At 48.0% G+C, this 286,940-nt stretch overlaps 2 protein-coding genes, 2 non-coding genes and 1 pseudogene across 5 annotated transcripts; 3 read left to right on the forward strand and 2 right to left on the reverse strand.

The window, feature by feature from the left end:
• Positions 1–71,303: 71,303 nt before the first annotated feature.
• CPXM2 (carboxypeptidase X, M14 family member 2) lies at positions 71,304–189,171 on the forward strand. 2 transcript variants are annotated; one of them, XM_010952911.3, is made up of 14 exons: positions 71,305–71,757; positions 82,064–82,162; positions 101,209–101,318; positions 117,855–117,994; positions 147,534–147,618; positions 148,580–148,730; positions 159,946–160,034; positions 167,569–167,692; positions 168,922–169,118; positions 170,154–170,333; positions 175,479–175,776; positions 180,929–181,068; positions 182,939–183,038; positions 187,830–189,171. In XM_010952911.3, the coding sequence occupies exons 1-14, from the start codon at positions 71,325–71,327 to the stop codon at positions 188,081–188,083; spliced, it is 2,400 nt and encodes a 799-aa protein (XP_010951213.2). In that variant the 5' UTR covers positions 71,305–71,324; the 3' UTR covers positions 188,084–189,171. The 2 variants fall into 2 exon arrangements, with proteins under 2 accessions (XP_074229540.1, XP_010951213.2); XM_074373439.1 differs by lacking the exon at positions 82,064–82,162 and having other exon boundaries at positions 71,304–71,757.
• TRNAD-GUC (transfer RNA aspartic acid (anticodon GUC)) lies at positions 85,424–85,496 on the reverse strand. The gene has a single exon. It is a non-coding gene; the product is annotated as a tRNA-Asp (tRNA).
• A 25,008-nt stretch (positions 189,172–214,179) lies between the features above and the next one.
• On the forward strand, positions 214,180–222,913 carry LOC105067611 (polypeptide N-acetylgalactosaminyltransferase 11 pseudogene; annotated as a pseudogene).
• A 4,003-nt stretch (positions 222,914–226,916) lies between these two features.
• Positions 226,917–250,474, reverse strand: GPR26 (G protein-coupled receptor 26). Its single transcript, XM_010952924.3, has 3 exons — positions 249,295–250,474; positions 240,209–240,322; positions 226,917–230,376 (listed from the first exon to the last, which is right to left on the reverse strand). The coding sequence occupies exons 1-3, from the start codon at positions 249,960–249,962 to the stop codon at positions 230,145–230,147; spliced, it is 1,014 nt and encodes a 337-aa protein (XP_010951226.2). The 5' UTR covers positions 249,963–250,474; the 3' UTR covers positions 226,917–230,144.
• A 35,080-nt stretch (positions 250,475–285,554) lies between these two features.
• TRNAP-AGG (transfer RNA proline (anticodon AGG)) lies at positions 285,555–285,627 on the forward strand. Its single transcript has one exon. It is a non-coding gene; the product is annotated as a tRNA-Pro (tRNA).
• The last annotated feature ends 1,313 nt before the right edge of the window (positions 285,628–286,940 follow it).

The following is a 286,940-nucleotide window of genomic DNA, read 5'->3' on the forward strand; positions in this document are numbered from 1 at the left end:
TCATCACTGGACACTCAGGACCCCTGGATGCAGCTAGACCAAGCCCGGGGGAGATGTGCGTCTCAGGCTAGGGGTTCTGGCAGCCTCAGTCATCCCGGGCACAGTGTGGAGCCTGAGTTGGTCCCACAATTCTGGAAAGACCCACCCTGGGTGAGCCTCTCCCCAGCACTACCCTTCACAGTGGTGTTGGGGGAAGAGGGGCTGGCGAGTCCAGACCTGGAAATGACGAGGACCCCTTCTTGATGGCAAAGCCGGGGACAGCTCCGCTTAGCAGAGAAAACGCTGTGCCTGTGAGGAGGTGGGGGGGCAGCACAGACAGGCAAACCTGGAGAGCGGATCACACAGCTCCTTCCCCTGGGGGTCTCTCCAAACCCCTCTCTGCCCTGCGGCCACCCCTCACCCACACAGGCACCAGCTCTCGGGGAACATTCTAATGAGGATCAGGTATGTTAGAAGCCTCCCCTTGGATTGACTCTATTTGGCAACTGAAGCAAAGGCCGGGCTTCTAGCAGAGGAATTTCAGGCCTCATCCAGCAGGGAGAGAGGTATCATGTGTGGGCGGGTGTTTTTCTGTTGCTCCAGAATCCTCATCCTGTGGGCAGATCCTGTTGTGACTCGTAGGACGACATCACTCCCCCAGAGCGTCACCCGGCAGGCCTCCCTGCAGAGCCGCCCAGAGAGAACGGGTCCCGCGGGGAGGTGGCTGCAGCAGCAGTGGGGGCAGCCGGCCACAGGCCCCAGGGGGCTGCATTCACGTCCCACGGCCACTGTAGCAAGCTACCCAAACTGAGCGGCTGAAGCCAACTCCGGTGCATCACGTCGCAGTCTGCAGGTCAGAAATCCAAACTCAGTCTCCCTGGGAGAAACAGGATGTGGGCGGGCCTGGTCCTCTCTGGAGGCTCTTGGGGAGAATCTGTCTCCTTGCCTTCCCCAGCTGCTGGAGGCTGCCACACTCTTGGCTTGTGGTCCTTTCCTCCATCTTCAGACTCTCTGACCTGCTTCCCTCTGACCCTCCCACTCTGGCCTCTTGTAAGGACCCTCATGATCACTCCGGGCCCCCAGGATGCTCCTACAGGATCACCTCCCCATCGCAAGGTCACAGCTGCAAAAGCCCCTCTGCCGTGTATTGTAACGTATTTATAGGTTCCAGGAATTAGGATGCAGACATCATGGGGGGCTGTTATTCAGCCGGCAATAGACGGGTGGGTCCAGTGAGCTGGATGGGCAGTCAAAGGATAGAGAGGGGGCCCACTGGCCTGTCCCTTTCGGCTGTGCCCTGAGAGGCCCAAGCAGGTCTGAGTGCTTACTGAGGGCCAGGCTCCCCCACATGTCCTTTCTGAGGTGCTGAGACTTTCTGTCCAGGCAGGACCCTGAGGCTGGAGTCAGTGGGACAGAGTGGATGACCAGCCACTCTTTCGTACACATGTCCCAGGTGAGCCAAGAGGTACCCCAGCCCCAGATAGGATTCTTTCAACAGCTTTGGGTAGAAGTGATTTTTGAGTGCTTACAAAAAAAAAATTTTTTTTTTTAAGTTACTTTCTCAGTTCCCCCAGGAGACCCATACGAGCCACATGGGCGGTTTTGAGTTTCTGAAGTTCAGCTGTTTTCGAGTTAGTCATGCTTCAAAAGGAGCAGCTTGTGAAAATGACAAAAATGGTTAGAATGTTTTCTGGTCCCTGAGAGAGCCTTGGGGGCCAGTGGCCCCGGCCTCATGCTCTGGGACTGGCTCTGGAAGGCAGCCTCCAAACTCACATTTAGTGCTCGGGCCTGACGGCACCCAGCTGGCCTCGGCTCCTGAAGCCCGGCCCCGTCAGCCTCTGTCCCCAGCCCTCTCGCTCCTCCCCCTGTCCGTTTTCCATCCTTTGCAAACCTGCTTCTGCTCAGGTCTCCGGTGGCAGGGCAGAGACTGGGTGTCCCTGGGTCCCTTAGGCCTGTGGGTTGCTGTCCCTGAGAGCCCGCAGGCCACGAGGACACCGCAGAGGTGGAAATGGTAGCGTCTCAGTGACTGCAGCAGGCCCACCTGGGAGTGGCTGTGTCCTCCTGCCAGGCGACCCCGGGACTCGCCTCAGGTCTGCGCGTACTCATCCTCCGCGCACTTGGGGCAAAGCAAGGAGTAAGATTAGTGCATTCCGTGTGACTGCGCTGCCCTGCCCTGCCCTGCCCTGTGGGCGCCCAGCTCGGAGTCTGGAGCACAGAGCAGAGCACGGGCCCTCCTCTCCCATAGTTGGAGGACCCCTTGCTTGGGGCAGCAGCATGGGGAGCACAGAGGCCCCGGGGGCTCCTGGGGCTTTTGGGTGCACCCCCCAGCTCTGCATGCTCTGAGCTGCCCCCTTAAGATCAGTCTCTGGTCAGATCTAGAAGCGGTGGGTCTGAAGCCTGGGCCTCTCTGAGTCCTGTGGCTTTCCCAAGGTGACACAGGGAGGAGGCAGCGGGGACCCAGCGCTCCACCTCCCTGAGGAGTTTCCTTCCTCTCCCAGAGCAGAGAAAGGCTGGGTCCAGGGACTCATGGGGGAAAAGCTTCCAGTATCTTCTGGAGTTGACTCATCCTTCTTCCCCTTTCTTCCTCTGAAAGGGATAGTCTGACTCGCACCCCACCAAACTCGGACCCCCAAGAGGTCAGTGTGGGGAGGGGAGGGGTGAGCCCTGGGCCTGGGGCCAGATGAGCTGGGTTCAAGGCCTGGGTCCTGCCCACCCCCTGACCTTGGGGACAGCCAGGCCCTTCCCGCATCTGCAGGTCTGTGGGCCTCGTGTGTGGGTGTTGCAGTTAATGAGGAAATAGCACATGAAAGCACAAACAGGGTCAGAGAGACTGCACACCTGCCTGAGGTCACACAGCTCTGGTCTCCGGGAAGAGCAAGGTGTCAACTCAGATTTTCTACTTTTTAACTTCAAAGTCAATGTTTTCATTCATGGTGCCACAGTGTACATCCCCGACCCCTCCACAGGCTCCCTGTCCCCCACAGCCTGTCTGCATTTCCTGTGTCAGCCCCCCATCAATGTCAGTGAGGCAGCAGACTCTGGGTCTTCTGGGCTGAGGCATCTGCAGACCTGCCCATCTAGGGGTCTAGGTGGTGACTGGGGCTTCTAGGGGGAAACAAAGGGAACTAAACATGATTCTGTTCTGCCAAAAGGGTCTCACAGCTGACTCCTGCTGGCAGAGGGGGCCTCCCCGCCCTGGGAGGGGAGGCTAAACCTCCCACTCGCAGGATCAGGCCGACTCCAGGGGGCTGGCATGTGGAGTCACATCAGAAGTGGATGCCTGCCCCTGGGCTCAGCCCCACCTGATGGCCTCAAAGGCACCGAGGAGACACACTCCAACTAGAAAGTGTGCAAAGCATCAACATTTAATTTTTTAGCACGGATTCTCTGAACATCTACTTGGCCCGAGGCCCTGGGCCAGGCATTGGGATGGAGTGGGGGGCCGTTTATCTGCTCATTCAGTGATTTCCTTCACTGGTTCCTTCACCATGAGTTTGTGGAGCACTGACTGCGTGAAGCAGTGAGGGAGGCCAAAGGCTAGATGGTCAGAGGGAAGGCTGGAACGTGGAGCTGGTGTCCACCGTGGGGAGGATGGGCTGGGCTGGGGCAATATTCCTGAAACATCTATAATTATAGAGCTAACTGGACAAATTGGATAAGTGGGGAAATCCTACTTAGCCACATATACACTTTTAAAATACTTTATTTTTACTTAAAATATTTAAAGTGCATTAATTTGTCTGTCTATTGATAAAAGGGCCAGAGCCTTTTCCCGAACATGAGTCTGCAGATGGCAGGTCTGGGTCATCTTGGTTGCTGAACCATGGCACGTTGAATCAGCGCTGGTTTCTGGTTTTGGCTTCTCTAAAGAGGCGTGTGAACTGGGAGGCACTGGTGGACATCGGAAGGCACAGTCTCCCACCTTTTATGTGCTTGTCCTCCCCTAACGATCTCCCCCATCTGTGCTGGGACTTCCCAGAGTTTCCAACCTGGTTTTCAAAAAGCGGCTCATATCTGGCACCCGTATTTCATTTGTTTACGTCACTGGTTCTCAAAGTGTGATCCCGGGATGCTGATGACCCTCGAGACCCTTTCAGGGGCTCGACCGGTCAGAGCCGAAATGCTTCGTTTTCATACCAAGACATCATGTGCCCTTTAGTGTCTCATTTCCTCACAGATGTACAGGCGGCCAGGACCCGCTCTGATGGCTGAGGGACTATGTGCTTGTGCATTTCTGTGCTTTGAAAAATCTCTCAGCTCTAATTTCTAACAGTGAATACTGACAGATGTAAACCACATAAACAAAAGCGTTTTGGGATCTTCAATGATTTTTAAGAGTATAATGGGGGTCTTGATACTAAACAGTTTGAGAGCTGCTGGTTCTGTATGGTTATTAAATCCCACATGTCTAATATCAAGCTCAGCTGGCACGAGAAAGGCTTGGGAACAAAAGTAACTGACTTGTAGGAAACACACGTAACTGACTTGTAGGAAACACAGAACTGACCAGAGGGCATTTTGCAGAATGGCCAAGGGCACCGAGCAGGCCCTGAGCTTCGGCTGGGCTGTTAGGGGACCAGGAGACAGACCTCTGCCAGTGGGGAGGCGGAACAAGAGGGCATCTATGGTGAAACTGGTGGCGACCATCGTAGTAATGGTGCCAGGTATTTCCTGAGCACATGCTGAGTGCCAGGCCCCGTGCTATGTGCAGTTTTGAGTGTCTCCTTGGATGCTCACCACCACCCTAGGAGGGGCTATAGTTTGGTTCTACCATCATACAAGTAGGGGAACTGCGGATCACAGGGGCCAAACAATGAGCCCCGGATCCCCCAGCTACCAAGGAGCAGAGCTGGTCCGTGGTCTCGGGTCTGCTGATCTCCACAGCCCGAGTCTTACCCTGTGCTTCTCACCTCTGAGTCCCTGAAGTCTCCAAGTTTCTAAGGAGGCAGGTGGAGAAGGCAGAGCCCCAGGTAAAGCTAGGTGGGTGCCGGTACCTTCTGGACAGTTTGGGCTGGGAGGCCAACACAGGTACTGGGCACTGAGGCCAGGACCAGGTGGCATCTTCAAGGTCACTTCCTTGTGGAAGCAGCCGGACTGACCAGGACAGTGCCTCACACTTCACTGCACCCTACCTCGCAGGGGCCTTTGGGCAGAGACTCCATCCTGGCTTCTGCCGCCCTCTTGCTGCGTCGCTCCCGTGTACTGCATCCACCTGCACAGAGGAAGCTGAACTGAGTGTCTGCTGACCCTTGGGAGAAGCCTGTGACTTCGGGGGAGGCCGGGCAGGAGGGACCGGCTGCTCCGTGGGCCCTTCCATTCCACATCCTGGGGCTTTCTCAGACTGCCCTGCTTCGGCCAGTTCTGAGGTTAGTAAGGGGCCCTCTGTGGCCCCCTGTGGCCAGCAGTTCCTGCCACCAATGTGGGTTCAAGTCATGTTTAAGGAATGGGGAGCGGCCGCTTTCCTCCTCAGCACTGGCCTCCAGATCTCAGAGGGGCAGCTGGACAACCCAAATTAGGCTTCATGGTCACCATGGAGATCACTTGTTTACTCCCACCTCCACATGAGATAATCTGGAGGATTGCCATTTTCTGCACTTTAAGCATAATGGAATTCAGGAAAATTCCAAAGCCAAGCCAGCCTCCATTTCTAAAGACAGAGACCCAGGCAGCCTGCACAGACCTCAGGATATGGGCAAACTTCTCTGTCTGGCTTCTAATCTCCTGCTTCCCCTAAGAGAGCACAAGTCTCACCCCTGCTCCAGATTTTCTGCCTCTCTGCCTTTGCTCAAGCCATTACAGCATCAGGAGTGCCCACCCTCCCCACTGTTCAACTGAGTCAGCTTCCTGCCCCACCCCAAGGCCACAAGTTCAAGTGTTACCTCCTGGATTCCACCCAGCCTCCCACCTCCTGACCTGCGTGAGGGCTCTTCCCCTTAGTCTCTCTCCTGTCTAGTGTGGCATTGATTGCTTTCTATGTGACTGTAGTCATTTGCGTGTTTTCTTCTCCCGTCCAGACAGGGAATCCTGGGGGCACATGGGCTGTTCTTACCCCACCCTCAGATACCAAGCAGTGGAGTGATGACCCTAAAAGCGAGGCAGTGAGTGCCCAGAGAGACAACTGAACTGGGAGCTAGGCAACTGGACCACCTTAGGCAAGTGGTTTAACTTTTCTGAGCCTCAGTTTCCCCAGTTACTGAGCAGGCTGGGTGCCTGGAGGATTTCAAGGGGCTGTTTCAGGTCTGCCCACCTCATCAATGAGTTTTGAAAGCTCATCACTTTCCCCAAGCGTTTGCAGAGGAAGTGAGTGGAGAAGGGGTTGGGGCAGGAGTGGCAAGCCGTCCCTACCCTTCTTAGGATTCCAGGATGGCTGCCCAGCAAGCTGAAGGCACGGAAACGCAGCCCCACGCTGCCCCCATGTGGCCGGCACAGGCACTGCATCAGGAAGCCTTTCTCAGCCAGTCTTTCTCAGGGATGCGGGGGCAGGTGCCCATCACAAACCTGGACGGCGCACTTGACCTCCCATTGTCTTCCTGCTCACCTCTCACTTGGGCCAGTTTGCTCCCAGGGACCAAGGGTAAACCCAGTAAAAGGATGTCCAAGGGTGGAAGAACTAAATTCTCAGCTCGGCTGATCAGGAGCGTTGTTCTGAAGGTGAGCTATATGCAGAGAAGGGTGATTGTAGGGCCCCCAGAGGGTCTCCAGGCTCTTCCCACCCCAACTCCCATCTCAGCTGAGCAGCCCGCAGGCCAGGCAGGATCATGCCCATAGTGCCCACAGGGAAAAGGAGGCTGGGAGAGGGCCAGCCTGACTCCCTGTCTGGTGCTCCCTGAGCTCCATCCGGTGCCGCCAGAACTCAGCTCCTGACGGGCTGCGTTGAGACCCGTCCACCCCTTTGGTACTGGTAGTGGTCAGACTCTACCGGTGGCCACTCCCTACCTTGGTCCTTCTCACATGGATGCCTCCCCTTCTCAACCCTCACCCCCCATCCCACCCTTCCTAGTACTCTGCCCTGAGTTGATCTGAACTTTGGCCTTGGGCACCCTCTTAGGACTGTGCACGGCTCCAGAGGGCTGAGGGAGCCATCACCCATCTCAGAGGTGGCGGTGCTGGTGATGGAGAAGACCGGGGCTTGTAGCATTGGCCTGCAGACCTACAGAGCTGCATCCTCGCCATCCGCGTCCTGCCTCTTTCGCTCCGCCCAGCATCCCCTCCTCCCTGGTCTCTCCTATCTCTTTCCTGCAAAATGGCCCTCCTGGCTCCAGCCCCACCTCCATAAGTGGTGTTCTGTGGCCCCTTAGCCCTACCCAGGCAGGGTCTGCTACCCCATCCTCAGGCCAATCCCTTCCTAGATGTGGGGGAGGAGCTCAGTGGTCCAGGGGGCTGCTGGGCTCCCACCTGGACCCTTTCCCCAGGGCCCGCTGTGCTGACACCTGAACTGCCTCAGTGTAGACGCGCTGAGGTCTGGGACCTCCACGTGGCAGCAGGAACTCCTCCAGCTTGACCTAGTCTAAGGGGCAGACCCGACCTCCCCTCTCTGCCAGCCTCCCATTCGCCTTCGAGCTCCTTCTGTTCTCTCCTCCCTCTGCGCTTCTCCTTCCTCCCTGCTTGCTCTCCGTCTAGCAGTGAGGAGCTTACTGGACTGGACATGGCTGGGCTGGGGTTGGGGTTCTAACAGGCAAGTCTGGAGATGCTACAGTGCAGCTTTGGGAATGTTCACGGTCTCGATGACAAGCCAAGCTTAGCATAACCCAGACATCCCTGTGCCCACCTTGCTGGGACGTTCAAAGAAACACTGCCTAACGATTAAAGAAAATGACCCCACTTTGCTAGCCCCTGCTGTGAGACAGGTTTAAAGGATCTTGTTGGTAACCCTCCGCGCCCACGCCCTCTCTCTCATTCCTTAGGTCCCTGCTCCTCCATCCCAGCTGCTCCCTGGGGTCTTCCCCTTCTCCAGCTGGGGACTGCCCCTTCCGGGACACATCACCATCTCAACCCACCCCCCTCAGCTGAGAGGTGACCGTTGTCCAGGCTGCTCATGTTTCAGCGGCCAGAACTTGTCACGTGCCCCCTCCAGCCGTGGGCTAGGCAGTCTGTCCCGTGCTGGATGGAGAACCGATGTCCGGGAACACTTGCTCCCTCCGCACCCCGGCTAGGTCCCAGCCCGGCCCTTCTTCCCTCCGTCTCCCATCTCTCAGGCTCATTTGGATTGGCCACCTCTTTACAGCTGCATTGCATTCTGTGGGGTCCCCTTACATTTATGTCTCCATTCACCAAATCTCCCTGCTTCTCTACACCATCAATTCTGCTCTCCGAAGTCTTTAGCTTTTAAATGACTTTTTGGGGGGTCATTTTTCGTCATAGAACTTCAACGTGGTTCATTTTCAAGTCTATCTGTTATTTTTTCCTAGAGCCTTATTCTTTTAAAATGATTTTTATTCCTTCTTTATGTCTTTGATCATTTTAAACATTTGAAATACGATCTATAATTTCATTTGAACTGGTCGGTTATTTAAATGTGATTTGTAAATGATTTAAATTTATATGTGATTCAAATATGTTTTATAGTCTCATAAATTATAGAACATAAATCATAAATTTAAATATGATTTATAAATTCATTTGAACTGATCTGTTATTATAAGTGCTTGAAGGATCTGATCATTTTGTGTTTTTTTAATTGGCTGACTTTCCCTTGTGAATTGTTCCCCAGTGTAGTTTGTGATTTTTAAAAATTCTTCTTTTTTTTTTTTTTTTTTGAGTTTTTTTGGATGGTGTTATCATTTTTTTTCCCCTGGGAGGGGAGGTATTTCCAGGGAAGGATTTATCTTTGCTTTGGTCTGGATCCAAAGGGTCACTTCTCTGTAAACAAATTTTGTGGTAACTTTTTGGTTTGGGAGATCCTTGCTTTGTGGGAAGTATAAATTAAAACTGTCCATTTGATTGGGTGCGGTGGGCTTGGAGCTCTGGTTTTTCATGGGAGTCCTTATCCACCTTCATCTTTTCTGAGCAGAGTCAAGCTTTGTTCCTGAAATTTCTCTTGGATTTTCCTAGTCCCTCTTATAAGGAGAGACTGGTCTTCCAGGAACCTGACTTCATTCAGAGTTTCCAGTTTCCCTCTGCCTCTTCTATGTCAGGGCCATGCTTCCTGTCTTCTGTGAGCATGAAAACCCAGCCCCCAGCCCTTAGGGCACATCCTTGCATTTGACCGCTCCCTGGGCTTCTGTGGTGTTGGCTCAGGAAAGATCCTCTGGCTTATAGTTCCTACTTTATTTCTGGCTCAAGAATTTCCCTCTTTCCTTCTTTCAAGCGTGCCTATGAGTTACAAAGAAATGACATATTTTAGGAGGCAGAGATGGGAATTTTCTCATTAAATTTTTGTTATTAATCTCTAGGTTAATTTTGTGGCCGTCAGAAGACTTATCTCTGAATGATGCAAATTCTCTTAAAAGTTGTTGAGGCTGGCTGGATGACCCAGCATGTGGTTCATTTTATTAAGTGTTTGTGCATTTAAAAAGAACGCCTTTTCTGGCCCCGTTGGATGCAGTGCTCATTAGTTCAAGCTAATTGTGCTGTCACGGTTACATCCTTACTGCTCTTCTGTTTCTGTCCGGGGGAGCGTGCTCACGCATCCTAGCGTTCTCACAGATTTGTCTCTTTCTCCTGTTCGTTTAGTGCTTACCTGGCAAAGTTTTCTCCCCCAACTTACACTTTCATCACTTTTTGCTCATATTTGAGGTGGGTCTCTTGTATCCAACATATCATCAAGGTTAAAAAAATCTGATCTGACACTTTTAGTCTTATTTGAAGTATTCAATCCATTTATATTTAACATAATTATTAATATAATTGGATTCATAGCTTACACTTTTACTATTTGCTTTCTATTTGTTATACGTGTTCTATGTTGTCTGCGTCCTACCCCCTAGTCATTTTGTCACTGAATTCGGGGCATTGTTCCTCCTTTTCTCTGATGCAGGAATAGACTGTGGGGGCCAGTCACCTGCATCCAGTCAGGGACTCCGTGGAGGCTAGTGGAGCACTGATCCTCAGGGCTGGGGGTCAGGATTGGGACATCCTGCCTGCCCTGGGCTCACACCCACTCTTACAGTGTGGTTTTAAGGGTTTCCCTTTGAGAGGCTGGTGTGTTCATCAGGGCCCTCGCCCTGTGATAGGTCCTGAACTTTAATCTTGTGTCCTCAGCACAGTGAGATGATTAAAAACGTCACTTACTGTCTCAGGTTCCATGCGTTCCTTTTTAGTTTGCATCTTGGGCTGCTTCAGAAATCTTCAAATATCTTAAGGGGGTAATTGGCTGAGAGCTGGGCTTAGCTCTCTGTGCTATCTTGTGGGGTTCAGGCTCCCCCACCCCCAGGAATCTCATTCTTATCTTTCCAGATTGATGAGCCTTTCAGCATCTTTTTCAGTTTCCTTGGTCCCCCTGGTAGCTCCAACCTGGGCCCCTTGCCTATTGCTCTCTCTCCAGGATTCCCAAGTGCCCTGAGCAGAAACGCATCTTCCCCTGGTTTTTCCTTCTCTGGAGACTTGGCCCCTTAGGGGGTCCAAGCATCTTGGCCTCAGCATCTCTCCCGGACCTTCAGACAAAAGCTTTTTGGTGTGTCATCAGCTTTCTAAACATCCTCAGGAAGACTGTCGGCCCTCTGCAAGCTCTCCAGGAAACAGAAGTCTCTTTCCATTACATTTCTGCCATTTTATATTCTGGGGCCCCAGCCTAGCCCATCCTAACTCACACAAACTTTAGCAGCACTTCTATATGTTTTAGGAGCACATGATCCACCATCATTAGTCTTCCAGATGGTTGAGACAATTGGCTCAGTGTTGACTACAATTAGAAAATATAAAGGAAGCGACTCTAAAACTGTCAGTGATCACAAGGTACAGAAGTAGTCAGATACTGCGTGAAGAGGAGTGTTTCAAAATGATGCGTCTTATTAGAAAAATTTCTAAGTTAATGCAAAAATAAAGAAAAAAAATGTCAAGATCCTACGTTCTGAGGCAATTGTATTTTTTTTCCAGTCCTATTTCTCTATATTTTGGATTAGTTGAGATCATATTATCTAGAAAATTCTATGTGCTGCTCAAAGCAAAATACACATAACACAAAACTTAATATAGCATATGCTGCGTGCCTGTGGCCCATCCAGTTAATCACACAGGGTCCCACTATCTTCATCTGAAAAACGGATACATTGTGACAGGGTTGTGGTGAAAATCTAACGAGCTATTATATGTAAAGCTCCTAACATTATTCCAGACACATAATTGCTCAAAATATTGTAGCTGGTAGAATTTTAGGAACAGTAGTATCAGTAGCGCCCTTAAGCTACAGAGGGGTTGACCAGCTGGCCACAGTCACACTCAAGGTCCCCACTCTGGTCTGCCTGACACCAGGCTCTTTTCCTTCGGCACCTTCAGCCTCAAATCCCACCTGGTACCCTGCTGGATCCCAAGGCTTCCTAGAAACCGAAAGCTTCCTCCAGCAGCTGGAGTTGGAGTGAATCTGTCATCACTTGCCACAAGAATGCTGCATAACAAAAATCTCCCCCAAACCCTCAGTGTCATGCTACCAGCATCGATTTAGCAGGTGGTGAGTCTGAGGATCACTGATTTGGGCTGGGCTCTGCTGGGCAGTTCTTCTGATCTTGGCTGGGCTCACCCACGTCTGCTAGTCAGGGTGGACCCAGGATGGACCCAGGATGGACACAGCTGGGACCACAGGTGAACTCAGCTCTACTCCACACGACTCACCCTCCTGCGGGTTGTCCCAGGCGTGTTCTCACGGCCAAGGATGAGGAGCACGAGAGTGAGGGAGAGGTACAAGCGTTTCTTCAATCCTTTGCTTGTGTCATGTTTGCTAAAATCCCGTGGGTGAAAGCAAGTCAGGTGGCAGAGCCTGAAGTCTCTGGGGCAGGACGCTAGGCCCTCAGTGGGGACCCTGAAAGTCTCCCGGCAAAGGAGGGGATACAGGAAAGGCAAGGAGTAGGACATCAATGCATCTGGTCTGATTTAGGCAGGAGAAGACACAGGAATAGCCCTGCTAGCCTGGAGGACAGATGGGTCAGCACCCGCCTGTGCATCCCAGCAGGGTGACCTGTGCTAAGTGAACTTTCGGGCTCCTTCTGATTCCACAAAACCCTCTAATTGGGCTGCTGGTAAGGAGGCCCGCGTTGCTGGGGGCAGATCACAAATAGAAGTGTACAGGTGGCCAGTTCCTGGCTTTTAATTTCAAGAGCCTTTTCTGGGAATAAACAAAAGACTCAGAAATCCATGCAACAGTGTCTTCTTTCCTCAACAGTAATTTCCCTTCCAGTTAGGGCAAAGCCAGAGGGCCAGGAGCAGGCCTCCTGGGAGGAGCAGCGGGAGGCCTGCTCAACAGCCAAACTTGAACGGGAACCAAGCATGGCAACTTCACCAAGTGCATCAGCGGAGGGGCCGATACAAAGGCAGCGACCACCCTGTGAAAGATGAGGAGGCCTCGCGCTCTCAAAAGAAGCGCAGTTGAGAGCTGGCTGAGAAGACGGCGGCACCGGCCTCCTTCGTCCTTCACTGTCTGCAGTAACCTTGAACTTCAAGGAGCCGAATGGGCCTGGTGCCAGGAGCAAATTTGGAGCAACCACAGGTCCCAAGTTAGGGATTTATAAGCGACTCTGCGGTTACAAGAATCAAAGACATGTTCCTGTCCCAGTAGAGTTTGCCCGGATCCAGAAACATTCACACAAAGAGAGATTGAAACGCAATCTCTGCAGAGTTACCTTTGGGGTGGACCTGAGGCTGTGTTGGCCCTGGGGTGACCGACGTGTCCCAGTTTCCCAGAAATGTCCTGATTTCAGTAACTGAAAGCCCTGCACTCTGGAAACCCCCTCAGTCCAGCCGTCCCAGCTGGCCTGGTGGCAGGAACCGCAGGACCGTGGAGAGGCATGGACTCCCATCCCGCGGCTGGGTCCTGCTCCCCTGACTGGAGGATGGGACTGAGGGGCGAGGTCTCCCAGCACTGCCACCTGCCAAGTCTGGTCCCTAAAGAGCACGAGGGGTGGGATGAAGGCTCCCACTTCTTGTTGCCGACAACTTCCCATCTGACACCTGCATGGAAATCTGTGTGGTCCTGAGTGTGTGCAAAGGGGCAAGGACTTGATGGAAAGCTTTCCATAAACAGAACGGCAGGGAAAATGGGCGGGGTCAGCAGCCAGGACACCTTCCTGGTTGCAACTGATGGTGGGGACCCTGCGTGTCCCACAGTGCCTGGCGGGTGCGGGCCCCTGTCCTCACCACTGTGGCTCCAGTGCAGGGCAGGCCAGAAGGGCTGGGGAGACAGCGGCACAGAAGATCCCTCCTCTTCTGCGGCCCCTACCCTGCTTCCTCGGCTTAGAACTAGAGGACATTTATTTTAAATATCTTAAAATAGCACACAAATGAGATTTGACCTTCCATTCCAGCAGAGAAGATGAAGCAGCACTGGGTCCTCCGAGCAGGCAGCCCCTCTGCAGAGCTCTGACCCTGGGGCCTGGGGAGTGGGCGGAACGAGTGGGCCTGCGGGAGGTGAGCCTCCTCCAGGGGGCGCTCCTCGCCCGAGCCTGGAGCCCTGGGCGCAGGGATCTGCAGTAACAACGGGGATGCCGCAATTCAGAACAAAAGGGAAAATCCGCTATCACCCCTCACCCCAGACTGTATTTATGTACAGTTGCACTCTTATTGTGTTTATCAGCATTTTTCAGCGTTTTCCTGACAACCTGAGAGATTTGTGGGATTGACTTGGGAGTCAGGATGGTTCCTGCAAACCAAGCTCCAATCTCCTGCTGGTGTCCCTGCTCAAGGATTCTGCTGCTTAAAGAACTGTCAGTCACTCCTCATCACACATCAAATTCACAATCGATACCTAATAGACTGCATTACATTTAAAAAATGCATATGGTCAGTCAGAGCTGGTTTTTTCAGGCTTTCCCAGTCCCCCCTCCCCAGCCCCCAAAACCCTCGGGCCAGGAATAGGAAAAGAGGAGGAGGAGAAAAAAAGAATTAAACCCTGTGAGCTTGTGAGTGTTTGTTTGTGTGTGTGTGTGTGTGTGTGTGTGTGTGTGTGTGTGAGATCTTCTACCCTGAGGCCCTCAGGGCTGGGCCCTGCAGCAGCAGGAAGGATGTTCCTTTTCTTTAGGGTCCCCAACAGCAGCGGTGACCACCTGGGTCACCTCAGGATACACTGGCAGAAGAGCAGCCTTACAGGTGGCTGTAGGGGAACAGGGCACAGAGAGGCCCGCGGGAGGGCTGGTCGGCCACGTTCAGCTACTGAGTGCCCAGGCGGGGTGGGGACGCAGCAAGACCAGTGTCTGTCTTCAAGGAGCTGATGCTGTCCTAGGGGTGGACACCACCGTGTAAGAAGTCGAGGTCATTTCAAGGGTTGCTGGGTTCCGTGGAAGTCATGAGACGGGGTGACTTGGGAGAGCGTGGCTGGAGTTGGGGTACTGCCCGGACAGGAGGCCAGGGCAGGAAATGAGCCTGGATGTTTGTGGGTGATAAAGGAGGAGGAGGTGTGGGTGCCAGACCGAGGGTGAGAGAGGAGGGAGAGGAGAGGCCAGTGCCTGGGCCAACCTTGTCGCCTTCAGTCACACATCCAGCTAAGACTTCTCTCCGGATCCCTTCAGCCTCCTCCGCGGGATGATCAGGGAGGCCCTCGGGTCCTGACTTAACCACCACCCACCACTGAGAACCTGCCTGCCCACCACCTTCCCTGCGCAGGGGCCACACCTCTGTCCTTCCCAGAGCCCAGGTGCCCCGCCGGGAACTGTCCTCAGATCTCTCCCACCCCACACCCCGCTGGCCAGGGATCCTACAAGCACACCCTTCAACTAAGTCCGGACTCTGACCCCCTCTTGTCACCTCCACGCTGCTCCCCAGATGCTGCCCCTGCCGCCCTCCCTCCCAGTGTCTGCGCAGTGGTCTCCCTGCCCTGGGCACCCACCCCGGTCTCTTTACAATCAGCAGCCAAAAGGAGCCTTGCAGATTTGAGCCCAGGGCTGTCACTCTGCTTGAACCCTGCTGAGACTCCCCTCACCCAGAAAATCTCTGAGTCTTTCCCGTGGTCCCTGAGCCTCTGCCCGGCCTGCTCTCATCCTCTGTGACCTCGGTTCCTGCCATCTCTCTCTCACCCAGGCCCACGAGCTCCCTGGGTGGTCCTCAATCCCCAGAGCTGATCCCAGCTCGGGGCATCTACACTGCTGATCCCCCTGCCTGGCATGCTCCCATCACCTGGCAACGAGGCCACCCCCAGGGCTGTGCCCCAGTCCCCAGGTCTCTCTCCCTCTGCTCCACTTCCTTATGTCCCTGCACTCTTCATCTTCCAGATGCTCATCATTCACTCGTGGAGCTGGCTCACTGTTTTCCCATCGCCCACTAGATCACCCCTTGGAGGGGAGGAGTTTTGGCTCTTGTTCCCTGATATTTCCTGTTGCAGTTTCCCAGATCAGTGCCGAGCACGTAGTTTGTGCTCCGTAGATATTGCTGAACATCAGATGAATGTGAGGCTTGGTTGGTCACAAAAGGAACTGGAATTCTTTTCTGGTCACCGGAATAGGCAATGGGAGACTTTAAGTAAAAGTGGTGAGTAAGCCGATTTGTGCTTTGGGAAATATTCCTCTGGCTGCCTGTGGATGATGGGCCAGGAGGAGGCGGGAGACCCAGGAGTGGCAGGCATCCTTATCCCTTGGTCCCTGACACATCCTGAAGCAGTGCTGTCCCTAGGACTTTCTGTGGTGATGGGGATGTTCCATATCTGTGTCGTTCAGTTCAGTAGCTGCCGTCCACTCGTGGCCTCTGAGTGCTCAGAATCTGGTTAGTGTGACTGAGGAGCTGGGTTTGAATCCCACTTCATTTTAATTGAAATTTAATTGAAATTTAAATAGTTACAGGTGAACACTGCAGTTCTGGATCCACGGCAGCAGTGGGACTGCTGGAGGAGGTCACACTCGGGATGTATGTGGGAGGGGGGCCCCTGAGATTGTGCTGATAGATTGCGTTCAGGTGGGAGGGAGGGAGGACTCAAAAGCGATGCTTGTGATCTGGGCCCGAGCATCCATCAGAGACAGGGGCAGCTTAGAGGGAGCGGTGCTGGTGGGAACGCATTTCCGTTTTGGCTGCATGAATCTGGAGCGCAGAGAGAGGTCTCGTCTGCAGAGGGAGTTGCCCGCAGTGGGATGCATCTAAATCCTAGGGAGCGGACAAGACGACGAGAGGAGAAAGCAACTCTTAAGGTAACCCATGGGGTCCTTTCTGACACGTGCCCGAGGCGGTGGGATTCCATTTGCTGTTTTTAGGTGAATGGGGGCTCCGCTCCCAAATTAAGTCTAGGTTTAGAAACCGAATGCCCATTAGGCCACCTGGTTTGTGGCCTGCGAAATTCATTCTCGCTGGATGCCAGCGACAGACATGAGCTCAGGGTCCCGGCCGAGGGAACGCCAGCCAGGTTAGACTGCCCTCCACAGACGCTCAGGTAACAGCAGCTGCTTGGAAGCCAGTCCGACCGGAGGCTGAGATTTCACTGGTGATTAAATTTGAGACATGAAAAGACACAGATCAGCTGGACTTCTGATCCTCTTTAACCGTCCTGTGGGATCAGAGAGGGTTTATAGCTTAGGACACATCTAGCCAGACTTAAACAGTGAAATTACTGGAGGGGAGAACCTCTCTCAAAGAGCAACGTGCTGTTTCTGTAACAGACTGCCCCCCACCCCGTTGCTAACTGCCCAGGGTCCCACTAAGACTGGAGTCAAGTGTTTTGGGCTCTTAGGTCTTGGATGTCAATGGCCTTGGAGCCTGGGGCACCTCTTGCATCACAAGGTCCCTTACTAAGGACCTGCCAGAGGGGCTTACGGGGATCTAACTTCGAAAGCAGAGCAATACTCATGTTTCCATGTGAACCCAAATGGACCCCGACTCGCTGGGGCCTGGCCCTCTACCCTCTGCCCCTCGACACTCCCCTCCCTGCCCCCAGCTGTGACAGAAATGTGCCACTCACAAGTTTTATACAAATCAAGCAGTCGTTTCATCGACAAAGCGGAACATAAACTAAAAGTTCTCAGCCCAAACAAGGGGTTAGAATGGATGCTAAATATATAAACAATGCATACTGTTGATTTTGAGAAATGTCGCTCAGTTTACGAGCATGGGTCTGAAAGGGGCCCCTAGAAGCCACCTGAGGACGCCGGCTCTGTTTTCCGGTCCCCCAGCAGGCCCAGCAGAGGGCAGGCTGCACCTGGGAATGCGCTCTGAATGACGGACCAACTCTCTGCGTCCTAGGCAGAGTCCAAGGATGCCTGCCTAATCCAACTCCCTCCAAGGGCCCGCTCCCCTCCTTTAGCCTCTGCAAAGACCCACTTTGCTCCCCATCAAGATAGAGAAAATCTCTGAAAGTGCTCAGCCTGGTCCCCCTCCCTTCCACCAACTGGTCCTGGCTGACCTGGTGTGGGGGGCTGGCGGTGTCAGGGCTCTGGGCCCCTTTGTGAGAGGGCTGGCTCCCTCCTCCCCTCCCTCCTGCTGCCCTTCTAGGCCCGCTTACTTGGTCCCTACTGTGCCTGTGGCTCTCAGCCCGCTCCGGGCACCGAGCCATGAAGCAGCCTTGAGCCAGCCCTGCCCCCCACTGGGCTTCAACCACCCCCCACTCCCCCAGCTGCTTAGACAGCCGGGCACAGAGGGTAGACCCTGCATCTACACCAGCCTGGACTCAACTCCTGGCTCCACCATTTGGTTGTAAAGTGACCTCAGTGCCCTACACCTTGATTTTTCTCATCTATAAAATGGGGCTACATCAGTTACTATTTGAGAAACGCTTAGGAAAGGAGCTGTTATGTAACCTGTGAGATGGCTGGATAGATACAAAATTTTCTTAAACTGTGGAACACTCTGATTTTCCACTTGACACTCGCAGCCAGGCTGACCCACTCAGCAACCAGAAGCCTGCTTGTGCCTGAGCCTTGCCATCCTGTGGGGAGAGCAGGCGGCGCCTGGCCCCCTCCTGGATCTATGGGCTTGTCCATCCAGGGCATTTGCTGTCTTTCCTTTGAAGGCGATTTTAAACTGCAAAGCTCTTGTCCCAGCGTGCTATGGAGGGAAAGGGGATTGAGTTTTCCTTTTGTTTCCTTGCAATGCTTAGAGGTTGAGTTTCAGTCCCAGATGCTGGAAAAGCAAGGAGCCTCTGAAATTGTATATAGGTCTGGATCATTCCAGAAGCCCCCAGAGGTATGCAAGGCTGCTGAGAGCTACCGGGAGCTGCAAGCCCCACACACCGCTGCCCTCCCAGACAGCCTGGGCACAGGCTGGGGATGTCCCTCCAGGGCTCGGCGGTGTCCAGAGATGGGCAGGGCACGGACAGGACAGAGGATGCATGATGCCTGAGGTGCCACATTCCTCTGTTTGAGCACAGCAAGCGACCCTGCACAAGGTCGCTTTAATTGCCCAGGCCGGGATTTGATCCCAAGGCCCCAGCCCTCCCCGCTCTGTCCTGGGCAGGCCGGTCTTTCCCACGGAGCTCGCTGGATGCTGCTCCTGCTCCCACCTCCCTGCTGAAACAGTGTGGATTGGCCTCTGCTGCGTGTGACTACGTTTCAATAGGCTATTTGTTGTGGACTGATCCTAGGGTGCGTCCACTGTGTGAGTTCCTAAACCAAACCTTTCTGTTTTCATCGTCTTCATTCTGTTGGGTTTTGTCTGATGCACGCCATCAGTTGAAATATTAATTACAAAAAGATGGCTAGACGCATGATTTGATCTGGTTCCTCCACTTAACAAGGAGGAAACAGCCCCGGGGGGGGGGGGGTGGAATGACTTGCCCTGGACCCCCACCCCTGGCAGAGCAGGGGCTCCTCCCCAGGCCTCCTGAGCCCCATCCTTGGTCCCCGGGGCTTTCTTCTATTCTGCGGCTGACTCCACTCACATCTCCGGGACTGACTTCCCTGCAAGAGGCAAAGCACTAGAATGACCCCTGTGCTTAGGAAGTGGCTGGAAAATCTGGAAGCCCCGGCAGGAGCTCAGACCCTCTTGGAAAGGAAGCCTGGGGTGGGAGAAGCTGCTCTTTGAAGTGGGTGGGGGACAAGGGGAGGAGGCAAAGATCCTTCCCTTCCCTGCTTGAGTCATTCGAGGAGGGACACCCTGGTCATGGGTGACATGGGTGGGGGTGAGGGGTGACATGGGGGCTCTGCCATCGCAGAGGCTGCCTTCAGAGTAGGAAGGGGAACAGATGCTGGTGGCCGGTTCACGTGAGTGAGGCAGCCACGTGGGAGCACGCAGGCCGGGGAAGGAAAAGCGGCATGCGAGGATGTGCCGGGTCCTTGGGTGGATCAGAACCCCAGTTTCCCCACCTACAAACAGAATGGAGATCACACTGCAACTGGTTTCACGGTGTTGTGATGGTAAAAAGAGGTTTCTGAGAGCTTGTGTTAGCAGGAAAGCACCGGGAGGAGTCAACAGTTACCTTATCACAACAACCACCATTTGGGTGGTTAGAGTGAGGAAGAGCAGGACCCTGTGCCCCACCCCCACCAACCCTTGCCTCTTGCTTATAGAAAAGCTGACGACCCCCAGGCCTCCCTGAGTCACAGGAGAGCAGGCTCAAGCAGCTGATTAGGACAAGCCTGCAGGCGCTTACGGCTCTGACCACCCATCTCAACGATTAACTGAGATTATTTCCCCATTTCCCTTTAAAACATTCATCTAGAGATGGGGTTTTTTGGGAGGATGCTGAGTCCACCAGATTGCAGGCATTCTGATTAAAAGCAACTTTCCTGTTTTGGTACCAAGGCTGTTGCCCCCAGGATCATACCCCTGCCCCTCCCTCAAATAAAAACCAATTACTCTTATCTAAGTCTCAGGAGGCAGCGGCAGAGAAGAAACAAGAACTGGTTAGAACTGATGGAGCCCAAGATGGTGGAGGATTTGACTTCTAGTGGACTTGAGCCCCATTATATGCTCGTTGTAATGTATTAGCTGCTAATGACACGCCCACCAGCGCCATGACAGTTGACGATAGCCATGGCAACAACTGGAAAAGCCCATACAAGGACTGCAAACCCTGTACAAGGACTGATTGGCTCCATCACACCTGGAAGGAGAACATGATGGCAGAAGCTTCCCATAAAAGTCCAAGTGGCCAGACCCAGGCCAGAGCTGCCTCTACCGGCCACCTTGGCTGACGGCTCCCTGGCCGAGCACCTTTTCCTCACGTGCTCACTTTCCCTCCTTTTCCTCTTTTGAGAAATAAGAGCAGTTTCACTCTGTTCTTCTGCCTCAGCTGTGAATCCTTTCCTGCCAGCAGGCAAGGACCCACACTTTGGTGGGCCTCCTAATTTAGGGGTCTCACTATTGGCTAATAATGTCACTGATGTGAAAGTAATGAAACAAGGAGGCCATTAGATTGGGACGGCTCCGATGCCTTGGTAGCCCACATAAGCAAACAAAAACCTAAGCTGGGGTCAAGGCACTGGAATCCAAGAAGGTGAGACTTAGGAACAATGGAGCACAAACAGCCAACCAGCTGTTCCCCATAAGCCAACCTCTTGGGCTGTAGCCAGTCACATTATTTCCTTGCTTTGTTTCCACATGTTCTCTATGAAAACCTCTCCGCTTGCTCCTATTGGTGGGGGCTCCTAAACGTCTTTGATTTTAATCAATGTATGCTCAAAGAAACTCCTGGAAGCTTTAATGTGCCTCAGTTTATCCTTTACCACTAAGCACCTTTCACTGTGAGATGTTGTCAGTCTCATCCAGCCGTCTGGAGAGCAGGACTCTGGGTGGAGATGGGGGCGGGGGGCAGCCAGGCTCAGAGCCCTTGAGGAGGTTGTCAGCCCTGGATGCATGTTCCCATGAAAACCTGCTCTTGCCACGGAGTACCTGCAGGTAGAGCCCGAGGGCCGCTCCCCAGCCCCAGGGCCTCTCAGGGCAGGAGGGTCTGGGGTGGTGTGCCAGCACAGTGAAGGCTGGGAGGTGGACAGGTCTGCCCCCTCTTCCCGAAAGCTGAGAATCCGGTAATGTTTTGTTATGGAGGTTCTATAGGGCCGGCTGGGGAGTAGAATCCAAGTTTCTGAGGGTGGAATTTTCCAGGTTCAGGGTAAACGAGGAGCCAATTCTGAAATGCAGGGAGAACAGAGCCCGCACCGTGCAGAGGCTTTGTGTCGAGAGACCATGGGAATTTGGGTACCAGGTGAGAGCAGGAGCTTATATGTACCCATGGCCTTTGGAAGAAGGTGGATATTAACCTTGGAGATGCAGAGCATGGACAGCCCAGTATAGACACTTGAACCACACCCCCTGCACTGCAGTTTCTTCCATCTGTTCAAACCAAGCCGTGGATGGTCAGAGTCCCTGAGTAATGGGCACAGGCCTCCCTTAAATAGCCACGGCCCAGGTGGGGTGTGTGTGTGTGTGTGTGTGTGTGTGTGAAGGTTTTAGGTGGTAGTGTCTCGGAGACTGGGTTTGGAGCACGAGGATTGTTCCGAATTTAGAAGGCAAACGCGTGGGAGGATGGAGAGGGCACTGCCGAGGGGGTGGGCTGGCGCATCTCAGTGCCTCTTTTTGAGGAAGAAGAGTTCATAGCCTGAGCCCCACTGCCTCCAACCCCGTGATCGTGGGGAACGTTTTCCTCCTGGGGCTGTGGTTTCTCACCTGGTATCGTTAATCAATGTCACTGCAGAATTTCCCCCAGGGCTGTGGTTTGGGGTGAGTCAGGGCCGCCCTGGCTTCTTGGGGGCTGGCTCCGGGTTGGATGAGGTCAGAGGAGCCCGAGGGTCCCAGGCCAGTGCCTTATTCTTCCAGGACCGCAGAGCGGAGGCGAGCGGGCTGCAGGCACCTGCCCTCTGTCTCCCGGAGACGCTCCAGTCTATCTGTCTGCTTAGTGTTTTCCTGTAAGCTTTCATTTGGAGTAAGGGTTCTGCAGCTCTCCATCATTTGGAAATCCTCCGATGCAGAGCTCAGAGGGCTCAGCTGGCTGTGACATTTGATGATTCTGCAACAAGCCTGCGTTCTAGGACAACCCACCTTCCCCGGTTTGCCTGGGACCCGGGGTTTCCAGATAAGACTTTCAGTGCTGAAACTCGGTGTGTCCCAGGCCAGCAAGGCGAGCTGTCCACCCTATCACATTCTCACAGTGCAGCTTATCTTCCGAGCCATGCTTGCTTTGGGGAAGGAAGGACACACCATTTAGAAAGCCTCCCTGATGCCTGCGTGCCAAGAAAAATGGGACTGGGAACCCAGTCCAGCAGTAACACTGGATGGAAAGGGAGGGAGGCCCACTGCATCTCCTTCTGGAAAATGCAGCATTTACTTTAACTCGCAAATCACAGAGCAGAAGCCAACAGGGGCCAGGGTTGGTGTGACTGATGGGAGCCAAGGGGAAAGGGAAACTTTAAAAAGAAGAATTTCACACTGAATCTCTTAATCTGTTTTTTACAAAGAGACTCATAAAATCTTAATATAGCCCCAGGACTGTCATGTTTATAGAACGGCATCAGCAGTAATGGCAGCGCTTGGAGTGTGACCAGAGAATTTGCAGAAACACACCAGGAGGCATGTAGATTTAAAGTAACCAAGCCGCCTCCAAGCGGGGTCAGGCGGGACAGCCAGGGCATCTCAGTCTGGTCCCCCATTGCACCAAGGAGGCTGAGCTACAGTCTAGTCTGAGGCTCAAGTACACAGCTCTTGTCTAAGAGCTCGGTCATGCCCAGCCCTGCCCAAGTCCACCTGCGGAGGGAGAGGGAGCCTCGGCCTGAGTGAGGTCCTCACCCCCTGAGTGTTAACTCTTCTAGGGGAAGGTGAGTGATGTAGACATTAGCTCCAGACCAGTGGACACTCTTGCGATGGATGCGAGACCAGATGGAGGCAGATGAGAAGGAAGGGGGCCGTATAGGTGGACAGGGAGGTTCCTGTGGCTTCCCAAATAGAAGCCCCGGGCTGGGTTCCAAAGCACTTGGGAAGGTGGAAGGGGAGAGCATTGCAGGCAAGGGACAAGAAAAGCTCTCTGTGTGGACTGTACTTGGGACAGAAGAGCTTGGGAAAGAAGGTGCAGGAGCAGGACCTGCCCAGACCCGGGGCCGGCCTGAGCCCATGGAGGCTGAATATCCAAACAGGATTGGAACAAGCCAAGTCCAAGGGCAGAGCTCCCAAATCCAGTCCTTCTCCGTTTTCTCTGTGTGCTCCCACCACTGCCCCAGAGATCGGGGCATCAGCACAACTCTGTGTTAACATAATGGCTTTTTAATTTTTTTCCCATTTTGTGCTTTAAAGAAGTAATTTCCTAACATTGGACTCTGTGGAAAAAATTAAGAAAAAGTCATGTTCCCCGGTGTCAGGCAAAATGTGAGAAATAAAGAAAATATAATGAGTTTTTCATCAAGTAAAGTGTATTCCGCTTAAAGGAACACCCTCCCCATGGAGAGGATGCTGCCGCTGTCTTTGCAGATCCACGGGCGTCCTTTAATGGAAAAGTGGCGATGAGTAGGGGGCACTTTGGTTGTTGTGGGTGTTGTTCTCTTTTGTTTTTTGTTTTAAGTCGTCGACCCAATGTCAGTCCCTGATTTAACTGAAAATTTAAAGTGCTGGTTCCTGAAATCCTAAAGGCTGAGAACCACTAATGAGAGCCCTGATTATCTCCGGGCTAGAGTATGTCTCAAGATAACTTGGAATTTTGATATACAGGCTTTAGGCATCGAGGAGACAGGAGAGTCTGGGCTGTGGGAGAGCAGGACCTAAGTGGATGTGCAGCAGAAATGGGGCCCCTAAAAGCTGAACCCCACTGCTTCCCTCCTGCCCCCTTGGTTCTGTCCCCTGGAAGATGTGTGTTATTATGGTGATGGCAGGAGGGGACAAACTGGGAGGGTTTAGACAATACTATAAGGTTGGGACCTACAAAATCTTTGTGAGAGTTTGTTGCTTTGAGCTTGGGATGGGGAAGACTTTTCTCTCCTTTGTCCCAGACACACGTAAGAGCCTAGACACCAAGAGCCGGCCCACTCTGAGTCTTCTGTGTTAACCCTCCCTGGCCTTCCTCTGCCAGTGTCTATTCCCAGAGGGTCAAAGAGTCCAAAAACGAAGCTGACGTGTCCATTCGGAGCCTGGGCCCCCTTCCTTCTGGATGAGGCTCCACTTCCTGGAATCTTGGAAGTCCTGTCCCAGTGGCCCCAAAACATTTCCAGGACCTGTGCTGGCCTCCCCCTGAGGCCATTTCCCCCAAGTGGGTCACTTGTTTGGATGAGCGCCTCAAGGCCACAGCATGGCCAAGGGAGGTCATCTGCAGGGTGAGGGGAACTGCTCAGACGGTGGAGTGCAAACTCATGTTTGCGTGCGAGATGGTCCAGGGGAAACCAAGGATGGGAGGAAAAAGGAGGAGGAGAGGCTGGGGCCACATAGCACATCCCAGTGCCCGAACCCCAAGGGAACTTTTGGGGATTAAAAATATGATGGAAATAGATTTACAAAATCCATAGAAGAGTCAGAAGAAATTAGAAAAAAAAGGGGAAAGAAAGGAAAAAAGGAAAAGAGGGGAGAAAAGATAAGAAAATTAGAAGCTTAAGTTAGAGAGTCTGATAACTGCAGAAGAAAGTCAGAAAAAGAAAAGCAAAGAAGATGGAGAGAAGAAATAATCGAATATATTATCCTTAAGTTCACCCGTTAACGTGGTGTCTTCATCCAGGTGGAGAGTAAGCACATCCAGACAGTGGCCACAGCAGAGCTCTGAGCCCTCCGCCACTGCACCCCTCCAGGAATTCCCTCCACACCAAATGCGTGCCTCCTCTGGGGTTCTGCCTCGGCGAATAGCACCGTCATGGACCCAGGAGATGGAGATGGAGGAGGAGGCCACACCTGCTCAGCATTGTGTTGTCTGTGACCACCTTCCCAACTCAGGGAATGCTGCAGGTGGCAGGGTGGGGCTGGGGAAGGGAACAGCCACACTCTTTCTCGGGCATAGGACCTGGGAGAAGTCATGGCCCTAGGAAAAAGCTAGGCTTCACTAGATGCTTTTATGCCCTTTTTTTCCCCTACCCACACTATTTTTTCAGCAGATAGCTGATCCCTTCAAGCTAAGTGACAAACAGAAAGGAACCCACGTAAAAACTATGCGCAGATACAGGGAGAAAACAAAAGAGGGGCTGCTCAGAGAAGGACAGGAAATGATCAAATGAATCCCCCAGGATCCAAAGAAACTACAGAGCTAGTGGGTGGGAAAACAGCTCCACTGAGATCTGTGTCAGTTTCCAGGAAGAGGTTCTGTGACGGCAGAAAGAGATGAAAGGCGGAGCTTAGGAAACAAGTAGGAGAGAAAAATAAAAGATTGCAGAGATGGCAGCCACGTTCAGAGCAACAAAAATCTGAAAACACAAGTCTGACAAAATCATGCAAACACCTACGGAAAGATGGGAAAAGTATTGTGGAGATGACTTACAGGGGAGGGGGGAGAGCTGCGTGTCAGAGAAGAGAACAGAAGAGGCACTCAGAGGAATATGAGAAGTAAACTCTCCAGAAGGACTCGAATCTTCTATGCACCAAAGTCATCGTATCCCAGAAAAAACAAATGCACAGAGTGAACAGTTCTGAGTCATAACCATGTTTAGCTACTGGACACCACGACAAAGGCAGAATTCTATCAACAACAAAGTCAAACGAAACGGAACAAGACAAAAATTCCCCCACAGCATTCACTGCCTGAGGATGGCGGTCAGGTCTACAGAGTCTGGAGGAAGAGGAAATGTGTTCCACCGCTCCCTGGGATAAAAAAAGGCAGTGGACATCTTTAAGCATGCACACATGGTTCCTAAAAGCCTTCTTTGACAGAACGCCGAGGAATCAAACTACACATCTCAGGAACAAGGCACCATCCTAGAAGGATCGGTGGCGAGCACAGGATTCATTCCACTCTGGAATTGAGACTCGGTAACCCTTGGAATGATGTTATAGAACAGAATGTAGGTATCACCGACCTGGCCCGTGGAAATAATGATGCCAGTAACCAGATGTGAAGGGGAGGAGGGGGAAGGTGGTGTGTCTCTCACTTTTCATAGCAGAGGGTCAAACGTGAAACGTCCTATCGTATCAAAATATAGTGACCTCTTGGCAGGGACGGTATAGCTCAAGGGGTAGAATGTGTGCTTAACATGCACCATGTCCTGGATTTAATCCCAGTACCTCCTCTGAAAATAAATAAATAAACCTAATTACCTCCTCCCTCAAAAAAAATTAAAAAAAAAATAATCTCAAGTTCTTATCATTTTTATCTACCTTTCTTCCTTTCACTTTGAAGGGATCTGTTGGTCCTTTTTATATTACGTGATTTTTTTTTTAATGAGCATGTTTTATTTTAACAACAACAAAAAAAGTCACTATTCTTTAAACATTTCAAGTTTTCTATTTTCCATCTGGTTTGCCTCATTAAAAAAAAAAAAGGAGAAGGAATTTCCCTGCCTTTGGAAGGCGCCTGTCTTAACTCAACATCCCCAGGGCAAGGAAGGAGCTGAGGGCTGCAGACCAGAGGCAGTGAAGGGTGGGGTTGCGGGTGGGTCTCCCTGCCTCCTGCTGGGTGGGGCTCAGGGATCTGGTCAGAGATTGGAAAAAGAGTTGATGGCCGGTGAGGGGCCCTGAACTTGGGGCGGGGCTTGCTTTGTAGGGCAGAGCCCTCGGAGCAGGCAAAGGAGAGGATGCTGGAAGGCCTCTGGACGGAGACTGCCAGGGGCCTCTCCCCCTGCCCTCCTTGATTTCTGCATCCGTGGGCCGTCTCCGCATCTGGACTGGGTGTGTGGCTTAGGCCTTGGACGTCACCAGAGCAGCAGTCCTGCCTGCTGGCCCTCCCTTCTCCAGTCTTGGCTGCGTGCCTTGCAGGCTGGGACTTGAGCAGAGAAATTGGGGTATGTGCGGAGCAGTGGGAAAGGGAGATACAGAGGGGACATCATTCCTTCATTCTTGCACCGAGTGGCCTTGTGTGCAGGCTGTGCTGTCTCTGGGGACAGAGCTGGGTCCAACACCCTCAGGCCTCTTGGCCTCTCTGCCGGGTCTGAGGAGACCATTAGGGAAACCTTCACTTAAGACTCAGGGCCCCATGGGAGTTGAGAGGTGGCTGTGTGCCAGGCACTGTCCTAAAGGTGGGCAAAATGGTGGCTCCAGGCTGGGAAGAAGGTCACATCCCTGGGGGAAGGCCTTCTCTGCTGGGCCTGAGGGTGACCAGTGGAGTGTGTCACGATGAGTCTCTTGCTGGCTCTTCTCTGGCAGAAGTGCCCTCTGTCCTTAGGGCCAGTTCCATCTGCCTGCGTCTCCCCGCCTCCAGGCCATGCTGGTTGGTCCGGTGCTGGGACCCCCTACCTGCTTGGCCCAATCAGAGTGAAGTGGCACTGGATTGTGGGTCAGTTGCCAGTTCCTGATGGATTGGCTGGTGAGCTTGGGCAAACCAGTACCTGCTCTGTGCTTCGGTTTCCCAATGTCAACACTGAGTTGTGAGAGGATCAGAAAAGATAACACATGAAAGGTGTTTGGCAGCACACCTGGAGCCTGGAGGATAATAGCACAGAGGCACCCAGGGAATTGGAGGCGTCCTGGGTCCCCAGGGACACACCTAGGCCTGATTCTGGTTCTTCCAGGTGCCCGAGTTTTCTCTTGTTCTTGAAGTTTATAATGCAACCTGTGTTTTTATGATAAATTCCACTTTTTGTTGACGGCAGTGGTGGGGTTCTGTCACTTGCAACGGTGTCCCAGGTAGGGGGATGGGGATGTGCAGAGGTGGTGAGCTGTGGGATGCCTTCTAGGGCCAGATGGGCAAGAACAAAGCTGAGCAATCTTGGGGCTCATGCCATTTGCCTGGAGTGCTGGAAAGGGCAGCGGCTGCCAGCTGAGAGGGCAAACCAGGACCAGATGCTGAGTGTAGGGCTTGGCACGTGGTAGGTGTTCAGTTAGAGTTGGCTTCCACTTCCCTGCCGCCTGGCCCTTGTGAGCCACCTGCTCCCCCAAATCAGTCTCTCCTGTCAGGGAGGGGGCTGTTAAACTGGATGATCTCCAAGACCCTTTCCAGCTCAGGAAGTTGAGTTCTCTGGGGCAAGTGATACACTTAGTAAATACAACTTATAAAATGTAATAATATGTTATATGCTTATTTAGCCATCCCTGCACAGGCATCACTCCATTTAATCCTCATATTCTTATTCCCATTTTATAGATGAGAAAACTGAGGCTAGAGAAGTGAAGTCACTTGCCCAGCAGTTAATGGCAGAGACGCTCACACCTGGGTTTTCTAGCACCGCATCCCTCGCATTTAATCTGTGTATTCATCTACTTATTTGTGACCGTTTTAAATAGTAGTTATTTTTTCCCTTCGATTGGTGAGAAACAAAATACCAAGGGGGAAGAACTTATCCATTCATATAGAAAGCAGTGCAGGCAGGGAGGAAAGGAGCGCTTGGTGAAGGACTATGTCAGAGGATAGCTCTGCCAGAGCCATTTCCCCTAATTGAGAGTGTTTGGAAAATACTCTCCTCTCCGCATAACGAAATGCAGAAACTGGCTTATTTTAAGGGACCATGAGCTAATGCATATGCATGCGATCACTGAGGCACAAGCTTGTGTTCTGCCTGCCTTTTCATTTGTTTTCTCTGGATGTGCCTGCATTTAATATACAGAACAAAATGCCTCCATTGTAATCTGTTTCTCATTTAAAGGAAGGAAAAAGCCTGTTAGGAACCCAGGATAGAACCCAAAGCTTTTAACCCAGCAATTCCACTAAAAAAATAAAATAAAGTAAGGTGCCTGGCTCCCTAGAGACGAGGCTGCTGGCTCCCCCGGGTGCAGCCCTCCTGCACCCCCAGGTTGTTATTACTTGCCCTGCGGAGCTTTGCCGGCCTGTGCTCTCAGGTGGGTGTTTGCTGTGTGGATACAGAAGAAAAGAGCTCTCCCTTTCGAGAGCATCCAGTTATCTGACCTTTTGTATCAAAGGCCCGTCTGGAGAACTCTGATCATTCCAGCAGAACCGCTCTGGGGTGATCTCTACGACAGCGTTTTAATCTCCGTGATTATGCGGTTTTATTAGCTCTCGTAGGTAAACAAGCGCGCTCTCCAGCATATTCACTGCCAGTGCCTGTGGGCCGAGCGCCCTGTGGTCCTGGGAGAGGATTCTGTGCCTCCAGTCGAGACGGGCTCTGCATTTCATTTCAAGGGGATTAAATTGCACACGTGCCCTTGGCTCTTTTGGTCCTGTTGCTGTTGCTTTGTATTACAACGACCTGGCTGGGTCTGCTCCTGGGCCTGCGCCACCTCCCACAGGCCACAAGTGGCCTGTATCCACCTGCCCTATCAGCCCTTGCCACCCCCGACCCCTCCCAGGGCACTTCTATCAGGTGACCTGGCCAAGCAGGGGCTGGTGGCCGTGGTGCAGGAAAGGCTTGGGTGTGGAGGGGAGGGGAAGGGGACAGAGAATGTTTTCAACACTAAGCTGCCATCTTTCCTCCGGTTTCCCAGTGCTGATCTGCCTTCTGGTCTGCCCGCCCCAGGGCCCTCGTCCTGGCCTTGGTTTCTGTCTGGTTCCCGCTGCATTTTCCTCTTGGACCTCCTCCTGGCTGAAGTGGAGCCATTTGGGACTCCATCTCTGTCTTCGCCAGGGACAGCCCAAACCTCACCTCACATCTCCTGACACTGTGGCTGTCTTCAGGGAGCTCACAGAATAGTCACTAGGGTGCCCCGAGGAGCACAGAGGATGGAGTGAGCAGGACAGGGGCAGCCTTTGGGAGGACAGGGTGCTGAGTTAAGCTTTGAAAGGTGAATAGGATATACCCATGTGAGGAAGGGAGGTGGAGGGAGTTCCAGGCAGAAGAAACAGAGGGGAAAGGTCTGGAGGCCTGTGGTTGCACAATTGGTGACTCCCAGTGGTTAGATAGAAGGTTCCTGTAAAAGATGGGGACAGGTGAGGCCAGAGAGATTTGGGGGCCCGAAGACCTTGAAGATCTCTCTCTGCTGCACTCAGGACCACCGGGTACAGATGTGTGGGTTGTGCACTGCACCATTCCAGGAGCGCCCTAACCCTGTGAGTGCACTACCTGAGTAGCTGAACCGGTGACCCGCTCCACTGAGGGAAATGCGCTTCATCCCAGTGGCAATGGGGAGTCTTCAAAGGGCTGCAAGCAGGGGAGCGACATGGTCATAAGCGTGGCTGTGGAGGGTGGGTTGGAGGAGGAACGCGAGGAGGCAGGACCAGCAGGTAGCGGGGAGGCAAGGTAACCCAGGTGAGGCGAGCCGAGGGCCAGGGCAGCTCTCAGGCAGCACTGGGAGGAAGGCATGCTGTAGGCAGGGGCGGATTCTGCAGGCTGGGAGCCCGGCAGCGTCAGGCACCGAATAAAGAAAATGCCCAAATCTTTGCGAACACCTTCAGTGAATAACAACAGTCCTCTGAAATTAGCTCCCATTCGTCATTGCTTCTGCCACGGAAACTTTCCAGGATTTTTCTCCTCCACAGTTTCAAGGATGTTTGGGAAAAAAGCATTTTGCTGGTTGCAGATAAAATGCACACTTGGAGGGCTTTCTTTTCTCAATTTTTTTAATTGAGATATAGTTGATGTACAATATTATATAAGTTGCAGGTATAGAATACAGCAATTCAAAATTTTTAAAGGTTATACTCCATTTATAGTTATTATAAAATATTGGCTATATTCCCTGGTTGTACAATATAACCTTGGAGCTTGGAGGCATTCTTTGTTTTGATATCTCTTCCATGCTAATATTCAATACCTTTTCTTTTTTATAACTCAAAAAAGATTTTGGGGTGGTGGTAAGTAATTAGGTTTATTTATTTATTAACTTATGTTTAATGGAGGTACTGGGGATTGAACACAGGACCTTGTGCATGCTAAGCATGTGCTCTACCACTGAGCTATGCCTTCCCCTCCTCAAATAATTTTTAAAATTCCTACCAACCTCACTCACACCATCTTGGTTCTTGAGATGCAGGACAACTTAGATGCTTGAAATGGAAAAAGACAGCAGAGTTTGATAGAGTCTGACACCATAGGTTTCTGGCCTCTCCTCACCCCACAAAGGGCTCAGCCCCACACCCTCAACACTCACAGGAATAATTTCCTCACCTCCTTTCTCTCTCCCATGGCCGCTCTGGAAACAATCTTCCATACTTGGTCATCTACTGACTTCGGTGCTCTGCATAACTGAGAAAGAAGAAGCTGGAGTTCCTGAGGGCAATTCAGGAGGTAGGGTGGAAGGGGTGGAGTGGAAGAGAGGACCCAGTGAGATGTGGGGAAAATGAAAGCTTCCGCGAAGAAACACAGTTCCAGTGGCGGTGTGACCAAAGACCCAGAATGCGATTCAGATGGAAATGTGCGTGGTTGCCCTGGAACTGTCTGTACACATTGGTGTAATTGAGTTACTGTAACAACAAAATGCAAACAAGTAGTGGTTCCACATACTGCTCACGGATGAGCATGTGGGGCGGCTGCCCTCTGCGTAGTCACCCAGGGACCCCATTTCCATCACTGTCTGCCTTAGTCAGGGTGAAGGGAAAGGGCCCAGAGCAGAGCATCTGAGAAGTTTTCACAGACCAGTCCTGGAAATGGCATGCTCCCTTTAAAAAAATTTTTAACAACTTCATTGAGGTATATTTTATATATCATAAAAGTTGCCCATTTCAGATGTATCATTCAATGATTTTTAGTAACTTTAGGACATGTTGACCCCACCCTGCCAATAAGACCCCTTGTGTCTATTACTGTTCCCATCCTGTTGGTAATCACTAACCTACTTTTCATCTCTATCGATTGGCCTATTCTGAACATTTCATATACACGAAATCATACAATATGTGGTCTCTCATGTCTGGCTTCTTTCACCGAGCGTAATGTTTTTGAGGTTCATCCTGAATAGTTTGGGTCAGTACTTTGCTCCTTTTTTAATGCCGAGAGTATTCTATTGGATGCTTAGGCCAAAACATGGACACTTTTGCTCTCCTTCTATTGGCTAGAGTTCTAGTCACATGATCAAATCCCACTGCAAGGGAATCTGGGAAATGTAGCCTCTGTGCCCAGAGGAAGGGAGCCTATTGTGGTGAACAGGTAGTAGTAATCTCTGCCCAGGCACTCCTTCCCTGACTCCAATTACCCCATAAAAACCTATAAACACACAAATGCCATGCATGAGTGGTACGTGTGCATGTGCGTGTGTGTGCGTGTGTGCAGAAACTGCAGAGACTCCATGAACAACAGAGGCTGTGCAGGGGAGGAGACAGGAGAGGGCACAGACCATAAATTGATGGCCAGGGGTGATCTTACGGACGTTAACGTAGCTCTTCCCCTGCCCTCCCAGAACTGTGTTCTTCTACAGACCTTGGAAGAAGGGTCAGTGCGGATCTTATCCAGGTCCTTGGAGGTGAGAGATGCAGGGGTTACAACTAATAAAACCGTTTCAAATGCACTTGAAACAGCTCTTGAGAGGGACCTAGGGGTGGGGGAGGGGCGGTTCCAAATACATCTCTTTCTTGCTCTCAGATTTTCACATCAGCAGCATATTGTCGACTCTGCTTAGCTGTTGATGCCTGTACAACAGCAAGCTCAAAGGCTGGAGGCATAATTTTTAGAAGAAAATATGAACCCTCCTTGCATGCTTGGAATAGTTGTCAAGGGGGAAAATGTCTTCCAGAAAAAATGTGGTCTTTGTAGGAGAGGGAAAGAAATTGCACTCCTGGGCCTTTCCTGAACTTGATGCTGCTTCCAGAAGTTCAAGGTGAAGAGTTAGTGGAGGTGCAGCCCGGGAGTTATTTCAGGACACTCTTTGCCCCGGCTCCCTTTGGTTCTCAGCAGTGTTTTTCACTTAATATTTTAATCACTTGGCAGAAACGGGGAGGCTGACTCCTTCATGGAGGCAGTGAGATTTCCAAGCCAGAGAATTCCATCACCTTGAACAACAGGCCCAGCTGCCCACGCTGACCTGCAGCTGGCCGGCTCCTCCAGGACAGCTGAGTCCCCACACCTGCTCTGCGGAGCCCACACTCCGGCCTCGGATGCCTGAGAATGGCCGAGCATCTTAAAGCGGTGCTGCAGCATCTTCCCTTTAGAGGCGGAATGCTGGAAGTGCAGCTGAGACTCTGTTTTCCCGAGGGCAGTGGGGGTTATAGAAAATTTGACAAGTAACACTGAGGGGCCATCCTCAGATTTGCTCTGCCCCTCCCAGAAATTCCTGTCTATCTGGGGAGGGTCAAAAGGAAAAGGGAGTAGCAACAGCTTTGACTGTAATTTTGCAGTTATTTCTTAGAAAATGACTCAGGTCATACCTTGCTCAGGTCTCCTTATTCTAAAGACCCAGAGAGCAGAAATGAGTGAGTTTGTATGAGAGCCAGAGGGAAAATGTGGCCAAATCTAGTGTTTGGAGAGCCTCTGTAAAACCTCTGGTTTCCATCCTACAGGAAAGAGCAGGTGGGGAGCCAACATTTAGGTAGAGCCTGCTCTGAACCAGGCGTGTTTCCTATATTCTCATGTAACCCTACAACCCACCAGGGTCACATCACTGTTGGTCTCCTTTATGGACTGAGGACACTGAATTGAGCACCTCCCTTGAGGTCACGCAGCAGGCAAGAGAGAGAGATGGGGTTCGAACCCAGGTCAGCCTCACGCCCAAACCTGGGTCTTTGTGCAACATTGTAGACAAAGAATTCTTGATGTTTTAACCCTGCAGGCTTGACTCATCCTGTCCCGAGCTGTGGAGCCTTGCAGGATGGTTCCAGGTGGAAGCAGCAGCAGGGGACCTGCCCCTGCCGCAGCCCTGAGACAGGAGTGCCTTCTGGAATCATCAGTTGTGCAGATTCTTCCACTCTGTGGGGCAGCAGGGCTCTGACTCCTCCATCTGGGAGGAGGAACAAGAGGATGGAAGCCCTCCAGGAGGGCTGTGCTGGTCTGGGCAGGTGCATTCGTGGCACTGGGCAGCCCCTCCCTGGCCTCAGCCTGGATCTTCACCCCCTGCCCCGGGGCTGTCAGCAGTGTCTCGGCAACCTGGCTCCAGCCCACTGGCACACACAGAGCCCAACCACACAGCCAGCGGGGACATTTTTACGATCCTGTGTGTGATTTTTCAAACCTAACCTCATCACTCTGCACTTCGTGGAGCTGAAATACAGCCCTCTGTGAGGCCCAGGGGGTGTCCGGCCTTCCTGCAACTTCCTGGCCACCTGAAGATTTGTCCCTTGCTGATCACTCATCCTAAACAGCTGGCAAATCCTTCTGAGATGATGCTGGAGATGTCAGAGTTCCGGTAGGTACCACATCCTGATAGGGTCATTATGGTCGTGGCTGCTGCCATTTGTGTCCATACACTTCTCAACTTGCCAGGAACTTGCCCATTCAAATGTTTTACCCTGTTGCTCCCGTTAGAGAGATCATTTGGCAAAAGTTAAAAGCATGAGCTTCAGAAAATAAGAAATAGACACGTCAAGTTTCTTTAACTCATTTAATGAGGAAACCAATAGTATGTTCCAGCCAGTTCAAAGGAAAATTAAAGGAACACACATCAAGAGGCAATCAGGAAGGCTGACCCAAGTTTAGAAATTGATGCAAAGCTGGTTGATACCCACAGGGCAATCGTCAGTGTCATTCCCCTGGGCAAAATTCATTAGCATGTGTATGGACAGGAATCCTTTGCATTCTCTAAGTTTTCTACCACCTAAGGAGTCGTTAAATAGCTCAAGGACAATGAGAGGTGGAGGCCCCTAGGAATCAGATAACCTTGGAGGGTACACTAGACAGGACACCCACAATCTTGCCTGCCATCAAATCCTTCCGCACGTGTGTTGGTGAGCCGTGGTGAACTGTGGTGAGCCTTGGTGAGCCCTGGAGAGCAGTGGTGAGCAGTGGTGAGCCATGTGAGTCATGGTGAGCTCTGGTGAGCCACAGTGAGCTGTAGTGAGCCCTGGCAAGTGGTGGTGAACTGTGGTGAGCCTTGGTGAGCCCTGGAGAGCAGTGGTGAGCAGTGGTGAGCCATGTGAGTCATGGTGAGCTCTGGTGAGCCACAGTGAGCTGTAGTGAGCCCTGGCAAGTGGTGGTGAGCTGTGGTGAGCCCTGGTGAGCCATGTAAGCCCAGGTAAGCCGTGGAGAGCTATGGTGAGCTGTGGTGAGCTGTGGTGATCCGTCACACCCTCTGGCTGCAGGTTTCCCTATTCGGCCTGCTTTCATCGTCATCTCAGATGAGCTCAGACAAGGTCCTGCCTGAGATAAGTGACAAAACGAGGTCTTCTGGCCTCAGACTCTGGCTCTTGAGTGCTTTCCCTAAGCACCCCCAAAGGCAGAGGAAGAGGAAGGGTGTCTGGGGTCCCACCTGCTGTGTGTATAAGGGTCTTCATTTAGTTAGTGGGAATTTTACCTTCTATTTTCTCATTTATCCATGTTAGATTAAACACAAAAACAATGTTTTTCAACCACTCACTGTTATGGGTTCAATTGTGTGCTCCAGAAAGATACACTGAGAGCTTATCCCCCAGTACCTCAGGATGTGGCCTTGTTTGACAAAGGGTTGTTGCAGACATAATTCGTTAAATTTTGATGAGGTCATACTGGAGTAGGGTGGGCCCTGAATCCAAATGATGGATGTTGAGGTATCTTCTGAGAACTTGAAAAGAGGGAAATAAATCTGTTCATTGGGGGCTCTTGTTAAAACCAGCATCCGCTGCATTTAAATCAGATGCAGAAACTTTCTGGGGTGTGATTCCCAGGCTGAGACGTGATTTCCAGGCTGGGAAGCTCCTTTACCGTTTGAATTCCTGGAAATGTCCAGGTGCATCAGGACGAGGGCTTGTCAGTCATGGGATAGGTGTAAGAGGAAGCTCTGGGGCGAGTGTGGGAAGCCCCTCCCAGGGCAGGAGGACCAGGCTACAGGCGCTCAGTCCTTCCTGCTCATTGGCAGGGGCTGCGGCTCCCAGTGTGAGCTGGGTGTGGGGAACCGGGGAGGGTGGGATCCTCATGCGGAGGTGGGGTCGTTTAGCATCTGTCCTGAGTCTCTGGTTCTGATTCCACGAATACCACGCCCCATGGATGTGCCCACCAGCCCTGCCCGTGGAAGAGAAGGGGTGCCAGCTAAGCTGCTGGCTCCCGGGTCACTCACCATTTCTGGTCACGGGGCTCCTGGTCCTGAGCTGGCTTCTCGGGCAGCGCGGGTCGTGCACACTTAGAGCATTTCTGGTCTCTGGGGCAGGAATTCTCACGGCAAACGGATGCTCTGGACTTCCATGTTTACCGTCATCTCCTTCTTGTGCTAGCTGGCGTGAGTCTGCCTGCCTGGACCAGAGGGCAGTCACAGCAGATGGCCCCTCCGTACATGTGGCCTCTTCAGCCACCCCAGACACTGGTCCTCTGCCAGGTTTTGCTCCAGGCGCCGGGCCCAGCCCTTCAGTACCCAGGCTCGCTTTCATCCCAACAACCCTGTAAGTCAGAGACTATGTATTACTCTCTCTCCATCTTAAAGATAAAGGAATTGAGTCTGAGACTGTTCAACAACTCACCCGCTGCCACACACAGGTTCAGTGGCCAAGGCAGGACTGGATCCAGGTCTGTCTGATTCTGAAGCTGGGCTCCTCCCCCGTTGTCACGCCGGGAGCCACCACATGACCCAGAAGGTCCAAACCCGCCCGGACACCAAGAGGAGAGAGACCTTCAGGACCCACCTACCCCCAGCCTGCTGGGCCTGCTCTGCGCTGCTTTGCTGGTTTGGCTTAAATGCCTGGGTCTTATTCCCAACCTCCCCCAAGGCAGGCCCAGGTGGGGAGCATCACCATGGTAACCCTTGTTTCCGAGGGGCTGCAAATTACTTCTGGAAAAAATGATACCTTGGTTCCCAACACTTAGTGCGCCGCGGGCCTGCGGGACGAGGTTAATTGGCCCTGCCGGCAATTGGCTCCCCGGATACACTTCTCGGCTTTACGTCTCTGATGTGGTATCCAGGAGACCAGGGAACACGGCATACTTGCGCCCAGGGAAGAGGGAGAAGGGGAGTCCAGGCTCTGATGGCTCCGCAGGGCTGGTCCTCTGGGTGGGCTTGGGGACACCTGGGCTATGTCCCACCCGCGTCCCCCAGTGAGGGTCACCAGGGCTGTGTTTCGCCTACCTCCCCCCAGTTAGAGTCACCTGGGCTGTGTCGCACCCAGATGAGCTTTGCCTCTCACTGCCACTACTGGCTCCAAGCTGAAACCTGGCATGACCCCAGCCCTTTCCACTGACCCCCAGTAAACAGAGAATAGAGGGGTAGCCTCGAGCATTTGAAAGATGCCTGTGGCAGACGTCACTGGCTGGTCACCAGCGGTCATTCCCGTTTCTCGCTTGCAGAAAGTGTCTGCCCCCGTTGGTAACCCCTGTTCCCTTTTCCCAGGTGGTTGCAAGTCAGAGCGTTTGACAATGGGATATCAGGGGGTGTCTTCTGGAGGCTTCTGGGGAAATCGTTCCCTTTCTAGTAAAAGGAACAGACGTGGGGGAAGAGCCCCTTCTGCCTCCTGTCGGGGGTCGCTCCTGGAGGATCTGCCGCCATCTGAAGACCAGGAGAATCGCACACTGACCGCCCGGCGTCTGTCACCTCCAGACTTCTTGCTTTGTGACATAATGAAATACCTTGTACTCAAAGTGTGATCGCGGTCGGCAGCTTCGGTGTCACTTGGGAGCTTGTTAGAAATGCAGGCTCTCAGGCCTGAAATTGTGGGAAACCCTGATGCGTTGGGGTGCAGAGGAACCCATTAAGAACTGGCTTTTTCTGGAGATTCACCTTCTTGGTAGTGTATTTGCATTTATGCCTCTCTGAGTTAGCAGCAATGAAATCTTTGTTTTTAATTTTTTTTTCTTTTTTTGAAGGTTTTTTTTTTAGGTTTGTGTGTGTGTGGAGGAGAAGGTAATTAGGTTCCCTTATTTATTTTTAAGGGCGGTGCTAGAGGATTGAAGCTAGGACCTCATGCATGCTAAGCAAGCGCTCTACCGCTGAGCCATACCCTCACCCTGGGAACAATGGAATTTTAACTCTGTTTTAAAGGAAGGCACAGCTCCCCCCGCCCTTCTGCACCAGCCTCCTCCCTGTCCAGCTGCAGGAGTGGACGGCGGGGTTCTAGCCGCCGTGGGTGGAGGGGCCGTTTGCACTTGGCTCATTGCTCTCAGGGCTCGATCTTCCCACAGCCTCTCTAAAGTCTGGGCTTTAAATTTAGAAAGATTAAACCTGCATGTTCAAAACAGAGGCGCCCTGAAAACTAAAACAATGTTGCCTGGGGCTTTTTCTTTCGAAAATCTTGTTTCCCTTCTCAGACAAGCAGGCAAGATGCTCAGAAAAGAAAACTTATGAATTTCAGCTTCAAGAAACTGTCAGGAGGCTTTGTGGAAAAGGGAGTGCTTTCTTAAGAAAGGGTGTTTGCTTCTTGGAAGAACACAAAGAGCCCAAATTCCAGTGCCACTGCTCTCGGGAACACCAGGATTTTAAAGTTTTGCTTTTTTTTCCTAACAGGGCTGAATGCTGGCGAGGTATGTTTGCTCATAGGTGTTTGGGAAGGAGGGATCTCGAAGTTGCAGAACATCAGAAGGTTTTCTCTGTGTTACAGCTGGAGGCCCCTCGTCCTTCCCCACCTTGCACCCCACCCTGTGCGGAAGGGACGTCTGAGGTACCGAGGGAAACCATGGCTTTCCTGAGGTCCCATGGCTGGAAGTGGTGGAGTTGAGTCTAGAACCCAAGTCCAGACTCCTTCCTCCACATGTTAGCACTGTCTCCTCCCCCTTCCCCTGCCCTCCTAGTTATCATGAGAGGAACTTTGGGGTCACCTGGACTCTCCCTTCTATTTTCAGGGAGGCCAAGGGGCAGAGAGGGGGCATTGCTGGGTGCTCCGAATTTGGCAAAGTTCCCAACTTTGCCTCCTTCTAGCTATGGGTTCAAAGAGTCACAAAACGGCTTCCCTGATGCTAAGGCAGTTTTAAGAATTTATTGTGATTAATTAACTTGCTTTCAGTAACTTGTTCTTAAACCCAGGAGCTATTTTCCAAAAAGGAGGTCATGGAACAATAATCCTGAAGGAACAGCCAGATCCTCCAAGAGCCCCCATGACACCAGAGGGATCAGACTGGGTAACGCCAAGGCCATGGGCAACGACCAACCTAACTGACCACCAGAAGTTCCCATGACACAAGATAAATGTTTGTGGAAGACTCTGTTATTCGTTATCACTGATGTGCTCAGTCCTGTTTGCCTGTATAATCATCAGGCCCCAGCCCCAAGAGGGATTCACAGTTACTAAGGCGTTAGCCTGCTGGGACTCCCCTTTGCCTGGCAAAGCAATAAAGCTGCTCTTTCCTTGGTGCCCAAACTCTGTCTCCAAGAATGAGCTGAGGGGGCTGGTTAATACCGTGGGGAGAGACAGAAGATCAGGTGGGCAGGAGGCCTTGGACCCGAGCACCAGAGTTGGAGGGTGGGAGGAGAGGGAGGAGGAGAGAGTGGAGGGAAAAAAGCTGCTGGGCATGAGACTTGAGGCCAGAGCAGAGAATGTGGTTAAGAAACCTTGAGTGCCCTGTGATGTAATATCCCCCGAGGCAAGATACTCAGTGAAGACCTTCCTGCCTTCTCAAGGTTTGTCGGAGGTGTATTTCCATTTTGTTCGGTTGCACCTTGGCCCTGAGACGGGGCTCAAAGTGGCCTTGTTTTACTTGGGAGATACGTAAAATACGGGTGGTGCTTGATTCCAAGGTCACATCGAAGGTGACCTTTAATTTACACCTCCGTGGTCATTTACTCTCCCTAATGCACAATACTGCGCCAGGTCCTGTGATTGTCCTGTCTGCCACGGGTTTCAACCGTTGTCTTCTGGGGTCCCATTGTTATAGCTCACAGTGCTTCAGGGAACCTGCGCTCTCCAGGTGAGCCCTGCACCCTGGTGTCGAGTGTGGGCCACCAGCTCGGCCTGCCCCTCTCTCCCGTGTGCTCCCTCTGGGGGCCCTCGGGATATGTGGCTACCTGCCATGTGTGTCTTAGATATCTCCCACACTTCCCATGCGTGGCACTCAGGGTCCTGCCCTTGGAGTCCTGGAGTTTGGTTTGGTGGGCGTCTCACTATTGAATTGGTGGGCGGCGACGCTGGTAAAGTTACCCCACTTCTATTTGTTTCAAGTGAGTGTAGTGGGAGGAGCTGAAAAGATAATCACCCCTGTTGGATGAAGTCCAACTTATCAGTTTTTGCAAATATTGCTTTTTTATGGGTTTGGGGCTTCCCTCCCCCAGGTGGAGGGGTGGGAAAGGAGCCAAAAGCCTCTCACAGTACTGGGGACCCATTGGCTGCACCCTCACTCAGGCTTCCCAGTCCCCTGGAAGGACCCGGGACACTCTGAGAGCCATTATACTCACTGTTGTGGTTTATTACAGGGGAAGGGAACAGTAAAACCAGCCAAGGGAGGAGGTGTGGGGGGTAGGACAGTGCCAGGCCTGAAGCTCCCAGACGTCCTCTCCCAGTGGAGCGTGGACTTTTGCTGGCAGCCATGTGGACTGCAGACATGAAATCTAGCCAACCAGGGAAGCTCACCCGAGCCTTGGGGTCCAGAATTTTTACTGGGTCTGGGGCACATGGGCCTGGCTGATTGCCCACGGCTGACCTCGCTCTGCAGCCCCCTGGCAGTTGAGGTGATAAAGCTCGGTCCAAAGAAAAAGCCATGTTGCTAGACTATCTGCTGTGGCCCAAGACCCCAGGTAAACAAAGTCGCTTATCAGGCAGGACATCCCAAGGGCTTAGAGGTCACTTCTCAGGAGCCAAGAGCAAAGCCAAACCTCTCTTTGGGTTAGGTTAATTTTGTACAACTTAGTGCCTGAGTATGGACATGTTCACGGACATGCACCTCTACATGCAGACGTCCAGGAAGGGAAGTTCCCTAAGTTCTGGGCTGTCCAAGGAGCCATTTCCCAAAAGGGCCCCCTCACCTCCCTTTCTCCTTTGCTAAGGACACCTGGGGTCTCTCCCACCCTCGTCCCCTCCCATGGGTCTCTTGGCCAGTCAGTGGTGGTGGCTAGTCCTTTCCTCAGGTCCCCAGGACCTCCTTGCCTCATGTCTTAGTCTGCTCGGGCTGCCATAACGAGGCACCACTGACTGGGCAACTTACAAGCAACAGAAATCTATTCCTCCCAGAGTTGGAGGCTGGATGTCTGAGACCAGAGAGCCAGCGTGGTCCAGCACCCGTGGGGGCCCTGTTCCAGGCTACAGACCCATTGCATCCTCATGTGGAGGAGGGCCGAGGAGGGAGGCAAGCTCAGGTGGCCATTACTGGGGCAGTAACCCCGTCTGGGGGTCCACCCTCATGACCTCATCGAACCCCAATTACCTTGAAGGCCCCACCTCCTAACACCATCACACGGGGGGATAGGATTTCAGTATATGAATTTTAAGGGGCACAAACATCCAGCCCATCACTGGAGAGCCTCATTGTTCGTACTCACCGCTGGGGTTAGCTGTGGTCAGGTTGTCCTCATGGAAATGGCTGGACACTCAGAAACCTGGGCCGTGAACCAGGACATTACAGCAAACCCAGTGTGGGTGAGTCCGCTACCGGAACTCAGATCCGCTGCTGTGGAGACGGGGATTTGTGAGCTCATTGCCAAGCTCTGGCAACTTCCTGGGCCACTTATTTTCTACAACTGCGAAAGGATTGTGATAATTGAGCATTAAACTAGTCAATTAAAATTAATATCAGGAAATGCCTTTGTGAGTTGTTTGGGGAGCATTCTTTTAGTGACTCGTTGGATCCACACTTTGGATGTCTTTTTTCCTCCCTGCTTTTACAGGAATAGGGAAATTAAAAGCACATGGTGGCTCTCAGACATGTTTTGAATTTCCAAATCCCAACTCCCCAGCTGGAGGTCTGAGTGGCTTGTCATCCTTTGGTCGTGTGCACTTGGAGGTTGGATGGCGGTGGAAGGCCAGGCTGCCCCGAAGGCGTGGTTGCTGGCCTGAGCGACCCCGGGGGTCCGGCAAGGGGACCAGCGGAAGTGCTCTCACGCCGGCAGCTCTTCCAGGCCTATCCCTGGCAAAGGGAGGACTGTGTTCCTCTGGGCTATTTCAGGCCCAAGACAAACAGCTGCAGCCACGGGGCTGCTGGCAGAGCGCGCCCCAGTGTGTTTTCATTCCGCTGACAGCACCTCGGCCTCAAGTTCAGCTTGTGCTGCGCGGAGCTGGCTGATGGCTTCCCAACAGCAACTTGAAAGCAGGTCTGGGAAGCCAATGAAAGGCTCATGGGAAGAGCCGGGCTTTGCTTTACAGGCCCCTTGTGTGCACACGGGCCTGGCCCTCCCAGGAAAGTTAATAAAGCCATCAAGTTATTTCAGTGCCAGCCCACCTTCTTGGCATGCTTTCATCATCTGGGGTGAGAGGGGCCGGGGTGCGAGCTGTGCTGGGAGAGGCACTGGGCGGGGCGGAGCTGGGCTTCCCAGGAAAGGCAGCCACCCACTGGGCAGGTGGCGCGGGTGGATGGGGTAGTATTTGTCGGGTCCGCTTCACCAGGTGCTCCGGGCAAACCCAGGGGAGAGGGGATGGTGTCTGGGGCTGTGGGTTCCTGAGGTCTTGCTCCTTCCTGGTGATTACAGACAGGGTATCTGGGTGTGAGTGAGAACCGGCAGGGCAGGCTGTGTGTGTGTGTGGTGCACGCATGCCCCAGGAAGGGCTGCTCTCCCTCTGGACTACCATCAGGTCGGGAGATCTTAGGCAGCAGGTCCCTTGGAGGTAGCCGTTTGAAATTAAGGCTTGTGGGAGGCCGAGGAATCCTTTCCAGGAAGAGTGGAGGTGGGAGGGGGAGGAGCAAGGACCAGAACTTTGGCCAGAGCACTCGCTTCAAAAAGGATCCACAGGGGTGTGAATCAGCTGGTCAAGAGGCAAAAGCAGCCTCCTCCAGGGTGGCCTCCCAGCTTGCTTCTGACTAGATATGTTGTCTGCTGGGTCCTCAGTTTACCTGGTCTCTGCTCAGATGCAATTGCTGTTCTGCAGTTTCCCTTTTGGCAGCAGTCCCAGGGGCTGTGACTCATAATGCCACCCATGGGGCCAACCATGAAGCCCCCAACTTCCAGAGGCTGAGTCAGCCGCATTCACTCTGGGGAATAATTAGCCAGTGCCCCAGCCTGTTGGCATCTCAGACCCGTCCCTCGCCTGTCCTGGCACTGCCTGTTCCACCCCTTCACTGGCAACAGCTCCTGTTCTCAGATGTCCTGACAAGGACCTCAAAACTCTTCTGTCTTCAAGCCCACTGGCTTCTTGAGGATTCTCTGGCTTGGTCTCCCTTGCTAAGAGGGACCAGCCTCAGGCAGCCTGCAGGAGCGCCCCCTGCTCCACTCGGGATCACAGATGGCTTCCCAGGCACACACTGGGGCAGCCCCACGTCCTAGTTACTGCTGTTATGTTCCCAAATTTCGTGGCATAAAACAGTGACTGATTTATGCTCACAGATCCTGTGGGCCAGGAATCTGGAAAGAAGCCCGTGGGGATGGATGACTCTTCTCTGTTTTCTACGTGAGAAGACTCCAAAGCTGTGTCATCTGGGGCAGGCGAGGTGCTTCACCGTCTGTGCCTCGATTTTCTCACCTATAGAGTGAGGAAGACGTTAGCACGGATTGGATCATGGGAAAGAGTAAGTGAACTGGTGGCGTGTGAAGGGTTTATAATTGTGCCTGGCATGCAGTAAGCGGTAAGTAACTTTGATGCTCTTCTGATGATCTGTTAGAATTATCTAGTTCATTCTCACAACAATCCTTTGAGGCAGGTATTATTATAATGTCCATTTTATGGATGAGAACACTGAAACATAGGGGGCCTTTTGCTGGTCCATTATGGTTGGAGGCTGAACATAGGAGCCTTCCAGGGAAAAAGCCTCAAGAAGGCCTTGAGGGAGATGAGGAAAGGAGAGACATTCCTTTCTGTAAAGGGGGCAACGTTTGCCAAAGCCCAGAGTTGAGCTGGAGAGTGAGGTACATGTGAGCTGCCTGGGGGTGTGGCTGGAACCTGGAAATTAAGAAGAAGTAGTAGTGAAAATGAGGTGAAAAGGTAGGCAGGTCTTGGTGAGGCCTACGTGCTTATCCACAGATGAGCATTTACTGGGTTCTTATTATGTGCCAGGCTCTGTACTAGGACTAAGAAAATAAGAATCACTAAGTCCATCCCTTCTCTGAGAAGCGCTGTCAGTTAAGGTGCATTTGGCTAGGATTCAGGAAGCCTGAACAGCAGTGAGTCAAAGAAGTAAAGGGATTTTTCTCATATAACAATAAATCTGGACCTAAGCAGGATAGGGCTGATGCAGCAGCCCAGAAGCCCTTGGGTTACTCTAGCCCCTTCTGTCTTTCTGCTACGCCAGCCTTAATTTGTGACTTTCATCCTCATGATTGCAAAATGGCTGCTGCACCTCCAGACATCACATTCATGTTCCAAGCATAAAAAAGGGGAAAAGAGTAAAGGACAAAACCAGAAAAGAACCAGGCCAGCTGCATCTATTCCCTTCAAGAAAGCTTTGCAGAATGCCAGACTAAGTTGTTGGCCAGCCTAATTGCAAGAGAACCCAGGAAGGAGAATAGTTTAAACAGGAGCAATTACCATTTGTCCACTGCCTTGGACAAAATTAATGTCCTCTAAGTTCTGAAGGAGGGGAAAATGGGATTGACTGGTGACTTGATTTTGTGATTAGAGCATTAAGAACATGGACAGGCATGTTCCTCTGACCCTCTGACCCTCTTGTGATCTGCCATGAAAAGAGCACGTCCTGGTAGCTTCTCAAAAAGTGGGTGGTGGGCTTCAGATATATGATCTCTGGGGCCCTTTTAACCCTGAAATCCTGCTATACTTTTAAAGCATTATATGCAGACCTATGTCTCTGGAATTTCATTGGAATCAAGGAAAGTATGGCATTTTGGCCTAACATACAGATCTTGGAGACTAACTTTTACTACGTTATTACAATTTGTTGTGGCTCTATCTCTAAGTTCCAGGAGTTCTGTTCACCATTATACCTCTAGTTTCCAGAACAGAGCCTTGATACTTAGCAGGTTGTCAGTAAATATTTGATGAATAAATGATGAATATGAATGAGCAACTCTTACAGTCTAGAGGAGGAGCAAGACAGGAGAAGGGAAGCTGGGAACAGAGTGTGGGAAGTGTGGGGGGTGGGGAAGCACAGTGTTGCAGGGGCTGCAAGTTCTACCTGGAAACACACATAAGAGAGACTCCGGAGATGCCAATTCTGTGAGCTGTGTGCAACTTACAAATATTTTGGCACAAGCAGAAGATTTCTAAGAGGATGTTTACAAATTAGAGTGTGTTTTAAATTTATTCATTTCAATTAAATTCACTCTATTATGTGAAACTGTTGTTGAAGCCACTATCTCTTCCTGTACACTGATTAGCAATCAAAATGCCGGTGTATTTTGCAGATTTAGCAAAGGCTGGCGAAGATGATCTTTGGTTTACTGGGAAGCAAAATTAATAAGTGTGTGAGATTCTTTCTAATAATCTCTGCTTAATGTGTTCTGGAAACTTGCCGAAGATCTAGGCAAGCATTCAAGCCTGATTTTTCTCAGATTTTTTTTTTTTAAGTAGGTGCTGATTTTATGTGTTAGAAATTACTCTGAATTGAGAAAAAATAGCCAGTGGATAGTACACTCAAATCCCTGCTAAAATTTGTGTGTAGAGAAAAAAGTACCAGATTCGGGGCTTAAACAGTTTCCAGGGGCGACGTCTTCCGCCCACCCTTCTGTGGGCGGTGGGTTTCTTCAGGACAGGGACTCTGCCAGCTGTGCTTGAAGCTACCAGCTCAAGAACAGCGCTGGGCTGTATACAGCAGGTGCTCATCGTCACGTGTGAATGGGTATACATTAATGAATTGATGCGGGAACTGGAACCCTTAACCTTTAATAAAATTGGTCAAATTTACAGACAAGTTGAAAACTTGTACCTTTCGCCTAGAGTCAGTTGAACATTTTGCCATATTTGATTTCTGTCCCTCTGGGTGACTGGACCCGTACCTACACCTACAACAGGTGTATTGAGTACACAATACACGTATGCGTATCATTTGGACATAAACTCTGATCGTTAGGACATTTCACACCTAAACCTTAACCCTTCACTACAAATCTCCTGAAAACAAAGATAAGTTCTTATATCACCTGCAATGTTTTTATTACATTTTAAAAAATAGCAATTATTTTTAACTGCATGATATTCAGCCTATGCTCGTATTTCCTCAACTCTCCTAAGAAGGTGTTTTACAGCTATTGTTTTAGGAAACCAGGATCCAGCTCAGGCACACACAGTGCATTTGGTTGTTATGTCTCTAATTCTTTTAAATCTAGGATGGTTCCCCTCTTTCCTTTTTTCCCTGACATTAGCTTTTTGAAGCGTGCAGGCCAGCTGTCTTGCAGAATGCCCCGCATCCTGGATTTGTCTACTTGAGGCCTTGTGGCCTTTGTATTTTCTATTTCCTGTGTTTCTCCAAACTGGGAGTTAGAGGCTTCAGCCGGTTTCTTTGGTAAAATGCTGCTTAGCTGCCGCGGTTGCGTAAGAGGACCTTGCCGGCATCAGGAGTCCAGGGCGTCAGGTTGTACCACTCCTGGTGATATGATCACTTCAATAAGGTGGCGACAGAGAGACGGCTCCTTGTTAAGACCACTTTTCCCTTAGTGATTAGCCGTCTGTGGGGTGGTGCATTGGTGTCATGTGAATACCCTATTCACAATGACTTTTCACCAATGATTCCGGCCTGAATCCATGACTGCATTGGGGTCTCGGAAGGGAGCCCTTCTGTGAACCACTGCATTTCAGAGCTGGGGGTGTTCCACAGAGAAGAGCTCCCCACCCCCGAACCCCACCCACTTGAGAAAGTTCTTTCACGTTTCTGAGCTGCCTTTGCTCTGGGGAGATTAACCTCAGCTCTCAGAAATGCTGCAAGACTCTGAGGCAAAGCACAGTTTATCAGCAGCGAAGTTCTGTATTTGCGTGCACAGACGGGGAAGATGGCTACAGCTGCTTGCCGGCCCGACTGGCGAGTGACGAGCATCGGATACCTACCAGGTAATGTGTGTTGTTTGAATGAATGAGTGAACGGGTACCCAAAACACAGGTGTCAGTTTTCTCTGGCTGCTTTCAGGGTTTTTCTTGATCTTTGGTTTTCAGCATTTTGATTACTTTTCAAAGCCTCTGCAGTGCTTTTCAGATGGACTCCACGTATGCACCACGCAGGGTTCAGTCTGGGACCTGGACAGTGGTCATCCTCTAGTTTATTCTCAAAGCCTTGCCCACACTGCTTTGTGCCAGTCGCACACATACACAGCTCCGAGTTGAGCCTGGGACTTCATACGCAGATTGAAGGGACATCTTTCTCCAGTTTTTTCCGTATGTTTCAGCTCTCAGGGCCCCCTTTCCTGGCGTTCTGGCTGGAGAGCTGGGGATTTTGATTCCTTGTGCTCTCAAACACCCCCCCCCCATGACTGGGTCCACCTTGAGGGCAAGGAGCTAGGAAAACAAGAGGAAGAAAAAGGAACAGGCATCCTTCCTACCTCGCTCCTTGGGCACAGGGCCCTCTTTCCAAGTTCCACAGTCAAGAGAACTATTTCTCTCAGAAGTTTAAGGGCTTGCATGGTCACCAGGCTCACGGATGCTCAGAGATTCCAGCTTCATGACTGGGGCTTGCTCAGGGCAGGGCTGGGAGCAGAAAAAGAGAAAAAAATAAAACAAAGTGGAGAGTTCCCCTACACTCTGTACTGCAGGGGCCACCTTGCTGATTCTCTGCCCAGAAAAAGAGGATTTCTCTTGGAACTTATTCTGGCCACATCCGTTGCACAGTTTCAGGATTTGGCTGCTTTAGGGTCTAATCCAGAAAATACAAGGAAGGGGAGACCCCAGGACATTCACTACCTCACCTGTATGTCTTCAGATTTTGATTTCTTTCCCCACTCTGCTTGTTTACCTTTAGAGTACTCTGAAAGTTATTTCATATATTCTACCAGAGTTTTTAGTTGTAATCAGTGGGAGAGATTGAGTGGGATGTACCTCCCAGCCAGAATCAAAGCCTGTAAAATTATTTTTCGTGATTGCATAATATTTCATCGAGCACATGTGTCATGACTCCTTGATATTTTCTCCTATTGAATTTAAGTCATTTTTATTTTTATTTTCATTATTATAAATAACCTGCAGTAAATATCTGTTTCTGTATTAAGAATTATTGTCTTACAGCAGATATTTAGTATGGAATTACTGAGCCAAACAACATGAACATTTTTAGACCCCTATGCTTCCATCTGTCTGGAATGCTCTGCCCTGTATTCCTGCAAAAATGGGTTCTACTTGTCATTTGACTCTCAGTTTAAATGTCACCTCCTCAGGAAGGCCCCTAAATCCTCCACCACTTGCTATGTACTCTTGATCACATTGCCCTGTTTCAATCTCTCTCTGGCTTATATCTCTATGTGAAGTTGTCATGTTCATCAGCTGTTTGGTATGTGTTCCTATTATAACCTCATCCCTTCTAATCCAGGGATCTGCCATCTCACTCACTGCTGTATCCCCAGCACCCAGCATTGTACCTGGCACATAAGATTTGCTCAAACAAATATTTGTTGAACAAATGATACAGCATAAGGTTTAAGCATATGTGTTCTTGGTCAGACTGCCTGGGTTTGGCTCCTGGCTCAGACCTCAAAGGCTGTTGGGCGAGTCAGTGACAATGTATGGGAAGTTCAGTGTCTGGGGTCTGGTGAGCATTAAGTGATTATTAATGCTTACTGAGCTGTCTTCAAATCGCTACTTCTACAAAATGGGGCCAGTAATTCTCCTCCTCTCCTCAACGCACAAAAAGAGGATGTCAGCGAGAGCATGTTTGGTTGTAGGTAAGAAGGGACCATTAAAACAGGGGGCATTGTGTTTATTAACATGCGTACAAAATAGCAAGATAATTTTAAATGGATTCTGAAGCCCATTACAGCCCTCTGGCAAGAGTGGCAGTCCAAATGAATTTTCTGTCCGCAGGCTCTTCCCAAGTCCCTGATGTCTTTGCAATGTTTCATTTTGAAGGGAAGTGTTGAAAATGTCCTGGCTGGGTGTAAGAAATGACTGTGTAATTTAATTATTTTAATGACATTAAAAATATTAGTCACTGGAAGTTTCCATTCTGTGGCTGAGCACATCAAAGTGGATCCTTAACTAGGAATGGAGTGAAGGATCTTTTCTATAGGCTTCTCCGTGGAGAGGTTCCAGGGAGACTTACGAACGTTCTGAATATTTTGGCATCTCAATTGTATAGCTCTATTTCTACCTCCCACTCTTTCTCTCTCTCTCTGCCTCAAGCTCTCTTTGGATGTCTGCGCCTCTACCCAACCTCACTCAATTTCAGGAAAGCCAGGCTCAGCCTCTCCTCCGCCTGCCTCTCCTTGCTTCACTCCTGCCCTTATCTTTCCATCTGTCCTTCCTCCTCTCCCCCCCCCCCGCTCCATCCCCTCCACCATCAAAGGGCAGGAAGAGGCAACTAGAGCCAGAAAGCTGGAGGGGACCCTGTCAATAACTTAGCCAGATCAAACCTACAAACATTAATTTGATGCCTATTGTATGCCAGGCTCTGAGCTGAGGGAGGAGGGAGACCCAAGATCCCTTCCCTTCAGGAGCTTCTGAATTAATGTGATCAGACACACACACATACACACATACGCACACACATGCACACATGGAAAGTTTAACAGTCAGAGAAACCTTAAGGCAATTTGTGATAAATAGCCAAATTCAATGATAGAAACTCCCATGGGACTGTGGGAAGGAGCCGTGCCTGTCACTTCCAGCTGGGGTGTGTGTGTGTGTGCGAGCGCGCGCGCGTGCACGCGCATGTGTGTGTGTTGGGGGGCTATGTATTGAACTGTGTGACTTGATGGCTTGGCTGTCTCAGCCTGGACCTGGAAGTGGAAGCCCAGGAGAATCCAGAGCCTTAGTCAGCTCACAGCTCCTCAGGCCCCCTGGCCTCACCCCAGGGCTCCACCTCCTCCTTCCCCTTCTTGCCGCCTCCCCTGTCATACAAATGGTGTCATTAGCCCCTACCCTCTGGGAGGCAATTCCAATCTCAACAGCAGCCAATGTAATGCTCCCACTGCTGGAAATGAGTGGTGTCTGAGGTGGTCTCCCTCATCACAGTAATTTAGATTTGCACAAGTATTTCCTACAAAATCAGAAAATGCGTCATCAAACTCCAAGCCTGAGAACAGAGCAAGCCTGATGCCAAGTGCCCTGGGATCCACAAGCCTCCAGAGCTGGCACTGGTTTCCCAGAGGGCATGGATAGAGGTTCTGGTCCAGGCCCTCGAGAGGACCCTGGTTTAAGGGGCAGAAACTTGCTCAAACCCAGGAGGGGCTTTTCTGGAAGATTCTCGAAGACTCCAGTGGAACTGTGGGGGGGGGGTGTGTATGCACGCCGGCTTCCAGAGTAATCAGAACCAAGGCTGGAACACCTGGAGAATACCTACTCAGTCTCCAGTTGTCTTCTCTCTGCTTGGCTTTCAAAAGCATACTCATTGAATATCTCCTCTGGATGGGTGCTGAGGTTATAGTGACGGTAAATGAGACATAGTTTCTGTCCTCAAGGAGGTGCAGGCCAATGAGGAGAGCTGACATCATACCAGGAAGTGCCAGGAAGGATACATGCAGGTGGCCGAGATGGAGAGCAGTGGGTGGGACTTATTTCAGACAGAGAGAGGGGAGGAGGGGTCCCTGGGGGGGAAGATGTGCAGAGTGGGTTGGATGAGGAAGCAGCAAGTGTGTGACGGGCGGGGCAAAGCACATTCAGAATGGTGAGTGCAAAGGCGCCACTTGTTTGAGGAAATGAAAGGAGCTGGTAGTGGGAGGGACGGAGAAGAGCCAGAGATGCTGATGGGGGGCAGGACCAGAGCAGGTCCAATCGCAAATGCCTGAGAAAGGAGATTGCATTTTATTCTTAGTGTGAGGGAAGTCACTGGAAGGATTTAAAGCTGGGGAGTGACATGATCCTATTCTTGTTGTAAACGGATCCCCAGGGACAGAGAGTGGAAATGAGGGCCGGTTAGGAGGCCGTCCCTCAAACTCAGGCTGGGGATATCAGTGGCGTGGATGGGAGTAGCGATTTTAGAGAATAAGAGGAAATGGACTCATGGTTCATCTTGGAAACTGAATTGACAGGACGTGCTGATGGATGCTCTCCGGGTGTGTAAATAAGGCTGAGTGCCAGGTTTCTGGCTTAAGTCACCAGCTGGGCACAGAATGGTGTCACTTACTGAGAGGAAGAGGCAAGTTTTGGAGAGCAAATCAACAACTCACCTTGGACTAAGTTTGGGATTTTGAAGCAGCATCTGAGCAGAGATGCCTGGGAGGCTGTGGGTGTACCGACCTGGAGCTCCTATCTAGGACCCATTAGCATGTGTGGTATTGAAATCCACAGGAAAGGAAGCGATCCCTTAGAGAGAGGAGGGAAGAGCTACAAGAACAGGGGGCTGCCCTGCGCTGAAGAACATAGCCATCTGGGGTCTCTGTAACAGACGAGGAGGCAGAGCAGGCCTGGGCAGGGTGGTGGCAGGAAAGCTGAGGAAGGGTAGCATCCTGGAATCCAATATGGGAGAGTCTCAGGGAGCAAGCTGCAGTCCATGATGTCCAGTGTTGCTGAGAGTGACTAAGAAGAGGACAGTCATGTTTGGCAATGAGGAATCCACGTTGACCTCATAGGGGTCAACGTCTTCGACCTTCAATTCGACGGTAACTACTTTCCCTGCTTCTCAGCCCACAAGGCAGTTTGGAGACCCTCCCAGGCTACACGCTCCATCTACAGGTCCAGCTGTCAGCAGACTCTGACTGCCCCTCCCTCAGGCTGAACTCCAAATCCCCAAGGGAAGGAATGTCCAGTGGTCACCCCCGTCCATCAGGTGTAGCCCAGGGTCAGGGAGTGGCATAGTACCCAGGCTGAGGACAGCTCCCAACTTCCAGAGCAAGGAGTGTGCTACCTCCTGGGCTGGACCAACACTTGGAAGGATGCCCACTGCACCTGATTAAATGATCCCTGGCATCTTCTGGAGGTGTATCTCTGTGGACCTGGAGCTGCTGGTCACCATGGAAACAGAAGCTTTTTGTTCACCACTTCCTCTTTTTCTCCGCCCCCTGCTCCCGTTTTTCTTTCCTTCCTGTCCTTACACCTACTCCCTCTCCTTCCTCTATTTTTACCTCATTTTCTATCTCACTTGCCCTATTTTCCTCATTTTTTTCATTCTATTATGTGTAGCTTTGTTAGCCACTTTAAATTTCTGTTGTGGGAATAAGGTGGTGAATATATATTTATATTCATTTAGACGTATGCATACACCCACCTACACACATAAACATGTTCATAAGGCAATAATCCCAGAGCTTTCTCCAAGCCAAAGTCACTCAAACAGTTATTAGGGAGAGAATCAAGAGTCGGGGGAAATGCATTCTAGCTTCATCTCTCATCAAAATGCTACTTGGCATACAGGGATTTGGGCTGAGATTATCCTGAGACCTGCGTTTAGACGATGCAGCATGTCTTTGCGGGTATCTGTGTATAACTTAAAACAGCCGGGGTTTAATGGCTCCTAGCATCATAAACACAGCTATCCATCATGCTCAGCTAAAAATACCCGCAGCGCATCTTTTATTTTATGTATGTACACGACCAATCCAGATTCTTACAAGAATGCCTCTGCCAAACTTGACTCATTAATCAAATCAGGGCAGAGAGCCCGACAGCGGACAAGTGGGACTGTGCGAACTTAGACTTCTTGCTTTCTCTGGAGCAGAGCCTGGGGATCCAGCTCCATCGCTGAGTGGCCTTCCTGCAGACCGGGCATTTCTGGACCATCAGGGAACTGACAGTGTGGCCCGGCCTTGTCAGTGTTGCAGGTCCGGCTACAGAGGGCGACGAAGACATCAGGGCTGAGGGTTCCTTCATGACCCGAAGAGCCAGATGGCAAATGAAGCCATAGCAACAGAACCGCCGAACTCTTATTGGACTTTAGAGACGAAATAAGTAGGTGGTCCAGTAGACTGAGGATTAAAAATATATATATTAATAGGGGGAAGGGTATGGCTCAGTGGTAGAGTGTGTGCTTAACATGCATGGGGTCTTGGGTTCAATCCCCAGTACTTCAAACAAACAAAAACAAACAAACAAACAAACCTAATTACCCCACCCCCAATAAATAAAATACAATAATTTTAAAAAGTATATTTGTAGGTCATGGGAGTGAAAATGGTAAGAGTGAACTGTTAATGGGGGCCCAGCATGAAATGAGTTAACTGCCGCACAGGCTGGGTTGGATTAGGGGCGGGAGTGTCTGAGGTCCCGCCCAGAGCCCCCGCAGTGCTCCCTAAAGGGCAGGCCCCGATGTGAGCGGTGCAGAGGGTGTCAAGGTGAGAACAAACAAACCCCGGCCCTCCTCTTGCCCTCGGGAGATCTCGGAAGGGCCTGTCTGCAGATGTGGGACTGTCAACTGGGCTTTGGAGCATTGTCCCACAGTCCAGCCTCTGCTGCTCCTCATGTGACCTGGAATCATGAGCCTGCTCCCTCACGTGTGCAGTGAGAAAGCCTTCTCTGCCAGGGGTCCCAGGAGGCAGTGTGTGCAAGGCTTGCCCGCAGTGGGTGGACGAGGACAGTGCCCAGGGCCCGTTATCTGAGGCTCCAGGCGCCCCGTGACAGGGGCCCATGAATGCCCCATATGACCTTCTGGGCTTGCTCCCCATGCATCTCTGCAGTCTTCCCTCTGGCTACATCTCTGTTTCACTCTTCCTGGGCCCCCGAGTCTTCTAAAGGCCTTGAGTGTCCCTCATCCTGGGTTCTTGAGACTCTGCTGAGGCTTCTCTGTCTGGGGGCCTGGTAACTGCCTCAGGTCTCCATCATTGTTCCCTGAGAAGCGCCCTGGATGCTCCAGGACTGAGGGCAGAGCCCTGCCTGGAGAGGTGCTGCCCTGCCCCCGGGCATCCCTGAATCACACCACACGGCCATGGCCTGATCGCCTGTCCACTGGACCGAGAGGCCTTGAGGCCGGGGGTCACATAGCACAGTGCCTGGAGCACAGCAGGTGCTCAACAAATGCTTGTTGAATGAATTAGTAAATGAAACAGTCACCTAACTAGATGCACCTCAAAGGAAAAACAGTCCAGGTCTGTTATAGGTTGGACTGTGTCCCTTTAAAAGCTATGTTGAGGCTCTAGTCCCCCACCTGCAGGCCTGGCTCTGAGGTGAGGCAGGGGCCAGTCTCCAGAACCTACTGGTTGGAGAGTGGTGCCAGGTTTGATTAATGCTAATATGGCATTGAACGGCACTTTTAGGGTGGAGCTTATGGTCTTGGTTGTTGGTTTGAAGAACCCCACATCCAAAGCCATGGATGCACAGAGGAAAAAGCGGTTAAAGAACCCAGCCAGGTGTCCTGAGGCAGGGGCCCCACCATGCAGGTTGGCCAACACGGTAGGGTTGGGTTCCGGGGATGTGGCTCTCGGAGGCCCACCCAGGCATTCCATCCTAGTCTGCAGAGGGAGCCTCTGGTGGTCCTATCTACTGACCTCACCGTGGACCTCCTGGGTGGTAGCATCCCCTGACAGCAGGAAAGCCCCACCTCCTCCCCGCCATGGTCAAAGGGCACGACGGGGAGGGAAGCACGGGATAGTCATTCACTCGTGCCTTGCCTTCTTCGGCTTGTTTTAAATGAAATCAGATGACTTGTTGAAAGCTGTTCCATAGGGAGCTTTTACTGACCCATGTGAGTCATGCTGTAGACACTGGAGACTGGCTATCAACCTCTGCTTATGGGGATATGTCAATGGAGATTTAGTCATGTGCAACTGGAAAGAGAAATATTCTGGAGGCTTTGAATAGCCCAGCGATTAAGCCTCATCAGATACAAGCAGCCTGGGACCAAGGCGTTTAGAACCAAGCGAACGGCTGGGGAAAGGTAACAAAATGGCAGGTAGGCAGGTTTCAATTTCTCACTCGTACCAGTGCAGAACATAAATTACACCGCTACTTTCTGGGCATGGTACCAGTTAATTACGTTATTCAACACAGATTCAGGACTTTAGCAAAAGATGGCCTTAAAAAAGTTAAGCCTAGTGTGGATGGCAGTCTGAATATATAGAGACAGAATTTGGGTGGGATGGATTTTGTCCGACTTCAGCTGTTGTGGAAGATTCTGCTCGGTTGCCTGGTCCCTGTGCAGCTGTTCCTAACATCTCAGGCAGACGCACGTGGTGGTCCCCACACTTCTCAGAGACGGCTTCCCTGCCCAAAGTGATCCCAGAGTGGGTCCTTTCCCTTTCCCCCTGTCGGAGCACCCTGATCCTCTCTTCCCTCCTCTCTTTCTCCCTCCCTCCTTTCTTCCTCCTTTCCTTCTTCTATTTTTTTACCCAACCCTACCTTCATCTCTCATTTCCTCTCTTTTTTCTTAAGGATATATGCAAAGCTCTATGTTTTGTTGATGTATTGGTTTATTGACTTAACCCCTCCCCCCTCTAGAACATAAGCTCATGAAGGCAGTAGCGATGGCTCCCATGCACGTCTGTGTGTCCCTCACAGGGTCCAAGCCCTCTTGGCACCAAGCAGACACTCACGAACTATTTCAGAGTGCACAAATGAACCTATGGGTGGGCATCTGTGATGCTGTTGAGATAGGCTGGGACCTGGGACCCTTTACTGCAGTGCTTGCCCCTGGACAAAGGTCTCCTCAAGCAACAGAATACAAAAAAACTATAAGGGACTAAAAACAACTGCATGCATGGACAGTTGGGGCAAATTATGAACAACAAGATACAAATAGACCGAAACCCAGTCTCCATTTCTGCGGTGCCGGGAGCTAAAGCAGAAGGGTACTGAGCATGATCCCTGCACACGGTACCACCAGGGGGTGGGCAGACCATCTAAGCCACCTCTCTGACCCAGTTCACTGCTCTGTCCCCACCTCCACCCCATTTAAGGGATGAGATTGCCCCACCCCCACCTCCAGGGAGAAAGCAAGGGAAGCTGTTTCACTCCCTCCTGTTGCAGCAGGAGTCCCAGTAAAACCTTGCTGAAATTCCTTGTCTGGCATCTTATCAATTTCTGTTGATTAAAGAGTCCAAGGATGCCGATCAGTGATGCTATAATGGAAAAAGAGGAAGAAACATTTATAAAATCATTCTCTAGATATGTCCATGCTCTCAGGGACCCTTAGCTGTTTCCTAAGGGACAAGTGCACAAAGATGGCCCCGTGTCACCCAGTGATCTTCTGCAGGGTCAGGGTGGACGTGGGATGGGGCACTGTCTTCCCTCTGCTGCGTGAGGTGGGCGAGGACACCGTTGGGACCCTGTTCACACCCACCCTGATAATGCAGCTTGCTCTGTGTGTTGTCTATCCTAAGTAAACGCATTTTCATGATAACATCGTATAAAGCACAGAGATTGGAGGGGGAAAAAAGATCTGACTTGAATAATCGTCTCTATCCTAATTATAGAAAGCTGTGTGGTTTGAAAGGAAAAGAGTTTTCCATTAGGAGGCTTCTAAAAATAGTCATTGTGATTTGAACTGCCTTCTTCAGTGTCAGCCGGAATGTTAATTACATTAGCAAATCATTTTGGCAGCGGGAACAGGTATCTTACCAAGCCACGGGCAGCCTCTTCTAAACACTCCATGCGGAGGGGAGTCCCCCTGGAAATGCAGCTGTTTGGAACACACAAACACACACACACACAAACACACACACACACACACACACACACAAACACCCCTTTCTGGTGCATCTCACAGGTGCCTCTCAGCATGAAGTTCATTGTGCTGGACCTGTATGGGCAGGAATTTGTAAATCCTTTCGGTGAACTCCAGGTGGGTAGCAGACTTCCAGCTGCTGGGAAGTTGGAAACTTCGCCCGTAGAGGACAAGGGCTGGTTATTGCAGGGGAGGCGGCCATATGGGGAGCAGCACAGACACCCTTCCTAGTCCCACCCCAGCCCTGGCACTATGTGGGGATCTCTCCATCGTACTGGCCCTCAGTGGTTTGGGACCCTTCTCCCTCTCCTTCTAGAAAATTCACCAGAACGGCTTGAACCCTGAGGAAAATGTGAGAGGTTTCCTGCATAGATTTTTTTTTTGCTTTATATATATTTTTGTTGGAGTATAGTCAGTTTACAATATTTTGTCAGTTTCTGGTGTACAGTGCAATGTTTCAGTCATACGTGAACATACATATATTCGTTTTCATATTCTTTTTCACCATAAGTTACTGCAAGATATTGAATATAGTTCCCTGCACTATACAGCATGAACTTATTTATCTATTCTATATATATATATCAGTTAGTATCTGCAAATCTCTAAATTTCTTATGTTTGGAAGGACCCCAGGGCTCAGAGAGCCAAGCTGGGAGAATTTCAGTGCCCATAGGGCAAAACATACTATTTATTTACTATTCTTTTTTTTTTTTTTTTTTTTTTTTGGTTTGGCATCCACTGCGGGAAATTTTCAGTGTGATTTTTATGAGGTATTGCAGCTTCTGGATTTAATTTAAACTTTATTCCGATGTCATGCACACATGCCCAGAGACTCAGAGACAGCTGAATGAGGCTGACATGATTTATAGCAGGGACATTTGGGGGGGTGGCGATCTGGCGGACCCCTCGGGATCCTTAGCTGTCTGGAACAAAAGGCACTCCATCTACTGGAGGGTGGAGGCTCCCGTGGGTGGGCAGGAGGGATAAGCTAGCTGCACCTTGGCGCCAGCCTGGCAATTGTGTGGTGTTTCCAGTTTGTGAAGCATCTTGACTCCATCTCTCTTCTAAGCTAGTGGGAATTAGTGTCCCATTTTATCAATGTGGAAACTGAGGCTCAATAAGGTTAAATGAGGAGGTTAACATGTGGTCTGCCTATGGTCCCCTTTCCTTCATGTTTCTGAGGAAACTTCTGGAATGAAATATGGAGACATGGGGACTCCAAGGGGAGCAGGTGGAGGAGTGGGCAGGGGAGGCTTCCTGGAGTTGGTGAGGCTGTTCCTGAGAGTGGATGTGGGTGAGCAGGAATGTGGGGGAGCCATGAGGATGGTGTGGCTTCATCTCTGAGCCTGGGCATCACTGGTGGGTGGAGAGGAGGGGAGAGAGTCGGGAGGTAGCCAGCTCATGCAAACCCTGGGGTTTGGACGTCATCCTCTGGATGGTGGGGCAGCACCCAAGGATATGAGTTTGTCCAGTGACAGAGCTGGGGGGGAAGGCCAAGTTTCAGGGTGAAGGGTCTCAAAGCCAGTTGGAATGGGAGAGTTTGGGGATGGGAAGTTTGGAGGCAGTGAAATGAGGGAAATTGCTGGCAGGAGGGGCTGTGATGGTGGCTCACAGAGACGAGGAAGGGGTTGGTTGGGTGGAAATGAGGAACCGAATGTGATGGACGAGGCAGGTGAGAAGCAGGTTGGGCCCCAGGGATCACAGGGGTGTCTAGAACTCAGTGTATGGGGGTGGGCCATCTCTGGGTCACAGGCATCCTCTGCCCTGAACTGAAAGCTTCAGGGGTCTGGTCTCTGTGCATCAGAAGGTCAGGGACTGAAGAGGGAGGAGGAGCCTCCAGGATCACCTGCCCAGCCCCCATGGGGCAACTGAGGCTTTGAACGGCTGTGGCACAGAGAGTGGTGTCCCTGCAGCCAAAGTGTCCCTGGCGCAGTGCTCTCTCCCCATAGTGCTCTCTCTGGGACCAGGGCTTCGTCACCAAGGTCACACCATCCTTACACTGGGAAACCCTTGGCTGCAAATGGCCCAGCTGTGTCTCATTCCTCATTATTCCCCTTCTTGCCTCTGCTTATTTTGAAGGGCCCACATCACTGCACGCGCCCACTAGAAATAGCCTTGCTCAGGGGAGCACAGGGCACTGCGAAGGCAAGCACCTATTAAGGCAGCTGCAGAGCCCTGCTCTGTCCTGGTCTTAGAGTCACTTCCCGGCATAGCTGCCACCTGCCTGGCCCAGAGCGTGGTCACTGGCTGCACTCCCAGGGGACTCCAGCTTCCCAAGGTGAGGAGGGCTGTGTCCTCATGAGGAGGAAGGAGGGTGGAGGGACAGTGTTTGGGTGCTGCAGTGAGTGGGTGGGCTGGGGGGGGGGGGGACACTCCCAGAAGGAGGGGTTGGACAGGTGGCACCAGAGGGGATAGCATTGGGGGAAGATGGGAGAGCCCAACATGTGAATGCACAAGAGGGGACACAATCTAGGCTGAGAAGGTTCATGAATCTTTTATTAGGGGTGAGTGTGAACACAGGTTGAGGCCAAGGTTGAGGGGAGCCCAGCCTTTCCTGACCACTTGCCCCAGGCCAGTAATGCTGCTCGGCCTGGTCATACCTTAATGAGTAAAGCATATGAAGTGAACTGCGGGGATGATAAGAACACAGTTTAGCCCTTCCCACGGTGAGGCCCTGATCCAAGCACTTTCTCCGCACAGGTCTGTGAGGGGGGCACTGTTACCCCCATTTTCCAGATGAAGACACTGAGGCACAGAGGGACAGGGTGCTCTGCCCCAGGACACAGCTGCTGAGGGACTGAGCCAGACTCTGAACTCCAGCAACCCATCCAGGGTCCATCCGCTCAGCCACTGAACCAGCCAGTCTCTCTCGGACTCAGGCAACAGAGCCATCAGGAAAGAGTGGCCGAGGGTGGTGGGTGCTGTGAAGAAGAAGGACGCAGAGCCAGGAAATGAGGGGAGAAGGGGAAGTCCTACATGAAAGAGAATTTTCCAGAAAGGGCTCTCTGAGGAAATGCCATTTAAACTGAGACCTGAAGGCTGAAAGGGATTTTATTTATGTAACTATTAAGTGCAAAGGTTTCCTTTGAAAAAGAGAACGTTGTGTATTGATTTTAATTGTTAGGCTATTTTTATTTCACTTCATAGTCTCATTAATATTTTTCTTCAAAGAGGGAGCCGAGAGCTGCATTAGCTGAGGTAGGTGGGCGGGGATGGGCAGGAGAGGTGTGGGTCCTGGCCAGGCTAACCCACCTCAGAGGCCGCGAGCTCCTCACCCCCGAAAATCTCCTATTTTAGTCAGGTTATAGCTACGCCTGGAAAACTTTGTTTAACTTGGATCTCTGGGGTGTTTAAAAAACTAATTGATTTGGCTCTGGCTTTTCCTTCTTTCCCTCTTTGAGAACAGATCCATTGTAAAATTTCAAGTGGCTGTGCCAGCTCTTTGCGTTTTGCAAAGTCCGCTCCCCGAGCCTGCAGGCTCCATCACTGGGAGACGAGGAGGAGGGTCCCCTGGTCTCCTGGGAGTAGCCAGGTCTTCTTTTTTACTTCATGCACCCGTCACTGGGAAGGCTTCACCCACATCAGGGCAGGCACCCTGAGGACTGGGTGATGATAAAGGCACAGAACAGGACAGGCCGGTGCCCCGGGTCCCGGACTGGATGGGCCACTTGGAGGAAAATGCAGTCCCGGTGAAATGGACCTTGAAAGTCAATTTCAATGCATGACTGTTTCTTGAGAACCTACTGTGTGCCAGGCATTGGGATAGGCGCTGAAGGGGGCACAGAGAGAAATCAGGCTTTGGATGCTGCTAAGTTCTTTTCATGCAGCCATGCAGCCGGCATTTACTGGGCACCTTCTGTGTGCAGGAGAGAAAACAGCTGCTTTCCAACGCTCTCTCCTCTGGAGGAGCTCCCCGGGTGGTGGGGAACTCACTGCCAGGCCCCCCCTCCAACGCTCTGAGGGTTGTGGGAGCCCTGTGCAGGGTGCTGTGGGAGTCTGTGGAGGTGGAGAGAGGACCTGAGTCAGGGAGGGCTTCCCAGGAGGGGACTTTGATGCCCAGCGGGAGTTTGCCAAGAAAGAAAGGGCCAGAAAGCATCCAGGTAGTGACAACAATGTGTGTAAAAGTAGGGGGCGGGTGTTGGGAGGGCGACGAGCAAAGAAAGAAGGGCACAGTGTGGGATCTTATTCTTGTACGAGGGGTGATGAGCTCTGATAGGGCAAGATATTTCCAACACGTAACAAGAGCAGCCGCTAAGCTTCACTGAGCACCTGCTGTGTGGAAGCGTTAGGCTAAGCAGGGACCTGCATCATTTTTTTTCTTATGGGTGCATCGTATTAGTGAAGTCTCATCTCTGTTAGGTCAGGGAGGGACTCTCCCACTTTACAGGTGCATAAACTGAGGCTAGGATAGTGCAGTCAATCCCTGCTCCAGGCTGACAGCTAGTGAGGGGTAGAGTCAGCATGAGGGAGTCCCTCGGGCTCACGTTGGTCTGACTCTCATGGGTAATATCTGTACACCAGCCGCACATCCTCAGATGGGCCACTCTCAGATCAGTAACTATGTTTGGAGGCTGTTTATACATTAACATATAAAATTTAAACACTTCAATATTGAACAGCCCTCACCCCTATCTCCAGGATGGAGAATGGAAACAATAAACAAATACATTTTCTGTTTTACCCCTTGGAGTTTGGAAATGGGTTTGAAAAAGATTTAAGAATTTTATCCAGGTTGTTACAATGGTTGCCAGCTTTGGTTGGATACACAAAGCATCAGATTTTCAGCCTAGTTTGTAAGTCAGTCTTCTTAGAGATAGAAATGGATTCTTAACCACAGACATTATACCTGGATATGACAGCTTACCTTCCTGTCCACATGAGTGAGAAAATGTGCTGAGGTGGAGGAAAAAAAGTATTTGCTGCTCCTGAGAGGGGGGCCTTCATCCTTTATGCCTGAGTCCCCTGAAGCACACTGCATTTCGGCATGTGATGTACAACTTGGAGGGGTCGTGAGAGAAATCCGGGTGTGAAGGAGTGAGCCAAGACTTAAAAAATATTACGTTTCCTGATTGTACCCCTAAGGTAATTAAATTGAATTTAAAAAACTATCGTGCCCTGCCTTTAGAATATATTCAGTATTGTGATCTAAGTCAGGTCATTGCAGTTTGAGAATAGGAGTCCATTTTTCTTACTATATAGAGGTATTTATATAATATACTCTTTCCAAGGCAAAAAGGCGTATTACAAATGGTTTTAATAAGCTGCATTTACTTATCTATTCCTACATCTATTACTTCCTAAAAGTAATCAGAAAGTTATGGAAAAATAAGCTTAATCGGCAGTACTGAATAATTAATTTGGGCTGACTCTAGAAAGTAGTGCCATAAAACTGATTGGTTTACTCAACTCAGTGGAAAAGAAAAAAATCCGTGAAGCCGGTTGACTTCTGTTTGCAAATGGCAATGTACAAATTGCTTCTGTGATTTGCATACTACATTCAAGTAATAGTCTCTGTTGGAACAAGTGTTTTAGCAGGAAAAAAAAATACTTCTGAGTTAAGTTTTTCTGTTTTGTTGGGTTCATAATCTTTAAATTTTCTCTTATACAAATAATGAGCCCAGGCGTGGATGGACATGAGTTCACTAGGCTTGCACCAGGAAGCATAAGTCTGCTTTCCAGATGGAAGTCACCCACCCCCGGGCCCACCAGCAATGGTGGGGGGTCCTATAACCCCACATTGTCACCAACACTCGACACTATCCAGCTTTCTCATTTCTGCCCAGCTAATAGTTGCCAGTTGATACCTCATCATTTAAATTTATATTTATCTAATTACTAATGACTTTGAGCATCTTTTTATACATCATTAGTCTTTTGAATTTTCTCTTCCGTAAGTATCCTGTTTATATCCTTTGCCTGTTTTTCTGTTGGGGCTTCTTTTTCTTCCTTACATATCATGGGTATTAATTTTTTTCTCAGATTTAAACATTGCTGGCTATCTTCTCCCAATATGTTATCTGCCTGTTCATGTCATCCTGGGTGTCCTTTGTGGAGCATAAATCGTTTATCTCAATACAAGCAACTTCTCATTTTGCCTTATGGTTCGTCCTTTTGAGGTTGTATTTCAGAAGTTTTTCCCCATCTCTTGGTCATGAAGATATTTTCCTATATTTTCTTCTATTATCTCTATGATTTTGCTTTTCACATTTAGCTCTTCAATCCATTTGAAGTTCACCTTTGTGAGTGGTCTTAGGTAAGGACCTAGTTTTAGTTTTCTCCATGTAGAAAGCCAAATTTCCCAATGCCGCATCATGAGGATTCTACCTTGATTGATAATGTCCTCACATTGTGTACAGTTCCCAGTTTAGTATATGGAAGTCTGTACCTAAGCTCTCTCTTTTGTGACATTAGTTTGTGGTCTGTTTTTGTGCCAATACCATGATTCCTATTTCTTTTTCTTTTATTTTTTTTCAAATGTGACTTTGTAAGGTGTCTTAATACCTAGTTGGGCAAGTTAAGGCTATTTTAGCTATTTCAGGACTTTTTTCCTTCCATGTATATTTTATAATAAGTGTATTGAATGTCTCAAAAATCCAAATAGATTTTTATGGCATGTATTTTACTTATGTTTATAATTAATTTGTTTGTATATTAATATGTGGGGGGAAGAACTGAATCTTTATATTAAGTTGTTCATGAAAGATTTTAGAATTCTATTTTGCCATTTATTCAGGATATCATCTATGCTCTTTATTAAAATTTCAAAGTTACCTTCTTACAGGTTTTCTGTATTCTTGGTTAGATAAATTCCAAAGTAATTCCAGCCATAATTAGCTACTGTTGTGAATTTACCTTATCTTGTGTTATATTTTCTGATTTGTTATTACTGGTGTACAAAAAAGTTATTGATTTTTTAAAAAAATTACCTTTCATCTACCAATCTTGCAAAACTATGTTTTATTTTGTCTGATGATTCAGTGGATATTTCTTGGATAAATGATCAGATTATTAATTTAATAATAAAGATTTTTTTCTCTTTCCTTCTTAAATTTACATCTTTTCTGTCCTTTGTTTCCCCCTTTAACATTGGCCACAGCTTCTAGGACCATGTGAAACAATAACTGTGATAGTGAACATCTGGCCTTGACTCCAGTCTTAAAGGGAAGGCATCTAAATTGACTCCATTAATTATAATGTTTGTTGTAGATTTTTGGTATATAGCCTTTATCAAGATATGGAAGTTCCCTTTGATTTCTAGTTTGCTAAGAGTTTCTTTCTTGATAAATGTTGAATTTTAAGAAACGCTTCTTTGATTCAGATAATGCATTGACAATTCATTGATCCAGATAACCATACAATTTTTGACTTTTGATCTGTTGCTGTGATGAACTACATAAATAGATTTTCTTCTGCTGAACCATCCTTGCATTCCTAAAATAAAGCTGGCTGTCTTATATGATGTTTAAAAAATAAGCTGTTGAATTCAGGTAGCTAATATTTGAAGTTGGATTTTTTACGTCTATGTTCCTAATAAAATCAGCCCATTATATTTTTTTCATATATTTTCATTCTTTGGTCTTAGAATTAAGATTACACTAGCCACATATAGTGATCTGAGCTGCTTTTACTCTTTTTCTGTTTCTAGAATACAACTGCTATGAGATGGGAATTTTGACCTTTTAAAAAGTTTGTTCAACCCTTTTGTAAAACTGTTGGAATGTCTTTGTGAAGACTGGCTGACTCCCATTTTAATTTCTTTAGTATTGTGGTCTGTTTGAGTTCTCTCTTGCTGGGTCAACTTTGGCAGTTTGTATTTTTCCTAGGAATTTATTAGATTTTCAAATTTGTTGAGTTTGTAATACTTTCTTGTTATATTTTTGGTCTCTGTTCTATCAAGTGCAGTGTCTTCTGTGATGTGTGGAGGGGCAGGGATTTCTCTTACAGAAACAGCAGTTAAGTACCCTGGTTTCAGGTTTGGTTGCCTGAGAATAGGCTATAGGCATGGGTGATCTTTTCCATTCATCAAATTTTACAAACAAACCAAACAATGACATCAGAACTAAAGGGCTTCTACCACCTCCTTTTTGTTATGCCATTGTTTTTCTTTTTCCATGATTCCTGGGGCCTCCCTGAGTTTGTGGACCAAGTGCATTTGGCATGGTTGTTTCAGAGAGCCCTGAACCCTGATAGTGGGGAGAAAAGGGGGAAGGCTTGAGCCTCAAACCTTCTAAACCCTTTCCTCTGATCTGGGCTAGAGTGCGGCAGCCACATGCTCATGGTGGTGAGTTGGGGGACCGTTAAACATCTTCCTAGACTTTGCTTCTGGCTTCTCACAGTGAGTTCCTCTTCATTCAGTGATTCCTCGAAGATTAATGCTCCCTCTCTTTCAGGTTTCATGCATTAAGTGACCACAGGAGCAGCTCGAGAATTTCTAAATTTGTAGATACAGAATTTCTAAATTTCAGGACATCCTAAGCAGTCCCATTGGAAGGAGGGGCTAGAGATTTGCTGAAGCCTAAATCTACGCCCCAGAACCCTCATGACCAGCAATGGGGGCCCGTGCCTCAGTGCATCTTGGACTGTGTGATGGGCCAGGATTACCTTTGGCTTGAGACTGTAACGGTTATGATGGAGGCAGAAGTTTTGGAGCCAGATAGTTCGAGATTAAACTCCTGAGCCAATCATTTGTTAAATCAATGACCTTCAGCTAACTATGTCTAGCTTCCTTAGCTGTAAGATGGGGGAGAATCACCCTAATACAGAAAAATGTGGGGCGAGCAGATGGCCCTATCCCAGATCTCAGCTGAGTCTCTGGGATGCACCCCACCAAGTGTAGGTCCTTGGCTTTGCTCTGGAAAGAATTCAAGAGTGAGCAACAGCTGAGTAAAAGTAGATTTATTCAGAGAGATGCATATTCCATAGACAGCGTGCAGGCTGTCTTAGAAGGCAGGAGAAAGGCCACGAGGTGTGGGGTTGGGTGTTTAAAGTACAAGTAGATACATACTCCATAGGCAGAGTACAGGCTGCTCACTCAGAAGGAAGAGAGGCCACTGATGTGTGGGATTGTTCGTTTTCATGGATTCAGTTATTTCAAATGTTAACAAGTGGGAGGATTATTCCAACTACTTTGGAAAAGGGGTGGGGATTCCCAAGAATTGGGCCACTGTCCATTTTTTGACCTGTGATGGTAGCCTTGGAACTGTCATGGTGCCTCTGGGAGTGTCATTTACCATGCTAATATAGCGTACGAGGCTGTAATGAAGCTCAAGGTCTACTGGAAGCCAAATCTCCCAACATCTTGGGCCTTAAAGTCTACTGGGAGTTGAATCTCCTGCCACCTTGGTGCTAATTGATGTGTCATTCCTTGAACGGCTGTGCCCTGCCCCCTTCCTTCCTGTCTCAATCCTCCCCTCACAAAGCCTTAGGAGGATTGTGTCAACCAGAGACCCAGCAGAAACAGAGGCACATACAGATGAATTGAAGTAAGCTGAATGATGCCCAGAGGCATGGGTGGGATTAAGGGGACAAATGGGGTATAGAGACACCAGAGACCAGTGGTAGCTGGCTTAGACCAGCAGGAAGTCATTACTGCTCATTGGTCTGCAGAATAGGAGTGGAGGAGGGGGGCTTTAGGTCAGCACAAAGATGCAGCCACCAACAGGACCCCTGGGGCCATCGTAAGGAGGGATGTGGAAGGGTTGAGGGGAAGGGGAAGAAGTACCCAGATTCCTCTCTCTCCTGCTCTCCTATCTCCTGCTGGCATCTCTCATTGACCACACCCAATCAGTGACCAGAGGGCAAGGACACTCATTCCACAAGGTTTAGCTTTCAGGACACAGATGAGAGGAACAGAGATGGGAGGGGATGCACAGAGAGACACGAGCACAAAGTCGGATGTGATCATATCTAGACCTCGTCCTGCGCGTAGTAGGTGACCAAGAAATACTGGATCTCCAGGGATGCTGAGCAGTCTCTGACTAAACTGAGTTTAGTGTCTCCCCAAGTGTCTGTTGGTGTGATTTCCTAACAGTTTTGACAACAGCATCTTACTGTTTACAAATGGAACATCTCAAGCCAAAGCAAGTTTCCCCAGGTCAAACTGAAAATGAAATCACAGAGCAGAGGAAAAAGTGAGGAGAGGAACTGAGTTGCAAGGTTGTGGGGTGGGGAACCCATGAACTAAGAATAAATCTCATCAGAAGATGCCAAATGCACAGAGTATAAGAGTAATAACAAACACGTTGAAAATTAAATATGAAATGGGCAATTATGTAGTAATGAGACTGAGGACATTACAAAGGACACTGCCATTTAAACCACCACATCTCAACAGAGTAATGAACAGGAAAAACCCTCCAGCTTTGTAATTATAATCATAGTTGCCATAACAACTTAGTATCTCACTCCGTGAGCATCTATCTCGATACTCTATTTTTAGCAATGACTGTGCCTGAACATGCATTTTTCTTTATACAGCAGCTAATTTTTCAAATTACCAGTCTTAAAAAAAACAATTCCATTTCGTTCTCTCTGAGTGGAAAAGTCTCGGGGATAATTAGGGAAATGAGCAGGTGTGAACGTTTGTTATGAAAAGTGCTATAAAAGTATTGATGTCTTGACAACATTTGTTCCAACAGAATGTTCTCTGGACCTGTACACGCTATTGTTTCTTGTCAAGCAGCTTAACATAATCTTCTCCATGGGGCTCATAAATATTTGAAAAATTATGAACTGTGTAAGGTGTTTGAGGATTATTTGGCAAGTACAGATTTATACCGTGTAACAGAAATTGGCTTAGCAGAATCCTGAGTGGCAGGAATGAATCAATGAATGAATGAATGAACATTGGCTTAACTTGCTTGACAGAAATGTACATAACAGATTCCCAACTGAAGCAAACAATGAGTTGACTTTTAAAAAAACACCATTTGAAGCCAGAAGGGATTCTGAACTGCCATTCTGGTTTCCAAATTTGCCCCAGCTGCTACGCCCAAGGCTGAGGGTTTGGTTTTATATAGCGTGGCAAACATCCAAGATAAGTTAGCACTTTACCAGGCTCCACTTACAGGACTGGGAGATGATAACAGCCCTTTGTTTGGGTCCTAGACTTGAGTTTAATAAATGCATTATCAGGTTGAGAACAAAAAATTCTTCGCTGCTGCTGTGAATGACCCTTAGCCAAGACTAGTCATGTAACAATGATTTATTGAGAATTTTCTGTCCATCTTTTACTATACTGTGTCTGTGGAGGATGTAAAGTTAGCAGACTGGGTAATAATTATAAATAATAATTTATAAAGAGTTCATAAACATCATGCAAGGGGCAGTGAAGACTATGTCTTATCACTGGTGCTTGCTGGTGTACCGAGGAACTCAGTTTGGGTGAGTATGTGAGCCCAGAGGGGCTGGGCTCACGTGAGGTTGGTAAGCGCTTTGGGTTCTTCCATAGGAGAGCAACATTATAAATGGGTATTGCAGGCAGAAAGCTGGAACTTCCTGTGTGATATGAACAGCAAATCACAGAGGCCAGAATTGGGGGTCCTGCTAAGCAAATGTTCCAGTAATCTGGCATGGGGATCTGAACAACAGACCAGAATACTGCCAGTGGGAAAGGAGGAAGAGGGGAATTACAGAATATGCCACAAGAAGCAACAAGACTTAAGAGACGTGTTGGGTATCTTAGACGGTAAAGTGTAAATGGGGCAGAGTCTTCATCTGGGAAGCTGGAGTTTGAGGGGGTCCTCCCTGGCAGATGGGGTGGAGAAGCAGGACCAGGCTGGTGAACAAGAGAATGAGGTCAGCTCTGCCACCCCATCTTCCTAAACTTCGTGAACTCTGGCTGTGCCCTGCAAATTTCCAGGTGAGCAGCCCCAGAGGGAGAGAATCGGAGGCAGACAAAGGCAGCTCCAGGAACCGTGCAGCAGGCTGCTTCGTGTTGGGAGAATTGGCATCAGTGCCCGTTCTTGTTCTATTTGTTCCGCTTGCTTTAATTGTGTGTCTCCACAGAAAACAAACAAGCCAGCAATAGCAGGGAGAAGAGTGATGAGTGGGATTCGTTTCCTGATTTGAGGGATGTGTTGAGAATCACGTTTGAGGGGGACATTCTCTGAACATTTACCAGACACTACAGAGTAGCTGTGTGCTGTTTTATTCACCTAAGAGGTGCCAGGAAAGTAAAATGTTTTTAGAACTTATGGATTTGGGGCCATCAAGATTGATGCAGGGTTTGGTCTGACTGCCACTAGTTTGCTTCATGTCCTTGGGTGAGTCTGGGCGCCCGTCTCCTCCCCTGTAAAGCAGGTTAGTCTCCAACTTTAACTGTATCAGAATTACGTGAGGAGTTTCTAGACATTTCGGTGTCCAACCTCACCCCTCGGGAGATCCTATAGGTCTGGGGTGCGGCCTGGGCAGCTGCATGTTTAGCAGGATGGATAGTACAGGGTGCACCCCTGCCTGGATGGAGGGCCCTCCTGGCCCCGAGTCCAGGTGATCTCTTGCTTGCACTTTGTACAGCTAGCTGGGACTTCTGACTGTATGATTTGCTGCTTTTTTTTTTTTTTTTTTTTTTTTGCCACTGAAGCCCTGTGCTGACTTCTTTTGTTGTCTGGAGGGCCTGGCTTTAGATCAAAGAGCCCCTGTGTGTGAGCCTGGGGGATATATCCTGGAGAGGGGTGGGCAAGCATCCAGAAGAGGTCGTGGACCAGCCCGGCCCAGCCTGCTTGGAGGGAGGGGAAGGGGGCCTCCTCCTCTCTCACTCTGGAGACCTCTGCTGGCTTTGGGTTCCAGAATGTTCTGGGGTGTTGACAGCCAGGTTCAAGGCCTCCTGGAAATAGAGAAGCACCCCCCCCCTCAACCTGCCCTCCTTCTCTCACTGCTTTGGCTTGAGGCCCTGGAGCCCAGAAGACCTGCCTTAGAAGATGGCCTGGTTAATCGGCCCGTGTGGGGACAATGAGAGAAAACGAGGTAGACGATGAGGGAAATCAGAAGCCGAGGGTGGCCCAAGCCTGCCCATCCTGTGGGCTCAGCAGTGGGACTCTAGGGAAGTGGGGAGGACCTGCCTGGGTGCCCAGATCCAGCTCAGAGACATCCTGGAAGGGTAGGGTCCAAAGGGACTGGGAAAGTGATAACCCAACCCAGGGTGGAGGGTCAGTCTGTCCCAGTGGTCAGCAGAAAGGCCTCTTTTCAAAGCCCTCCTTCCTGAATCCTGGGAACCTGTCAATCAAGTTACGTGGCAAAATGGACTTTGCAGATGTGGTTGAGCTCACCACCTTAAGAGAGGGGTAGTGTCTGGGTGGGCCCATCCAATCAAAGGAGTGCTTACGAGCAGAGACTTTTCTCCAGCTGGGAAGAGAGGCGATGTGGCAGAAGGGAAGAGAGAGACTTTAAGCTGTTGGAGGGACACAGCATGCCCTTGCTGGCTCTGAGAGGTAGGGCCCACATGCAAGGACCAGAGAGAGAGGCTGCTGGGAACGCCTCATGGACAGCAAGAGAAGGAACCCAGGCAGCACCTGGGGGTAAAGACTGGCCTGGCTGACAGCCAGCCAGTAAATGGGACCTCAGTGCTACCACTTCTGGGAACTGAACTTGGCCAACACCGCTGTGAGCCTGGAAGAGTCTTCCCCAGAGGCTCCACTAGGGAATGCAACCTGCTGATGGATGCCTGCGTTTTAGCCTGGTGACACCTGCTCAGACTTCTAACCTGCAGACCTGTAAGATAAATACGTGTTGTTTTAAACCATTAAATTTGTATTAACTTGTTACAACAGCAATAGGAAACCAATGCAGGCCCTATTTCCCCAACATCCCAGCCTGAAGGAGGAACACAAAATTGTCCAAGGGAAGAAGGTACTTTTTCAAAAGGTAGTGAGCTCCCTGCCTGATCCCAGAGGGCCCTGGAGGTAGGAGCCTACTCTTTGCATGAACCGAATGTGCCCCGTGCCTCCTAGGACGGCTGTCCTAGGGTAACTCCACTTTCTCTCCCAGACCAACAGTGCCACGTCTCAGTCTGGAGCAGGGGCCCTCTAGGGTCACTAGGCCCTGCCCCTACGGAAACTTTACTCCTGGGAACCCTGGGGACTTAGGCGCTCAGGAATTCCTCATCCACGGTTCCTGAAACAGGATCTCACTCAGGTAGCGAGAGAGGTTTGTACCTGCAGGGGGAACCCGTGTCTGGTGTGGAGCCAGCGCCGGGGCAGGGGTCAGGAGGGCTGGAGGCGGGGCTTTGGATTATAATTTGCTTTAGGACCTTGGGCGAATTCTTATTCATTGTGGGTCGTTACCCCAACCTGTAAAACTGCTCGAGCTTCTTTCTAGATGGAAACTCCTTTGAGTCTCTTGGGAAGCAGGCGCCCACCACCGGCCAGCTTCAGGGGTGCGGGGAAGGGGGTAAGTTTGGAGATAGCTGATGGGATGGAAGGGGCCCCAATACCCCGCTCCAAGGGCGGCCTCTGCGGGGTCGACGGGGAAAGGGAGGCAAAGAGGAAGGAAGGAAGGGCGGGGCCGGCCCCCCTGCGCCCGCCCCGCGCCTCGGCGCGCCCCTGCCCGCCCCTGTCGGTCCCGCCCGGCCCCTCCCAGCCCAGCCCGGCGGGCGGGTCACACGCGCCGCCGGCCGGCCGCCTCCATGCCCCGCGCGCCCCGCTGCCGTGCCCGGCGCCCCTGCCTCGCGCCGCCGTCCGCGCCCGCCGCCTGCCCGGGGCTCTCGGCCGCCGTGACCCTGCCGAGGGCGCGGGGCGGAGCGGGCATGGCCCGCCGGGATGCCGCCGCGCTGGCGCTGATCCTCGCGCTCCTGACGGTGGTCCTGGCCGGGGCCGGGGCCGGGGCCCAACGCGCAGCCGTCGAGGACCCCGACTACTACGTGCAGGAGGTCTGGAACCGGGAGCCTTATTACGCACGCCCGGAGCCCGAGCCCAAGCCTGAGCCCTTCTCGCCGCCGCTGCCCCCGGGGCCAGGGAAGGAGGAGCGGGAACCGCGCCCGCCCGAGCCCAGGCCGCCCAAGAAGGCGGCCAAGCCCAAAAAAGCTCCCAAGAAGTTGGCTCCGGAGACGCCTCTCCCAGGTGAGTAACTTTCTGCGCTGGGCGGCCCGAGGGGGCGCCCGTGGCCGTGCGCCTCTCCCAGTGGTGGCCCGCTGGGTCCCAGACGACATCTGGCTTCCCCGTGCGTCCGTGTGCCTGGGATGAGAAAGCCCCGTGAACCTCCCATCACTGCCCTCCTCCCCCGCCTCCCTAGGCACTGCACTGCGCATGGCCCTGGCCCCTAAGAGCGCCCCAGAACTTAAACCTGCTCAGCATTCCCCGCTCAGGTAGAGAGGGACCTTGCCGTTGGGAAGCTGCCTGGAGAACTAGTCCCTCTGCCCCAAGTTTGAAATTTACTGGGCACAAAATCTTTCTGCTGGACACTTCTTCCTACTCGGTCTACTTTTTCAATCTTCTCACAGGGCGTTTTCTTGAGAGTGAATTTCCGATTTGGCGATGTGACCGGCTGGTCTGTTTTGGCGCAGTGGCCTGGGGAGAACTCAGCAGTGGGCCTTTACCCAGCCGGTGTCCCCTCTCAGCTCCCTCCCTCCCGCTTTCTGTAGGTCCCTGGAATCCTCTGTCCACTTGGGGCAGGATGGCAGAGCCTCTGCTGGGGAGTCTTGGGCTGCAGCCGGACTCCCGTGCCTGCGGAGGGGCCGAGCGGCAGGATGCCAGGGAAGCCCAGTGGCACCTGGTGTGCCCGCCTTCCGGCCATCTCACTCACCCTCCTCAAATCTGTCCCCACTTTCTGCCTACCCTGTCTTGGGGACATGACTTCCATTCGGTTTCTTACACTCCTTGTGAAGAGGGAACTTTCTCTTAACTGTTTCAAGTGTTCTTTGCTTGAATTGCAAAGGGCTGGGTCCTAGGATTTCAAGATTGAGGAGTGAGCGGGATTATGGCCAAATTCTCCCTCCTTGTAATGGCCCTTCTCTGAAAGGAGATACATGCCAGTGGCACCATGACACGGCTCCCGGCTTGAAAGGCATCACCTTTGATTGGTTAAACTGTTCATGAAAAACAGCAGCGAGGCGGCGGGAGAGGAGTGAAGATGGGGGCACAGAAGGCTCGAGTGCGTGGGTCCAGCTCAGCAACCCCGTTGTGCTTCCCTGAGTGGTGGTGGGGGGCGTGTTGTGGCATATTTCACTTTGCCGGCAACTCTGTAAATCCCCAGGCAGTTCTGTGAGTTGTGTAACCCTGAACAGAACCATTCAGAATTTCCCATATTTTCTGGGGAATCATGGATGTTAAGATTTGTAAAAACCATACTGATTTAATAACTGGAGTAGAAGTGGGAAAAGATCCATTTGCAGAACATCCACTGTGACTCTCTTAGGAGCTTTATGTACAAGTGTCTCATTTAATTCTTTCAGGGGCTCCGAGGGGTGGATATTCTCGTTACTTTACAGGTGAGGAAACATGCTCAGACCATGTAAGCAACCTGTTCGGAGTCCCTCACAGGCTTGGGAGATTTGAAAGCCTGTCTCCTGCGCTTTTAACCCAAGGCCTTTTTCGTTTGGTGGTTTGAATCAAGCTTGCGGGTTTTTGTTTTTCAGTATCTGCTATGTGGTTAGCCTGGCACTGGGCATGGTGGGGCAGAGTGGGTGGGAGATACGCTTGTTAGGTTCTGGTGTTTACTGGGGGTGGGGGCTTGGCAGGGGGAACTTAAGAGAAGACTGAGGACTCCTAGACTGAGGGCTGCACTTAGCACCTGGGTTTGGGGCTCAGCGCTCAGCCTCCTGGACCTCAGCTTCTTCATCCGCGCAGGGTGACCCGCGCCTGCTACCTCACTTTGTCAACTGTCCTGCGAGCTTTTCAGCAAAAGCTCACAGTGGTGTCAGCTCGTGTTTGTGCTCGTCCTTCTGGGGCTGTTCATTAGTCCACAGGTGGTTACCAAGAACCTGTTTAACATCAGGTGCTGGGTGAGGTCCTGGGGGAGGGGAGAGCACGACAGCCCCGGCCCCGCCCTCCCGGAACACCCCAAAGTTGGCGGGCTTGGAGGAGGTAATTGCAGGTGTGTTGAGGGCTGCGTGGCTGAGCACCCAGACTGAAAACAGGTCCCTGGATCTGCTCCGGGAGTGCTGCCTTCAGGCCTGCTGCCATTTCAGTGTGTGCTTCTAATACTTGTGTGGGGCTTTTCTGAATCCCCAACTCCAACAAGCCAGGGGGCATTTTTATTATATTCTTTTAACTCTGGTTCCCCCCACCTTGCTGTTTTTGCATTTGACCAGAGGACCTGAAATCCACCCTGGACCCGAAGTGAGGGAGCTTGGCTTAAGAATGATCTTGATTAGGGGAGTCGGTGATTGTTTTGTGCAGTTAAATTGTACTAAAAGAAATGCATTTTCCCCTCCTAAGTGGTGACTTGATATATGTACTTCGCATGATGTAATAGAAACAGAAGCATTCATCGCTGCTCCGGACCATTCCATAAGGAGGTTGTCGTAATGTCGCAGGAAAGCATTTATAGAGGAAGGACCGTTGGGCGTGTTTATCGTGCGTGAACTTCTGGGCTGGGTGGGTGGTGCCTGCTACACTCCAGGCACTGTCTTGGCACTGAGGTGGGAGTGAGGGGGTAGATTTAGAGAAAAATAAGAATGTAAAAACATATATAACATCTCATTGAAAAGTCTATTATGTGCTTTGTCTTTGCAAATGATAAAATATTTTCTGGATAGGCTGTGTCTTGCATAAAGGATGGGCTCAGGGGAAGATGTAAGACAGATGTTCTGTGCGCTGAGGAGGGAGTCCTACTGAATCCCATAGGAAGTCTGACTTAAGGAGTCAAGGGCAATGGGGATTTGATCTTGGTGTGAGTTTGGCTTTGACCCTTGGCTGTTTTTTCACGCCACCGTAGAAATGCAAAGTGGACGTCATGGGCTGACATTTTCCTGGAAGTGGCGTGGACAGCTGAGTCCTTGGTTAATTGAGAACACTGCATTTTTCTACGAGTGGTTGACAGATTCCCGGAGAAGTAGTGCCCTGAAACACTGAATAGAATGGAATCTTAAAAAAAAAAATTGTTTGAGCTTTTATTTTGAAATAATTATAGGCTCACAGGAAACCGCAAAAATAGTACAATGAGGTCCTGTGTCCCCTTCCCCCAGTTTCCCCCAGTGATGGTGATGTCCTTTAGAACTGTAGAACAGGATTTCTCAGCCTTGGCGGCATTGACGTTTGGGGGCCAGTTGTGTGTGGGGGGTGGGGAGGCTGTCCTGTGCGCTGCAGGGTGTTTGGCAGCATCCCTGGCCTTGACCCACCAGATGCTAATAGCATCCTCCCCCTAGATGAAACAACCGAAAACGTCTCTATGGATGTTGCCACAGATCTCCAATGGGTTGAGAATCACTGCTGTAAACAATATCAAACCAGGAAATTGACGTTGGTCCACTATTTCTAATTAGCTAACATACTCCACGTTTCCTCGGTTTTCACATGCACACGTGTGTGTGTGTGTGTGTGTGTGTGTGTGTGTGTGTGTGTGTGTAGTTCTCTGCACTGTCTCTCATCTGTGAATTTATGGAGCCACCACCACCATCAGGATGCAGAACTGTGGAATCCTTTTCTGAGGTTGAGTGGGACTTAGTATCACACAGTTTCTGAGGTCCTCACTGTGAGCATCAGTTCATCCCAGAATTTCGGAACTTGAAGGGACCCAAGTGTTCATGGCATACAAATTCTTGTTCATTGCAAGATTCCGACAGTCGGCCCCCCCAGTATCAAAAATGATTAAAGAAGATAATTTAGGTGCTGCAAACTTTATTTAGTTCTTCATGAAGTGGACAGTCTCCTTGTGGAGAACTACAAAAGGGGGCAGAAGGCAGGAAACTTTTTCAGGGTAAAGAATAAAGAACAAGGAAGAGAAAAATAGAAATTATCTGGTTGGCAAGGGCTACACAGTCAGCTTTGTTTGGGCTGAGAAGGCCCAGGGTTGACTTGGCATTTGGGAACTGGCTGACTGTGTTTCTGGTCAAGAGAGGAGATTTTTAGGGACAGGAAGCTTATCTCAATTTTGGTTTGCTGATGTGGCACTTGGACAAGAGCAGCTCCATCTTGGGCCTAGAAATTTATTTCAGCACCAGTTTGGGCTCATACGCTTCCACTGATGGGCTCTCACCACCCCCCGCCCCTTGCCGTCCATTCTGATTGTGGAATATTCTTCCTCATGGGGACCTGACAAGCTGCTTCTCGCTAATTCCATTTGTTCAACAGTTTCCAGCCAAATTCAGTCATTTCTAGATCCCTCTATTGGAATGCTTTGAGGTCCAAAGAATGAATCTCCGAGCCCCAGGGTGCATCATCTCAGGGTGAAGAGTGAGATGAGGGACCACATCTTGGGCATGCGAGTGGATGTGGGGTGGACTTTGCACGTCATCTCCAAATTAATAACCTTGGTTTGGGGCCATTTTCAGAGAATAAAATGGAACAGAGAAGTAAACCATGGTTACGTAACTGACTTGCCTTCTGCCTCCTGAGTGGCAGTCAAAAACAAACCAGTTGGTAAACAAGACTCTAAGTAGGTGAAGATGTTAAGGATGTTTTGTTGGAGATGTTCGGTTCTTCTCCCTCCATGGGGTTTGGAGTAGCCTGTAACTTAGGGGTTCCTACTTGTTTGCTGCTTTCCTCACAGACTGGAGAGAATCCGCATCTGTTGGAGTGCGCTCCCGCCTGCATCGTGGCCACGATTTTGGTCCACGGTCCTGAGCCCGTGGAATTTGCCGAGCGGGCAGCGAGCCACGTTTGTACGTCTGTGCCCAGAATCGGCGAGTTTGCACTCTGTGCTGTGTTGTGTCCCGGCCTGGGCCGGGTCGGGAGGGGGGCGGCGATAACCGAAGAGTTGTTATTTAAGCATGTTTGGTTGTAAACAAAGCCCTTTCTGTTGTGCGCTGCAAGCCAGTGGCTGGAAAGAGCTTCACTTTTAAGCTTTTGCTTCAGCACTCTTCACAGCGTCTTGCAGGGTTTGGCCTTCACGTGAAAATAAATGCCTTTCTTGGGCAAAGCTGGAGCGCGAGTATTAGGAGAGTGAGTTTGTAAGTATTTCACTAGGTATTTTGAAAACAATCACTCGGCTATCAGCACACCTAAACAAGTAACAAGAAATCTTTATATTAGGATATTGTAAGCTCTCTTGAAGAGTTAAATCCAGAGTGTTTTTGTCCGGATCAACTCCCTACAAAATTCCAAGGGAAAGGACTTTTTATTGAAAAAAAAAAAAAAAGGTCTTCTCGTGTACATCAGCAAGCAGCTTTCTAAGACACCACCTCTGTTTCCAAAATGCTTTCCAAAGTCAACTCTTCGTGCTGGCAGGTCTCCTGCCGGTGCCCATGGTTCCAGGAGCCAGGGTTTATGTATGTGTGGGTGATGACGGGAGAGGCACTCGCATGTCTGGGGAAGCTGGGTTGGACACTGTGGTTCTTGAAAAGAGCCATTGCGTTTCCTGTGTGCCCTGAGCCTCCCTGGCTGACACATCTCACAGGGGATGATGCCCTCAGTCCCATGACAGTGGCAGCCTGGGCCCTTGAACCTGGATTTTTGAAGTGGGGGTGTGTCTGCTGGATGTCCCTGAGGTGGCCGGGGAGCCTGAGCTCTCAGGCTTGGCATCTCCAGCAGTGGCTCTGCCCTCTGTGAACTTCTGAGGCCCCTGCCACCATCGCTGCGTCTCTGGAATCCTGAAACCCATAAAATTAGGGTGCCTTTGGTTGGCTTCTGAAATGGCTAGTGTCTATTCGGGCTGGCATCTATTTGGCTACTGACCTGGGCATCATAGAATGAATGGTCAGAGTGGCACAAGACCTCTTCAGATGTTAATTTGAGACTCTATGTCAGATTTTTATGGAATACTTGGCACACACACGAGGCATGGGTAGGTGTTTGGTAAGGTTTGTTCAGGATTCAGAGAGATTCAAAATCTGGCTCTGCCACTCATGGGCACATGTGACTTCCCCATGCCTCGAATTCCTCTCTGTGACTCAGGAATAATAATAGACCAAGCTTCTCGAGATGGTGGGAGGTTAGAAGGGTCAGTGCACAGTCTTCTGAAGGATGTGTCAGAGGCAGCTTCAACCCTGGTCCCCAGGTCTCCCAGCCACGTCGGTGTCGCTCGGTGACACAGCCTGGGTTATTGGCATTTCCTTCTCATTCCCTTCACTTCTTCACTTGTGCTTCATAGAATCATCTCCCACATGCACTCTTGCACCCATGGCCTTGTCTCAGGCCAGTTCCAGGCAGAACCCACAGCGATACAGGCAAGTACCCACAGTGCCTGCTGCTGCGATGCCGGTGTCTCTTGAAAGACAAAGGGCTTCTTGTTTGGTTGCAAATCAGGAAGGTGGCTGCTTCTGCACAGAGGCTGGGAGTGGCTGTCCCTCCTGCTCCAGGGACCCTGGTGGAGACTAAGTCTTCTGCACTGGAGACCAGCCCAGAGGAGGACACAGGCTGACCAGCTCCTTTGCCAGGGAAGACACAGCTGACCAGGGGCAGGGGAGGATTTCTGATAGATTGATTGATTGATTGGTTGATCGATCAATTGATTTTAGTCCACCCCTGGTAAAAAGCACTTAGAAAACTGCACTGGTGCCTCCATCTCCAGCCCAGACCATTCAGGTCGCTAATTAACGGAAGCGTGCGCGTCATTCAGCCACTCAGCCCTTTTTTTTTTTTTTTTGAGGCTTCTCTTGATCCCTGAGAAACATGTTTCCACCAGGAGCTTGACTTCTCAGATTTGGGGACTGGATAAGGGCACCAGCTGTCCCTTCCTGGTGTCACAGCCCATTTTCCTGCTGACACCTGCAGGGAGCACACGTTTTGAACCACTTCTGTTTCGGCTTTTCACATTCACCTGCAGAGCCCTCCTTGCTCCCCCAGTGTTCAGAAATCACGAGGCTGCCTTTCTGGGAGAGCCCGCAGTGTCTTGGGGCCAGAGCCTTCCTCCTCATGTGGGTTCCTTCACAAGAGCCTGGTAGAAGCTCAGATCCCGGGGCTGAGTCCTTCCCGAGCCGGAGTGCAGATGCCATTGGGCTGGAATTTCCTGGGGAAAATGCAAATATGCAGCAAAGAATTTTTTCAGTTTCTGGGGTTGCTACTGTAAGCAGCTTGTCTAGAGAGGGGGAAAATAGTTTGCTATCAACCAGGAAGCCTGATATTTGTCACCAGAGACCAGAATAGATTATGTGGTCCGCCCTGGCAATTCAGTTTGCTACTTGTAAGGAATTCAGTATTGTCATGCCGCCCAGATGGAGATGTTGATTTGATTCTGGCTGTTTCTCTGGACGCTGTTTCCACTGTACTCTTTCTTTTATCTGTACAGGCCATATGTTGCCTTTCTTGCTGAAAGAGAAGCAGAGGCTGGGAAGGGCCCAGGCTTGGTGTCAGGCTCCTGCTCTGCTGCCTCCTGGCTCTGTCCATGAGCTTGGCTGGGTCTCTTCTCCTCTGAACCTCAGTGTCCCCAACTGGAGGATAATGTTCCTAGCAAGCTTCCTGCCCCAAATGGGCCTGGGCTAAGATCCAGTGTTTTTATCTATGCAGAAATGCCTCATAAGTTGCGACCCATGCTCTCCTTGTTGGCTGTTCCCCTTCCAGCAGCTGGGATGGTGCTGTGTGACACGGGGGGACGCAGTACTAATATTAATGATGCGAAGACTGAGGCTGTCTTTGTTCGGGGGTCCCTGCAGGTCAGGCGCTGCCCGACGTGCTGTGATAGGCGTTGTCTGTTTCCTCTTCCCAAGTCCCGCTGAGGCAGGTGCTGTGTCTCCTCGTCTTACTGATGAAGGGGCGGAGCACAGAGGGGTGAAAGGATCTCCTGAGGACACACGTGGTCAGTGTCGGGCTGGCACCAGATGCAAATTCTGGACGTGGATCTCCCCTAGAGAAGGTGACAGGGCCTCTCCTGTTGTCTCTGCCGCTCTGCCACTCCCCAGGAGGGTTCTGTTCCCCACATGTCAGCCTCGGGGTGATAGCACATCTGCCCCCAGTCTGGGCCTTCATTGGATTCTCAGGGCTGAGCAAGGATGTTTTCCTTGTGCGCGTGGGTCTAGCCCAGGGGAATGAGGCTAAGGGTGTTCGGGGGACCATGCCCCCCTTTTAAAAAAATTTTTATTTATTTATTTATTTATTTATTTGGTAGGGGAGCTAATTAGGTTTATTTATTTATTTATTAGTTTATTTATTTAATGGCAGTACTGAGGATTGAACCCAGGACCACAAGCATGCTAAACACACACTCTTCCACTGAACTATACGCTCCCCCTGGACCATGCTCTTTGACTCTCTCTCTCTCCCATGATGTTCCTGGAGGCTCGTGGGGTTGCTCTGGCAATGAGAAGGCCTGCAATCAGTGGCCGACTTCTGAGGAGGAGGGTTGGGTGGAACATTCTTTTCCAGAACTTTGGCTTTTTCCTCTCATATTTTGTAAAACTTTTTTCCCCCCATAACAGCTTATCTTTCTACCAAATCAGACTCTGCATTCTCAAAAGTTATGGCACCTGTTTCCTGAGACAATCAAGGTCTTTGTAGACCTTCCATCAGGCCCTTTCAGAAGAGGCTGTCTCTGGAGGTCACCCACAGGACCAGGCCAGATGCCAAGGTGACCTCAGGCTGATGTCAGATGCACTCAGGTTGGCAGCCTTCCTCCTCTGGCCTTTCTGAGAGTTTTGGTTCATTGAGTTCCTTGACCCGAGGAGACCATTGAATTTTGTGTTTTTTCTTAGCTTTCATGAAAAAAGAAAGGTACGCCCAGCAGGCCTCACCCAAGAATATGGTGGAGAGGCGACTGGCCTTGGCTGGGCCCAGTGCACCCTCGAAATTTTTTTGAAGATTTAAGGTTTTCTTGAGAAATATCTCTTTTGGGTGACTCTAGTACTGTCTGAAATGATTTCATTAATTGGCACAATCCACTGGATGCTTTTGGTATTCCAACTTGCTTATTAAAGTTGAAACTAAGTGTCTTTCTCCATAGACCTTCCTTGCTCTTATTTTTGTTTGGTGGTCATTCACTGACTCATCATCATTCATGGTCCTTCTTTCATCATGGCCCATTATGTAGGACTCAACCATTCTCTGGAGATGCAGCAGCGAGCAAAAGCTAACAAGTTCCTGCCCGCACGAACAGAACATGTTACAGGTGTGTGATGGTGAGACACAAGACAAGGGTGTGGAGCTGTAGTGCAGGCTGCTGACACCCCACTGTGGGGACCCACCCTTCCCGCGGGCACACCCGTCCCACAGCTTCCGGGGTCTTGGCTGTGCTGGCTCATGGCTGCTCCTTTCTCTGGAACATTGTGTTGGAGGGTGATGTTTCCCACTCCCCAGTTGATCAGTCTGTAGCCAGAGGCTAACTGGCACAAGAAGGTGGCTCCTTATCTCAAGGTGGGGACAGCACTGTGTGCAATTCCTGCCCCAGAGCTCCCTGCGGGATAAGGCTGAGTGACCCTGGTGAGGAACACAGCCGAACTTAGCTCCTTCCTCTGCCCCATCCTGTTTCCTCCTTCCCTTTCCCCTTAGAGCCCTCCCTCAATAAACCACATGCACTGAACCCTTGCCTCAGGCTCCACATGGAGACAACTTGACCAAAGATGAGTGTTATCCCAGCCCATCAAAGGAGGTGTTGATTTAGTTAGGAAGTTCAGGAAAGCCATCTCAAAGAGGGCACGGCAGAGCTGGGATTTGCAAGATCAGCGGGAGTTAAATAGATGGAGAGTGAACAGAAGGGCGCTCCAGGAGGAGGAACAGCCCAGGCCAGGTTCTGGTGGGCAGGAAACGTGGACTGAAGGCTGAATGGTGGGCAGGAATCATGGACTGAAGGCTGAAAGGAAGCCAGCTTTCATGGAGCAGAGAGAGAGGGAGAGCACAGTGTGAGAGGAAGTTGGAGCGGCCAGTGAGGCACGAGCAGGCAGCGTTCCTGGGCTCCAGTAAGGAGTCCCTCTGGGCGGTGGGCATCATCACCCCTCCAGGTACCAGCCAGGGCCTTGGAGGGAGTTAGGTGGGAGGAGCCCAGCAGGGTAGGAGGTCTAGCTCTGGGGTCAGAGTTCGGGAGTTCCAGCCCCATTTAATCAGTTAGACGTGGTGTCACGCTCAGGCCCCCAGGAGGGTCACACGTGCTCCACAGGACGTTTGGTGTCTGAGAACAGTAACCACCCGCAAGTGTACATTGTTTTTATTAGGAGTGCTGTTTCCCTGGGCATTCACAATAACATGCCAACTTTCCTTCGACCGCAGGGACCTCAGAGTCCAAGGTGCCATCACTGGGTTCAGAGGATGGAGACGTGAAGACGTTGAGTCTTCACCATCCTGGGACGACCTGACATATGTGGAGATGAAGGCATCTGTCTTTTTTTTTCTTTTGTCTTTTTAGGTAAAAATAGCAACAGAAAAGGCATGAGAACCAAGAGCTTTGAGAAGGCTGCCAGTGATGATCACAGCGTCCCGGTGGCCCGTGATGTGGTCAGAGAGGGTGAGTGAGGCCTCGGCTCCGACACTGGTCCAGGGAGGACCCAGGCTGCAGAGTCCCGAGCGTGGGGTCGCGTAGGGGCTGCTGCCTCTTCTGTTTTTCAATATATTTATTTTTAATGGAGGCACTGGGGATTGAACCTAGGACCTCATGCATGCTAGGCACACTCTCTACCGCTAGCTGTATCTTCCTGACTCTTCTGAACCTGCTGTGTACAGGTGAAAGCATCCACGGCCGCGCTCTTCTGCAAAGCAAGTAACTCACAGCCATCGTGTCCCAATTGATTTGACTAAGGTCATTTCTGAAATTTCCTGGGGCTCTCGGTTGCCTTCCCCACCCTTCCCTCTTCCTCCTCGAAGACAGAATCATCCCCTTTCTCGTGGGGTCTCACTGCTGCCCACGGCCTTGTGTCTGCCTTTCTTATAGAGGGAGGGTGCTCCAGGGTCAGAGATCAAGTCTTGTACTTCCAAAGCATGTGACGCTAGGCCTGGCGTTTCACCATCACGTAAAAATATCGGTCCTTTAATTCCTTACCTTAAGATGGTCAAAGCCATTATTTTCACACTCATGGGCACACTCTGGCCCACTAGCTATGGCCATTACTAGTATTATTAACTACTACTCTTATCATCATTGTGTCTATTACTCTAAATTGTGGTATCTAGGATGGTATTTCTGCTGATATTAGTAATAGTGAACATGTATTAAGCACTTAAGCTGTCAGTAATTGCCGGGCACTAGGCTTCACACTTGACCTCTCCGGATGTCCCTCTGAGAATTGTGGATATTATTATTATTATTATTATTATTACTACTACTACTACTACCAGCAGCAGCAGCACATATGAGGAAAATGAGACTCGGTAACATGGGTCATTTGTCTGCCGTCCTGCAGCTCACCGGTTGTAAAACAGGGAATTGACCCCAAGATTTTCCGGTTCTAGACTTTCTGCTCCGCAGCTCAGCTGCTTGAAAGAAATAGAGCGTTTCAGAGATTTGCATTTATAGAGGCAGGCTCCCTTTTCAGCGGCCGCGTGAGCGCATAAAGCGTGTCACAGAGTTGATGGTCACAGAGGGAAGCGCACGTTCCCTGAGGCGCAGTGTAATGATTTGGGGCCGTGTTTCTGGCCGTGAACTTGCCATCAAAGAAATCATCGATGTGACTCACAGTGCCTCCTAAAGTAAAAACAGAAGCTCCACAACAGTGAAGTTCCGAGTCACTTAATAAATGAGAATTCTGCTCCACTGTAAGTGGGCAGGCGGGCGCCACGCCGCTTGCCCCTGGGAGGGCCCCGCACGTCGGGAGGGTGTGTGCGGACACAGGAGAGGCTGGGGCTGTGCTTCTGCCGGTTCGCCCTGACGGTGTGGTCCTCCGGGGTTTCAGCAAATGGGTGGTAATGAGACTCTCCCCTCGGGTGGGCCTTGGGCATGACCGTTGGTCCCCTTCCCCACCAACTGTTTCTTCAGCATCACCAGCCAGAGGGCTGGCGCGGCTTCCAAGTGCGGGCCGCGCCTCTCTGGGTTCTGCTGCTGTCAGGTCTGGGCCAGGGCGTTCTTTCCTACCTTGTTCATTCTTAGGTGCTTTCAAGCATATTTAGAAAAATATTTTTCCAGATTTTTTTTTAGTAGCTTTAGCACCAGGGCTGATTTGAATGATCTTACTTCTTCATCACCAGAACTGGAAGGTATTACAATTTGGGGAGGCATTTTCACAAAGATTTTTCCAGGCCCGTTTCTCTACACATGTGTGTACATGTGTGTACACACCCGCATGCACACGCACACACTCTGAAGTCTAAACTTGCCTCCTTGCCACACGTACATCCCTCTCCCCCTACACTGGCCCACTCAGGGTTGTCCCCCTGACCTTGGCCTCAGAGCCCTGTCTGAACAGGTTGGGCCCACCCGTCTCAAAGACAGCCATTCTGGCTCCAATTCCCTGGGTGCCGTGGAAGTGATTTTGGTCTGGAAAACTTGTCCACGTTGTTCTGCTATTAAAACAAAATTGAGGCATGGAGGACACGCTGGAGGGAAGGGAAACTGTGAAGGTCCTGTCAGGCAGATGTGGCGGGGAGAGAGATGGTGACAGGGACGGGGTGGGGGTCAGGTGCAGGAGGCAGGTGGCATAGCATTTGGGAACACGGGTCTGGGTCAGGAGGGGGCATCAGTGGGGGATGCCAGGCAGAGGAGGGCCTCTGGTGACAGCTGGTTATTCTTAGGTGCCTGCATCCATCATTCTCTCAATACTGGGGGCCTTTCTGGAGATGTGGCAGAATGAAGGTCAAGATGACAGGTGGAACAGATGTTACCTACTTCATTTTCAGGGTGGCGAGTGGTACAGATTTAACTACTTTGAGTTCTGTGAGTGGATGGCGTCAAAGGGCTTGTGTTAGATGTGGATTCGCCCCTAGACAACCTTAGCTTTGAGGGAAAGATTATGTACATGGCTGTCCCTATGACTAAGGAGCGCTGTCAGCTGTAGCAAGTATCCAAAATACATCTTGAATATTGTTCCATAATAGTATATGTGGTGGTTGAATCATTGGTCTAGTTCTTTACCTCTCCCTGTGTCCACACCCTTTGCCATGTAACTTTTAAGTTCCCTTCACGAAAGGTGAAAGCCCCTTGACTTTAGGCAGGTCCATGTGCCTTGCTGAGGAATAAGATGGGGTGACAAGGTGCGAGTTCTGCACTGAGGGCTTGCAAGACTTTGCCTGTTTCCATTTGCTCCTTCTGTTTCCACAAGAAGACTCTATGCACTTAGGTCACTGGTCCAAGGAGCCTAAGAGATGGGTAGAGCAGACACAGGCTCAGGCTGTAGCCTGGAGCCCCCAGCTGAGCCCAACTGATTTGTAGGAGACCAAGAAATCAGTGCTTACTGTGTGCCACTAGGAGTTGTGGTAGTTTGTTACACAGCAGTAGCTGACGAATACAGTGAAGATGAAGACTCTCTTTTTTCAAAACTTGCATCATGTTCTGTTGAATGGATGTTCCACAGTTTATTTAACCACCAGGTGATGGACATTTAGGTTGTTTTCAATATTTTGCTACTATAATGCTGCAGTGAAATTACCATATACACTGTCATTTACCAAGCACTGGTTGCAGAAAATTCCCTACTCGGCATTCAGATCCCAGCATGAATTGACCTATTTCTGTCCTCTGCCTCCCTTTTTTTATTTTAATTTTTAAAAATATTTATTTATTTATTTAAACTTTTTTGGTGAGGGGAGATAATTAGGTTTATTTATTTATTTAGTTTAATGGTGGTACTGGGAATTGAACCCAGGACCTCCTGCATGACAGGCAAGCACTTTACCAGTAAGCTATACCATCCCTTCTTCTGCCTCCCTTTTTTCACAGCCAGACCGGAGCTTGTTTTTCAGACATGCCCTGTGGTGAAAGCTGGCTCTTGTGTTTCCTCCAAAGGGAGCTGGACAGAAGTCTCAGTCAGTGATGGGGAGGCAGCTTTGGGGTCAGGCTCCACTCTCACTGGCTGTGAGGCTCTGGGCAAGTTACTGACGTCCCTATGACTCAGTTTCCGCCTCTCTAAAGAGGGGATAAAATCTCCTTTATAGGGTTTTCATGGAGACAAAATAAAGCGTGTAGAGTGGAACACACACAGTACACAATAAGCTCTCAGCCAGTGTGAGCTATGATTTTCACTTACTATCTGGGGACTGTTTTTGTGCCTCAGTTATAGGAGTTGGCAGATATTTTTAAAAGATCAGATTGTAAATTTTATATACTTTACTGGCCAGAAAGCAAAGTTGAGGATATTATGTTGGTACTGAAATAACCATTAAAAATGTAAAAACTGTTCTTATCTCATGGGCCACACAGACACAGGCGGTGGGCTGGATTTGGCCCTCACTTGGGCTGTAGCTTGCCGACCCCTGTCTTTGAACTTCATGGTTCTGCAGATGCTGCCTCCAGGAAGCCTGCCTTGATCATCTTTCTTTTGCTTTCCTATATCTCTTCCTCATGGTCTTGGTCCCCTTCTCTCTCACATCACAGTGATTCTCTTGCATCCTGGGAGGCTCTGAATGTCTAGGGGCAGGGTCCCTGTCTGATTCAGCTCAAGATGTGCCCAGTGTTGGTAGCAGCACTTAACAAGAAAAACGAACCTGTTTATTGAGCACCTGCACTCTGCCAGAACTAATGTTCTGGGGTAGAGAATAGGTTTCCGTATGTTAAAGTGGGTTCTCCATGGCCCAGGTGAGCAGGACTGGCCCTCCACAGGAAGTGGTCTCTCATCTGTAGGAAAGACACTTGACTTCCCACCATAATGGAACTGGGATGGTTTTCCCGAAGCAGCTCATGCCTTCAGTGCTCTGCCTCATGCCTGGGTTGGGTGAGATTTGAAGTCTCTACCAACCAGATACCTCGTGGATTGACCTTAGTGTGTGTGTGTCTTTGAACCTGGAGGTTTGTCATTCTATCACAGACAGTGTGGTTTTTCATCCAAGCCCTTGCTGTGAGCCTGGCCCCATTGTTGCAAGGCCAGGTGGCTCTCTGGGGCTCTACCTGGTCATCCCCTGACATCTGGCACAGCTATGGAGGGCAGTGGGGTGAAGCCCAGATTCCTGGCTCTGGAGGAGGCGGGGCGACATGGTCTCAGTGGCTGCGCAGGTGCTGTGATAAACAGTCACACCTGTATTTCAGACTCCTTTGGAAGTGAGAGGGGAGGCGAGGGGCCAGAATTGGGACAGAGTGACACTCGTCTTGGACAAACCTCGGTTAGGAAGCCTGAGACGTGGACACTGGGAAAACAAGGGCTGTTTTCTCTTCTTTTTGACTCCATCTCAAACGTGCCTGTAAAGGTCTTCTTCAGTCTAAAATGAAGCATTTGTCCTGTGAGGCTTTTCTAGTCTCCCCTTGCCATTTGGAGAGATTTATTTTGTTCCTCCAATGGTTTTGTGGTGGCAGGGTCTTCACTAGGTCTGATCAGGGGTCCTGGCCTCGCTGCTGCCTACAGTAGACAGTACACTGAGTGGGGACCGGGTGGCCAGCCCAATGTCGTGGGCTTCAGAGCCTCGATCTGAAACCAGAGCCACAGTGGACTTGCCGGCCAGACCAGGGCAGCACTCCCCCAAGAGGAGCAGAGCCCCTGAGGAAGAGTGGGACACGTGCTCCCTGAGAGCATCCTGCTTCCAAGAGGGAGGAAGTCAGGGCAGAGCTGAACCACATGCACCATTTATCGGTGCCCGTGTACCAGTCAGACAGGCTACCCCCAGGGCGGAGTGAGTCGGGTGGCAGAGAGCTATACAAACACCCCTCAGGAACACCTCTCCTCATGGAAGCCAACAGCAGAGAAGTCTTCTCTTCGGCATATGCCTACAAGTTTAAAATCGTTTCATCTTCCTGGAGGGTTTTTTTTTGCAATTGTGCATTGACTTTCTTTATGGACTAATACTACTTTTTGACTTAAAAAATCAAGTTTGTGTGACATTAAAGAAGCTATACAGCAACTTAAAAACTAGGGTAGGCTTGGATGGTCTTTTTTAAAGGTCTGGGACGGTGTAGGAACATAGAATGTCTATTCCTTGAAAGTTTGAATGAACTAGACCGTAAATTCATCTAAGCTGGACACTTTCCATAGAAGAAATTCTTAGATAATTCTTTACTTTCTTTCATGGTTCTTGAACAATCAGATTTTCTGTTTTTGAGTGTGTGTGTGTGTATATATATATATATATATATATATATATATATATTTTGAGTTTATATATATATATTTTTTTAACTTCAGTATATCCTTTTTATGGCAAGTAGAGGCCATGTTTCTTGTACTATACTCAGGATGAATAGTTTATGAGAAAAACATTTTCCTGATTATTCAATCAAATCACCTTATTTCCCTGAGTCTTTTGGAAGGTGTACCTCTATTCATGTTCTTCTTGTGGAATTTTTGTTCCTCACAGACTAAGCTTCAGTGTTTGTTCTTTACTCATCTTTGAATGAGGCAGCATCTGGTCAGATTTTCTCCACTAGGGGCAGTCTAAGCCCTTTGTCAGATCTACAGGTATTGACCAGGCCAATATGCAAACTTAAAGTAGAGCTACCATATGACTCAGCAGTTCCATTCCTGAGTATGTATCTGAAAAAAACAAAAATGCTAATTGGAAAAGATACACGCCCTTCAATGTTTATAGCAGCATTATTTACAATTGCCAAGACATGGAAGCAACCTAACTGTCCATCAACAGATTAATGGATAAAGAAGATGTGGCATATACACACACACACACACACACATATATACACACAATGGAATACTACTCAGCCATAAAAAAGAATGAAACTTTGCTTTTTGCAGCAACATGAGTAGACTTGGAGGGCATTATACTAAGTGAAATAAGTCAGAGAAAGACATATCACTAATATGTGGAATCTAAAAAGTACAACAAACTAGTGGATATAACAAAAAAGAAGCAGACTTCCAGATCTAGGGATCAAACTAGTGGTTACTGGTGAGGAGAGGCAAGGGAGAGGCAACACTGGCAGGGGATTAAGAGGTACAGACTATGATGTTTGTATGAAATATGCTACAAGGCTATATTGTACAACACGAGGAATATAGCCAGTGTTTTATAATAACCATAAATGGAGTATAACCTTTAAAAATTGTGAATCACTATACTGTACACCTGAAACTTATATAATCAACTATACTTCAATTAATAAGAAAACCTAGTACAGTTTCCAGTTTCTAGCAGCCTTTTATCTTTGACATATTTTTGCTCTTCTGAGGTGCTCACTTCTTCCCTCCATGCTGGTTCTTAGACATCCTGATTCGTGGGGGGCTGTGATTATCCTCTTGTGCTCCCATCAGTGTTCCTCTTGACCCCACACTCTCACACCTCCCTCTACTTCCTGTCCAGTTGTTTTTTAAGAGTCTCTGATCCAAACAGGTGTAGGAACTTGGCTAGGGTGAGATGTGAGCACCTGACCACCTCAGAAAGCCCAGACGACATCTGGGCTCTAGAGGTGGGTGTCCAGTTTTCCAGTAGCTGCAGACCTTGAGTTTCAAAATGGAGGCATACAAGAGACGTGTAGGTTTTTTTGGTCCCTCCTCTGATCATCTCCATTTTTCTCCCCAGCTGTCTCCATCAGACTCGTAGGTGGTGAATATTCTTTCACATCTGGCATGAGGTTGAAGCATTGTTGGCAGTCTTTCCTTATCAGCACCTTTGTAGCTTTTTAGGATGAGTTTGGGAGAGGTTGCAAAATCTTACACCAGAGTTCCCCCAAGTTTGCCATGCCTCTGCACAACTGGTGACTTTATGAGTTAAAGTTAAATAAACTCTAAACAAACTTTAAATAAATAAACTTTCTTAGATTGTGAGTAAGTTTTTCCTTTTCACATCTCTTCAAAAAACTTTTTATTTTGAAATAAGAATAGATCCAGAGGAAGTTGCAGACAAATGGGGTCTTGTGCACCCTTCACCCTGCTTCCTTCAGTGCTGCATAACCGTGGTACAATAACAGTGTCAGGCCACTGGCATTAGTACAATCCGCAGACCATCCTCAGATCCCGCCAGTTATACCTGGGCACGTGTGTGTGTGTGTACACATTCCTGTGATTGTACCATGTGTGTGGTTTCATGGAAATACCGCCACAGACACAGAACAGTTCCATCACTCAAAGGCTTCCTTGTGCTGCCCCTTTATAGCCACACCCCCTCTCCTAGCCCCTTAACTCTCAGCAACCACTGACCTGTGCTCCATTTCTCTCATTTTGTTATTTCAAGAACGTTCGATAAATGGAGTCATACAATATCCAGCTTTTGAAATAGACATTTTTCTCCCCTCAACATAATTCTTTCACTCTTCCTGAATTGGCTAAATTGGCTTAGTTTGGTATTAATGTGATGTAATAGTCAGGAAACACCAAGCCTTTAAAAATTATCATGATTGAAGTGTATGTACCACACACACAGAAAAGGCTAGAGCTCATAAGGGGTGTGACTCATTGGGTTGTCACCTACACCGCTCCCATGTAATGTGAATGAACCATTATAACTGTGATTTGGATCAGAGATAGAACGTGACCAGAACCTCCGATGCCTGCCTTCTGCTCTTCCTCAAAGATAACCGCTGGCAGAGGTTCCTTTTGCCTCTTTTGAACTTAATCTTCATGGAATCATACACTGTATTCTCTTTGCGGCTGGTTTCTCTCACGCAGCATTACGTTTATGAGATTCGTCCGTGTCACCGTAGAGTGCTGTGGCTTATTTATTTTCATTGGTTTCTAGGATTCTATTACATGACTCTTCCACAGTTTGTTAATTCATTCTCATATTAGTGGACATTTGAATCATTTTCAGTGTTTGGCAATCACACATCTAGTAATATGCTAGGATAATTCTTGCATGAGTCTTTTGGTGTACGTGTGAATGCTTTTCTACCTAGAAGTAAGGTTGCTGGGTCACAGGGCGTGAAATCTGTAGTAAACAGTCCTAGACAGTTTTCCGGAGTGGTTGGACCCGTTAACACGTGTGTCGGCAGTGCTGCCTCGCTTCCTCACCAGCATCTGATACTGTGTCTTTCTAGCTGCATCCATATTGCTCGATGTGGACTGGTATCTCGTGGTAGTCCTAACTGCAATTTCCTGAAGATTGATGACTAATGCTTACTCACCGTTAAGATATCTTCTTTGGTGAATGCCTCTTCACGTCTTTTGCTCATTGTTTTTCTTATTAATTTATAAGAGGGTTTTTTGCTTATTTGCTTTTCTTAAAAATACTGTGGATATGAGTCCTTTGTTAGATATATGCATAGCAAATGCCTTCTCACACGCTTTGGCTTAACTTTTCATTCTGGAAATGTGTCTCCTGAGTAATAGATCTTACATTTAATATAGACCATCAGTATTTTCCTTTAGTACTTTTGTTTCAAGTTTAAATTATTTTTTCTTATCTACCCCAAGATCATGTATCTTTCTACGTTATCTTCTAGTAAGGTTTCTCTTGACATTAACATGTTTCTATTAAAATTACTTAGACTTAAATAAAAATTAAGTAATGAAGTAACAGTGCATGGAGATGATAAGCAAGTGATTGAGGTTTGAGAAATGCTATTTTTTTAAAAATATTTTTTATTGATTTATAATCATTTTACAATGTTGTATCACATTCCAGTGTAGAGCACAATTTTTCAGTTGTACATGAACATATATATATTCATTGTCATATTTTTTTCTCCGTGAGCTACTATAAGATCTTGTATATATTTCCCTGTGCTATACAGTATAATCTTGTTTATCTATTCTACAATTTTGAAATCCCATCTTTCCATTCCCACCCTCTGCCCCCTTGGCAACCACAAGTTTGTATTCTATGCCTATGAGTCTATTTCTGTTTTGTATTTATGCTTTGTTTGTGTTTTTTTTTTTTTTTTTTAGATTCCACATGTGAGCGATCTCATATGGTATTTTTCTTTCTCTTTCTGGCTTACTTCACTTAGAATGACATTCTCCAGGAGCATCCATGTTGCTGCAAATGGCGTTATGTTGTCGGTTTTTATGGCTGAGTAGTATTCCATTGTATAAATATACCACCTCTTCTTTATCCAGTCATCCGTTGATGGACATTTAGGCTGTCTCCATGTCTTGGCTGTTGTAAATAGTGCTGCTATGAACCAGTAATTCCTTTTTTGGCTTTATAGGCGATATGCAAAGAACAGACTTAATTTTCCATGATGCTGCTGGCATAGTGACATCAGTTATACGGGACTGTAGTACAAATTCATTCATTTACTCAGGAAACATCAATTGGGCTTCGGGAATTCAGTGACAAGAACTCATTGTTGCCGCCCTGGGACATTGACAGTGTGGTTGGTACCTTTTTTAGGTGGGGGGTGAGTAGGATGAGAGGGGTGGGTGTTGGGGGAGGAAGCCTTGGGAGGCTCAGGGGTCAGAGCCTCCAGAGGACAGGCGGCTCTGGGCAGGAGCCACTTCTGCTAGCACGGACTGATACCCGACTCCCTGAGTGTCCTCTGCCTGATCCCCTGGGGCTTGGGAAACAGAATCCCTAAGGTCGTGTAGCCATAGAAGTAAGAGACACCAGCTGGGTTCCAAAGGTCTCAGACGATTCACTTGGGAGCTTTTGACTAGGGTGTGGCCCCTCTGCATCCCCGTGGGTCTGAGTCTCCAGGGAGAGGTCTGAGCATCTTTGTTTTTATACCCAGAAGATTCTGACGTTGAGTCATGGTGAGAACTGGCCTGGAGGAGCCCAGAAGTGAGGGAGGAGCTATCTAGGGATTTAGATAAGGCTGGGATTAGCTCCTTTGCAAGGCTGCAGGGATAGGGGGGTTCCCCTCTGGGGAGCCACTGATGTCTGAGGCAGGCAAAGAGCCACTGCAGACACTTTCCCCAGTGCACCAGGAAGCTGCTGCCACACTCTCACTGGTCAAAGGGAACACCAAGTTCAGAAAGGCGAAGGAAAGAATGTCCTAAAAGTCAGAGCTCTTCTGTTTATAGGCGACAGTGAAAGCTAAAGTTCAGGATGGCTGTGAGCTTGTCCCTGGCAGTGATCTTGAGGTCCTGGAGAATTCTTTGCTCCGTTTCCAGCAGACATCACAGCAGGCCACAAGGCCTCGGACTCCGAGCTCTCCTCTGCCAACTGGTGACGCCTGTCCCAGCGCCTCTTCCTTTCTTTGATGTGACCCCAAATGCCACCATGCAACTTGCATCTGTGTCACACTGTTGGGTTTTCAAGGCAAAAATAGGTGGCGTAAAAATTGTGCCTGGGATTTTATGTCACACTAGATTTTAAAATTCTAACTCAAGACACTTTGGTGCTGCTTAACTCTGTGTCAGCCTCTTTGAGTCTTCATTTGTTTGTGTATAAAATGGCAATGGTAACGAGACAGGAGGGAAGGGGGCAGGGCGCAGCCAATAAGGAATGACAACAATTACCACCAAGATGGCAGGAAATTCAACTCCCCGTAGACCCTGAGGCCCAAGATGGTGAGAGACTGACTGCCAGGAGACCTTGAGCTTCAGTATGCACTGACTGTAATATGTTAGCATAGTAAATGGCACTCCCACAGGCTTCATGACAGGTCTGTGGCTGACAATAGAAGGTCAAAAAGTGGGCAGTGGTCCAGTTTTTGGGAATCCCTGCCCCTTCCCCAAAATAGTTGGAATAATCCTTCCACTTGTTAGCATGTGAAGTTACTGAGCCCCTAAAACCCAGCATCCCCGCACCCTGTGGCCTTTCTCTTGCCTCCTGAGACGGCCCGCGCGCTGTCTGTGGAGTGTGTGTCTGCTTTTACTTTAACGCCTCGTGGCCTCTCTGGCCTTCTGAGACGGCCGGCACTCCATCTGTGGTGTACGTATCTCTCTGAATAAATCCACTTTTACTCAGCTATGGCTTGCTCTTGAATTCTTTCCTGCGTGAAGCCAAGGGCCCTCACTTGGTGAGACAGTTGCCAGGACTCACCTGGGACCTGGGACGTGGCCCTCCCTCCTCTCATGCCCCACGTTTTCCTGTATCAGTACTGCCCATCTCTCACGGTCCTTATGAAGATTAAATGACAGGATGTCTTCAGAGGGTCTGGCTCATGCTTGCATTGCTCCCCAAATCACTACTCTTATAAAACCATTGTCATGACTTGACTGTCATAACAGCCTCCCCTCCAGGCAGATTTAGGGTACTGGGGCTGGAGTGTTGCCACTGATGCTCCAGATTCAGCATTCCAAGCTCCACCCTGTATTCTGACTGTGCCCTGTAACTTCTGGGTCACAAACTCCTTCATGATATGAAATGCAAAGAGCTGGTGTGCACACAGGGTCATTTATGGTGGTGATTGGAATCAATATATGCCATCGTGCTGAGAACCATTTTGGAAAGTGGCCGCAGTGCAGAGAAGTTTGGCAGGGGACAGATTTGATTAAACGTGTGTGCGCTTGTCAAGGCGGAGCCGTGGAATGAGGCAGCGGGTCCCGTCTTCGCCCACCTCCTTGGGAACAGAGCACAGGCCTGGGAAGCCGTGCCCCTTTCAGCACAGGGTGCTCCTCCAGAGCCAGGCTGCCTGGAAGAGAAAGTCGCATCATCTTTGATGCCTGTCACTCTTGCCTCCAGATTGTGACACATCGCCAGTCTCTAATTAATATTTTCCTGAAGTGTTCTTTTCACACCCACATGCTTCTCAGGATTAGAGTCTTTTTCCTCTTAGAAGTAATGCGAATTTGACTTGATGATAGAGGATTGCGTTTCTGTGTTTCTGTGGGAGGAGCAGGGAGCTGTCTCGAGGGCTGTTCAGTGGCTGCTGCTGGAACAAACTGGCCCAGGAGCCGAGTCCTTGCTGAGTTCCTGCCAGAGCCGCTTCAGGGCAGCCTGGCTGGGGACTGAGAACACAGAGGAGGGGTGAAGAGCTGGGAATGAGATTCCTATTGATTTCAAGCACTCTTTAAACCTAGTAATTATCTCCTCAATTGACATTATAATCTTGATTGCAGTACCAACATACTACGTTCCAACCAGGATGTCATTGCTCTGCAGTTCTGGCCTTTGGACTTTCCCATTGCGGATGTTTAAATTAAGCTTTGAAACACGTGTGTCTCCTCCATTTTACTTGATCCTTGAGGCCACACCCCGACTTCCTCAATAATGTTTTCTAAAGATGGAGAAAAGTCCTGCTTGTTGGTAGGTGCTTGGACAGGGGCTAGATGTACCTTTGAGAATTTAAAACCAAGGGAATTCTAGCTTCTAGACCAAGCTTTGCATTGCTTTTGGAGTTCTTTGGTGGGTAGAGCGTTCTGGGCTCTTTTCGGGGAGTCACTGCGCAGAACGCTCAGGTCTTACTGTACCGTGTGCACACGCACGTGTGCGTGTCTGTGTGTCTGTGTGTCTGTGTCTCTGGTGCATTATTCCAGCAGTGCATCAGCAAGAATCTGAGGTTATGATGGAAAGGAGGTTAAATCTTCTAAGCATTTGTCTGAAGATGCCCTTTTGACTGTTGACAGACAGTCGATTCTAGATTCTAATTTCTTCCCCTCAGCCTGTAGACGCAGGACTTGCTAGTGTTAGTGTGGTTGTCACTTCCTAATCTGCTGAAAGTCGTGGACAAAACGGGACTGTGGCTGGATGGGGCTCTTTGTCTCCTTTCTGTCTCCTCTGCCCTTGTGGAGTTTCCATTTAAAAGGTATGGAGGTGTCCTTGAGGGTGGCTGACTCATTCTGTGGGTTCAGTTTGGCCGCTCACCTAGTGCCTCTGGGGCTGTACTGTCAGCAGCAGTTCCCCTCTGTGTCCAAAGTCTAGGCCCCACCGATGTCCCCTCACGGACCAGGAGGTGCCTTGAGCACCGGCCGGGTATCTTAATCATCGTACGTGGTGTTCTTTCCCGTGTGGTTTTGTTCCACGTTGCTGGTGAGCCCGAGGGGGAGGAGCACCTCATTTTGCTCATTTCGGGCGTTGAGTAGACCTGCCAAAAATCTTGCAAATGATTTCCCAGGGTAGAAGAAAGAGGAGAAAAATGGGTCAGGTTGAAATACAGATGTACCTTGTTTAATTGCACTTCGTTTGACCGTGCTTTGCAGATAGTTTTTTTTTTTTTTTTTTTTTTTTTTTTACAAATTGAAGGTTTGGGGCAATGCTGCATCTAGCAAGCCTGTCGGTGCCATTTTTTCCGACAGCATTTGCTCGGTGTGTGTCTCTGTCACATTTTGGTAATTCTATCACTATTTCATGCTTTTTCATTATTATTATTATATTTGTTATGATGATCTGTGATCAGTGACCTCTGTTGTTCTTCCTGTGACTTGCTGAAGGCACAGATGATAGCATTTTTAGCAATAAGGAATTTTTAAATTAAGGTATGTACATTTTTTTTTAGACAATGCTACTGCACACTTAATAGACTAGTATAGTGTAAATACAGCTTTTATATGCACTGAGAAACCAGGATATTCTTGTGATTCACTTTATTGCAATATTTGCTTTACTGTGGTGGTCTGGAACTAAGGTCACAGTATCGCCGAGATCTGCCTGTACTGAAATTCCTGAGTTAAGTATTTAATACAGACATTTCAGTACTCTGTATTTTGAGTTAATTTAGAATTTTTAAGTCAAAGAGTAATTTTTCTGTCCTTTATTTTCCTGCCTTCATTATAGGAAAACCCGCAACTGTTCTAAACATGGAGATTACTGTGTCAGACTTTCAGTATAAAGTCATTAAGATGAGCCTTGGAACTTCTGGCAGGGATCGTGTGATTCTGACCTGAGATTTTTGCCGCATTGATCTTTGCATGAAGGAATGTGGGGTGGAGAACTCGTATTTAAATGTTCTATAAGTTTAAAAAATGTTTTAAACTGTGATTTGGGGAAGGTGGGTGGTGCCCAAATGGTTTGGCTTGTAGTTTTATCTGAGCCTAGCGGGATTCCGCATCCAGGAACCAGGATGCAGTAAACGTTTGTTGAGCGGCATTGCATTGATGGTTACGGGACCAGAGTGAAAGTCAGTGTCAAACAGATACGTGGTGGAAAGAAAGGAGTGGAGGCTCTCCAGGAGAAAATAAAGAACGGAGGATTGGGGAAATAGAGATAAACCTCCCAAGTGAAGGTCCGCTCGTGCTGTGCCTCCGTGACCCCTCGTGGGGCTGCAGCGGAGGAGGAGGTCGCGCAGCCTGGGAGCGCCGCTCCGGCAGTGGACCGTGGAAGACGGTGGGAGCATCTCCTGCAGGTGCAGCATCACATCGCAGCTGAGAGGAGCCACCGGGGCTTCTGCTGCCAGCAGGCTTGACGTGTGGGAGGTTGTGGAATAGACTGACCTCCAAGTACGCTTGCTGGTGGGGTCCTGAGTTTAAACCTCATACGTGTGCTTCACCTCCTGCTGGTGTGGATGGCATCTGGGAGCTCAGGTGGATTGTTGCAGGGAGGGGAGGGAGGACCCTCAGTGATGAGTCTGAGGGCTACAGCCCTGTGCTGCAGGGGAGGAAAAGGCTCCCCTCAAACGAGGAAGAAGGAAAGGGAGACCCAGAAAGCTGTCATGTCATGGAAACCTCGGGGTGGGGCTGGGGAGTAGCCAAGAGGGAGCAGACTGAAGGGGGCCCAAGAAGAGTCTGAAGAGTCCAAGAGGGCCACCGACTGAGGAGAGCCACTGGGCTCTGAGATGGAAGCCAGAGCGCAGAATGCAAAAATTCAAGGGAGGGACGGATGGAGAGGAAGTCAAGACAGAGGTGCAGACCCTTGGGGTTGGGTAGGGAGGGAAGGTGGCCAGAGGAACTGGTACAGCATGGCTTCACAAGGCTGCACGTGGTTGGTATTTCCTGCTGCGCTGGACTGGCAGCTCCACACGCCCATCATTTACGTGAACTTGAAGCCCAAGCATCAATTCCCTCTGCTAAGGGCACTTAGATCCCAGTGTGCAGACATGCGACGAGGTGAGTCAGGCTTTCTTCAGAACGTGTAGAGTGTAGAGACCCCTGAGTGCTGTGGAGGAGCAGGAACATGCTGGGGGAACCCATCCGTTCCTCCCTGCACCTGCCCTGTGTCCCTGCATCAGCACTGTTTCCCTGCATCTGCCCTGTGTCCCTGTACCTCCCCCATGTCCCTGCACGTGTGCTGCATCCCTGCACCTCCCCTGTGTCCCTGCACCTCCCCTGTGTCCCTGCATCAGCGTTGTTTCCCTGCACCTGCCCTGTGTCCCTGCCTTGGTCCCTTCTGTGAGTTTCCTGCCATCCCTGCATCCTCTTCCTGTTTAAGTTAACTACCGTTGGTTTCTTACAACCAAAGGAGCTTCGCTAACCTGTGCATGTCAGTAACTTCATTTTTGTCTGTCAAGGACAGTGCCTGTTCTCTAGTTTTTTTATTAATGGCATGGACGACAGAAAAGGCTTCCAAACAAAACTAAATTCTCTAAAGATAGTGTCTTCTGATCAGGAAAAAAGAATCCTTACTCAGTTTCCTGGAAGGCTACGTTTGTGAGCAGGCTGAGAACGTGTGTTCGTCTGGGCGGGTAGCTGTGCTGTGGATGGAAGGAGTGGCTTTCCTGGCTTCTGCTGTCACACCATCTTGGGCGTGAACAGGAGTGGACGTTCGTCTGATGGGGCAGCTGACGGCGCTGCCCGCTGCATGGGACTCCACTCTTGCCACGTGTACACCACGGTCCATCCCCTGGAGACAGAAGGCATTGTGATTTTGAGTTGTCAGATGTGGACCCAAGAAATATCCCACTTACGGGCGCTTTCTTTTCACCCCTTGGGTATCTCAGTGAGAGGATGTGGTGAAGCTTCCACGTATCAGCAGAAGAGCAATTTCGATGAAGATGAAATTTTATTTCGGTAGCTCCTTTTTAAATGAACGTATTCACATATATACAAGATTTTTTCTGGAAGAAATGCTTTGGACAACAATTACAGCTGTATTTAGCTAGTAAATAAAATATATGGGTGTCCGTCCATCTATCTGTCTGTCTGTCAAGGAGCTGACTGTGTGCATGATACAAATAGAAGGCGTTAGCTGGATGCAGTAGGTGGGATTCGCCACCTGCGAGGTTTTCTGCTCAGAAGGAAGGACCTCGGGGATGGGAAGACATCCAGTGTGGCTGTGAAACAGGTTCACCGCCAGGGTGGCAGATCCTTTCTGCATTTCTGATGCTTGGTTTATGTGGAAATGTTGGGGACAGTACCAGGCAGGAGGGGACAGAACCAGTGCCCTGTTCCCTGTTGGCTGTGAAACCAAAGCTGGCACGGCTGGCTGAACAGAGGTGCACAGAGGCTATTCCACGGACATGGGGGTGGTCCAGCCACCACTGCCCAGCCAGCGGGGGTTCGGGGCCCTAGAAGTGCCTTTATTCTGGGGGATGCTGCTGTGTCTGGAGACAGGGTGACAAGGAGAAGAGGTTAGCTAGTAAGAGGCAGATGAGAACTGGGGACAGAGGAGCAGCAGCTCTGGCTGAGGGAACCTGTAAGCCTGGGTCAGAGCCAGGCCCTGAGTGGCAGGTAGAAGGACCTCTGGGAGGCCAGCCTCCGAGAGGATAGGCAGTGACCTTGACCCTCAGGCCTTGCCTTGAATCTTGACTGGGGCCTCTGGTGTGTGCAGTGACCACTGGGGTCTGAGAGCCCGGAGGCCCCTGGCCCAGAGAGGCGAGCAGCAGCAGGCGGAGTTCTGTCCTGAGGCCGAGCGGGGCAGTGCTGGGGCTCGGGGCCCCGCGCCCGTCTGGGCTGGGCTGGCACTGAGCTGCGAGGCCGCAGGCCCCGAGGAGGGTATACGGTTTGGCTGCTGCCGAGTCCGCATCACAGGGCCCAGGACCAGGCCGGCTGGTGGAGGCAGGCGGTGTAGGTTTCTGAGTAAGTGACTCTGTCACCAGACACGGAATCCGCTTCTGGTGGGCGCAGTGAACAGCTCATAATTCAGTTAACCTTTGGAACCAGCAAGTACATTCATGTGAGTCAGACCCAGGTGACCTCCAGGCTGGGAAGCTGTCCAGGGTCGACCCCAGTGAGGGAAGAGGGTTATGGGAACTAGATTGCCCTGTGTGGGGGCAGCCCCGCTGGCTACGTGCCCCTTCCCAGGCTCGCTGCCTAGACCCCCGTCTGCCCCACGGCCTGCCACTCACTGTGCAGGCTCCCCCTTCACTCTGTGGTCCCCACTCACTGCACACCCCCTGCCCCTGTGCACTGCATGGTCACTGCTCACCGGGCGTGGCCCGTCTCACAGAAGTCAGACGGAGCACCGTTGCTCACGGTACCCCCCGGGGCCTTCCGAGTTCCCGGGCAGCATGAAGCGGGCGGCAGCAGACCCGTTACCTCCCCCGCCGTGCTCCTCGCCAGTACCTCTGCCTCTCTGTAGGCAGCACAGATGGCTGGTAAATATTTACCAATCCAGGCAGCCTCCTGGCAGATGTGGGCAAGGCCGCAGTGTGGCATCGTCTGAAAGCCTGGAGACGGGGATCCGAGGTGCAGCTCTGCCGCTGGCGGGGACACCTTGGATGATTCACCTCAAGTCTTGGGGCCTCGGTTTCCTCTTCTGAGATCTCAAGGGGAGGACCAGAAGGCATCTCAGATCCTGGAAGGTCTGAATTCCTCTACCTGCAGCACCTGGGCAGACTTTCTTACCTGGTGCCTGCAGAGCATCCCCTGCGGCTGCTGTCTGGCCAGGCTCCTCCAGCCTCAGGACCAGAGTACCTTTCCCCTGCAGGGGTTTGTCATGGACCCACGTCTCCAGGTGCCCCTGGCATGCCTGGGGCATTCCCATCTCAGCAGTGACCCACAGGGCTTTTCAAATTTGCCTCTCTTGCATTAGGGATGTCTGATACTTTTAGTAGAAATATATTTTGTTCACTTCTATTCCCGAGTGTTTGTTTCCTTTCCCCAGGGTCAGATTTGAAGGAGATTGCATCATTTGGAGATTTCTAGCCCCACTCCAGGGTGGGTATTGAGAACAGCAGCCCAGGAGTCAGGAGGCCCGGGGCCCGGCCCCAGGGCTTCTGTTAAAGCTCTTATCTGCAGGGACAAAGGGCTGGACTAGGATAATCGCCAAGGGTCTGCCCAAGTGCCAACGTCTTCTTCCAGGGCAGCTTGGACCAAACTGTGTGGAGTAGCCATTCTCAACATTACTGATTTTGCCAAGAGTGGAAGACAAGACGTTTTTTCTGTTTATATTGCTCTGCTCATTAGTATGCACAATACAAAGGCCTGAGTTGCTGAAGCAAAATCAACAAGTTCTGATTAATTTGCAGAACCCAAGCATGGGATCGCTCTGAAATTTCTAACTAATAATGCGCCCTGGCTCAGTCACTCTGTGGAAGGGTCCTTAATTGGAAACAGCCTCAGACAGTAGCATGGACAGCATCAGAGACAAAGAATATCAGAACCAAAACACTCAGAAAGGAAATGCCGGCAGGAAAGAAAATTGGCGTCACGTTGACAGTTGAACTGAGAATATTTGTCCGGAAACACTGGGCATACCAGGGGGTGGGGCTGCGAGGCTGAGTGGGGACTTCAGGGGAAAAACAGAAAAGCAAGTGGCCAGATTTAGAAAGCCAGTAGTTCGTTTCTGTCCACATCTGTCCTTGTTTTTAACAAGCATTGTCCTTTCCAGGTTGCCCACCCCTTGGTCTGGAAACCTTAAAAATCACAGACTTCCAGCTCCATGCGTCCACTTCGAAGCGCTACGGCCTGGGGGCGCACCGAGGGAGACTGAACATCCAGGTACCGGCGCCGTGTGGAGGATTCTCGGTGCACCGCTGGTTGCTCTGGTCACGGACATAGTGACGGTTCCCTGAGCACCGGGCCAGCCTGTGTCTGGCCTGTAACATGAATTAGCTCTAATTCTCACATCAGGAAGGGCATTGCTGCAGAATCCTCACTTGACAGAGAGAGCCCCGAGACTCAGGACACGTGCCTTCTCCAGAGACTAGTTAGTGACAAGGATGCTGCTGGTTCCTGGGCCCAGGTCGGTCCACCTCCACGTGATGTCTGTGGAAAGGGCAGGAGGGAAGTGGAACCCCTGTGGCCATGAGCAGGCAGTGGCCTTTGTCCTCCCTTGCCTCCCTGCTGGTGCTTCCTCGCTGCTGTCAAGGTTCTGCTCCGGGAAGGTGGGCTCCTCCTGGCATCCTCCATACACCGTGAGCTTCCGGGCTGTGGGCCTTTCCCCTAGCAGATCCCCTGCCCGCAGCTCCCTTCCCCTCCACGCTGCCCACGCAGCGTAAACCCTGGTCCACCGCTGGGGTCAGTGTCCTCATGCCGCTCTAACAACATGTTGTAAATGTAGCCACTTAAGCAGCACAGGCTTACTCTCTAACAGTTCTGGAGGATAGACATCCCATGGGGCTCGGATCAAGGTGTTGGCAGGGCTGCGTTCCTTCTGAAGGCTCTTGGGAGAATGTTTCTTTCCCTTTCCAGCTTCTAGAGGTGCCCTCATCCCTTTGCTTGTGGCCCCTTCCTTCTTCTAAGCCGGCAATGGCAGCTTGAGCCCTTCTCACGCTGCCATCTCTCTGGTTCCCTCCTCTGCCTCCCTTCTCCACTTTCAAGGACCCTTGTGAGTACGCTGGGCCCACCTGGATGATCCGGGATCACCTTTCCATCTCAAGCTGCCTTAACAGCACCTGCAGACTTCCATTCCCTTTGCCACATAACCACGTGTATTCACGGGCTGTGGGACTAGCACACGGACACCTCTGTTGGGGTGGGGGTGCTGCTCTGCCCACCCACTTGGGATGCCTTTTCCCTCCTGCTCCAGCTCCTGCTGATCCACCCCTTCTCAGTTTAGCATTCGATCCTGCGCCGTCCCACATGGTTCTCTAATAGTGTGGTTCTTGAATATTTTAGTTGTTTTTTTTTTCCCCAAAACTGATTCATGACTGAGTGTGGTTTCCAAACCCTTTCACATGTGCACCCTCTCATCCATCCTCCTGGGAGGGAGGTGGTCATTTCACACCCACAACGTGGGGCCATCAAGGCTGCACTCAAGGCTCACAGCTTCCAAGCAGCAGAGCTGACACCTCGTTCCACCAGCGGTCACTGTAAACGTGCTGCGGGGGCCGCTGTGCTGGGAACCGGACAAGACTGGGTGAGCTCCCCGTTCCTGGGGCGCCCGTGGGCTCAGGGACATCTAAACGGAGCTCCAACTCCAACCTCTTCTCTCCACGTGATCACATCAGATAGACTTTCAAACCACTCAGCCATCACCACTTTTCCATTCAGAAGAATTCAGGTAGAATGTTTCCAGAACTGACTTTAATGAAATCTAAAGTTTCTTTAAAAATATTCATTCTTTTTATTTTTTGATAACAGCTGTTACAAAACATTTGGTTGTATAAAACTGGACAGTCTTTTACCAGAGGACGAACTCTCAGAGTTTGAACAGGGGTAACTGTTAATCCAAGGGCCTCTAGCACCCTGCATGGGCTCCAGCCCTCCAAGCAGAGAGTCAGTGTCAAGCAGGGTGGGATCCGACTGTGTGCAGGGCTGCTTCCTGCACTGGTCAGAGGAGCTGTCATCTGATGCCTCGGATTCCTTCTCGATAAAGGGAGTTATCCTTTACTAGAGAGGAAGTGTTTGTGTTTATCCACACTTCTGGTCAGAGATGGAGAGGCCCTGTTGTCCTAAATTTGTGGGGTGGGGGTAGAGGGTGGGGGTCTGTGCTTACAGTCGGGAATCCCATGGGCAGGGTGGGCAGGCTGGGTGTGGCACCTTGGCCATGACTCTTCTAGATTTTGGCACCCTTGGAACAATTATCTCACTGAGCCTCAGTTGTCTCATCAGAAAAATGGGAGTCCCAGGCCCTCACAGGATTCCTTGACAATGAAATTAGGTGATTCGTAATTTTAAAACATTTACTGAATCATCTTCTTCTGCTCTAAGTGTTCGGTAGCTTTAAGGGCCTCTGTTTGCAGGTCCCACCTTCCAGAATCAGGGCCACGTGCTGCGTGATTCCACCACCACGGGTGCCCCAAAATGCATTTTCCCACACATGCAGTTTGAATGCCATTTAAAAATAACCACATCTTGTCTCACATCTGAGTATTTGGTAGGCGTGTCAAGCTAATGGGATTTTATGTGTGAAAAACACCAAGGTCTCAGAATTAGAAACTGTATTTAAATGCATTTAGTGCAGGATGTGAGTGAGGTGAGGTGAGCCCATCCCTTTGCTGGCCAGGCTCTGCAGGCATGAATGTGGTCCACTTAGAACGCAGGCTCGGCTCGCGTCCCGGTCCTTCTGCTAACGAGATGAGAGGCTTAAGACGAGAGGCCCACTTTTGCTACCTTTACAGAATGTGAGGATCCAAAGGAGGAAGAAAGAGAATCGTCCTCAGCAATTCTCAAATGCCACATTTGTGCCCATTAGAATTCAGTCATTCTCCTGACCATAGTGAAGTGCCCTTTATGTACCGAAAGAGCGAAGATGAAAAGCCCCCATTTACTCCCTTTCCTCCAAATGCCTCAGTCTTCAGCAGAAGGAGAACGGGAATCAGCTCTGACAGTTACTGGTGCTGTGCTGAGCGCTTTACTTGCATTATTTCGTTTATTCCTCGACGTGAGACAAGGGCTATATTATTATTACCTCTGTCTCATAGAAAACAGCCACGTGGATCAGTAGGATAGCTTGGTTAAGATTTCCTGGGAGAGGCAGGATGTGAATCGAAGCTGCTTTAAACCTGGAGCCATTGCTCCAAATGACTCCATAAAACTGCCCCAGGCAACAGCTCCAAAAGTGTTCTAGGCGCCCCGGGATGATTATTAAACCGTGTGTGTGTCTCTTTTCTGACATTTATCTCACATGGATTTACGCGAGGGTCACCGTCCCCAGGTTGAGTGAATCTTGTTTTGCTGATTCCCACGTCGTTTCGGCACCATGGCTGCACATGTGTATGGGCCTCTTAGAAGTTCCCGGGGAGCTGCCGCGATGCCAAGGGCACCATGGCTGCCGTAAAGAAGTCTGCTCAAAGGGAGGAGCGGTGCTGGCTAGTTGGCCACCTTGGCGTTTTATTATTGCAAATTTGCTCATGTGTGATGGGCAGATGTGGAATGATGTCATTACGACACAGAAGTTGGGTCAGTTCCTGTACCGTCTTAGCCAGGACATCAGTGTTTTCTGGGACCAGGTGCCAGCCCCTGACCCCAGGGAGCACCGACAGCTGAAGCCTCAGAGGGACCCTGTCCACGGGGCCCGTCCCTCCGCGCTGCTCTGCTCAGGGTGGCCGCGTGCTCTGTTCTAAAGTGCTTACCGCTCAGGTCCTGGGCCCGTGTGCCCTGGTCCCACGATAGCAGCTCCCACTCTTCCTTGCACCCCATCTATCGCACCACCTTTGCCGTGTTTTTCTAAGGTCAACTTCTATCATTATAACAATTTAACGTCTCCTTAAGTGTGCTGGTGTCTTTAGGATTAATTGCTTTTCTAGTCTTCTGATTACAGAGCTGCATGGGTTTTGAACCTTGTTTTTCCTGTGAACTTGGTTTTTACAGTGCATGATTTCGCAGACGGTGAGACTTCACTGAATTGCGTTTACCGTGTTATAGCAGAAGCACCTGTCTCTTTGTCTTGGTCCGTTCTGGCTGCTGTAACAGCGCCGTAGACTGGGTAGCTTATAAGCAACACAGGTTTATTTCTCACAGTTTTGCTGGCCAAGATCAAGGCGCTGGTGAGAGCCTGCCTCCGATTTATAGATGACTATCTTCTCCTGGATCCTCATATGGTGAAAGGGCAGAGGAGCTCTGTGGGGTCTCTTTTTTAATTGAAGTAGAGTTGATTCGCAGTGTTGTGTTAGTTTCTGGTGTACGGCATAGGGGTTCAGTTATACCTATATTAATATTCTTTTTCATATTTTTCCCTTATAGGTTATTATGAGCTATTGCATATAGTTCCCTGTGCTATACAGTAGGACCTTGTTGTTTATCCATTTTATTTATAGTATTTTGTATCTGCTAATCCCAAACTCCTAATTTACCCCATCCCCGCTTTCCTCTTTGATAACCATAAGTTTGTTTTCTATGTCTGTGAGTAGGTTTCTGTTTTGTAAATAAGTTCATTTGTGTCACTTCTTTTAGATTCTGCATATAAGTGACATCATATGATATTTGTCTTCCTCTGTCTGACTTCCTTCACTTTGTCTGATCACATCTAGGCCCATCCATGTTGCTGCAAATGGCATTCTTTCATTTTTTTTTTTTGTGGCTCAGTGGTGATAAGAGTGCTAATTTCATTCAAGAGGGCTCTGCCCTTCTAACCTAATCACACCCCAAAGGCCTCACCTCCCGATGCCATCACCTTGGAGGTTAGGTTTCAAGATATAAATATTGATGGGACATAAACATTCAGTCTGTAGCATTCTTTTCTCATCATTTTAAGCATAGGACTTTGAAAGAGTAAGAGCATCTTATAACTCAGCTTACAACTTCTCTTTTTCACAAGTGGAATTTTGCTTATGTTAATTTAATAATATAAGTTTAGAGAAGAAACCCAGGTTTACACTTCGTCAGTACACTGGGACAAACGAGATCTTCAAGAATTCAAGGGAGAGACCCACTACAGCAGGGAGCGAAGCTTTGTCCTGTCACCTAGGATCATTCTTCCAGTGCGCCCGGAATCCTTTTTCATACTAACGCACTTGTGAGGCTGTGATCATATTAAGAAACACTCACTGGCTGCTTCTGCTCCGGGAGCAATCGTGGACAGATGGGAAATTAACATTCTAAGTCTCAAAGGGGAAGTTTCAGCAGTGACCTGTAAAATCACGATTTGAACGCTTGCCTGTGGTTGGTTTTATGAGGTAACCTTGTATTCAGGTGGGTCATTAATGGCAGTTCATCATCTGTCTGTCCCAGTAGAGGCCTCTAAGGACCTCGAGAGATTTCCATTGCACATAAACTAAGCAAGGGAGATACGGAGACAGCACTACACCTTGAGTGCCTTATCCCACCCCCCATTGGCTACAAAGCCTAGAGCAGATGACAGCAGCACTTGCCATTTCAAAGGGCTGGGTTTCAATCTCATTCTTCAGACTCAAAAGTCATGGTAAGTATAATCCTGACCTGTGATCCAAAGAAATGAAATTGTGAGGGTGTGGCTGGACCTCAGGATCTCACCGTGATTCTTGCCTAAAATCGGGAACATAAGAGAGTTGATGATCAGATCGGAGTTTTGAAGTCACAAGAAAAACAATAGGGCATTGACACCCACAGATGTCTTTGTGATGCCTGGTCACCGTCATTTGACTCTCTGTGGCCCAGGTCTCGTCTCACGGGTGTAGACCTCTTCCGTGGAGAGAAGTCTGGTTACAAAAAAGGCATCTGTCTGAGCCATTTCTCCGCACCACTGGATTGAAACACAGCTCCTCTTGCAAGTCATCCCATTAAAGGAATTCTACAGAGCACCTGGATGCTGGTATTAGAAACCACTCCCAGCGTTCTGATCATCTTTTTACGGGCAATAAGGTGTAAACTGTGAAGATGCCCTTGGCTTCAGATACACCCACAGGGAGTTGGTCATAGAACATTGAACCAAGTGCTATCCTGGTGTCAGAGTTCATGAGGATGGGCACGCCCCACACGTCTGTCTTTCTGTCCCCTTTGACTCTGAGGCACCCGGTGCCCTGACCTGCCCAAATGTGGAGACCACGTTTATCCTGGCGGGAAGTGTATGGGGACCACCCAGGGCGGCACTGTTTTCTCAGCCATCACCTGTCTGTTCAGTCCCACCATCCCAGTTCTCTGGGTGTCCGCCTCCAGCCTCTTTCTGACTACGTACAGCCTTGCTGTAACTCAGCAAGTCCTCACTGGGGCCTCGTGTACTAGGTGCTGCAGAGGCAAAATTAATCACAGTGGGTATAGTTTCCAAACCACGGAATGTCGTGCTTGTTCTGATAAAGGGATTTTTGTTCTGCATCTGGCTTCAAGAAACAGTCTGGGAGACAGTGTTTGGAAGCCAAGATGTTGGAATTTGGGTTATTTGGGTTTTTTATGGGAATAACAGGACTAAATATTTTAAGTCATGTCTTTTGGAAAATTGAAAATGAGCATTTGCCATAATGAGGTTAAGGTGCTGCTTATTCTCAGAAGCTTGCATCACAAACGCAAGTGCAGCAAGAAGAAGTTGGAGTGGAACAGGGTAACTCGGAGTAGAAAATGGGAGCCCCGAGAAGCAGAGACGCCCGGCCTGTGCATCACAGGGCGTTCCGGAACCACCGGCCTCCCCGGTGCAGAAGACTCTGTTCCCCTGGCTCTGTGAATGTTTCTTTCCTATTTTACTAATTTCATTAAATTACTGTTTCATTTCACCCTCAGTATGCTCAGAGGGAAACTGTTTTAGAGAAAAGGAATTAAAGTCAGAGGCTAACTGACCTGCCCTAACCCGACAGGTAGTCAGGGCAGAGCTGAGACCCACGTGGAAGGTTTCTGGCTGCTGGTAAAGCCTGTGCTCTTTTCTTCGCATTCCAGGGACCCACTAGAAGGTTCGGTGTGTTCACCAGCTTGTGGTCTCCCCTGGCGCCCACCTTCTGACTCATCTTTCTCACCATTGGCTTGAGTGGCCCCTCGTACCCTCAGGCCCCCATCCTAGCAGGGCCCAGAGAAGTTGGTGGGGTGTCAGCAGTCACCCCAGAGGGCCTCATGTCCATTCAGGTGGCACAACCAACTGTGCCTTCTCAAATGATGCCTCGTGGGGATGGGCCCTCTGGGCTGCCTGCCCAGCCGGACTGTCCCCTGGACACGTACCACTGGGAGTCGGGTGTGCGGGTCATCCTGAGCTAGGGCCTCAGTGCACACGACACATGCTGCCCGAGCAGAGACGACAGTGTCGGGGACAATGATGAAAGACAGGGAAAGGTGAGGAGGAGGGAAAGAGAGATCAGAGCAGATTCTTTCTTTGGTTTATTCATTTAATTAAAAACCCCACCACCTCCAGGGGACTTTATTGGTGCGAGGCAGGCCCTATCATAAGTCCTGGGGAGACGATGATGAGCTGGACCGGAAATGGGTCCTGATCTTTGAGCAGACATTTATGGGGGACTTCCTGTGTGCCGGGCCCTGTTCTAGGTACCGGGGCTGCCTTAGTGACCAAACAAAGAGCCTTGCCATCTGGAAGCTTACAATCTAGTGGGAAGGAGGCATACAAAGCAAGAAATGTAATAAAATATCACTTTTACGGTATGTTAGAAGGCGATAAGTGCTATGGAGAGAAGAAAAACAAACTTGAAGCTGGCGGTAGGGTCGGGAGGGCCAGCTCTGGGGAGGGGGGCTGGTTTTAGTTAAAGGTGATTCAGATAGGCTTCATTCAGGAGGTGATGTTTTGACCAGGTTGGCTTGAGGATCAGCAGAGGGTTAAGTGGCTGTGGGAGGAGCATCCAGGCAGTGGGAGTGGCCTGAGCAGAGGTCCTGCGGTGACAGCAGGCCCGAATTATCAGGTACCTGATAATACCGAGGAGCAGCGGAAGGCAGGTGTGGCCGAGCCCAGTGTGTCTTGAGGGGAGGAGATGCTGGCCCAGAGGTAACACTGGGGAGACTTTGGCTTTTATTCTTAGGTCAGCTGAGGGACCTGGAAAGGTTTGGGGCACTAGAATGACATACTCTGCTTTATAGGCGCAAAGAAGCCGCCTAGTCACTGGGTTGACGTAGGACGTCCAAGCCAGGGGCCTGGGAGGCGGTGCCTTCAGCATCCCAGACCAGAGAGGGTGCTGGCTCCGGCCAAGACAGGGCTGTGGAGGTGAGGAGAAGCGGGTGAACTTGGGATGTTTCGAAAGTAGAACTTTCTGATGAGGAGGTGGATGAGGTTTGGACGAGGGGCGTGAGAGATAAACAGAGGAGTCAAGGATGCCACTGATGGTTTTCGTCCCATGACTTTGATAACCTCATGGGGAAATGAAGTTATTTTTGAAAAGCTCACCGGGGAATGCACAAGTATAAGCTATAACGAATACGCAGAAGGAGAGGACCAGGTGCATCAGATTCCTGGGGCTTCCATAGCAAAGCACCACGAACTGGGCAGCTTGAAACAACAGGAGTTTATTCTCTCCTGATTCTGGAGGCTTGAAGTCTGAAACTGAAGTGTGTGTAGGTCTGCGTTCCCTCTGAAGCCTCTAGGAAAGGCTTGCCTTTTCCAGCTTCTGGTCCCCAGGCATCCCATGCTGTTCCGTGGCTTGTAGTTGCATCCCTCTGTCTCCATGGTCACCGGGAGTCTCCCTACATGCCCCTCCGTCATCTTCCCGCTCGGTGTGTCTGTCTCTGTATCCAAATTTCCCCTTCTTATAAGGACACCAGTCATCAGGTTCTTTAGGGCTGTCTTCTAAAATGAAGATACACCTTTAAAAATTTCGGAGGAAACACGCAGTTAAAATAAAGTAAACTGGTCGATATGTAAAGATAAAGCAAAAGCAAAAGAAGCAATAAAAGCAGACTAAGTTGGTGATTCGTTAAAACAAAGAACATCTGTCAATGAGCTAAAAACTTAGAAAACTTAGATGTAGCATAAAGTGAATTCAATCACAGGTTCACAGGTGTGTCTAACATCCCTAAGACGAAGTGGGTCAAGCTTGTACCCGCAGTGGCTTCCCTTGACGGAGTGCTTACTGTGGGCCAGGCGCTACACGGTACTTCCCGTGTGGCTTGTCAAACATCCCATCAGTGGATACTGTTTCTACCCATTTTACAGACAGGCTGACCTAACTGGGGGGTATGTAGACAATGAGCTGTGGAACCTGGGCTTGAACGTAGCCTGGATGGGGCTGCAAAAGTGGTTCCATGCTGGGCTGCCTCCCTGGATCCTGGGAGCACACCCTGTGTCTTTAGGTACATCACTGATAGGTGAATCAGTAATTGTTTATTTTGAGAATTAAGCTACATATTCCACAGACACACAATAATAGTGACCCAAGTGCTTCCCAGATGTTAGCTGAATTGAATTAGAATGTTGATATGAAAGACTTTTACTGTCTATTTCAATTAATGCATTTCTTTCCCAATCTTTTTATTTTTTTAAAAAAAATTAATACATGGTTTAAGGTGTACTTACTAGATTTCCTACATAATTTTTAAAATTTCAAACTCTAGATGTTTATTGGTTTCCTTGGCCAGTGCAAGGAAATGTTTAAAAATCGGTTTGGGGTTTTAAAAACGGCTTTAAAAACGAGTATTTGTTTTTAACCGACTTTGCTCATGATTAAGGTCTGAGCTGACAGGGCGCTCTGCTAATTTGCAGAAGGATCAGTTGATTTGCACCCAGGCCACTTTATGGCTTTATCACGTTTATCACAGAGGTTTACCGAAGGTAGATTTTGAGACCACATTATGGCCTTTTATGGGAGATTAGTTACTTAACTATTAATCAGATGAACATCTAACATTTTTAGGTAACCCCTCCCTCCAAGGGAGGTAACTTATTGGTAACTGTAAAGTTTCAGCCTCTGCTTCTAAGATTTTTTTTCCCTCAGAAATATTTAAAAATAACTCTTACTTTATTCTCTTTCTGTCCGAATAGCCCTGTGCTATGTTTGCAAAGTGGTAACTGTGTCAGTTACCCTGGAATTGCTAAATAGTTACATTCACTTGAATATAACTTTTTAATTTGTTTCCAGATGTTTCTGTGTAGAGGCAGCCCATGATCATGAAATGTGCAGATCCGTGATTTTACAACAGCAGAGGTTTTAAGATTCCCAGTTTTCTATATATGCTGTCAAGCAAAGCACTTTGCCTAATGCCTAGCACGTAGTAGGCTCTCTATAGACACCTGGAAAATTAAAGAATAATAAAGTAGGCTTTATATCAGTTACCCTCTATATCTGGGCATCCCCTGTCCCTTTTTAAAATTAAAATTAAAATTGATTTGAATCAGTTTTACAAGCAAATGGTTAAAGAAATCAAAGTATTAAGGGATTGTAACAAATAAACAATAGAATGGTCATTGCCAGGGGCTGACGGGGAGGGAAATGAGGAGATGTAGGTTAAAGGGTGTAAATTTTCAGTTATAAGAAGAAAAAGTTCAAAGGATCTAATATACAGCATGGTCATTATAGTTAATAATACAATATTGTATAATACTTAAAAGTTGTTGAGAGTTAAATCTTAAGCATTCTCACCACACAAACAAAAAATGAGTTAATACTTAAGGTGATGGATGTATTAATCGTCTTGATCTTCGTAATCATTTCATAACGTGTATGCATAGCAAATCATCACATTGTCCACTTAAATAGGTACAACGGTATCTGTCAGTTATTCCTCAACAAAGTTGGAAAAAACAAAAACAAAAACAAAAACAGAGCAATGGTCCCTGTCAAGGTGTTCCACACCCCATCCCACCCCTGGATACCGTGAAATGATGTGAATGGGGCAACTACTTCCAAGTTTTTTTTTGTTTCTTTGGGCATTTAAATCTTAACTTTTAAATAATATGCATATATATATGTTTATAAATTTTCAACTTTATCTTTTGAAGATAAGAATTTAAGCTCAATTTTTTATTACCACTTTATCTCTCTTTAATCTTCTCAATATGATTGTATCTCAAATTTTGGGTAAATCTACATTGGAGGTTTTTACTATTATGACTGTAAATATTGCTTACTACTGAGCAAGAATTATCATCATTTTGAACCAAGAAATAATTCCTTTTATATGATTTCTTGACAACTTTTTGTTTTCCTGAAACTGCTCATGTTTTTGGAAACAATCTCCCATACCCTGCAATAGTCTGGGTCTGTAAAACACCCTCTGTGTAACTTTCTATAAGGTCAGATCTGTACAATGGTTTTTAGTCTCCCCTTTTTTTTATATGTTTCTCTAGACATCCTTTCAAGAGCCCTTTGACCTGCTGAATGGGGTGCTTTCTACATCTTCCACAGCATGACTGTCTTGGGACTTGCTTTTCCATCATTCTGAGAATCCTGTGTTGGAACCCTTGGTTGCTGGATCTGACATCATCCTCTTTTTGGTGTTCTGCCTCATTTTTTGTGGGGCACATCCTGTAGTAGCTTCATGGCAATGGTACCTGAGAAATTTTTTGAGGATCTGTGAAACTGAAAACTGTCTTTATTTTGCCATCACATTGATCGGTAGTCTGGGTGAGTGTAAAATGCTAGGATGGAGAATCTTTTCCTACAGAATTTTGCAGTCATTATCTCCCCGTTCTTCAGCTTCAGAAGTTGCTGTTGAGAATTCCTCTCTTCTTACTCTTTTTTCTTTTCTTTTCTTTTTTTTTTTTTTTAAGTTGAGTTATGTTTTATTTGGTAGGAGGAATGGAGCCGAGATGACAGCCTCTCAGATCACTCTAAGGGATTACTCTTTTTTTCTTTGTTATTATTTGTTTCTTCTTTGGAAGCTTTTAGGATCTTCTCTTTATTTCTGATGTTTTGAAATTCACCATAGTGTCTCTCGGTGTAGATCTTATTTTATTCATTGTATTGTATTCTTAGTTCTTCAGAGACTTAAGCCTTAGAGATCTGGGACATTATCACATAGCATTTTTTGTAATTACTTTCCCCCCAAAAATCTCTGATTTCTCCCTCTGCCCTTCTTATTTTTCTCTTATTGTCTATTGTTATTGGAATTTTCACATTCCAAGAGCTCTTTCTCATGCACGACCTTTTCTTTTCTAAGAATATCCTATTCTTGTTTCATGCAAGTAAGATCTTCTCTCTCAAGGGATATTAATTGTAGTTTCTTTGAGGTTTTCTCCTGTTCTCCATTATAGTTTTAGTTTATTTTTTGTTTGTCCTGGCTGCATTGTATTCCAAAATTGCATGGAGGAAGGGAGGTGGGTCATCTGCTGATACCCACTGAACTCCCTGTTTTTACTTACTGTATCACACCTGCCCTCCTCTGTGTTTGGGGTCCCCAAGTCCAGAGCATCTCTGGTTTTTTTTTTTTTTTAATATATTTTTACTGAAGTACAGTCAGTTTACAATGTTGTGTCAATTTCTGGTGTACAGCACAATGCTTCAGTCATGTAGGAACATACATACATTTGTTCTCAATTCTTCTTCACCGTATGTTACCACAAGATATTGAATACGGTTCCCTGTGTTATAAACTTGTTGTTTATCTATTTTATATGTATTAGTTAGTATCCACAAATCTCAAACTCCCAATTTATCCCTTCCCACCCACTTCCTGCCTGCCCCCCCCATAACCATAAGTTTGTGTTCTATGTCTGTGAGTCTGCTTCTGTTTTGTAAATAAGTTTGTTTGTCTTTCTTTAATTTAGATTCCACACATAAGTGATATCATATGGTATTTTTCTTTTTTTGTCTGACTTACTTCACTTAGTATGACAATCTCCAGGTTCATCCATGTTGGTGCAAATGGCATTTTATTATTTTTTACGGCTGAGTAGTATTTCATTATATAAATGTACCACAACTTCTTTATCCAATCATCTTTCGATGGACGTTCAGGTTGTATCCATGTCTTGGCTGTTGTAAATAGTGCTGCTATGAACATTGGGATGCATGTGTCTTTTTGAATTTTTTTAAGAGAAAAAATTCAGGTCTTCTGCAGAGTGAGGATGGGGACATGAGAATCTAGATTTGTTAATACACAGTTTGAATCAATGCCCCGTTTTCAGCCCTGCCTCACTCTCACCTTCCAGGATGCCCGAGAATCTGGTTTCTGTGCTTTCTTGGGTTCTTTGTGGCTTCTCCTTGGTGTGTTCGTCCTAAGTCAGCACTTCCTTCTCTTGCTGAGTCATTCAATATTCCTCCATCTAATTTCTGCCTTCATATGTAGTAATTTGGGCATGACAAATGTCTCCTAGTCTTATCAGAGATCAGGGGTTGTATTTCTTTATCTTATTTTCTTTGTTTGGTGGAGTTTTTGAGAAAATAACATAAACAAACCAACATATTTACTCCATCATTTTGAAACAGAAAAATCCTATTTGATTGATCTTAAATGGGTAGTGTCAGGTTTTCTGTTTGTTATAGAATTAATAATTCCCACGTTTATCTTACATGAAATGTAGTCTGTTAGATTCATTGGTGGGGACTTTTAAAGGTAAAGAAATGATGCCTGTAACAATTGCCTTGAGAAAATAACGTTAATTCTTAATATATTTGGTGCTGTAGTACAAATAATCATTCCATGTGAGTGGGGTTTTCAAAACTAGACTAAGGAATCAAGCCTTTTATTTCAACAACTTCTGATTGAAATTCCTCCAAAATTTATGAAGTATTTCTCTGCATTATTAGACAGAAAAGGATATATGTTTCTTGGTTTCTCAGACATTTTACTAATATCATTTTTGGCACCCTGGTATAATTTGGTGACATCTCTAGGGCTGGCGTCTCCTCTTTTATTGAATTCTCCTGGACGCTTGCTTTATAAATTCGTAATTGATTTTGCAGAGGTGGATGTCATTTCCCAAAGAGTCAGCTTCAGCTCTTCAATCCCCTGACACCTTATTACATTTAATTGTCTGTCTAGTATGCTCAGAAAGAACTGAGATTGGAGCAGAAGCTAAATATCCAGGCTGGCAAAACCAGGAACTGTAGAATTCAATTTACAGATCCCAGTTTGTAGACTTGGGTCAAATGGCATGAGACCACCTGCTCTAAGCTTCCGTGATCCCACAGGGGTAAACATCCTGGGCTGCGTGGCAGCTCTTTCTTGTCCGCTTAGCCCATGAGCCGGCTTTTGTAACCTCGGCACGATCGGCATTTTGGGCTGGACAACTCCTTGTGACGGGGGCTGTCCTGTGCATTGTAGAATGTTCAGCAGCATCTCTGGCCTCTGCCTGTTAGTTGCCAGTTGCACACACCTCCCTGAGTTGTGACAGCCCCAAACCCTTCCAAACATTGTCAGATATCCCCTGGGGAGGGAGGGGGTGCAGTATGGATTCCTGTTGAGAACTTTAGACAGTGGGCCTCCTCGTTTTTTAGATTTTATAACTCTATTCTGGATATTTGGGGTGGTAGAAAATGTGACATCAATTAACTGGAATAGTATTGCAATTCCCTAGCATTTTGTAAAATGTGAATTAATTCGAAAACACCCATATTTCCGTGATGTACGAAATATTCATTGTTTCAGATGTACTGATAACTAACATGTGTTGAGTATTCAATTCTTTTTGAGCCCATGCGAACTAAGTGCCAGGCCTTGTTGAAAGCAGAAATGATCACTGCGCCCACTTTGAACAGTGAGGAAACAGAGGCACAGAGCATGTGAGCAAACTGCCTGAGTTTATACAGGATGGGGGTTTTAGAGCTGAAATTCATACCCAGATGGGACCTGGGAGCACAAGCTCTTAATCTGCGCACTGTGCAGTGGGTGATCTGGAGATGCCAAGACCAAGACACGAGACCACAGAAGGGCCTCAGTCCGTCTGCCTGTCCTGAGCTCTGGGAAGGCAGGGCGGCCCGTGGTGTCTACCTTTGTATTCCTATTGCCTGGGCCATTACTTGACATTTGTCAGAGGCAAGGTGAAGGTTAATTTCGGTAAATGAATGGAACTATTCTAAGCACCAGTCTCATGGGCGACTTATGAGAAAAGAGGAAACACAACAAAAACGCAGCATGTGTTATGGTTTCTTGAAAGAAGATGAACTGTGATGTTGTAGGTCATTACTGTGCTGCAGGTCTCCTCCCTTGCGGGGGATAAGTGCCTCAGGTGAAGGAAGGGAGCAGTGGTGTAATGATACCCTTTAGGCTGGGATGGTGAGCTCCCTGCTGACTGGCCTTGTTGGGAAATGAGAGGTTATATTTAAGAGTTGCCATCACTTTAACAAAACGCACTGAAGCACAGGTAAGGACCAGTAACACACACTTGCAGAATTTAGCCTTTCTTTGATGGCTCTAGAAGGCGGAACCTTGCAGCACTTCTAGGTCCTTATTACAGACACCTCGTGCACCACCAGACATGGAGGTGCTGGTTAATCGAGAGCTTGGGTTTCTGGAGAATGTTGACTGACAGCTTTTTTATTCACCTGTGTTTGAAACGGTAGTGCTTGCAGAAGACCATATGAGTTAGCATTCTGACATTTGCTTTCAAAGCTCTTTCAAGATTGTTTCTGGAGTGGACTGGGAATGCATACCCTGTGTTGGTCTTGATGCGAGCCTTCTGTTAGCTGGTGCAGTGGTGGGTGAGTTCTGCTTAGTGGGACCCTGAACCCAGCTGTTCTTTTCCTATAGCTGGGCTCTGAGTTTCTCATCACTGTTGGCCATTCAAAGTAAAGCTGTCGCAGAATTTAAGCTGAAAATACTCAGAGCTAGGGAAGATGGGCTGGCCTATCATTTTTTTAAATTAATCTTTTATTATTTTATTAATTTATTTTTAATCAGTCTTTTTTTTTGGGGGGGGTAATTAGGTTTTTATTTAATTTATTTTAATGGAGGTACTGGGGACTGAATCCAGGATCCCATGCATGCTAAGCATGTGCTCTACCACTGAGCTACACCCACTCCGCCGGCCTGTTATTTTTATTTCTTGAATATCGTTTAGACTTTTTCTCATCTGATGACGTACTTGTAAAATAGCCTTGGGGAAAACGGGATGAATGCAGAAAGGGTCTTAGTAAATTAGGAAGTTTCTCTGCTCACCTTTTGTTTCCTAAGATCAGGGAATTGTCTCTTCAGATGGTGATAATATAGGGAAAATTCCAGAGCAGAAACTTCAGCTCCCTTGTCAATTCAGATCAAGAGAATCTTTGGTAGCAATGGCAGCTGATATGCAAACCCATGAAATGACTTAAATGCTAATGAATAAATTTTTAGTAGAAAAACGCAACCTTCAACACCCAGTTAAAATATCGCCTCTGCCTTGGGGCTTTCTGTCCGTGCTCTCCCCCGGCCGAAGCTCTGTGCTCTGCCTGAACGCTCCCCGAGCAGTTTGCTCCTATTCCTGAAATAACACGTGCCCTGTTGTGTTCTATTTTCATGTCTTTCTTCCTGCCTGGATCTTGAGGTTCCAGGAGGGAACGACTCACCTTGTACTCCCAGCACCTGGCGTGTGTAGGCTGGTACGGAGGAGACGGTCTGTGTCTGTTGGATGAATGAGTAGTCGGAGAACTCATTAAATCTCATCTTTCACACGGGGCAAGAGGAGGACACATCATATTGGAACATTTCCAACTTGTTAATAATAAGCAACTCCTTTCTATGACTTAGAATCAGGAATTCAGGGCACACTGATTTTTTTCTTTATCTCCTTCCTCATTCTCTTCTATCCCCTCCATCCCCCTCCCTCAAAGTCTCATAAAAATTTTGTCTTAATTTTCTATTCTGGGTCTTTCTGAAGAACACTTCTCTCTTTCTTTTCAGGCGGGTATTAATGAAAATGATTTTTATGACGGGGCCTGGTGCGCAGGGAGGAATGACCTCCGTCAGTGGATTGAAGTGGACGCCAGACGTCTGACCAGATTCACTGGTGTCATCACTCAAGGGAGGAACTCACTCTGGCTGTAAGTGTGGCTGAACCTGGGCTTCCTAGACTCTGGGCCTTGGGTCTAAAGTCCCAGGGTTTAGACAGAGTCAGGGAAGTTGCAGAGAGGCATCTGGTGATGGGCAGTGGAAGGGAAGAAGGTGCAGTGAGGATGGGAGCCTCGGTTTGCCGCAGACGTGCCAGGAAGGCACATGTTTTGGAATAACACCTTCCCCTGGTGCAGGAACAGGGAGAGGGGGCCACAGGTTATGCTCAGTAGACGAAGGTGCTATCAAAACAATGCGGTTTAGGCCGGGAGCTGCCATCTTGGATCTGGGGCGAGTTCTTGGTGCCCTGACTGGTGGACTGAACACGGCTCAAGGTAGGAGCTCTGTACAAGCAGTGAGCGACAGGTAACAGGCTCCAGCCACTGTCCTGGCCTAGAAGGTATGAATCTTTCTACAGACTATGGGAGGAAAGATGACGTCTAAGCAGGTTCCCAAGTAATGACCTACTAGAGGAGTGGTAGAATTGAAGGGGAAGCCAGTGTGGGCCTGAGAGTGAGATGGAAACATGTTTTTCAGATTTGAGCTTGAAGCAGGACTGAGTCAGTCACCATTGTAATCTCAAGAGAGATGGACTGTAGCCCCTTAGAACTTTCCATCTCATTGTACGTACACACAATGGAATATTATTCAGCCTTAAAGAGGAAGGAAATTCTGAGACATGCTACAACCTGGATGAGCTCTGAGGACAGTATGTTGAGTGCAATAAACCAGACACAAAAGGACAAGCACTGTAGGATCCACTTACATGAGGTTCCAAGAATAGCCAAACTCATAGAGACAGAGCAGAACGGGGGCTTCCAGGGTCTAGGGGAGGGAGCATGGGGTGTTTTTGTTCAGTGGATGTGGAGTTTAGTTTGGAATGGTGAAAGTGTCTGGAGACGGATGGAGATGATGGTTGTACAATAGTGTGAATGCACTTGATGCCCCAGAGTTGTGCACTTACCAATGATGAAAATGATGTATTTTATGTTATGTACATTTTAGTACAATAAGCAAGAAATGTATATGCAAACAAAACAAAACCTTTCCACCTCAGCCCAGGGCCGGTGGTGGAGACAGAGGCAGGGCTGCCTCTGCGGGGTGGTCCTGTGGCTCGAGTCCTGTGAACAGCAAACATGCAGAGGCGGGGCCGAGGCAAGGACTGGGACGGGCTGCAGGACCTTGGTTTTCTAAATTTAGACGAGAAATTTTCAGTTCCACTAACGTCTGTCTACCCTGAGAAGCCAAGAGCACCGATGCCCTGCATTTAGACATTGGGAAACTGACCACGGATCTGGTCAGCTAAGCATCCTCCTGCCCCCCACCCCTCCCCCACCCCGCCCCGTCTACACTGCACTTGCAAATCCCATGTCTTGGTCCCATTCAGGTTTTACTAATTACCTGTTGACACCCAAGTAAAACTGTCTGTAATGTGTCGATGAGATTAATTTTAACTCCTGGAAATCAGTAAGTAAACTGGGATACGAAAAGAGAACCTGGCACCTGTGCTCACATTTAACTGCCTGTCGTTGTGACCATAAAGGGGACTTTCTTACAAAACGACAGTTGTCAGGGAATGACTCATCATCTGTTTTCCTCGGGACCTTTTTTTTTTATTGTGAAGACAACACTGTAACGTCTAACGACGTTTAAAAACATTACCCAGGAACCCGCTGTCCTTAGGCAGACATAATTTTTCTGTGTATCGGTAATCATAGTACATACGCCATTGTTATTTTTAACGTGAAGACGTATCCGTAACATTTTTCATGCTGTTACTCAGACTTCTTAATGATCATTTTTAATAGCCTGTAATTTACTCAGCCATGCCTCTATCACCATCTCCTGTTTCTACGATCACACCTCATTTGGTAGGAAAGCATTTACCTTCTTTTTTTCTTCCTTTGAATTATTTCCCTCAAATACATTTCCAGAGCTGGGATAACGTGTGCACACTGACGTCGTTTGGTTATGTGTTTGTGCTGCTTTGTGTGTCACATCTTGTTCACTTTACTTTTCAGTAGCACTTATGGATGTGTTCCTAGAGGCTGAGTTTTGCTCTGTGGTCTGCAGTTTTGCTTCAGTCAGAACCTTATTACCATAACAATTGTTTTTGCTGTTTAGATTCTGAAAGGCGAGAACTTTAGAAGGAAAAAAGTTGAATTGCTCAAGAGAATAGAAACTTGGAAAGAAAGACCGAGCTGAGATTGTCCATGGCATGAGAGCAGGAATTTCACCTTAATGCTTGCATATTAACCTCTGTAATCAGTATCATTAGGGATTCAGCAGTTGGATTATTACTGGATTAGAAAGACAGAGCAGGGTAGGAGTACCGCTCACATTCTGTTTCTGCTAGAAACACAAGAGGGCTTGGGGTGAATAAGAAATTGCAGTGGAACAATATCTTTCTTTGACTTAACCCAGGAAGGGAGCATCTAAGAGGGAGACAAGGGATAGAATTGCTTGTAAGAGTCAGGTTTTTTTTTTTTTTTTTTTTTAATGTCTAAATGTATTTCAAGTCAAGGACAATGAAAAGAAATGTGATGAGTTTCACTTTATCTCACCTCCTGGAATAGGACTGTCTGCACTAAGGAGGAAGAGGAAATGGACCAGGGTGCATTTTGGTATCTGAGCCCTTTTCCCCAGAGGCATGAATAACGCTGGGGGCACTGGGGTCTCTTCCGGTCTGACCAGAAAACATGCCAACAACAGATATCACCGAATACTAATAGTAAAGATAGGAGCTGTCCCTCTTCGCCTCTCCCGTGGCCTCTGTCCCCGCACTGTTCCCGGTTCAGCCATCTATGGTACCATTTTTAATATTCCTATTTGTTGCTTTCTGTAGTTTTCCGCACTAACCTGTGAGTATTTGATACAGACAATGCCTTGATAGTCTGTGTTTCTGGGCCCTTGTCCAGTAAATACCAGGCATCTAATACATTGTCAATCGATGATTCTTTAATGAATGAAAATTGTTAGGAAGTAAAACTTGACAAAGACTCATTGACACCGAATGGTGACGAGTGAATTTATGAGTGTTAATGACTGAGAGCAGGCTTCAGTTGTAAGGGGAAGAAGGAAGGGGTCGTGGAAGGAGGTTGAGAAGTGAAAAGGATTTCTAGAGATGGAGGCACGTAGAACAGTGTGGCTTTGGAACCACACCATGGCTGACTCCTGCTGTCTATGAGATTTCTCTTCCCCAAACCTCAATTTGCTCTTCTCTAAAATGGGTTAACTACAATCCAGCTCAAAAAGATGTGCTGAAAGTTAAATGCAGTTACGTTATGATGTTTTAAAATTGCCCAGCACATAATAAGTGCTCAACAAATGGTACTTTCTTCCCTCTGCACCTCCTTGGGTTTATCTAGAAACAGCGGCTTTCAGGCTTTATTTTTGTCTACAGATCTTCCTTCATATAAAGTCTTTCCTGGAAAGATTTGAAGCATACGGACAGGTGAGGCTGCTTCTTGTGAATCTGGTGGCAGGGGTAGGGAAGCGCTGCCTGCCTGGCCCTCCCCTCTCCCCATCATGGGGGCATCCTCAGAGGACGCATTCATCCAAGTATCTCTGTGTAACGAACACATTAATCAGCAGAAAAGTGCCTCTCTGCAGGTTACAATCCTGCCAGCTCCAGGTTCTGATTGCTTCTTCCTGAATCCTGCGTAGAATTCAGGCAGACGTGGGATTCAAACCAAGCAAGCAATAGCAAGAGCTGGAATTAAGAGTTTGATTTTTCTAGTTAAATGGGCAGAACATACCCGCCTCTCAGCATGCTGCGTTTTGGTTGGCGATATTGTAGAAATAGAAGGGAAATGGCGCAATGACTCCTTAGGGTTGGCCAAATGGTTATTGCTTTTTATGAATATTGTCTGCCTGGTTTTTAGAATGTACAGGCACTTTGGAGTTACAATGTATATATTTAAGAACGCTATTAATGTTTTTCATTTCTGAAACCTTTATAGTTGGTACTTTTCAATGAATATCCATCGTCTAATTTGTTCTGGACATCCTTTTCATCTGTTTAACCCTTGAGCACTCTGTACAGGAAGTGGCCTGCCTGCAGGGAGCTCTCAGTCTGGTGGAAGAATGCACTGTATTGACAGGTCCGCTAGAATTAGCACAGAACACACGTGGGATGGCAACAGGAGGGCTGTTGTCAGGTGTAAAGGATGTGACGATCTGAAGGCAGGTCATGACACTTAGCCATGGTCCATGACTAGTTAATAACCAAGTTTATGAAAACCTCTGTCTTCTAGTTTTAATAATTTTCAAATAATTCATGATGTTTGAAAGTAATAAAATATAATTGTTTTCATGATATTGAATAGCTTGTGTTTCTCACTAATATAAACGATCCTTCCCCACTGTGCTGCAATTTAGTGAAACGTTAACATACTAGTAAAAGCCAGTCTTTCACTTTCCTGATTTCAGAAAGTATGCTAGGTCTGTGAGCGTTACAATTATAACCAACGTGATGATTGAAAAGTTAATTATTCTGCCTGGGATGAACAGATGCTTCTAATGACGTGGGCAAAATACAGGCGATTTAAAGTAACCAAATGTTTTAAATTTTAATTATTTGATAAACAGAAGAATTCTCATCCTCTCTCAGTCTGTAAATGTGTCCTTAAAGAGAAGCAGCGATTTGGTCGACAGGTTTGTAAGGTGAGGGCTGGGGAAAGTTTGACTGGTTGGCTGGATTTTGTAAAAGCAGTTAGGCTAACGAGAGCAAGATGAATGGTGTGAGCTGTGAGCCGGGCTTGTGGCTGAGGACACAGAGATGGAGATGAGACAGCCCCAGCCTGCAGAGGCTTGGTTTTCTGTTGGTCAAGTGCAAAGTCTTAGCCGAGACTCCGAATGTAGGCTTCCCCTTTGGGAATTCTGATGGTGAAGCAAAGGAGCAGATGCGGTTCCCAAACCAGAGGGAAACAAGGTCAAGGAAAGGCCATTCTCCTGCTCTTTTCCTGGAGACAGCTGTGCTCATAGGAGGGGCAGGTGGCTGATGGGGCTGGTCCCTGAGGGGCGCGGGCGGTGGTAAGTAGTGGGGCTGACATGGTGCAGGGGCTCCTCCTGGAAGGTGGAGCATCTCCTGGTCCTGAGACGGTAGAGTGGGGCAGTAAGGGTTTTCTATTTTTGGTGAAGTAGGGGGCAGATCCTCTGCCAACAGTGAGTATGGCAGATTTAGGGGTTGGAAACTTCAAGAAAAAGGACAGGGAGATTATTGGAGATTATCTGTGCTGTTGCTGGGAGGGCTTGGCTGGCGTCCTGAGCTCATGGAATTGTAAGGGTCCCATTTGGCACCCAGTTCTCCACTGAGGGGGCGGTAGAGTTGATGGCAGTGCAGCTGGAGGGGGTCCAGGGACAAGGGCATCAGGGGACCTTTTAGGACACACAGAGTTCGGAGTAAAGGGTTCTGATGTTGAAATCCAGAGCTGGTCAGGAAGGAGCCAGAGCCAGAGGGCTGATTCCCTGGAAGCTGAGGTCAAGTTAAAAGAGCCCGTGGGGGAGATGAGGCTTCAGAAGGGATAGAAACTTGGAAGCAGAGGACACTGGCCATCCGGGGACTCCGCGGGGGGCAGCAGAGGTGATGACTGGGGTCAGGGAGGGATGGGGAGAGGGTTGGAGAGGAGCAGATGTTGGAATCTTGAGGTTGTGGGTTGGCTGCTCAGTGCTGTTCCTGTTGGAAGAATCTCCAAGTCACGCTGGACCCAAGCTCGGGAGAAGGGGTGGGAGGCAGCTGAGGAGCTGTGGGGTCTGTGTGAGAAGAGGCAGAGGCACACACGGAAGCGGCTGGAGGAGGTTGATCCGGAGACGGCGGATGGAGATGGAACCTGCCCGGAACCTGCCCAGCACCTTCCTGGCCAGGGGTTCTGCCCGGTCCCTGGACCTCTGGTTTCCACAGTGAGACGTGTGCACCCGGTCCCTCCCTTTCTCTTCAGCTTCGTCTGGTTTTCCACTCCCAGAGGACTGATCCATTGCATTCTGGGCTCCCGGACCGCAGCAGCCTGCCAGGGCGCAGACGGGAGGGGCGCCGGGGCCCGGCTGGGAGCGCTGAGGACGCTGGCAGCCCCTGGAGTCAGGGCTTAGAGGGAGGCCCTGGGGCCCCATCTGCTCGTCTCCTCGGGAGGGAGTGTGCCTGTTTGCAGAACACGTCCTTCTGTGTCTACTCGCTTATGGGCAAAAGGGAGTGTTCGGCACCTGTGGGGGACGGCGGAGACAAGTTTCCAAACTCCTTTCTAACCTCTTTGAAAACTGTCAGTTTTTGAACCTCTGAGTTTGGCTAAAATGGAGGGGTTTCAATGAAAACATCTCCAAGTTCAAGTAGAAGGCCAGACATGCAGTCATTTCTTCACTTTGTGTTATTTCCGCCATGCAGGGAGTTATCTGGAATTAAATAAAGCTCTGCCTTACGGCTCTGTGGCTCATACTTGGTTCTCTGGGTGCCAGAGACTAAGGAATAATTTCTCTGAAGGGAAAATCTCTGAAAAGGAAACAACTCTGGAACTCTTTCCTGGAGATGAAGCTTCCACTCTGCTTTATTAAGGGTCCTTGTCCTCTGTGTCTGACTCCCCAGGAGACCGTCCAGAAGGTTGCTGGGCACACCCACCTTTTCTGTCATCTATTCCTGCTGGAGAAAGAACATTCCTTCAGTGGGTGCCTTCCCCTGCTTAACGCACAGAATGCTCCCACACCTGCACCCACAGGGTCCTGTGTGGACTGGCTCCCACTGTCTGTCTGACCTCCTTCCCTTTGCTCGATCACTCTTAGCCCAGGAGGTTCCTCTTTGTTCTGAAGATACTGCAAGCATGCTTCTGCCTCAGGGCCTTTGCACCTGCTATTTCCTCTGCCTGAAGGCTCAGCCCTCCCTGCATTCAGTGGCTTTCTGTGACCATCCTTCTGCAGCTCACTCTCGATCGCCCTGGGTCTTCACTTGGCTTTATTTGATTCCCTGTTTATTTGTTTGTGCTTGCACTGATGTCACTCTCAGGAAGCAGACAGGGCAGGCTCTTGTTTGCCACTGAATCCCCAGTGCTAGATCAGTGCCCTGCCCAGGGAAGGTCTCTGTGACTGCCCTGCCACCCCTGCCCGTCTTTCAAAGCGGCTCAGATCATGTCCTGATTCTCTCCTCTCCTGAGTCTGGACAGCCCCCACCAGCCCAGAGTCGCCCACCAGAGGGGCCTCTTTAGTGAGTGCATAAAACACTGAGAGGAAGCAAGCCACACCCTGTGGGGACACAGCTTCTGTATTCCTTTCATGTCCCTCTTTTTCAGACTCCCAAGTCCTCACCTGGAATAGGAGAGTGGATGAGAGCACAGATTCCAGAGTGAGACTGGATTGCAGACTCCCTAGTTGTATGCCCTTGGGTGTGTTTCTGGGCCTTTCTGGGCCTCAGTTTCTTCATCTATAAAATCAAGATAATAATAGTGCCAGCCGCGTGGGATCTCCGTGAGGATTACGTGAGTTAATACATATCAGGCAGTTAAGACAGTCCTTGGCCCGTGGTGAGCGCCCTACAGGGTCTGCCCTTGCTGCTGTTTTCGTAGGATTCCTTCCCTTCTTTGGTGGAGGGTCCTGCTCACATCCTCCCCCCACCCCCCATCCTTCTCTCTTCTCTCCAGCCAACCCTCTTGGAGTGCTCAGACCACAGTCTCTCCTCTCCCTAGTGGCCCTTGCTCCCTCTGTGTGGTCTTAGGACACCCGAGGAGGTGGGTGGAAAGCACTGGCACGTTCTGGACACAGCGGCTGCGCAATGAACTGGGGCTGCTTGTGTTCATGAGCTGGCCTCATCTCCCCCCTGCCTGCCTCTGAGCCCCCAGCCCCCCGGCCGTCCGTAGCTTGAACCTCCAGAGCCCCTCAGTGCCCCCGAGGGCACCCAAGAAAGACTTCAGAACCGAATGGGTCACACTGACATTTTGCGGAAGTCTTCCTGTGACACATCTGTCTTTTGTTGGACACATTCAGCCAACAGGAAATTCCTCTAAATAAGAAGCCCAGACTGGGGCTGCTGAACGTTCTGTGTTAGCTCACGTGGGATCCCCAGTAACTCTGCCAGGAATGTCCCTTCTTGTCCCCATTGTGTGGATGAGGAAACAGGCTTGGAAAGCCTGAGGAACTTGGTTCTCTCTTTGCGTCAGGGTGAAAATGCTTGTCCTTTCCGCCCCCTCCTCCCCCCGCTCTCACTCAGGGTTTTCTCCTCATGCCCGTGAATGGGCTCGTGTGCACTTCATCTCAGCACTTTCTGAGGGACACTGTGCGGCTGTCCCCAGAGCTAACTTACCCATCAGACACAGCAGGCACTGAGCCTGGGGCCTTGCGACCTTTAGGGGCCCAAGAAAGTGTTGAACTTTTATAATCTGGAGAAAGTAAATGAACTTTTGGGTCAAAGGAAATGTTTTAATATATAACATTAATGTATTCATCTTTATACCAACAGAGTCATAAAATGTGATTTTTAATTTTTTTAAATGGAGGAATGGGGCTCTTCTTCCTCCATGGAGAGGTCCTAGTCCCAAGAAACTGTGAATATGTTAGGTTTTATAGCAAAGAAGCCTCAAGGTTGCGGGTGGAATTAAGGTTGCTAATCAGCTGACCTCAAAGTCGAGCGAGGACCCGGATGATGTGGGGGGGGCCCAGGTGATCACAAGGATCCTTCAAAGTGGAGGAGGGAGGAGGAGAGAGAACTGGAGGGAAGGCAGTGTGAGAAGGATGCCGCTGCTGCTGGCTTTGAAGGTGGGGGAAGGGGCCGCGAGCAGGGAACGTGGGCAGCTTCTGGAAGCCAAGGAAACAGCTTCTCCCCAGGAGCCTCCAGAGGAAACACAGCCCTGCCGACACCTTGATTTCAGGACTTCTGACCTCCAGAACCATAAGATAGTAAATCTGTGCTGTTTTGTTTAAATCACCAAGTTTGCTGTAATTTTACAGCAGCCACAGACAACTAATAGCCCCACAGAGGCAAAAGGCCCAGAGGCCACGAGGGCGCGCAGGTGGCCTGGCTGCCCCACCTCTGCTCCCTTATGCAAGGCCCTGCCACGCTGGACACTTCGGGCTGCAGCCCGGGCCTGCCAGGCAGCGCCAGGCTCCATGCATCACAGCTGAGCGGCCTCAGGCCAGTCCTCTCCTCTCCATTCTTTAGGATTCCAGTGAGCCATTTCTTTGGGGTTTTTTTTCCCCCCTCATCTTTCAAGTGTCTCCTTCAGATTTGGAGGGCCTTAAATACCTTTTTTAAAAAAAAATCTTTTAGTTCTCTGCAGTGAGACTTCTTAACTGGGAACTGCCTCACCCTTTACCCAAATTTATTGGACTTGGCCCCCAAACTGGCATTTTTTTTTCCCTCTCTTTCCCTGGTAGACAATTTTTACTGGAGGTAATGGAAAATAGATAATATTTCTAAGTTTATAGCATTCCCTCCTATGGTCTGAATTCTCAAATAGCCATGGTAACCAGTCCAAAGTGAAAAATCCAGTAAATCAATGGGCTGACTTTTCAGTGTCCAACATTTGTCTGCACTGAGAATGTGGCAGAACCATTTAACTGGGTGATTGTGGTTCCAGGAGCCGGGGGAGGGGGGAGAGAAGGAGAGCCAGCATCACTTACGCTCTTGCGCGTCGGGCGTGCAGTGCTTACTGAAGCGCAAAGGGAAACCTCCCCCACCCCCCATATTGTTTCTAGAAGCTACAGAAGGCAAGTTTAGGCCTCTGGGGAGTGGTGGTCTTGCCCAGAGTTATAACTCAGCCACCACCAGGATCTGAGCCTGCTAAGCTCTGTCAAGGAGGTGATGGACAGGAAGAGGAAGCTGCCAGCTTCCAGCAGAAAACTGGGCTAAAAACCAGGAGCGGCTGTTGGATGCTTCCTCCTCTGACTGAAAGGGATCCAATAGTGCTTTTCCTCCTTGTACGAGGAAGTGGACGCCACCCAGCGCTATTCACGACGGGGGCTGTGGGTCAGGAGCGGGCTTCCAGTTGATGAATGCTCACTTGCCGCATCCAGTGGTTTGTCCCGAAGCTGATGGTGATTATTTTCGAGGATTTGGGGAGGGAGATTCTCCCTCTTGTGAGGTGGAGGGAGAGAAGAACCTGACCAGCAAGGCCAATTGCCATAAAACTCCAGTTTGCTAGACCCCCCAGTAGGTGTCGCTAGGTCTTACCCTATGTCCACTCAAAACTGGTTCTTTGTGATTTGAGCTACTCATATTTTCCCCAGTTCTTCTCTTTCTTGCCACTTTGCTTAGAGTACTTTTGGTGTACAAATTTTTTGAATTTTTATATGATTACCATCATCAGTCTCTCAAGGTTTATGTCCTGCCTCAAAAGACCTTGTCCCTTCTGAAGATATAAGTAAATTTCCCCATGTTTTCCTCTAGTACTTTCATGATTTCAAATTTTACATTGAAATCTTTGAACCATATGGAACACATTTTGGTGCAGGATATATGTGATAGATCAAACTCCTTTTACCCTGAAGTGGCTGTTAGGATGTCCCAACGTTATTTGTTTTTCATATTTTCTCCAACTGCTATGGTCTGAAAGTTTGTGTCCTTCCAAAATTCACATGTTTATATCTGTAAAAACAATCTTCCAAAATTCACATGTTTATATCTGTAAAAACAATCTCCCTGGGATTTAAAAAGAATCACATTAAATTGTGTATCAGCTTGGGGAGAGCTGACAACTTTACCTTGTTAAGTCTTCCAGTCCATAAACACAGAATGTTTTCCTGTTTTTTCAGATCTTCTTCAGTTTCTTTCATCAGCGTTTTGTAGTTTTTAGCACATGAGTCCTGCACATGTTTTGTTAGATTTATACCTAAGAATTTCATCTCTTTTGAGCAATTGTGAATGATATTGTTTGATAATGTTATATTTAGGATTTTTGTATCAGTATTCAGATGTGACATTAAGCTAATGTTTCCTTTCTGTGAACAATCTTTGTTACTTTTTGGTATCAAATCTTCCAAATGAGGGAAGACTTCCTTCTTTTTCTGTGCTTTGAACACATCCGGCATTAGGTTTCAGTGGGGCTGGAGGGGAGATCTTTGGTGACTGGCCCTTTTTCTGCTGTGGTACTCAGGCTGTTCAGATTTTCTGTCTCTTCACTTGGTTTTGATAAACCCTATTGTCCTAGAAAATGTGTGGTTTTAAATATGCTTTACTGGAATCAGCCAAATTGTCTTATAGGTTCTTTTAATTTCTTCTGATCAATGATTATTTTATCCATATTATTTTAAAGTATTTTGTGAACTTCCTCTTTTTCTTCATTAAGTTACCCAATAGTTTATCTCTCTCATCATTTTCCCCCTCTTTTTTAAAGAACAAGCATTCCTTGGAATTATTTATTACTTCTGTTTTTCTGTTTTTGAATTTGTTAATCTCTTTGTGAAATTGATTCTTTCCTTTTGCTTCTTTAAGATTTATTTTATTGTTCTGTTGACTTCCTGAGTTGAATTCTTAATTTATTTTTCTCACTCTTATTTAGTGATGTAAGTTTGTAAGGTGGAAAATGTGTGCCGAGCACTGCTTTATCTTCATCTTGTGGGTTCTGACATACAGCGTTTTTATCATTGATTTCTAGACATTCTGTGGTTTCGATTTCGATTTTCTCTTTCATCAAAGAGTGTTTAGGACACTGGTTTAAATTGCCTGGGGCAAAAGGGTTTTGGATTTTCAATTTTATACATTTTCCACTGTGTCAGAGAATATTATCTCTATTTTCTAATTTCATATTTTGGAAGTTTCTTTTGAGATCTAAAATAGGGACAGTTGTTTTTTTTAATGCTCCGTGAATGTTTGAATAGAAAGACTACTTTTGTTTCCAGACTACAGAACTCCATGTCTAGTAATTAGATTTACCTTATTGATTATGGCATTTAGTCTCCTTTATACTAATTAATGATCCGTCATGGCCTGGAGGGACCCTCTCTCTCGCCTTGTGTCCTCTGTAGTTTGTTTTGTTAATGTCGATGCCGTGTTTTAGTGCATAGACGTTCATGACTGTTTAATGCCTTATTGTGGGCTGTGTCTTTTGGAATCCTGTATTGCCACTGTTTGTCTGGTTTAATGTCTTTTCCCCCTGAATTCCACCTTCAGATTTTACATTTGCTGTCTCAGTTTTCTCTGTATTTGCCTTGGCTGCTATCTAGGTGCCCATTCTTCCATTTCAACCTTTCTGAACCGCTTTGTGTGTTCCTCGTGTGTATCCGTGGAGTTGTGTGTCCTCACATAATCAGGAAGGGCTGTAATTAGGCTCTCTCTCTGACTTCAATTTTACACAACATTCCTAACACAGTATTTCTTCAGAGACTATCTATTAACACCCTATTATGAACCAATGATTAAATTTATGTTCTTCTTTGAATCCTATCCTCTCCCTCAACTCCTTCCAATTTTAGCTAATTAGCTATTATCTTTCTTAGTGTTTACCTTTGCATATTAAATATTCCTAAACTCTATCTAATCCGTTACCTTTGGTATCTTTTAACCACTCTTCCTATTCTTTGGCTATTAAAGACAGATTAAATGGAACCAGGGTGTCCGGGCGTGGGGTCCCATTCCTCCTCTAATGGCTGGGGAAGCATCTTAAACTGTCTGTGTCCAGTGGCATCGTCTCGCAGAGGAGAGGCAGGAGAGCGCTCCGCTTTCCCAGAGCAAGTGATTTGACTTCACGTGCTTCTGCTTCCTTCCCGGTAAAATGAGAGTAATAACAGCGTTTACCTTGTGGTGTTGATTAAATGGAATAAAGTAGATAACGTGGTGAGAGCTGTGTCCGGTCCACAGTCAGCATCCCGTAGGTGTTCACAGTGACACTCGGATGGTCCTGATTCCTGGGACCAGATGAAGCTTTATGAGGGGGAGTGAGGGTCACAGAAAATGTTCACCCCAGATGCAGCTGAAGGCTGTGAAGAAAACCATGGTGCCCTTCTCGCCCCGTAGAGCCCCTTCTATGGAACACACCAGTCTGTAAAGACCTCACATTCTACAAAATTGTGTGCTAAAAATAATAGAGTTTATTTGGGCAGACCTCACTAAACCCACGCAACTTGGAACCAAAACATAACTAAAACTGACAACAATCATAACAAAAAATGCTTAATGCTAAAGACGTGCTACATCTGTATTCAGATGCACAAAGGGCACTACTTTTAACTACAAGATGAAGTGAGCTTGGAAGGGTCGAGGCTGCTGTGTTACGCTCATGGAGACAGGGATACACAGGCACCACCGTCTGAAGGCAAGGAGTGGGTGAGCAGCTGCAAACTCTGGTGAAATATTGTGATGCCAGAGATGAGGGCTCTGGCTGCTTGTCTTTCATACGTCCTTTCTGCACTAACATAGTAAATAACCAAGCAATAAACACATCCAAGTCAGAGCACGTGGCCAAACTGAGTGGAGAGGAAGGTGGGACCATGAGCATTGAGCACGATGCTGGAATCTTCTGTGGCCTGTGTGTTCAGCTGAGTTAGTGTGTCTTCCATTTGGCCGCCATGACTTGGTGGTACAAGCATTAACATGGTGGGAAACCATCATATATGAACCAAGGTGACTTGGGCCTTATATGGCATTATTCCTCCCTCTCTTTCTGCTGAGTGTATTATACACACACTGAATATCTGTGTGGAACACATGGTGTGAGAGGCCTGTGTGAAGTCTAGCCAGTGGATTCTCCACATTGTGAAATCCATTGTGGATTGTGGTTAAGTCACAATGACGGTCCAGGAGATGAATGTTTTCCTGTCGTCATCCTCTACCCAGAAGCCTCTGGTCTTCCTGGAATTTCTGGTAGGTGTCCAATCCATCTCAGCAGAAATTTCCAAACCATGTTTGGTAATTTTGACGTGGGAGCAAAGGAGGCTTTCAGATAGGGGAAGACAGGATTCCTCAGGGTGCGTCTTCCTCCGCCTTGGCCCCGCCCCTTCCACTCGTCTGGCCAATGGCAGTCAGTTGGGTGCCGGACGATGTCTCATTTGTCTCATTACAAAACCAGGCACGATGGAAATATCTACCACGTGTTGAGCTGCCTCAGTACTAAGTGCACCGAATGTGTTAACTTTGTTCCTCGCAGCATCCCTAGCAGGTAGCATTTAGCAACTTACTCTTGGAGAGAAGTGCAAGGGCCAGAGGAGGCATGGTTAGTACGTGGCAGAGCGAGTCTTTGAGCCTGGGTCTCCTGTGCATTTCCAGGATGCCGTCCAGTACCAGGAATTGTCTGCAGCAGCTCTGCCTGCTCCCTCCGGATGCTCCAGCTGGAAATGAGAGCACATGAATCTCCTGGTGTGGATTTTGCTTCCTTGAGTCCATCTTTCGTGCCTGGTGGGAAGCATCCTCTTCTCCATCAAGATCTGTCTGTTTAGGGGGACACCTTATGCAACAGTCGCCCCAGTCCAGGTGGAGGGAGTGCTGAACCCATGATTTTTCTAAGCATTTTCAAACGTTGAAATCTTTGCTAAGTTTCATAGACATCTTTATTTTTCTTCTTTTGAAATAACCTTCCGATCTCCGGTTTTTCTTTAAAGTCTGTCTGAAAAATAACATGAGCGATGCCAACAGAGTAGTCAGTTGGCAATACGTTTAGAACACAAGGCGGGCAATGGGAAGTAAAAAGCAAAATGCTTTCCAGTTTTACTCACATAAGACTCCACTGGTTTTCTCTCCAGAGTAACATAGTAAAATGCGAACTCTTAAAAGAAAAAGAAAAAAGAAACTGCTTTTCAACCCTGCTTTCAGTTTACAGCTGAGATATAAGTTGGCCTCCGTTCATGCATGCATTGGAAGAAAATGGCCTTGAGCTGGGTGGAAAATTTGAGAAGGTGCCAGGGAGGTGAGGCAGAAAAGAGAAAGAGAGAAATCTAGGGGTTTGTTTTCTAATTAACAAATGGTGTGTGTAGTTTAAGAAGTCAAATAGCACTGCTTATCATTAAAAATAGTAGCCTGTGTCCCATACCCCATGGTCCTGATTCCTGGTGTCCCAAGGTGACTACAGCAGGACTTTTAGCTGTTCTTCTATTTTATTTTCTTAAACCCAGTATTTCTGAGCAAAATGCTTAGTACTCTTTCTTGATTTTTTAAAAAAATTAGTTATTATCTGTTGACTTTCTACTATGAAAGGAGAGAATTTGTCTCTTACTGATGTACATCTAACACACACACACACTCTTTTTTTCTGTCTCTGTCTCTCCTCCCACCCTCTCAAAGGGGTTACATGATCAGTTTTAGCTAAATCAGCATTTAAGTTTTGCAACATGAGTATTGTTGCATTGTAATCTATAGCAGGGTCACATAGTATACAATAATTACATTTCATTTCCTGTGCAGCTTTTTTTGCTTTTACTGGAGGTAACAGTCACTGCTTTTGAATGGTTTCCTTGGTTTTCTAGGTGCTTCTCATGAATTCATTCCAAAGCCTTCTGGTAGATGTGAAAATCTCTGAATGTATCCTGAATATGAACCATTATTCCCTCTTGCATTTTCTTCCTGGAGCTGTCCCTCCTGGGGCCGTCGGGCCTCTGCTGGTGTCTGAATTTGTTTGGTCTCCAGGCCTGTTGCATAGCTCTTGTCCCATCTCCACGCCTGTGGGAACGCCCTCCCCATCGCTCCTGGGTTGTGCACTCCTTAGATCCCATGTCTCTGTCTTTTTCTGGTTGCTTTCGTGGTACGTAGCTTCTGGAAAAGGAGCTTAAGAGATCGAATTTGGGTTCCTTGAATGTCTGAAAATGCATTTTGTTGACCTCACCCTTGGATGGTAGCTTAGAAATAATTTTCCCAAGGAATTTTTAACAGCTTTATTGAGATGTAATTCCCATACCCAATTCATCGTGTCTAATGTATTCACACAGTTGTGGCTGCATCACGATAATCAATTTATCATTCCTCATTCCTCAGACACCATGCTTCTTATCCCATACAATTGGGAACCATTTTCCATGGCCTCTTTAGCTGCAGTTTTACAATATGAAGATCTGAGTATATTTATAATTACAAACTTCTGAGTTATTTTTCCTAAATAAAGTTTCAGGGTCATTTCTATATCCCTTGTACTAAAAATCGTCCAGTGTTATACCTTGTTGTCACTGGCAAGTGATGTGACCTTGAAATATGGAAACACATTTTTCAGGTCTGGGAAATTCTAATTACTATTATTATTATTCTGCTTTCAATATCTCCTGCTCATTTTTTTGAAATTGTTATTATTTGCATGTTGAATCTCTTGTACAAATTTTTTTTCTACCTTAAAATGCTAACCAACTCTCACCTTCATCCTTCACATTTCAGCTCAAACCTCACCTGTCCAGGAACATCTTCCCTACCCAGCCCTAGACTAAGTCAGCACCACCCCCTCCATTTATAAGCTCTCTGTAGTGCTCCTCTGAACGATATCCCAGTTTCAGTTTAATCATTAATTGTATAAGTAATTATGCAGTCTCTCCTGTCCCACTGGACTGTAAGCTCCCTGAGGCCGGGGCTTGGTTGGAGAGTCACTCTGTCCCTGGCGCACTCCCTCCCCCTGGTGTGTGAGTGAACCCGGCGGCGGCCGTGTTAGGACAAGCACCTTGTGAGCCGAGGTTGGCACCGTCGACAAAGACACGTTTTGATAAGCAAAGGCACGGTGTTAACCTCGTTCTGGAGCTGTCCAGAACACGTGGGAGAAAACCAACTTCTGTTCACTGAACAGCTGTATTGCATGTTGCCTTCTGTGAAGTCACTCAGCCGCCACCCTCTTTGCTGGTCACCTGTCTGTTTTCTGAGTCCTTCTTGTTATTTAGGCAAATAAATAAGAGAACATTGAGGAAGTTTGCATTACCTAATATTCCTCCTCGTATTTAAAATGTCACGAACCTCTGAAAACTCTGTGTCTCGGTTTCCTCACTAAGAAATTGCCAGGAACATTTACCTTAAATTAGTTTGAACAGATCAAATGGAGAATTAACATCTTGTGTTGGAATTGTTTGGAGTGGGGTTTCTCAGCCTCAGCACTCTTGGTGAGTGGATTTTGGGCTGGATAACCCTGAGCTGTAGGAAGGCTGTCGTGGCATCCCTGGCCTCTGTGTACCAGGTGGCCCTGTTGTAGTGCCCAACTTAGCACCCTGCCCCAGTCGTAGTAATCAGAAGTGCCCCAGACACTGCTAACTGTCCCCTGGGGGCGAAATCACCCCCAGCTGAGAACCCCTGTGGTAGGTGCAGACTTGGAGTCTCTTCCAGTCACATACAGTTGGCAGTGCGGCCAAGGCTGTTGGCCCTCCGCGGTGCAGGGCGGGTACACTCACGTGGTTGGTGGAGTGCTCAGAAGAGCATATCGGGTCTTGGGCTGGAACTGGAAGTGTTTTCAGGAGCCTCCAGTGGCCAATACAATGACCCACTTGTTCCTGCCAGTTGGACTTATGATGGGTCAAAAAGCAGAGGGCACCTCTTCCTGGCACACGGCTTCTAACATCCCATAGAAGGAACCAGATGTTTTGAAAAACACCAGGAGCTTCAGCTATGAGATGTAGACCATGAAGTCAAACACCGATTTGTCTGATGGGAAGGAATTTCTTTAATGTTTCTTTGAACTCTAATTCCACCTTGGGAGAGAGACTGGTGTGTTGGGGCAGGTGGGGTGACAGATTTTTGTGGCTGTGGTTTGCTGGCTAAGCTCTAAGCTTCCTATTATTTGAACAGAATTAGGGAACCATTGTTTCATCCTGCTGGGATGGAAGTAGAAGGGAATATCTGGACCCACAAGCCTGGGGAAAGGGAGAAAGGGTCTGGAACAAGCCTAAGAGTGGAGCTGGAGTCTGAGTGCGGTTCTTGCAGTGGGCAGTGTCCTCCCACAAGATGTCCATATGCTAACCCCGGACCCTGTGAATATATGACCTTACATGACAAAAGGGACTTTGCAGTTGTGATTAAGTCAATGGCTCTGAGATGGAGAGAGGGTCCCGGACTACACAGATGGGCCCAATCTAATCATGTGGGTAAAAGGGAGAACCTTGTCCGTCTGTGCAGAGGAGACGTGACTGCTGAAGAATGGTTAGAGAGACGCAACGCCACTGGCTTTGAAGATGGAGAAAGGGGACCACTAGACAAGGGGGGGGGGGCTGTAGAGGATGAAAAAGGCCAGGAAACAGATCCTTCCCTAGACCTCCAGAAGGGAACCAGCCCTGCTAACACCTTGGCCTTAGACCAGTGAGACTGCTGTTCTACAGAACTGCACAATGATGAATTTCGCTTGCTTTAAGCCACTAAATGTTTGGTAATTTCTTATAGCCATAGAAAACTCACACAGCTCTCAAAGTCCAGAGGTCAAAAGGAGAGTCCAGTGATCATAAAGCCCAAAGCGGGGGCACTTGGGAGCAGACATTGCAGACCAAGCACTGAGCCCTTGTTTCATCTGGTAACCCTGAGCCTCCTAGACGTGTGCGTGCGTGTGTGTGTGTGTGTGTGTGCACGCGTGCATGTGCATGCTTGAACTGGCCAGAATACAGAGCTTTGCAGCCTGGAGAGACATGACTTGTTCTGGGCAGAAACCAAAATTCCAGATGACTTGGAAAGCTTTGTATCCTATTACTTACAGTGCCACCATCCACACATGTCTGTTCCAATTTGGTGTTTACATATTCCTTGTCTGGTCCTATTATTTTCATCGGGAGGTTGGAAAGAGGGTGGGATTATAGTGACAGTGCCTCTGCTCTGTTCCTGAGTACCAGAGCTGATGCACACATTATATACTTGAGCTCATTTAATCTTCTGCAAATGGCAGTTGTTGGAGTCTGGTAATAAAGCTGATCTGTCCTCTGACTGCAGTCAGTTCTGCTCAGAACCACAGTGAAAGGTGTGGGGGAGGATTTGGGAGGCCAGGCTTCTCTGATTCTTCTGGCTCTTCTCAAATGTCCTCATTGTAAAGGTCGTGATCTCCGTTTTCTAGTCCACATGCTTTCCTCAAGCTGCAGTGGGAAATTTGGCTAGTGCTGTCTGGCCGGGCACTCGGTTACCTGGCCCTCAGCAGGCTCAAATATGCTTGGTGGGGCCCACAGGGCTTTCTAACAACAACCTGTCCTTGCCTGGCTGTTCCTTACCTGCTTCCAAATGCATCAGCCCATCAGCCTGGACCGAACATTGTCTTCCCTTACGATAAATTTATTGAAGCTACGAGATGTAGCCAACCCACTCCAATATCCTGATCTTTTCTGTATTATCCTAGCCTGGAAGTGGAGCTGGCTCCTCTGTGGGAACCTGGGGTCGGAGCACTGCTGGGACCGGCTGAGGGTCTCTCCCGTGAGCTTCTCGGTGCTTCCGGCCGACTCTCCTCTCTCTGTAGCCTGGCCTCTGCTTCGCTAGTCACATGATGGGGAATGTCACGGCTGTCAGCACCCAAGATTTACAGCTTACAATCGCAGCTATCCTTAGGTCCCAAACCCAAAATCCCAGGGAAGAATGTATGGGCCCCTCTTGGGTCAAGTGTCAACTGTAGGCAAATCAGCTGGGGTCACGTTGTCAGAGTGGTGGCCTAGTGCTTACCGTTAGGCCACTCGGCTGTGGCCGAGGTGCAGGTCCTGCTGCCTGAAACACCTGCTCCGAAGGTAACCATGTAGAAGGGTACAGGTGGAAAGATACAGGCTGAACACACAACACAGTGTGTCCAGACAGATAGAGTTAGAGCTGGTTGTATCTGCTAGGGTGCTACCATTTGGGGCCCATATTTTCAAACATTTGAGTGTCTCATCTCTACTTATGGAAAACAATTGATGCTACACAGTGTTCATTAGAAAAGTTAATTAAGATCTAGTTTTCATGTTTAGTTTATGTTTTTAATGCTCGATTTTTTTTTTTCAGTTCTGAACGTTGTTTTTGTGATCGTACGATCAATGTTTGTGTTTGTAGAAGGTGAGATGATTGGCAGGTGATTAAGAAGTGCTGACTAGAGGTTTAAGTTGTAAGTAGTTTTTGACTGAGAACAATGACTACCCCTCCTGTGCAGCTCCAGAGAACTTGTTTAAATACCCTCAAAGGTGGGTGATTGTTCTGGGGAAACTGAAATCCTGCACCCAGAGCCGAGGGAAAAGAGGAGTATGATGAGAACCGAAGGATGGGAGACTGGAGCATCCAGCTATGGAGAAACAGGAATAAAAGTAATCCGACCCCTTCCTCCTACCGGCCCAGCTCACAGCCACATCCTTAATGAGAAGCTTGACATGTTCTTTTGAGATAAAGTAGGATCACGTGGGTGGAAGCATTTCGTAAACTGAAGGCCGTGTGAATTGTTATCAGGAAATGTTAGTATAGTTGCTCTTCCAAAGAAAGAAAAAATTGTGTATTTATAAGAAGTTACAAGGGCAAAGATCTTGTTTTTTCCTTAAATTATGTCTTTAAGGATGAATGTAGTATCTTCACATACATCCTGTCACAAGAGATGACTGGAACATTTCCCCGTGCAGAAAGAAGTCTATTCCTCACCATTCAAATAAATATTTTGTCTTTCTCATTGTGTAATACTTGATGGAAACAAAAGCATTGATGTAATACACCCGTAAGGCAGTTAGCGTTGCGTTAAAACCACGCCTCCTGAACCCCCTGCACACCTGAGGAGCTGCAGCATTGCCAGTACTGTCGAAGCCGTGTGTTCTTTCCTCATCCCGCCTATTTGCCTCTTCCTGGAGGTGAAACCACTTTCCTTATTAGGGGTTTGTTACTCCGTTGCCTTTTACACACAGTCTTATCATGTCTGTATCACACATGCAAAAAATGTCTTTCCTTTTGGGCTTTAGCGTTTATAAAACTGGTTTTGTGCTTTAACGTTCAGACTTGTTTTCCACTCAACGTCATGCTTCAGAGGATCGTTTGTGTTGCCTGTGGTTGTAGTTCGTTCCTTTGTGCTGCCATTGAACCTTGTGAATAGGCTACCATTTATCCACTCTTCCTTCTGGAAATTGGATTGATCCCTTTTCAATTTTCACTGTTTAATTTTAGTATACTTTTTTTGGTCTTATGAATAATGCTGCTAGGAACATTCTTGTATCTGTCTTTTGGAGCACATGTACAAGGGAATCTCCGTGGTCTGCCCTTGGAGCAGAATGGCTGAGCTGGAGGGCACACAGATGTTGAGTTTAATGGAGTGATGACAAGTCATTTTCCAGAGCAGTTGTCCAAGCACCCTCTCTTTCTCCAGTGGTGTTTTCTCCTCATCCTCACCAATATTTGATATTTCCATTCTCCTTAATTTTCAGTACAAAGAGTGTCTTTTCAATGTAAGGCAGTTATCTTTTGTTGTAGTCCGAACTTGCATTTCCCTAACCACTGGCAGGACTGAATCTTTTCCTGTGTTTACTGGCCATTTGTGTTGCGTTTACTGTGAAATACTTGTCATGTTTCTCCATGTTTATGTTGTGTGTTTTGCTTTGTCTCATTGATTTACAGAAATTTTAAAATACATTTTGAATATTAATCCTTTTGTCAGTTAAATATGCTCAAAATACATTTTCCCAGCTTAAGGTTTCTCTTACTGGTTTATGATGTCTTTTGAAAAGTGAAAGTTCTTATTTTTAGTGTGGTTCAATTTATTTGTCTTTTATGATTAGACTGTGTCTTATATGTAAAACCTTTTCACATCTCATGGTTATGAAGTAACTCTCATATATTCTTTAATTTTTTTAAGTTTTAAGTTTTACCGGTCACATTTAAGTAGGTAATCCAGCTGGTTATGGTTTTTGTAAAAGATGTGAAATATAGGGTCCAACTTCAATTTCTTTTTATATTACTATCCAATTGCCTTCAGACAAATTATCTAATAGTTTATTTTCTATTGATAGCGAAGACTTCTCTATTGAGTTTATATATGTGCATGGGTCTGTTTCTGGGCTCTCACTTTTGTTCCACTTATAAATTTGTCTGTTTGTCCACCAATATCACAGTGTCTTAATTACTGAATCTTTCAAATACATTCTAGTATCTTGATAGGGCAATTCCCTCCACCCCCTTTCTTCTCATGAAGTGTTTTGATTATTTTATTCTGCGTAAATGTTAGTTATCAGTTTGTCAAGTTTCTTTAATATGTTATTGGGATTTTGAGTGAGTGTTGACATGTTACAGTATTTTTCTATCCATGGACATGGTATAGAGCCCTGCTTATTTGTGTCTTTTAAGATGTCTTTCAATGAAGTTTTCTCCATAAATATCTTGCCCATCTTTTTTTCATTTTATTTCTAAGTATTTTATTTTTATCTGTTGGTGTATAGAACTGTGATTAATTTTTGAACAGTGGCCTTGTGTCCAGTCATCTTGCTGAATTCTATCAAGTCTAATAATTTTCTAGTTTTTTTTTTTTTTTTTTTTTTTTTTAGTTTCTTTGTAGACAGTTACATTCTTTGGAATCTAAATTTGTTGCTTTTTGTCTCTGCTGTTTCTTTCTTATGGAGAATATTTTCCTCTGTGTTTAGGATTTTTTTTTTTAATTGTGAGCTCCTATGTGATTGAACTTAGTGAAACCTCTGAGAACCTATACTGAAGACTCTTTTCTTTAGAGGGGATTTGTGTGTGCTGTTTTTGGGAGCCAGCTGGATGCTACTGTTCTGAAACCATGTCAGCCCCCTTTGAGAAAAAGTCCCTGGTTCAGGTTCCCTACCTCTCCTTGTCCCCAGGCTTAGTGTTTTGATCCCAGCGCTGATACGTGCATTTTCCCTAGGGCAACTCTGCCCTTTTTCTTTGCTCACTGTTCATATTTTTTTTTTTCGGTTCACAGCTCTTTTTTTTTCTTCCCCTTGGAGATTTCCTTTACTCGCTTGCAAGCCCATTGATGGTTTAAAAGATTTATTTGTTTTAATGTAACCAGGATCTAGTTGTACAAAAATAGAAGACTCTGTAAGCGTTTAGTCTACCATTTTGTTGATGGTGGACAGTCTGGGTTTTTATTCACATCAGGTAGTGAAATACCTGAATGTGTTCCAGTTTTCCCCTTTGTAGCCCACCTTCTCTGTTTTCCTGCTCTGAAGGAGGGCGGGATTTGTGGGAAGTGTGGTAATCTCATAGAAGGGCAGGGGTTTTTTTTGGAGGTGGGGTGGTTGTTTTTTATTTCTGTTTTTGTTTCAAGTTGGGGAGGTGGCTGGAGCCCAGAGGAGAGCCAGCATGGCCCCTTCACTTTCCACAGTCAGGAGATCTTTGACACAAACACTTCTTTACTTAGGCTGCATTGCTTTCAGTTGAAATCTCCAGTCACAGAGGATTAAATGTCAAGGTGGTTTTGTGATGTGGAAAATCTCTTTGTGGGAAGTGGGAAAAACGCCACAAAGTGCTGTGAATTTCAGACCTTCCCCAAGGATTAGGAGACCAGGAAACATGGACATTATAGCTCCGATCTTTGAATCTGGCTCTTTAATAACAATAGATGTGTCTGTCACAGAAAAATAAAAATATTCAGCTTTTATGTTGGAGAAGGAGTATGTTGCACTCATTAACCTGCCCCCTGCCTCTGAGCTGCACACCTTTTCTCTCCCCTCCTACAACTTCTTGCCTTGCCCTGTTAACTGCACTTAATCATATTCACCAGAAATTTCTAGTTTTCTTCCCTGAATTCCTCATTAACCTGTAAAAATCTTGAGTAAATAGATCCTATAGAATTTATGTTCATATTTTCAGAGGCTGGCATAGTATTTGTAATTTAGTAGCTACGGGGTTAGGAACAGGACTTAACACATTCTACATGGCCTTAATCTTTTCATGCAGATAGAACTTTCCTACACAAGTCAACCCCATCGCAGCATTGCTGGCTGGCAACTATCTCTTCTGTCACCCTCGATGATCAGCCATCTTAAGTTTATTTTAAAATTAATGAATTAATTCTTAATTTCTTTATGGCTATGACAGATTGTTATAACAATTACTAGGGTACAAAGGGTTAAGCTTGAAGCTCAGTCTCTCTCTGAAAGTATCTGAATGGAGGGTCTGAATTATGGTATTCCTGTATATTGTATAGCATTTGACGTTGTCTTAATTGTGACATTATTCTTAAGAGCTCAGATTTATTGAGCAGTTATTGTGTTCCAGGCACTAGGCTCAGACTCTGCGTGCATTACCTCCTTCAATCCTGATTCACTGTGCAAAGACTTACGAGTTGTTACCTTAAGTTGTAAGACAGTTGTTGTCTTGAAGCTAGAGCTCAGAGGCCACATGACTCTCACACAGGCTGCAACTAATCAGTGGAAGAACTCAAAGTTAAGTTTGAGCTTCTTGACCTCAAAGCCTGAGGTCTTAGCCAATATACTATAGAATCTCTTAATTCATGAATTAATACATAAAATCCTTGTAGGTATCCTTATTATTTTTCGGAAGGGTTAGGCAGTTTGTCAAGTTCATGTAGTTAGCAAACAACGAAGCTGGATTCGAGTTCAAATGCTTAGCACTCTTTACTTATACTATTATTAGGCATTTACTAAACGTCACAACAGTGGTTTCAAAATGCGTGTGTGTGTATGTGTAAAACAATGCCTCAAAAGCCAATAAAATTAAAACTTTAAAGTCCTAAAAGAAAATAAATGTTAACCTAGAATTCCCAGAAAAAATATCATTCAAAAATAAGGATGAAATGAAGCCTATTCAAACAATAAGCATGGGAAAAATGTATTGTCAAAATATCTGCTTTAAAAAAAAACTAAGGGAGGAGTTCTTCAAACAGAAAGAAAATTATTCCAGATGGAAATATGAAAATGCAACAATAAATGAAGAATACCAAAAAAGTTTAATAAGTTTATAAATATTAAATGTACAAAACAATAATAGGAATGTCTTAGAAATTTAAAATGTATATAGAAATAAAAATAAATTCCAAAATAATGCAAAAGATAGAGAGGTAAATGAACTTAAAGTGATATATGGTTCTAGTATTATCATGGAAGTGGTAGAAATTACAATTTGAATAAGACTAGTAACTCAAGGATACGTATTATGATCTTTAGGGTAATTATGAAACTAGTAGTGGGAAGATATGATTAGTAAGTTAATAAAGAGAAGATAGAATAATAAGAATATTTGATTATAAAATAAAAATTCAGAAAGAAGAAAAAAGGAAAATGAACTAAATGGATCAAATAGAAAACAAATAGTAAGATGGTAGATAAAAATCCAAATATAACACTAATTACATTACATTTAAATGAACTATATTCTCCAATAGAAGAATAATGTCATATTGTACTTGAGGAAAAAACCCAGAAAAATGAACTATATGTTGTTTACGAGAGACACGGTTTAAATTTAAGGAGTCAGAAAGTTAAAAGTAAAAGGATGAGAAGAAATATATCATAATCCTAACGAAAACCAAGCAAGGTTAGCTATCTTAATATCAGACAAAAATGACTTTAAGGTAAGAGATACTGATAGAAATAAAAAAGGATATTTCATAATCATAAAAGAGTCAATCTACCAGTAACTTGTCACAGCTTTAAATCTGTATGCACCAAACAACACAGCTTCATAATATATACAGCAAAGCTTGAGAGAGCTAGAAGGAGAAACAGATAATTTCACAATCAGATTGGTATTATTTTTACACACCTCTTTCTGTAGCTGAATAAGCAAACAAAAAACCATTAAGGATACAGATGGTCTGAACAATACAATACATTTGTTTAAAATTATACATGTGGAACACTGCATACAACGGTTGTAGAACTGTGACTAGTTTAAGTGCACATAGAATATTAGCCAAAATTGATCATATGCTGAGCCATGGAGGAAGTCTCAACAAATGTCAAAGGATTAACATGATTCAGAGTATGTCCTCTGTCCACAATGGAATTAAACCAGAAATCAGTAGTAAGTAGATAACTGGAAAGTCCCTAGTACCTGGAAATATAAAATTATACTCCTAAATAGTCCACGATCAAAGAAGAAAACACTGCTGGAATTCTTATTTTGAACTGAATCATAATGAAGATGCGACATATCAGAATTATGGCATGTAGTGAAAGCAGTGCTCAGACGGAACTTTATAACCATAAATGCACATATTAGAAATATAGAAAGGCTGAAAATCAGCGATGTCAAGAAACTATGCAAAAAGAACAATGATAGTTCTATTTCTTTATATCTAATTGTTAGGGATTTTATTTCTTTTTCTCATCTTATTTACTATACTGGCTAGGATCTCCAGTTCAGAGCTGGAAGAAGTGGTAGTAATAGACATCTTTGTCTCATTCCTGAGATGGAAGAAAAGGTTTGAGTATTTCACCATGTTTCCCGTAGGGTTTTCTTTCCTTTGTTTATGTGTTTGTTTGTTTTTATTTTAACCAAGTATGAGTTCATTCTTTTTCACATAACAAGAGAATCTGGATGTTTGCAGCTGCTGGAATTCATTCAGCTGCATGACTGTTCCAGAGTCAACATCAGTAGACATTCATTTTTCATACTCATTGTCTCCAAGTTCTGAGAAGACATCTTATCTATTCATTTATCATACTTGTCTCAAAGTTCTAAGAAAATGTTAACATATATTCATTTTTCACACTTCTTGTCTTTGGGTTGCAAGATAGTTGCTGCAGCTCCATATCATGTCTGTGTTCAGAAAATATTGAATAAATTCTCTCAGCTTCTATTGAACCACTTTCTAATGTTATAACAGGAGGAAGTGCAATTCCTGTGGTTTTCATATTACAAAAAATTTTTAGTTCTTAAAATGACTCAGTACAGACAAGCTCTGGAATCACAGCAGGAGCTCCAAGCAGATTCTGCAGTGTGAGCCCTGGGGTCTCTCACTACAAGGGCTTGGCTACACTCTACCATGGGTTTTTAGTAGATATTTTTTTTCAGATTAAGAAGTTTCCTCTTTATTCCTAGTTTAAAAGGATCATTTTTCTTTTAAACACAAATGGTTACTGGATTTTCACAAATAACTTTTCTGCATCTATTAGAGTGATGCCCTGTCCCTCACCCTGCCCTCCAGGACATCAGCTTCCTTTCACATCCTCCAAAGCACCACAGCCTCATCTTCAACCATCTGTGAGGTGCTTATGCTCCAGTGGAGGATAAAGACACTACCAGATAATTCTAGAAAGGTGTAAAAATTACAAATGGAATTATACTGTGAAGGAAAGGAACATGTAAGAAAAGAAATTGGCTAGATTGGAGGATTAGAACAGGCTTATCAGATAGCCTGAGGTGTGAGTAATTTAGAGACAGATGGGAGACAGGGGAGGAGGAGGAGTCCAGACAAATGGAGCAGTATGTGCAAAGGCCCTGAGGTAAGAGAGAGCATAATCAGTATCAAATTGAAAGAGCCTGGAAAACAAGAGATAATCAGGGGTCTTGTAGAATGTGATGAGGAATTTGGTCTAATACTAAATGATATCTTAAGTTAGGGGTGGGGGGCAGCGGTGACAATATTTCATTAGAAAAGTAAGCCTCTGGTTGCAGGATAGATTGGGGGGGGGGCAGTTTAAAGGCCAGAAGACCAGTTGGAGGCAACTGCAATAATCCTGGCCAGAGAGAACGGGCTGGATGGTGGCAGTGGAGATGAAGGGAGTTAGATTCTAGTAAGACATGGGAGGGAAAACTGACACAACTTGGTGATGGATTCACCATAGGGGAGGGAGGGAAAGCGGGGTGCCAAGGGTGACTCTGGGATTTTGTTGCCCTGAGTGGGTGGCAGTAACTTTTCTGAGGTAGGGGCTCCGTTAGACCCCAGGTTGGGGCACAGAGTGAAAAATAATTCAGTTTGGGTGAGTTAAATTTGAGACATTCAGTGGAGAGGTCAAACAGACAGAAGGATGCAATGTAGGTCTGCAGTTCAAGAGAGAGGGCTGAGCCACGTAAACAGTTCATTTCCCTTCAGAAGTAAGTGTTGAATTTCTTCTTATTTGGGTTGTTTATTTTTTTAAGTTTGAGAAACTGTCACCTGGTTTTCATTTCCTTTTTCTCTCTCCCCCTTTCTTTGGAGAACTTATTTTAACTTTTCTTCCCACCCCTCTCATTGTTTGTGTGCTGCTTCCGACCGAGAGGCTTCCTAAACTCACCCCATCCAACCCTGCAGGAGACACTCCTCACCTCTGCAGACTGTCTGCTTGGATCACTGTGGGGCGTTATCAGGGGAAAACAGATGGCGAACGAACTGCAGTCATTTGGAAATGATTTGAATGTGGGAAACAGGTTGCTATTTTGGGTGAGGATAATTTTCCAGTGCAAAGGACATGAGCTTTTGCTGAGGCGCCTTTCAAAAGGCGTGCTTCCTGCGTCGTAACCTGCAGGCGTGGGCTCGACCCCTCGGCCTCCCAGGCGAACTGTTGTTTGCTAGATCCTGGCCCCCGGCGGGTCCTCACCCAAAGCTGGTGGGCAGGCGAGAGAAGAAGAGAGAAGGTTCAGCCCAGGGTTTGTTTGCAAGCGCATATGAAAACACCTAAGAGTGATTTGTCCAACTAGTCAGACGAACCAGAATGAACAGAACCAGCTACTCTTTCTAAACAAACTTTACGAGACACTGTTGATTTGGACTAGAAACTGGGAACCTTATGGGGATCTGTCTGGATCCTGAGTCCGAGGAGATTTTGCAGGAGGAAAACATGGCTCCCAAAAGCTACAGCTGGTTGCATGTTCTAAAAGATTAGTACACTGGCGCTTAGTTCCAGTATTTAAAAAATTTAAGAGGAAGATGCTGGGGAGACTTTTCTATATTGCTTAACAATTCAAGTTATGAAAAACTGAGGCAGAAGGGAAAAATGTGTTTTCCACAGGAAAGTCGTTTGTTTGCCAAGTCTATCAAATTGACCTCCACTCTGGGAAGTTGAATTACGGCTTTTTTACCCTCAGTGATTTCTGTGCAGTAGGAGGTGATGACAGGGGTCTGGCCTCAGGCCCAGCCGTCACTGGATTATTGTTACCGCTGGGGGCGGGGGCGGGGGAATTATCTGCGTGGCTGTGACAGCCAAGGAGAAGCCGACTGTCTCTTAGAGACTCACGCTGCTATTTTGGGTGTTGGTGGGATCAACTTTGCCGTATTCCCAAATCAGTTTTCCAAATGAAACTTCTAAACCGACTTGCCTCTTTTACTGAGATTACTTTTCCACGTGGAATTCTCGTACTATGTGTGATGTAAGTGTTCAGTGTCAACAGATAGTAATTATTTGTGTATCTGTATGTGGAATCAATACTTTGTGTTGACTGGGGGCCAGGCATTGTCCAAAGTGTTTATAAAGGGTATTAAACCATTTAGCACTTACATCAGTCCTCTAAGCTTTTATGATTCCCGTTGTTTGGATGAATAAACTATAGCCTAGATGGGTCAGGTACCTGGCCAAGGCCACAGGGAGGGTGAGCGAGCATGGGGCCAAGGTGTGACCCAGTGCCATCCGCCTCTGGGGTCTACTCTGCATGTTGCCACACCTCTGCATGAAAGAGGTAAACTTTTTTCTTTTGGGGAGTAATTAGGTTTGTTTGTTTATGTATTCAATGGAGGTACTGGGGATTGAACCCAGGACCTCGTGCATGCTAAGCACACACTCTACCTCTGAGCTATGCCCCCGCCCCCCACCAAGAGGTAAACATTTTTAAGTGTGTGGTCCCACTGGTGTTTTGTTTTCCCTTAGGAGTGACTGGGTGACCTCCTATAAGGTCATGGTGAGCAATGACAGTCATACGTGGGTCACTGTTAAGAACGGATCCGGAGACATGGTGAGTGTCCTCTCTCCTCTGAGCAGCTCCCGGTGGCTGCCTGCGCAGGGCTTTGCCAGGTGAGGCAGCGTTTGTACCTGGATGTTTGCTGCTTCTGTGTGAACTCAAACCAGCCATCCAGTTGGATCGAGAATGGCCCCCTTTCCATGCCCTGAAGCTCAGAACCAAGTGGCCCACGTTTAGGGCTCACGTAAAACTCAGAGCTGCTGGGAGGTGGTCCCTTCTATGAGTCCCAGGTCAGCCCTGGAAGGTAAGTGGCCCATGGGTATGCTGGGGCCCGCACAGCTACTCAGTGTAATAGTTCCCTGACTTTCTTTAATGGCCCCGATCTTTCAGCTCCATGATCCTTCCTGGTTGGTCAGTTCTGATCCTTTCACCCTCTTCCTCGGGTCCTGAAGTATAAGGTCCTCACATGGTATCCAGCGCCCCCCACGGTCTGACTGCAGCCTCCATTGCAACCTCCTTTCTCATTCCCCCCCCCCCCACACACACACTGCTTCGTGTTCCAGTGAAAGTGAGCCAGTTGCTCTTTGCCCCCTGAATCCCATCTCCGGGCTTCTCCAGCCCTTGCTTCCTTTCTCCTAGAATCTCTCCCATCCCTACCCATCTAAATCATTTTCCTTCAAAGCCAGTTCAAATGGCGCCTCATCCCCGAAGCTTCACCTGGTCCTCTCCTTCTTCTGAAATCCCAAAGCTCTGTGGCTCTCTCTCTGCCACGGCACTAATGGATTTCATCTGTGGTCTCGAAGTATTCCCTTTCTCCTCCTCCCTGCCCCCCACCACTAGATGGGGGCTTCCTGGGGTCAGGGTCCGGACTGGATCCATTTCTCTTCCCCCTCAATGCCCAGCTCACATTAGGGGTCCTCAGCGAGAATTGTGGAATGAGTGAGTTACTGAGTCTTCCATCCCTTGATAACCAAGCTCTAAAAGATTCTCCTTCTCCCCCCTCATGCGTAAATAGATATTTGAAGGAAACAGTGAAAAGGAGATCCCTGTCCTCAACGAGCTGCCCGTCCCCATGGTGGCGCGCTATATTCGCATAAACCCGCAGTCCTGGTTCGACAACGGGAGCATCTGCATGAGGATGGAGATCCTCGGCTGCCCACTGCCGGGTGAGTTTGCCCTTCCGACGTCCTGCAGGACGGGAGAGCCGATGGAGAACGGGGCCTCGCCAAGGGGAATGACAAACAGCCACCCGATCTTGTTCTCGTGCGAAAAAATACTGCATGGATCGCAGAATATTTAGAAAACGTAGGTAAACAAAAAGAGAATAAATAACAATCTCCCATAATCCCACTCAGAGCACCACAGACACTGGGGGTGCCGGAGTTCAGTAATGCTCGCTGTGGTTTTGCCCACTGGGACTTGAAGATGCTGCGTATTTCTAGGTTGAAAACTCACTCGATGCTGCAACTCAGAAGCAGGTGAAAAAATGACCTAACGTTACTTCGATAACATGTTTAATCGTCCTCGAGTGCTTCCGCTCCACTAGGCAGAAAAGGTGTTTGTTAGAAGTTCATTTTAAACTTGACTGTGTCCATAGTCTCTTTCTGTTTAAGTAGCTTCATTTGGATGCTTGTGACTTTGGGTGGGTACTTGTCCCTTTAGGCTGTATTCTCCTTGCCCTATTTTCACAGGACGGTATCTGGGTGTGACCCCAGGGTGGGCAGGAAGAAGGGGGCTTGAATTCACACGTGGATCCTTGCTGGTGTCTGCTCGAGAGAGGCTGATGTGGTCTGGCTTGTGGCTGGCTCTGTCGGCCATTCAGAACTCCTGGGTTTGTGCCCATATGGAGCCTTAGGGAGCCTCTTCATCCTGGCCAGACATCTCCAGGGCAGGAAGCAGGCCTCCAGAACATTCCTAAGGCCCCTTACTAGGGCCTGTAGGAATTTCTACCTTCCTGTCCACCCACAGTCAGGCCACAGGGAACAAGGAGCACAGCTCTGGGTCATCTCTCCTGTACCTTCTCATCCAGTGAAGCCTCACCACTCTTGTCCAGCATGAGATTCAGGTCTTGCTCCCTCAGGGATTCCCCTTTTGGGGGGAGGGTACCACCCGCTCTGATACTCTCAGGTGCCGCTGTATCCATCACGCTGTTTCTATAGCAACCCCACCCCCCACCATGAACTTCCACTCAACTGCATTTTCAAAGTATACGTAATGTCATTTATTGCTTTTCTCTCAATCCAATAATATCCCTGATCTTGCCTTTTCAAGTATGAATTTTTACTACACAAACCCTCTATGAGTGAGAAAAATGGGTCTATCTATTTACCTCCTTACCCTCACGCCAGACAGATTCTTTGTTATATATGTGTACTTAACTAGATTGCAGACTTTTTTCATGTCATTAACACTACTAGAGACCATCTGTCTTCTGGCTGCCTTTATTCTCGTCTGTGGACAAGATCCCATATCTTCAAACTGCCTCTTATAGTTGAAAGTTCATTTGTTTCCAATGTTTTGACTCTAAAGGACCCCACAGCGAGCACCTTTTTTCCTACATCATGGTGTGTGTCCAAAATTATTGTGCAAATTATGGGATTATTCAACTATGAGATTATTGCTTAAATTAAATTATGATAGGTGGGATTGCTGGTGCAAAGGATGTGTGTGTTTTCAAGGCTCATCCAGAGAGAATGTTGAAGGCCTCCTGATTGGGGACTTGGACCTCCTTTTGTGGCTGGTTCATCCTGGGAGCGGCCCACCAGTCACAGGTCCGCCTGCTGCCACCCAAGGCCTGCTGGGCTTTTCTGAGCTCCCCGCGTCTGTGAGGCCCTCTTTGTGCCAAGTCGCTCAGCACAGCCTCTGTCTGCTTGCTTTAAAGAGCAGGGTCACGGTTTCTCTCCGAGGGCAGGAATTCATCTATTGTTGGTAAAGGGCAAAGGGCAGCCTGTGAGAGTCTCATGAAATAAATATTTCCCTGTGAAGTTATTCTTGGTGTGTGTGTGTTTGAAGATCGGTCCTGGGGGCAATTTAAACACAAAGACAGAGTTACAGTGTGAAATCTGGTTGGGTTTCAAGTATGGACTTGGAATGGTTCTATTTTCCAACCTGGAATATTTAGGGCCATTTTTCTTCTAGAAATGACTTAGCAGTCTTGCCCAGAGGGGAGCTGGCCCTGGTGCACGCCACCTGGTGGTGGTCACATCTGAGGGCCTGGGGCGGCACAGAGGCCCCCACATCCGTGTGGGCAAATGAATCTTGCTCAGCTGCCTTGTTGTGTGCACAATTCTTTTGTGCAAGTTAATGAGGCCAAAGGCAGAGGTGACCCAACCAACTTAGCCACTCAAACCCAAGGTGACCTTGTGGTCTAAGTGGAACCGCCTGGAGTCTCTTCTTCCTGGAACTCCTGTTTATGAAAAATTCATTTACCTTTGCTTTTCTTCTGCTTCTCTTTGTTCGGCCCTTACTGTCATCCTCTGAACTCTCAGGTCGGGGCAGAGGAAGGTGGTGATTGCTTTTAAGTCTTCGTGAATAATGTTTCCAGGAATTTTTGAATTGGAAAATGAATTACTCTATACCGTGGTCTAGTAATAGGATTTTTAAAGCTCAAAACTAACAGAAAATGAGGAGAATTTTTGTTCTGTTTTTTGGGGGGAGGGGAGATAATTAGGTTTATTTATTTATTTTATTTTATTTTTAATGGAGGTATTGGGGATCGAACCCAGGACCTTGTGCATGCTAAACACACACTCTACCACTGAGCGCTACCCTCCCCACCCACCTCAGGAGCGTTATTTAATGGTTATAGTTTCAGTTTTGTTAGATGAGAAAATTATAGAGATCTGTTTCTACAACAGTGTGGATATAATTAACACCACTCAACTGGACTCTAAAAAATGGTTAAGATGGTAAATTATAAGTCTTGTGTATTTTACCATGATTAAAAATTTTTTTAATTCAAAAACATCTTACTAAATGTGGTTTGTTTTTTAAAAAGCAAAAGAAAATCCTTTTCCCCACATTTGAATGGTCCTGTCCATTTTGGGCTAAGGATCTCTGCATATCAGAAGCTAGGGAGAGCTTCTTAAGATGAATTTTTAATAATGAAGAATTCAGACCCACACCAGCTGACTCGAAGATCATAGTGTCGGTGGTTTTCAGGTACTTCGCTGTTGCAAACAGCTCTGCAGTGTGCTCTGCCTGGTGCTGAAAAGGGCCCCCCTGTTCTGCAGACGATTCCCCACAGGGTGACAGGACTGTGCCCAGGGTCCTGGGAAATGACTCACGGTGCAGGGGGTGGCAGTGCTGGGGCCCCGGGTGCTGTCTGCAGCTTCTGTTATGAGTGCGTGACTCCGCCCTCCCTGGGGTAAACCATCACTGCCCCCACCTCATCTTCCTGGCCACCAGGTCGGAGCCGCTGCCCTCCCTCTGCACAGTGCTGAGGGGCCCGGTCTTGAGTTCGGCTGAGAAGAGCTTGCGGTGTGTGGGAAGGAGCTTGTGTCCCTCAAGCGTGGACGAGCTGGTAAAGGGCAGTGTCCCCAAGTCACTCCTTCGGGTGGGCCAGGATCAGCTGAGAAGCTGTCTCCTTCCTCCGAATACATACACACTCCAGTCATAAGTCACTGAGAAAATGTTTCCGTTCTAAGACCACCACCAATCCTGCTGAGCCGTAATGATGTCGCAGCCTGTCCCACCCCATCTCATCAGTACGTACAGACCGGGGGGAGCTTGGGCTCTGCGGGGCCAGCAGAGCTGCGAGGACTTTTTAAGTCTGTTTGCTCTGCTACCTTCCACTTTTCTTTACTGCGTTTGAACACCCTCTTGTCCTGTGGAATCGAGCATTAACTTGGCTGCAGGCCTGGGCTGTGGAAAGACAGGAATCAGACGGCTGAGCCAGAGTTGCTCCCTGTCCCCCTTGTTTATCCCATCCTTTTGCTAAGGGTGATGCTGGCAGCCGCTTTTTGGCAAGGATGAAAGTGCTCGCTGGGACCGTGTGTACCAGCCACAAGCTCTCCGTCGTCCCCGGTGGCCCAGGCCTTGTCGGATCTGGAAAAGGAGACGAACTCACATTCTGTGCAGGGGAGCCTGGTGGACAGAAAGACCATGAGCTTTGATTTAGGTCACACCTGGGTTCCAATTCCACTTGGCAGCTGTGGTCTCAGGCAGCTTGTGGAAATACTCTATGCCTTGCTTTTCTCATCTCTGAAATGGGGACAATACCTTCCCTGTAGAATTGAGATTAAGTCTTTCAATTCCTATGTCACCTTTCCTAAAACATCCCAGTGAAGTTAGTGAGGTCCTCATGTACCTACAGGAGGTCCTGAGACTCCCTCCCCAACCCCAGTAGTGCCGGGGGCGCCTGGGGCGGCTGCCCGCCTCCTGCTTCAGCTGCCTTCTCCCAGGGCTGCTCCTGGTCACCTGAGGCCACTCTTGCCAGTTGCCCTCGATTTGGGAACAGCATTCTCCACGATACTGATCTGTCTGAGGGGTTATTGCTAAAGGTTGGGGGATAGAAAAGGGGCTTTATTACCTGTAACACCGAGAGCCCCACGGACCTGACGGTCAGCGTTTCTGTCTCGAAGGCTCCTACTCATCCCAGCAAAGGGGACCCAAAGCTTGCCCCCTTCTCCCTGAGATCAGCTACTGCCGTGTTGCTCTCCCTCTGCGTCCCATCTCCTGTCTGGCTGTGTCTTCCTCTGACTTCCTGTCTCTTGGGCATCCAGGTTAGAGGGTGAGGTGAGTAGGATTGAAACATCTGTTTCTTTCTGAGACAGAGACCGTGAACTCCCATCTTCCCCCTTCTCCCACCCTGGCTGGATGGAGCCTTGTTTTCTGAAACCACGAGCTCCACGAGGACTCCGCTTCGCCCCGAGCACGTGCCTGGGCTGCCCTCGTTCTTAGCTGTACATTTTCAGCTGCTCTCCTACCCCTGATTCGTAGACATTGTGAAGGCTGACTGTGATCAGTCTGTGGGCTGCCAGCACATGGTAAGTGCAGAACACGTGTTGTTTCCCCACCCTCCCTCCTTCCTTCTTTTACTGCCCTTGGTTTGACCATTTGGTGCTGTGGCTGACTCCACACCCCTCGGATGGTGGGTGGATGAGAGAGGATGTGTCATTTCTTCTCATCCTGGTGCTGCCTCGTCCTCTCTGTATCGTGTGTTCAGGCCACTGGCCGCTCTTGGGACTTGCTGATGAGGCTAAACTGCTGCTTTTCCAGAAACCAGAACGCCTCTCTCTCAAGTCTCAGGATGCTGAGATGGAGGATGAGAGGGCAGGTCCCACTGGGAACCACAGATTTCCCCCCGCCCTGGGTTCGACTACACAGCAAGAAACCCACCTCTCACCGTGCAGACGTAGCTTAGTTCAGAAAGGGGGGTGGCCCTCTCCCAGTGGACTTCAATGCAAGGCGTGCCATGGCTGACTGCACTGGGTTGAATAGTGTCCCCCCCCGAATTCCTGTCCACCTGGAACCTCAGAGCGCGGCTTTATTTAGAAAGAGGGGCTTTGCAGGTGTGGTTAGCTAAGATGAGGTCATGCTGGGTTAGGGTGGGCCTTAAATCCAGTGACTGGTGTCCTTAAAAAGAGACAACAGAGACACAGAGACACACAGGAAGAAGGCCTTGTGATGACACAGCCGGACATTAGAGGATGTGGCTACGAGCCAAGGGTGGCCGGTGACCACCGGAAGCTAAGAAGGCACAGGAAGGATCTTCCGCTAGAGCCTTGATGGAGCACGGCCCTGCTGGCACCTTGATTTCAGACGTCTGTCCTTCTGAACTGTGAGGGAGTGCACTTCTGGTTCAAGCCCCCCTGGTTTATGTCACTTCGTTATGGAGGCCCCAGGAGGCCCGCACACTAACAAACCCGAAGATGGCAGAACACTCTGTGACGATCCTCAGTCCTGAGGACGCGGTTTTCCTTTATCACCCCCTCCACCCTACCCTCCATCCCCTGGTCTGCTATGGAGGTAGGGTAACAGCATTGCAGCATAAAGTGGCCTCTTCTCAGAGGTCCCCTGCGCCCTAGAAAGTGTTAGCTTTTTTTTGTAACTCCCTGCCTAAATAACTTGATTGGAATATCCATCCGTCCACCCATCCATCCATCTGCCTGTTAATTCCTCACTTCTTCATTCATATATCACACATGTAGGGGACGCTGTTCTGAGGCAGGACCCAAGGATTCCGAGGTAAGATGCCGCAGCTGCTGCCCCCAGGTCTCTCACAGTGCAGCGGGGGGACCTGTCGGCATCTTTTCCCCAGTGAATCCCTCTTGGTCCAACTGCCGGATGCTGATTATCTTAGGAAACTGTCAAAACACCAACATTCTTGAAAACTGTCTTTCCTGACAGTTCCTCCTGTCAGTCCGGCTGCAAATTGGCCCTGGGACTGTCTGGAGAAGCAGCATCAGCCAAGAAATCAGAGAGTTTCATGGACGTCTGCAAGCAGCACAGTGGAGATGCCACGTGGCGGGGTTACGTGAGACGAGGCAGAAAGCAGATAAGCACGAATGATGTACTGCTCCCTCTCTGGAGCCACGCGGAGCTGTGGGTTTGATGCTTTTACTGACAGTGATGATCTAGGGTCAAAATGGGCTCTGCCAGGGAGTCCACTTCTCCCTGGTGCCCCTCTTAGGGTGACCGTGTCATAAGAACAGTCAGAGGGGGCTGGACAAGTGTGACTTCTTTTCACTGGGGAGCGAGCTCTTTGCAGAAGGGGTTTGCATATGGTGCCAGGTCAGCTGTGCTCAGGGGTGTCCACGCTTAGGGAGGTCACCAGGCCACAGTGGCGGTGCGGCATTTCCTTGGGTGAGGGTCTGGCCTCGTGGCAGGTAAAGAAAGATCTGCGGTGGCTGCGGTTCTGATGTAAGAGAACACTTCAAGGCCAGCAATTTGTTTTTGTTTTTGTTTTTGTTTTTGTTTTTGTTTTTAATGAAGTGAAACTCACGTAACTTACAATTAAGCATTTTCAAGTATAAAGTTCAGTGCGATTTAGTGTCTTTACAAGGTTGTGCAGTCAGTAGCTCTCTCTAGTTTCAGAACTTTGTCATGGACCCAAAAGCATCCCGGACCCCCTGAGTAATCACTTCCAGATCCCCCTCCACCATCGGCTGGTAGCCTCTGGTCCGCAGTGTCTCTGTGGGTTTGCCTGTTCTGGGTAAAAGCACATCATGAGCCCAGTGATTCCAGGTGGCAGTGAGCCCCCTTTCCAGCAAAGAGAGCCTGTCTCTCCCAGCTGAGCACTCGCTCCTGCCCAGCAAGAGCCCGACCCCCAAAGCAGCAAACAGCAAAGCAGAAGGGTCCAAGAATCTTGGTATGCCCTCGGATGTCCAGGGATGGGCTTTGGTCCAGGATCATTACCATCCTGGGTGGGGAGCTGGTGCCTGATTTGGGATGCGAGGGGCGTGTCCATAGCAGTGAGGAGGCAGGGATGTTTGGGGTGTGTAGTTTTTCTAGGAACTGCGGTGACAAAGTACCAAAACTGGAGGGCTTTAGAATTTCAGGAAGTTATTGTCTGACAGTTCTGGAGAAGTCGGAGATCAAGGTGTAGCAGGGCTGGTTCCTTCTGAGGCTGTGAGGGAGACTCTGTTCCTTGCCTCTCCCCTGGCCTCCAGGGGTTTGCTGTCTAACTTGATCTTCCTTGGCTTGTAGCTTCATCACCCCGACCTCTGCCTCCATCGTCACGTGGTGTTACCCTGAGTGCTTCTCTATGTTCACACTTCCCCTGCTCATAGACAGTCCTATTGGAATGGGGTCCACCCTAATGATCTTACTGAAACTTGATTACCTCTGTAAAAATCTCTCCAAATAAGGTCACGTTCTAAGGTGCTGGGGCTTAGGATTCCAACATAACCATTTGGCAGGGTGGGGGGTGGACATAATTCAGCCTGAAATAGGCTCCATGAGCAGCCCCACTGGGGCAGAGCAGGACTGTGAGTGGCTGAATAAGAGAAGTAATGTTGGGAGGATGGTGTTAGGCTCTGTGTGCCTCGTCTGAAGTTTGTCCGTTCCCGTACGAAGGTGCCCAGAAGGAGTTAGCTGGTTTTCAGGACATCTGACGTATGAAGCCAACTACACGAAAGGAAGCATCCAGAGCTCCATATGGGAGGATAAAGGCCTTGCAGACTGAGTCAGTCAGGACTTCTGCTGTTTCAAATGTCAGAAGTTCTACTCACATTAGCTTAAAGGGTGGGCTGGTGGGAGCGTTGGGGGAGGGATATTGTGGCTCACAGAAATGAAAATTCTGGGGGGCAGATCTGACTCTGGCTTCAGGCAGGAATAGGTCTGCCATCTCGGGGCCTTCTGGTGCAGTCAGGGCTCCCTTACCTTGCAGGCAGGGAGATTGGCCATTCACACCCCAAACTCATCCTCCATGGGAGTGACTCCCGCAGGAGAGAGGCCCCCCCTCTGTAGCTCTGGGAGGAAAGTCATCTTATCAGCCCAGCTTGCATCCTGGGATCCTGGGGTCATCTCTGAGCCAGCGATTTTGGTTAATTGGCTGGACTTGGGTTACACGCCCACACCTAGGAGTGCTGGCCAAGCCAATTCTGTCGGAACCATCTGGGATAGAGTCCCCACAGGAGAAAAGGATTCTTTTGTCTACAGAAGAAGGAAGGAGACAGTGGGTTTGACTAACTAATGGGCTGTGTCTGTTGACTCTGGGCCCTGGCGGGAGCGAGCCAGCAGGCCTGGCTGGGCTTGGTTCTCAGTCTTTACCTACAGTGCTGGGCTCCTGATAGGTTCTGAATGAGACATTATCCAATCCGAGTAAGTGGACAAGTAAATAAATACTTACTCCAAAGGCGGGAGACTGAGAGCGGTGAAAAATGCTCACCTGCGGTTCTGAGACTGTTCTGGAACTTCTTCCCCTGACCTTGGACAAATTAATTTGTCTCAAGGAAGGAGGGATGTTGCCACACATGGAGCTCTTTTGTACACAGACATCTGAGTTTTCCTTCAGTCCTTCTTAAGAACCTTCAAACACATACCTTGTGTTTGAAGACAAAAGGGGCTTTCCATAAAGAGTTTGGAAAGACACCCCTGGGGTTCGGGGGTGTTAAATAGGTCTTAGGAAAGAGCAGGTAGGCAAATTAAGTGTAAATTCATGGGAAAAAACTCTTTACCTTGGCTTTGAAACATACAGGTTTGGAGATCAAAGGGCAGGAGGCTTGCCCGAGGGTGTGGTCAGCCCACACTCCGCAAAGGAGAGAACCTGAGATATAACTGGGGGTCTCTGCCAAACCCGAATGGCTTTTGCCTTCTTTCCTGAACAGAAAGCCAGTCTGCCCGCCCACATGATTTCTCTTTCAATGGCGGTTATTTGTTTCTAACAGTGTCGCCGGCAACCCTCTTGTGAATATTAAAGTCTTCTTGATGTTTGGCGCTACATGTGATTTTCAGCTTCTTGCACGTGGCCCCCTTTTCTCAAGGGTGAAGCCAGTCTTTACGTATACCCTGGCAGGCAGGTTCTGTGGTGGCATGAGCTAGGACTCCCTGCTCCCAATACCACTGGGAGCAAGTGTTCATACGTCCATCACCTGCCACTGCCACCGCCTCCAGAATTGTCCTTCAAGCCACGTGGATCAAACTGACAGCTGCTGTGGTTCCAACCTTACTTTGCTGGTTCCTGGGTTAGTACATCGCCCCGTCTAAAGCACCATGTCCTCCCTACGCTGGGGGGAGCTCTGGGCTGGCCAGGGTTTCTGGCTGCATGGAGGCGGAGCTGGTATGCCTGTTACTGAACCAGACTTGGGTCTGCTTACCCGTGCGAAGTAAAGCCAATCCACAGACACCGGGTTGTAGTGAAGGAAAGTGCAACGTTTACTGCAGGTGCCAAGCAAGGAGTCCAGGGAGCTAGTGCTCAAAAGGTCCGGACTAGTCAGCATCATCAACCTTCTGGTTCCAGTATCACCCACCTTCTGGGGTCTATGTGCTTGTGGGCAGCATGTAGTTAACTTCTTCCCCCTGGTGGGGGTTCCAGTATCTGCAAAACCACTCAAAGGATATGGTGCAGAATATTATCTATAGCTCTTGAGGACGAACTAAAATGTCCTTGACTTTTTTTTAATGGCTAAACTGTCATTATTTTGTCTTGCTTGGCTGTTTTCCTTTCTTTCTGCATTTTCTCACTTCTCTGATTCAATGTACTCTTTGGAACTGGGGGAAGGCCTAGGAGAGTGAAGAGGCAGGCAGAGGACATCGGGGTGGGGGTTCTGTCCTGGAAAGGTCCCACCGGGTCCTGCTCGGTTATAAGCCTGGCTGAGACTCTGTAAACCTCACTACTTTTTGTCAGGGCAGGAGAAAGTCCTCAGGGCCCACTGAATTGTCCCTTCCCCCTAATCCTCTTCCTGTTCCCAATCCCCTCCTTTCTTTTGAGTGCTCTTTGTTTTTGTAATTCTATAAATAATATAGGCTTATAAGAATTAAGAAAAATTCATTTTATATGGAAGAGAATCAAATCAAGAGTGGACATCTCCTCCCCAGTCCCCAGGGGACACCACTGTTAATACATCCTACTTATGTCTGTGAGGGTGGCTCGGCTCCAGCGAGGGCAAGCCCAGCTCCCGCTGGCTTAACAGTCCAGGGAATTCCTTATCTCATGTGATTGGAGGTCCCAAGGGAAGTCGGTGGGGCTCCAGGGTTGGTTAACTTCATAGCTCCTGATTTGGGGGTTCTCTCTGTCCTCTACACTGAAGAAATTCTCACTCACTCTTCTGCGCTGTTAAAGTCCTTCCCTTCAACCTGGACCATTAGGAGTGGCCAGGGGGTGCTGTGCTCTGACTGGCTTAGATCCGTCATGTTGAACCCCTGGAGCTGCGGGCATAAGGTCAGTTTCCGGAAGTGGAGCAGCAGGGACCCCCACACAACACTGGGCTTCTGTTAAGATGGATGAAAGTGGACTGGGTGCTGGGCGAGCAACTAATAGTGTACACCACACTTCTGGAGATTTCCATTTATCCGAGTGGTTGTGGTATTCATTCATTCATTAATTCATTAATTCATTCATTATTCCTTCATTCATTTAGTGTGATAGTTTGCCAGGCACATAATACTAACAATAAACCAGCAACGGAGGTACCAGGGTCTCCCTGTTTTGGGTGAAGACACCAAGGCAGAGATGGCCCCAGTGACTTACCCAAGGTCACACAGCACATGAGTAGGCGAGCAGAGATTGGAGCCAGGCATCCTGGCTCCAGGCCCATGCTCCCCACATTGGGGAGTTCTGACTCTTACGATGCTTCTCGAAAGTTGGCTCTCTCACCTCTGTGCAAATGTTAGAAGCTGGAGGTAGGGCTGTGTTCCCACACAAAGCCGGTACCTCACAGAACCACCACAAGTGACAGAATCATGTGAATGAGTTCAAAACCATATTTCTGTCCCTAGATCCAAATAACTATTATCACCGACGGAACGAAATGACCACCACCGACGACCTGGATTTTAAGCATCACAGCTATAAGGAAATGCGTCAGGTAAGGTCCGGATGTGTCGGAGAAATTTATCCCTCACCCAGAGGCACATAGGCATTGGTTTTTGTGTTTTTATGATTTGCTGAAGCCACAGTAAGTGCTTGTAGTTTCGAAGTTGAGGATGCCTCACTGGGGTTCAGGTCATCAGAGGAAGCCTCCCTCACCAGTAAATGATTGAAGCAGAATTCGGATCAGACTTCCTGATTTAATATGGTAGTTCTTCCTCCTGCGTGGTTGGTGGGAATGTAAATGGGTGCAGCCACTGTGGAAAACAGTATGGAGTTTCCTTAAAAAACTAAAAATAAAGCTACTAAATGGTCCAGCAATCCCACTCCTGGGTATATATCTGGAAAAAATAAAAACTCTAATTTGAAAAGACACATGAAGCTCAGTGTTCATAGCAGCGCTATTTACAATAGCCAAGATGCAGAAATAACCCAAGTGCCCATCAACAGACTATTGGCTTAAGAGAATATGTATATATGCACAGCGGAATATCATTCAGCCATAAAAAAGGATGAATATTGCCATTTGTAGCAACATGGATGGACCTAGAGAAGTATACTTATTGAAGTAAGATAAAGAAAGACAAATGTATGACATCACTTATATGTGGAATCTAAAAAATAATACACATGAATGTATATACAAAATAGAAACAGACTCACAGACATAGAAAACAAACTTACGGTTACCAGAGGGGAAGGGACAAATTAGGATTAACAAACTACTATACATAAAATAGATAAGCAACAAGGATTTACTGTAGAGCACAGGGAATTATATTCAATAGCTTATAGTAACCTATAATGGAAAATCATCTGAAAAAAGTATATGTGTAACTGAATCACTTTGCTGTACACCTGAAACTAACACAATATTGTAAATCAACTATATTTTTAAAAAATACCGTAGTTCTTAAGAATCACAGTATGTTTGAGTGGTATCACTGATGTAGGACGTTAGTGTCATATGCAGAGTTGAAGAAGAAAAAGGATCCAGAATACCACTGATAATAGTAACTGCAGGAAGCCCTCACTCGGGATGTACATCAGCTTCCCCACATTAGCAATTTCCCGGCATTAACGTGGTCAGTCCCTCTAACCATCCTAGGTGTGCGGAGCTGTTCTCGTCCTTACCTTCCCGGTGGGGAAACTGAGTCACCGGGGGACTGTACAACACTCTGCTTGTTACTCTGATTCTCTAATTCTCAGTATTAGAATCCCTGGGGGACGTTTGGAAAAATACCTGTACTTGAACTCTGCCTCGTTAAAGCAGCAGCCTTGGGAGAAAGGTTGGGGAAAATTTTTTTAAAGCTCTTCTTGTGATTCTAAGGCACAGGCAGATCTGAGACCAGGAGGTTGATATCTTATTAGAGCTCTTAGTGCTTTAGTACTAACAGGAGGAAGAGACATCCCAAATGAGATGGTCCCCAGACTTAATTACAGAAACCAAGTGATGCTGAGCTGTTGACAGCATTTGCATACTGGGTGCAGGAGGGAGCGGGGACCACGCGTTTAGGAGGAGGAGCTAAAAGAGCAGCCCCTGTGCTGAGCGCTCTGCTTGTGAAATCCTGTTCAGTGTTTGCCCCCAGCCTGGTGCTGGAAAGCACAGGGAAATGCTGGCAAATGAGAAATCCTTAGATGGCTAAGACTCTGTTTGAAGAGACAGAACAAACAAAGAAATATACTCATCAAATATGTTTGATGAACAAGGGTTCACCATGGCCAAATAACTGTGACTCAAATGAGGGCTCAGAGGTGCTAAGGGAAGGGACCAGCCACGCGGTACAAGGACAGGAGATGCGCCTGAGGTCGGAGCAATTAGGCTGAGCCGTGAGGCCTGCTCCCAGGCAGTCAACAAAGCCAGTTAGTCTCGGTGTCATTTAATCTGAGATCCTCACACACAGCTTTCCAGACACCTGTCAGCACAGACTTGGAGGTGGGACGTGCTAAAGAAATTGTCTTGCTCTGCAGAAATCAGGATAATGTGCTTGGACTTGAGGTCTGTGAGTCATCCCTGCCGCTCCCCACTGTCGGGCCTTGATGTGACTCTGCTCACCATGCCATTTGATGAAGCACTTGTGTCTTAGCTTTGCTCAGTGAACATCTCAGGACATCTTCTCTGCCCAGAAATTAGAAAAATATTAACTCAGTTGGTGCAGTTAACGTCAAAAGCAATGTGTCTAAATGCATTTGAAATGAGCTAACTGCACAGCGGGTCTGGGTCGCTGATATCTTTAAATAGTTGTCCCGCGTGGAGAATGGGGCTCTTCCCATACAGGGAGAGCTAGCAGATGGGCTTCATTACCCCGGGGACTCTGGTCGCCCCCACTCGGCAGATGTGGGCGCTCAGAGGCACTTGGGGGTGATGGATGCAGCCCCTGCAGGTGACACTGGGTGAGCTCTCTGATGTCCCAGGACCCCACAGCACTCCCCCGGAAACTGTCCGGAGTTGGGTGGGAGGGTCTGTCAATCCTGAAGAGTGTTCAAACCAGAAGTGATTTGCCATTTGGCTTCCTGGCTCCTGGGGATGGCGGTGAAGCCAGCACTTTTAACAATTCCCTGTATGGAGTCTGCTAGATTGCTGTAGAAATCTTTCTGCTTTAGGAAGAAAATGTGAGTTTATCCTAGGATGGAGAGAGACAGTCACAAAAAAACAACAAAATGAGAAGCAGACGCAGGAGCAGGAAGTGAGAGGAGAAAGCAGAACAGCTATTGCATTGGAGGGGAAATCGTGAGAATGTGAGTGACTCTTGTGTGCAAGAAATATTTCAAGAGCGTCGACTTATATGACACTGTTCTCCCGGTAAGGGGAGCCCCAGGGGCTGGGGGGTGGAGGGGAGGAGACAGTGGCATAAACTCTGGTGATGTGAGGCAGAGAGAGTTAATTGGTCGGCATGCCCAAGGCCTCCACAGCGTGTCACCGCTTCTCATGGCTTCGTCATCTCCGTGTCCACGTGTGCTGTGCGTTTCTTCCTCATCTGGGACCACAAGGGCAGAAGCTCTGTCATTTTACCTTAAATTCATGATGTGTCCTGGATACCTGTGTACATCTGAGGTCGTTACAAGGGAGATATTTGGGGAACAGGAGGGAGAAGTGAGCAGCATGGTTGGCCACAGTTGGGAAGGGTTGGGGGTGCAGACGAGGTTGGCTGTCACCCAGGGCCTGCAGCGGGCAGAGACGGACAGAGGGGTGCTCTGAGCAGCAAGGACCGGGAGGGCCAGCGTGTGTCGGTGGAGGGAGCGCGTGTTTCTGGGGCAGCTGGCAGTGCCGGGAGAGGAGGCTGGCTGCGTGCTGGGAGAGCATCTTCTCCTGAGTCTGAGAACTGGGGGGTTCTCTCTGTGAGCAGACCTGTGTTCGGGGACCTCCATCTGGAAGTTGTATGACCTGTAGACTGGTGACCTCTGGCTCTGTCCCCAGGAGAGGGATGCGGTGGACTGGCCAGTCCCAGGTCTCCCCGATGAGTAGGGAAGAGAGGCGGTCCTAGTGTGCTTCCTGGAGGGTGGAATACCATCCACAATGGGAGAAAAGAAGTGGCTCTGAGGAAAGGGTAGAGATTTGACTTTGGTTGGGGGCCTGGCGGTGTCAGGTCCCAAGTGCTCAGGAGGTCTGGTTGGCTGGCTGATAAGCAGTGTGCAATGCAGTAGAAGGAAGTCAAGTAAAGACGTGGATTGGAAGGCAGGCAGCCAGTGGTTCTGACTTGCAGGCAGCTAAGGCTGCTCGTGGGCAGTGGGCTGTGTTGCCGCTGAGCTCCTGACCTTGCGCGTGGGTGACGGGCAGGAAGCCAGGGCAGGACCACAGGCTTGCGGATCCAGACAAGCCAGCTCCTCGCCCCTGGGATGCCTCCTACCTCGGCTCTCTCCCTCCCCGCTCTCTCTGAAATTCCTTTTGACCTGATCAGATGCATTGTCTGTTTCTCAGGCAAATGAGTCAAGATGATGGAAGAGGAGTTTTTCTCTTCTCCCCTCTTTATTTTATTAAACATTTTAATTCATTGGATGAACAACCTTTTATCCATATCAAATGCAAAGCAAAAGTCTCAGGGTTAATCCTCCATGAACTCACTGCCCTCAAGAATCAGCAGTTTACTTGTTCCCCTATTTCTAGCCACGGTTTGAATTTCTCTGTTCACAGAATTCGTACGATTTTGATCAGAGGATGGTTACAGCTTTGCCCCAGGTTTTCTCAGTTAACCTGGGATCAGTAGCCAGGGCTCATGCTGTCTTCATAATTGTCATTGTAAGGCTACAGGATGCTCCAGTGAGTGGGTGCATCATGGTTTTCTCAGCTACTTTTCTGCTCTGGAGCATCTGGGTAGCTCCCCATTCTTCATGACTACTGAGAGAGGATGAAGCATGCCACAGCAAGTATCCTCATGCATGTAATTGACCGTTCCTTATGAAAAATGTCCCCGATGTGTAGCTAGAAACTGAATTACTAAGCAAGGAGCTCTTTCCTCTGTCTCCTTCAAGACAGGAGAGATGCAACAAAGCCTGGAATCCAGTAGCTCCCAGGATGAGATTTACTCCCACCTCAGAGATGAGGAACCAGTCCTGAGGATGCTCAGAGTCTTACAAACCTCTCTACTCTGTAGGGCAGTGTTTCTCAACCATGTTTCCTTACTGGCCCTTTTTAGATACTTTTTTAAATTACCCATTATACTCATTATATTAAATGCTAGGGCTTAAGATTTTGTAGGGTAGGGCTGAGCTTTGGAGGATCACAAAGCATTGTAATAGCCAAGATTAGGAGCCCCCAAGAACCAATTTTCCCCTCCTTTTGGGTGATGTCACCCCTGTTGAGAAAGCTTGCTTTCAGGCCATAAAGAAAATTCTGTTCCTTTCTCTCACTTTAAACATCAAGACCCAAACATTTGCTAATAAGACCTAAACTCCAAAAAATCCTTTTTGACTCTTTTTGGGAATAAGCAAAGTGGGTCACCACCTGGGTCTTTGACGGTGCTGGTGGCCACCAGAGAACCCCTGCCTGGCATACCTTCCTGTCTTCAAATGCCCGTGTTCTTGTTCTTATGAATGGAAAAGATGCTTGTGATACCACAACACAAGGAAAACGTGACTGGTGTAAAAATACCACAGGAGTATAAACAGGTGATTCCGATGACTCATGGCCGAGAGTCACCCCATCCCGAGAGACTGTATCCATGGCTAAGTGTGCATCCAAGGGAAGATGCTATGTATCCTTTTCCAGTGTCAAGGTCATGATCTCTGGCATTTTTCCAGCAGCTCATTGAAAAGGGAAGGAGGGTAGGTATTCAATGACAGCTGGGCTCTGTGCTGAATGCTTGTGTTGATCCCTGAGTTAAGGATGAGCTGAGCTCTGTGTCTGCAGAACTGGTCATTGATCTGACATGCTGATCAGGATTTGCCGAAGCCCAGGCTGGCAGCTGAGGATGACCGTGCGATCAGCAGGGACTGGTATGCGAGGCCCCAGATCAGATGGTGATTGTGCTGTGGCCGTCTTTCAGAACAGTCACCCTGTGCAGCAGACCAGAGAGGGTGTGCTGGTTCTCACTGCTTTGCTGCGCCTTCATGGACAGATAAGAACCCCAAGAGTCCAAAGCCCTGGCTCCACCTGGTACCAGTTGGGTATCCCTCAGAACCTCAGTCTCCATACCTGTAGAATGGGGACAGTCCCCTCTGCCTTATCTGCCTCAGTGGTGAGATTCAGTAGAGAAGCAGAACTATTGCTGCCATGGTCAACATTACTAGTGACATTATTACTGGTCTCTTGTTGAAACATGGCGCTCCTCATAGGTGGCTCCACGTCAGCCCCGCAGCAGGTCTCCCTCGCGGTGAGAGGGGCGGAAGCTGTGTTCATCTTGCTTGCACGTGGTTTCTCCACTGATGGTGGGTTTCTGCCTCTGCCCTCTTGTGAACGAGAGTCTTTTAGAGTCAGCTTTCTCTTTCTCTCACCTGGACAGTGTAACACACAGTGAGTTATCCTAAAATGAAGCATGTTTCCCCTCCCTGAGGCCATAGGAGAATGAGACCCCGCATGCCTGAGCAGGGCTGCAGCTGTCACACCTTGTAGGTATGTCCTAAGGGCAAAATGCCAGCAGCAAGAAGTCCCTCTGTTCCTTTAGAAATACTCCCGGCTGCTCTGAGAACACACCTCCCTCCCGCCAGGCAGTGCAGGAGGCTGTGTTAGGAAAGATGAACAGCCATATGATTTCGCTCCATCAGAAATTCTTCATGATACCAAGTTTCCAGTTCTCATAGATTTTAAACCTAACCATAACATTTGTGACAGATTTGTTTGTTTACAATTTACAAGGAGATTTTATGGATCATTCAGTTGATCGAGGATGTTTTGAAAGATGGTTAGAGCCCGCCCAGGCCCACGCCGTCCCTCTGTGGGCCACGACCTTCCTCTCGGCACCACCAGCCCAGTTCCCGCTCATCTTGCAAAAGGATGAAGCCCTCCCCGCTGGGCACCCGCCCGCCCACTGCCCTGGCTGGGATGTCCTTTCCCACTGCTTCTGTGGCACCGAGCTTCCCTCCTGGTCTCTGACACAGTCACGAAGGTGTCTCCTGAACGTTCCCGCCCCCACCGCGGGGAAGTGTGGCTAAGCTGGCTGAGATGGCCTTGGAACCAGAGCTAGACAGTTTCATGCAGAAACTCAAGGCGACTCAAAAGCTCATTCACAGGCACCTGCTTAGAGATGGGAGGCACGGCAGCCTCTGGCGAGGGTGTCTCTGTCCTCCCCCACCAGGGCGACATATGCTCCTGCAGCTGGCAGACCCTCCTCCCCTCCTCTGGCCGCTTGTCTGACGAGCTTGACCGAGCGTCAAAGCAAAATTCAGGAACCGACACCCGCATGTTTTACTCCCTCGTGGAAGCCTGCCCCCCGGCCCTCTCCCTGCACGACTCCCTTCACCCTGGCCTCCTGGGCCCCGTGCGCCGCATCCGCGCAGCGGTGACAGGATGTCTCCGCCCCTGTGCTGCGGGCTCCCGGGCGGGGAGGTGGGGTGGGGGCGGTGGGTGTCTCCTCCGCCTGCCATCATACATGCTCATTCAGTTGTAAGAAAAAAGTGATATTCAGGAATAAATGTTTATTTAGGCAAAGATATAGAGAGAAAAGGCTCAGTCTGTCCCTTATAAGACCTGCAGTCTAATGAGGGGACAGTAGGAAGGTGGGAAACTGAAGTGAAAAGGTAATACAGCCATCCAGGGAGGTGATACCACAGCCAAGGGAGGTGATTCCAGCACCAAGGGAAGTCATGCTACCACCAAGGGATATGAGACCAAGGAGGTGTCACTCCCACCAAGGGAGGTGATACCACCCAGGGAGGTGACAGTACAGCCCAGGAGGTGATAAACACAAGCAGGAGGCGCTGGAGGCCGGGGCAGAGGGGGCAGGAGGTGGGCATTCCAGGCAGAGGGCCAGCACTGGTGTGCGGGAGGGTGGGGAAAGCCAGGGTCTTGTGGGAGGGGGCTGTCTTCCTGAGAGCTCCGCCCTCTTCAGTGCACAGCCATCATTGCCTACAGCCTTAAATCTTGTCTTGTGTCTCAGTTGATGAAGGTGGTGAATGAAATGTGCCCCAACATCACCAGAATTTACAACATCGGCAAGAGCCACCAGGGCCTGAAGTTGTACGCCGTGGAGATCTCCGACCACCCTGGGGAGCACGAAGTCGGTGAGGCTGCCCCTCGGCAATGCCCCTGACCCTTCATGTCCGGTGCTTTCTTAAAGAGCGCGGAGGTGGCTCACCCTGTGAGAACATTCACGAAACAGAGTGGGAGCTGTCCACGCACCCGCTCTCACAGACAGGTTCTGCAGATTTTGGTTCGGTGAACCCTCACTTTATGACATGGGCTGTCAAGTTATTTAAGCTAGAAATACCCTCTTTTTCTCCAAATGGACCATACTTAATTCTGTTCTCCATCTCTGAGACCAGTCACACTAACCCAAGAAGAAAATGCCTGGCGATGGTTAGGACAGAGTTCTTTTCCAGGAGAAAATTCTGGGCTCCCTGGTCATTAATGGCTCAAGTTTGAGGTGGTTCCCTTAATTTTTTTTTAAAAATTCCAATCCTGTTTTCAGCCATTTCTCATTTAATCACTCCCCAAACTATGTTAGCCTACAGGTCTTGGAGGGGTGGGTAGTACTCAAAGATATTTCTTTTTGGTAAAATTGCCAGCCCTTTAGAAATCCACTGAAATTTAAATGCAGAGATTTGTCTGATTCTCTCAACGTTAACATTCATCAGAGTTTCAGGAGTTGCTCTCAGGAGATTCTTTTAAAGGGTAAGGGCTTTATATCTGCGGGTAAAATCACATTTCCTCAAAAGCAGTAGATTTGCCAGCCAGGAAAGTGGAAGTGGCAGCTCATGCCCAGCGCTGAGAAGTCCCAGCACTGAAAAAGCTGAGCTTTGAAGACAAGCTGAAAGGCAGCCCCCGCTGCACAATTCCCCCATTGCCGACCTGCCCTGACTCTAATATCTGCTCGTGTTTATTCATCTTCGTGTCCTTGTCAAATTGAACACCAAGTTCTTTTTGAGAAAAATAATTGCCTCCCCAAAGAGAAAAGTAATTGCTGTGACTTGTGTTTTTGTTTGTTTTTGCTATGCCTCGTGTTTAATTTGTAAATTTTAAACTAAACACTGTGTTATTTTATCTACTCATACTAAGATAAGAGAAAACCGCCCTACCCTGCGGTTTGTGTCATCTGAGATTTTTCTAGCTGACTCTCTGGGAATTAATAAAAATGGTAGTGATATAGTCGTGTTGATTTGAAAGAACAACTAGGGCTAAAATTGTAAGTTTCTATTATTCAGAGAATTTTTCCCCCTAATACAATGTGATTAGTACTGTTTTGCTGTAGGCATCCGTATGATCCTGTGTTTTTTCCCATCTCCGAGTAAAGGTGAGCCCGAGTTCCACTACATCGCGGGGGCCCACGGCAACGAGGTGCTGGGCCGGGAGCTGATGCTTCTGCTGATGCAGTTCCTGTGCCAGGAGTACCTGGCGGGGAACGAGCGCATCGTCCACCTGGTGGAGGAGACCCGCATCCACATCCTCCCCTCCCTCAACCCCGACGGCTACGAGAAGGCCTATGAGGGGGTAATGGCCCGCTCCTCCCGCCCCGCCCGGCAGCTAGGCCCGGCGGTGCAGCGCGCTGCGCCGGGAGCTGATCTGAATCCCGCGTGACCAGTTATCTTTCTGAGTGCCTTTCTGCTGAGTCAGGGAAGCCCACGAGGCTTATGAAAGGTGCACAGCAGTAACTGAGCATTATGGGGACCCTGAGAGCTGGACGCACTAACAGACTGAAGAACATGACCGCGAACAGCGATACTGCTATAGATACACAATAGGAACAATAGAATGGAATAGTAATGCCACCTAACATTGACAGAGCGCTTCATCAAGGCGCGTTCTAACCTCGATTATTGCCTACAGTCCTCTCATCAGTTCTCTGAGGACAGCTGTGTTTATTATTCTGGTATATTGTTTATAGTTCATATTCTAATTATGACATCGAATTTTTAAAGGTTATAGTTTTGTCTAGAATATACTTATGTATAAAACTGTGTATGGAATACAGCTAGTATAAGGCTGTATTGTGTATTCATAATTACACATATCACAATATCTGCGAATAAAATAGAAGACTATACTTAACGGCACCTATCGAATGCAAGTTTTACAACGCAGAATTCTGGTTGTGCTTGTTGGTGCCAGCAGTTGCTTGGGGATTTGCAGTGCTAAGCAGCGAGCCCAGACTGCAGGGAGAACGCATCAATGCGGTGGCTTTTGTTTATTTGCAGTGACGAAGTCTTAGATTCATCACAACTTGGAGTTTCATTCGACCAGGGTAGGGGAGATGAGGGAAGAAGGGGAAGGAGGGACCCGATACTTTTTGAGCACCGTCACGTGGCAGGAGCGATTCTGTGCGTTCCCTCTTTGGAGCGATTTAGGCTGTATCACCCATCACCCATCAAGTTTTAATAGAAGCTGTTTCAGTATTCTCCTTTGATGTCATCTTTGGGGCAGAGGGTGTGTAGAGGCTTAGAGACATGCCCCAGATGGAGATGGAGATGATGGAGACAGAACAATCCAGAAGTCCGTGGATTCCTCACGTTCTAAATTGTTTCCCAGGGCTCGGAGCTGGGAGGCTGGTCCCTGGGACGCTGGACCCACGACGGAATTGACATCAACAACAACTTTCCAGACTTAAACACACTGCTCTGGGAGGCTGAGGACCGGCAGGGCATCCCCAGGAAAGTTCCCAATCACTATATTGCAATCCCTGAGTGGTTTCTGTCTGAAAATGCCACGGTGAGTAGAAATACCCCAGAATCGGTAGAGCAGCGGAGGCCAAAGTTAACACTCACTGGTATTTGCAGAGGATGCAACATTTAAAAACAAAACAAAAATCATTTTTTCTTTCATGTTTTCCCTGAAAGTAAGGAAGTGTGCTAGATTACAACTACTTTTTAGATTGACATTTGAGGAGAGTCTTTCTAGAAATCATTTAATTATATCTCTTTACAACTTACACAGTGCTTCAAAAAAAAAAAAAAAAAAACTTTGCCCGAATTGTGTGTGTCTGTTACTATTACCCTCCTCTTTGGCAGTGTTATGAGATTGCAATGAAATGGTCCTTAGACCTCACTGACTACTTGAGATATGTTATTTTTATTTTAATAAGTTCCCATGGATTTATTACATGTGGTGCATCTTCAGAAAGAAAAATGCAATTGGATGAGAAATGTTTCCACCAAATTTCTTAGGTCTAGTTTCACAAAAAGTTTCTTGCAGGAGAAATAATTTTCACAGAATTTCCCATGCCTCTTATCACCTCCTTTGCCCACAGTAAACTCTCTTTACCCTTAGACTTTGACCTTATATGTCCTTCAAGAGGTCTGTCTTGACTGCTGTATAAGTGAGGGTCGGGTTTAGCTACAACAACAGAAAAAAGCACAAAATAGCAGTGGCTTCACGAGATAGAAGTTTCTTTCTTTTCTCTCATCAAAGGACCTTGGAGGCAGATCGTTCCGAGCCAGCTAAATAGAAGCCCCCCGATCATCAGGAACCCAGACATCACCTGTCTTTCTGCCTCCACATGTTAGCATGTGGACTTTCACCCTCAAGGTCAAAGTCCAAGATGGCAGATCCATCTTGATGCTCCAGCTGTCATGTGTTTGAAGGAAGAGATGAGAAAGGGTTAAAAAAAAAAGTCCTCCTCTCTGATAAGTCAGTTAACTTCAAGAGGCATTCCTAGAATTCCTACATAAGACTTCTGTTTAAATCTTATTGGCCAGAATTTAGTGAAAACATGGCATCAACCTACCACACGGAAGGCTGGGAAATGCTGTATTTTAGGCAAGCACATTGCAAGCTCAAAATAACAAAAACAACAATAATAATTGGCTTCTCTTCTTGGGGAATCAAGGGAGAAAGGATGACTGGATAGAAGGCAGTTCTCCTGCTCTGTCTCAGAGCTCCAGCTCACGGCACACGTGGGTACCCCTTCCTGGAGGAAGGCCATCATGGTTGCCTCATTTAGTGTTGCACAGGATGGTGTTATCCAGGCTCTCAAGAAGCAGCCAGTCAAATAATGGGGTGGACAGTGGCAATACTGTGTGGCTGAGTTAGGGTGCTTGAGTTAGGATGCCTAAGGGCAGTTGATGGGGGTGTAAAGGATTCAGGGCCTCTGGGTATTCTGAATCCTTTCTCACATTGCTAATTCCATCCTACAGAATCCCCCCCCCTTCTTTTTTTCAAGTTAACATACTAATGACATTTGGCAAAGCTGAGGATTCAAGTGATGTTATAATTTGGGAATCCTTGGACCAAAATTGGAGTACGGTTGCCAACTTCCTAAGCTCTTTTTGAGGCTCTAAGAGAGAAGTAATTATTTCAGCCCAGTGAGAGAAAGTCCCTGGCTTTCAGTCTTTGCTTTAAGACTGGAATTTAGTTTTTTGAGCTTGTTCTTTAGAAACACAGGGAGAATAACACAAACCTGCCATCTCCTCTACCTTTCTCAGTTGCGGACAGGTTAGATAGACAAGGAATCAGCAAAGATAAAGATTTGAGTCACAATTAAGAGCCTTAACCTAGAGATCTAGAAGAATTCTACAACCAACAAGTAGAGAATATGTATTCTTCTGAATAATCTCTGGAGCATTTTCAAAAATTGATGATGCTCTGACCTGTAAAGGAAATCTCAACGCAGTTCAGGAAACAGGAGTCAGGCAGACTGGGGTTGTTTCACCACCATACAGTTAAACTAGCCGACAGTAATAGCATCAAGGTAAGATCAAGGCAAGATGAAAACATCGCCAGGTATTTAGAAAATTTAAAAAACAACTTCTAAGTAGTGAGCCAAAGAAAAGTTCATACTGGCAACTAAAAAATTATTAGAAATAGTGATAATGAGAACATTAAATATCAAAATTTGTGGAGAACAGCAAAAAAAAAAAAAACCCCAAAAACCCAGTGCTTTCAGGAATGTATGCCTTTGAACGACTATGCTCCAACAGAAGAAAGGCTGAACGTTAACTACAGAAGCTATCAAAAGAACAATGGAAGAACCCCTTAAAATGTAGAAAGATTGTTATTAAAAAGAGCAGAAGTCAATGAAGTGGTTAAAAAAAAAAGAAAAGAAATAATTTGCAGAAAGAAGCATTTGATAAAATTTAACAACCCTTTACAAGGATTCTTCAGGGTGAGGAAAGCTATTTTAAATGGCATTAATTATAAAATGAAAGATTAATAAATTCAACTGCATCAAAACAAGAAAGCCTGTTCATCAAAAGATTTTAAAAACTATCATGAGAGAAGCTGGAAACTGAGAGAAGTTATTTGAAAATTGTATAATTGGAAAAGAAATAGAATTTTTAAAATATAAAAAATAACAAATGAGAAAAATAACAACTTAGGAGAAAAATGGGTAAAAGATACAAAGAGGCAATTCATGGAGGAGGAAACATATGGTTAATAGACAAGAAAATATGTTGAGCGTTACTAGTACTAAGGAAATGCTGATAAGAGAACATTTTATACACATTGATTGGCAAAATTAACAGTAACCGAGCATTGGAGAGGATATGGGACAGCGAATCTTATATATCGTGGGTGAGAGCATAAATTAGCATAGTGACTTTGAAAATAATTTATCTCATAAAGTGGAATATGCATATATCTATGACTGCAATTACACTTCTGGTGTTTTATGCAAGATAAATTTCAACACATGTGTACCAGAAGATAGGACAAGTTAAAAAAAAAAGTTCATTATAGCAAAGACTCGAAAATTTCCTATGTGCCCATCATCAGAAGAACAGATACATTAAATGAGATCTTCATATTTAAGTGAAAAAGACTGAACTATATAGCTTTATGCAACAACACGGATAAGTCTTACAAATTAAGAGGAAAAGATTATAGAAGACAATAATCAGTATGGGTACTCCTCCTTTTCTTAGATCAAAAGAAAGTAAAACCAAATAACATGTTTCTAGGCATACACATACAGATTTAAACAAAAGAGAATCAGAATCGTACCTGATTATATGTTTAGGTTATAGTTGTTACCTTTGTGTGAGAAGCAGGATGGGACAGAGGGCATCACACATTATGCAGAAATTGTCAATAAAAGCTGGTTCTTGGGATGGATGGTGGGTTCACAGGCGCTTGTTAGGCCAACATATATGAAAGAAGAGGGCCAAGTGTGGACCAATAATGATACTGTGTCATGAGCTACGTTCTATGATCAGTCTAATCCAGGGCTCCTGATGTGTTTAGAAACAAACACAAAACCAAGCCTAATGAATCCATCAAGTCACCTTCATTCTTTAATGAATTTTTTTATATTGCACAGTTAAACCATTTCCAATGTTTATTTCTATTCCGTTATTATTTTTTTTCTACTGGAAATATTATCTTCAAAGCGATCAGTGACTTAGAATAAATATTTGATTCATTCATCAGTATTTGACTGTATCAAGCTTTCCAATTTTGGCTCCTAACATTGTCAGTTCCTCTTCTTTCTCTCTCTTTCCTTCGTTCTTTCCTTCCTTCCTTCCTTTCTTTCTTCCTTCCTCCTTCCTCCCTCCCTTCCTTCCTTCCTCTCTTTGTCTTTCTCTTTCTCCCCCATCTCTCTCTTTCTACCCTCTCCTCTCTTTCTTCCTCTCCCTCCCTCTCTTCCTTTCTTTTTCTCTCTTAACTTTTTATCATTAAAAAGTCAGGCATACAAAATTAGCAAGAAAGCTGTAAAGGACCCTCCCCTCCACCGTGTGCCCATCGCAACTTCAGCACTTATCAGCCATGTTTCGTCTGTATCCTCAGCCACATTCTCTTCCTCCCCAAGGTTATTGAAGCAAGATCAGACTTGAAAAGATCAGACTCCCTTTTAAAGCCATAAATTATTACCATTATCATATCAAAATAAATTATTTCTTAATATTGTAAGATATCCAGTCAGTGTTCGCACTTATCCTTTAACCATTCTTCATCTCTCTCTCTTTTACAGTTTATTTTAATTGGGATCCAACTAAAGCCCATTCGTTTTGATGGGTTTATAAGTCTTTCAAGTCTCCTTTAAACTGTACGTTTCTCCTGTATCCCTTTCTCCCTTTTTTCTTACAATTCTGTTGTTGTTGCTTATCTTGTAACAACTAGGTTGTAAGCAACTAGGTTGCCTTCTAGCATTTTCCACCGTCTGGGTTCTGCTAACTGTATTCTTGTGACGTCATGTATCGTATTCTTTCATGTTCCCTTTAAGCTGGCAGTGGGATTCAGACCACTGGGCTGGATAGAACCGGGAGGGGCTGGTAAATTCCAGCCACTGGGCCATGTCCCGCCCAGTTTCTGTAGACGGTGTTTCACTGGAACAGAGCCGTGTTCATTCAGCTGCATTTTGTGCATGGTTCCGCCCTACTGCAATGGCAGAGCTGAGCAGTTGCTACAGACGGCGTGGCTCTCATAGCCTGAAATATTCCCCATCTGGCCCTTCATAGAAAAAATTTGCTGACCCCTGGTCTAGCAGCTTGGTCAAATTCAGGGTTGATTTGTTTTTTTTTTTAAAGATGTGTGTGTTCTTTCATCAGGAGATACATCATGTTTGGTTATATCTCTTTCTGTGCTCTTTGTAACCACTGGTGAGCATTCATTCATCCACCTGATCCTTGAATTCAGTGGAATGGCAAAATGTTGATACTCTAATTCTGCCATTCCTGCTTTGTGCATTAGCTGCGATATTCCTACAAAAAGAAACTTCTCTGAATTTCTCTTTTTTAACCCATTATTTCTACAAAGTCCAGTTTTCCCAGGACAGATTTTGAAACTCTAAATTTTGCCAAGATTATTCCTTAAAATGATTGCTTTTTCAACGATGTCCCTATTTGGAAAGTCAGGGAGAGAAAGCAGTTTCCTTCTTACTTTATTTCTCAAGTTTGTTTAAATTTGGAATGTTGACAGGTGGCGGTGGAGACCCGGGCCGTCATAGCCTGGATGGAAAAAATCCCCTTTGTGCTGGGCGGCAACCTGCAGGGGGGCGAGCTGGTGGTGGCCTACCCCTACGACATGGTGCGGTCGCTGTGGAAGACGCAGGAGCGCAGCCCCACGCCCGACGACCACGTGTTCCGCTGGCTGGCCTACTCATACGCCTCCACCCACCGCCTCATGACAGACGCCAGGAGGAGGGTGTGCCACACGGAAGACTTCCAGAAAGAGGATGGGACTGTCAACGGGGCTTCCTGGCACACTGTGGCCGGAAGTAAGTCTTGCATGGCCCTGCTGTCCTCGTGGGGCCAAATGACAATGGACTGCTGGGAAGGGGGGACCCTGGGGACCACCTCCTCCCCAGCGTCCTTTTATCATTGTTAGCAGCATAATAGCTACCATAGTTAACCATGCACAAGGTGCCAGCACTCTGCATAGGCTCCTCTTTAATCCTTACCGTAGCCTTTGAGCGGGGTGTGGCTTAGTCCCCGTTTTATAAATGAGAGAACAGGGGCTTGGAGACTGGAAAGGATTCGTCCAAGTTCCCACGGGAAGAGCTGGGGTCTGTGTGACCCTGCGGTCTGTTCTTAACCACTGAGCTATCTGGATGTTACAGGGTCACAGATGGTAAAGGTAGATTTACGGGAAATATTGGACCAAAAAGCAAACCCGGCAAAGAGGCAGAGGGCACCCTGGTGCTGGCGCTGGAGCAAGGGCTTTTAGCTGTCAGCCCTGGGAGGGGGCAGGGCTTTGATCCCACACTCAAGTGTGAAGTGACTCGGAGCAACAGGTGTGTCTGGAGGCCCAGCACATGGAGAAGACTGTCACAAATCTCCTGTTCACTGGAGGCCTCCCAGTCATACCAGAGCAACCAGCTGAAGTCCCATTGTTGTGATGCAGGGAGTATGTGGTACTGTTCCCAGCATCCACTTAACACAGAGAGGCTTCCAGCAGAGAATTTGGGATTTCCTTCGCATCAGCCAGAGGACCCTGTGGTCCAAGTTCCAGGACAAGCCCTTTATTTCCTATGTCAGGACTGCTCCTGACCTAGGGCCCCAAAATGAGGAGAATTGAGGATGTCACATTCCCTAAGGTCACTCTGCATTGGGATGGCAAGATCCCAAACATAATGTTCATTGCTTGTTTTCTTGACTTTGTGAAGATTGGTCAAACCACTGATGTATTTGAAAAATATCCCATATCAAATAGACCTGGGTTCAAATTCTAGCTCACCACTTAATTGCTGTGTGACTCTGGGCAAGTTACTTTGCCTCTCTGAACCCCTATAGTTTCCATTTGTAAAATGGGCTTGATGATTATGATGATGATGATAATGATTCATCTGGGACTGTTGTAAGGATTGTGTAGATGATGGAGGTGTGTGTTCTATGTCTAGCTTATCAGAAACACTCAGTTATGATCAGTTCCCACCCTCTACCCTCCCCTCTCTTCCAGGAGCACACTCACCATGAAACCTCTTTTATGAGCATATCCTTATTCTCTGTTTTACTGTACTAATTAACTTTATTTTACTTTGCTAGAGATTCCAGTCTTCACATACTTTTAAGGTATATTCCTGCCCTTGGGAAAGAAACATTAAAAAGCTGTAGACATATCGGTTCCTGTGGCCATTTTAAAACATGTACAGAAAGCTTGCCACTTTTTTTCTTGGTTATATACCAAGCAGAGGTGTTATATTTATCTCCATCATGGTTTTGCTCTGTACAAAATAAAAAAGAAAGAAATGCAAATTCCTATCTAGCAAGAAAATGTGCTAAGAGCCAAAAGCACCCATTCTTTTTCAGTTCTAGCCCTAAAACCCCACAATAATCTTGATGCAAAATGTCTGTTTCTTTTTTTTTTAACATTTTTTATTGATTTATAATCATTTTACAATGTTGAGTCAAATTCCAGTGTAGAGCACAATTTTTCAGTTATACATGAACATATATATATTCATTGTCACATTTTTTTCTCTGTGAGCTACCATAAGATCTTGTGTATATTTCCCTGTGCTATGCAGTATAATTTTGTTTATCTGTTCTACAATTTTGAAATCCTGTCTATCCCTTCCCACCCCCCACCCCCTTGGCAACCCACAAGTTTGTATTCTATGTCTGTGAGTCTATTTCTGTTTTGTATTTATGCTTTGTTTTTTAGTTTGTTTGTTTTTGTTTTTGTTTTTTAGATTCCACACATGAGCGATCTCATATAGTATTTTTCTTTCTCTTTCTGGCTTACTTCACTTAAAATGACATTCTCCAGGAGCATCCATGTTGCTGCAAATGGCGTTATGTTGTCAGTTTTTATGGCTGAGTAGTATTCCATTGTATAAATATATCACATCTTCTTTATCCAGTCATCCTTTGATGGACATTTAGGCTGTTTCCATGTTTTGGCTATTGTAAATAGTGCTGCTATGAACATTGGGGTGCAGGTGTCATCCTGAAGTAGGGTTCCCACTCCTGTCTGTTTCTTTTTTATGGCTGCTTTGACTAAATTGGGTCTGGATGCTGCTGGATTTGTGAGCAGCGGGTCAGTAGCAATGTCTTGAAAACTTGGGGCCACATAATCACATCAGCAGCATTTGATTTGTTTCTATCAATTATATTTTCCACGATTTCAGGGACTTTCAGGGCCGAGCCATGTGGTGGTGGCTCGAGCCTTTTTAATCATTCTCCCTCCTGGCGCTGTGATGAAGTCTGCAGATTCATTTCTTTGTAGATGAATGACATGCGATTTCTAATTTCCTTCCCTCCTCCTTTGTGCTTGGGACTTGCTCACTCATTAGCAGCGCACTGACAGGCCTGAGTTAATGGGGAGTGTGGGCAGCGAACAGCCAGGCTCAGTCTAGCTCAAAAGGCACATCGTTTGTAGTGTATGCGCTTCAACTCCAAAGGGATGCGGGACCTTCTTGGTGTCGGCTGCCATCCCACGTCCTCTCCCCACCAAGGAAGGCAGGTATCGTGATAGCACTGGGCGCACAGAGCTTCAAGGAAGGCGCGGCCCCGAGTTGCATGTTGAAGCTGTGACAAGAGCAGGACTCCAGGTGAAGAGAGAACACAAAGCAAGCCCCGCGGTCCCCGCCAGGACCCGAGGCCGGGGAAGAGCTATCTGGGTCACCCCATGGCTCCTGCCCACACGGTTCACTTTTGAAGCCACTTCTCACTAAGGATTCTCAGCTGCACAACATTCACCAAAGGGCTGGAATTCAGCTTTAAAGGCAGCCTGGCCCAAGCTTTCCCACTGCTCTTCTGCTGTCTCATCATTTTGCCGATTCTTCTAGCCCTCCTGGTCTTTGAAGACACAGACATGCTGCGAAATGGCAGGACCGCTCCAGGGATTTTAATATCACATTTATTTATCCAGTAGTAGCAAGGCCTCAAAGGTTGGGGTCATGAGAATTGTGCGTGTGCAGAGGAGTCCAGCCCTCCTAGGAGGTCTGGGCTCACAGACCTTTTGTTTTTTTCCACATGTATATAGTTTGATATCCTTTATTATCTACCACTCTTAAAGCAAATGGCGCATGTCTGTGGTCCTCCCCCGGCTCTCCATCATTCCACACCTCAGGTTCCACTGGATGACTTAACCTGGCATTTTGACCAACCTACTTCAAGCAGACCAGGCCCTGGAAGGGTTTTCCATTAACTTGGCACCATCCCACCCCTTGTATCCCACTGCCGTCACTGGCCTTACTGTATCACAGATGTGATCAAAGGCCCATGGCTGATGACAGGTGAATGGTTCAAGTCTGGAACCTGGTAGACAAAGGGGCCGTGAATTTTGGACCATTTCGTCTGTGGCTTTATCCATTAGGCGGAAGATTGATACAGAATTGCCCTTGACACCCAAAGCTGTGACTTCCGTGCTGAGGAATGCATCACTGAGCACAAAGCGGAGGGGCAGGGGACGGGACGGGTGGGCACCGAGGCTGGCGGACGAGCAGGAGGACCTGCTCTTTCTCCCAGTCAACACAGGGAGACCAGCCCACCTGACTCCCTCTACCCCTGATCTTCAGAGCCCATGGAGGGGATGCTGGAGGCGCCTTCTGTCGGGGGAGTACCTCCTGGCTGTTACACAGAACGTACCAGCAGCGTGTTCTTGCTAATCATCCTGTTCTCCAAAAACAGAAATGTTGGGAAGACAGCCACTGGAACTTTATGCCATCAAACATTCATTTATTCATTCTGCAAATACTGGGTACTGTAGTGAGTTGAAGGGGACCCTCAAAAGTTACATCCACTTCCTAGTCTTCAGAACCTGTGAGTGTGACCTTATTTGGAAAATGGGTCTTTTGTAGCTGTAAGTTAAGTTCTCAAGATGAGGTCATCATGGGTGACCCAGATGGGCCCTAAAATCAGGGACAAATGTCTTTATAAGGGACAGAAGAGAAGACACTGATGCTGAGGAGAAGGTCCTGTGAAGACAGAGACAGAGATGAGAGTGATGTGGCCACAAGCCAAGAAGGCCAGGGGCCACCAGAAGCCGGAAGAGACAAGAAAGGCTCCTCCCCTGGAGGTTTTGGAGGGAGCGTGGCCTTACCCACACCTGAATTTTGGACTTCTGGCCTCTGGAACTAGGAGGGGATAATTTTCTGTTATTTTAAACCACCCAGTGTGTGGTCACTGGTAACAGCAGCCCTAAGAAACTGACACAGGGACCAACTCCTGCTGTGGTCGTGTCAGGATGCTGGAGGCTGTCTGCTTCTGAGCCGAGCGATGAGCGGATCTGCCCTTCAGTCCCCCGAGCAGTGATGAGACAGGTGTGGGCGTTACACACACATGGGTTCAGACGCTGACTCTTTCCAGACGCGTGATTCTGGATACATTCCTTCAGCATTCTCTGCCTCAATTCTCGTATTTGTAAAACCTCTCTGCTGTGTTTGTGATGAAGAGTGAGTGACCTGGGATGCAGAGAGCTAAGGATGGCTTCCGGCTTATGGAAGGCACTCAGTAAGCGGTGGTATGGGTAGCAATTTTTATGAATTAGAATAGAAAACTATACAGTTTTTATTCTACAGTTGCAGAGCTATTGCTGAGAGCAGCTTAACTACTGAGCTCAATTTAATTAAACACAAAACATCGATACTATTAATGATGCCTTTATTCTAAAAATAGGATTAAAACTGAGTTTAATAAAATAAAAATAATTTTATCTGAAAAAACACTTATTTCCACCCTCCTTTTGTCAAAGAATTTCTCATACATAGGCTTCCCCCTAAACCATTCCACCTGCATTTTCTCTCTCTCAGCCCTGGTTCCATCCCCCAACGGCTACTCTAATTGATTTTTTTTGTCTAAAGGAGATACTTGAGACCTCCTTGTTCCAATGAATTCTTCTGAATCACATTCTTGAATGTTCTTGCTATCTCCCAGGGCCACTTTGAGCACCGTTTCGGTTAAAACATTCTCCGGTTGGCTTGGCAGGTCTCAACGATTTCAGCTACCTTCACACAAACTGCTTCGAGCTGTCCATCTACGTGGGCTGTGATAAATACCCGCACGAGAGCCAGCTGCCCGAGGAGTGGGAGAATAACCGGGAGTCCTTAATCGTGTTCATGGAGCAGGTACGATGCGGGCACGGCTGTGATGGGGGCTGGCTAAGGAATGAAGTTAGTGCTTCAGACTGCGGCTGTCATCCTGGCCCGGCATCTCCAGTGCTGGAAGGAACCGTGAGCTCTTAGGTCAATGTCAGTTGCTCCCAGTGCTTCATGATGAGTGAGACTCCTTCCAGGGTGCTAGGGTGCTGCTCTGTGAGGAGGGGTGATATGTGTCCAGCCACCATGCCCAGGCCCCTTGTATTAGTCTGCTAGGGCTGCATAACACACAGGCTGGGGGACTTAAACAATGGAAATTATAGTTCTGGAGGCTGGAAGTCCAAAATTAAAGTGTCAGTAGGTTGGTTTCATTCTGAGGCCTCGCTCCTTGGCTTGCAGACGCCCACCTTCTCTCTGTGTCCTCAGTTGGTCTGTGTGCATACAGTTCTGGTGTCCCTGTGTCCAAGTTTCCTCTTATAAGGACACCAGTCAGATTGTAAGGCCCACTCTCATGGCTCATTTTAACTTCATCAGCCCTTTAAAGATGCTATGTCCAAATACAGTCACATTCTAAGGTACTGGGGGTAAGGACTTCAACATTTGAATTTAGTGGGGGACACAGTTCAGTCCATAAAAACCCTGAGGCTGAAGAGTCACCACTGCAGGTGGCAGGTGGTCACCTGGGACCAGTTCTAAGAGGTGCCCACTAACGTTCTGCTTGTAGCCGCCGAGGAAGCCCTGCTGTGTTCACTAGGAACCTCACGCGCCCTCCTTTCCTCCTGTTCTCAAGGACACACCTGTCTTGTAACATTGAGTAAACTGGTTCTATTTTGGTGCTAAAACTAACCAAATAACATCCATGCCCTGCTAAGGAATAGACTCACAGAAACCAGAGAAATAAACAAAAATGAATGTTGAACTTCCTGTGATTCTACTGTGACTCTCATCCGTTAGGAAGCATGATGCTGAGGCTGTACCTGGAGGCTGCCCCTTCTTCCCCAGGTTTTTGCAGATGAGTCAGAAGAAGCGTTCAGCCAGTGGCTTGGGCTGCCAGCCTCCCGGTACCTGCACCTCCATCCGGGTGGCAGACATCGGCCCTGGGATTTGGCATCCAAGTCTGATCCGTGAGGGTCCCGGGGGAGGAGTCAGTGCAGCCCACCACGCACTTCCCTGGCACAGAAGGGTGTGACCCTGCTTCTCCCTCTTGGGAAGCCGTGAGCACACTTTCCATCCCCACTCTGGAATTTTGTGCAGGAAGTCTCTTTCTTTGTCTCATATTTGCAGAGAGAGAATGCCCTAGTCATTCTAAAGTGACAATCCCACTTAACCAAAGAGCCTCCAATGGATAAAATGCCCAGGCAGAGTAATATGTGTAAAGAGTGTCACTGGAATCGATGGTCTGTCACCTTGGATCTTTTGATGGGGAGCAGGCACGAGGTTCCGCACTGGTGGGTGTCGTGTGACACAGCTCATCAGAGGACGGGGCCTCCAGACTGAGCTGTACTTTGCAGAAATGTCTCTGCTCTTTGACTCTTCAGTCGTTAAGCCCAGGTATTGTGTCTATATAGTACTGGAAAGTCAAAATAAATGTGCCTATAAAAATTAAATTCCATTTTTACTGAACGTGGTTTTTATGAACCATCTTGGATCCTAATACTTTCTAAACCTCTGGAATGTTTTAACTCCAGTAGAAGACTTTCCAGTAGATGGGCCCAAAAGGAATACAGAAATTTACGCACCAAATCCACTAAGAGGCAGGGAGCTTTCAAGCCAGACGTAGCTTCATGGGGGTTCTCGGTGGCACTGGGCTGGTGTTAGGTTTATAGTCCTGTTCACAGTGTGGTTGGTCAAGCCAGTCAGTTGGTGAGCTCACCTGTTTCTCCCCATGTCTGCTGAACAGGTTCACCGCGGCATCAAAGGCTTGGTGAGAGATTTGCACGGCAAAGGAATTCCAAATGCCGTTATCTCGGTAGAAGGCATTAACCATGACATCCGAACAGGTAACTGTGAATGTGTGTGCACTGTTTCTCGGTAGGAAATGCCATTTTCTCGAAGTGTTTTACTCGGGGGGAAACTACAAGCTGAGGCCTGGAAACGTCTGACTTGGACCTGACTTGTGTCTTTCCTCTGACTCTCCACGGAGACCCTGGAAACAGCAAGGGTTTCAGCCTGTGCTTTCCGGCTACCCTCTGGCCCTTATTTGGATGAAAACCAGAAGCTCAGAGAGGCTGGAGGACCCATTGAAGGTTTAGGATCCGAGTGGGGCTGGGGTCCGGGAGTCTGAACAGCTGTGTGCGGTTTCCCTGCTCACTCCAGGGCTGCCATGCTGGCTGGGAAGCAGCCCGCAGACACTCTGAGCACCTGCACCACGGCTGCCATATTCTCTGCCGATTAGAAAGTGATGTGAAAACAAGCCCAGGATTTCCCTTGTGCCCCTGGAATGGCACTTGGTGTGCTTGGGGGAAAGGAAGAAATGCTGACCTTGGCTTTCGTGGATGATGTTTGCAGCACGATGCAGTGACAGATGCACGAGGAAGAGAACTGGTTGGATGCTGAAATCTGATTATCAGCAAGAGTTCTGGTGGAGACGGTGTGCCTGCAGGCATGTTTAAACCTACACGTGGGGGCTTTCTTGCACGGAGGACGGGGAGGCTTTGGGGAGCTCTGTGTCAGGGGCGGGTACTCGGCTTTGCTATCAGCTGCGACGAGCCCTGCATCAGTTTCCAATGGATGTCACAAACTGAGTGGCTTAAAGAAACAGAAGCTTATTCTCTCCCAGTTAGAAGGCCGGAAGTCCGAAATCAAGGTGTCAGCCAGGCAGTGCTCCCCCTGGAGCCCCTGGAGAGGATCCCTACTTGGCTCTTCCGGCTCCTGGTGGCTTCTGACATTCCTGAGCTTCCTTGCTGAATCACTTAGTCTCTGCCTCTGTCTTCTCGTGGCTCCTCCTGTGTCTCCTCCTTTCCTGTCTCTGATGAGGATACACGTCGTTGGATTTAAGACCCACCTGCATAATCCAGGAAAATCTCATCCTCAAGATCCTTAATTACATCTGCAGAAGCCCTTTTTCCAAATAAGGTCAATTCATAGGTTCTGGGTAGTAGGATGTAGACCATTTCAGGGGGTTGGGGAGCGGGGCCTCATTTAACCCAGGGCAGGTCCCCGCCAGGTGCGGAGAACAGACTCATGAGCAAGAGGAAGGAAAAAGGAAATCGTGATTGCCATAAGTAAGACCTCTTCAGCCCGCAGACACCCTCGAACTTGACACTGACTTGATCAGACCTGTACCTATTGATTTAAGAGCCTACTACGCTGTGCTGGGGCGGCCAACTGCCCTGGTCATTACACGGTGTTTCCAGAAGTGCACAGTGAGAGGCTGAGCTGGGATTTCAGCCAAGGGCTCGACACTCTCAATGCAGTGCCCTCCCCTTGTCCCATGCTGTTCCCCCTGAAAGAGAGAAGGGGCCTTTTCTCTGCAAGCTGTTCACATGCATGAAGACATTGTCCTCCCCAAATGATCCCTCGTGACCTGCGAGGAAGCAGAGACTCTGGGACATTAGGACAGGGGGAGCCTGGGATGCAGACCTGGCCCAGGTGTTCTTCAGGGCCGGGCTGCCTGCCCGAGTGCCTGGCAGAGAAGGCCAGTTACTGTGTAAACGAGGGAAATGCATCTGAAATGCCGCACGACGGTAGACGGCGTTGTGATGCCATGAATCGCCTTCTTTTAAGGTAGTTGCCTGCTTCCTCACTCAGCCATACTTCCTGAACATCCATCTCTGCCACTTGTCCTCAGGGTCTTACAGCCACTGACCACGAGGCTTCACACCAGGTAGCGTGGCATTGGGGACATAGTAACACCTCGGAGGCACACACTGATTTGTCCGTTCATTCACTTGTTCATTCCTTAATTCAGCAAATGCAGATTGCAAAACTTGTCATGGGCCCGACACGCGAGGTGCAGGTGATCATTATGAAGGAAACGGGCCGCTTGAGCTGGTTCTGCACGGGATGTGTATTCTAAACATTATGAATGAGCTCCTGTGAAAGAGTGACTTGTAAAAGAGCCTGAAACATTCCTTGGACTGTTAGTGCCTTGTATGCCATGTAAGAAAATGAACGGAGTTGGGGGAAAAAGGCCCCCAGGGCCCCACAAGCCTGCCGAGCGCGGCTTTGCCTAATGAGCTCGGAATTTCAAGCCCCTGAAATCAAGGAGACGGTTTTGATGAGCTAATGGGAAATGCAGCTCCCTCTGCCTTTATTCCCCCGTAAATAATCTCCCAGCGCGCTCTCATCACAGAGGAGTCCCCAGCTTCACACATGGCTCTTTATCTTGTTGGCTTCAGCGGCCTTCAGTGCTCGACGTAAGCTCTGAATTTGCCTTGATTTCCGTCTGAGGCTTATGTGATCTGACAAGTTTTATTCCAGGAGGGATTTTGTGTAAAATAAACAGGGGTATTCAGTGGAATTCCACAGGGAGAGACACTAGCAAGGATGCTTTCTAAATGCACATAAATATGTTGGCCAGACACCTGGCTGAGATCACATGACTATCCTTTGTCTGGGGGACACTCACCTGACCTGCTAATGAATGGACATTCTTTAGGGTCTGGGTTGTCCCTTTGCCCACCAGTGCCGGGTGGTGCCAGCTCCATGGACCACTCCCCCTTGGACACACACCTGACAGGTGCACAGCAAAGGAGGGATGATTGGGGAAGAGCCGGGAGGAACCTTCTGCTGTGATGAGGAGAAAAAGAATTACAAAGCTTTCTTATCAACGTAAACTTGCATCAGTGGTGCTGAAAAACATTTCTTAATTATGGATTTCTTTCACTCCTCTGGCTCCCTAAACACCTCCCTGGGCGAGACCCCAGGCGGCGCCTTCCCTGGGGGGTTTCAAACTGCCTTCAATGTGCCCTTGGGGTGAGTGCTTACACCGAGGTCTCAGCTCCAGGGGCGTCCAGCAGATGGACAGCCTTTGGCAGGTGGCCTTAACTAACCCTCTGCAGTGTTTGTGGGGAAACGTTCAACTTCTTATGCTGATAACGCATCGGGACTGATACTTGCATGTTTGTCTGTCTTCATCCCGCTCAGTCTAACGGGCATTAATGGAGGACGTGCTATTGAAACATGCAGTGAACTGGAGGCCTTGAGGAGCCTAAGGGCCGGCCCGGGACGAGGAGGCCGCTCACACCCAGGCCGCCAGCCTGGAGTGTGAAGGGGCATCTCCTGCAGGTCTGCCCCCGAGTTGGGAGCCCGGAGAGGGGTCTCAGGGGGTGCCTGCCCCCGGAGGCCTAGGCCGTCTGATTGCAAATCAAAGACTGCTGGACGTGGCTCTCGGCTTCTGAAAAGCCACCAAGTGGCACTTTATTTAGCTGAGAAGCTTGCTTTTCCCCTGAAGGAAGACACACGGGGCACTGCTGAGAAATACAGGGAGCCACTGCCTGTGCTGTGTTCCTGGGGCTCCTGCATTGAGGCCTGCTGACCAGGTCGCAGACTGTGTGACCGTGTGGCACACAGCCACCTACGTGTTTCGTTGTTCATGACACCTTGTGCTCTCATGAGCTCACTGCATTGCCTGGGGCGTCTCAGACGAATAAAGATTGGGACGTGAATTTACACATGGTGCGTCAGAGTGTTATATACGAGTACGTGGGAGATACATGTTCTCTCTCTCTCTCTCACGCACACACACAGTTCGCTTCCATCCCTTCAAAGCCTTCAGGACTCGTTTAGATAAGCCCACCTTGCCCCGGCCTACGTAGCACCTCATCAAATCCAGCCTTTCAGGACTGATCGTGATGAGAGAAAACACACCTGGCACTGGAAGACCAGCTAATTAACCGGCCATGTGACCTTGTGCAGGACGTCACCCTTCCCTGAGCATCCGATTCCTCACGTAGAAAAGGGGACCGTGGTGCAGCCCACGTCAGAGCTCAGCTTGGAGGGTTCAGTGGATCCGTGCCTGCCTCCCCTGTCCGTGTGCTACGTCCTTGGTGGGGGTCAATCTCTCCTTTTCTTCCTTACAGCCTCTATAATGTCAGGGGTCCAAGTGCTCTCAGCAGGTGTAAGCCCCCTGGGAAGGAACGGCCTTGGCTTAGAGCCCCGCCTTATGCAACAAGGACCTAACCTTGAGCTAAGGATGGACACGGGTCCCACGAGGGGCCTGCTGGGTGACTGACCAGTGGTGTAACTGGGGGGGTTGTGGGGGGCTCTGCTGGCAGCATCTACTTGCAGCTGCTCCTGCAGTTCCATTTCTTCATGGAAGACCATAGAGAGGTGTGGTCACCAGGGCCTCCTCTCAGGTCATTTGGCCCTCATCTTATGTTGTCTTTTCCTTCTCTTTTTCAGAAGGGAAGAGCCCCTCCCCTAAATTACAATTCTATATTTATAGCCAAGCTAAGGGAAGCCGGGAAGCCAGGCACAGATGGCTTTTCAAGATGGCATTCTTTGGAGAGGGCATAGCTTTTAGGAGTTCAAGTTCTTAATGAATGGTGTGTATTGTCACGGAGAAAGGAATGTTAGTGATCATTTCTCCATCTCTGCTCATGTGTATTAACACTGCGGGGAGCCTACACCCCAATCCCCTTCCTGTTAAAACCATTAAGGTGGCTTCCAAAAAGGAAAACATCTTGGCTTCCAAAATGCACTAAGAATTTGCATCTGCAGGGGCTTAAATTCCACACCGCCTGCCTACGAGTCTCTCTCTGGCCAGGAGGCTGGTCTTGGAATAACAGGGCTGGTGGTATCTGTGTTAGAAAAGAGCTGCTCTGAATTCCCCTGCTTTCTTTTCACAGCCAATGATGGGGATTACTGGCGCCTCCTGAACCCTGGAGAGTATGTGGTCACAGCCAAGGCAGAAGGTTTCACTTCATCCACCAAGAACTGCATGGTCGGCTATGACATGGGGGCCACGAGGTGCGACTTCACACTCAGCAAAACCAACATGGCCAGGATCAGAGAGATCATGGAGAAGTTCCGGAAGCAGCCCATCAGCCTGCCAGCCAGGCGGCTGAAGCTGCGGGGGCGGAAGAGACGACAGCACTGGTGACTTCCCAACTCTTGAGTCATGTCCTGGACCCCTGCAAATTAAACCACCCTGGTTGTAGCTCCGTAGAGGACTACAACAACTCCTTGTTGTTTTCTCTGTAATTCAAGAAGGCCTGGGGGAATGTGTGCATTGCAAGGCTGGTCCTGAGGGGAGGCTTAGGATATTTTCTTTGTTCCCATTTATCCAAATAACTTGGACACAGCAGCAGAGGAGGGCTGGTGAGGGTGAGAGAATTCAGCAAGTCAGCTTGGGAGTCGAGAGAGAGAGGAGCTTACCAGTTGAGGCATCCTGGCTGCACAAGGGAAACTGATGCTTCTCCTGTTTGCGTGACAGCAAGAGTTGCCTATTCATTTGCAATTTGCACGGCTACAATGGCAGCAGCATTCCCAGGGCTCTGCTGTCCCACATGTGACCATTTGAGATGCCCATGGGCATTCTAAGAGAATCTACCCTCTCTGGCCCCGGGACATTCCAAGCTGCTGCAAATAAATCCTGCAGTCTGTTGACAATAGAGACATTACCAAGTGAGCATTAGTCAGCCTCTCGAATCAGCTTAGTTTCCCTTTCAACAAAGGATCATGCTCATAAAAGGAGAGAAAGGCTGAAATAATTCAAGAGTGAGAGTGGGCAGCAAGCGGGCACTGGGGCTTGTGGCATGCATGCTGGGTCCACGGAGAACCCCCCAAACTCCCTGCTGCTACAGTAGCTCTAGGGGTTCCCTGGACGGGGAGAGCAGGAGATGCAAGCCTTCTTAAGGAACCAGATCAGTTAACCTGGCTCTCCTCTTTGACCTGAGAGGACTTGAAAAGAGCTGGAAGGAGGCTGGAACAATACATTCCTCCTTTCCTGGAAACGAGCACCCCTAAGCTGGCCTGACATCACTCTGGGAGTTATTTTTGGTGTGTGGGATGCCAGACCCTCTAGATTCGGCTCCATTTGATGAAAAGCTCTTAGAATTATCTGTGAGCATCAGTGTGGGAGGGGTTATTGCATCGCCTAGCAAGAAAACAATGTGTCTCACTTTTTATTCGTGTTGCTGCCTCACTGACCTGGGAAGACTAGAAAAATAAAGAAAGCAAATAGTAAGAGCCTTGTAGTGTGTGGTTTTCCTGGGTAGACTCGCAGCCACCCCAACGCCACGCCCATCGCCTCTCTCTGCCATCAGTCACCCTAGAGAAGGCACCTGCTTGGGGAGGAGCATCCTGCCTCCCCGTCAGGCTCCGCAGTGGTGCTGACAGCTGCTCGTTCCTGGCCTCCTTCTCCGGAAAGGCGTGTGCTGGGGTGATATCGTCCTGACACCTGGGACCTGCCAGTAACTCCTGCGGATGCCAGTGAGCATCTTCCCAGGAAAGAGCCTCGTGCCACTTTTTGGCACTCTATGCTAGAGATCGGCAAATTTTTCTTATAAAGGGTCAGATAAGAGATATTTTAGGCTTTTCAGGCTATAAAGTCTCTGTCGTAAGTACTCAGCTCTGCTGTTGTAGCCCCAAAGCAGACATTACACATGAATGAATGGACGTGGCTGTGTGCCAGTAAAACTTTATTTGTAAAAACACGTGGCAGCTGGATTTGCCGCCCCCCCCCCCAGGCCGGGGCATCATTAGCTGACCCCTGCTTTATACCTGTGCTATCCAACAGAACTTTCTGCAGTGAGGAATGTTTCTTCAGGGTAAAAGCAGCCCAGAACCTCTGTTTCCAGCAGAGAAGCCTCCATCTGTTTATCCGTATACTCCCACTCAAGGCGCCAGTGGCCACTGCAGCATTACTCTTTTTGATGCCACCTGTGTTTTCTGTTAAAAGACAATTCGGAAGATGCTTAAATCAGGATCCTTTGGTGAGCACAGCTCAGCTTCTATGACTTTAATGGGAAACCCCAAGATTGATTCAGTCTTTGTATAACAAAGGCATTAAGAACAGCTTTAAAACTACATGTGTTTGTAACGTATAAATCATGATGTGGTATGAATGATGTTGTGTCTATGTGGTATTGTGGGTAGGTGGCTGGGCCAGGGAAGTATCCCAGGTTTGCAGACTCAGAATTGGCACTGGTGGTCACCACCCCGCCAGGAGAAGCTCAAATTTCCATGCCACTTCATGTTGGTGTCCCCATACCCAGTGCAGGAGACGCAGTGGTTGGGGTCGCTGCCACCCACAAAGCTGCATCCAACAGGACTGGCCAGAAAGCTGCCAGAGACAGGCTCCCCACGGCCTGATTCTGCGGCTGAGCTCTGGGTACCAGACAACCTCTCTTGAGGCCATGGTCTTCCTCTGTCAGTCTATCTCCTGCTGCATAAACACAGCTCCAAGTTCCCAGCCAAGGCACAGGGAGTCCAGGCAAAATTAGAAAAAAAGAAATCAGAGCTGCAGCCCATGGGAAAGTCTTCCAGTGCCTTCTGGTATGTACAGAGGGGAGTGACAGGTCTTTAGAGTTGAGGGGCACCTCAAGGTCAATGAGTCCAAGAACGGAAACCAGGTTTCTGTTTGCAGGCCAATTCTGATTTATTGGTAGTGGTTGCTTGGAGCTCTGTGTTAAGAAGGATTCTGAGGCAGAGTCCTGGGTCAATGGGAAATGATGTCACAATTGATTAGCTATGTCTGCTGTGCATATGGGAAGGGGTGACAGCAGTGATGCGTCAAACTTCCATCCTTGAGCTAGTCCAATCCCCTGGGTTTAGAGATTGAAAAACTGACGCCCAGGGAGGTGCACTAAGTATCCAAAGTTGTTCAGTTCACGGTAGAGGCAGGACTCTCAGGGCAATGCTCTTTTTCCTCTGCCCTCTGGGAACACTGTCAAAAGTTCCTGGAGCAGCCCTGCAGTCTTGCCCTGACTCTGTTGGGAGCAGATCCTTCCCCCAGGCACTGATGGAAGTATTGGGAGCCAAGGGTGCATTTCAGAAATTGGAGGAAAAAAGATGGGGGGAATCTCTTTGTAAGGAACTTAGTAAGAAACTTAAGATAGAATGTGTCACAAAGCCCCAAAGAAGCTGTTGGGCTTGATTCTGGATGCTTTTTTGCCATCAAAGCTCTTTGTCCTCTTCAGATAACCTAACAGCTGGGTGCTGCCCAGGCAGGGGATTCTTTGGGTCAAGAAGAAGAGGGAAACCTTTCAACCCCATGGAGAAATTTCCCCTGGCACCCCCAGGCCTGCGGAGGAAGGAAAGAGCCCACTGGTCTCTGCATCTCCTGGAGGGGGTGTGGCGCAGTGGGATGGAGAGGGAAGAGATGGAGCTTTGGGGAGAGGGACTTAAGTTTGATCCCACTACTCTTACTGTCTGAGTGATGCTGAACAAGGTGCCTCATCGCTCTGAGATTTCCCATTTCTAAAATGGGTTTAGTCATCCCTGCCTCTTAGAGTTGTTGTGGAGATTCGATCAATGTTAATATATTTAAAATGCTTAGAATCTAGCATCAAAAAGATCTAGAAACAAAAGTGGACTATGTTTAGAGAAAAGTGCAACCACTTTAGAAAACAGTCTGGTAGTTTCTCAAAATGTTAAACCTGGAGTTACCATATGATCCAGCAGCTCTTCTCCTGGGTAAACACTCAAGAGAAATGAAAACACGTCAGCGCGAAACTTGTGTGGGAATGTTCGCAGCAGCATTATTCAGAGCAGCCAAAAGGTGGAGACCATCCAAAGGGTCCATCAACTGCTAAATGAGTAAATGAAATGTGATCTATCCATACAATGGAATATTATTCAGCCATAAAAAGGAATGAAATCCTGATACATGCTACAGCCTGGATGAACTTGGAAAACATAATGCTAAGTGAAAAAACTTGGTCACAAAAGACCACATATTGTAGGCATCCTGTTTGTATGAACTGTCTGGAATAGGCAAATCCACAGAACAGTGGGTGATCTGCAGCAACAGAAAGTGTATGAGTTGTTGCTGGGGGGCTGGGGAGATGGGGTGGAGGTGATGGCTAAGGGGTATGGAGTTTCATCTGGTGGGTAATGAAAATGTTCTAAAATTGACTGGGGTGATGGCTGAACATCTCTGATAAAATATTGCACTATACACTTGCAATGAGTGAATTGCATGGTGTAGATTATACCTCAATAAAGCGTTAAAAAAAAACATAGTCACACGGGGTTAAAAAAGCATCATTTTCAAATATGACATTCCAGATGAGACCTTGGTTGCTTTAGCAATTTTTCCAATTATATCCTAGTGAAAAGGTGCCCAGGTTCCTACTGAATGTATGCAAATAACTATATAGCCATTCAAAGCAGGGAGACTCAGTCAGAGTTCCTGAATTCAACTATTAAAAACCAAGGCAAATAAAATTCGCTTTTTAAAGTTTATCCTTCATTAGCTCCTTCATGTTCTGGAATAAGCTGACACGTAAGGACAGATATCAGAGGTCTGTGAGGGCAGGACTAATTTAATAATAATACTAGATGTTATTAGCGCGCGATGCCTTCATTGTTCTCTTCAAATGTTTCCATAAATAAGCATTTAAAAAATCCTCAGTTTCGATTTCCAATTCAGAAAACATCAGTAGTTATAGCTCTAAAATCAAAAGCTTTTGGGGGTCCTCTGTTACTTTTATGAGGATAAAGTTACCTGGAGACAAAAAAAAAAAAATTGAGAAATGTTGCTTTAGGGCAGAACTGCTGTTTTCCTTGAAAAAAGAAGAGCTTGCTCATAACTATATTTTCCTATCACTGTTGCTTCTAATATAGACCCAACCAATTATATCAATTATGATTTTTAAGCAAAGTAAATAACTTCTCTTTCATCCAGCAAACCGCAGGATGGATAATTGAGAACTGTGTCACACCCCAGCATTTTAGCAAACAGTGGGGCTCATAAGTTAACCTAGCAACTTTCTCTAACCATTCATACCCTTAAAGAATCTCTAAAAGTAGCAGAGAGGTACACGTTCGTGAATATGGCCCAATGAATATAAAAATACGAAGCAGAGGTCTATAGGTTTCAAAACTATGCTTAGTTATCGATGTTTCAGCATTCATCTTCCTTAGAAATGGTCTAGGCACACAGTGATTATCCATTAGTCAATGCAATTTAAAATCAGTCCAAGGGTTTAAATTACTTAAAGAGCCAAGAAATTATTTACAAGCTGACGCTACAAAACACAATTGTTGTTGACATACAGTTTGTCAGAATAATGACTCAATTTAGTTGAACACAAATTCACATTTTTCATAGCCTTAAACATTAACTAGGGACAATGTTAGCTTATTTGACAAGTAAATGGGAATCAGTCTAAGAAAAAAAATACCTTGTAGAATAAAATGTAGCTCCTATTGTATATAGTGTTAATCAATCAGAGAAGACATAGCTGTTTTTATCAAATCAAAATTATTGGACTAGTCTCATTTGCCAAAGATTCATCTTAATTATATGGATTCCTAAAATGCTTCTAAGTTAGCTTCAGCCAACATATTTAAAGCATTATGAGTTTAAGGTCCTTATTTCCTAGTAACTACAGGAAATAATTTCTTTAAAAAAATTTTTTTTGAATGGAGGTACTGGTGATTGAACCCAGGACCTCGTGCATGCTAACCACACACTGTACCACTGAGCTATACCCTCCCCCCACCAGGAAATAATTTCTGTAAGTGTTTATCTCTATAAACCAATCAGATCCTTACTCCTTAAATTTCAGAGACTTTGTAATTTAGTTTATTAATACCTGCAGAGATAGGAAAACATCAAATACACAATGAAAGATAAAGTTCTTTCTGAACTACAGACACACAGACATTGGGCTCCATAGATGGCTTTTGCCCTCAATGCTGCCATCTGAGCCCCGGTTCACAGAAGTTCACAAGACCAAATATCAAACTATTCTTCTCTTTCCTGGTAGGCAGACAATTCCTACTCGATCTGAGTTCAGAATATACAAATGGACAAACAAAAGATTGCTCATAGATGAGCTCTTACTTCCAACAGCCAGCAATGGTCTTTCTAGGTAGAGGGCTGCTCTCAAGCTTTGGGGCTCACTTTGCTTGTTCTTGCAGAGCCACAATACCTGGGGCACATGCTCCCCTGGAGCATCCCCTCCCCACTGAGTGATGGGTGTGCGTGCGAAGCACTCTTCAACTCCCTGAATCCTCAGCAGGACATTTCTGAGTTGATGATACACTCTCCCCGGAAGTCCTAGTGGGACTTGGCTTACATCACACCCTTGCTTAGACTCCTTCATTCCCGATCCAAGGTCTCTGCACTTTTGCTGGTTTTTCTGGACCCACTTCCCAATAAATCCCTTCCACACCAGTCCTCATCTCTGAAACTGCTTCTGGAGAGCTCAACCTAAGGGTCTACCTGATATTCCCTTCATGTTTCAGCAACCGAACCCTGGGTACATTCAAGGGTTATTTTCAAGGTTTAATAATAGGGACAAGGAAGAGGCTATATTTTTAAGTTGTCCACATTTATAAACTTTGGACAACAGGATGTAAATGAGAATTCCAGGAAATGAGATTAAAAGGAGGGCTTACCTTTTTGTTCTTTCCCCTTCCTTCTTCTGTCAGCCTGGAACAGAGACATGAAGGCTGGCACTCCAGCAGCCATCTTCGACACTGACCTTGAAGATGGAAACCAAGCACTGAGGATGGCCAAGCCTAGAGCCTGTAGATACCAAAATGCTGCCATATCAGTCCCCAGCTATCCTTCTCTGGATATTTCCAACCCACCTCATTTCAGCCTCAGTTATTGGGGGTTTAGTTTATACGCAGCAGATCATTCTCCTAACTGATGCAAGGCTCAAATTCAGGTCTCTGGGATGCAGAAGTTAGCATCTCCAACCCATCAGCAATACTGAACTCGGGAACATTTTTGCATATATTTTTTCTATTTTAGTCTGTCTTGGAACTTTAGAAACCAAAAGGCAAAATGCTAAATGGTGACTAAAAAGAATAACCGTGTTGCTGGGGTATTTTCAGCTCCAGTTTTCAGATGTTCCATTATGCACTGAGGTCCTTTGTGGACAGCCTCACCAAATGGTCTGCTATTTCTAATACTTCTCAAGCTGTCACTGGGCTCCACCTCCTAACTCAGCAATCATTGTCAAGGATTCTAAAGTGAGTATAAAACGCTTCAGTACGCTGACCTTGGGGACCCATGGACGCTGCTGTGTTCACACTGTTGAGTGGGAACTGTCAGCGTGGTGAGTCCATATCAGTAACCCTGGATAATTTTGCCTTTGCAGAAAACAGAAGCATACTGTTTCAAAACATTGCTTCACACCTTCTAGCTGATCAATAAAGAACTTTTCAAGATACTTCTTTCGGGGAACAGAAAGGTTAGAACCATCCAACAATGTTTGCTGTCTTGTTCAGTTACTTCAATTAATAAAGTTAAATTATGTGATCTAAAACCCTAGTAAAGGAACGTGTCCTTTTGTGAAGGTCTGGGTTTTGAGTCAGGTGGTAAAAGGGAGTGAGAAGCTGAATATACAAATAGACGGCAGCCAGATCATATATAAAAATAGGATTCTGACCCACACTCGGCAGCAACCAGTCCGGAAACCAGCCTGCTGTCTGTGAGTCAGACTTGCAGGAAGTCAGACTGCTATCTCTCATAATAATTCAGAAGCCAGACAATAACCCCTGTTAACAATCAACCCAGAATGGCCAAGACTTGATCAATAACTGACACCTTCCCTAATTTCTGTCCGTGCCTCCTAGTTAGGGCTAACCAGAGACAGTCCAACATGCCCAATCACATAGGATGCTCGGTTTCTCACTAGTCTGCCTCCAGCCTGCCCAGGCCAACAGCCTCCCATCGGGGCACAGCTGAGGCCTCCCCTTTTTCCACTGGAAAGCTTTCTGCTTCTCTGCCTGCCTTTGAATCTCTGCCAAAATGCGAGAGACGGTGGCTGACTCCCTGCTATGGCCAGCCCCGAATGAACAGCCTCTGCTTGTCCTCGCTTGAGTGGTCTTCACTGATTCCACGGAGAGAGCTCAGGCACTGGAAGGAGAAAGATTTGACTTCAGACTCCATCACTTGCTGCCTGTGTGACGCCAGGCAAGTCGCGTGATCTTGCTCAGACTCAGTGGCCTCACCTATGTCATGGACACCTGTGTTACAGCAACGATGGTCTCCAAAAGGAGGTGGTTGAGAGAAGCCTCCTGCCAGGGGCTGCCTCGGACAGGATGTAGGCTCGCGGGAAGTGAGCGACCCTTCTGCTTTACTGAAGTCACTTCCTGGTAATCAGTTCTATTCCCTTCTGGTTTTTGTTTGTTTGTTTGTTTGTTTGTTTGTTTTTAAAGGAATACCGGGTAAAAAAAGAAATGGTTTTCATTTACATGGCACTTGATAATTTACAGAAGATTTGCACAGCCATTGTTTTATTCGTACCTCCCAGCAACCCCCGAGGGAAGTTCTCATCTGCTCCATTACGCAGATGAGGAAGCCAGGTGTGAGTGTGTCAGGGTTAACTTGGTTGGGCTGTGAGGGGCAGCTGTGCAAGGCTCTCGCCCACCCTGAGCCCTTTTAGCACAAAGAGGCAAACCGGACATGCTTGCTTGGCTCATGGGAGTGTCTGTTCAGGATTTACAGCCTTGGGAGGATGGACTGTGCCTCTGACTCAGATTAGAGCCTCCCTCCGCTGGGCTGCCAATCCTGGCTTCTTCCCCTGCAGCCCTTGGTTTGGTTCTCAAGGCCGCTTTCAGGTTTGTCCTCTGTGCCTGTTGTGCCGACACTCAGTGTTATTAGTGCAACGGGGATCATTGGGCTCAACGTGGGCTGCGGGTGCTTTTGTGGATTGTAAGGCCAGAGGTGCAGAAATGCCCAGGTCCTTCCCTGCCAATCGCCTCCCCCTCTTCCCTGGAGTCTCCGAGAGGCTCCACACAAGGGAGAACGGTAGTGGAGCAGGAGGCAAGGCCGTTTGATAAAAAGCCGAGCCGATGAAGGCTTCTCTGGTCACAAACCAAGCCCCTCCCCACCTCAGCGGTGGGGTTGGACCCAGGAATTTCACAAGGACTCACAGCCCTGCACAGTGAACAGGGAACCCAAGTGAGGGCCTGCCCGTCCCAGAGCAGTGGGCTGCTGAGGTCTGAGTAGGAGCTCACTAGGGAGAGAGAACAAGGGTTCTTGCCTTGGAGCGTCATTACTGCGCCCAGTGGGAAGCCCAGACTGATGGCTTGTTGTGGGTTCTGGCCAGTCGAGTGCCAGCGAAGGGGGAACTGGGAAAGGGGAAGTTTGGCCTTGAACTGTGTAAGATTGAGGTACCCACCGGACCTCCGGGCATCCTGTCCAGAAACGGAAGCCAACCATTCCAATGGCCACGTGGAATCAGCTTACCTTCCCCCACGAAGGAATCTTGTCTCCTGCCCTAAGCAGTGTATTGGGGATTCTCTTGAAATGAAGGTTTGTCCTAAGATAAGCTTTGTTGTCAAAAGCCTTTACTGAGTGTCTTCTGTGGTCCCATCCTGATAGGCACTGGGACTTAGGATGGAAAAGACCCCAGTTTCATGGCTGGAACACAGGCAAAAAGACAGGCACACCAATGAACTTGGATGGTAGTTTTCAGAGGCAGGTTAATTCTCTCTGATGACTCGGGCTGGTGTAGTGCAGGAAAGGCGACCTCCAGACCAAGAGAAAAAGAGGAAGAGCGGGCCTCTCTGGGGAGAGGGGACAGTCTGTGCAATGGCATAGAGACACACAGGTGTGTTGTATTTGAGGAACTAGCAAAGGATCCCACGTTAGAGAGGGGGAAAAAATCAGGTAAGGAAGGGCAGATGACGGCAAAGAGGGAAGCAGAGCAAGACGGTGCCAGGCCTCAGGTGATGGGTTTCGTTTTGAGCAGAGCCATGTGGGGGCTCCAGGCCCGTGGAAAACGCAGCAGAGGCCACACGTGCAATTCTAAGAAATGCAAGAGAGCAGGAACATCGCTTCTTGCTGAGAAGTAATGGAACCATTTCAGAGAGTGGTTTCTTTAGTCTAAAAATATGCATGATAAAAACCTTTCTTTTAATAAATGGAGTGGGAAAATGCTTTAGTTCTTAAGAAAGGAAGATAAATAGGCTTTTTTTTTTTTAAAATCAAGAAACTGCAGGACAAGCCGTAGGATTTAATTGCAAACCTAATTTTGGCAAATCTGGTACCTTTGTGAGCATTTCTCAAGCATCAGCCTGCCCAGTGCTGTCCCCTAAGACTACGGTGAAACGGGTAATCATTTCTGATTTACTGAGGAGAAAAGGAGGCCTGGGAACAGTCAGTAACTTGCCTAAGCTCTTTTCAGTTTATCAAGAAACAGGAAATTTGACAGAATAAAATTTAGTAAAAGGATAGTTAATTAAAAGGTTTGCAAGACGGGAATTTGGAGCAGGAAAAGGTCCCCAGTGGGCTGTTTTGTCTAACAGACAGCCTTGGTTCCGGGCTCCCTGAAAGTAAAGTCTGAGACAAGAACCTGGGTGCAGGGAGTTTATTAGGGAGGTGATCCCAGGAAACGGGAGTGTGGGGGCCAGGTAAGGGATGCAGGGAAGGAGAGGCCAAGATAAGGTGGCTGCTGTGGGCAATGGCGGTCCATGACCCCAGCATCTCTGAGAAGCAGTGAATGCCTTCTGCTGTTATCCACTGAGGGACAGGAGGCTGGAGATGGTGGGCTCCTGGGTGTCAAGAAAGACCTGAATGTGAGGTACAAGCAGTGCAGAGCCTTGAGGGGGCACTGCCAGCAGGAAGTGTGAAGCTCAGATGACAGGTGGACCTAGGGGCCATGGCGCTGGTCACCGAGTGCATCTGCAACCCCAAGAAAGGCACATATGAGAAGTGGGTCCAGGAAGCTGACTCCTGCATGGGAGGACTGAAAGGAAGATGCTCTGAATTCACCACCTGTGTCCTACACTAGTGAAGACCCCAGTAATCTCTGTGCCCTCAGCTCCCTGATACACTGTTGGGTAGTAGGAATCCTAGACCACTGGTAACTAGAGGGCAGCAAATGAACTGGAAGCTGGGCTCAATGTTTCTATTCATTGACTCATTTACTTAACAGATTTACCGAAACCTGCTGTTCACCAGTGCTGAGTCCCAGGGGTCCAGCAGGGAAGGAAAAAGGAACTGTCTCTGTCCACATAGAAATGGCACTTTCCAGGTGTTCTTAGTGGTGCCCTGGTGGGCTTGCTGTGGATTGTAGGAGACCATCCATGAGCTCACAGGTGGAGGGAATCCGGTGAGGCACTTCCTTGTCAAATGGACTGATGTGCTCAGCTAGTCTGTAGGTTAAAGTCATCCAGGAAGGGCACATGGAAAAAGGTCTGCAGGATGTAAACATCTTCATCCAAGAAAATGGACTTCTGGAGGGAGACAGAGGGAGAAAGGAGGCCAGGAGAAAATCTCAAGCCTTCCTGATGGGATCGGGGTGAGGGGTGGGATTGGGAGATGGGTGTCCTCTTACTGCCAGGGAATGAGATGTTCCGGGGAAAATATACACCCACCCCTGTGTGGTCCAGCTAAGCTGTTGGTGTCTGGGAGGAAGACATTTTCCTCTACCCTGCTAGGTTCTCATGGCTGGTCTAAGAATTAAATTGACATGAGCCAGATTAACAAAAGAAAATTACACAAGTTTAATAACATGTGTACATGGGAGAGACCCAGGAAACTGAGTAACTCACCAGATGGCTGAAACCATCTCCTTAAATACCATCTTCAGCTAAAGACAAAAGAGGATGTTGTAGGTAGTGGTTTGGGACTTCAAAGGGGAGGAAGACAATTTACATGGAGCTGGAAAAGCGAATGTTTGGTAAAGAAATGTTTGCCGGGCCCTGCAGGGACGATGGGACACAGAGTGGACGCTGGTCCCCAGGCCCTGTTCCCCCACGACCCCCAGCCCATATTCTCTGCAGATGTCTCTGGTGATAGCTTTATTCTGGGAACAGCCCCTCCTTCTAAATTATTTTAAGTAGTGAAGAGGACGGTCAGAGTTTCTTCCTGAGTTTTTTGGGCTTTGATTGTTTTCAGCTTGAAATAATCCACATACCAAAAAGATATTTTAGGGTGGCAACTTTTACTCCCCTACAGGGATCTGTTCATGTATGGTTGAGTAACACTGACGTATGCTATAGCGCCAACGATGAGTGGTCTTTCCCAATTCATTTGTTTCATATTTTAGGAAGAAAGTGTTGACGTCAGCCAGAAGGATGAATTTGGCAGGGAAAAGATTGGGGAAAGGAGGAGCCAACTGGAAGCTACTGCACCAGTCCAGGTGAGGGATGATGAAGGTCTGGGGCAGGACAGTGACGGTGCGAGTGGTGAGGTCACATGTCAGACACTCCAGGGCTTCCTCAAAGGGACTCCGTGCTTCAGGCTCCAGTGGGAAGGTCAAGTCTCAAGTCCAACACATCTAATTCGTCCAGTGAGTGCTTAAAAATGTTGAAGCTAGTCACGGCCCCTGGTGCTCCCAAGCCAATCCCTCCTTTCCACTCATTAGACAGGACTGAAGTCAAGGGCATGACTCTTCAAGGCTGCCATGGCTCTTCCACATTTATCCCACACATTTTCAGGCCATGTTTCTTTGAGTTTCTTTGAACTGAGCTGATTAAACCCATTAGCTTTAGCCAAAAAAACCCAAGGTGCTGTGACCACATTTGAAAAGCTTGCCTTCAGGCAGGATTCTCTCGAACTCTTAAAAGTCTTCACGAATAAAACCCTTCTACCTCCCCTTTGTACTAGTGGGAAGGAAACATGTTATCATTTTCCCAGAAGAGGAGCTATGCTACCATTTTATTAACTGGTGATACTTTTTGGAGATAAACATGGTATTTTTCTATACATTGGAAATGGATTCAAAGATTTGCCAATCATTTCATCACTGATGCCTGTCAGTGCAGAGGATTTGTCCCGTGTGGTTTAACCAACCAGAGGCTAGAATTAGTTAAGTTTTATAGTCCCTGCCTGTTCAAGTATCTTTACATCCCATGCGTCATGTAATGTTTATACCCTAATGTCCTCATGATCTTTATGAAAAAGAAATGTACCTTCTGTGGGAAGGAAAATGTCAACAGTAGCTGTGTCCTGCAGACAAACTGTGTGTTCTCCTGGGCCTGCGTCCATCTATTGAAAAATTAACGGTATCAGCTTACACATTTAAGTTACTGAGTATCAGTCATCCCACTCAGCATAAATGCCAGAGGCTGATTTACATTCCTGTTCCTGATGGGAGTTCTGGATGGAACATTGATCAGGCAATAGAAACATTACCGTAGGCGAGAGAAATGGGAGGTTCCTCCTAGGGGTGTCCTTCCGTTGGCCCTACTTGCCAATTCCCAGCCTCCGCACCATAAGGAGTTGCCCCTGGAGAAGTAGGTATCGGTGCGAGGCCAGGTCAGAGAGTCATTTCTACAAATCCCCGGGCACTCCCGGAAAGGTGAACCATCAGCAGGTTTCCCCGGCCAGGCAGCGTTTGGGAGAGGAGACGACATCTTGCTCTTATTCAAGCCCAGACTCAGGCACAGGGGCAGCAAAAAGGTGTCATGCCAGCCCAGGCCGGGGGTGAGTGACAGCCTGTGGGCCCAGCCCCTGCGGGCAACCAGCATCACACAGCCGCCTGCAGAAATGCAGCCATCCCATCTTCTGATGGTAGGCTCTTCACAGGGCCACGGGGCTTCCTTTCCTTAATCTTTTTTTAAAGAATGACTTGAATTAGGACTTCCCAGTCTCCATATTTTAATTGAAATGCTTCCTTAGGAAAAGTGATACCTGAGTGAGCCCCAGACCTTCACCCCAGTGGTCTGGGGTCAATTGGGCACACACAGACCTACCTCTTCGAGCCCGAGTGGGTGGCCACACCAGCCTATGAGGGGGGGGGTGCGGTGGAGGGGACAGTAGACCTAGAAGGGGACCAGGGAATCAATCCCTCAAGACAGAAAGAGATTGGGGGGGGGAGGCAGGACCTTGCTGGGACAGCTGCCACCCTTCTCCTGCCAGTGCCAAGGCTGTGGTCACTCCTCCTAGGACCCACGTGCCCTAACCGGCTGGCTTCCCAGGCCTAGCCATGTTTTGTAAAAGGAGACTCCATCTTGCTTTCATTCAAGTTGAGACTCAGGACAAGGGCAGCCACCAGGTGGGCCGGGCCAGGGACAGGGCATCCAGTGTGCATGCCCAGCCCAGCGTCACCGAGCACCACACCAAAAGGCGGCCCAGAGCTACCAGATCTGCTAGATTTTCCAGACACATCAGAAATCGGGATTTTTATGGGATTTATATGTTGATCACCAATTCAAATAAAAATACTGGCTGGGGCCAGATTCAATTTGTGAGCACACGTCTGTGACCTCTGATTAGAAAGAACTCTGCAATTTCCCCTTTCCTTTCCTTCTCCCCCCTCCCACCCCCAAAGAACTAGTGCAGATAACCTAGCCTGCTAAGATTCTACCAATAACTCAGAAAACAAGGGGCATCTTTATTTGGACTTTTAGAGTCTGATTCAATCTTTTCAAAGCCTTTAACTCAATTACAGCTTAAGCCAGTCCCCCAGAAACATTGTCAGTGGGAAATATGAGCTCTAGGAGGAGGTGAGGTAACCAAGATCACTTTTTGGGCGATTTTTATTAACCTTTTAGGGGAACAACTAATCTTGCCCCCAAGTAATTCAAATAAAGGAGCTTTTGTGTTCAAACTTGTTTGTAACACCCACTGTGTCTCAGTCTTCGAAAGGAAAAGCTGGATTCTATATTTCTTGGGATTTTTTTCCCTTTCTGTCCTGGAAAAGCTCCATAAGATGCTCCACGTTGCTTCTGCCTGGTTCTCCTCTCCTGGCAAGGATGCAGGGAGGAAACGGGGTCCCCTGGGCCTGGGAAAGGGCGTAGGAGGAACGCCTGTCCCAGAGTTGTGGTTCCTGGCACCGAAAATGATTGTGAGGGAAAGGGACAGAGATGGGTGTGGCTACCCAAAATGGGCTGGCAAAGAAGAAAGACCTAGGGTATTGAGGTGAGGTGCAGGTGAGGGAGGGGAAGCAGTGTTGGCTATGAGGCTGGAGAAGAGGGGAGAACCAATAGCTGGGCATGGTCTGAGTGTACATGGAGGTCCAGTGGAGGAAAGGGATTTAATTTGTTCCTTGATTTTGCTTCTCAAGGGTTGCTCTATTTGAAGGGAGTGCATAGGGTCATCCTCATTATAGAATTTAGGGCTCTTTCAATTGAAAATGATGGAAAGGCAACTGAAGTCGGCTTACTATACAAGGGAATTCATTGACTAATACAAATGAAACTTCAAAGAGTAAGTGGACATCAGGCATAGCTGGATCTGGGTACAGACAATGTCTTGGGGAACCTCTCTTCCTACCATGTCTCTGAGTTTCTCTGAAGTTGCTTCATGGTGGGAGGGTTCTCAACATCTTTCGTTAGAGATAAATTTTAGCAGTGCCAGACCTTCATCCTACCAGCTTAACAACACCAGGAGAGGAGAGCTCCTTTCCCCTAATATTTCCTAGAAAGTTTTTGGGTTGACCACGATTCTTCACATTTGGCTTGTGTCTAGCAAAAACACACTGTTTTCCTTTACCCTCACACTGAATACTTCTGACACTAAATATGGGTTTTTTCCCCCATGCCAACCAATTCTCCAACACCAGCTACGTGCCCTATAAGTCAGTTCAATTCTGACACTATCTACCTAGAGCTAAAGGCTCAGTCTCACAAAATTGCCTCCACTTCAGATGCCAGTTGCAAGTCCCAGGTTGTCAACTGTACTTCTGACTGACTGACTATCAACTGGAGTTCCCACGACCTCCTCTTTGGATTTGATAATTTCCTAGAATAACTCACAGAACTCAGGGAAACATTTAGTTATGCTTACCAGTTTTTTATGTCATAAAATACATAATAAAGGATACGGATAAACAACTGAATGAAGACATACATAAAGAGAGGTCTGGAAGGGTCCCCAGCACAGGAGCTTCTGTCCTGCGGAGTTGGGGAGTGCCACCCTTCCAGCACAGGGATGACTCAGAAGCTCTCTGAACCCCAAACTTTAGGGAATTTTGTGGAGGCTTCACCATGCAGACATGATCAATCATAAACTCAATTTCCAGCCCTTCTCTGCTCTCTGGAGAACTGGGGGTGGGGCTGAAAGTTCCAAACTTCTATCATAGCTTCATCTTTCTGGTGACCAGCCTCCTCCAGGAGCCCACCCAGAGTCACCTTATAAAAACAAAAGATGCTCCTATCTCCCAGGAAATTCCAAGGGATTTAGGAGCTCTGTGTCAGGAACCAGGGTCAGAGACCAAGTATTAGCAGGAACTGAGAGCAAGGACTAATATATATATGTTTCTTATTATTTCACAAGAAGCATGCCCATCTCTGACCCAATGTCTTCGGCACAAGGGATGCAGGCTTGGGTCACATGTCCACCTCCAGGGCCAAGGGAAAGGGATCATGCTCATCCTAAGAACATGGTTGGAGAATGGGGGAGAGGGCGGTTCTACAAGGGGATGCTGGATGCTGTTCCCAGGAAAAGAGGATGGCTGGGCTATAGGAGCAGCAGGTTAGCCCCGTGCAGACAGGGATTCTTGCTGCTCTGTGTCACTGGTGCTTGTGGAACATATGTGCACTCTGCTGACCGTGCACTTGCCTGGAAGCAGAGCACCATGATCTGGTCTTTGCTGCATCAGGTTCTTGTAGATGGTCTTCATAAAACCTTCTTGTATCATAATCGGGCCTCTATGTCCCCTTCAAGCACTAAGATTGCCTTTGAATCTGATTAATAAGATTCCACAAGCCCCACAAGGAAATTTCTCTCCCTCCCTGATGGGTGGACCCCATGTCTGCATTGTGTTTGGGGGTGGGGTGGGGAGGAGGCAAGGGGACTACATGTATGAGTCCCCAAGTTAACTATACTCTCTGAGTTAGAAGAGCCCCCATGTTGGGTCTACAGAAACAGCATCTGTGGGCAGTTACCTGTCCCCCCTTTTCTCTCTGCTAGCCCCAATTGTGATCTGGGGAAGACTTTTTCCCCTTTGACATTTAAGGACCCTGAAAAACATGCTAATTTGGGGGGAAGAGGGTGGGGGGACTTGAGGACAACTGGATGTGAAGTGGGCAAGCTCAGATGACACGTTTCTTAGGTTTTGGTCTTGCTTACAAAGCCACTTCCCAGATGGACCTTATTTGCTTGTATTTTCCAAATCCCATCAACCTATTCAATGTATTCAGCCTTTGCTTTTGGGGTTGAAGGTCCTTCCTGTCTTTCTGAGAAAATGAGAGGAAGAGAAGAAACTCTTGGACTGGTAATAGTACGTTTCTGGCACCAAAACTCAGGCTGGAGGTTTTCTTTTTTAATTAAAGATTTCTGTATGAAGGTGGACTTTGCAATGTCAAGATGTGTCTAATGCTGGATTGAGGTACAGAAGGGCCTGAATGAGGATGTTATCTGAGGGACTTGTGAAGGGTAAAATCACTGTCCTGAGTGGTAACGTAGGTCATCCTGTCCTCTCTGTCCACTTGATGCTTTCTTGTCTCATTTTCTGACCCTGAACCTGACCAAGGTTAGACTCAGTTTTAGAACCAGGAACCCAAGAGTTTGCACAATCCCCATGGAAATGTCTTGGCAGCATTATGGAATCCCTGGAGTCAGATATTCTAGGGCAGGGAGACCTTGCACTACCTGTGTTTGAAACCAGCTGATCTCCAGGTGAACCCAAGGCTCAGGTAGGTTTTGGTGACCACAAGACAGTCTGGGTGCCATGTTTGTTTGCAACAGGAAGCCATGGTCTAGGAAGACCAGAGAGAAGATACCCACTGGGCCAGAGTTCTCAGGAGCAAACTGGCCTAACTTGGGGTCCCCAAGCAGGAGAGCCTGACTGTTGCTGAGCACCTGGTGGACACCCGCCTCCTTCCACGCCCTTGGCTGGCTTGAAATGACTGCAGAAGAGAGCCAGCCCCTAGATAAATCTCCCCCCATCACCACGCCATTAACATACTCTAGCAGGTCAGACACAGGCACCATGACCAAAAGCATATGTTTATACAACCACATGTATATGAAGGTTCATAGCAGCTTTGTTTGTAATAAAACTGGAAACAATCTAAATAGCCATCAACAAATGAATGGATTAAAACACTGTGATGCATCCCTACCATGGAATATTACTCAGAAATATTAAAGGATGAACTACTGAGAACGTACAACACCCTGGGTGGACCTCAGGGTCATTATGTGAATGAAAAAAAGCCAAGCTCAAGAAGTTACAATACTGCATGATTTTGTTTATATGCCAACCACGAAATGACAAGCAGAGGTTTGATAAGTGCTTGCACCCTGGGCTCGTCCCTTTGGAACACTTGTTTGACATACTCTGAAGCCTGAACACGGGTAGAGGCTGTGAGGAGAGCAGAGACTCTCCGGTCAGCAGCCCCAGCTCAGCTCCCAGCCAACAGCCAGCATCGACTGCCACCTTGGATGCTTCAGCCCAGTAGAGCCCAAACCTCATCACGTGGCACAGAAGAACCTCCCACATGACCCTAGTCAAGCCACAAAATCATGAGAGGTAATAGTATGGTTGTTGCTTTAAGCCACTAAGTTTTGGAGTGGCTTGTGAAACAGATAACCCACGTAGGTGCCTCCCAGCTCCAAACTTATATACTCACAGGACTGACTTAGGCCAAGTGTCCATCCATGAACTGGTGTGACCATGACCAAGGAAGGGGCGGGTCAACTAGACGGGGGTCATATGTGCAGCCCTGGAGCTGGGACACGGTCAACTCTCAAACAGTGCGACCCAGACGGAGAGTGGGGAAGAGCCTTCTCCATAGGAAGACTGAAGTGCAGTTACCAGAAGAAGGGCAGTGGTGCAGGGCAGAGCAGACCCAAGCAAGAGCCCGCCACAGGTGGACCACAGGGAACCCCAGCAGAGGGCGAGAACGAGTCGATTTGGGACTCTGAGGGTGTTTCTATAACTGTAGTGAGATAATCTTTGTGCAGATTACAGGAGATGATTTTAGGTAAAGCATTTCACCCAGTGCCTGGCAAATAGTAAGTGTTCAGCTGTTGATAGCCATTATTTTTTTGTATTATTAATAAACTCTAGCTATATAATACCATAGATATTCCTTCCTCTGCAGACATTAGCCTGTGGCGGTCTGGGGACAGGCTGTACTCACACAGAAGTACATTTGGCTCTATTTGAAGGACTGTTCCTGGTGTACGTGGCCCCAGTATTTAGAGGCGGAGAAGTGTAGTGCTTGTCGATTTGAAAGGTTGTTGTCTTATTAACTCTTAGCCGCAGGGACTAAACTCTACTGTAGCTCCTCATTTAGGAGACAAATAACTCAGCCTGGCCAAGTCCTGTCTGGTTTCAAGGTTTCCATGGAGACAGAGGCTCTTCGGAAGCCTCGACATCTTCCCGTGCCTTCAGGAGTCCCATGGTCCTGGGGGCTCTTCTGTGAGATCAGAGGTTGGTGGTGAGGGGTGTGTGTGTGTCTGTGTGTACGGATGTTTGTATGTTAGAGACTTGACATTCTATATCCACATGTGCACAAGCAGTCCCCTCTTATGAGAGACATGTACTCCTGGAAATCACAGTGAAAAGCCACCATGCATACCCTGGATGCGTAGGAGAAATCTCCAGGGCAGCAGAGCACACATCCTCCTATTCACGGGACCTCACTGCTGAAGGCTTGCTGGGCTACTTGGCAGCTAACATGTGTTCATCTTTGAGGTCAGAGGCTGGACTGCATCATAGTTTCAGTTATGTGACTGTGAATAGCTTGGACAAGCACTTGGTCTGCCCCAGAGGTGAAGGTAGGAGCTGTGACTTTGGTCTCTTGGAGCCTGGACTTCTGTGGCTTGGGCGCGGAGATGAGAGTGTGGAGGCGTCTGTGTGTCTCTGGCCCACATGCTCCATCTAGGAGTCTGTCTACTGCTTTACTGCTGACTCTTTACTGAGCACCTATTGCTTACTGAGCACTCTTCCACACGCTGCTGAATAAGATGCAGCCCTTTTCATCAAGAAGCTCACAGTCTACGAGGGGGCAGGGTGGGGGGTGGGACTGAGCAGCAACTGAGATGGGAAGCCCCGTGAAAAAGACCAGCAGGACCCTCAGGCAGGGCCACTACTGTCTTGCCAGCACCATCTGGTTCCCTGGCCCAGTGGCATTCTCTCTCTTTTTAAACTCTGAAACGGCTTACTTCTAGGAAAGCAGAACTTACCCCTAAGATTCTGTTGGTTCCCTGAGCTCACTCCTGATTGATCCATTTGTAGTGCTTCTTTGCATGGAGCTCACTCCTGATTGGTCCATTTCTACAAAGCTTGTTCCTAATTAGTTACCTTTGTTATACCTTATTTGCATATGATGTTACAAAGTATTGCAGACTCTAGACTGGTAGCCTATAAAAGGCTGTGTAAACCTACAGACGGGGTCCAGAGCTTGGAGTGTTAACTCCTCTGGGCCCGCTGGCATAATAAACCTGAGTTCTCCAATCCTCCGAGTGCTGCTTGGTCTCTCGCCCGGATCCAGGTTGCTGTCACAACTGAGCTGTAACAGTGAGCTATAACACACTTTGCTGCAACACAACAAGCGATCCGGGAACAGAGCTCATGTGCTGCAAAGGGCTGGACAGCCAGAGAATAGAGCCACCTCCACGCCCTGGGGCCAGGAAAGTCTTGTGCCATTTGGAAAGACCCAGTTAGCTCCCTTTTCTCCTTCAACTACACAGGGAATAGGGTGGGCACCTTCTCACAGACCCTACCCCTTATCCCAGCTGTTGGCCACGTGACCTACCACTCGAACCTGGCCCCTCTCCTCCCACCTGCGGTTTGTTGACTTAAACCCATAACACCCCCACTCATATTCCTAACCTAGATTAGTCTGTTTTCCTGATATTTGTAGCTCCCTAAAATGCAGCTAATCCAGGAGGTTCCTAAATGAAGCGGCACTTGTCAGTAGGGGGAAGAGCTCTTCAAAGAGAGGGAAGTGTGTGGGAGGAGGAGGAGCAGGTGAGATCAGGAGTCGGCTTGGCAGGGGTGGGTGCAAACTGAATTGTGGAGCCTTTGTAATCAGACATATAAAAAGTAGTCACTCTGTGTCTGCCAGGACAACCGATGTGGAAGATCACTGAGTGATTTTAAAAGAGCACACCGATGTCCAGGCGTTGCTGGTGCATCACACACTCATTGCTGAGAGTGGAGGCTGGGGGAGGGGGCAGGACTCAGAACTTGGACCCCTTCTCTTCTCTGACACTACCCGATCTCATTACATTGATGCCTCCAAAATTAGTAGCCATGCCCAGACTGCTCCCCTCAGGCTGTTCACCCCTCTGCCTACCAGACAGCTCCACTTAGAAGTTGCTTGGGTATCTCAGACTCAGTAAGCTGATCCTTTGATCTCGCCTCGCCCACCTGCCTCTCCTACAGTTTTCCCCACATCAAAGTGGTGGGAATTCCATCCTTCTCGTTGCTCTGGCCAAAAATCCTGGGATTATTCAATTTGACTCCCTCTTTCTCTCCCAGCCAGTTCACCCCATTGGTGCTTCTTTCCAAGTGTTTCCAGATCTGATGGGTAAGCGTCACCTCATTTCTAGCCGTGCTTGTTATGCACTGCTCTCCCTGCTTCTGCCCCACTTTCGTCTACTTCTCAACCTGACATTCTGTAAAACCTAAGCCATACTGTATCAGTCTTCTGCCCCAAGCTCTCCAGTGGCTCCCATGTCACATGGAGTAAAAGTCAGTATCCTTACTGTGATCCACGGGGGCTTCAGGGTCTGGCCTCCTCTAACTTCTCTACCCTCCTGCCCTCACACTTCCCCTCTCACTCCTCTACTCCAGCCTCAGAGATACCAGATCTACTCCCACCACAGGGCCTTTGCACGTGCTGTTGTTCCCTCAGGTATTAGCAGTGCCCATTGCCTCATTATCTTCAAGTTTTCGCTTAAGTGTCATCTTCTCAGTAACTTCTCCCCAAACACCTAATTGGAACTTTGTGCCCTCCCCCAAGCAACCTTGAGTTCTTTCTCTGCTTTGTTTTTTTTCTTATAACCTCCTATATAAGTCCTCTATTTTCTCTTTCCCCTCCCTCTGGAAAGTAAGCCCTACAAGAACAGAGATTCTTGGAGGGTTTGTTCACTGATATATTGATTTATGTCTAGAACATGTGCCTGTATATTGCAGGTGCCTGATATATTCATGTTGACTAAATGAATTGTACCCGAAGAAGCAGTCATGGTTGATATGTCCCAGCTCAGTTTCAAACCTCTTGAACACTTTGTGGTAACAAACAGTAGAGGGAGACACTCGTTTCTGCAGCTGGATGGGCTCGCTTCACCTACAAATATGGTGTTGCAACAGACTGGAGGTCCTAAGATGCTCTAGCTATGGCCCAGCTAAAAACTCTATATTCAGAAAACCCTTTATAAATGACCAGACAGCCCCTAAGAATGTAAAAGGAACCCTCTGAGGCCAGGGATGAGGTGGGAGCTGGAGACCAGGCAGACAAGAGAACACAGTATCACTGCTAACTCTTATCCAGGGTCATCAAATGCTGTGGGTGGCCCAGAGCCACCCTGCTTCATGCAGGGCAGGGCTCAGGCTGAGACCCCCATCTTCAGCATGAAGCTTGGGTTCATTCTGAAATAAAGTGTAAACTAGAAGGAAATTCACTCAATGATACCAAACACCATGGAAATGTGCCTACTTCATACTAGGTTCCAAAAGGGGATATTCTCAAAAAACTCCCCTAAAATGTTATCACCATAAGCTGGCCCTTGGAACCAGAAATGTCATGTGTGAAACTTGAAAGACCTAAGGGAGAATGGTTTATGTAAAATGGACCCAGCTCTGAAATGTCCCCAGGAGCCTGGCAGAAGCAAACACAAATCCTCACTGGAAAAACACACCCTCTGTCCAAGTGCTCAGAAATCCCAGAGAGAGTTCTATTTATCTAAGTAACAGTCAGATGAAATGGCAAATGGTAAAGCAAACCTACATTGATTTTGAATAGTTAAATTCTTGAGTCTAGAGTATACAGTTAATATGTTGAATATTGTTAAAGAAACCTAGAGGGAATTGTAAACCAGTATAAGAAGCAAGAGACTATCAAAAGTGACCAGGAGCAAGTATATGCTTTGGACATTGAAACTATAGGAACAGAAATTAAGAACATGACCAAGAGATTCAAGATCAGGATGGACACAGCAGAAGACAGAGTTAGAAACTGGAAGTTAAATCTAAAGAATTTACTCAGAAATCATCACAGAGACAAAATGAGATTTAAAAAACATGAAGGAGAAGTTTAGGAGGGATGCAAGGGAAAGTCAGACCAGTCAACATATGTGTTTGAAGTTCCAGAAGAGGTAATGGAAAGACTGTGGGCAAGTCAATATTCAGTGACATCATTGCTAAGCATTTTCCACAATCTTCTGGAAGAGTTTGAGAAGGACTAGTATGAGTTCATCTTTGTATGTTTGGTAGAATTCCCGGTGAAGCCATCCGGTCCTGGACTTTTATTTGTGGGGAGGTTTTTTTTTGCTAATTCAATTTCATTTCTAGTGATCAGTTTATTCAAGTGGTCAGTTTCTTCTTGGTTCAGTCTTGGTGGACTGTATGCTTTCAGAAATTTGTCCATCTCCTCTAGGTTATCCATTTTGGTTCCAAACAGTTTTTCATAATATTCTCGTATGATATTCTGTATTTCTATTTTATTTGTTGTAATTTCTCCATTTTCCTTTCTTATTTTGCTTATTTGTGCTCTTTTTTCTTCTTTGTGAGTTTGGCCAGAGGATTGTCGATTTTATTTGCTTTTTCAAAAAACCAGCTTTTGGTTTGATTGATTTTTTCTATGGTTTTTTAAATCTCTATTTTGTTTATTTCCTCCCTGATCTTTATTATTTCCTTCTGCTGCCTTTTCAGGTTTTTAGCTCTTCTATTTCTAATTCTTTTAGCTGGTGGGTTAGATTGTTTATTTGAGATTGTTCTTCTTTTTTGAGGAAGGCCTGTATGCTATGAGATCGCTCATATGTGGAATCTAAAAAAAAAAAAAAAAAGCAACAAACAAACAAAACATAAATACAAAACAGAAACAGACTCATAGACATAGAATACAAACTTGTGGTTGCCAAGGGGGTGGTGGGGGGGTGGGAAAGGACAGACTGGTAGTTCAAAATGTAGAATAGATAAACAAGATTATACTGTATAGCACAGGGAAATATATACAAGATCTTATGGTAACTCACAGAGAAAAAAATGTGACAATGAATATATATATATGTTCACGTATAACTGAAAAATTGTGCTCTACACTGGAATTTGACACAACATTGTAAAATGATTATAAATCAATAAAAAACGTTAAAAAAAAGAATAAGAGTGAAATAAATACATTTAGATAAATAAAAATAGCAAGTTTACCGAAGGTGAGACAAGTGAGGTGTCGAGGGCATGGAATTTAAGGAGGTGCTTGCTCTCAGGGCCATGACAGTTTAGAATTAGCACCTGAGAGTGAGTGCTTCCTTAAAATTTATACCCTAGGTGCCTCACTCTGGTCTCTATTGGCTCTGATACCACCAGAAATCCCCACTGGGGAACTTCTACATTTTTTAAATTGAAGTATAGTTGGTTTACAATGTTGTGTTAATTTTTGGTATACAGCATGGTGATTCAGATACATGCACACACACACACACACACACACACATATATATGCACACACACACACATTCTTCTTATATTCCTTTTTATTATAGGCTATTACAAGATACTGAATATAGTTCCCTGGGCTGCACAGTAGGACCTGTTGTTTATTTTATATAAGTAGTTTGTATCTGCAAATCCTGAACTGCTAATTTCTCTCTCCACCACTTCCCCCTCTAGTAACCATAAGTTTGTTTTCAATGTCTGAGAATCTGTTTTTTTTTGTAAATAAGTTCATTTGTGTCATTTTTTAAGATACCACATAGAAATGATATCATATGGTGTATTTCTTTCTCTTTCTGGCTTACCCACTGGGGAACTTCTAAAGGATATATTTCAGGAAGAAGGGAAATAATCCCAGGAGGAAGATATGAGGTGTAAAAAAATGACAAGTTCATGAAATAGACAATATCTAGATAAGTCTAGATAGTTTGAATGTCTAAAAAAATTAATAAAAGTGTAATATGTAGGCTTGAAAGAAAAAGATGGAGCCCGACAGCCAGATGACAGTCCCTGAGCTGGGAGGGAGGGAGATGATTGTGGTTAAAGCAGTCAACCATTCTTGTCTTGTTCAAGAAGGTTGTGATTAACCCAAGACAGGCACTTGTTGGAATTTCTTTGATAACCACCCAATACGTGCTTCCTGCTAGACCGTCCTACTGGCTCCTAGCATACTTGCCCCTGAGTTATATAGCCTCGTGTAAACTTACTTCTTCTCACATCAGAGTCCAATGGGCTGTCCACAGAAGAGCCACATGAGCCTCAACTTCAAGACCTTCTCGGGGTTGTCAGAATAAACATGTACCCAGAAAATGTGTGTTAAACATCTTAAACTCACTCGATTTGTGTGTGTGTATGTGTGTGTGGCAAAATTAATATAGTTCATGCTGCTAGACTAAAGGGGAAACCATAGACTATTCACTACTGGAACTCCAGCAACCCAGCATGTGCCCCAGCACATGGTCAAAACTCAAAAGATATTTCTTGAATGGTTTTCTAGCCATGTCGGATGGTGTTGTGTATCATACAGATGGTTCCTACTCTGTGCATTTTTTGCTTCATTTTGTAGATATCTGACATGCACCTGTTAACTCCAAGCATCGTCCTCAGTCCTGGAGAGATGAAAAATGCTGAGCTAAACATGGACATGAACCCGTCCTCGCAAGTGTTGCCATCTGGAGCTGTGACTTTCAAACTTCAACTACAAGCACACTAAGACATGCATTTTATTTTGTGAAGTGGCACACACAGGCCACACAATGATAAATGTCTGATATATCTTTAGCACACATGATGGACTCTGATATTTTCTATTTTATTCATTTTTCTTAAAGAAGGATGCCAGTTGTCACCCACTAAGTTGATTTTCTGACCCATGACAGCTTGGATCATACTTGTGGTTTGAAAACCATTGATCTAGTGCAGAAGTTCTGAATCTTTTCCTCTGCCATGACTTCCTCAGAATCATGTTTTACAGCACACAAAACAATGGACATTGGGTTACAATGGAAACTTTATTACATTGAAATGCAATTATAAACATGTTCAAAAAAACACATGATAGAGTTATATGTGTGCTTCATTATTAACGCATTACATCAAGATCTGGCAACCGACTCACATTGGTGTCATTTTGAAGTAGTGACGAGGAGAAACGCTATCTTGAGAATTCTGCCACGACTATGATGTAATCTGGAAATATCTGTGATTACCACTAGTGACAACGTCACAGGTGCTGAGATGACTGCTCTGGAGTATCACCGACATGTGTAACTGAAGGAATGCTACATTTGAGAAGTTAGTGAAAACAAAGGAGCATTTTTCCCCTGGACCCTGCAATGGGAATGCCTGGTCTAGTGGGGCCACACTTTATCCCAATAGTCTGAGTCTTATTGGTCAGTTGGAGAAATGTTGATCCATGTCTACAACCGCACCTTTCCAGGGTGCTGGTCGCTGCGGGTCTACCAGTTTAAAAGCTGGGAGAGGAATAAGAGCTACAAAGAGCTAAGGCAGCAAGTGCACCGACAAGGGGCAGGCGGGCAGGAATCCCAGGGTCCCCCAGCCCGCTTTCCACCCCCTGCGCCCTCCACCCTGGTCTACAGCGAGTGACGCACAGTGCAGACCAGTCCTGCAGTCTGTGATTCGTTTCTGGTCATCAGCTGTATTCTGTTGGGACGGAGAGCATCGTTCAGGGGTGACCTCGTGGGTGTCTCTGTGGCTTCTCATTCCCATTGTGACAGTAGAGCTGTGGCCCTAGAGGATCATCTGCTCACGTTGCTGACAGGTTGACATTAGAAGAAGGGAGGAAAAAAACAGCCAGCGCAGAGGACCGATTTAGCCTTGTTAGATTCACCCGGAAGAGCAGGGTGTGGGAGGGAGCGCTGTATCAGCTCCCCAGCTGTTTGTCAGGGTCAAGGCGCCTGCTTGCTAACACGCCTGGAGAAAGCCACCTTGCGACTACACTGTTGGATAAATAATGAGACAGTTCCTTGTATCTCACAGGCCATGTGGGGGGAGCTCCAAAAGAGCTGAAGACGGTCTGAAAAAGTGGAATTGCAGCTGCCTCTGATTTTTCATGCCTTATTGAGGGGCCATTGGCGGGCCCCCACTTCCATTTTCTGATATTTTATTAAACGGACACAACCCTCTGTCAGTGGTCTGGCTGGAGCAGGAGACTAGCAGACTGCAGGATTTAGGAGGTGAGATGGTTAGTTTTATGTATCAACTTGGCTGGAAGACAGTAGCCAGCTATTTAATCAAATGCTAATCTCGGTGTTGCAGTGCAGCTGCTTTGCAGATGTGACTAACATCTATAATCATCAGATTATAAAGGAGACCATTGCCCTCAGTAATGGCAGGGGATGCTCATCCAATCAGTGCAAGGCTTTAAAAGCAAAGGTTGAGTTTTCCTGGAGTAGAAGAAATTCTGTATCAAGGCTGTCACATCATCTCCTGCCTGAGTCTCCAGTCTGCCAGCCCTAAGAATGTCAGCTAGCCCTCAAAATCACAGGAGCTAATTTCTATATAAATCACTTAATATATTTTGTTTTATTTCCCTGGAGAATCCTGACTGATATGAGATGCATTTAAAATTTTTGTTTTGTTTTAAATAGCTTAAAGGCAAGAATCTGAAAGCAAAGTGACTTAAGCACAGTCCCCCGCCCCCCACACACCACACACCACAGTCTGTGAGTTTGGAAGAAGACTTTGGGCCATTGAGAGGTTGGAAAACAGGGACACCAGTCTTTCTTCTTCTTTTTTTTAAACTTTATTTAGTGTGCAGAGGGGAGCAGCCACTCCTCATCTGTCTGTGCAGGCCCTCCCTCACCCTCTGTTCACAGCTCTGTGTTCTGTGCTCTGATCCCCACCTCCATCCTGCTCCTCGCCCCACACCTGACACAGTCCCCACAGACTCCCCACTCCTCTGGCCTAGGTCATAGAGATGGCTTCATCTTACTGGTCTTTTTGCCACATTGTCTCTCTTTCTGAAACTTCTTCACTCTTTGCTTTCTGCCCTCAGTGTCCCTTTCTCTGCTCTTCTCTTGGTCTCCATCCTTCTCTCCACCTGCCCCAGAAACGTTGGGGTTTTCTGGGTCTCATTCACTGAACACCCAGTTGCTGGGTGATCTCTTCACTTACATAGTTTGAAGCACCTCCTGAATCTTGCTGCTTCCCAAACTTTGTCTCCATCCTAGAACTCTCCTTCCTTCTTCAAAATCATCCAACCAACCATGCTCTGGACATCCCCCCAGAGACCCTCACGACATCTCAGACTCAACAATGGACCCATCATTCCCACCCCCACTTTCTTGATCTCAGTTGGCAGAATTTCCATCCACCAGCTCCAGAGCTGTATCTCCCCTAATAACAAGCCAGTCATTCTTGTTCATGCCTGATTTCCTTAAGAGCAGTAGAAACACTTTTACTCTATCCAAGTGATGAAACTGAATTACTCTGAGGCATAATCATTATTCCAGGTACATGATTTCAGTAATGGGCTAATTGGCTGCCTCTACCCCTAGATAATACTTGAAATAAGTAATGTGTACACCTGTGTTTTTAATCAAAGTAAAAAATAATAACCAGGGTCAGTCGAGAGGCACAGTCAATGTGTTAGTGGTGCTTCTGGTAAGTTCATGGCAGTCCAGGGCCGTCACCATGCGAATGCCCCTGACCTCGTCTGATAAGTTTCTGGTGGTGAGTAGGGGGAACGTGTACTTGCCGGTGAATGAGAGGGCAAGACGGAGAACAGAACTCAGAGGGATATCAGGCCTTGACAAGGACATAATCTTTGTCCTAAGTACAGTGGGAAACCACTGGAAGGTTCTGGGCTGTGGATGGGGGTTGTGAAATGATCAGATTAGTGTTTTAGCTGATTGTCCTGAGCTCCAGGCGGGACAGGATTAGATAAGGCCAGCATGGAACTGAGACTCCTTATTCGGATTCAGTTGGCCTGGGGTGGGGCCCCGGCATCAGGGAGATTTCAAAGTCCCCCAGGTGGTTCCAACATGGAGCCATGGTCCTGGAGGCAAAGCTGCAGAAGTGTGGGCCCTCTGCACCCCGTACTGCATCCCAGAGTTTCTCAGTCTCACTCCAGTGCACACCCAGCCTCCAGCACTAGGTTATGTCTTCAGCAGCTTCTGCTCCAGGAAATTGAAAACCGCCCTTCAGCTACACTGGGTCTATAGTGGGAAGTGGTGTCACTGTTTGATACTTGTTATGGGTGCCTTCTTGCACCTGCAGCCTGGATGGTTTTGCTTTTTGTTCATTTCAACTTCAGCAAAGTGACTCAACCACTTAAGAATGTGCTCATCAAGGGGTCTGGACCCCCTGCACCATCCCCCCCCCCCAAATTCTATCTCTGTTTCACTCGAGGTCCAAGTCAAGGATTAGAATCACAGTTCAAAGCACACAAAATTGATGGGACAGATAACCTTATTGAAGATTCAGGCAAAGATAACGTGAAACGTGAAATTCTCTTCTGAACTGGGTATGATATTTAATGAAAGTGATCAGGCTTTGAGAGACTTGAAGTATGAGAAACATGCCTTCAGTATGTGTCTTGGGCTCCCAGAGAGATGTGCTAGACACCAGGATGCAGCAGATAAAGACAAGTCTGATTTGACGGACTTGCTAGTGGCTGGTGTTGCTATTTGTTTCTACAACGAAGCCTTGTGTGCCTTGCTCGGCCTGTGCCCAGCCTCCTAGACCGCACACTTCTTTATGAAATCAGGCTTGACAACAATTTTAAAGGAGACCTAGATGAGTATGTCCAAAGGTACCTCCCTGGAAAAATTAAAGTAATAAGAAATACAAAGAAAGAGGGATTGATTCGAGGAAGAACAACCAGAGCAGCCCTGGCTGCAGGAGAAGTCCTGGTGCTCCTGGATGGCCGCCGTGGAGGGAGTGTGATGGCGGAGCCCTTGCTGGCTGCCATCCAGGAGGGTGCCCGGTGACTGACACCATCAGTGCTGACCCTAACCTACAGCTCATCTCCTGTGTTGGAAGGAGGATTCAACTGGGGGCTGCACTTTATGTGGGATCTTGTTCCCTTTTCTGAGCTTGGAGAACCAGAAGGAGCTACTGCACCAATAAAGCCACCTGGAATTGCTGGAGAATTGTTTGCCATGAACAGAAACTATTTCACTGAACTTGGACAGTATGACAGTGGCATGGGTATGGGGAAGGGGGGAAAATTTAGAATTATCATTTCGGATTTGGATGTGTGGCAGTAAACTCTTCATCATCCTTGCCCTAGAGTCGGACGCATTTTTGGAAAAAGGTGACCACGTGATTCTCCTGACGTCCAGGATGTCATGACACACCTGATGAGTGTGTCATCGTATGTTTTGCTGAGTGAATAGAAGAGGCAGTGTTTTTCCTTAAGACCTGATCTGAGATCCAAAAGCTATGGAAGCATCAACGAGCATGTTGAACTGAGGAAGAAGTTGGGTTGTAAATCATTTAAATGGTGTTCGAATAATATTTACCAAGAGATGCAGCTATCTGAGCCCAATGCCAAACCCTAGCAACCCATTTTTATCACCAAAGGGTCAAAACACCCCAGAGTCTTTCAGTGGGAAAGGCTTTATCACCACCAGATCAACGAGTGTCTGGTAGCCTAAGGCTGCTCAGGTCAGAAGGCGGGTCTAAGAGTGCTTAAAGGCTATGGCTACGGTGCCCCAAATCAGATCTGAATTTATAATGAAGAGCATGGATTGGTTTTAAATAATCTCCTCTGCCTTGATACGTCAGAAATTCATTCATCAAGTGGCTCATGAAGGGTCACGGGTCAGGAGGATCCCAGCAGTGGACTTTCAGGAAGAAAATTCGGCTGCACCAGGTGTCAGTTGGACAGTGCCTGAGAGTGGGTGAGCCACTGAGTCACCAAGGTTGTGTCGCTGTGGTGACCTGTGATGGCTCCTCCTCACAAGGTGGCCTTGGGAATGTTCAGGCGGATGCCATGGCTGGAGTGTGGTGCATCACGGAGATGGCTGAGCAGAGGGGGGACAGCAGGTACACTAGACACGGGGGCACCAAGAGACCATCAGCAGGTGAAGTATGTTTCACCAGGACATTAAGGTCATTTCTGAGCTTCTGTTGAGGACTTTCTTGCTTATGGCAGGAAGCCAAAATACAAGTTTAACTCTATAAAGAGTCACGTTTGTACAGAAGGGCAAAACCCAGGAAACCAACATGTCTATTCAAATCTATTTATGCTTCTTTTTAATCCATTTTAATAATGGAATGGTGTTTATCTCATCAGGAACTTGTTGTGATTTCCTTTCTTAGAAGACCTCAGAAGAGACAGTTTTTGTTTTTTACTTCTGTTATCATGTTCTAAATAGGTAATTATAAAGAAACTGATTGAATCCACTTTACTTTTAACCTCTAGAAGACATCATTTATAAGATTGTATTTGAGAGGTAGTTAACTATTATATTTTGATGGATTGTGGTACTAGCTACATTTAAAATAAAGTATCCTTTTTATTGTTAAAAATAATAATATGGAGCCAGGGTGAGACTGTCTGCACTATACTAAGTCCTCTAAAGCTTGAGACCCGGTTGTGGCCCTGCAGGAAGGATTCATGCAGCCTCTGCTTCTCAGCCCAGCAGCCAAGAGACTTCACTCCTCACTCGGCAGCCTGGCTTTCCTTCAGGCAGCTCTGATGGTTGGAAAATCCTTCCTTATTTCAAAGTCCAAATCTTCTCCATTGGTTCAGCCTTGTCCTCTGCACAGAGTAAACATTTCAGTTCTTTTAACAGCCCCACAATGAGCTGGTTTCAGGGACCTCTGTTTCCTTCCCTTTTCTCTCCCTTTAATGTGTCATTGCAGGCATGTGGAAGGAGAAAGAATAAACGTAAGATGAAGGACAAATCAAACCTCACATGCCAGACCTCCAGGCTCTCGAATCCTGCTCCCAGAGTCAATCATGTTACCACTTTCTGTCTTTTCAAGGGAGTTGTATGCAATTGCAAAGTCTACGCATTTTTTTTTTTTTGGACAAAAATATTGCATACACTCTTCTGCCCCCTGCTTTTCTTAAACCCAATAATAAATTTTGGAGATGACGCCACATCAGTATTTAAAGTCCCACCTGATTCTTTTAAGAACTACATAAGCAGTTCAGTAAATTGCATTACTGAAATTGCATTAAACCAGTCCCTTATTGGTGGACACAGGTAGCTTCCAGTATTTTGCTACCACAAACAAAGCAATCATTAATATCCTTGCATTGTATATACCTCTTTGTAGAGATTATCTGTGCCATAAATTTAGAGCAATGCAATTGCTAGATTGAAAGATACGTGCATTAAGATTTTAATACATATTTCCAAATTGCTATCCAATGAAGCGATACTGGCAAGGTGCGAGACTTACCGCTCCCTCTCACACTTAGGAGAGATGTCACTTTATAATGTCCTCTTGGAAATGTTTTGCCCTGAACTGAACCCACTATTCCTGTGTGACCCACGGGCCTCAGTGAATGTAGAGCATCCCTTCTCATTCCAGTCGCTCTGCTTCTCATAAAACAACTCAACACAGAAGCTGCCATTGCGACCACGGCCACATCACTGACAGTTAGTCACTGAGCTCTGTTCCGAAGTGTGACTGCTGAACCAGGTGTCTCCCATTCTGCACCCGGGCTATGGGACTTTTGTATGCAGGCTGCGGAGTTTCCATTTATCTATGTATTTGTTTCTTTTTGCTGCTCTAACAAGTTACGCAAATTTGGGATCTTAAAGTATACACGGATTTATTATTATCTTTCAGCTTTGTTGTTCAGAAATCCGAAATGAATCTCAGTGGGCTCAGATCAAGGTATCTGCAGGGATGTGTTCCTTCTGGAGGCTCCAGGGGAAATCCACTTGCCTTGTCTAGCTTCCAGAGGTTGCCTGCATCCCTCAGCTCCTTCCTCCACCCCAAAGCCAGCATCGCAGCTTCTTCCAGTCTCTCTCTGGCTCTGACCCCTGCTTCCATTGTCACGTCTCCTTCTCTGACTCTCCTGCTTTTGTCTTCTATGTTTTTAGAGCCCAGTGATTCCATTGGGCCCACCTAGATAATCCAGGATGATATTCCTGTCTTAAGATCCTTAACTCAATTACATCTGCAAAGTCGCTTTTGCCATGTAAGGTAACATATTCACAGGCTCCAGGGATTATCTTTAGAAAGCCACTATTCCACAGATCCCCCTCTGTGTTAAACATCATCTTGTTAAGGCTAATTGCTTCAAATGCTGCTTAAACATAAACCGGCTTTCAGTGAGGGTCTGGGTAGCTTCCCTTCTACAGGGATTTTAAATGAAGTACCAACCAGCATGTAATGTTGAGCTGAGCATCCTTGGGGCTAGAGTGAAGAATCACAAAACAGCTAACATGTGGATCTGTGCTCTCCATTTTATAAAGAGCATTTACATCCATTATGGTCAACGATGGAAATTCACAATTCCACTTCCCACAGTCAGGTAAGGAATCTACTGGGAGTCACGTGGCAGGTGCACATCCGTAAGATTCTTCCGGCTCCACAGTGGAAGATCTTTCCACTGAATTAGCTGCGCAAAAGCTGTGGTACCAGCCCACATGGAACCTCCAGTATTAGTCCTTGGGAACTCTTTTCCTCTGTGGCTTTCCAAAGCTGCCTGTTCCCATAAGCTACCAATTTAAGTTGGAGTAAATTTTCCTTTTTCCCAGTTTACAGAGCTTGGTTCCTTGCCTTAACCACCTAGAACTCAGGACAGCCTTGTCAGCCAAGCAGGGCAGGCCCAGGACAGTGTCTGCACATCCCAGATGCCATAGGGGAGACGGGAGGCCCAGAAGGATGGGGGCCACCGCCAAGGGCACAGGAGATTCAAACCCATAAGGCTCTTCTCACCGAGCCACCCTGTCTCTTCCAGAGAGGCTGCCCTGAAAAGCTAGAAATTTCAAAACCCTCAAATAGTCTGACCTTCACTCCAGAGAACATGACGGATTTCCCAGAAATTGGAGGCTGAATAGGGAACTAATATAAATGGGGTACCTGCTATGTGCCAGCGCTGTCTGGAGAGAGCTGATGTAACCCTCCTAACAGTTTGGGGGCCATTGACATCATTTTACTGATGGCAGTTCTGAGAGGTTAAGGTCACAAAGATGGCAATCAATGGATTCCATAGCAGGACACTCTGATTCCCTGACTTGTCCTCTCACCCCTGCTGGAGGAGGCGCTCAGCAGCATTCTGGGTTTAAAACAAAAATCTAGCCCCTGCTTGGTAAGAGTACAAAGCCCTCAGATGGCTGGGTTAGGTTTGCAGGGGGCTGGATTAAAGTGAGTGGGGCGGGTGCGAGAGGCAGGGGGTAAAGTGAGGCCAACTGTCCCCTGGCTGATGCCCAGTGAACTGCAGCCCTGGAAGCAGGTGCCAGAACCCTCCCCCAGCCGACAGCAGAGAGAGGAGGTCCAGGTGGTGTGGTCAGGGGTCAGGGGGAAATGTCAGAGCCAATTACCAGGCAAAGTCACCAAGCAAGCAACGAGCTGGAGAGCCAGAGGCTTGTCCAGAAATGCTCTCGTGGCTGGCTTTGATCACCATTGGTCTGAGTTGAGCTTCATTTCCATTTTTCCTTCAGTTTAGACCCCATCTGCTGCTCCGTTTGACTGAGCCCACCACTAGAGACACAGGCATGCAATTATCCAACTCCCACGCCTTTTCTTGTTCTCTTTCTCTTTGGGTTTAATTTCCATCAGAGGCTCTGCCTTCAGCTTGCTTTAAAACCTGCAATTAGGAGAAGGCAGCTAATGAGACCAGGAGCAAACTTGTGCCCTGTGCAGCTATTCTTTATAATGAGATAAACAAGGGAAAGTGTCAAACAGAGGGCTCTCTATGTTGCTCTGATGACTGAAAGGGTCCCCAGCATTGCAATTAAACATGCTGCAGTTACCACGTGTCTGGAAGGTTGTGGTCCCCGGGGTCCTGGATCTCAGCTGGCTGAAGACCCACTGGCCAGGGCTCCCAGGTCTGGAATCCCTCCGTGTCATGGCCCACAGAGAAGTGCCCCCGGCAGGGCCACCGAGTGTGGCATCCGATCTCTGACCTCGGCGACTGCACGGCTGTCTTTCTGAGAGCGGTTTGTTTTCCTCCCCAAGCACATTATGGGGTAATGACTGGGAGTGTGGAAATTGGTGTGGAAATTGCAAACAGCATGTGTCATAATGAATATTTTGACTTGGAATACAGCCTTCTCAGCAACTCCTGGTGTCTGCAGGAACTCAAGAGGTGGCAGAAAAATCTACTGTGAAAGCACCACTCACACAGTGTAGCTAATAATGGGAATTCAACTGCAGAAGCATTTATTTAGTGCCTGCTCTGGACCTGGCTCTGGGCTGAGCAGTTGGGATACGGAAGTGAATAAGATGTAGCCTCTGTCCTTTGGAGCTAATGGAGAGGATTGCGGAGTTGAAATGATGTTGTACCTAATGAAGTTCCCCGCCCCTCCCCCGCCCCCTGGCCCCTTAGGTCTAGATTTACTCGACAAAAAGGAAGGAGTGACTCAAGGCTGAAGGTTGTTTTTGAACCAACACTTATTTCAGGTCCCAAGGGGAGAACACTCTCCTCCCTCTCCCTCCAGCCCGACCCCGCCTGCCCATGGCTAGAGCCCAGTGCAGGGGCCAGAGGTCAGTCCCAGCCCAGCCCCCTCCGGAGGTGCACTCGGGAGCGCTCAGTGCTATGAGCCCTGACCCTGGCCACATCCTGGAGCTGCCTGGGTTGCTCAGCAGCAGAGCAGATGCCAGACCCCTCAGGAGAGGTTCTGATGTGCAGGTTTGGGACTGGTCCCAGGAGCTGTGTTTGAAACAATCGTTCCAGATGATTCTGGTGCCTGATAGGGCTTGGGAACCACTAACCCAGGACCCAAGTACCATTTTACCACCTTCAGCTGCTGGTGTTGGCTGGTGACACGTCCCTTTTCGGGGACACATTTTCCCCATCTGTGAAACACACTTGCCGATCTCGGAGGCCTCCTGCCTCTGTGCACCTGCGTGTCCACGAGGTGGGATGCCCGGGCGCCCGCCCATGAGGCCGCCCCCACTTCCATCCCCGCGTCGCAGGGGAGAAGACGGCCAGCCAGCCGAGACCCGGCACTGGTCCCAGCCTCTCTACCTGCTTCCTGGTGACCAAAGCTGGGCCCCCTCCCTCTCTGGGCCTCAGTTCAGGGTAGCTCTATGAGGAATTTCAGCAGGTAATCACTGCTTTGTATTTCCTTTCTTCGGGGAATTTTTCAGGGCAGAGAGCAAAGCACCTTGAAGGCAAAGTCAGGGGCCCTGGGTGGAAGCTGGCCTTCGTGGCCGTCACATCCAGAGGGGCAGCTGTGGGGTGGGCTCTGGGCATTACTAGCTGTGTGATCCCAGGCGAGTTACTTAACCTCTCTGAGCTCAGTCTCTGCAGCTGCTAAATGAGAAAGCCACCTCTGGAGCTCTTCAAGGAGGAATTGTGGCTGAGTCCATTTAGGCTGTTAAAACAAAAATACCATAGACTGGATGGCTTACAAAGGACAGAAATTTCTTTCTTCTCATTCTGGAGGTTGGGAAGTCCCAGATCCAGGCACCTGCAGATTCAGTGTCTGGTGAGAGCTCACCTCTCTGGTTCACAGATTCTGTCTTCTTACCATGTCCCTCGATGGCTGAGCAACAAAGGAGCTCACTGGGGCCTCCTTTATCAAGGCTCTAATCCCATTCATTCTGGTGGCCACCAGCAGAGCGAAAGCAGCTGGCCAGGGGTCAGGCCAGCACATTGTGGGCTAAAAGCCCCCTTGGTCTTGGAAAGAAAGTGGGAGCCTGCTGGGAACTTACAAACCACACTGCTGTCAGCTAATTTTCTCCTCTGAACCTCTAAGAGCAAACCACAGAGGCCAGCCCCATCCACCCTCTTCCCCCAGCCACCAGCTCAGCACACGGTCCTCCCTGTTAACCCTCCTGGCATCAGGGTCAGGCACTGCAGTGTTGGACTGATGCTCATAATGGCTAATGGCCCAGAGTTTCGGGAAAATTCTGCAGACAATAAGCCTGCAGGCACCTATAACATTTAGTCAGGAAGATTCTCTGTAGGTGAAAAGGACTCGTGAACCATAAATTCTGTACAGAGGTTGAATGAATTCCCCAAGAAGCACATACAGAGAAGGACAAGGCCAGAGGGGTCCTCTCCCAGTCAGCGGTGGTCGTGATGGGAGAGGCCCAAGGCCCCCCTGGTGGGCGTGGGTGTTGGCTCAGGAGCTGCAAGCAAGGGGCTCATTGAACTGCTCAGAGTTGGGTGCAGCTGGGGGCTTCCCATCGGTACTAACCTGCCTTTCTGGAGACTGCTGCCCTGTTCTGTGCAGCCCCTCAAACTTCTCTCCCTTCTGCCCGAGGACTTACAGATCCTCCCATATCTGTAAAAAGGAGACAGTGATCATATTGTGGGGATTCATGGAAACACTACCCCAAAACACTCAGCATGGTGCCTGGTGTCTAGGCTTCACGCACGACACACCAACTGTTGAGACCATTGTCATTTTTACAAACTGCTCCTGGGGGACCTGGCGGGGTTGGCCATGCTGGATGAGGTGGGGAACCAACAGAAAATTCACATCCAAGGGCCGGCATCCAGCATCGGCTCTCTCTGGCCCCGCCCCAGTCTGGCTCAGCTCCCTGTATCTGAGGCTGGGTGGGAAGGGAGTGGGGTGGGCTCTGGTTCGGTGGCAGAGGGGCTAGACACTGTCATCTCCCCAAGTCAGGCCGCCTAGGTAGAGTTTGTGCTAAGACCCAAGCAAGCATCTCTGGGGCCTTCTGATGCTGGTCCCTTTTCTCTAACAAAGTGTCTGAGCGAGCCAGTGGTGCCCCTCCGCCAACACCCCAGCACATCTGGTGTTCCACCTGGGAGCTCCACAGAGACAAAGGAGGCTGCTTTGCAAATGCCTTGAGAGGTGATGGAAGGGTGGGGGCAGCTTCTGCTGTTCCACCAGAGTCTTGTGAAAACAGGTTTATAACAATTTTCATGGCGTGATCAGTGTTGTCCCTCTGAGAACAAAATGACTCAGCCTTGAATAAGGCTGGAGATAGAACTGTTTGGAGTCTTAGGAAATGATGTCAGACAGTTGAAACTTAGGTATTAAGAAGGACCCAGTTTTCCATAGAGTTTATCCAAGTGTCTAAGATTTCCTTCCTCGGGGAGTACTTTGAAGTCCACTGACAGCAGTCACCTGGGCACTGACGTTTGAAAATGCAGAACCCCACGTCTTGCCTGGACCTCCTTAAAGTGATCTCTGAGGAAGGGGCACAGGAATCTGCATTTTAAACAACCTCTCTTGGTGATTCTTGTGGATAGTAAAGTTCAAGAGCCAATGGCATCATTCCAGATGCCTTAGACCTTCCACAAAGGTTGTGGGAGCCCCAAACATATCCTGGACCTCTTTCTTCCCCGTGGTGCACACAGTCCAAAGGATGTGAGCTGATACAAGGAATTCCAGGCATCTGATGAAATATCCTCATTAAAATCGTAGGCAAGTTAGTTTATCCTGAATTGGGGTAAATTCTAAAAATGTACAGCCCACGGTCCCCCCAAGGATTACACTGCAACCCTGTGAAGGCACTGTTCACCTGCACCCAAGTATGTAACAAGGCCAGCGCCCCGGAGGTGGACGTGGCCCGCTCTTTCCATCTTCTCTCAGAAAGAAAGGCGTCGTGAGAAAGAAAACTAGTTTCACAATCATGAGGAGAGAGGTTTATTGCTCATGGTGACAGGAGACTGAGCTGAGTCCTAGAAGGAATGGACAGTTGGTATGAGATGACTCAAGGCCACTTCCCCTCCTCCCCCCACCGACTTCTAAGTAAAAACAGGCGTAACATCTTTAGTGACACATCTTTGGGAGGTCAGCTGACCATGAGACACACAAACCCCAGATGCTATGACTCTCTTCCCTTAGTGGGTCCCACCGCTCGGAAATCCCCCCCTTCAAGAAGCAGCATAAAGAAAAGCTGGAGTTGCAGAGTGACTGAAAACAGGCGTCATGGGCTGGGTTTAAACCTACAAGTGCTGATCAAGCAGGGAGAGAATCTGAGCTCTGTGTGGGGGGTTTGGAATCGGAGAGCCTCTCCAATCCAGGCTTTATTTTCGAGCTTCTTAAAGTGCCTTCACGCCGCGTCCAGCTGTCCACCAGAGTTTGAGCCTTCGGCTTCAAGCCTCACACTAGACTGAAGTCACGTGAGTCATCCCAGGCCCTTGACATAGAGGCCAGCCTTGACACTTCTGTTTTACCTGAGATAGCCACGTTCCACCTGATAAATTACCAAATGAGGTAGATATTCTCCGGGGATAATGAAGCCGGGGGAAATTTTACAGACTGTATGTAGATAAATATAAACATTTACCTAAAGGTAATTCTAGCTGAGTTGGTTGATGCAGATCACGAATGCCGTGATCTGCTTCTCATTTCTTCTTGGGTTTTAATGCCTGCATCTAAATAAAATGAAAATACCCAATCAACTGGCATATCCAGGCTTTTGTCTCCATGATGTCAGCACAACTGGTTTTATTGGGTTTGGGGCCGTCCTGGAGATTTAGTGTAAATTATGCATCTTTTTCAAGGTATGTGGCAAAGAATTTGAAAAATTATATATATATAAATAATATATATATATATATATATTATATATATATATGACTGAATCACTGCTGTACACCTGAAACATTGTAAATCAACTATACGTCATTAAAAAAAAAAGCTATGTAGCACTTGTGGGTGGCAGGTCTTCTTTCTTAGTTAAAGAAGAGGTAAAAGAGATCTGGTTGCCTTTGGGGGTACAAATGCTGCCTACACAGTGCGAGCAGGAAGAGGATTGGACAGTTATTCCTCCAATCTGACATTGATGAAAACACACTTTGTTGCTTGAATTTGACTGTCTGTTGACCTCATCCCCTGGGTCACTACTCGTCTGCTTCCCAAAGAGTATTTGTGTGAAAGGGTTAGATTGTCAGATCCCGGGGTGCGCATTTTCCTGGCTCTGTGCTTGTCCCCGACCTCGCTGGTATTTTTGAGGCTGGGACAGTGGAGGGTGAACAGCTGCTTGTCTCGAGGAAAGAGCCACAAAAACGAATGTCTGTTGTGAGTTGAACTTGAGCGGGCAAATGCACTGTGAATCAGAGCCATTTTGTTTCAGTAACACACACAGTCACGTCTGGGCAGTGATGTGCTGATGGACGTGTAACAGCCAGCTCTCAGTGGAGAAAAAGGCCAGATTCGTAGCCTTTACTGACTTCCTTGGTATAAATATGCCTATCAAGGCTGATTTCAAGCTACTGACGTGATGTTCCAGACCGTGGATCTGGGAAGGGACGTGCACCATTGGCTCCTCCAAGCAGGTGTGAGCACACCTCCAACTGCAAAGGGAAGGTGTCAAGGTCCTGGAAGCTGTGTCTGTCTCCGTGGAAACTTAGAAACTAGACAGGAGTCAGCCAGGCTCAGTTATTCGTTTTCTAAATGAGGAACTAAGGGTGATAAGACAACATCTTTTCAAACATGCACACGCTCCTTTGTTTTTCAAAACTGGGCACTGGCACTGAAAGGCAATAGGCTCTTCCTGCTTGGTCCCTGTTGAGCTGTGTCCTCCCTTCCACGTCTCCAAAGTGAGGATGTGCAGGGCTGGAAGGAGATAAGGAGCCCCCTGGATCTGTCGCTCCCATCCTTCCCACCCTGGAGGAATCACTTATGGTGGAGGATGGAGAAATAACTGCTCTCAGCATTCACGCATCATTTGAAATGGTAAAAAGACGGATGGGCAGAAAGCATGGTCCACTCACCTTGGTTTTTAATGAAATCAGGATGGTGGCTACTAGTGGATTGTCATATGTGTTAGAGTTATGGTTTTCCATAAAAATTTCACTCCCCCATCATGGGCGCAGGGCACTTTCTGGATCGCCTTGGGAAGCCTCTACTTTCTATTGATGACTTACAGAAACAAGGATATTGAACCATTAGGATAATGGAATCCAGTGCCTTAAAATCAAGGCAAAAACCCTGCTCAGGTCAGTTCTTGTCCAGTCACCTCAGCGGACACGCCCGACAAGATGCACAAGACAAGGTGAAAGGCTTCCTGCAAATTCAGGTCACAAACTGGGGTCGGGGGACCTGCCAGTCACTTCCCTCCTGCCTCTGCTTGGCTCCAACAGTTACAACATGTGAATCAGAAGATGTTGACTTCAGGGTCAGACTTCAAAGAACATTATTATATGTAGGACCTGCCTATTTAAACCATTTTCATGCTAAGAATGTCTACACACACAAACGTTAGCTTTGGCGGGGAGGTGGGGAAGAGAGGTTTAAAAAGTTGAATCCAGTATAACCACTTCTAAGACAACTTGCCAGCCAACAGTTGGGTAACCACTGGCTGTCTTCCCCTTGGGCACAGGGGCCCAAGAGTCCCAGCTGAGCACAATTTAGTTAGTACCAGCTGAGTAATATTTGGGTTAAAGCAGCCACCACTACATGTGAAGAGTGGCCATGCTCGATGGGGGCCAGGTGGCCACTGCCAGCCTCACTCTCAGTGTGACTCATGTCCCATGGAGGTGACCACTTTCCTTCAGCATGGAGCCCAGCGTCCAGGGGTTAGTAAGCAAGTGGACACCATGCTTCCCCACCTGCCACCAGCGCTGTGTGTCCTTGATCATGACAGGACTGGGTGTGGCGCCTGGGGAGCCTCTGGTGAGTCTATGAACTTGAAGGAGCTTCTCAGAAAGAAAGGCCAGAACACAGCATGTCCGTCGGTCATCCTTTGGTGATAAATAGGGACAGTCCAACACCTGCCCTTGAGGAAGCAGGAAGCAGGCTTCAGAGCCGCTCCAAGCCAGGGAACCGGAACCCCTGGGCTTGCCAGGTGAGTGGCGGCCGGTGGTCCCCGCCCAGGCACGTCAAGCCCTCCCTCCCTTTCTCACCAGCCGCCTCCTTCCGAGCCCTCCAGCAGGAGCAGCAGCCTTCACTCGGAGACTGGCAGGATGTTCTGGCTGTGGGAGTCACCCGAGAGGCCAGAGGAGCGGAGGGAACGCCTGTGGAGGACCCTGTTCAGAATCTCTTTGCAGCTCTGGCGGTACTGGTGTCGCAGCAAGGAGTACACGAAGGGGTCGGACGCGGCCTTGCTGTAGGCCAAGCACTTGGACAGCACCCCCCAGTGGGAGCTGATGGGCACCGCGGAGGACAGCTCCAGCAGCCTGCGGAGAGAGACCCCCGTTAGGAGCGCACGGCTGACCCCCGCTCCCTGGCCACACTGCCGTTTCTCTGAGGCTGCCTCCTGCAGTGACAATGACGACAGCAATTTACACCCAGAACAACGGTGGACACTCACCTGGCACTTCTTTTATTCCAGGTACTATGCTAACAATGCACGTTACACGTTGTTTCATGGACTCTTGGGAGACGTGACTGTATCCATTTTACACTTGAGGAAATAGATATCTCAGGAGGCTAAGTGATTTGCTAGTAAACTGCAAAGATGCGATTGGAACCCAGGTTTGTCTGACTCTGGAACCCAAGCTGACCTAAGAGGTGCTATTAGCTAATTTGGTCCTGGCCGTTGGCTCCAACTCTGCTTGCTGACCTGCTTTGTGACCCTGGGGAAATCATTTCCCTTCCTGGGGCCTGGATGTTTCATATAAAAAATAAAGAGTTGTATTAGACCATGTCTATGATCATTGCAACAACAAGAGACTGATTCTTTGCTTCAGATCCTAGCTCTGCCTTCCAAGGGAGGTTGCCTGGGAGGAAGGGCTGAGAATCATTTTGCAAATATTCAGCAAAGCTCGAAGTGTGTCTTGCATCAGGAAGGAATCTGCTGGTGGCGAAGGCTTCTTCCCAGAGTCGGGATTCTGGTGGCGCCTGGCAAGAGCAGCAGTCAGGGTACCCTACAGAGACCCTCATCCTTTGGGAGGCGGTGAGGGAAGATGCAGCTCATGTGTCAAAGGGGCCTTCCTGGTACCCAACGAACAACTCCACTCAGTGGTGCTAACACCAGGCTACAAGGTAATAAAAACCTTCCTCTGGCTATAAATGGAATTCTCCCCCTCCCCAAATCAGGCCATTTTTCCTCCTGTCCCGAGTGTATCCAGCACCCCTGGCCATATTTGGATGTTGCCAGCATTAATATAGGATAGAAAAGGCCACAGAGCTTGGGGAGAGCTTAGAGATGATGAATTTTCCTCTCCTTACTCACTGTCAGATAAGGAGACTGAGGCCCAGAGAGGGGAAGGGGTTGCCCAGCATCACACAGCAAGTCACTGATTGAGGAAGTTCCAGCCTCTGTGCTCAGACTGGGATCTGCAAGATGGAAGGCAAAGGTGGCTCTCAGCTCTGCAGGCTGCCCAGGTGAGAACCCAGGCTCAGAAGGGACTGAGCTTGGGATGTAACTCTGCGCTGCCAACTTTAGTGATGTTTCTGAAGCTTCTTTGGGCTGAGGTTGTGAGGACGAGCCTGTGAAGGGAAAGGGGAGGAAGCTGGTAGGGTGAGCTCCTCCACTGCCAAGCCCCGCTTTTCAAATAGATCCTTAATGGATCCATTATGAGGTCCTCCATTTGGCATCTTGTTTCCAGTACCATTATCTGCCCTTGCCCTCCGACCCCGTGGGAAAAGGTGGCCACATTTCTGTTCCTGTCCTTAGGAGCTCGAATGGGGAAGTGGAGCTGGTGGCATTTGGGAAATCTGTACTTTTAAGAAATCTATTTTGGGAAGTGATGAATTTAAGGGAACAAAAACCCCGAGTTTAGAATTCACACCTAATAATAACAATGAAATAGCTGAATGCCAACACATTGTTGCTACGCAATGCCAAACTGCTCTTCCAAAATGTCTAGTCTTCCCAGGGTTGCTAAATTCAGTCTGAGCATTTGGGCTCTCCCAAGAGGATTTACTAAGAGCCAAATATCATCAAACCAACCAGCAGGATCCAAATTATTATTTGCAGGTTCTGTAGATTTCACAGAATAAAATTATTTGGGACTACTTAAAATTTTACCATTTAGGTCATTAAGAGGTAAAATCCATTGCATTTGCTTCTCAAAGATTTTACGTAAAGCCTGAACCTGCCTGGCTCAGTAATAATAATTCCCAGTTGAGTATCTCCTCTGGGCCAGCTCCTTGATGTGCAGAGTCTCCAATCTGACGATTATCCTCTTCAGAATGGGTATCACTAGTCCCATTTTACAGATGAGGAAATCAAGGCTCGGAGACTGAGCAGCAAGCCAGCGTCTCCTACATGGGAAAGCTGGTTGCATGCTCTGACTTGGCAGCACACTTGGAGTTCAAGTCTCAGCATTGCAGACTGGACAGGATGAATTCTGGGTTCCTCTCCAGCCCTGGGGACCCCTGTTCCGTGAAGTTATTGTGGGCTACGCAGCACTTTTGTCACTTGCCCCTGTCTGCCGGGCACATGACTTCTGCTTTGAAAAGCCAGCATCTGGCTTCCTTAAGGCCCCCAGGCACAGAGGTGCTTTGGCTCAGTCCAGGCCTGGGCACTGCTCTCATGTGGCCGTTGGGCCAGGCTGAAGCTGGGATGCCCACTTTGTGACCAGATGTGGCTGGCCGACCTGCTTTCTGATTTTCCTGTGCACGTGGACCCCTGCCTGCCGCCATGAGCCTGCCCTGGCTGGCTTTGCTCCCTTCCAGCTCTGACAGTTCCCGGTCCCCACTTGGGGACTGGGAAGGGGAGGGGCTTCCATATTGCTACAACTGCTTCTTTCCAATTCTAGATGTGGGCAGGGGATGACCACGTGGTCCCCTCCAGATGACCTTTCAGAAAGGGAGCATGCCAGCCCGTTTCTCACGCCAGTCTGGCTCTGCTCACCTCCTCCAGACGCCCTTGCCTCTGGGGAAGGGACATTATTACCCTGATCAGTCACGTTTTCCTTGCGAGCTGGATCCCTGTGGTGCTAAAAGGTGCTGCCACGCTATCCTCTTCCTTCCCTGCTGCTGCACTGGGTGGGTCACTGAAGCCCCCTCTCCTGCCCCTGCCCCCAGGTCTGGCCTGAGAGCCCTGCGTTTAGGGGTTATTGGGCTCAGGTGTTAATTAAATGAGACTTCATTTCCTTTTGCTACAGCCCCCTGTTGCGGGTTGAATTGTGTCTCCCCAGATTCATATGTTGAAGTCCTAACCCGCAGTACCTCCGAATGTGACCTTATTCAGAAATAGGGTTGTTGTGGGTGCAAATTAGTTAAGGTGAGGTCCTACTGGGGAAGGGCGGGCCCCTAGTCCAATATAACTGTGCCCTTATAAAGGCGGGAATTCAGACACAGACGCACGCAGAGAGAATGCCACTAGAAGATGAAGGCAGAGACGGGGTGACGCTTGTACAAGCCAAGAGACACCACAGGTTGCAAGTAAACTGCCAGGAGCTCTCTCGCAGCCTCAGAAGGACCCAGCCGCCCCTCCGACACCTGGATCTCCCACTTCCACCCTCCGGAACTGAGACTGGACGTTTCTATTGTTTAAGCCACTCAGTTAGTGATAGCGCATGACGGTGGCAGTGCTGGGAAATGCATCCACGTCCACTGAGCAACCCCGTGGGGATGCGGGGGGGTCAGGCAGGATTGGGGGGTTCATGGGCCCCTGGTCACATCGTCAACGTGGCGCCAAGCCCCTCGGAGGTCCTGGAGCCCGTGGGCACCGAGGGACGGCCCTGAGGTTTGCAGAGGTCAGCAGCCCCCGGAGCGGGGTGTCACCTCCGCCCCGCCCTTTGGGAAGCAGAGTGTTTCCCACAAGCCGTGCTCGCTGACCCCTGACCCCCACCTTCCTTTAAGCACCAAGGTGACTTTCCACATGCCGCCCGAGGTGTGGACCAGGAAAACCTCTGCCATCGGGCTCCATTCAGGGGAAAAGATTTATGCTTCTGTGCCCAAAATGCACACATCCCAGGCCCAGACAGCCCTGATAGGGCTCCCCCGAGAATCCCCTGGGCTGAGAGCCCACGGGCTGGGTGACGGGTGGGGTTGAGGGGGGAGGGGAGAGGGAGGGGGGAGGGGAGGTGGCCCCAGGAGTCTGCTTTCTCAAGCATTTCAGGTGACTCTGAGGCAGGTGGTTCAGAGACATGCTGGGAGCTGGGAGTTCCTGGTGAGCAGGGGGCGGGGGTTTGGGCAGAGCCTGGCAGGCCTGGGAGGTGTCAAATGCTGATGGAGGTGGCCTGCTACCACAGCAGAAGCAGAGCCCAGAGGTGCGTATTTTTCTGACTCAGGGTGACACAGAGCAGATACCTGCAGTCACCCCATCCCAAGTCCGACAGGCCTGGCCCCACCGCTGCAACCCTTTGCTCTGTATCTGTTGGGGGCACTCCTCCAGGGAGCCATCTCCTCTCTCTTGGCTCAAAGCCCTCTGATCCTGGTCACGGGCAGGTCTCTGTGCTGGCTGTCACTGCAGAGGGCTGACAGGCCAGGAAGCCCGCCCCTCACCCTTCACCCACAGGGACCTTGCACCCTCACTCAGCAGCCTGGCAGTCCTGGTCCCTAGGAGGAAAAAGGGGGGTACACTTGCCAGAACTCTAAGGCATTCTTTGAACCAGAGGAGAAACCAGAGTCTCAAGTCTGCTTGACAATGAGACTCTCCAAGGAAACTAAATTCTAGGGGGAAAACAAGACCAGTAACACGAGTAGCCATAGACCCAGCTCCTCCTTTGGCCTCTGGGGCTCAGTGCTTCGATAGTCACTTCACAAACACTATCTCAAGACCCCTGAGAGTGTTCTTTGTTCTTCACACTACAAGGAGGAACCAAGGCAAAGTAACGTGCCAGGGCCACGTGGTCTGGATGTGGAAAAGCCAGGGGATTTGAACCCTGGACTGCGGGCACCAGAGACCACATGGCTCCCTGGTGCCAGGCTGCCCTCCCAGCTCCTTGACTCAGTTCCAGGGTGTAGTCAAGGGCATTTGCTATCAACTCTTGGACTTAAAATGGTAAATCTGTGCCCCATCTTTACACCTGTGCCTCCATCATCTCTCCCCGCTGTCTCTCTCTCTCTCTCTCACACACACACACACACACAATATGGGTCACAGACTACCCTTTGGGAAGCAAGACTGATGTCTTTCCAAGACTTTTGGAGAAGCTGGTCTGCGTATTTGAAGACCTGTACGTAATAAGCTGGTGCTTTAAATGTTCATGAGACATTAGCATGGAAAAGGCACTTTATTAATAGAGTATGAACGCCGGACAGCCACTTGCATATTAAAGCCTCTGCCTCTGCATAATTCTGTGGCTCTGAAAAGCCACAACAGTGGGGCTGTCAGATCTGCAAATGCCTCAAAGCCCCACTCTGATGATCCGGGACAACCATAATTATTTGTAAGCATATATTGCTGCAGAGATAATAGCCTTACACATGCTTTGAGACATGTGAATTTTAATTCAGAAAAATTTAATTAGAGCTTTTGGATGAAAATCTGTGGCAGATCTTGAGACCCTGCTCAAATACTCTGGAAAGAGTCAGATGTGACCCACGAGGGCTTTGGGGAGCCGTTGAGTGTGTGAATAGAAGGCAGTGACGCCTGTGAAGAGTGAGGGTGGAGGTTCCAGGGTTTCCCTCTGTCATCTGACAAGCCCCAAAGCACAGATGCCAGCGGCTGTTTGGTGCAGTTGGTGGAACTGTCTTTCTGAGAGGTATCTGCTGCATGGTCAGCGTTGGGCCACCCAAGTCTGACGATGGCTTGAGCGGCCAGCACTGATGGTCTGCACAAGTTGCTGTCAGCCAGGTGGGGGATCAGAGGTGACTCCGTGCAAACCCACTGCTTCTTCTAGTGGAAGGACTCACTCGCCTACCTGCCTTTACCCACGAGAGTCTGGATACTATATCTGGGTTCGCACCAAGATGCTTGGGCATAGGAAGGCAGGTTGCTTGGACAGAGGTTGTCACCGTGGAGCTGCGGGAAATCAGAGCTTCTGCACTGACAGTTCAACGAGGGGTTTAAGTGACACTCGAACAACCTGATCTTAATCACCTCGGAAACTGCAGCTTTCTGGTTCTGAGGGGGCCATGGCGCAAAATGCCTTCCTCCATCCTCTGCGAGGAAAGAGGGCGCCTCCGAGCTCTCAGAGACGTAGCGCAGCACAGGGCGAGGGCCCCGTGCGTGGGCTTTGGTTCCAGGCAGACCTGGCCTGAATCCCTGGCCGAGTCACTCCTGGTTTGGCTTCAGAATCCCTCTTAACACGTGCGCTAGCTTGCCGCCAGCAGTGGGGCCCGGCTGGCCTGCAAGGTACAACCAGCTCGCCCTCTCTGGGCGAGACAGCTGCTCAGGAAATTGCCACGTCCATAACCCCTGGCTCTAGGTTCTCCATAAGGAGTGAAATTCTCAATTACATTTCCAGAGCAGAGTCTGACTTCAGCTTCTTCTGCGACTGGGGTGGTTGTGTCTGCACTCGGAAACCAGCTTGAGAAGAGCAGCAGAAGGATCAGCTGCCACCAAAGGTGTGAGTCATCGCGATCCCAGCGCTGGTGACAGTGGGGCAGCTGAATGCCCTGCATGGATTATTTCACGTTTTCCTCACTAGAGATGAATTTCTCTCCTCATTCAATGTGCGGTTCTCAGCTCTGACTCAGCTAAGATGGAAAAGTTTGGGTCAGGCTCCTTGAGGGTGGGTGTCAGAACAAACCCTCCTCCATCCCCACCCACCCCGCCCTACATGGTTTGGCAGTTTTGATGCCCTGGCAGAAGAAGTGTAGCTCTGATGCAGTCCTGGCTGTGCCCAGCACACACCTGGAGCCTAGAGTGCCCCCTGCGTGTGGTGAACAAGTTCACATGTCCTCGTCTCCCTGGGGTCCACCTGGGGGCTCCCAGCTGTTGCAAAGACTAGGCATCTCATCAGAATCTTGTCTCCTCTCAATCGCAGAAGGGGTGTGGACAGGGGGAGGTGGCTCAAGAGGGGTGCAACCTCTAGAGGACTAACCACAATGACCTGCCTGCCACCAACTCCCTCTCTGTCACCCTGGGCTGGGACCTGAAGTCCCAGCCTTCAGGCCCTCCGAGGACCCCTGCCTCAATGCACCTGACCTCACAGAGGAAGACAGTGATTTGGCCACTGCTTATACCCTCCCGTGTAAACTCTGACATCCAGCAGGGCACTGGGCAGGGAAGGAAGGGAGGAGGGAAGTTCTGAGCACTCCTGTAGCACAGCTGGAATGGCGACCCCAGGGACCGATGGCAACCAATATAAAAGGTATTAAATACATACATAATTAATACTTTACATACACCTATTGTCAGCCTTGGCAACCCAGTGTGCCTGTGACCCCTACAGCTCATCTCAATTTGGACAAGCCAAGCTCAAGTTCTTCAAAGGGACCTGTGGCTGGTGGCTCCCATGCAGGGCTCTAGACCCGGCTCATGCTGTCCCTTCTGCTGGGACTGTCCCCACGCAGAGCCCAGCCCCCTTCACTCGCTCCTGCCTCAGAACCTAGGACATGGTGCTCCGTTCAGGTGAGAGGGCCGTATCCACAGGGTCATGCCGCCCTCATGGGGGGTCTCCTGCAGGATCCCACCAGGCCACGCCTCCCCTGCAGGGTCTCCTTCACACTTCGCACAGAGAAGGTGCTGGGAGAAATGTGTGCTGAAATGAAATGAGGGTATTTTGCATATTTTCTGAGGTTTGCTTAAGACAGCTCCTTCGTCCATATGGGAAAATCAAAGCAGGCGCTGGACGGATGGTGGCAGTGGGGGCCAGGGCAGGGGGCGGTTTCACCAGACCCCTGTTCTGTGTTTATGAGATTTCCTGGCCATAGTTTTTTCTCCTTAATAAGTAGCATTTGTCCCCATAAAAGATGAACAGTTTTGTGAATGTTTTTTAAAACTCAAAATGCATTAAATCCATTTGGAGAGAACATATTGAGTTGTGAAGCTACCATCAATTTTGCTGAAACATTTTTTTCTGGGCACCATTAGAAGGAACCAAGTTACAATCAGAAAAAAAGGAAAAATTGGTTGGAAAATGAGATCAAGCCAGAGAGAAATCCAATCGTTTCAAGGTGGAATTGATTCCCGATTCCCCTCGGAGGGTTCAAGTTCACCTCATTAGCCCGCAAGTCCGCTTTACTGTGGGCTTTAAGAGGAGGGGTGTCTGCGTGCCCTCCCTGCCCGATGCATCTTTCTTCGCTGGATTTAATCCCCGTTAGCTCATGCACCCGCCAGTCTCGGGCCAGGCGCCGTGGGTGATGCTGTAAGTGTAGGAAGGAGGGAGGATGCTGAGCACAGATGTCACCCAGGCCAGGCCTGCGCTATACCCACGTGCCCCATGCTTAAAGCCCTTTAACCCTCACAACAGCCCTAGGAGGCAAGCACTGCTCACTTCTGGTTTACAGATGAGAGGCTGGAGGCTCAGAGAGGGGACATCACTGGCCCAAGGTCACACAGCAGCCCAGAGCACACCCCCTGGACCTGGGGTCTGAACTCAGGTTGGCCTGTGCTCATAACCACTCTGCTGCCCCACCCTCGGAGAGCAATGGAAACCCACTCTCTTCTGTTCCTGCCTGGGCTTCGTGTCCCATGGAAAACCCGGATCTATGCAAGTTCCAGTGTCCAGGCTGGATGTGACCGGCCTAGACCAGGGGTGCTCACCCGGGGGTGATTCTGGTCCCCAGGTTGCCGAAGTTTGGCAATGTCTGGAGACATTCCTAATTGTCAAACCCAGGGAGCAGGAGGGAAGAGGTGCTGGGGACGGATAGTAGGCAGATGGCAGTTCTGGAAGGAAGAATTGATGGCCCTGCTCTGCCCAGGGCAGAGCCATCCAGAGACCTGCAGACAGGCCTACATCCCATGTTTAGAGTGAGACGCAGGCCCGCTAGCTTTCCACCCACCCTGGCCCCAAGGGAGAGGTGTGCTGCGGAAAAGACAGTGAAAGGTACCCTGGGCTTGTGCTGTCTAGAGAAGGGATGGTGGGGGCTGCTGTGGGGGCGCCCGGCTCACTATCTGCAAATCGGCAGGGCCCCTGGGAGCAGAGGACAGACGTTCTCCTGGGAGGGAGGAAGCGGGACTGGGAACATGGGTGGAGCCCAGGGAGCCAGGCTTTAGCTCCGTATGAGGAGGGAAGGTGGGGGTGGGGGGACAGGGAGACATGGACACAGTGGGCTCCTCTTCCCTGAGCGCAACTCTGGGGTCAATGAGGCAGGGCGTCCCTTCCAGGTCCCTGACAACTGAGGATGTTGGAGGATGGGCTGCGTGCGCTCGCTCTCTTTCTCTCACACACACACACACGCATGCACATGTACACACAAAACCCTGCACAGATCCTCCTTCCCAGGCCCAACATCCACCTCCTAAAAGACTTTTTATCATCACCTTCCCAAACCGTCCAGCCCTTTTGGATACAAATTTGCAGGATTCCTTTCCCCTCCAGTGAGCAAAACTGAGTGCGTGATGCATTTCTTTTCCTGCTGGCTGCAGCGTGTGGGGGAAATGCTGCAGCTGGAGCAGGTTGGCTTCTGGAATGCACAGCCCTGAGGCCAGTGCACCGCGTGGGGGCACGGGGCTGGCGATTGAGAGAGAACGTGACAAGCTCACAATGCCTTGACTAACGTGGCAGATCCCTGGAGCCATGGGACAGGTGGGTCCGCCCAGATGGGCACGGAGCATGCTTCCTGCTCCCTGTACAGGTGGCAGGTGGCCTCTGCTGTGTAGGGTGTCTGGGCTGAGGGTACCAGGCTGGGCAGTAAGAACCCAACCCCTGCAGGGTGTTCTCCCCTGTCCTTTCTACCCTGTCCTTTCCTTTTGGGCCTCCTAAGGGTCGGAGGCTGAGGCTAAAGGGTTAGAATGATGTTTGGAAACCATGTGGGGCAGAGTCTCACCACCTTTTGGTCCTGAGTCTAATCCAAAAGAATTCGAGGCAGAAGACAAAAAGCCTGTGCCTTCCTTCTCACTCGACTTGTCAAGTTCCCTCTCATCCCTTAATCCACCCTCTGGAAAACACGTGGCCAAGAGAGGCCGGCCACGGCTAAAGGCCGTGTGGGCCCTGCTTTGGTCTCCTGAGCCCTGTGCCCACCCCACTGGCCCCCAGCTCGTGTCCCACAGGCCACGTTTACCTGGTGATCACGTAGGGGGCAAAGCACACGAGGAAGGTACCCACGAATGTGCTGATCTTCTTGGTGGCGCGCTGCCGCCTCCTCTTCTGCTCCTCCAGACAGCGCTCCCGCACACTGCGCGTGAGAGAGGGAAAGGGTGACTAGCGGGCCGGGCCTGACAGGTCACAGTGAGCGGCGATTTGTACATGCAGCCAGTGGCCACGAGCATAGGAACTTGGCCATGGAGCCAGAAAGACCTGAGGCCACGTCTGGGCTGTAGGCATGTGACCTTGGGCACCTGTGTGACCTCACTAAACCTCAGGGCCATCATCTGTAAAACGCAGATAGGACTATAATAAAATGCCCCGAAGGACTGTTTTGAGAATTAAATGTGTGAAGCACATAAAGCAATTAGCACAGTGATCCAGCAAGTGTAAATGAATATAAACTCACAACCTTCACTGAACGCCTCCTATGTGCCAGCCCCAGAGCCCACACTCCCTAAGTAGCACCCCTAACTCTAATCTTCACTGTAGTTGATTCTGCCAGGTGGGTGTTACCTGCCCTGTTTTAGCAATGATGACCATGAGTTCTGTGAATTCAAATGATCTACTCAGCTGGTAAGTGGAGGAGGGATTTGAGCCTGTGTCCATGTGACTCAAAGCTGGTCCTCACCAGCTGGGGCAGCCTGGACTCTGTGCAGTGTGGCCTGGGGCTTCCTTTCCTCCACACCTTCAGCCCTGTTTCTTCCATCCCAAAGCCTCAGCTCTGCCCACAGCTACAGACAACACATTATGAGGTGACAGAAGGAGAAGTTGCTTGATGCATTCAGAGACCAAGCTCGGTGAAGCCACAGGACCTTCAAGTCCCTGGAGAATCAGGGATGCAGTTCTGAGGATGGCCACTGATGTCCCTAACCACACCATTTTCCTGACTGCCCTCTGCTCTGGAGCCTTTCAAGAACTGACATCTGATGCCAGCCAAGAGCGGTGGTTCTTGCAAAACATCTGCAGCCGCAGAGAAACACACAGGCAACAGGGAAAGGTGCACCTTTGGAGCTGTAGGTCTCCGGTGCTCCAGACCAGGGGGCCCAGCCTGGGCACGTGTTTCTACTGTTTACTTTTAACATAAGTCACGTGATCCTAACAATGGACAGGGAGGAAGACTGTGGACAGAGCTGCCCGGGAGGAAAGAGAACTTGGCAGAGGCAGGCCTGGGTTGCGATGACCTGGCTCTGAAATTAGGCCAGTCTGTCCAACGACAGCAGGGAGGGGCGAGAACACTCATGAGCCAGGGTCGTGAGCAGCATGACTGCCAGGGCAGCTTCCCCTTCCTTCCACCAGAACCATCATTTTCATACTTAATTCAGACTCTTCCTCATCAGATTTTTGATCACAGGTGGACAATTCCATGTGTTTGGATTGAAGGTCCCTGCAATTCTTGTAGGACATTTTTTTCCCCTTGACTTGCATCTTTCCAGGAATTTAGGGAGTTAAGAACTGGAGTCTGGCCTGGTACAGACAGATCTACTGACTGAAAATGTATCACTCATGATTGATATTGCTAATTAATTTTTAATAACTAATATTAATAACAATCCACATTTCTAGTGTCTTTCATGTGTGGCATCTTAGATACTGTGATGGGGTTCATAGGCATTCATGGATTTGATACAACTCTATAAGCTTAGGACTGAAACAATTGTAATCTTCATTTTTTTCAGATAAGGAGATTGAGGCAGAGGAGTTAAGCAACTTGCTCAAGGTCACACAGTGATCTGCTGAGTGGAGGAGGCTGACCAACCTGTCCCGGATAACCGGGGCTGTCCTGGTTTTAGCACTAAAAGTCCCACAGCCTGGCAGTTTACATAGGACTGTCCTGGTTTCAAAATGGAAAAGTTCTGCATCTGAGAACCCTGGTCATCTTGAGCAACCCAGGATGGTTGGCTGTCCCACGTGATGGCAAGATCTGAACCCAGGCCGTCTGACTCTTGAGACTTGAGTGTCACCTCTCAACTCGTTGGGGTTATTACACATCCCTGGGGAGACACTGGGGCATCATCTCATTCAGAAAATCTTAAGAATAAGCTGAGGGGGCGAGGGACAGAGGGGTGACTTTGCCTGAGCCCACACAGCAAGAGTCAGTCTTAAATCTCCTCATTTTCCATTTATGTGTGAGTGTCTGCAGAATTTCCCACCAAAGTCCTCTGACTCGTGTCACGTGCACAGGATACGGGTGGACCTGGAGAGAAGGTACGAGTCCAGATCCTGGATATCTGGGTCTAGTGAGGTGTCCAGATGTCTTGGTTTGTCCGAGACTGTCTTGGCTTTACAACTCAAGGTCCCGCATCCTGGGAGCCCTCTCAGTCCCAGGCAAATCAGGACAATGGTCACCCCAGCAGTGTGTTTGGCACGTTCTCCACAACACAGGACTGTTCATTTTAGTATTAAAATTTCTGCCCCCAAACTGTCAGGGCAATCGATGTAAGAATTGCTGGAGATTTGGGGTATGAGGTGGGTGTCCTGAGCCATCACATACACTCACCCCACGAGAGGAATGAAGTTTTTGCACATCTCCTAAAAAATGAACACCAGGTTCGTATCATAAATGACTCATCAAGGGGGCACCAAAGAAACTGGTGGTGGCACTGGGGCCAGGCCCTCCTCCAATCTGTGACCCTGACAATATTGTCCATTTCTCAGGTGTTTTAGAATAACCCTGATGAGTGAGCAAGCTTTGGCTATGTGTCTAGTCCCAGTTGTGCCCTCATAGCTGTGTGGCCTCAGGAAAGTCACTCAACCTCTCTGAATCTGGTTCCTCATTTATCGGAGGAAGATTTCATAATAACTATAACTAGAGCTAACATTTATCAGGACAGAAGCGACTCACCAGCTCCCAATTTCCCACCCACTAGGAGGGACCTGGGTTCCTGCTGTGGGTCTGAGGACCCAGCTCTTTCCTCAGGAGCAGAAGTCCCCTCACCCTGCCGCATCACACAACCTTTCGCCAAAGCCCTGAAGACTATTTAAAGACAGATGCTGCTTGAAGCTTTGGAGGTCTTCAGAAGGATAAACAGAAACATTTCAGTGACTTCTCAGGAATACAATGGACACTGTACAGGTTTGGATGATCAATGTCACTCCTCTCCTGTAAAAACCTATGGGGACTTAATTTCATTTGTTCCTGCAAAGCTTTGTACAGGAGAGAAGAATGAGATAGCAAGCACTTTTCAGGTACATGATTTCTTTGGGTGTCCAGAGTACAAAGCTCAACATCTTACACCCAGAAGACACCTCATGAGTGCACGTCATTTGAATTAATGAACAATTCTTAAAAACCTCTTAGGAAAATTAAGTCTCAGTCATTTTTAAGTGACCTTCCCCGAAGAGACATAGCAGAAATCTTAATAGAAGAGAGACAGTAGAAATCTGCTCGAGAATTTGTTTTTCAAAGTGAGACTTTAAAACCTTTAGCCTTTCAGACAAAGCAAAGCTCATCAATGGATGTCAGGCCATGAACTCTTCCGTGGCCCGGCGTCCTTTCTAGCTAAGTGTGGTGGTAAACACTCGGCGGCGGAGCCAGACATCTGGGTTCAAATCCAGGCTTCCCCACTTTATTGCTGTGTGGCCTAAGGCGAGTCACACAGCCTCTCTGTGCATCAGCGTCATCATCTCTAAACTGAGGGTAATACAGGTACCTATCTGGTAGGGTCCTATTGAGAGTAACTGAGTTAAGACCCAAAAAGTACCCAGGACAGGGCTCGACTCAGAGTAAGTACTCAGTCAGTGCAACTCACAAGTATTATTCACTTAACATGTTTTTATGAAACAATTACTATGTTCCAGTACTACCCTGAACCCCCAGGCCACAGGGATCCCTCTCACTGCAAAAATGTGCTTTCATGAGAGAGAGCACTGCAGCCAGGGACGGTGCCAGCTGGAGCCTGGGCTCCCGTTCTGGCTCTGGGACCCTCTCTGGGGCTCAGGGATGTGGTGGATGCTGCTCCCTAATCTTTCTGGCACCTGGCACACTGCGGGAGCACAGCGGGGTGTGGGCTGGATGCTGTGTCTGGGGTTAACAGCCGTGTGGGCCGGGTCATGAGTCTGCTCTGGGACAGACTGCCTAGTCTCTACAGTCATGTGTAACGCGAGGGATCCCAGCTCACAGATGGGAAACTGAGGCTCAGAGAAGACAGGGACTTGCCCACCCGGAGAGCAGGGTGCAGGCAGGGCCAGCACCAGTTACTGACACCCAGTCTACAACCATGTGGTGCTTCCCTGAACTCCTGCAAAGGAAGAGAATGGGTCCCACTTCTCCGCCCAGGGTGCCCCAGGTTTCCAGGTGGGAACAGGGATGCGGCAGGAAGAGGAGGCAGGGCAGTCTCCCAGGCTCCGAGGGGAGCAGGGTGGCCCTCGGGCTTGCCATTATTATTACTTAAGCCCACGATGAGGGCTGCCCCCCAGCTCCCCAAACAACATAATAATAAGATCACTTTGTTCTTGCTGTCATTTTTTTTTCTCATCATAGCTTTGCAAAACTGAGCTCCTTGAGATCTCGCAGCCCTACAAGCTGTCACTTTCCTCGTTCGCAGGAGAGGAGACTGAGGGCCAGGAAAGTGGACCCCATGCCCAGGGTCCACAGTAAGTTCAAAACAGACCAGATCTCATTCCAGCTCTCCTGACTCCAAGACCTGGGGTGTCCCCCAGACTCCACTGCCTCCCATAGGACCACTGAGCAACGAGCCAGCTGTGTCCAGCCACATTCACGTCCAGATAGTCCTGGGCCTGGTGGTGGTGGCTGGAGTCCTCGGACTCCCAAGCAGAACCCGCAGCACAGAGGGCGAGAGCCGAAGGCTCTCCTGGCCAGGTCTGTTTGCCCGGAGTGTGACCGTTGTGCCACTGCCAGCGAGGGTCCCAAGGGCTGTGCCAAGACAGGGAGTTTCCTTTAGCCAAGAGGAGATGGGCTCTCCAGCACTATGATATGTGGGGCCAAAGAGACGTCCCCCAGGAGGCTTCAGTAATAGGGCAGAGGGGTGGTTAGTACCGGGAATATCCGAAAAGTCAAGAAATGAGGTGATCGTGGCTAAAACACAGTGGATCTGGGTCCTGACTGATGCCCAGAGGACTTCAGACAGTCCAGAGCTCACACTCCGAGTACTCAGAGAGACATCCAGATTTGCTTTCTGGCTTTTAAGGAAATGGAACAAAAGGCGAGGGAAGGAGCTGACCGATGGTGGAGAAGAGGTTTGTGTTTCGGGTCAATTCACCGTTGTAAGCAGTCCTGCCTTCAGACCTGACAAGAGGGGGTCCTGTCCTGGGTCCCGGACATTGAGGGGCCCACATCTCTCCGTGAAATGAAGTGCTCATGGGGCGAAGGGGATGCACCCACCCAGAGCCCACATCCTCCATTCTCGACCGAGTTCTAGGTACCTGCCCAAACGCCCTGATCTTGCTTCCAGAACGTGCACAGGCATCTTCCTTGGAGCTTATCCTCCTGAGGGTGGCCTGTGCCACCTAGGTGCCTGCCTGGAGGCTGGAGGGGTGATATTTGTGAACAACAGGTAGATACACAACCTACAGTGTCCATTCTGTGAGGGAGGAGGCCCCTTTCAGGGCTGGGGGAGCCAGGATGGGGAGGTGAGGCCGGAGGGCTGTGTGCATGGAATCAGCTCAGTTCTCCCCATCAGGTACGAGGCTGAACTCCAGGGAGCCTAAGAACGCTAAACTTGAACCCAGCCTCGCAAAGTGTTATAAATGTATATTTCTCAGGGTAGGAAGATAGAACATATTTCCTTTAACAGTTTGTAAGCTGAATTTAGAAAGTCTAAATATTCATGTAGATGGTTTGTGAAACTCCATTTGCACCCTTGCCCCATCCACACAACTTAGGGGTGTGCCTGAGCTTGAATCTTGGATGGAGCCACATTCTAGATCTGTTAAATACGGCAAGCACCCCCTTCCCTGGGGCTCCCAATTTCCTCATCTGCAAAATCAAGGGCACAGTGAGGGCCCTTCCTTTTACTGTGGCACAGTTCTGACACGCTCAGCCAGCCCTCTGTAGCCCCTGATCACAGCTTGCATGTGCTTCACCAGCTGTCTACTCTGAAGTCACTAACTCGTGCTGGCAAGAGTGCCCTCAAGCTGAATGGGGAGAGCAGGGCTGCGGCCTCAACACGCGGGCTCCCTACCTGTGTCTCCATGTCTCTGGCAGCACCAAGGAGAGGATCTGGCTATAAGTGGTCCAGAGCTGTGATGTGGGAGAACTGAGTCAAGAAAACTGAGCGGTTGTAAACCAGGTGGGTAATAAATCTTAGGAATTCCCAATTTCTTTATGATTGTAGAAACTCGAGGAACCACCCTAGAAAGGCAGGAGTTGGTGACAATTCTCAGGGTCAAAGATTTAATTTAAAACAGGAATTCACTGTCCTTTTGGTGGTATTGAAGCAAAGGAGTCCAACCTGTCACTCCCTGTGTTAAACGCCCTGCAGGAAGAGCAGGCATCGCCAGGAAGCTCCCTGACAGATAGACCTCAGGGAGCTCAGAACGAGTTCCTTTTAATTAAGTCCCAGGAGGCCAGGAGTGTGGTGGCTGTTAAGTGAATCTTCCAGTGAGCATTCTCCTTCGCCTGCTGCCCTGACTGTCCAGGTAAGGAAGCTTGGCTTCTGCTGTTCTGAGACTGGGACCCCAGGGGCCCCCCAGCTCTCAGCACTATCTGGCCTAGGGCACTTCCTGGGGCCTTAGGGCCAAAGGCTTGGGGGATCTAGGGGGCGGTCCCCCTTCCCGAGATAGCTGGGCAGTTTCTCCTTTGTGGGGAGGGAGAGTTTGGAGCCTCCAAGAAGGAAGCCGGTGGATCTGCTGTCAGGGAGCTGGTGCCCTCCTGTGTGGCCCACCAGCCACCCTCTCACTTTGGGTACTGTCCCCACAGGGAAAGGCAGGTTGCGTTCCCTGAAGGGGCATCTCCCTACTATTCCACAACCCCAGGCCAGCCCTTGGACAGTGGGGCCTGTCTGAACTGACCGAGGACAAGCCTCTTCCCAGAAGACCCTCCTGTCCCCAGTGCAGACTGGCATTGCTCCTTGGCCCTGCAGGGCCCCGTGGCACTGGGAAAGTGTCTCCTCAGAGAATCCTGGGGCTTGGAAGAGGTCAAAGTTCCCCTGGAGGGGATTGGAAGAGAGAAGAAGGGACTGGAGGCCACCAGAGCAGCTGCCTCTTCTACTGAGACCCCGGGGGATTTGCTCTGCCATGTCTGGCCTGGAGTCTGGGTGAGATTTGCAAGACTGGCACCAGCCCTACATCCTAAATGGGCTGAAAAGGAGCCGCTGCCTTCTAGTTCTGGAAGTTGGAGGAAGAGCAGGGATGGGGTTCGTACCGGTCTAAATAAGAACTGATTTCTTTCCCAGCTCAGTCCCTCCTCCGCTGTTAGACTCATGGTGAGTGGGCCCCTCTGTAGGAATCATTCAAGTTCTGAGAGTTCAACAACATTGCCTACAGCTTCCAGAGCACTCTCAGTCCAAGTCCTAGGGATAATGCACCTTCTAAAGTGAGATCCTCTCACCCCAGGGTGATGGGAAGGAGAATGGCTCTGCAATTGTGGCTGCAGAATAGTTCCTTAAACGACACTGCACCGTGCGTGGCCACATGCAGTGAGTCGGCTCATGTCTTTGGGTCAGTGTGCGTGATTGCCACACCTGTGATCTGTCTGTTACACATGCTGTTGCTACATGAACACACAGAATTGTGTGTGTGAAGCTCACACATGTCCACACACGGTTCACATGCCCTGGTGTCTATGTGCCCTCAGTCATCCCCATGCACATCCTGAATGTGATTCTGGGAGGAAGATTCTGTGACTAGAAGCTTTGGTCCAGCATGTAATCTAGAAGGACGGTTCTGTGGGGAACGATGAACACAGGCATACATGTCCATCTATGCGCAGTGAAGTTCAAGGCCTCTTTTCGTTGCTTATAAGCAGGGAAAACACAGAATTGAAGGAGCCCTTGCTCAGACTGATGCCCCCGGTCTGTCCCCCTCAGCCACGAGCTTGTTTCTCCCTGGGCAGGGAGGCATTCACACCCTAGGGACCGAACTCCCTGCCCTGCCTCCAGGCCCCCCACACTGCTTTCTCAGTCTGCCTCACTGTTCGTGCCATCTTGACACTTAAGCCCCCTTTCCAGGGTCCAGGGCATCAGGATATAAAATCGCAGAGTCCACAGGGACACCAGCAGCAGTTTCCCCCTTCCTCTCCTCTTCTCTGAAGGAAAGCCGAGGTGAGCCCAGGACATCTCAGCTAAGAGTTTCCCCCTTCTCCCCCTGAGCAGCTCTGGGGGATGGCAGGACTTCCCAGGGAGTACCTGTACCCGACTGCCTGTCCCGAGCTGCCTTCCTGGGACAGCGGCCAGGTGAGGATGGAGGTGGGTGGGCAGGTTTTATCGGGGAGCCTCAGGATGACCCTTTCCCTCTGCAAAGGCTCCAGGCTCCAAGTCCAGGAGACAAGGGACAGTGCTGTCTGGGAAGGGCACCCCAGTCTCCTCGGAGCCCTTCAGATGCTCCATTAAGGACCCACAGAGGAAGGTGCAGCTGGAGGACTCACAGGAGCAGGAGCAGGACACAGAGGCAGAACCAGACACCAGAGAAAGGAAAAGAGGGACCAGAGCAGCACATTCGCGCCTGAAGATCTCTTAGGGAGCTCTCTAAGCACCCAGGCCACGCTCTCAGCGCCTGATTAGAATCACGTAAAGGCCTTAAGCAGTGAACAGACATCACTGCCTTCCCATACGCTGTTTAAAGTGAAAACTACAAACATAAGTTCAACAAAGTTCTGATTCTCTGTGGTTTCTACCCTGACGCTTCAAAAGTAGTACATATTGTTTCACCCACATGTTTGGCGGTCTAGCTTTACCTGTCATGAGACGGGCAACGCTGGCCCTTCCCCCTCCCCCACATCTCAGTTTTCCAAAGAGGAAATGGAGGCTAGGTGGAAAAGGGGCTTGCCCAAGACTGCACATTGGAGCGTGGGGAGACAACGACCCCCTTCTCCCCAAAGAGACCCCCTCCCCCAGCGAGTCCCCCGCAGCCCTTCCCTGATCCCGCACCTGGCGGTGCCCTCACCTGGGGTGGATGTCCACGAGGAGCACGAGCGTCTGCATGGTGATCACGTCGATGCGCTTGCAGTGGAAGCGGGCCACCTTGAGCACCTTGAAGTATGTGCAGCAGAGCACGACGAAGGAGAGCAGGAAGCTGAGCGCGTGGAAGGCGCCGGTGAAGACGGCGAAACGCAGGCGCTCGTCCGGCCGCCGGCTGCACAGCGTGCACGACGCATAGAGCTGGTGGAAGCCCAGCCAGGACAGGGCGAGCGCGGCGGCGGGGAAGGTGAGCGCGTGCAGCCACGTGTAGGCCACCATGAGCGCGGCGTCGCGGAGGCGCATCTTGGCGCGGTAGCTCAGCGGGAAGACCACGGCCACCCAGCGGTCGATGCTGAGCGCGGCCATGCTGAGCATGGAGTTGGTGGCCAGGAAGGTGTCGAGGAAGGCGGCCAGGCGGCACAGGCGGTCGCCGGCCGGCTGCCGCTGCGCCACGACGCCGGCCAGCGTGAGCGGCATGTTGACCACGGTGCACAGCAGGTTGCCGCACGTGAGGTTCAGGGTGAAGAGCGCCGGCGCCTGGCGGCGGATGTCGGCGCTGTGCAGGAGGCAGAGAAGCACCAGCGCGTTGGACAGCAGCGAGACGCCCATCGTGCCCACCAGCAGCCCCGCCAGGCCCGCGTCCCACGAGTTCATGGTGCGCGCCCGCCGCCGGCGGCGCTCAGGGCCGGCAACCCGGCGCCGCCATGGCGCAGCCCGCCGCCCGCTCAGCCCCTCGGCGGCGCCGCCGCCGCCGCCGCCCCGCGACCCCCGGCCCCCGCTGCCATGGCTCCCCGGAGGGCGCGTGGCCACCCCGGAGCCCCGCGCCACCTCCCGGGCAAGCGCCGATGCGCCGCCGAACTGGGAGCTTTGAGCGCCCTCGGATCCTGGATTGCAGCCGCCCGCTGCCTGGCTCTGCCTTTGCTCCTTCCGCTCTCACCCCATCCCTCCACGCTCAGTCTCCTTTCCGCACACCCTCCCGCTCCCTTCCTTTCTCTTCCTCCCCTCTCTCTGCTCGCTCTTTTCGCTCGATCTCCCTTTCAGCTCTCCCCTCCACTTTCTCTCTCTCTCTCTCCCCTCCTCTCTCCCTCTCTCTCTCTCTCTCTCCTCTGCCGTGTTTCTCTTCTCTCTCCCACTGCTGTTCTCTCCGTCTGTCTCTCCCACCCCCAATTTTCTCCACCCTTCTTGTTATTCCCTCTCCTCTTCTCTCTCTCTCTCTCCAGAATCTGGCTGCTTCTATCAGAAATTCCCGTTGATGCGCACGCACACGCACACACACACACGCGCGCACACACACTAACAGAGAACTAGCCCTGAAAGGCTGCGGTGCAGGGTGATTGGCTCCTTGAGCTTCCTGTCCCCGACCTCCCAATCCTCCCTTATGTGTGTCAAAGGCTGAGTCAAGGAAGTCTGCCTGAGAAAAGGGAGGGATGCCTGGGCACCTTCATGCCTCAGGGCCACCTGTCCCAGCCTGAGCACCAGCCTGGCCAAACCTGGACATGGAGGTCCTACCCCACCTGTCCTGGCTGAGCCCCCCAGGGCTGATGCTTCTCCGACTCTGAGATGAGCTGGGGGATCTTAGATAGGCTCTGTCTGCTGAGAGGGGAAGGAACCCACATCTCTCCATCCTGCATGGCCAGGGGCCTGGCCCCAGGTATCTCCCAGCCTCCCCAGGCCTCCCCAGCCTGTTCCCAGGGCAGCTGCTACACTTCTGGGGGCGCTTGGTTCACGTTGCCCTCTTTTCATCACTCTTCAGCTGGGGCTTCAGCATCATCCTCAAGCCAGGTAGGGTGACCCTGAGACACACTGTGACACCCTCTAGGTGTTCCCTCAGCCAGGAGAGGGCTTTATCTGACCCTGAGTGCTCACAGGCGGACAAGTCTGCCTGTGCACACCCCGCGTCAGCAGAGCCCCAGTGTGGCCGATACTCAGCACTCCTGGCCCGGGTTCCACAATCAGCCCCCACACCACCTGCTCTGGGTCTGATGAGGCAGGAAGCTCCAGTTTGTGAGGGACCTGAATGACATACCACACATGCAGCTCTTTAGAAAAGGGAGAAGATGGTGGCTGGCGTGGCTTGGTGGAGACCCCAGAAGCTCTGGGTAGGCGGGGTCCCAGCTCCCCCTCAGAAAAGTGCACAGTGACTGTGGCCCTTCTGTCCTTCTGTCAAGACCCTCGGGGGAAGGTGTGTGGATCAGGGCTCCCCTTCCCACCCTGAGAGCCTGAGATTCAACATTTACCAACACACCACTGACTTCACAGAACACTGGCAAGTTACTGAACCTCACTGTGCCTCAGTGTCTTCCTTAACTTTCAGAGCTCCGGTGAGAAATAACTCAGATATTGTGTGTACAGACCTTTGCCCCCAGCCTACCTGGAGGAGGAAATGGAACAGAAACCAACAATCTCCTCATCACTTGGCCCATCACGTGGCCTATAGATTTCAGGGTTGGATATGTCTTCATTAGATATTTAGCATGTGACATCAGAGTAAGATATTCACCTGTGTATCATCCCTGCTCCCAAAGACTTTGTCCCCACAAATAACCCATGACATGGGGTAGGTGCCCAGGTCCTGTTTGTGGATTAAATGAGGACATGAATATGTTTCTGTGAGCACCACTGGACCCACGATCCTCATACTTCAGTGTTTTTCAGAATCACCTAATAAACTTGGGATGCTGATTAAAGAGTTAAATTCCTGGGCCATGCTTCTGGGGTCTGGGGATCTGCATTCTCAGTGAGTTGTTCAGGTGACTCTGATAAGGGCGGTCCATGACTACGCCCTGAGGAGGAAACTCTGTGAGAAGTGGTCAGGTGGGGCAACTGGATGCAAACTCATCATGTGAGTGCAAACTCCACCAGTGGCCTGATGCTCTGGCCTGGAGGCTCTTGCTGGAGAGTGATGGGATATTCATGACAATGTTAACATGAGTCATTAAATAATGTGACTGGGCCCTGAGGGAGGGCTCAGAAACAGGACTGAGTCTCATGCCTTTAGATGCTTTAATATAGTTCCTCTTACAGGCAGGTACATGCACACATCATGGGGAGTCCTTGCCCCAACCCGTCAACATAGATATCATGATTCCATCTTGACAAATGAAGGAGCTGAGACCCAGAAAGTTCCTTGCTTTGCTCTAGGTCACTCCAAATAGTCATCAATAAACAAGGTAGAATGAATTGACTAAAATGGTAGAATCATCATGTGAATTGGGATCCACATCTATCAGACATTAAAACTCCAGTTCTTTCCACTGTGCCGTTGTATTTATCATGCACAATTTATTACACACATGGGTTTGAACACACATGCACACACAACACATAAACTACCAATGATTTGGTGGAGGCTAAAGTAGTCCTCTTCACAGCTATCTTTAGAAAGAGACGAAAGATTTATGTGAACTGAACAGAAACCAGAATGTCACCCGTGCCCCAAGAGAGGTCTCACCAAAGCAGATACAGAAAACTTATCTCCATTGGGATGTAGATACAGAGAATACATCCCTTTAGGGAATGGGAGGATTCTGGATTTCTGCAAGTGGAAGGGGAGCCTGGGAACTGGTCTTCCAGCGGAGGGAGGTGCCTGAGCAAATGCCTGGAGGCCAGAGCCTGGTGTATATTTGTGGTTCTGGAGACAAGGTGGGCCTGCAGAAAGGTTGAAAAGCAAAGTGGCAGTAGATAAATCTTGCTTGCCAGCCCAATGCCAGACTGAAGGACAGAAAGGTCAGTCCCTTTCAGATGACAACTTCCAAGACCTGGAGGATCCAACCATCCTAGGGGTACATCCCTGTCAGCCTCCACCAGAGCCTACCAGTAAGTCTTCATTTTCAAGGCACTTACACACCTGCTGTTTCATGCGACCCTATAGAACCCTGGGAGTTCTAGGAATGACACATTACCCATGGCCCTGACTCACTGTCCAGTGCTCTCTCTGCTGGTGGCTGCTGCCCACTCCCCTGGTGGTTCTTTTCCAAGCAGGTGTTTATGCCTACCTCCTGGTCCAGCCCTCAAGCTGGGCAAGCAGAATCAACTGAACAGAATCTTTCCAACAAGACCTTTGGGCCTCTGCCTCACTTGCTCATTATTGTCCCAGGTTCCAAGGACCAGGCACAGAGGGAAGTGAGCCCAGTGAAGGGAAGGGGCTGGCTGCCTGGCAGTCTCTGCTCGTGATCTCCTGGGAAGAGCTGAGCCACCTCTGATGGGATTCAGGATGCAAGGAGCACTTGTCAAAGGCTGGCTATGATCCAGACACTCTGCCAATCTGATCTCACTTAATTTTCACAGCAGCCTTATATGAGAGAGACTGTAGTTACCTGCATTGTTCAGATGAGGAAACTGAGGCTGAAAAGGTTAAGCAACTGCTCAGGGTGTCAGAACTAATGAGGGAGGCAATGTAGACCCAGGCCCGTCTGACTCAGTGCTTATGTGTATTATCACCATGGCTCTGTTCTGATGCCCAGATTGCCCCCCCCTCCCCTGGTGATCAACCATCACTCCCATTCTTCCCTCCTCTACTTCCCTTCCCAAACTGGATCCTTGAGTTGAATGCCAGCTGGGTGGTGCTGGAGGTCAGTATGTGATATGTGTAAACTTGTCTGAGAGCTCCCTGTGGGCCAGGCCTTATGCTTCATAGGACTGCTGTCCCATTATTTACAAATGGGGTGACAGAGGCTTGTAGCTAAGCAGGTTACCCAAGAGCTCATTGCCTGTGGCAGAGCTGAGATTGGAATGCTCAAACCCCCATCCCTGCCCCAGCCCAGGGCTCCATCACCTACACCACAGTTGCCCCCACAGCCAGGAAAACAGGAGTTGCAGTCCAGCTAGAAGTCTGGCCCAGATATGGAGCCATTCCTGTCCACTGAACTCACCATGCCCACACAGCCAGCCAGTGAGGTTTGCACTTTGCCTTGAAAATCCATTAAACCTGCTCGTGGCAGCAGCAGCTTCTTTATTTGCAAACTGTACCAGCTTCAGGAGGACAAAAGTGTGCGACTGATCTTCCTGAGCGTTAGACTGTGAGACATTGAACTGGTCCATGAACAATGGCTTCTCTGAGTTTGGACTGACTTCTAAGGATGTCTAGCCTCTTCATTTCCTGTCTCTGAGCTGCAGTGGAGCAGTGGATCTTGTCGTGTTTCCCTGGGAATAGAATCTTCAGAAAGAGCTATTTCTCCCAGCTTCTTGTCCCACTCCTGTCTCTACTCCCCTACAACCGCTGCTTGGAACCAGGGGTCCTGAGCAGTTGGAAGCCACTAGGTTCCTGCCGAAGAATGAGTTCCAGAAAGATCAGCACTAAGACAGTGGACAGCTCCTCTCTTCTGCATCTCCTCCCCTCCTCTGATCACTTTCAAGGAACACTAACTGTGGAGCCCAGGGCTGGCCTCCAGGTACTGTGTCTATTGAGTTCTGAAACCAGGTCTTTAAAAGTGAGTCAGCTTCAGCTACCACTTATTGAGCAGATTCTGTTCTGTTTCCTCCCATTAAGCATATTCAGAAACTAAGGCTCGTGACCCCACATCTAGTGAGGGGCAATATCCAGGTCTGTTGCATTCCAAAGCTCATGCTTGTGATGATATTGCCCAATCATTGTGGGAAGTGGAAAGTTTTGAAACCATCTCGCTTCCTCTGTCCAACCCATAGCTCCTGTAACATATACAACACAGAGCACATCCCAGGCTGCTCCCTGTCCTGTGTGTGGCCTGCCTCGGCTTCCCCTGGGCTTCCTGGGGGCTGTTTCCAGGGTCTGTACTGCTATGAGTGTGTTCCTAGTGGCCTGAAAGGGAGACACCCTTTTGCTGGAGATTCTGAAGTCGCCCTCGTTGTGTTCCCACCCCGGGACTGAGGCAGCAGTCACATGACCCCCTCAGCATGGGAGGATCCCCTGCCCTGAGTACCACTTTCCAGGAATTTCTAATGGAAATGAGCCCAGTCCTCTGACTGAGAAAGAGACCTTGGAACTGGCAGCATCGTGCAGCAGACGGCACCCTGGACTGGAAGGGAGGAGTTCAGGATTCTGGTCTTGTTATTGTCCCTAACTGACTATGCATAGGGGCAGTTTAGTCCTCTCTTATAATTCAGATTCCCCATCTGTGAAGAAAATTGGGTAGATAAGGCAATCTCACGTGGGAATTTAGGCTGCTTGAGAATGCTACCAGGGACCTGATAAGGAGAGAGGATGTAGGAAAAGGAGGCAGAGACAGGTATGATGGAGACTTTCTTCCCCATTTGGCTGGAATTCAATCCCTTCTGCTGCAGTGGCAGCTAAAGCCTATGCATTCACTTCAGCTTCGAGGGTCAGTGTTGGGTTAGGGAGCAGGATTTACTCCTCCTTAACTGTGCACTGCTCAGAACAGTCACGGGGCTCAGCTCACCACACTGAAGGGGCCTGTGTATGCTTATCAGGCCCTTTCCTGTATATGCATTCAGGGAGAAAGCCTGCTTGTGGGTCTAATGGGGATACAGGCAGTGCCTGTGCATGTATGTGTGCGTGTGTGTGTATATGTATGTGTGTGAGAGAGAGACAAAGACAGAGAGAGAAAAAGATTGGCTAGAGACATCAAGGAGATTTTTTTCTTATGGAAATTGGTTTGGAAACAGGGAAACTAAGGCAGGCATAAATCTCTTTTACTAAATGGCAATTCTTTTCTAGGCTTAGCAAGATTTAAAAAGCACAGAAATTCATTCTTTATTTTGCATGAATACTGAGTGGTACTTTATGAAAAACCAAACTATTTGCTCAGGGCAGGGAGGTAAAGGAGGAGTTGTTACAGAAAGGGAAGTATCTCTGTCACGCCCAAGGCTGACCACACATTCCCAAACACCACTTGTCAGCATCAGAAGTCACTCTCCCAACAAGATGTTGAAGCTCTGGCATCTGAGGATCCTACCAAGGGGTGTCACACCAGCCTGACCCACCCAGGTGGGAGTGAAAGATCTGGTCCTTCCCCCACCTCATCCCCCACTGATGAAGCGGTCTGCCTGAGTCATTCTGTTCTGTATGCTCTGACTCCCATACTAGAAGCATCTTTTTTTTTTCTGCGCAGATCCACTTTTTTCTTTTTTATTATAAGAATTTTTTTTTCCTACTGAGGTTTGCTTTACGTAGTGAGAAGTACAAATCATAAGTATGCCACTGATGAGTTTTGATAAACATATCATCCACACACTTATTAAGACGCACAATGTTTCTATCATCCTAGAAAGTTTCCTCATGTCCTTTTCCAGACAATCCACCCCCCAGCGAACTACTGTTCTGCATTCTATCACCATAGATTAATTTTTTAAGTTCTAGAACCTCATGTGAATGGAACCATACAAAGTTCCTCTTTTACATCAAGCTTCTTTCTCTCAGCGTAATATTTTTTAAGGTTTATTCATGCTGTTCTGTATTTCAGTAGTTCATTCCTTTCTGTTGTTGAGTGGAAATCTATTGTATGAATACATCACATTTTGTTTTGCCCTTTTCCTATTAATAAGCATCTGTTTTATATACAGTTTGGAGATATTCTGAATAAAACAGCCATGGACATTTTTGTACTCTTTTTTAGTACACATATGTTGTAGTTTTCTTTGGTAAATACTTACATTTATATTTAACTTAAGAAGAAACTAGAAGTTTTCCAAATGCCTGTACAATTTTACAGTGCAGCTAACATTAAAGCAGGCTGCTTATCTTTTTCCTCCTGAGATGTAGGAGTTTTCACATACACTGTGGACATGAGACATTTGTTATATTTCTGTGCTGCAACTGCTCTCCTAATCTGTGTCTTGTTTATTCTTTTTTCTTAATGGTGTCCTTTGATGACACATAAATTTTAGAGTTGGCTTGCCAACTTATTTTTAAAAATCATGCTGGAAAGTAGTTATTTTAGTGGGATGGCTTATGGAGGGAGGTGAGGGGACAATTGATATTTGAATCACACTACAATTTTTTGCTTGCATTAGAAATGCCTATATAAGTTCATATAATTTGGACAATTTAATTTCATATTTTCTCATGGCAAATGTGTCTTCACAAGTGAATAAGAAGTTAAATTGCTAACCATGTTTCAAAAAAAATCTGCTATTCCCCTGTTCTTTAGAGTTCGCTTTACTTCCTAGTAGCCTAACTATAGTTAATAATTCTTTATATTGAACTTACTCTGTTCAGAAACAAAAACAAACAAAAAACCATGCAGGGTTTTTGACTAGGATGGCATTAAATCCACAGATGAACTTGGGGAGAGTGTCATTCTGTACATTTTCTCCGTTGTAATGTTAATCTAGTAAAGTACATTAATTTTCTTTTTTTATTCTTATTTTTATCGAATTTTACAGTGTTGTGTCAACTTCTGGTGTACAGCACACCATTAATTTTCTAATGCTACACCAACTCTGCGTTCTTAGTTAGCCATTCTTTTTCCTAAAATTTTAAGGTTTTTTTGCACCTGTGTTTTTGAAGAATGTCAGCCTACAGTTTGGTTTTCCTCTACTGGCTTTGTCTGCTTCTGATATCAGGGTTATGCTGCTTCATAGCAAGACTTGTGAAATGTCCCCTTTATAGAAAACCACATCGTTTTTCAAAGTGGTTCTGACATTTTCACACTACTACCAGAAAGTCCTCGAGTTCAAGTTTCTCTGCATGCTCGTTGGCATGTGCCATTGTCAGTGATTTTAACATAACCATTTGAATAGTTTGTAGAGTTATCTCACTGTAGTTTTTAATTTGCATTTTAATTTTGAATAATTATACTGACTATGTTTTTATTCCTTACTTATCTACTAAGTATATCCACTTTGGTGAAGAGTCTGTTCAGATCCCTCACTCTTCTGAAATTGGAAGTTTTGTTTCTTATTGTTGAGTTTTGAGACTGTTTTATAAATTCTAGGCATAAGTCCTGTGTGAAACATTTGACTTACAAGTATTTTCTCCCAATCTGTGGCTGTCTCTTGGTGATGTGTTTCACAGAGCAAGCATATTTAACTTTGATGAAGTCAGATTTCTCATTTTCTTTCTTTTATGCATTTATTCTTATATCCAAGAGCTCTTCATCTAACCTAAAGTCACAGAGACTTTTCTCATATTTTCTCTTTAAAGTTTCATATCTCACATGAGGCATATAATTCATTCGAGTTAATTTTTATAAGGTGTGAGGGGTAAGGCAAGGTTCTTTCTGCTGTATATGGATGTCCAATTGTTCAAGGACCAATTTGGTCGAAAGACCATCCTTTCTTCTGACTTTTGTGTGTCTTATTTTTGGACACCATATTCTATTTCATTAATCTTTGCGTATCTGTCCTTCCTCCAATATTACACTTCCTTGCTACTGTGGCTTTATTGTAAGCCTTCGAGTGCTGTGACTGTCTTTGTTCTTGCTTTTCAAAATTGTTTAGGCTGGTGTGGTTACTTTTCCTTCTCATACAAACGTAGGCATTAGCTTGTCAACAACAACAAAAAAAATCCTACTGGGGACTTGATTAGGAATGTGTTGAATCTACAAACAATTTGAGGGGAATTGCTATCTTAGCAACACTGAGCTTTGTAATTCATGAAGTGATGCATCGCTGTATTCATATCTTTGGTTTCCTTCATCAGTGTTGTGGAGTTTTAAGCATACAGAAACCAAACACATTTCGTTAGATTTGTACCTAAATAGTTTGTAGTTTTATGCTACTGTATGTTGTCCCACTTTCTCTATTCTAATTTCAAATTATTCATTGCTCATATTTATAATTGATTTTGTATACTCACTCTGGCTTTGAGAACTCACTAAATTCCTTTATTGCTTCCAGGAGTTTTTCTGTAGATTCCATGAGATTTTCTATGCAAGCAATTGTGTCATCCTTAACACGTATGCCTTTTTATTTAATTTTGGTTGCTTTATTTCACTGGTCTGAACTTGTGGTGTGACAGAAGTGGTGAAAATATTCACACTTGCCTTGCTCCCGATCTGAGGTAAAAGCATTCCGTCTTTCACAGTTAACTATGTTTAGCTGTAAGTGATTTGTAGATGCCTTGGCTTGGGTTAAGAAGGTTCCCATTTGCTTGAAGTTTACCAGTAGTTTGTGTCATGAATGGATGTTGAATTGTGTCACATCTTGTTGCTGCATCTATGGAGATAATCATGAGGTTTTTCTTCTTTAATCACAATGTAGTAAATTACATTGATTTCAAATATTGAACCAGCCCTGCTTTCCTAGGGAAGAAAAACCACTTTGTCTTGATGTAGTATCCCCTTCGTATATTGCTGAATTCTGTTTGCTCATGTTTTGGGGGGGATTTTTGCACCTTTGTTCATGAAGGATATTAGTCTAGTTTTTTTGTTTTCCTTCGTAATGTCTTTGCCTGGTTTTGTTATTGAGGTGACGTGGGCCCAGAAAAATCAGTTGCATAGTGTTCCTTCCTCTTCTAACCTCTGAAAGCTATTGCATAGAATCAGTGTTATTTATTGCTTTAATGTCTGGGAGAATTCACTAATGAAACCAGCTGGGCATGTTGTTTTCCTTCAGGTTTTAGACTACAGATTCAATTTGATTCATATATTATAAGACTATTCGGGTGCTTTCAGTATGTAATCTCATTAACCCTTTCCAGTGTTCTTTGTGGTGGTGGGGTGGGGGGAGAGACAGCCCAGATGGGCAGGGGAGGTGGGGGGAAGCAGCAAGTCTGTGTTCATTCCGGGACTTGTGTAAGGGAAATGCTTGTATGGCTCGGCACATAAACTGCTTTGCCAGGCTAAGCCCTTTATGAAAGCTGACTAGAGAATGTATCTGTCTCTGTTACTGGAGCCATGGTGTTGGGAGCTGGGCTGGGACTGGATGAATGGCTGATATGGCCAGAAAGGAGCACCATGATGGTATAAAATTAAGAATGAAAGAGGAGAGTTGGGGTAAAACATAGCAGCCAGGGGCAGGCATCCCTCATGCCAGGCTGGAATAACTTGGACTTTGTTTGCTGAGCAGCTCCTGGACCACAGAAGCAAAGCTCAGGACTGAGGGCACCTGCTGCATAAGGAGGCAGATGGGCCACACAGGGTGCCAGGTCCTCCTGCCTCACACCCAGATTTTCCAAATACTGACCTTCTGATCATTGCATTCTTTAATAAGATTAAATATTTTCAAATATTACTAGTAACTCTGCAAGGATTGTTTTCACCCGAATGGCCGAGCAGAAGACAGTTTGGCATTATTACGCCCATTTTACAGATGAGTGGGTTACTGGTTAGAGAGTTTAAGTGACAAAAGAAGCAAAGAGGCAGAGGTAGGATTTGAACCTCTGTCTGTTCTTCCCACCCTGCCATCATCACCTCCTGAGAGAGTTTGGTCCAAGACGCCAGCAACGATGGGTCTTGATCGGGGGAAATGCGGGTTCACCAGACAGGTTTGGGGCAGGGGCAGAGGGTGGGGAGTGGGCCTCAGGAGACAACACAGTTCTTGTCAAAACCCCGCCGTGCTTTGAGAGAGGGATTTTGGAGAAATCAAGCAACTGGCCCAGGTTCTATAATAAGAATTGGCAGTCCCAGCATTAGAACCAGAGTTTGTTTAATTCCAAAGCCCACATTCTTTGCCACCTCAAGTGGTATCTAGGCTGGACCATCTTTTTGGTCAATTAAAAGAGGGAAGGAAAAGGTTGCTGTGAATTTGGGAGAGCAGACTCACTGCTTCCGCCTCCGCTTCTGGGGAGTTTTCCACTCACTCTGTACGGGTTCAGGTGACTTGGGTCCAGGTGGCCTTGAAGGCGGATTCAGACATTATATCCTTTCCATCGGAGGGCACAGTGCCCACAACAGAAAACCAGGCAAAGGGCCAACAGACGTCAACTGGATAGTCCTGAAACCCTACAAAATGGCCCTGGGCTGGCCCCACCCTATCACTGAAGCTTCCAATGATTGGAACCCAGAACCCTAACACTGAGTCACACGGTGCTGAGACAAGACCCAGGTTCCTGGTTCCCCCAGGAACTTTTTTTTTTTTTTTGGGTGAGGGTAATTGTATAAATCCATAGTGGAATCAAGAAGCTTTTTTCTTGTGGAAGGAACTCAGCTCCTATTGGAAGGTCCACGTAGGCTGGGGTCTGTTCCTCAGGGCATGGGGCTCTGGGATCAACCCTGGAGAATCTGTGAAAGGATTGCCCTATAAGGATGTGTTTGTCACTTGAGAAGCTCACAGTGAGTTTTCACTGATGATTTAGGACATCAGTTCTGTGCCCGTAAGCTAATTCTAAGCCATCTTAAAGCAGTCACATTTACTTTCCCACGTGGCATCCATCCATCCATCCATCCATCCATCCATTCATTCTTTCATTCAGTAAAGTAGAGAGGGCCTCTGGACCTCGCCAAAGGCACAGAGACAAAGATGGTCCAGGCCTGGCCCTGAAGGTGAGTGCCTGCAGTTAGTAGGTGCTTGCTCAGGATGTGTTGGCAAGCAACAGGTAACGTCTGGACTAAGTCCTGAACCTTTCCTATGAGGAAGGGCTTCCTTCCTGGAAGGAAGAGTTCATGCAAACGCACAGAGTGAGAACGCCTGAAGCCCCTGAGGAAGTGCCAGCGCTCCGGATGGAAAAAGCCACGTGCTTCTCTTCAGCCTTGCTTCAGATTTGAGGTGGAAGGTGCCACTAACCACACACACGGCACAGACACTCTGCTTCTGTTGAAACGGAGACCATCTGCCGGGACACAGTTCTGCTGTGTGGGCCACGAGACACGGGGCAGTGCCCACAGGCACGAGCCCCTCCAGTCAGCGGGTGGCACCCTCACCCTTCCCCTCCCTGGCTGGTCCAGGGGAGGGTCCGCTCCCCATCACTGGTCTTTGTCCCTGTGAAATCAGATTAGAAACATCCTGAAGAGCTGACAAGAGAGCTGGATGTGGAGAACATCTGTCACCCACCAACACCTGAGAAATAAAACCCTGGGCGACTTAGCACATGGTTGTTTTTGAAGATTGTTTGGTTATTTCTGAATATTCAGCTGGGGCGGACAGGATGCTGTTTTTATGTTTAATCTTTGTCTCTCCCCACTCCTCCCTCCCTCCCTCACACACACATACACGCGCGCACACACACACAATTCTTTCTCTTGTTTCCTTCCTGTAGGAACAAGAGAGTATGTTAAAACCCGCGCATCAGACCTCACTGTCCCTCATGTATCTCTTTTTCATAACTCTGGTCACAGAATTATTTGTTCAGTTTTCTCCTTTCCCCCAAAAATGTCTATCCCAAGAGGACAGAGACTGTCCTCAAGTCCCAAACATACAGCCAATTATTTTAGGAAGGGTGTCGTGTTTGCAATGGACAGAATCCCAGTTTGAGTAAGTCTGGCAAAAGCGGAGATTTACTGGAAGGAAACCGAGGTTCTCAATAACCTCGGGTCAGGGAGCAAGTGTGCCCCACAGACACTCGGGGGCGGACAGGGACATTGCCTCTCCTTTCACCTCTGTCCCCACCTGTCACCCTGTTTCTCCCTCCAGGTCAGCGTCATGCATATGTGGTGGACAAAATAACACATGGGAGCTCGTCAGGGGCTGAGAGGAAATTCCAGAAGGTAAAGGATATTTGCCACCAATTTAGCTAAAAGTCAGAGGTGATTTTCCTAACTGGATCACCTACAGCCCCTGGGGCGTGGCAGTGGCCCAGTGAAGAGGGCAGCTTCGTTTTCCTTTCGGGGATGTTGGCACAGTGTAGCTTTGGCTTTTTGTCAGGACCTGAGCACCTGAGCTGCTTGGGACTTGAGACACCTGTGCTGGCAAAGAGTGGATGCCAACAGGAAGTGACAGCATTTTAAGCAGCAAATGTGATGCTGGGCCACATCCCCCACAGAAGTGAGGGTGGCCAAATGCAGACCCAAGGACCAGGGAAGTTTCCTGGAGGCCACCGTCACCCCATCCCCTCCCCACCTCCCGTTTCTCCACTTCCTGCCGGTAGGGGCTCACGCAATATGGGGTACGGGGCACAGTCCAAAAAGGAATGAAAACCATCGCAGCCCTAGGGAAACAGCAACGGTAGTAAAATTGGGGGAATGTTTATGCCTGGACTGTTTCTCCTGCTGCTTTGAATATCTGCCTGTGTGTGGGGAAGATTCCAGAAGGCAGCTTCAGATTCCAGCTGAAGAAAAGTCATCATCATCACTTAGATGGTGCTTTGCACACGTCAGGCATCGTTCCGAGTGCTTTACCTGTACTGACTCATTTAAAGCTCAAACAACTGCCCAAGGTAGGCGATTGATTTCCCCACCTGTATGGGACACCTAAATGGTGCCCCCCCCGACTCCAACTCACTGAACCTCAGAATGTGACCTTATTTGGAAATAGGTTCTTAGCAGATCTAATTAGTTATGAGGAAGTCATACTGGATGAGGGTGGGCCCTAATCCAATGTCTGGTGTCCTTGGAAGTAGAGGGAAGTTTGGACACAGAGACACAGACACGGGAAAGAGGGACATGGAGACAGAAGCAGAGACTGGAGTGATGCTACCACAGCTAAGGAGCACAGAGGATGCCCGCACTGCACCGTCAGAAGCCGGAAAGGTGCGAGGAAGAATTCTTGCCTAGAACCTTTGAAGGTACCATGGCTCTGCTGATACTGTGAACTTAAATTTCTTCCTTCTAGAACTGTGCAAGAACAAACTTCTGATGTTTCAGTGCCCCCGTTTGTGGTAATGTGTAACAGCAGCCCTCGGAGATGAATGCACTCCTCACAGAGGAGTAAACCACAGCACGGAGAGGTTAAAACCCCGGGCCCAAGACACCCTCCAGAGAGGTGGAGACAGGATCTGTGAGGGAGGCTGAGGCAAGGGCTCAAGCCTGGGGCGGGCGGCAGGGATGCAGCTTGGTGACTCAGTCCTGCCTTCCAGGCTGCTCTGGCCCTGCTCGAGAGCCCAGGCATCCTGCTGCACGGGTGTCTACTTCTGGCAGGGGGCTGACTTCAGTCGGACGGCTGGACCACGCCTTCACCTCCCTGAAGGCCTCTGCTGGGAGTCCACTGTCCAGCCTGGGGCTTCCCTTGGCCCTGCCTCCTTTCCCTCTGTTGCCAGATCCCTCTCTGAAGACAGAGGCCCACCTGTCTCCAGGAGGACCTGGCCAGCTTGTGGGCACTGCCATTCAGCCTGGCTGGGCTGATTTTCGTACACTCGGAGTTTTCCCGACTCTCCCAAAGCCCCCAAAGGCTTCATGACCAGCTCTTTACTTTTTTTTCTAGTTCCTCATTAGAAAAGTGGTGAGCATTCATCAACACTGGAAAATATGGACATGCAGGGACAGAGCCAACCAAGTCTCGCCTCCTCTGTGCAATGGTGCTAAGATTTCGGTGCCTTTTATTGGCCTTGCCTATGCTTATTTTCGTCTTTTTGTTTCCCTTCATTGGGATCATATTGTTAATTGCCCCCTTTTTAAAAAATTGTTTTATTTCTCATTTTTTATTGAAGTGTAGTTGATTTACAATGTTAGTTTCAGGAATACAGCAAAGCAATTCAGTTGTGTTTTAAAGGGGAAGAGCAAAGAAGCTGGGATTAATCATTTTGTGACTTTTTTGGGGGGAGAGGCAATTGGGTTCATTTATTTATTCAGTGGAGGTACTGGGGATTGAACCCAGGAATTCGTGCTTGCTAGGCACACACTCAACCACTGAGCTCTACCCTTCCCCCTAAATGGGCTTTTAACTTAACATTATAACAATGCTACTCCCTACGCGTCTCAGCTGCCTTAGGACATGACTTTAACTACTTCCTAGTGTTGCTTCCCATGAATTTGTCACCGTCTACCTGTCAGTTCTCCAAATGCCGGATGATTGGAGGAGTTATAATTTTCAGGATGATAAATAACGTTGTGAGCATCTCATTGTTCACATTAGAGTTTCTTTTTTAAAGAAAGGTCTGCAGGAGTGTAACTGGTGAGTGCGGACATCTTCAGGGGTCTTGGTGTTTATGGCCAAATGACTCTCCACAGTGGAGGTCCAGGTGGGTGTTCCTGCCAGCATCCCTTCTTATGCAGCACAGGGTTTTTTTGTTTTTTTTTTTTGAAGTGTAGTTGATTTACCATGTTAGTGTTAGTTTCAGTTGTACAGCAAGGTGATTCAGTTATACACATACGTACATTTTTTTTTTCAGATTTTTTTTCCATTCTATGTTATTACGAGACATTGAATATAGCTCCCTAGCACGGGGTATTCTTTTCCTTTCCAATGCCTGTTAGTTTGATGTGGAGAAAGTCGGTTCCTTGTTCTAATTTACATTTCCTTGATTACTAATGAGGCTGGACATTTTCAAATGCACTGGCAGTCATTTACATTTCCTTGTTTGTGAATCTTCTATTTGCATCAAGGCCCGTTTCTCCATTCTTTTCCTGGTATTTTCTTATTACTCTATTGGAACGCTTTCCTTGGGGCTATTAACCCTTTGTCTGCCACGCGAACTTAGTAACATTGCCCCAATTATTTAGTTTTTTTAATTAATCTCTCACTGTTTCAGAAAGGACCACTCAGAGCGTATTGTTCTATTCCTCCATCCCTGTCAACTCAGCAAAACAACACAGACTTGTTGAGCCAGGCCAGGCTCTCTGCGTGTGCATTGCAGAAAATGGAAAATACAGTCAAGCCAAAGTAAAAATGAGAATTATTATGTCATACCACCCAGAGCTTCCCACCGTTAACACCTCAGTACACAGTCTTCCTTTTTTACTTCACCCAAATGACATCATTCTGCACAAAATGTTTCATAATCTGATATTTTCCCAGTAAACAATCCCCACCTTGCTGTTGGTTTGGGAATATTTTTACACCATCTAACACCCAGTCTGTTTTCTTGTTTCCCTGATTGGCCCAACAATGTTCTCTAGAGCTGACTAGCCCAAAGCAGCCTTTGATGCAGGACCACTCAGAGCATCTGGCTCTGTCCCCAGGTCCCTGTTAACTCAGCAAAGTCCCAGTTAAGTGAGGCAGACTTGTTGGGGAAACCGGGCCAGGCTCCCTGCCGACAGCCCACCAGCTGGACTCCCGCTGCTTCCTTCCTCATGGCGTCAGTAACCCACTCCCTTCCCTCCTGCCTTTCCTAGAACCACATTGTCCCCTTGAGTTTTGGTTGTTGTTTCTTGACAAATCTAGCCACTTTCTTCTTTAATTTTATCCCCCTTTCCTCTGAGATCTGCTAGCCTTTCCCTGTCTTCTGGTTCCCTCCCTTATGCATGTTAGACACTGCCATCCAGCGCCTTCCAGAATATGGAGGCATCTCTGCATTACTTTAACGTTTGAACCACTTATGAAGAACGGGCATTTGCTGCCCTGAAACTCACTGCACATCCCCTGGTAAGATGCTGAGCAGGCTGTCAGCTGAGGGACTCAGAGGTGCACCTGTCTCAGGCAGGAAGTCTTCCTCCAAGAAGAGTTTAAAACATACATTTTACACATTTCTCTAAATTTAGGGATTACCCTGCCTCAGCCACCTGCCTCAAAATCAAAAATATCCCAGTCCCCGAGCACTCAATCTGCTTTAGCCACACGGACCCTTCCACAAGGGCAGCGGGTCTCTTCCTGGGGACTGTGTGTTCCTGGGAACAATTACTCACAGGGCCTGTTCCAGAGAAGCTTGGCAGAGAACGTGGCAGAGGAGAGAGGAAGCTGGATTCTAGGAGAGGGAAAGGGAAGCAGAGTTGGCGTAAGCGGCTCTGTCTGCACCAGGAGACAGAGACCTCCTGCGCCTGCGGGCGCATTGTTCCTCCTTCCAAGTTCCAACTTCCACTGTCCAGTCGTACGATGGATAATAACAGCCGCATCTCAGGAACACACCCCTGTGAAACAGTGTTAAACGCAACACCAAGGATGCTGGGACGAGACATGCGTAGACAGGAAGCCCTCAAACGGTCCTGCTGGTCCTGATGTTATGGAACCACCAGCATCAGGTGGACGGGCCAGTGAAGTCGGAAGGCCGGCTCGCACAGCTCTTTGCTGGTGGCTGTGCTGCGGGGTACTGGTCTTCTCAGTACCTAGGTTCAGGGAGATTCTCATTGTGTGACCACATTTCCTTGTGCTCCTGTTTCTCTCTTTGGGAAGATGGGTCCCCCAGCACCACCCGAGCTATTGTGAATATTCCATACTTCGTGGCCCCTAAACACAATCTGTCTTCAAATATGCAACATTCACAACCACCGGCGTGCCCATGTCTGAAGACATCTTCAGTGGCGACCCTTCTGGATATCTCCATCTCTCTTCCTTGGCCTTTTTCCTTTGTCTGTTCCCCTTCCATGGAGGGAAACCCTGAGCCTCTGGCTACTCTAGCAGCAGAAAGAACACCAGCTGAAGTGGCCCAGTTCTGTGCATCCATGACTCTCTGGAGACACTGGAAGTGGTCTCGTGTGAAAGTGTCAGTGCTCCGGAGTGTCCGATGTCTCCCCGGCTACTGAAGGTACCAGGCTGGGAGCAGAGTGTGGTCTGGATTGGATGCATGTATCCCCTCACTGGATCCACAAACGTGTAGTCATTACCAGGCTGACACCACTCCGGGGCACATACCAGTAAACACGGCAGAAGCACCTGTCCTTTGGTGCAGCTCCCAGCCTGGTGTGAGACAGACAGATACAGAGAGTTGCCGTCCAGGGTGGAAAAGTCTGTGAAGGACACCAGGAGGTTTCTTTGGGGAGTTAATGGGTCAAGGTGACCTGAGAGCTTATGGGCATTGAATAGGTGAGCAGCAGCATAGGGAAGGAAGGTCAAGGACCACAGCCCTGCAGTGGTGTGGGACAGCCCAGGGAAAGCGGAAGAGGATGGCACAGCTGCTCCCAAGGGGATGGAGAGTCAGGGAAGCACTGGAGGAATGGTGGGTCACGTGGGCTTCTGGTGTAGCTGGGAGGAGTGGACTCCAGGCTGAGGGCAGTGGGGACCAGGAGCAAAATTAAGCAGGCAATGCTACATCGTAAGGACTCACTCTCACTGCCGTGTGTGGGGGATGCTTTGAGGAGGAAGGACATGTGGTCAGAACGCATTGTGGCAATGAGGGCTGCTCCCTCGGTGCAATTCCTAGAATTCTCCTCTTTGTGCTCCAAAGAACAGAGCATCGAGGGAAGATCATGGTCACCCATGATTTGGTCCCAGCAAATCCCTTCACCTCATCTTGCCTCATTTTCTTCATCTGTAAAATGGGTGTGATGCAGAAATTTTTGTACAGATGCACAAAGACCAGTGCCTAGAATGATCATTACAACATTATTTAAATACAAAAAAAAATGGAAACAATCTAAATGTCTGTCACAGGGGAACTAGTCAGATGGAGATCAGCCACACACTGGATCATTCTATAGGCCTCCCATGCCTCCAGGGCAAGTGTCAACACCTGTTTCTGGGTTGGTGGATGACAGCGCCTGGATGCCAGGATCCTGGGGCCCCCACACATGGGTGTTCAGTAGAAGGTCTCCTCATCCCTTGGGCACGCCAGCCCACTCCCACTGCCTCCCACGTCCTGGGGCACAGGAAACAGACTCACCGGGATAAAAAACCTCCCCACTGCCCACCCCCCAACCCAGCTGCCAAACCCCAAACCCATCTCACCCTTGAGTTTCCCATCCCCCAGCATCTAGACTCAGCACCTGCCTTTTGAAAGCACAAGTGTGCTCTCACATGTGCTAAATACAAGAGCGTTCTGGCTCCCTGGGTGCCTGTTGGAGGGGGATTTGCACTTAGCACAGAGCATTTGGGTTTTCACTGGAAGGCACTGAAAGGGTCCCGGAGGGGTCTGTGGGGACGTTGGCCACACACTTGAAGACACACCAGCACCACCCTGTTATTTCCGTTGCTGAGGGGAGGAAGTGAACTCTCAGTCTTTTCATCCAGAGTGTTAATTAGTGGCCTGACCTTCAGTTAATTGAGTTGGTTTCTCCCTCTTCCACTCTCGAAACAAAGTTCTGAAAAACAGCAGGTCCGAGGCCTTGGCCGCAGGCCAGCCCCTCTGGCTGCTCTGGAATAATTCTGCTGCTGGGCCATGGGCTGCACCTTCCAAGGTTCTTGGTATCTGTGATTTCCCCCTTTTTACCTGAAAACGGCTGGAAATTTCTGTGTGGAGAAGCAAAAAGGCCCAGAGGCAGCCCCCGGAGTCTATTAAGGGAGAATTAATGGGAGCAGAAGGGGTGGGCGACATTTAAACATTTCAGCTCTCCTCTACAAGAACTTCCAGCCTTGCCCGCCTGCAGCACCCGGCTCTAGCCCGTCACCCTCCGAATGCTCATCTCATTGTCCAGGGCGCTGGACCAAACCCCGTCTCCCAGGAGCACAGATGCCCGTTTCCTCCCGTGCAGATTTGCTTACTGTCATTGTCTCCCCTCCAGTCTCCTGTCTCTGTAACCTCTTGATCTGTGTTTCTTTAATCAGGTCTCAGATTTCTCTACGACGAATATGTATGCGTAGATACGCGACAATCACACACATGCATGCGATTTTTAGAAGGACCGTCAAACGGCCTGTTCCTACCCTAGAATTTCAGGGTCACCATTTTTATTTACAATCAAAGTTGGACCAAGCCATCATCAAAGGAAGTCAGTGTACCATCCATAGAAGGTTCTCCTGGTAGAGAAAAGAGGGGGGGCATCACACGGCACCTGGTGGAGATGGGGTTTAACTGCGAAGAATGGGACTCTTTCCAGCCCTGGGGTGAGAGGGTATCGCCAGGAAGCCAGGCCCACCAACTGCCGACTACAACAGTAAACAGACCACCGGAAAAGGTTTTGTTCCCAATTCCAGCAATAATTAGATTAGGTGTCGTTTAAGACTTAAATAACTCCCCAACACTATCTTCAATGCCGTGAGTCAGATTTTTAGCGTTATCCAGGGAGACCTCATTCAAAGCGGCATTTGTGGATCATTCATGGAAATGGAAAGTTTCATTTCCACGCAGGGTCTCAATATCCAGCCCTAGAAAACAGTGCCTTGGCATAACTAATACCGTGGATTCCACACCTTTTATTTTTTTTTCAGGACCTCCGAGCATGTGTTTTCTTTTCCTTTTTAAACAGTTTTAATGAGATACAATTAACATACCATGGAAGTCACACATTTCAAGCGTATAATTTAAACAGAGGCAGACTCACAGACATAGAAAACAGACTTATGGTTACCAACGGCGAAAGGGGATGGGGAGGGATAGGTTGGGAGTTGGGATTTGCAGATACAAACTACTATATATAAAACAGATAAACAGCAAGGTCCTACTATATAGCACAGGGAGCTGTATTCAGTACCTTGTAATGGCCTATGATGAAAAAGAATATGACAAAGAATATATATTTACATACAACTGAATCACTATGCTGTACACCAGAAATTAACACAACGTTCTAAATCGACCATACCTCAATAAGAAACAATAAAGTGTATGATTTAATGTTTTTTTAGTATATCCATGTTTGTACAAGCATCACATCTACTTTAAGAAGCTTCTGGTCCCTGTCCCACCCCAACACACACACACACATGCAGTTTGGAAATCTCATACTCTAATAATTATTCCCCTCCCCCACCACACTCCGTATGGATACGCCTATTCTGGACATTTTATATAAATGAAGTCAGATGATATGTGCTGTGGTCTTTTGTGACTAACTTCTTTTGCTATGTAACACAACGTTTTTAAGGTCCACTCATGTTGTAGCATCCACCAGTATTTCCATTCCTTTTTATTGACAAATAATATTCAATGGAATATTATACAATATACCATTGTACCCACACAGTCCATACACTGTATGGGCAAACACGTTTTGTTTATTTACTCATCAGTTGATGGACAGTTGGACATTTTTATATTGGGTCCATTATGAATAGCGCTTCTCTGAACTTTTGTGACAAGCTTTTGTGTGGACATATGCTTTCCATTCTCTGGGTTGTATATAATTCAGAATGGAATTGCTGGGTTATATGGTAAACCCTGTGTTTCACATTTTTAGCAAATTTTGCCCATTTGCAAATTTGCCCACACCGTTTTGAATTCCCACCAGCTGGGCATGAGAGTTCCAATTTCTCCACATTTCTGCCAAAATGTGTTACTATCTGACTTTTAGATGACAGCCATCCTAGTGGGTGCGAAGTATCTCACTGCAGTGTTGACTCGCTCTTCTCTGATGGCTAATGAAGGTGAGCATCTTTTCATGCGCTTGTTGGTCACTTGGACCTCTTCTCTGGAGAAATGTCTATTCAAGTTCTTTTCCTGTTTTTCTTTTATTTAATTGGGCTATTTGACTTTTTATTATTGAGTTGTAAGGCTTCTTTACATATTCTGGATACAAGTCCCTTAGCAGATATATGATTTGCAAATATTCTCCCATTCTGTGGGTACATGCAATTCATTAAAGTTAAATTTTAGATTAAATACAGAACTAGAAATGATGCAATATCCTTCTGTGTTTAAATCCCAAATTGCACATTCAGTTTCTACAAAACAGCAACTTCTGTCACATCAAATGGTGACAATTTAAATGTATTGATTTTATGATTTTATTTACATTTTATTTGTAAATTTGCTTTATCGCCCTAGTTGTGTGAAAGTCACCTAAAAAATTAAGGAATTGATATATAGTTTTATATATGAATACATTTAAATAACACTATAAAAGTAACTTAAATCAACACTTTCCTTTAAGAAGTAGCCCTTTATTTTTCAAATACTGCCTTAGCTTGCAAATCCCATGAGGCTGGTTAGCATCTGTCTTACTCCATTGCGTTCTCTGAGCTACCATTGTAGCTGGCACATAAAAGGTGCTCACTAAATAGCAATTCGGTGAATAAATGAGTGCCCCTAATTCCAGAGCATGACTCAAGGCCCCCGGAGCTGCTCTCCTCCATTGGGTGGCTATCACCAGTCCTGAATGATACCAGTTTGGCCTGCCCCTCTGTCCCCAGCACTTGGGGCACCATGTTCCGACCCCAGGGATCTGGTCCCCAGTTCTGATCCAGGCTTTGCCAGGGAAGAGCAGAAACTAACCTTAACTGAGCTCTTCCTCGATTCCATGGCTTTTCACATCATCCTCTCCAGAACCCTGCAAGAGAGGTATTAACATCTCATTTTGCTGATGTGGAAACTAAAGTTGGGAGAGGTCACACCTCCTGCCCAAGGTCACTTCCACTAGTGAGCGTGGAGCTGGGATTGCATCTCAGATAAAATGACTCAAAAACCCACTCCTGCCTCTTTGTCTTGCTGCCCCCAGATAGTGGTGTGCTCTGTCCATTTGTTTGAGTTGTCTGTAAGTTTACTTTGAGTGACTCAGAGAGACTGGAATTGATCCCAAAGGCCTATCAGCCTTGACCCCAGCAGAGAGTTTGTATCCCACAGTCTGCTCCTGTTCTGTTTAGAGGAGAGCTGGCTTTCCAATAAGATCTGAAAGGCAAGGAACCTTTATGGTGTCACCAGTTCCGTGGTGTGGGTCCACCATGAGTCCAGTGGCTGGCGCACAGCACATACACACGTTGAGAGCTGTCTCCCTGGGGCTCCCATTTCCCTCTTTATACTGGGGGCTTGCTGGTGAATCGCAATGCCACCATTTCTTCCTTTGTTTCTTTAAAGCAGTTTCTTTTTGTTTTGTTTTGTTTTGTTTTTTAATGGATGCACTGGGGATTTAACCCAGGACCTCGTGCGTGCTAAGCATACACTCTACCACTAAGATATAACCTCCCCTCTTCTTCCTTTGCTTCTGAAGGCTCTGGATGCCACATGGAGCCACCTCGATTACCCATCCACGTCCCCCAAGAGAGCTTTCCCCAGGGTTGGAAATCACCTGATACAGCAGTTTCATTTAAAGAAAAGTTGGTGGCAGAGCCTCATGTCAGACTAGAGATTAGGGAAATCCAGAGAAAACTTCCTAATATTTAATGCTGATCCATCCTGCATGCCCAGCAATCTGAGGGCATAAATTGGACAGACAGCATGGCCAACCCAATTAAATTTGCAGAAATTGGCTGTTAAAGCAGCTGAAACTTCCCTCATTAAGGGTAAAAAAATCCAACAACTTGATCCCTGTGTTTTGCACAGGCCAAATCTCTTTTAAAGGGATGGGAACGCAGCATTCACTACTGAGAGGAGCCTGTCCGGAACAATGGGGGAGGAGCCATCTTGGATTCTGTAAATGTCAGTCTTTCTCTCTCTACTGGATGGCAAAGTGACAGAAACTCAAATCATGGAGGCAAAGCCCCCTGCAAGGAGAGTGACCTCTGCCCTGGCTGGTAACAGCATCCTACCTCAAGTGTACTTTGTTGACCGAAATAAGTGCAAAACCTAAAAGCTGAGAGTTATGTTTTATTCGGTGGACAGTTCTGAGGACTCAGCCTGGGATGACAGCCTCTCAGATCGTTCTGAGAAACTGCTCTGAAGTGGTAGGGGAGGAGCTAGGATATATAGGAGCTTTACAACAAAGACCAGGTAGTTGGAACATTAAAAGATTACTTGTTAACTGAAGAAAAATAGATAGCTCAAGTTAAAGAATTTAGCACTTTTCTATATATGGGAGGGAGGAAACATTTGGGCTCATTGAATTCATTCCTTTGACAAGCACCTAGCTATCTAGGGCCAGTATCCTGTCCTTTCTTATTCTGAGTGCCTTCAGAGGGCACCACTGTGAGTGGCTGCAGAGGCTGGGCTGCAGGTTTGTCTTCAGTGAGGGGTGGCAGCAGCCGCTGATGACTTGATGGCTTCAGCATTCTTTGTTTACTGATGTGGTTTGCAGTATTTTTTGTTCACACCTTGGATAACCAGAGGAAAGCTCAGGGCTGTGGTTCTCAAACTTCGCCAAGTACAACACGCCGGGGGCTGACTGCACATGCACGTCCCAGCCCCACCTCAGAGCACCTGGCCTGCAGCCCCAAGAAGATGCTGATTTGGGTGATTCTCACACCTCCTGGGGAGGAAACAAGGCTTCTGTCTGAGAAGAAGCAAAGTAACTCCGGGGAGAAGACTTCAGATTTGTAGCCCAAGATGGTAAGAAAGCTGTTGCAAACATCCTTTATATTTCATTTTTCTGTGGCTGACTGAACTTCTTGATTCTACTCTTTGTCCATTGCAGGCAAATGCTTCTTTTTGCTTTCTGATTTTCAATCATTTTCCATTTTTAATGCCAGGGAAAAAAATACCAACTTCGTGTACCGTTTGGCATCCTGAACTATTCTGTGTTTGATTTGTGCTGGATATTGCCGTGGCTCTTGGGACAGAGAACATTTGGTTAGACCTGTAAAAATTTAGTCAATTATATTTTCAAATACTTAGGCAAATTCTCCATGTGCAGACAATTGGCAGACTGTTTCCGTTTTCATTAGGCTGTTTGTTTTTGTCAATTAGAGGCAAAAGGCCTGGAGCACGTGGGCTGAAGTGTATGCGGAGCGAGTGTCAGCCCAGAGGTGTTCACGATGACTTTCCTACCATATTTATTTCCCTTGAGTGCATACCATCTTTAAATGGATTTTTCATGACGTGAAAGGAAAAATGAATTTTTCATAAACTTGAAAGGACACTCGTCTTGATAGTATTTGTAGAGGAATTTTAAAGTCCATGCCTGTGTATAAATACTGCAGTCTGCTCATGACCACAGTGGTAAACCCACTGTAGCTTTGGAGGGAGCTGTCCAGGGGTCATGTATGTCCCTAATAGAACGTTCTGGTCCCCAGAGGGATCAGAGGCATGCCACAATCCTTAATGAAGTCTCTACCATATACTTGGTACCATACTTGGAGCTAGAGACATCAACATGGATAAGATTTTGTTTATGATCCCAGGGAGTTTGTGATACAGATACAGGACATGTATCTGGGTCACTGTAATATGGACAGAAATGCGTCACTGCATCATTTTTGTAGAACATGTTACAAGAACCTCAAAGAAAGTTTCATTTCAGTGGAGGATTAGGAAAAGGCTTCTTCTTGGAGGAGGCAGCATTCCAGGGGGCTTCAAAGAGGGGCAGAGTTCAACTGTATGAACTGGGGCAGGACTGAGGGCTCAGTGCAAAGAAGGACAAAAACAGGAAGGTCTGGTGCATGAAGGTCTGGGGAAAGGAGACAAACTCTGAGTGGCTGAATTTTTGAGAAATTGACAGCCAAGGAAGCCAAGTCTCAGAGGCTGGGGAGTGCTGGGGGTGTGAGTGGAACAGCAATGGCCACATTTGATGGGAGCACTGGCCCCAGGAAAGGAATAACAGAGAGAAGACGGGGCAGGTTGTAGAGCACACTTGGGGACAAGCATGGCAGGTGCACAGAGGTGATGAAGCAGCCCCCTCCAGGTCCTTGCATGGACTCCTGATTGTGGACCCAAAAGTCAGGATGAGAGTTTTGAGAATCATCTGAGAAAATTATAATTCTGCTCTATCCTGGGTCACATTGTGGAGCCCAGAAAGCATGGAACCTTAGGCAAGTCAACCCTGCCACCAATGGGGAGGGAATCTTGATTCTTCCCCATTTGGTTTCCAAGTAGTTTTCTATTCAACTGACCAAAAACCTCTTTCCTATGTGTAGAGGCATCACCCAAGTTTTTCAGAGGAATAGTCCTGCCCCGCATCATGCTGGTGATGTTCCAGACGCCTCAAGCCCTACCGGGAGTTCCTGCCTCATTTCAGAAAAGAATGACTCTAAGGGGATGCTGACAAAGGCAAGAATATGTCAAAAATGGAACAGAGAAAACTGAAGTTGTTTTCAACAGATTCTCCCCTGCCTAGTTTCTCCTTCTGGGTGGTGAACAGTGTGTCTCATGCTTGAGTTCCTGCGGCTTAGAAAGATGTTTCAATAAGGTGAGTCACCAGCAGCACTGGTTTCCTCTTGGAAGCTTTTCATGTACAGTCGTATAATCTAGATAAAATTTTTTCAGAAACTCTACTTTGCCCTGTAGCCACAAGTTAAAGCCTTTGGAACATGAGCACGTCAAGGGCAGGGTTTTTCTATCATCTGTCTGGACAACAGAATCACAGAATATTAGATTTTAAAGATTTAACATTCATCCAGTTTAGCATCCACTAGTGGAAAAAACTCTCCAGTGTCCCTCAAATTGCTAGTTATCATTTTTGCTCAAACTTTCAGCCATGAGTAACTTACTAAATTAATCACCCATTATGGGGCCAGCCTGCTGCAGAGTCAACACAGAGCCCAAGTGTTTATCTTTCCAAAGCTTCCTATCCAGCTAAGTCAATGACTACAATTTTCATCTTTTAAGTTAATGCAATCTGGGGTCAACTGACCAGCCTAAGTTTGTAGTTGAAGAGGCCAAGGGAGTTAAAGAGACGGGTAACCCTTCAGTGTGGCCTCTTGATGGCCACTGCTGACCAGAGCATCTTTCCCTTTTGTTGCAGCTGAGCATCACTGCTCTGAACTCCATCAAGCCTCCATGTGTGCAATGATCCCCTGATTTCTCTCCTTTACCCTACCCTTCCTATTCCTGACCACCGCCCACGCCATCATTGGATTGAGTCCCTCCTTCTCTATAACCATAAACCTTTACTGCCACCATTGTCCATGCAACAGAGTCCAACATCCTCAGTATTGCATCTGTGGCTCCAACACAAGAGCCCAAAGCACCAGCCTTGTCTCCCCATCCAGCCTCTCCTCCCTCCAACTCAGGCATCATCCTGTATTCCACTCACATGGAAGCACTTGTTCACTAACTAATGATCTCACATAAGTCTCTGTCATTCCATTGTCTTGTCCTCCCTTCCCATGGCCATCTTTCAAGACCCAGCTCAAATGTACTTTCATTCTAAAGCCTTTCTCAGGGTAAAGGAGAGAAATCAGGAGATCACTGCTCACATTGTAGTTGGAAAGTTCCATGCAATTATGATGACTTCTCCTCTCTTTTCAGCTGTGCTGAAAGCTCCTTGAAGATAGACTGGATCTTGCAAGTCTTTGTACTTATTGCTGTTTTCGCAGCATCCACTCAGTACATGATGCAGGCTCTGCCAATGTGGTGGGAAGGATTTTAGATTCTAACCCACAAGGATGTGAGAGAAGCTCCACCAGCCACTTACTTGTGATTTTAGCCAAGTCATGCCAGTTCTCTGGATTTCTGTGTATTCACCTCTGAAATGGAGACAATTGTCTTATGTCAAAGAGAAGAAGATGCACAGAGAAAACCCAGGGTTCAAGAGCAATGAGTTTCCATCCAGCAGTGTCTTCACTTTCAAAAGTAGGGTTCCAGGAAGGGGCTCTCATGCAGTGATTACCCACTGGGGTGCACGTTTCCTCTTTCCACTCTTCTCCCCAAGCTCCAACCCTCACCTCCTCAATTTTGAAAGGGACTGCGGCTGGGGGCCACTGGCACTGGAGACCCAGCTGCAGGGAGTAGTGGTGGGTCAGAAAGGATTGCAAACTTGAGACCCACAGATTGAGGAAGAAATGATTGAATGCCCTTATGTTTGAGAAATACCAGGATTCAGCGGGCTTATCCATCCTTGCTCCAGGCTCTGAGGAATCTAGAGTAAAGCCCACGTCAGTTATACAGCTATGCTCAGAAATCCTGGCCAGTTTGTCAGATCAGAGCCATTAACATCGCAGAAACCCAGTTAAATGACAGCAGTGGGAGAAACCAATCAAGAAGGCAGTTGGTTGACTCTGACTCTACACACGCACCCAGGCCTGACATTAAAACAGGCAGGTGGATTTCAGAGACTGAAACTCACCCAAATGTCCTAACAGCTGAGCTGGGGACAACTGTCCAGCCCTGTTGGCCAATAGCTCCAAGAATTTCTATATTCCCAAGAAAGTACAGGCACTTCTGAGTCAGCTCATCACAGCTTCTGCTTCCTCTGGGATTTTCCTCAGTCGTGTTTTTCTGGATGCTACCACCCAGGGTGAAAACCGTATCTCGTCAAGCATCTCCTGCCAAGCCAGCATCTTCCTAAGATCCCTTGGGGAGATTGTGCAGTTCCCGCTGGTCCCAGCACATGGCTTACTGTTTGAAATCTCTTTCTTGAGTAGGAGGCTGGTGGCACAGACTCCTGGCTCTGGATTGTGTTATCAGCATGTTCACCTGACCCCCAGCGCCACCCCAGTCAAAAGCAGGGTTCCATGGCAATAGTACCCAGAGATGTGGTCAGAGACGGTGGACAGTGAGGGAGCCACTGGGTCCCAGAGGTCCCTACCCCAGTACCATCATGGACCAGACTCCCTGCCCACTCCCCACCTCTGAGGGAAACAAGGACACTCCCAGGAACCTCTTTACTGACTATGACACAAGTGAGTGGACGGAGAGGGGACACAGAGCTGCTGATTCTGCTGACTTCCCTACTATATCCACTGTATCCCTTCTACTCGTTGCCTAGATTGACATGCAAGGAGGCTCATGTTCATGTGATATTCTCTCTACCTGGAATGCAGCTCCCGCCCTCCCTCACTGTATAAATCCCTCAGCTCCAGGGTGACCTATCCTCTGAATTCTTTGCTGGACATCCCAGCCCTGGGACGAGGGGAGAGCTCACCCCTCTCTTCTTTCCCCGGAAAGACATCTGTCACATTGCTGGTTCCGACTTGTTGACAATATGGCTCTTCTACTGGGAGAAAGGACAGAGTGAGTTCCTGTGCCCAGAACTTGGCCTCACCTGACCATAAGCGTCCAGACGTGCTGCTCACAGATCTGATGATACAAACTGTGTGGCATTTGTTGGTCTCAGGGGGATCCTCTCCAGGCCTTCCTTCTCTGCCTGCAGAATGGGAGTGGGTTCACTGGATGATTTAAAACGTCTCTTCCAGATGCCCTCTGTGACTCTCCCAGGGGAAACTTCTCCAAGAACCTACTATGGCCACCCCCACCGGAAGTGCCTGCTCCCAGGCTGCTGTGTTCAGGGCACTCTGGAGAGAGGGGGTGCACTGCCTGATAGAGGCATGACTCCAGAGGGCACACTGGTAACACCTGCTGTGCGCCCACATGCCCAGGCCCCGATCACAGCACCTGGGAAGCCAGGCATCAGGAAATGTCATCAGGAAAAGCAACGCAACAAACAAGGATGGCTTTTTGTTGCGGTTTGACATTACGTTTTTGAGATTCCTCCACCTTGTTACTGCAGCCTCATTCATTCATTTTAGCTGCCGTATGTTACCTAGTCATACAAATACTCCAGTTGATCCATTCTTCTGTTGAGGTACACTTAGGCATTTTGCATTTTTTCCCCATTTCAAGCAAAGTTTCAGTGAATGAATACCCTTGTCCTCGACCGTGTGCAGAGGTGGGCAGGGTCTTTGCAAGGAGCCCAGGAGCAGAACGCGGGCTGCAGGGCTTCTCTGCATCAGCTTTAGTAAGTGATGCGGATTTGTCTCCAAAGTTAGTGCAACTTATGCTTCCTTCAGTCATGCTCCATCCACATAGAGAAAAATAATAAAAACTTTTGCCAAATTAATGGATGATTTCTTATTCTTTCAGTTTTTTATTGCTCATTTTGAGATTATATGACTGGATATGTACCAATTTAGAATTGTTATTCCTTCTCAGGGGACTCTTTCTTTTACCATTATACATTGATCTTTTTTATCCTTAATATGCTTTTTTGGCCTTAAAGTTAATTTTGTTTAAAACTATTATAGCTACTCCAGCCTATATATATATCTTAACCTATTACTTTCACCTTTTTTGGTAACCTTATGTTTTATTTCCCACTGAAGTCTCCTTAATAGTTTAAAAAAAAATCTCATTAAATCATTCCACTCAGTCATAACACTCAGCTGATATGGAGAAAAAAACCTCACATATTCTTTTTCCATTTAGCTTATGTAAGCAGTTTGGCTACATAATGCTTTCCTAAAGTAACTTTTTTCTATACCCAGGAAAAAGAGCTTAATAAAGTCCATCTTTCTAAAATGGAGATGATTCTTAAAAAGCACCCAGCAAGAGATAGAAATATGGGAACAATTAAGCCTTAACTACCATGGACACAAAAACTCCACTATTACAGAACATTTAAATAGAAAAATTATAAAACTATAAATAAATGCCTGCAACAAAAGTATCCTTTCTACTTTGCGAATGAATTTTTGTGAGATTAAAAAATCTAAATCACGCAGTTCTATGCATTTCAAATGTATATTTATTAAAAGCAAAATATTAATTCTGCTTATGTTGCCATATATTACAATATAAATTTGAAGTTATGGAAGCAGAATTAGTGAACAGAATCAAATTCCTCAATATTTTGAATATTTAAGTCACTTACCTTTTAATCAACCATTTTTAGAAAAATTTAAGAAAACCAGAACAGTTTTGACTCATCTTCCTTTTTTGTAAAAGACAAAAAGTGCTGGGAAAAGGCAAGTGTTACATTCACACTAGCTACAAAGTACAGTTCAAATCTAATTGATGTGCAGCAATTTTTAAAACACATATACCTAATATCTTGCAGGAATAGAACAGAAAAGCAAAGTAAGGGTTATAACTACACCATAGAAAATACAATGCATTTCCTATTGAGTAAATGGATATCTAATGCTAAAAAATAGTCTAATTTTAAAAGTAACTTCTAGGGATTTAAAGTTTAAAATATAAAAGTGGTAAACATTTTTGCTTTCTTAATACACACCTTTTCTATATCTCAGGAAAGCAGTAGTATCCACATCTCTTAAAGAGCAAAAACAAAAACAAAATAAACAAAACACAGAGCAGCATATACAAGGAAAGGTAGGCATTTTCCTATGCGCACACTTTCAACTTTTATTTACATTAATTTTTTCCTAGTCTTACTTAAAACATACAATGCCATAGAAAAGGAAAAATATGAGGTAACTGTCCCAAACTTACATGGAAGCACTTAATATTGCTTAGCTACTCCCCACCCCTAGGACAGTGCTTAAATAAGTCCTCCGCATGTGGTGATTATTGTAACGAAACATATCTGAGCCACAAAATGCAGAGCAGGTGTCACAGTCCTTTTGTTACCAAACCAAACTTGGGTCTGCTTGCCCTAGTGCAGTAAAGTTAAGCTACTGACACCAGGAGATGACGAAGGAAAGTGCAGCATTTATTGCAAGGCACCAAGCAAGGAGCCCAGGAAGCTAGTGCTTAAAAGGCCCGAACTCCCTGAAGGATTTTAAAAGGAAAGGATTTTAAAGACAGGGTGAGGGAGGGGGGTTGTGGGGTGTGTGGTCAGCTCATGGACATTCTTCTGATTGGTTGATGGTGAGGTAATCAGGAGTCAACCTCATCAACCTTCTGGCTCCAACCAATCTGGGGTCTACATGCTTGTGGGCAACACACAGTTAACTTCTTCCACTTGGTGGGGGTGTCAGTATCTGCAAAACAGCTCAAAGGACATGACTCAGAATATTATCTGTAGCCCTTGAGGAGGAACTAAATGTCCTTGACTTTGTTTAATGGCTAACTATTTGTTTTGTTTTGCTTGAATGTTTTCCTTTCTTTCTGCATTTTCTCAGTTCTCTGATTAAATGTACTTTTTGGGACTCAGGGAAGCCTAGGGAACTAAAGTTGTCCTACAGACCAGAGGCAGGTGGAGGATATGTGGGGAGGTGTCTGTTCTGGAAAGGCCCCACAGGGTCCTGCTTGGCTACACTCTGAAAATGTCAGTGATGCTCTTCAGTGTCATTACAAAATAATCATGATTACTTTTTTGGTAGAAAATGTTTTGCCAGGAATTTGGCTTCATTATGGATTTTATGAGGCACTAAACGACAGTAAAAGCCTCTCTAATCTGTTTAAAGTTGCCAGGGTTCAGCTCATGTAGAAATAATGTGCATTCAGGCTCCGTTTCTTTTGCCTCTGATTCCTTCCAGGAGCATCCTGCCTCCATCTGAGCTCACTTGGTTAGAGCCTGAAGAATGATCATTAGCATTTCTTAAACTTTTGAATTTCCTCAGCCGTTGCTTTGTCTGAAAAACTCTGTATTTCCTCTTTATGTTAGAAGGGGTTCTTCACTGGGCATAAAATTCCAGGTGGTTAGTTTATGTTTGTTCCCCTCTCAGCATTGAAATATGTCATTCCATCGTCCTCTGGCTTCCTGTCTACGGCTGAGTCCTCAGTCTTTGCTGTTCTTTTTTTTCTTCTTTGAAGGTAATCAGTCTTTTTTCTCTAGCTGCTTTTAGTATTTTCTCTTTGTCTTCGTTTGTCAGCAGTTTTACCCTGATGTGCTTAAGTAAATTTTTCTTAGAATTTATTCGGTTTGGGGTTTATCAAGCTTCTTGGACCTGTAGGTTAATGTTTTTCATCAATTTTTGACTAGTCTCAGATATCATCTCTTTAGATATTGCTCCTACCTCAATCCCCTTCATCTTCTTGGCTTCTACTATGTTGTATGTTATGTTATTCTGTGTTGTAATTCTATGTTGTAGCCTATGTTGTAAGAATCTTGTTGGATTCTTAGATGTATCTTAGAGTATTCTCTCATGCTCTGTTTTTTGTCATTATTTTATTTATTGTTACAGTTAATACTATTTTATTGTATTTCCTATTGCAAATATGCCAAATATTTGGACATTAGCCAACAAATTTCTAAATAAACTATGGGTTGAAGAACAAATAACAAGGGAAACTCATAAAAATTTTGAACATGATGAAAATTAAAAATGTCAAAATTGTAGGATTTAACTAGAGCAGTGTTTGTAGGGAAATTTATAGTGTTAAATATATACAGTAATATAAAAGAAGAAGTGCCTCCAATCCATAATCTAAGGTTCTACCTTAAGAATCTAGAAAAAAACCCACAAAGTAAACCCAAAGTAAGTCAGAGGAAGCAAACAATAAAGTTAAGAAGATAATCAACTTTTAAAAACTAGCAATAGCGTAAAGTAACAAAACCCAAGACGATCTTTTAAAAAATTTTTTTAATTTTAAAAAAGATTGATAAACCTCTTATTAGTTAAAATTCTGACTGACCAGAAGGAAAAGAGAGAAGACCAGATTTCTAGTATCAGAAAGTACAGACTGGACATCACTAAGATGTTACAGACATTATCAGCTACTCTGGGAATGTTTAAATAATTCTACGCCAATAAATTGACAATATATATGAAATGGACATATTCCTTGAAAAACAAAATTTACTAAAATAGAATCAAGAAGAAATAAAAAATCTAAACGAGTCAATATCTTTAAAGAAATTAAATTCATAATTTAAAATCCTTCCACAAAGGAAATTCCCATCACATTTATCTTCACTGATAACTTTTTTTTAACAGTTCAGGAAAAAATAATGCCATCTCTATACAAACTTTCGAGAAAACAGAGTGGAGGGTAGCGTACCAGCTTAATTGATAAAGGTAAATATTATCCTGATGCCAAAGCAGAGACAGAGATATTACAAGGAGACTACAGGCCAACATCTCTCATGCATCTCTCAGACACAAAAGTCTTTGACAAACACTAGCAAATCAAATCCAGCAATATATTGAAAAAGGTAGTACCTGATGACTAAATGGAGTTTATCCAAAGTAGCAAGGTTAGTTTAATATTTGGAAATCAATGAATGTAATTTCTCATATTTACAAACTACAAAAATGGTGAACTGTGTTATTATCTCAATAGGTGCTCAAAAATCATTGTGAAAATAAGACATCTATTTATAATTTTAAAAAAAGACTCTCAGCAAACTAGGACTAGAAGGAAATTCCCTTAGCCTGATAAATTATTTTTAAAAATCCAGCCAGCATGACATCTAATGGTGAAGGACAAAATGTTTTCCAAGACTGGGAACAAGGCAAGAATGCCTGTTCTCATATCTTTTGTTCAGCATTGTCCCAGTATCCCAGTGCCTTAGCGCAATTAAGGCAAGGGGGAAAGAAGTACTAAAGACTGAAAGAAAAAGTAAAATTATCCATGATATTACATGTTTGTAAAAAGTTCTATGCATCTTATCTATAGAAAAAACAACTATAACTCATAAGTGAGTTTAGACTAGTCACAAGATAAGAGGGCAATATTTTAAAAGTCAATTCTAATCCTGTGTACTAGCAGCAAAGGAGTATCCTATATGCTAGCAACAAAGAGCTGGAAATACTATTTACATGTGCACACTTTCAACTTTTATTTACATTAGGTATTACATTTAGGTATTAACCTAAAAAAAATATGAAATACTTTGGGATAAACTTATCAAAATATGTGCATGATCTGTACACTAAAAACTGTAAAACATCACTGAGGCAAATTAAATAACCTACATAAATGGAGAAATATTCTATGTTTATGGATCAGATGAATTCAATACGGTTAGGATGCCAGTTCTCCAAAAATTAATCTTTGGATGCAACCCAATCCCACCCAAAATCTGAGTAGCATTTTTGTAGAAGTCAGCAATATAAATCAGTATCTGTTAAAGAATTGAATTAATAATTAAGAATATCTTCACAAAGGGAACTCCAGTCCCAGATGTCTTTACTTATGATGTTTTTAAACATTTATTAAATTCCAGTTTATTTGGTAAAGGACCTAGAATAGCCAAAACAATTTTGGAAAAATTAGAGAATTTGCACTGATTTCAAGGCTCACCATAAAGCTACGATGATCAAGTAATTAAGATACTGTGTTATTGACATAAGCATAGATGAATAAAATGGAGATTCCTGAAATATATTTACATGTATGTGATTGATTAAAGTTTGACAAATCTTCCAAGATTGTTCAATGGGGCAAGGATAGTCATTTCAATATATTGTATGGAAAAAAACTAGATATACATATGGAGGAAAATGTACTTTGACTTTTACTTCACGCCAAGTACAAAGATTAGACTTGAACTAGATAATTGACCTAGATTTAAAAGCAAGCACTATACATCTTCACAAAAAAACCCACAAGATGAAATATTCACCACTTTGGAGTAGGCAAAAGTTTCTTAAACAGAACACAGAAGCACAAACCATTTTAAAAAATGGATGAGGTGGACGTCATCAAAATTAAAAGCTCTTTTTCTAAAGACATCTTTAAGAACATTTTAAAAAAGAAAGCCACATGCTGAGGGAAAATTTATACAGTGATATTTCTGACTAAATTTTTGTATCCAGAATGCTTAGAACTTGATAATAAAATACAACCCCCAATTTTTTAAAAGGGCATAATATTTAAAGAGATACTTCATAAGAAAAGATATATGAATGGCTAATAAGTGATGAAAAGATGGGCAATAGTATTGGTTATCAGAAAAATAGAAATTAAACCACACTCACTTACTGCTTTAGACTTACTAGCATGGAAAAGATTAAGAGGATTACCGATACCAAGTGCTGACGAGGTTGAGGAGCAACTGGATTTCTCACATACTGCTGGTGGAAATGCAAAATGGTAACATTCACTTTGGGACACAATTTAACATTTTCCTTAAAAACTTAAAAATATCTCAGGTGGGGGGAGTTGTAGCTCAAGTGGTAGAGCTCATGCCTAGGATGCACGAGGTCCTGGGTTCAATCCCCAGTACCTCCCCTAAAAATAAACAAACCTAATTACCCCCCCCAACCAAAATAAAATAAATAATACAATAATAAATAAATAAATAATTTAAAAAATATATCCTTATCGTAGGACCCAGTCATTTCAATCCTAGGTATTTACTCCAAAGTAACGAAAGCCTATCTCCTCATAGAGATTTTTACGCAACCTTCCTGGCAGCTTTATTCATAATAGCCCCAAACCAGAAACATTGCAAATGCTCATCAACAGACAGATGGATAAGCAAGTTGTGGTATACGTGCTCAGTGGAATATTACCAAGGGAAAAAAAAGGAATGAACTCCTGATACGCAATAACATGGATAAATCTTAAAAACATTATGAGGAGAAAAATAAAATAAAAGAAGCCAAAGAACACAACTCCATGATTCTCTTTATATGAAACTCCAGAAAAAAATCAAAACTATAGTGACAGAAAGCACGCAGGTGTTGGCCAGGGCTGGGGCTTGGAATACGATTTACTGGGAAGGAAGTTTCACAAAGGAGCTTTTGAGGTTGGAAATGTTCTTTATATTGATTGTGGCGGCGGCTACATGGGTATATTCATCTGTCAAAAAGCATTGAATTTTACACTGTGCCTCTGTGGTACGTAAGTGATTCTTCAGCAAAACTGATTTTAAAATATGCCATGTGAATCCCATGCTATTAAAAATAAATTTGTTCAATTTCACCAACGAGAAACTGAGGTACAGAGAAGTTGCTTAAGGGCACAAGGTCACAGAGCTAATAAATGGTACAGCTGGGGCTGGAAGTGACGTTTGTGAGACAATGCATTGGTGCTGTTTAAGCCATCTAGCCTGCAGTATTTTGGTATGGCATCCTGAGCAGACTAAGGCAGACTCAAAGATGCAAGGTGCTTTTGAGGGACAATCAGATTCTATCAAGGCAGTCAGATGAGGAATAACCCTGGTCTGCTAAGGGGGTGGTCCTGTCTGCCGCCATCCAGAGACTGATTCAGTGGAGCTTGGCCAGGGATGACCCCTGCTGCCTGCAACAGCAGAGCTGATTGAACTACGAGGCATCTCCTTTCTCTTTGTGGGGTGGAGCAACACCCGTGGCCACTCATCTTCCCCATCATCCCATCAAGATAAGGTCCAGGTTCCGGAGCATCTTCTGCCCTGCCCTCTGAGCTTCCCCCCTTGCCTTGTATTTTCTGTTCCAACCATGTTGAGCTACCTGCCCTTCCAGGCAGGTTATGCACTTTTCCTTCTGACTTGTGCCTGGAATGCCCTTCTCTCGGCTCCTCATGTCCTCCGTGAACTTACCCTTGTCCTTTATAACCAGGAC

The sequence above is a fragment of the Camelus bactrianus genome, chromosome 11 (assembly GCF_048773025.1).
Source record: "Camelus bactrianus isolate YW-2024 breed Bactrian camel chromosome 11, ASM4877302v1, whole genome shotgun sequence".
In the NCBI taxonomy this organism is placed as follows: domain Eukaryota; kingdom Metazoa; phylum Chordata; class Mammalia; order Artiodactyla; family Camelidae; genus Camelus; species Camelus bactrianus.

Excerpts from the sequence above, each read along its gene's own strand:
- CPXM2 (XM_010952911.3), top strand. The coding sequence starts at position 71,325 with ATGCCCCGCGCGCCCCGCTGCCGTGCCCGGCGCCCCTGCCTCGCGCCG. Across the intron at positions 82,163-101,208 it reads CCGTGATGTGGTCAGAGAGG|GTTGCCCACCCCTTGGTCTG; the intron begins GTGAGTGAGGCC and ends TGTCCTTTCCAG. Across the intron at positions 160,035-167,568 it reads GCTATAAGGAAATGCGTCAG|TTGATGAAGGTGGTGAATGA; the intron begins GTAAGGTCCGGA and ends CTTGTGTCTCAG.
- GPR26 (XM_010952924.3), bottom strand. The coding sequence starts at position 249,962 with ATGAACTCGTGGGACGCGGGCCTGGCGGGGCTGCTGGTGGGCACGATG. Across the intron at positions 240,323-249,294 it reads CTCGTGGACATCCACCCCAG|TGTGCGGGAGCGCTGTCTGG; the intron begins GTGAGGGCACCG and ends TCTCACGCGCAG. Across the intron at positions 230,377-240,208 it reads GCCCCCTACGTGATCACCAG|GCTGCTGGAGCTGTCCTCCG; the intron begins GTAAACGTGGCC and ends CTCTCTCCGCAG.